Source organism: Oryza sativa, chromosome 11, assembly GCF_034140825.1.
Source record: "Oryza sativa Japonica Group chromosome 11, ASM3414082v1".
NCBI classification, from domain to species: Eukaryota; Viridiplantae; Streptophyta; class Magnoliopsida; order Poales; family Poaceae; genus Oryza; species Oryza sativa.
The window spans coordinates 2,218,977-2,445,360 of record NC_089045.1 but is presented as its reverse complement, the minus strand read 5'-3'; the positions used below and the strand labels follow the sequence as shown (position 1 = coordinate 2,445,360).

Below are 226,384 nucleotides of genomic sequence, written 5' to 3'. Positions count from 1 at the left end.
CTACCAATTGAACTATTGAAGGACGGCGAGCCATCTGATTCACTCTAGAGACATACCTATCTACCAGCTCACAGAGATCTCGACAACTCCTCAAATATATGCTTTCTCATCTAATTCAGGCCATCTATTAATTGGCCACTTGAGAGAGACGACATAGCTAGCTAGTATCTCACATGATCTCAAGTCTCAACAACAACTGGAATATGCTTTGTGAGCTACTCCCTCTGTTCTATATTATAGGTGTATTTGGAGAGCTTTAGATTCGAAGAAACAATTGATGGGAATCCTGTTAGTAAGAATTTGAAGAAGAAAAAAAATCAGTTTCAGGTTTCTAATTTATTTTCATAATCCTACAACTATAACATTTTAGAATCTGAAAAAAAAACCTATATTGTTTGGATGAGCTTTTAATTTTAGAGGAAGTTACAGCTATCAAAAGCTTCCCCAAACAGGTGATATAAGATTTTTAAGTTTATCATAAGTATTTTTTTTTGAAGTTTGATCAAAATTTATAGAAAAATATAGCAACATATGTAGCTCCAAATATAATTCATTAATCTATCGTTGCATAATTTTTTAAGTATATTTGTTTTGTGTTGAAGATATGTTACAACATTCTTCTATATATAAACTGATCAAACTTCAATAAATTTAACTTAGAACAGCCATTGTCACTTGTTTTCTCTCGTCGAGTGACGTCTAGCTAAGGTCCGAGAAACAAGAAACGAGTGAGTGTACCATGTATGTGCCCATGCCATGAGTTGTTGGAAAGAGTCTCACAAAAAAGACAAGGAACTTTACCTAGTCATATGCCAAATAATCACAAAAGATGTCTCTAGTGTCCAGTTGAACATAAATAGCTAGCCCTACTGGATAAAGGGGATATGATCCTGCACATTGGATTGCAACAATCCATGTGGCGGTTTTGTTCTTCCGGTGATCTCTGCAAAAAAACAATAATGCCAACGGTGTCGAACGACAGTGAAACCATTGTGCTTATGAGATCTCTCCCGTTTCCAAGCCCATGGTTTGGAGTAGCCTCCAACCAACAGGAATGTGACTTGTTGGTGTACGTATGCAATATATGTGTGCAACAATCCATGAAAAATTTTGTATGTATATATGCTGATGCAATGATAGATTGATATGGTACAAGTGTCCACATGCATCCATGAAAATTTTTGTATGTATATATGCTGATGCAAGGACCGAATCCAGGCTAATGATGGTGATGATGGAGGTAATCACGCAACTAGGCTATCAACTAGCTATTTAATCTCTGTCTCATCTGGGATTGATTAGAAAAAGGGAAGGATGATATATTTGTTATTGTTTATAGAATTTAGGGCGTGATCTAGCTTAATGATTGATATGGACAGAAAAAAATGATCGTATGAATAGATTAAATATTGTAGAACTAATTGATAGCTTGAAAAACGTTATGTAAGTAATGTTGATGTAGGAAGTTTTTAGAGATAACTTTATTCATTTATTTTTTTAAATGAACAGCACAAAAGGTAACTTTAGAAACTTGGCACGAATAGCCCATACCTTCATTTTAACTATTTAGAACTCGCCTAGCAGTAAGACTAGGAGCAGGTATGGTGTTTTTGTTGTAGTCTTGTCATTTTGATGAACTAATTTGATGACGCCAATAGGCCGGATAGATAACAATATACAAAGAAGTAGAGAAAAATTTCTACTCCCTTCGTTCCTAAAATAGACATTTCTAGATTGTTTAGTAAATATTGAACATAAGGAAGCAAGATTTCCTTTCAGTCAATAAATGTGCACAACATGTGGCTATGTTAGGCAAATCCAAGAAATGCTTTGTTCAAATAGATGCATAATAGAGCTACGAATTTTTACGTGGAAAATCTTTACGAGAAAAAACTACAGGCACAAACTGGCAATTATCAGTATTGAGGAATTAATTATAATGCAAGCTAGGGAATAAATCATCATCTCACCCTTCCCGTATTTCTAGTAGGAAAAACTTTGAGTCCTATTGAAACTATAATTAATCCGAATATATAGTAAGCTGAAATATTCATATCACATTATTTAACATAAATGCTTATATAATATATATAATTTAAATTATTGAAATAATTATATTTGAAAATGGATGGCGATTATTGCACCATACAGGCATGAGGATGGATCAACAGTAGTAGTCAAATTTAAACACAATGTGGTGGCCGTAACTATCACAAGACGGAAAGACAGTACAGTACCGAAACTGAGCATTCCTTTCAGTCCTTACTAACCATAGACCATTCCCACATGTGCTGTTGTAATGTTTTATTTCCTCAATAATAATTGAAGAAAGTGATATATATACATATATATGTGGTGTTTTTGGTCTAAATGTTTACACGTAGTAGTCCCCGTTGGCGTTGAGTGTAATATTATTAATGTTTGTTGGCATGCATGAAAATATTGTTGCTATCTAGAGAAGAAATTTCACATGCATGTGCGTGATGAATCAATAATGGTGAGAAGTGCACATGCTTATATATGTCGATCGATCGAGTCGACAAGATGAAATAACAGCATATGCAACATGCATGTAACCACACGAGTCCGTTTCTCACGCTCACTATCAAAGGGACACATCTGCAGTACCCGGCTTGTGACAGATGTACTTAGGGCCCATTCGAGAAGTCAGTTTGTGGAGGCTTTTTCGCGCAATGGAAAATGAGAAAAACATTTGTACATGATTAATTAAATATTAGCTATTATAAATTTAAAAAATATTTTTATTATTTTAAAAACATTTATATAGATTTTTTTTACGGAATGTACCATTCGAGAAGCGTGCTAACATAAAAAAGTTTGTGCTTTTGAGTTGAAAAAAGAACTCAGTTTTATTGGTAGATTGGGAGCAGGGGTAGTACATGCCAGTTGCAACTTGCAACCAAGAAATTTGAGCCAAATTCAGTGGCAAACGTTCACATCTGACATCTCTTTATCAATCAATTTCGTTTTCCATTCGTCGGTTTTAATTCCGTACCATCTAGTACGTAGCTGCTAATTAATGGTTTTTCTCTATAAATTCTTTATAAAAATATATACAAACATACATCTTCAGAAAAATATTTTTTACGGACGGCTAAAATAGATTTGGAGAGAATTAAGGCAGGAACAACTGTCTCTAATGAAAGCAGGAGCGGCACCTACATTAGATCTCTATGGAGAGAAGGGAAGAGAGAAGAGGTAATAAGGGCATCACCAATGTATATGACAAAGTGATCCATATAGATGGGACCCACATAAATAGTTTATCCCTATGGCAATGTCCATAATGTATAGATACAAGGTATCATTAGGAGAAGAGAGATGAGTAGAGATAGATAATATAATTTATTCCATATGGGTAGTCCATATGCATATGGATATCTTTTGTTATTTTTTCTATATAGACTAGTTGCACAATGTTAATAGGTGGCTGAATGGAATATTCTATTGCTTATGGACTACTTTTACACCACATTGTGGATGTCCTAAGAGTAGGAGGCTGGAGAAGGAAGAAAAATATGAGCCTCCCTAAACGAAAAGGCTTTAAAAAATGTTTTCCCATAGTAAACTAGATGTTGTCTGGATTTTCTCATGTATTCATATCATGTCGTTGCATTTAAGTCTAAACTATCTATTATCTTAAAACAAAAGGACTTGTCGTCAGGCATACGTGTGCGCGAGTTGCCTGTGACCGGGGATTTTTTTTTTTTTGGAGGGGGTAGCAAGTAGCTAGGCGATGCATACTGTCGATCGTGGCGCGGCCGGACGGACCACCGGCAAAGATGGAGCCATGGATGGATGGCCGGCCGGATAAAGAAAAACCGTGTGTTATGGATGCGTGGTTGGCTATCGTACAAATACAACAACATCCTGCTGTCATTTTGCCTGGTACGTACGGCGGCCAAGAAAACAGCGAAACGGAACGGAATTTTCTGCCGCCCTGGACCAGGAGGACCACGCGTACGTACGGCGTCGTCGTCGTCGTCGATGATCGACGAGAAAAGGTAGCCGATCGATGGCTAATCGGGGACTAAATTTGAGTTCTTATCATATCGGATCGGATGTTTGACATTAAATAAAAGTATTAAACGTAGATTAATGATAAAAACTTATTTTATAATCCTTGACTAGTATGTGATGCTACAGTAAACATATGCTAATTATGGATTAATTAGGCTTAAAAATTTATCTCGCAAATTAGCTCTTATTTATACAATTAATTAGTTTTATTATTAGTCTACGTTTAATACTTCTAATTAGTGCCAAATTAATATTTGATATGACAAGCACTAAAATTTAGTCTCTGGATCCAAACACCACCTGAGTAAGGGATTGATGCATATATGTCCGAGCATTCACACGAACAACATATATAAAAAAATATTTTCTAAAGACACTAAATATAGAAAAGAAATATCATTAATTTTTTTTAGAAAAGAGAGCATACATTAAGTTATGATCGATTACAATCTTACAAAAGACGAAGCTGCTTAATTAAATAATACACGTTGGATGGTGCATCCTCTCGCCACACGGGCGGAGTGAGATGTACCAAATGTTTAGCAAAGTTAGCAAGTTCATCAGCTACCTTATGGCACGCCTGCATATCAGGAAGAAGACCCATGTGAGGCCCTTTGTCTCTGGGATGAGGGAGCTCAGCTTGATATGTTGCCCATCCTCGATAGTAACAAGTCGGCAACCGAGGAGCAATCGAGCTGACTACTGGGATGCTGGTGTTCTACATATGCTCCCCTTTTTCAACTTCTACTCCCTTTTTCTTCGAGAACTCTTTTCTCACACTGGTAAACAGTGTTACTTTTTTTAAAAAAAATCTATAGAAAAGTTGCATTAAAAATTATGTTAATCTATTTTTTGATTTTTTTAACTAATACTTAATTGATTATGTGCTAATTCATTATTCCGTTTTGTGTATTAGGACGGATGGATTCCGAACCCATAGGTTCAAATGGACCCTAATATACTCCGCCGCCAGCTTCAACCCTTCTTTGCAAGCCATAGCCTCCACATCCTTCGCAGCAGCACTAATATCTATTGGGAACAAAACTGAAATCCACACTAAAGGCATGCTCATGCCTGCTATATGAATTAGCTAGATAACCAGATTTTTTTTTTACTTTATGTAGATCTTCAAAAAAACATTGAAAGTTATATATTTCAAAGTAAATAATGTGTATAAAAGTGTGTTCTGAATTGTAATGGAAGCAAAGAAAAATTATTTTAAAGTCACATACGTGTTGCTCCTATGTAACAGGAACATGGGTATGTTAGAAGGCACACTCATGGTGAGTATGGTGATGTGTGCGCGCGCCATTCTTGTACTAAAGAATATAATGTTGTAAAGTATTTTGAAATATAAAAATGAAGGTAGAAGAGAATGTGTATTAATATAGTTTATCCACTATTAATTTGAGGGAAGTAAAGTTAAAGATGTCAGGGTTATGGATAAGGTATACCTCCTATCCTACAATCTATAGAATATACGGATATGACATACTTTCACGTATACGAATTATCCCCATAAACGCTATTGGAATCTGTTACAAATTATGAAAGATATCTCCTCGAGTCAAGCGATTTCCAAAGTCCTACTTGGAAGGGATAGAGTTTCTGTTGTACCATGCAAGATCCAATGTCTCTAGGTCTTACTTGGGGTCAAGATAGTCCACGGTATAAAAGGGATCCCTAGGGAGGGGTGTAAAGCATCGAATCTCATCGCCAACACACCCACCATAGTTTACGAAGCCAGAGTACGCGGAGCCAAGTCGTCGGAAAATCTTGCGAGTACATCGACTACGATCTTGTCGGTATCATCGAGTTCGTCTACTTCCTTTGTAATCTGTGGTTTTCCATCATCAATCCCATATAAACTGGAGTAGGGCTATTACTTGATAAGGGGCTTGAACCAGTATAATCCTTGTCTTCTGTTTGCTTGATGTCGTATTACGTAGATCCTCGTTCCAACGTACCATAATATCCTAATCATCCGGTCTACGAGTATCACTCGTCGACAAAAGAGGCTGAATTTATACTATTTACATTATTAAATATTATAATCACTATTGTTTTGTGCTAATAAAGGGAAGGAAAGTTAAAAGAGGACGTTTTGTATCCATTTATATTAAATATTGTAGCCATTATTGATTTGTGCTAATAAAAGGAAGGAAGGTTAAGGAGGGTGAATTTGTATTAATATAGTTTAATCACAATATTATTTTGGGCAAATAGAGGAATTAAAGTTAAAAAGGACACATTTGTACCCATTTATAATAAATATTGTAGCCACTATAAATTTGTACCAATTTTGCAATTTGGCTATTTGCATTAATGTAGTTTATCCCCTATTAGTTTGTGCTAATCGAGGGAAGAAAGTTAATGATGGTGAATTTGTACCATTTATATAGAACTTCTGTTCCAAAATAAGTTTATATTTGGCTTCTTCAGTTCGTCCCAAAATAAATTTATTTTTAAGCAATTATTGCATTGGGATTTGTAAAAATAGAATATATATATATATATATATATATATATATATATATATATATATATATATATATATATATATATATATATATATATATATATATATATATATATATATATATATATATATATATATATATATATATATATATATATATATATATATATATATATATATATATATATATACATCGGAGTAGTTAAAGAGAGAAACAATTGCATTGCGATTTGATAAAGTGAGAGTATTTTTAGCTCTTTTTTTTATATTTTATATTGGTATGTATATGATGGATGAAAAAGAACTTATTTTGGATGGAGGGAGTAGTATATTGTAGTCACTATCAACGTGTACTGATATAGGGAAGACAAGTAATTTGGAAGGTGCATTCATATCAATTCATATATTAATATAGTGTTGCGCTTATAATTTGCGTTAATAATTGTCTGATGGTTGTTGACAATCAAATCGATGGCATTGGCTTTAGAGTCGACTGGGTTGCCAACTTTTTCGGAGGTATTGCTTCATCCCAAAATATAAAAAACTAGTACCAGATTAGATATTTTATAGTACTACGAATCTGATTATATTGTCTGTCAAGATTCGTAATACTATAAAATGTTTAATATGATCTTAGATTTTTATATTTTAAAATAAAGGGATCGAGTAATGAAGGAACAAAGATGCATGGTAGTTGGCAATATTTGTCCATTCCACATGCCGGAGATAGCCAAACATTATGGTTAGGCTCATTTGCTCGCATCTCTAGGCTCTAGCTATGTTTTAAGATGTGGAAAAAAAAATTTTCCTCTTCTATTCCTTAATATAATTTACCCAGTTTCGAGAAAAAGAAAAGCACCAACAAAGTAAAGGAAAGTTAACGAGGTTGAAGTATCATCTGTTAACCATTGATCTCACAACAATAGCATGTTTCATCCCAAAAACCAGCTCGGAAGCAATATTTAGCAGCTATAAGTTGTACTCTGATTTTTTAGCACACACTTTGGACCCAGCTCAGCATGCAAAAATCGCTGGGACATAGCTGTGTACGCGCAAAAAATAGAAAAAACAAAACACACAATAAAAGAAATATAGAGAGGCAAAGCTAGGCTGCCGGGAAAACGTTGTTAAATGTTTAGCGCACGTGTCCCATGTGCGCCTTCCTCGTCCACACGCATTATATATAGCCATCGCCTCCTCCTTGACTCCTCCCCACCCAAGCTCACACATCTCCCTCTCTCCCTCTTCTTCTTCTCCTCCTCTCGCCATGGATGCCACCACCACCGTGTCCATGGAGATGGAATTGCCGTGGGGCGCGCGGTGCGCGGGGCTCGCCTTCTTCGCGTTCTCGGTGTGCCTGGCGGCGCTCGGCGTCGTGCTCCTGGTGGCGAGGCGGTGGCCGTGGTGCAGCTGCCATGTGTGCCGCGCCTACCTGACGGGGTCGTGGGCGAGGGAGTTCACCAACCTCGGCGACTGGTACGCGCACCTGCTCCGCCGCTCGCCGACGGGAACCGTCCACGTCCACGTCCTCGGCTGCACCGTCACGGCGAACCCGGCGAACGTCGAGCACATGCTCAGGACGCGGTTCGACAACTTCCCCAAGGGGAGGCCCTTCGCCGCGCTCCTCGGCGACCTCCTCGGCGACGGCATCTTCAACGTCGACGGCCACGCGTGGCGCCACCAGCGGAAGATGGCCAGCCTCGAGCTCGGCAGCGTCGCCGTGCGCTCCTACGCCTACAAGATCATCGCCCAGGAGGTGGAGGCCCGCCTCATGCCGGTGCTCGCCGACGCCGCCGACCGGGGCGCCGTGCTCGATCTGCAGGACGTGTTCCGCCGCTTCGCCTTCGACAACATCTGCAAGATCTCCTTCGGCCTCGACCCCGGCTGCCTCGACCGGGAAATGCCCGTGTCCGAGCTCGCCGACGCGTTCGACGCCGCGTCGCGCCTCTCCGCCATGCGTGGCGCAGCGGCGTCGCCGTTGCTGTGGAGGGCGAAGCGGTTCCTCAACGTCGGGTCGGAGAGGGAGCTCAGGAAGGCCATCAAGGTCGTCGACGAGCTCGCGGCGGCGATGATCCGGGAGCGCCAGAAGCTGGGCGTCGGCAGCAGCCACGACCTCCTGTCGCGGTTCATGGCCTCCACCGGCGTCGACGACGCCGCCGCGGACGACAAGTTCCTCCGCGACATCGTCGTCAGCTTCCTCCTCGCCGGGCGGGACACGGTGTCCACCGCGCTCACCACGCTGTTCATGCTCCTGTCCAAGAACCCCGAAGTCGCCGCCGCCATGCGCGCGGAGGCGGAGGCCGGCGACGGCGGCGAGACGGGCGCCGCCATCACCTACGAGCACCTCAAGGGCCTCCACTACACCCACGCCGTGCTGCACGAGAACATGCGGCTGTTCCCGCCGGTGCAGTTCGACTCCAAGTTCTGCGCCGCCGCCGACGTGCTCCCCGACGGCACCTACGTCGGCGGCGACGCGCGCGTCATGTACCACCCCTACGCCATGGGGCGGATGCCGCACATCTGGGGCGCCGACTACGCCGCGTTCCGGCCGGCGCGGTGGCTCACCGGCCCCGGCGCGTCGTTCGTCCCGGCGAACCCGTACAAATACCCGGTGTTCCAGGCCGGCCAACGCGTGTGCCTCGGCAAGGAGCTCGCCGTCACCGAGATGAAGGCGGCCAGCGTCGCCGTCGTGAGGGCGTTCGACGTCGAGGTCGTCGGCGAGAATGGCCGGAGCGGCGGCGCCGCCGCCGCGCCACGGTTCGTGCCGGGGCTCACCGCGTCGATCAGTGGCGGGCTCCAAGTGAGAGTCAGGCGCCGCGTTCACACTTAGACAGCTAGGAGACTTCACTTCTACTGCAACAACAAACTGAAACAAGTTATTACAGGCTTGTACATAGAAAAATAGGAGAAATTAATTAGTAGGGAAATTTGGGTTTCTAATGAGACAAAACAGAAAATTCAGATATTGATTCGTGTTCGTCATGGTTTCCTCGTATGGTGATCATTCTGCAATTGGACATTGTTAGTTGAAATCACAAATCGGGTAATCGAAAACAAAAGAAAAAACATACAAAATTGGGTAACTGGAGTAGATGGTATGTTGTTGTCACTAATATGAAAACACCATAATATCTGAAAGATATTCCGTCGGACAGGCTTTGTTGCATCTGATTTGGCACATTGTTGTTCCAGTACAATGACACATCACTGATACTGTTATTGACTAGCACTACCTCCGTTTCAGGTTATAAGACTTTCTAGGGTTGCCCACATTCATATAGATGTTAAAAAATCTAGGCACACATATGTCAAGATTCATTAACACATATATGAATGTGGGCAATGCTAGAAAGTCTTATAATATGAAACGGAGGAAGTAATACAAATTTTGTTTCTTTTCATCTAAAAACAAAGTATTTTTTACAACTAATACTGTCAGTTTGCAGGTTCCCTTCCCTGTTTTTACTTCTGGTTAGACCAGCTTAGGTTAATTTTCCTGCAAAATCACATTTCCTTGTAAGCATTACTATTACAGAAGATATTCGTCGGAACTAAATATAGAATGAAGGTATCCAATGTACCACATTTAATTTGCAGCAGTAATATGAAGGTTTGCCTTCAATGCATATCAAAATGTGGAAAATTTCTGAAAATGTGCAGACCAGTGCAATTACTGCAGTTAATAAGCCTCAATTTCAGGTATACTCAACCAATATCACTTTTATTGGCATAATCTGTTGACCTGGGCATTCCCAAATTATCAGTGTCATTGACTCAAGTCTCATGCTTTCGCACGGAGAGTCATTGCAGAATACAGGCATAAACTCACAACAATTCCCAGAATCCCAGTATTGCCAACTACTGCCATGCTCCTGCGTTGGAATGGGATTGAAATTATTGGGTTTAGTTTTTTTCTAACCATTTTTTCGGGTTGATTTTTCGCGCCGAAACACTGGTTTTTAGGTGGAATTGTTTTTTTAAGGTGGGTGGGGGGAGGAGGAGAACTGTGTTGGTTAACTGTACTACACCAGAAGCAACTGGGAACCTATCTTCTTACTGGAGTACCATGATTTTGCTCATGTCTCATGGTATTGATAGAAGAGATGAAGATAGTGAAAAAGACAGATTCCTACATTTCCTGTATTTGTCTCCATCTCTGAGTCTGAAGAAATGCAATGTTTGACAGTGCTCATCAGACGATTGTTTTTTTTTAAACGAACCGCACAAGACAGTGCGAGTTTCATGTATTGATAAAGCAGGAGAAAAATACAAGTTATAGCCCTGGAAGACTATAGCCCAGAAAGGAAAAAACAACCACACCACGCACCTACAACCACAAACGCTGCAAGAGCGAAACAGGAAATCTTCAAGACGACGTCTCCAAGAAGGAAACGACACCAAGGATGCCGCCGTCTGTGATTTTTGCGCTGTTGTGAACTTCAGAACTTGCACTTTTGTAACTTTATCTTATCTTTTCTCCTTTCCCGGTTGAAGAACAGTCGCAACACGAAAGAAGAATTCAGTTAGTGATTCTGGTGGAGAAGCAAAGGAAAGACCTTGAACGTGATGAAATAGACAGTGTCCAATTCCAAAGGATCAAAGATGATATATGCCGTTTCTGATGTATCCTATGCTATCCTCATCGAAAGCTGCATTTCCATCGCCCCTCTTTTCCAGCGTCATTTTCAGCTATCCATGATCCCCAAACAATATATATAGCCAGGTTCACCGATTACTAGTTCATCTATAAATTCTAGGGAGAACTTTTGCTGGCATTGATCATCTACCTTGAAAATACATTTGGGGACAGTCTGTTCATATTTTGACAATTGTTCTTTAATCTTTATCAACTGTGTTGCTCACGCAAAGACCGGGAATACTCATTTGAGTTTAGTAAAATGCTTCATTTATCCTAAAAAAAATACGTCACTCTTTGACGTTATCTTCCGTTTTGGACGTCGGTCACCGACGGCGATGGGAGCGAAATTCGATCAACAAAGACCGATCGCTGATTTCAGACATTCTGCTTTTCTTTGGTTTGAAGAAGACAGGGATTACATACAACCAGAGATGGAAATGTCTATGTTTATGTTTATTGTGGTGTACTAAGTAGGAATCTTGTTTTTAATCAAACTGTAATTTTATAATACACAGCTGTTTGTCCTGCATTCGCTGCAATAATTGGTTATAGCATCTTTGAAGCAAAAGGACAGAACGAATTCCATTATCTTTAAAAAGACCGCGTCACTCACAATTTGTCACCTGCATAAAAACCTAATATCTCCATTACTAGAAGTACATTACTGTACTTAATTCCGACATAATGAATCATGGATGTAATAATTGAAACATGATGCAGACAGCACGTCAGTATTATCTTGACCCTGATTCTGATCCTAGTCGATGCATAATGCCATAATGCACAACTCATTAATCGCAACGTGCGATGCGTGATCAGCGTCTTGTCATCGCTAGTACGACAAGGATCCACAAGAAATTTGGTTGGGCCACAAATGCTGCCAAGAATCCACACAAATATGGATAAGGAATTCACTAGTGGTTTCAGAACAAGTCCAAATATGATAGTACTTATTTGGTATCTGTTCCTGATAAAAAGAACTGGATAGTTGCTCATGCTTCTCTCTCCTTTTGTGTCCAATCACATACTCACATGAAGAAAAAGATACTACTGAACAGACTGAACCTGAGCAAGAAATTGTTTGTTTCCCCTATAGCTGAACGGCTTATCAGTGAGAAAAAGGTTATGGATAAAAGTTTTATATATCTTAACGGTTTAAAAATAAATGCTAAAAAATAAATTACAATGAAAAAAACTAACTTTAAAATTAATTTTTAAAATTTAAATTTTGCCAGCAGCTTATATAAGATGAAAAGGGCTCCTCTGCTAGAGATGACTGAACAGCTCGTTCACAATTCCTTTCAGACAAAGGCAGCCGTGGTTTTGAAGGGCTCCTCAAGATTTGTTTTGCGATTCCCAAACATTGTCGATTAATTACTGCAAATTTCACTCAAACAATGCGTCTTTCTCATCAAACCGAGATAGGGCTGCTGTTGTTTTCATAATGCAGAGACGTCCTGGCCTGCAAAACGATGAGTGGATATTTCTGTTGTTATATATACTATATATCTACCTCTTGCATGTGCCAAGATGCCAATGGAGGAAGATGCAAACGATTTACAAGAATAACTAACTACTGGCAACTCGAATTGGGCGTAAATTGCAATAGAAATAGGCGTGTAGATGGTTGACTAAAACACTAGCAGGGGTAGATCCCTATAGAATGACTAAATCATGAGTGATGTGGTCGGTCAATTGCAGCGTCTTATCCAGGATCACCCAATTACATTTCTGTATTTTTATTAGCAAAGTTAATTTACATAGCCCAAGAACAGATCAGCCAATGATCGGTAGACACATGCTCCGATGATTTTATCTCTAGTCGTGTGCTTGTTAAGCGCATCGGCCATTACATTCTTTGTCAAGCTGACAGCCTGACACTGAACACTACACAAGGACTTGGATTCTTGTAGCTCTTGTGTTCCACTCTGTCAGTATCCTGATTCATATCCTAGTATCTTAGTATACTACGATCCTATCAAGCCGAAACGATACCGATCCCATCTAGTATCTTAATTTTCATAGTATCTTGATTCTACTATTTATTACTATACGATCCTACAAAATCTTAGGTGATATCTCGATCCTACGATCCCTACGATCCTACAAAATATTATTTTAAATAACATGGTTTGGAAATAATGTAAATAAATATGCTCAATTTTATATAAAAATCAGTTAAATATATCAAAACCAGCGTGGTTTCTCTTGATAAATGTTTCTATTTGCATGACATATATCATTACTACATTTATTTTATATAGAATGGCTATATATAATTAATATAGATATTAATTAAACTTAAAAAAATATCATAGTATCCCGATACTACGATACGATCCTACGATACGATATTACTTTGAGCAAAACGATACTACTTAGTATCCTGATCCTGACAACCTTAGTTCCACTCCTGGGCTACTCTATTCAGCTATTGTTGGTTATGCATTAATTTGGCTTTGTGCTCAGCATGCATGATATGTTTGTAGGTCTGGCGGTGTTCGATCTTGCATAGTGATGGTAGGTGTGGTGATAGTTTTTGTGTGTGTAAGGCTTGAATCTTTGGACACATGCATGAAGCATTAAATATAGATAAAAATAAAAACTAATTGTACAGTTTGTATGAAAATCACAAGATGAATCCTTTGAGCCTAATTAGTCCATGATTAGTCATAAATGCTACAGTAACCCACATGTGCTAATGATAGCTTAATTGGGCTCAAAAAATTCGTCTCACGGTTTCTATGCGAGTTATGAAATTAGTTTTTTCATTCGTGTCCAAAAAACTCTTCCAACATTCAGTCAAACATCTAATGTGACACCTAAAAATTTTCTTTTCGTAAACTAAAAGCATTGTTGGTGTGTGATGGTGGTTTTGTCTTTTTCTAATTCTAGTCTCATAGGACGGTAGTCTTGTCATTTTTTTCCTACTATATCATTTTTTTGGCACTATCCGATGTTATTTGTTTTTTAAAAAGCATGCATGATACGTAGTTCTCCTTCTAGACAATAGCTACCATGTTTTTAGTATTTAATTGGGATATATTTGAAATTATAGATCAGATTTCTCTCAAAAGTACTACCATTAGAAAAAAAATAACATATAATTTGTTGGGGTGAATAAATATGTAATAATAGAAACTGGTGGTTATAGTTGTATTTTATAAGTGGGGTCAAATGGTCAATATCCAAAACATGAACAGCATGTATTTATGCCCGGAGAGACTAGTAGCTACTACTATGTTCTTAAAAAAAAGATAACACCTTAGCTACGAATATAGACATAGCTATGAACCCTAGCTAGGATTGAGTTTTTTTTTTTTTTGAAACGGAGGTGGTAGATGATATATAAAAAGTAAGTTTTTTTTAAGATAGAATAAATCTTGGCCTTACGAAGAAAGTAAGTGGCTAGATGATAGGAACAAAGTGTCATACTGCTCATTTGGACGGCACCGAGAAGAGAAATGGAGGCCGTGTTAGTGTCTCCTTTTGCTTCGCATTCAGGCCACCACTTCAATCTTGAGGTGGACATGCTCAGTTAAAGGAAATTTTCTAGCCACAATTTGAAACGGATGGCTGCATGCATATGCAATGAGGCTCAATTGAGGAGTTGTGAACGTATCCAACTCCATGACCGTAATAGTTCAGAAAAAAGGAGATGAAAAACATGGGCTAAATCCTTTCTTGTCATACTTCTGTGCACGAAATGGATAAGAACTTTGGGGCAGCTAACCAGAGTTATGGCAAAGCTAGCACACATATGCCAATGCAGCCAAAGTGCCAGGTGATCAAAGAGGCTTTCATTTTCTTTGACATTCTGTGGAACAATCAAAACCAGTCGATTTGATAGTTTAGCGGTATTAGTTTTTTTAGCACGTTTCAGGCATATATACATCAGTTTACCATCCAGCTGAATCACTTCAGGAAAGAGATAGTGAAGCTACTAAATCACTTCAGAACAGTTCCAAAATTCAGCATCACTTTAAATGTCAAGCATTAGAGCTGACGAATTGGAGATGAAGACAAATACATGAGTTCTGCAGAGTCAGTGAGGTAGGTGTTCATGAAAATTGAGTAGCCAAGAATCTGCGCATAGACTGTGGAAACAGATAGCCGTGATGAAGCACTGTAACCTATACTACAGCAACTAAAAATGCCCATGTATGGAGCAGTTTCAGTCTGAAATGGCGGCTTTAATAGTAATGTAATTTGCCTTCGAATTTTCTAAGATAAGGATTCGTGTGAAGTACTCCCTCCTTTTCAGGTTATAAGACGTTTTGACTTTTGTCAAAGTCAAATTGCTTTAAGTTTAACCAAATTTATAAAAAAAAGTAGTAACATTTTTAACCCAAAACAAATTTATTATGAAAATATATCTAATTATTGATTTGATGACACTAATTTAGTATTATAAATATTACTATATTTATGTATAAACTTAGTCAAAATTAAAACAGTTTGACTTTGACCAAATTCAAAACTTCTTATACAAGAACAAAAGTATATCTCATCCTCCCCGGCTCATATGCAACATGGTGTCCGTATTCCAAAAGTAAAATTTAAAAGTTAATTATGCTATCGACCTTTCAGTTTTACGCTACCGTTTAATTATCAGTCTTATTAAAATATTAATATAGATATAAAAAAACATGAGAACTTACCTCAGCAGATCCGCACCTGTTGGTAGCGATCGGTCGATGCCGCGAAGCGGGCTATTTTTTCCCCCCACGTACTTCGTGTGCGCCACACGCACGCACGCTCGATCGATCACTATCTCTCTTTCTCTTTCTTCGTGTCGTCGACTTCGCATGCAGCCGTCGCGTACGGCTACAGCTCGACGGCGACCCACCGGAGCTGGCTGCCCATCCGGCATCCACTCCATCGCCGCCGATGCTCAGCTCGCTACTCGTCGCGGGATGAGCAAGATAACGACGAGCGAAATCCAGCTGGACTGGACGGCGAGTCAATACTATGCTTGAGAAGAGACAGTTGTATTGTGTTGTGTGGGTTGACGATGTTGAGATGTAAGGATAGAATATGGCGATGCATGTCCAAATTTCTGGTTACAGTTGGCACAGAGGTGATCTCATAACATGCATTGTATGCAAATCATGGTTTGCAAAAATAATTTGGTCACTGATGAAAACCGTTCCTAATTAAGTGGATTTTAGTTTTATATATTATTTAACTTGGCCCCTTTGCCTAGCGGTTTCTCAATTTGTACCAGCTTGACACAAGTTCGATGACCAGAATTTCCGACCGGTCATATTCATTTGTCAACCTGATTGTACCGTGGTTGACTATTTATTATTGAAGCCTTGCAACATGGACATTTTGGATTAGAATTAGTACCTTGAGCTCCTTTCGAAAGCAACAATTTCTGTAGAATTTTAACAGGATTTAGTTGAGTTCCTTCCAAAAAAAAAAAGAAAACTCATTTCAAACTTCTCTGCTGCCAACGAACGAACAGAATGGGCTGGATTCCAACAGAGGGGCCTTTCCCTGCTAGATCAGCACGTCCGGCCCATCCAAGACTAGCCCACTTAACATATCTTATCTATGGCCCAAAGCTCACAAAACCAGAAAAGACCTCGGCCCAATTACCCCATTCCGTCCAACTCCAACTCATCCTGGCCGTCCATTCCCGATCAGAATCCGCTATATACCCTCTCTTCCACCCGCGCCACCCACTCATCCCCTTCCTCCGAAAACCCTAGCTCCACCACCTCCTCCTCCGCCGCCGCCGCCATGAAGCGCAATCCGCGCGTGACGAGCTCCCGGCGCAAGTGCCGGAAGGCGCACTTCACGGCGCCGTCGTCCGTCCGCCGCGTCCTCATGTCCGCCGCGCTCTCCACCGAGCTCCGCCACAAGTACAACGTCCGCTCCATCCCCGTCCGCAAGGACGACGAGGTGCAGGTGGTGAGGGGGAGCTACAAGGGCCGCGAGGGCAAGGTGGTGCAGGTCTACCGCCGCCGGTGGGTGATCCATGTCGAGCGCATCACCAGGGAGAAGGTGAACGGGTCCACCGTCAACGTCGGGATCCACCCATCCAAGGTCGTCGTCACCAAACTCAAGCTCGACAAGGACCGCAAGGCCATCCTCGACCGCAAGGCCAGCGGTCGCGCCGCCGACAAGGCCAAGGGCAAGTTCACCGCCGAGGACGTTGCCGCCGCCGGCGCCGCCGGGGCCTCGCTCCAGGAGATCGATTAGGCTCGGGGAGATATATCCCTTTCCTCTCTGTTCGTACCGTCTCTCCTATTATTATCATCATCTAGTTAATTTTAATGCTACTTGAAATCTGCTACTTTATCCCTGATGAAACTGTTTGTCAACGTGAGTTTTGGAACCTTATGTGGATCTAGTCTGATGCCTTGGATTTTGATAGATCAAGAACTGAACTCATTACATGTTTTATTGCTCATGCTTTAGTGAACGTTCAAATCTGATGCTGAATGGTCTCATTTTTTGTTGTTATCATGCCTCCTGTTGTTGCAATGCGTCACCATTTAGGCAGCTAGAATCGACCAGCTCCAGTTCTTCTATCAGTGAGGACTCATGCTGTTATGGCCAGTAGTTGTAATGCTTCAAGCATCTATGCAGAAATGACCAATTGACCATTCTATTTCTGTTAGTCTTAGAAAAATATTGGGCTTGTGGTTGTGTATGAGGAATATTCTGCTGCTCAGTGCTCATACAAGATTCATGAAAAAGATCACAGAATAATTTTAAGTTTAGTCTTGTTTGATCAGTTGGCTGCATTACATAAGTAATGCTGCTGATGTTTCTTTGGTGTATAAGTTGAAGCATTGAAGTTGTCTTTTCTTCTCTGAATGCATTTGAACCCGATGCACCATTTTCATGTATAATACCTGATTTGTAACTGAAGATGCCAGCTAGAATGGATGGTTCTTCTACTATCTGTAAGGACTCAGGCGACTGATGCTGTTACCGCCGTTAGCTGTAATGTGTCAAGCATATCTATGTAGGATTAGCCACTACATTTCTGTTATAACTAGACAGTAAAATATTAGGCTGTTTTGCTACCGTGGACTGCTAATACAGGGCACATGAATGGTTATGCCGTTGTGTTGTACTAGGGCCCTGTTCAGAGTCACGTAGATTGTAGCTGATGAGGCATTTGGCAGCTGATTCCTCCATGTTCTGGTTTTATTTTCCGAGAGCATCGGTGATGTTACATCCATCTTAACTCATCCTTGCACTATGAGTCAACCGGTGAAGAAACTATTGGGGGAATATTTTGTCTGAGATGCTCTGTTCCCTCCTCAGTTAGATTATTGCGTTGTTTGTGGATTTAAATGTCCCTGGGTTGATTGTGCCACTGAAGATTAACCCGATGACCCAATGTTCTGTTTTCATTTTCTTGAGTCCGAGAGCACCAGTGATGTTACATCCGTACTCATCCTTGCACTATGAGGTTACCAGTGAAGAAAAGCATTGGGGAATATGTAGTCTGAGGTGCTCTCGTTTTCCTTTCTTATGTTTTCCTTCATTTGGGGATTTCTGGCTTTTGCGTTTGGGAAAGCATTGGGGCAGGCCTAGGCATCAAAGTGAATGTGACCCGCACCCTTTGCAAGCTGATGCATGAGTAATGCTTGCTGCTGAATTTTGGTTGTTCAGAATAAAGTTTTTTTTTTGCTAAGTTTCTTTTTTTTTTGAATTTACATGAATCCTGACGCATTGGTTTCAGGTGATTACACCTTTTTGCCATAACCCAAAGGTTAGCAAAACAGAATTATTATGTCTTGCCTGTTATGTTCGTTCTGCAAGTCTCTTTTCGTATATTACAAAAAGGGAAATGCTATAAAAGCAGAGCCTTATTCTGTAACTGCAAGTAACATCGATTCTAGTATTATTTTAGTACGTTTATACCAAAGGCCATTTTCTGTTGCATTGAGTGGTTGCTACTACTAATTATTGTCTTCTTAGTAATCACCAAGTGTGCTGTTGCTTTTATGTGGAAAAAAGATTACATTTTTCTATAAAGACACGATGATAGTGTCTTCAGATCACTTGAAAATGGAAGTGCCATTAAACTCTAGACATGTCTGCAAATCCTTGTACCGTAGATACAAGACTGAATTAGACTATAGTTTCTACTCAATGATTTGTACGAAAAATAACTTTGTAAAGTTGAAAAACCGTATTTTGTTTGCTTTGAGCCAGTATCGATCACTCTTTCGAAGCAATGACAAAGTGTTACGGTGTATTCTTAACATCATTCTGAATTGGTTTACCATGCATCCATTTCTGAACATACCCAAATATTTACGAAAAATCATGAAATTTATTTCTTTGCAGAGTTCAATACTACAGTGCAGCTGATGCGAATATCAACACATCAACTAATCAACACGAACACAAGATTATTACTTCGCACTTTGACGATCATGCAGTGCAGGCGTGCAGCCATGGCCAATGAACAGAACAATTAACACTCATACCCATCATAGCATCAGACTCAAGAGGGCATGATGATTTAAGTCGGTATACGCAGTGCAGCGAGCTACGCGGCCATGGCGACGGCGGCGGCGCGGCCGCCATGTCCGAAGCGCGACACGGCGCAGTCGGCGGCGAACAGGCCGGAGGTGGCGAAGCTGTGGTCGCCCCCCAGCGTGGGCATGGACGCCCTGACGTCGAACTTGTTGACGTAGTCGGAGCGGTACGTCTGACCGACGACGCCGTGCACGTCGCCGGTGAGCGCGTCGAACTTGAACGCCAGGTCGAGGTGGGCGAGGCAGTCGTCGCCGGTGACGCCGTACCGGTGCACCCTCGAGTCCTCGGCGGTGATGGGCACGGCGTTGGCCCTCAACTTGAACCGCCCGTCGAGCGCCACGAGCACGCCGTTCGCCGCCTTGGTGCGCGTCACGGTCAGCGCCGGCACGGCGGCGGAGGTCCAGGTGGCGCCGGCGTCCTCCGGGAGGAGCACCGGCTCGCCGTCGACGATGACCTCGAGGCGGTCGACGTCGTCGTCCCAGGCGGCGGTCTTCCTGGCGCCGACGTAGAGGCGGTGGGCGCCGCCGTCGTCGAAGAGGACGGCAATGGCCTGGATCCAGGTGAAGTCGCGCGACATGCCGTCGGCGCCGCGCTTGCCGATGAAGTGCGCGTTGATGTGGAGGTCGCGGTCGGAGACGACGCAGAAGTCGGCGTCCCTCCGGCCATGGAAGTAGAAGGCGTTGCCGTCGCCGCCGATGAACCTCGGGTCGCCGCACGCCCCCGGCACGTTGCACACTGCACAACAACAGAGAGTATACGTCAGAGACAAGATGGAGGTGCAACCACTGGCGGAGAAATGCTTCGTACTTCCAGTTGGTAACCTCCTGTGTAATCCCGGTTTTTCAACCAGAAATACGAATCTAAGAATCTAAGATATCTTTATCTCTAATTTAAATACTTAGAACTAAAGATTAATCCCGATTGGTAACAATGGTAGCGGCGGCTGCTCACCGCAGACGGGCTTGCAGGCGTCGCAGTCGACGAAGCAGGAGGTGGGACACGTGTCGGGGCACTCCATCATCTTGGCGGAGCAGTAGGGGTAGAGCTTACGGCTCTCCTGGCACTTCACCTTTATCTTCTTCTTCTCCGGCTTCTCTTTCTCCTCCGGCTTACCTTTCCCCGGCGGCGTCTCCCTCTCCTCCGGCTTACCTTTCCCTGGCGTCTCTCCCTTCTCCGGCTTGCCGCCTTTTCCGGCCGGCTTAGGCTTAGGCTGGGCGGCGGCGGCGACGACGACGGCGAGCAGCAGGAACGCCGCCAATGCAACGGCGCTCAGCCTAGGCGCCATCACGACACTGTTAATTACACTCAGATTGTAGCTGCTGCTAATTAAGTAGCTAGTGATGTGTTTAGTTGCTGGTGTGATTGCATGCATGGTTGCGATGGAATTTATAGGCGATCGATGGAGTTGCTTGCTTCCAAGGTTGTACATGTCCACATGCAATATACCATGCTTTCCCAGCACGTGATTAGCTTAATACTCCCTCCATCTATTTTGATAGTCATATTTCTAAATCTGAAAATTCTATTTTTGATAGGCATATTTCAATCCAATAATCTATCTTCTTAATGACTTTCTCGAATTTAATGCATGACTTTCCATTCTTCCACACAAGATTAGCTACATGGGCATCGAGAAATGTAAATATTAATGAATCGCTTGTTTACGAGGAATTACTAGTAGCATGTTTAAATGGGTGATAAGTAGAATTAATTATCCTTGGTCTATGTGTCAAGATAAAATATGACTATGTAATAGCTTTGCATGTATGCTTGCAGCGGCAAAATTATTTTTGCTTATACATGCATGCAACCCTTTCCACTTATTCGAAGTGTCATCGCAGGATTTCCGGGTCAGCTCGATCGATCGATCGATAATTAGGTCAGCTGGTACAACAGCGTTTTTACAGGTCAGGATCGCAGGACATTGTATTGGCTAATTTTGTCGTTGCATGCCTAATTACTAGTTAATTCCACGTTTAGTGTGTAACCAATCCGTCAAGGAAAGATACATGTGCTTTAGCAGCCTAACTATGGAATGAAGCGACCCAACGTGTCAGTCACCGGCTGTGATTAAGTACATTTCCACAAAGTATAAGATCCCGTGGCTAGCTAGCTACTCTTGTATAATATTATCCTACTAATATCGGGCGTAGAAATAAACCAACACTTCTATTGGCAAATTCATGCCCTATCATCACATATTTTTGTTTTAATTATCATTTTTCTACGTTCAGTTATAATAACTGTTCGCAATTTACAGACCATTTCAACCAATGGTCAGAATTTCTTCAAATATATCCAATGAGTTTATTCTAGTCTGTAACAAAACTCGGATTGAAAAAGAATAATTCGCTCAAATTAAGGTCAAACGGATGCATGATCCTCAGATGTTAGCTGTTTGCTTGCGAAGATCGAAAAGGATGCAGGGGATGGAGTAGCGTTGACAATTGCTGTAACTGATCTGTGATGAGCTTGCAGTTGAACTGTATATTTTAGGACTTACTACTAAACATACTACTACTACTACACAAGGATCTTGACCAGTAAAGTAATTTTTAAAGTAATTTTTATTCTCTATGACGTACTGAACATATGTGCGTGAGCCGCATGTCGGCCAGCCCAGAGCAAACTAAAGCCTTAGCTACGCAATGAACATATTAATTTGAGCATTTTTTAAATACTTTCACAAGGTGACGTTCTGAAAGAAGTTTGAGAGGTTACTCAATTAGAGGCCATAGGATTGCAGATCGATGATATAGATAATCCCACACAACTCCCACGTCAAATTCATCCTGTAACTAGGGCTGTGTTTAGATTCAGGGGTAAAAATTATTGCCGTGTCACATTGGATATTTGGACACATATTTAAAGTATTAAATGTAGTCTAATAACAAAACAAATTATAGAATCCGCTTGTAAGCTGTGAGATGAATTTATTAAACCTAATTAATCCATCATTAGCAAATATTTACTGTAGTACCACATTGTCAAAATCATGGAGCAATTAGACTTAAAAGATTCGTCTTGTGATTTACACGCAATCTATGTAATTAGTTTTTATTTTATCTATATTTAATGATTCATGCATGTGTCTAAACATTCGATGTGACAGGGTGAAAAAACTTGCTAGGGAAACTAAACAGGCCCTAGGCTCCAGCAAAAATTTGCCGACCCGAGCCTAACAAAAAGAAACATTCAGGTCCAAAGACAGGCCAACCCTAGGCATATTTCGAGTCGGCCAGTTTTTTTTTCAGGTTTTGAGACAAAATGGAGGACCAGGCCGCCTGTGATGGATTGGTTGGACTGGGCTGGCTTCGAACAAACTCTCTCCGAGATTGCTATTTAGCGCAGCTATGTTTGAGTGCACAATTTCTTTTCTTTAAAAACATACATTTTAAAACTTCAATCTAAAAAACTTGGCAAATTTTGCTACAGTATATCGTCATTTCGTTGTTTTAGCTGTAGGACACCGCACAAACTCAGTTTTGGGGAAAGACACTCTATAACTGTGGCAATTTGCCAGCGGACACCGCGCCTTTTAAAATAATAAATCCGTGCTGACGAGGCGCTAGGGGGCCTAATATTTTACGCGGAGTGACCGAAATGCCCTTGCACTAGGGCCCATCTGTCACCCGGGCCCGGCTGTCAGCTCCTCATCCCCCTCCACGTCATCTTCTTCCTCCGTCGCTCGTCTCACTCTCTCCCCTCTCTCCAATCCTCTCTCTCTCTCTCTCTGCCCGACGACGGCAGCCTGGCCATCTCCTTCCCGACCGTTGAGCTCTCCCTCCCGCGCTCGGCCACCGTCCCGCTCGTCCGCGCCGCCGCACGCTCGTGCTGCTTCTTTCATGTCACCAACCACGACGTCCCGCGAGCACGGCACCGTCGCCTCCGCCGTCGCCGCCGTGCGGGCGTTCCACGAGCAGCCCGTTCCACGCGACCAGATGCCGTTGTTCGTCGGGCTCGGGAAGGGCGACTGCCGCGCGGAGGACATCGTGGAGAAGTATGGCGATCTGTAGAGGAGGTTCGGCGGCCACCTGTGGAAGGTGTACGACGGCGGCAAGTGGGACTGGAGGGAGGCCGTGGGCGCGCTGTCCCGTGCGGAATCGGCCGTGGAGGTGGACGCTGCGAGCCAGAGGCACCGCTTGATCGATCTCCTCAAGATCGTTGAGTCGAGGCTTGGGCGGCACGCGGTGGCGGACGCCGTCCGATCATGGCACGCGGCGGTGGCGGTGCGCCCGGAGCTTCCCTTCACCCGCAACGAGGGCTTCGTCGGGAGGGAGAGCGAGCTGCTCGATCTTGAGGCCGACCTGTTCGGGAAGAGACCGATGCATCTGGTCGAGGTAGAGGTGTTCGGCGGCGAGCCGGCGTTCATGGACGGAAAAGAATGCCATGGGTCCACGAAAATCATGCTTTAGTTGTGTTATTACGTTCCTAATAAGAATAGGATGGCAAAAAAAAAAGGTTGAAATGGCAAAACGTATACGGTCGATGTGCGTGCGTGCTTACAGATCCTCTTGAGCTTCTCCTCGAGCTGAGGGAGATGCTCGCTCTTGGTGACGCGGAAGTAGAAGCCGGGCGCCGGGAATACGGAGCTGGTGCTGGAGTACGCGCACCGGCAGGTGGTCGTGGCGCCACCGCGACGCGGGTGGAGTCGGGCTCGACATCCATCGCAGCGTCGGTCTCGTCCTCCGCCGCCGCGCATCAGACGAAGGAGGGGGGAGAGAGAAAAGATAGAAGAGCTGACTGGACCTAAGGGTATTTTTGACATTTCACGCGATTTCTCTCTCCTCCTCAACCGGAAAATATTATTCTAATCGGCGCGGTGTCCATCGGTAAATTATCACGTTTATGAAGTGTCTTCCCTAAAAGTGAGTTCGGGCAGTGTCTTATGGCTAAAACCACAAAATCGTAGTATCCTGTAGCAAAATTTGTTAAAAAACTTCTATTTGCAAAACCTTCAACTAAAATGAAAGGAAAAAGGAAAGGGCGGAACATGCGTCTTATGAGCTAGAAGTGTAAGATCGTGACACAGACGCGCTAATCAGCAATCCTACCCCACTACACCACCATCCTCACCTAGCAAATGCCAGTGAAGCCCATCATCTTTTAACACCAAATGTATCCTCAAGTATAACCCACCCCATCTCCATCGCTCAATCTCCTTTGTCACCACAGACCATTCTCCTCCTTCAGCTCAAGTCTCCCTCGCGTATCTTCCGCTCATTCGTTGCACATTACTCTTATCGTATGAACATGTGATTGCCATCCCACTTTCAATCTACCAATGCCCCCCAGATCATTCCTGCAACCCATTCATGAACAACACGTCGCTGCTAAAAATTGAATTTTAAAACTAAATTTTAGATTTGATTTTAAGGTATTTCGAACGTAGTTTCTTTTTTTTTATGTTTTTTTAAGTGAACACATAAAAAAATTACCCATAAATTGATTTTTCTAATAACCCATTTGGCATATAATCATCACTTGGGTAACCGATGGTGCTCCTACACACATCCAAAATATAATGCCCATCTTATTTTTGTGGAAAATCTAATTCAGTGAACTTGTCTCAGCAGAAGAAGGTGAATTTTGGAGTCCAGTGATTGTTAGCTGATCCCTTTTGTTTTAGAGGACTCTTGAATCTGAGCTCTTTTCACAATTTCCTTTCTCCCTGTTGCCTGTGCAAAATCTCTGTATTTCGAAGTGTAGATTATAGTCGTAGTAGGAATAAGCCCATATTTATGTACTTTGTGCTCTTATTTGTTCTTTTCAGATTATTTATTAGATTGTCAAAACTAATTATTATCACTATTCCAATTTAATCATCACCTAAAATTATTTAGATTTTCCAAAATGATCATAATCTAATTAGCAAAGGTTTCCCTGTTGCCACTCAGCTTACAGGCCCAAGCCGGCCTGCTTGGCCCATTGGCACCGTCGATCCGACTCAGAGACCCAATCCAACGCAGAAGAGCTCCCTGTCTCTGATGAACTTACATCTCTTGCTTGGATTTGGTGCTTGATATTATTTTAACTAGCATGGTGACTCTGCACGGCTAACATCATTATATTTTCTCTCATATAATAACATATATATTTTTTCAATGTATTATTCAAATATATTAAAATAACAACATAATTTTAAATTTTGTACTAACTTTACAAAACTACTAATGTGTAATATTCATATTGTATTTTATATACGTTTTAGTTATTAGTTATTTTTAATATTAAATTTTAGTTTTTTAAAAATTATATTCCTATATGGACTCTAGACTCGTCTTTCAATATTTCTTTTTTTTAATTCCGAATTTCCATTATCTGTAAATTGTATTTCTATATAGACTCTAGGCTCTTCTTCCAATATTATTTATTTTTAATTCTTAATTTTTATTATTTCTAATTGTATTTCTATGTGAACTCTAAACTCATCTTTCAATATTCATTAATTTTTAATTTCGATTTCACCTATTTCTAAATTGTATTTTTATATTAACTTTAGACTCTTCTACCCATGTTTCTTTTTAATTTCGAATTTTAGTTATTTGTAAATTGTATTTTTATACGAATTCTAAACTCTACTTTTACTTTTAATTTTATTATGTTTATTCCGAATTTTAGTTAGTTTTAAATTTCTATATGGACTCTATACTCTACTTCTAATATTCCTTATTTTTAATTCCGAATCTCTATTATTTCCTAATTGTATTTCTATATGGACTTTATACTCTACTTCTAATATTCCCTATTTTTAATTCCGAATTTCTATTATTTCCTAATTGTATTTCTATATGGACTCTATACTCTACTTCTAATATTCCTTATTTTTAATTCCGAATTTCAGTTATTTCCTAATTGTATTTCTATATGGACTATATACTCTACTTCTAATATTCTTTATTTTTAATTCCGAATTTCAACTATTTCCTAATTGTATTTCTATATGGACTCTAGTCTTCTCTTCTAATATTCCTTATTTTTTAATTCCGAATTTCAGCTGTTTCTAAATTGTACTCCCTCCGTCCTATAATATAAGGGATTTTGAATTTTTGCTTGTAACATTTGACGACTCGTCTTATTCAAAATTTTTTGAAATTATTATTTATTTTATTTGTGACTTACTTTATTATCTACAGTACTTTAAGCATAACTTTTCATTTTTTATATTTGCAAAAAAAAATTTGAATAAGACAGTGGTCAAACGTTACAAGTAAAAACCCAAAATCTCTTATATTGTGGGACGGAGGGAGTATTTCTATATGGACTCTGTTTTTTCTTTTTCTCCGATTAATGTGAGAATTTCTAGGCCATGAGAGCGAAAGTAGAGGCTCATTTTTCTATTCCTTTAACAATATAATAGATTTTTTGAAAAAAGATTTAAACACTGTGCTGACTGCAGGACCTAAAAATATAATAGAGCTTTTACAGTGTACTGGTCTACTGGAGTATTGTATTGTATATAACTATGGTAGTGGTAGCACTTTGGAGTAGTTGAGATGTTAAAAGGCAGAATTGAAGACGATTTACGAATCACAGCTATAGTTGTTAAAAAAAAAGGGGACTATATATAGTAGGCAACTGAGGATAAATATGAACCAAATTAACTTCTTTATTTTTTTTTAAAAAAAAGGGCTCATCGTGTATTTATGTGCAAGTGAAAACGGATTTTCCTCACTCTGCTCTATCAATACTACGAGCCAAAATTTTTACCCTCTTTTACAGAAATATATATACACACACATACAAGTTTCCCTTACCGCACGGTTAAGTGTCGACGGGTTTACCATTGGGGTGAAGTAACGATAAGAGATTAGTAACATAACCAAGTTTTTAAAATTTTAAATTTTTGGTAAATTTTGTTCGATTGTTTCACTGTTTGTGCAGTAACCATGTGGGATTGTGGGCCTGAACAGTAAGAGCATGCAGCCAGTCGTTGAGTCATCACTGTAATACCGTTACACACATTCCAGGCTTCCAGCACGATACTTTTCGACTTCGTGTAGGCTAGGCTACTTGGAATTTTTTTTGGCGCGAACAGAATATATATATAACAGAATAAAACATCTTTTAATTATTCTCCTCAAATTTTAGTTATTCTTCTTCTCCATTTCACGTGTCACATACAGCGACACAAACTCTCTGCTTAAATTCCTCGCGTTCCCTCTCCTCTCGACAAGGCTAGCTAGCACCGCCATTGCCTCTGTTTCTCTCTCGATCGTCGTCTCCATTTGGTGAAGGGAGTGGTAGATTTTGCTGCACTATTGCGTCTTCCTCTTAGACCACGAGAATGGCGGTGGCGACGGCGGCGGCCGGGCTGGATCACGCGGGCTCTTCCAGGCTCGACGCGGAGGTTTCCTCTCCGGTGGCCGGAAGCGGCGGCGGTGGCGGCGGCGAGGATGGGGCGGCGACCAAGCTGCAGAAGATGTACCGGAGCTACCGGACCCGGCGCAAGCTCGCCGACACAGCCGTCGTCGTCGAGGAGCTCTGGTGATGATTAATTAACCGGATTCTTCACCAACCTTCATGTGGAATATCTTTGCTCATCGGTTTAAGTTATTAAGTCGAACTTTGTGCACTTAGTTGTTCTTTTCAGATTATTTATTGGATTATCACCTAAGATTTTTTAGGTTTTTCCAAAATAATCATCATCTAATTAACAAAGTGTTTCTTTTGTTTATTTATGCAAAGAGTAAATGTACATCCTGAAATACTATGTGCGCAACATTTAAAGTGAATTAATTTTTTTTGTTGGACACGAAACAATGGAGTACCTAATTTTAGAATGGTAGATGTTTTGGTGTTCTTGGTTTTCGTGGTCTTCGTTTATGGGATGATCAAATTAAGATGAAGTGAATATTTACTCTACGCTTTGAATAATGCATTTTATATTATTTATATTACTTACCTATATTACTTGGACCACTTGTTTTTAGAGTAAAGTGTATAGGCGGTCCTTAAACTTATAGGGATGTGTCATCTAGGTCACTAAACTCTCAAAATGCATATCGAATTTCCGGAACTTGTCATAGTGTGTCATCTAGGTCCCAAATCGCCACAGCTCCTATAGGATCCTACGTGGCACTGATGTGGCATGCCACACGAACAAATTTTACCTTTTCTTTTTTCTTATTTTCTTATCTTTTTCTCCATCTTCTCTTTTGTTTCCTTCTCCTTTCTCTGTGACCCGAATAGAAGAGAGGGGAAAAAATAAGAATGAGAAGAAAACAAAAAAGAAAAAGAAGAAAAAGTTAGGAAAAAAGAAGAAAAGGACACGTCACGTCCATATGGCATGCCACATCAGCGCCACATAGGATCATATAGGGATTGTGTCGATTTGGGACCTAAATGATACACTTTGACAAGTTCTGAGACCTAAATCTGTATTTTGTGAGTTTAGGAACCTAGATGTCACAACCCTACAAATTTAAGGACCGTTTTATGCGTTTTACTCATTGTTTTTAAGTTATCTATTAAGTTTATATATCAAAAATATCTAATTTATCTTAATAATCAAGTAGATAATCGGTGACAACTATTTGCTCAATAATCTGTTTGGAACTTAGCCTCCGGACTTTGAGATTATGGCATGAGCATCCTGCATCCATTCAAAGTTTCAAACTGTTTAATTTGTGTAGAGAAAATAGAAATCTAAAAGTAATCAAATTTTTTAACCGAGAAATTAAGTTTGTGGGTTGGATTGTTTGAAGGTGGCAAGCGCTGGACTACGCGCGGCTGAGCTACAGCACCATCTCCTTCCACGACCCTAACCCGGAGACCGTCGCCTCCCGCTGGAGCCGTGTCAGCATCATTGCTTCCAAGGTCTCCTACTTCCTTCCGTTTCTCAGTTGCTGCTACCTGCAGCCTACCACAAAATTCCACAAGAAAAAAAGAAGGCATTCTTTTGGTTAAGAAAAAAAGGAGGCATTCTTTTGGTTTGTCTGGTCTGCATCTCCTTGATTAATCTTCTGTTTGTGTCGAAATTGCTGTAAAAAATCTGAGCTTTGATGCAGGTGGGTCAGGGTTTATCAAGAGACGCCAAGGCTCGGAAGCTGGCATTCCAGCACTGGATCGAGGCTGTAAGTACAACAGTACAAATCTACTAGTGTTTTTTTTTTACCAGTGTTCTTTACTTGATCAGGTATTAGTGTATTACTAGTACCTTTATGGTTCAGAAATTAATGGTATTTGTTTTATTGTTTTATTATATATATACACGTGAAAAGAGGCTGCTATCAGTTGACTTAATTGGACTTGTAGTTCGTCAGGTGTGAGCATGAATACATCATCGCTCATGAGAAAGCTTCACAGCTTATCATGATGGCGTGATGGAAGCTTCTGCTTCTGCTTTTTTTCGTTCATTATGTGAAACTTTTGATGCACATATGCAATTATGACAGCAATTATCATTCGTTGTATAGATTGACCCACGGCATAGATATGGTCACAATCTGCAGTGCTACTATGATGTCTGGTGCCAAAGCCAGGCCGGCCAGCCTTTTTTCTACTGGTGAGAAGTTGACTGTGATTTGTGTGCTTGCATTTGCAAACTACTCCATGTCATTGGAATAATTAAACTGGTTGGATGTGTCTGACAAAAAGAGATTAATTTGCAAATAGAATGCATTAAGTTCAGTGTTGCACTGAATCACATAAATTTCAGTAAGTGGTTTGATTGTGCAGTGATTTCAGTAATGTTCTTTTTGCAAATGTAGGCTTGATATTGGGGAGGGAAAAGATGTTGACCTTCCTGAGTGTCCAAGAGCTCAGCTGAAGAAGCAATGCATAAAATATCTTGGTCCGGTAAGATCATTTCTATAGTTGCTGCATATATAATCCTTGACAACTGAAACAAACCATTAAATTCAGCAACCTACAAAATTGTAACATGAAAATATTGTTAGTGAGATCTATATTTTTGCTTCCTACCTACAGATGGTTCTAACAATTATATATATCTGATGCATGTTTTGCAGCAAGAGCGTGAGCAATATGAATACATCATTACAAAAGGAAAGATTATCCATAAGTACTCTGAAGAACCCCTTGATACAAGCCAAGGGTCAAAGTGGATTTTTGTTATGAGCACAACGAAGAGACTTTATGCTGGCAAGGTGGTTTAATTTTCTCCGTGCCATAAGGATTTTGTGTTCGTTAGTGCTGATTTACTCATATAAGCTGGTAGCTTAATTAGCATCTCTATAAATATTTACTCATATATATAAGCTGATTTATTCATGCAGAAAGAGAAAGGTGTGTTCCAGCACTCGAGCTTTTTAGCAGGAGGTGCTACCATAGCTGCTGGGAGGTTTACAGCAGAAAATGGAGTTATCAAGGTTCATTATTGTTTGTGCACTGCATTTTACTTTCCTGATATGACAGTTTAGCATGCATATCCTTTTGTGACAAATATTAGACAATGCCTGGATGGATTTTATAAATATTTTCGCGTAAGTGGTTGAAATTTGTATAGTGGATCAAACTGGTCATTTAAATTTACCTATCTTTTATCGTTGCTAAATCAAAATATCTACTTACATTATCGCATTTTCCCAATATAACTCCCACAAGATTCTTCAGATTTTTTTTTCTTTGATCAATTTACTTAGTTACGACTTACAAGGACATCAGAATGGATTATCTAATCTTCTGGTCGCAAGCACATTATAAGAGAACATTTTGATAATTTTCATATGACTTGTTCATGATTCTGTTCCTTGGGTGCATTAATCAGCACTTTTTTCTATCTCTGATGATCTATTCTGATTTCAGTCCATCTGGGCCTATAGTGGTCACTACAAACCAAGTGCAGAGAACCTCAGCAACTTCATGAACTTCCTAGAGGAGAATGGAGTTGATCTCAACAACGTGGTACACCATATTTCAGGCTAAGTATTTATGAAATATATCAAATGCATGGTTTCAATCAATGAGTTCTTATTTGTGTATATATTCAGGTGCGCCCATCCGACGATGATGCTTAGTATGAAGAACCAGTTCCTAATAAAGTTCAGAGCCCTATCACTGCCATCATTGAATCCAATCCTCCACAATTGATTCTCCCACAAAACATGGTACTAGAAAACAAGGCATCTGGGTCATCTTCACAAGTTGAAGGTGCCGAAGGCGACAATGCTGCCACAGAGCAAGCAAAGCCAACCTACCAAAGAACCTTATCAGGTGGGCTACAAAGCCCTAGAGCCACCATCGACGTCCCGCGGAAAGCGATTCTTGAGAGGGTGAAATCCAAGAGGGAATCAAGATCCTATCAGCTTGGCCACAAGTTGTCCCTGAAATGGAGCACTGGGGCTGGTCCAAGGATTGGATGTGTGAAGGACTATCCAATGCAGCTCAGGATGCAGGCACTGGAGATGGTGAACCTCTCACCGAGGGCTTCAGCTCCTTCAATCTCAAGGAGGCTACAGGCAAGCCTATCACTCTCACCCAACTTACCAACACCTCCTGAGTTTACAACAACCCAGATGGCTGCCCCAACTAAGTTAGAACCGGCAACGAGTATCTAATTAACCAGCGTGCACGAGTATCACTATACTTGGTACATCTATACTGGTATCTGAGTGGAAGACACTTAATTGATTCATGTAATTTACTGGTTCATTTCTGGTACTATGTTATGTGGATCCATTTATGATCGAATGTTTTTAATAACTCTTCGCTTGTGCTTTTGTGTGCTGACTGACACTGATGCACGCAGAAACAGCTTCAGCACCAATATTCCCTCTCCACCAATTAGCTAGGCCATTTTGTCTCTAAAAAAAATCAGGCCATTACCTTTTTGCATTTGATGTGATAAGATATTTGATTACGACAATCTGGAGAGCAGAATAATTAGGCGAAAGAGCCAAATGAATGAACTAAATTATATAAACTGTTGCAAAAGTTGTTCCACTCTTATCCTATCCATCAGGGTTTATAATTGGAGCATTTGAGCATTTTTACTGTCCTTGAGGAGGTGCCATGAGGTACGAGGTACCAATCTAATCTAGCCGTTAATTTAGCAGGGGTAAGATCGTAAGATCGGGTTTGAGCCCTGCCGCTAATCACCGCCCTGCTAACCAATCACTTGGTCTCTTCCTTCTGCTTCTGTTTCTTCTCTTCGTTCGCATCTGCCGCTGTCGCAAGTAGATCGAGACCGTAGTGGCTGCCGTCGCTGTCTTCCCTCACCCGCCATCGCAGAGAGCCGCCGCGGCCGCCGGCGCATCGAGGGTTCCGGCCATCGCATCGAGCCCCCGCGGCCGCCGTCGCATCGAGGGTTCCGGCCGTCGCATCGAGCCGCCGCGGCCGCCGTCGCATCGAGGGTTCCGGCCGTCGCCGCCGCCACCCGGCGTCGCATACAACTCGCCGCCTCTAGCACGGCACATCGGCCGTCGCCTCCACCCAGCCCCATTGGCTGTCGCATCCAACCGGAAGACGCCAGCATCGCTGGGACAACTGTGGAACATTGACGCCGCCGCCCTAGCTGTCAGTACGCCCTCAACCGCAGGTAATTAGCAAGCACTAAAAATGATATGTGCAACATTTGTATTGTTGTTTGTAGTTCATTTTCTAGTTGAAGCAATGCATGAAGTAGTCACGAAAGTGGTCATACTTATTGGCAGGTTTACTGTGTTGTGTGCAATGGAAGGCGGTGGTAGCAGTATTGAGGAGCAGGAAGAGTATGCTACGATAATAGGCATGAAATTTCCTAGTGAGTTGCATGGTTTTCAGTTCTACAATAAGTATGCTAGAGAGAGAGGTTTTAGTGTAAGGAAGGATTACTGCAGGCGTGATCGTTTTAGTGGGATAATAATTCATCGTAGATTCACATGCTCAAGGGAAGGATTTAGAAAGGAGTTATATATGGATGTTTCCAACAGAAGTAGGGAGCCACAGGCACTAACTCGTTGTGGTTGCAAAGCTCAGTTTGAGATTAAACTATATCAGAAAGAAGGTAACTGGTATGTCGTTAGGTTTGTGTCGAAGCATAACCATCCGTTGTGTAAAGGTGATCAAGTGCCATTTCTCCGCTCACATCGTAGAATAACTCCTGCAGAACAGGCTAAGATGGTAGAATTGAGAGATGTAGGTTTGCATCAGCATCAAGTGATGGATATAATGGAGAGAGACCATGGTGGTTATGAGGGTACTGGTTTTACTTCTAGGGATATGTACAATTTTTTTGTGAAGCTGAAAAAGAAACGGATTAAAGGTGGAGATGCTGACCATGTTCTTAAGTACATGCAAGCACGGCAGAAGGATGATATGGAGTTCTATTATGATTACGAGATAGACCAAGCAGGATGCTTGAAGAGGCTATTTTGGTCGGACCCGCAATCAAGGATAGATTATGATGCATTTGGTGATGTTGTTGTGTTTGATAGCACATATCGTGTAAACAAATACAATCTCCCCTTCATTCCTTTTGTTGGGGTCAATCACCATGGGTCAACTGTGATATTTGCATGTGCTGTAGTTTCAGATGAAAGGGTTGAGACATATGAATGGGTCCTACGCCAGTTTTTAACTTGTATGTGTCAGAAACATCCCAAGTCTGTGATCACTGATGGAGACAATGCAATGCGTCGGGCAATCCTACATGTGTTTCCCAATTCTGACCATAGGTTGTGCACCTGGCATATTGAGCAAAATATGGCACGGAACCTTAGTCCAGCCATGCTTTCAGATTTTAGAACACTTGTGCATAGTGAGTTTGATGAAGATGAGTTTGAAAGAAAGTGGGTAGAGTTTAAGATTAAGCATAAGGTATCGGACGACAATAAGTGGTTGAAGAGGATGTATAATTTAAGGAAAAAGTGGGCAGCAACATACACTAAAGGGAGGGTTTTTCTCAGCATGAAGAGCAATCAACGCAGTGAAAGCTTGAACTCAAAACTTCATAGGTTGTTGGATCGTAAGATGAGCCTAGTTATTTTGGTGGAGCATTATGAACATTGTTTGTCGCGTATCCATCACCAAGAGGCAGAGTTGGATGCAAAGGCTTCACAATCAGGTACCATTTACTGCTAATGAAGCTACACTAATTGAGAAGGATGCAGCACGTGTGTTCACGCCTAAAATTTTCAAAAAGGTGAAGGTTGAGATATACATGGGCATCAATTGAGAGGTAATAGATACCATCGAAGAGGACCAATGTGTAAGGTATGTATTGCATTTGATTGGAAAAGATAAAATTGTCATTGTGACCTGCATGTTTGAGGAAGCATTACTGTGTAGCATGGCCTGTCCTTGCCGGAAAATGGAGTGTCAGTACATACCATGTCATCACATATTTGCAGTTTTGAGTTATTTACAGTTAGAGGCCATACCAAGCTTCTGCATAGCACGACGGTGGACAATGCAAGCAAAATCTGCATTTCCTTCAGATAGGTATGGTGAAGTTTACACATGGTCAGACCAGATGGAACGCTATCGTCAACTACGAACAGTGGCTAGTGAAGCTTTTTTCCGATGTTCCATGACAGAAGAAAGTACACTGAAGGTGATGAAAATGCTAGATAATTTGATGCTTGAAGATGACTGTAGTGCAAATTGTGACAACTTTGAGATTCAGTTTGGTCATGTGGTTCGTCAAAGTATGCGCACTGACATTGAAAGTAGTGAGAAAGTGCTTGATCCAGAACTAGTTGTCCCTAAAGGAGCTCCTACAAAGAGAATGAGAGGTTTCTTGGAGAAACGCAAGAGGAAATGTGGGTTTTGTCGTTTGACGGGACATACAATAAGAACTTGCCCTGTTTACCTAAGGCAAGTTGTCCTATTTGTTATTAACCTCTTCATAAAGCTAATATTGTTTTATTCACTGAAATTGTAATGTTACTTTGAACATAGTACTTTCAGTCCACGAAGACATAAGACGTCTTGAGTCTGAACATGGCAAACTACATGAAGCGTCTACATCTCAAGTTACCAATAGGATTTAGGGACTTATATTGCAACACTGTGTCTACATCTCAATTTTTCTTTCCAACCATGTCTTTGAATCTATCGGTTCTGATTGTCCCAACTGTATGAACTATTTTGACAATTTCAATCTATCACCACCGATTTATTGGGGGAAATATATAATACCCATACAATGAATAAAAAACCACAAAAAGCAACCAATTAACACACACCTTATGGATCAGTTTTCTCCCTCACTCTGCATGTTGTGCCACGCATCGAGGCCGCTGCCCGCAGTGGCCGACGATTCACCGTCGCCGCCGACGATGCAGCCCCGGCCGCCCGCCGTCACCGACGAATCATAGCTTCAACCATTGCCGGGCTCCCGCCGACGAATCGCCGCCGCCAACGATGCAGCGCCGCCTACGCATCGAGGCCGCTGCCCGCAGTCGGCGACGATTCGCCGCCGCCACCGCCGATGCAGCGCCGCCGTTGCATCCAGAAAAGTCGCGTCCGCTGTCGCCGACGAATCACCACCGCCACCGATCCAGCGCCGCCGACGCCGGCCGTAGCCGTCGAATCGCCAAGGCTTCCCGATTTGGGCCGCCATCGCTCGCCCTTGGCATTTAGGGTTTGTTTGTCTCCTGCTCCTGCCCGACGAATACGAGGCTCTATTCTCTCGCGATACAGAGAAGGAAACAGATAACGCGAAAGTACAAAACTACCCTCCCACACACGGTACTGTTGTGATACGTACGTGCGGTACGACGAGGTACCATCGATTTTGGACCGTCCGATGAGGCCAGATCAATGGTCAGGATTTGGTAAGGATGGGAAAGATGCTCTTATAATTGAGGGTCGAAAACTAAATTAAACCAATCCCCAAAAAAAAAGGTGCCATCTAATCCTCAGCAACCACAATTCTAGCTGGAGATCGGTTAAGTTCAGTTGCAATTTTTGGACGCCGAAGCCAATTCAACCAGAGTTAACTGCTAAATGGCATTCCCAATTGTGAGAAAAATATTATACTGCTAGTTTCCATCACACGATGAATGGGAGATTCTCCAGAGTATCACTCGCATCCGCCACTAATAATTCTCTACCAAATTACAGACAACGGGAGATACATTTCAGAAAGGGCGATAGAATTTACTTACGCGTGGGCGCGCGCGGCGGTATCCTGCTCAGGGAAGTGGTCCTCGATGGCAGCCGTAGCCGGTGAGCTCGAGCTCGGACGGCGGCGCCGGCGATGGGAGTCCTTGACGTTTGTGCCCAAGTTGCCAACCCACGTAGAAGATCACTTCCCCTTAGATCAATACAGGGGTAGCTCCGGCGGAGACTGCAGGCGGCGGAGGCGGCGGTGATGGAACGGGCCGGACTGGGTCAACTGATACCAGTAGTTTAATCGAAGCCCAACATGGCCACGTGCGTGATTACAGGCTACTGGCCCAGAACATATTGGGCTTCAAGCCCAGTACACGTTGGTGTCTTTCTAGGATAAAAGAAGTAAAGAAGGAATAAGTTTATTTGTCATCCCTCAACTTTACGTCGAGTTTGATTGACATCCCTCAGCGGTGATTTTGCTTCACATGTTCTTCCGAAGCACCGCAAATGTCCCCAAATACTGCAATACATTGCTACCCTGCATAGGACATCGCAAAGCAGGGCATTGCAAAGTAAACTTACATCTACAAATATTCCTCAGTAAAACGGCATTGTATTTGTAGATGTAAGACTAGGCTAAAAACAATGGCAAGACTAGGTTAAAAGAAAAAAAAAACTCCTGTCTTTTGATCGGGAAACAATAGGGTGGTAAGCACTGAAAACCTGATCACTGATCATGATGCCCTCTGTGACCCTGTTCGTTCGTCCATCTTGCTCCCGACAGCTTTGTATTAAAACTGTAACCCTGTGTCGTTCGTCCTTTGTTCTTCTTTTCCATGGCGCGTCGCATGATCACCGTAGCTGCATTTGGCTTTAGCTTACCCAGCTAGCATCTGTTACAACTTTCTCTGAATATATACCATATCCTCTTTGCCTCTTTGCAGCATATGCTCTGCTTCATCATCTTTTTCCGCTGTAATTAACCTGAAGAAACGTGGCTGGAGATGATGCAGACACGCTGGTTTCATCTAGAAGTACGCACCCAGCCAGAAACGAAATCTGAACAAACAGCAGCTGCCAGTCTGCCACTGCACGGTAGCAGTGTGTGACAGTGTGATGGATACTGTCGTGCATACTGATGCGGTGCAAAGCGAAATGCAGGATTCCATTTAGCAATGATCGCCACTGCATTGCTCCTCTCGCCATATTCTGTCGCCCGGTTGCCGGACACCCACAACTGTACTCACTCCGTTAAAAAAAAACGAATATAATATTAGATATGACATATTATCATAGTAAAATAAATCTAAACATGTTATATCTGGTTCTAGATTGATTTTATAGAACGAAGGGGTACGTATCAGTAGCATTTTTTTATTAAGATATAGAGTACATATTTTATCTTAGTTTCTATTAACATGCTTTTAACATGTTAAACGATGTTTTTTTATAAAAAACTTTTTATATAGAAATTACTTAAAAAATATCAAATCTATTTTTTAAATTTATAATAATTAAACCTCAATTAATTACTCTCTTCGTCTCAATATATAAATATTTTTAGCATAGTGTCAAGTTAAACATTTTTAACTTTGACTATTAATAGAAAAAAAATAAAAAGATCAATCATTTAAAATTGATGTTACATGATTTATCATTAAACAAACTATGATAATATGCAACTCTTTTAATTTAAAACATCTTATTTTTACAGGTATTGTTGGTCAAAGTACTATCTCGAAGACTATATTGAAGTCTAAAAATACTTCTATTTTAGGATGGAGGAAGTATATGTCAATGAATTTCTCGTTTTGAATGTGCTGTCTTTATCTTCATTTTAACATATCTCAAAGATAGCATCTCTGAACTAGCATCATCTCATTACTCTTCCTATAAATTGGTTGCCAAAACTCAAATTTAGAGTTGATGTTTGGGAGTTCTTATTTTCCATGTGGCTTACTTTTCGGTGTTAACTCAATTTTAAACTACGAATAACACAGGTTAAAACTTTTTATTTGTTTGTTCATATGTCATTTTACAGTTTATCTGTTGTAGACTGAAGAATATTTTTAAGTTTTATCCACAAATTATTATTATTTTATTGCTTATATGCAGTTTTACGGCCTGTCAGCGGTAGACCGGAAGAACAAATCTTACTAGTAAAAAGAATTCATAAATACAACTCACCACTGAGCAACATGTTTCAAAGTTCATAGGAATTTTGCGGGGTTACATGCTCGAAAAGTCCAAATGGGCCTAAAATATTTGTATATACTAGTATAGCACTATGGAGATACTCGTTAATAAGTTCTTTTTTGGTGAGACAGTCACCAACCAGGCAAGTGACCACGTTCAGACAAAGTCAGATACGCGCAGCAATAATTTACTCCCGTCCGGGGGGACACGCACCCGGCAACTATTTGGCGCGACAGCGCGGCGCCCGCGTGCGCGCCATGCCAGTTCGGTTCGCCGCCGTCCCGCGTCCCCCACCACGTGCGCCGGCAATGGCGGCTTCCTCCCTAGCTTTGCACGTTCATCCATGGCAGCTTCCTCCATTGGGATAGCCTGTCTTGTCTTGTCTAGTAGTACTCCACGGGTGTGCCGGGGCAGCTGTCGTCGTCGTATGACATGTCAGCGTTCGCGGCGGCGGCGTTCGCGGCGGTGGCGGTGGCGACGCTGAACGGCGGGGGAACGTACGGAGGCGTGGCGCAGCGGAGGAGCGCCCAGTTGACGCCGCTGAAGAAGGGGTGCCGCTTGATCACCGCGGCGCCGACGGTGGCGCCGAGGCGGCGCGCCGGGTCCTTGGCGAGGAGCGACGTGACGAGGTCCTTGGCGGCGGCGGAGACGGGCGGCTCCCTGGGGAACTCGAGCGCGCGCGCCACGATGTTCGCCAGGGTCATCTCGTTGTCGTGGCCCTTGAACGGCGTCACGCCGTAGAGCAGCTCGAAGACGAACACCCCCAGCGTCCACCAGTCGACGGAGCTGCCGTGCCCCTCGCCGGAGACGATCTCCGGCGCGAGGTACTCGTGCGTCCCGACGAACGACATCGACCGGAGCTCCACCGGCTCCGCCACGAACTCCAGCTCCAGCCCACCGGAGGGGAAGCTGCTGCCGCCATTGCCGCCGCCGCCGCTCGACGGCTTCTTGCGGCCGCGCCAGCGGCGGCGGCGGTGGCGCCCGCGTCCTGGGAAGAGCTGGAAGCACGACACGGCGGGGACGATGCAGGACGGGATGATGCACGACGAGGAGGAGGAGGAGGAAGACTGGCCGCCGGCGAGGGCGATGGGGTCCGAGATGACGTGCGCCGGCGTCGGCGCCGTCGGGTCGCACTTGAGCGAGAGGTCGAAGTCGGTGAGCATGATGTGGCCGTCGGCGCGGACGAGCACGTTCTCCGGCTTCAGGTCACGGTACACGATGTCCACCATGTGGACGTACTCCAGCGCCGCCACCACCTCCGCCGCATAAAACCTACGCAAAACAACACATTATCACCATCATTAACAAGCTCCCAAAACTAACATTAACTTTTGAATCGTTTAGCAACTTCTAGCATATGCAAAAAAAAAAAAACAAGTTGGCCATGGAAGATAAATTCCATTGAAAATCTTAACCTTCACACCAAATTTAAGTTTGTGTTATTAAATTAAGCATTCACCAAACATTTTTGCTTTTAGAGAATTCACCAACCAATTCTTAGGCTGTGTTTAGTTCTCTTTAAACTTCCAAAAATTCCATCACATCAAATGTTTCGACACATGCATAGAGCATTAAATGTGGACGAAAAAAACAATTGCACAGTTTGCATGTAAATTGTGAGACAAAACTTTTAAGCCTAATTACGCTATGATTTGACAATGTTGTGCTACAGTAAACATTTGCTAATGACGAAATAATTAGGCTTAATAGATTCGTCTCGCAGTTTACAGGCGGAATCTATAATTTGTTTTGTTATTAGTCTACGTTTAATACTTCAAATGTATGTCCGTATATACTTTAAAAAAAATTGAAATGGAACTAAACACGGACTTAACAACTTTGCAACTGTATACAAAGCAAGGCTATTGCATACTGCAACTGTATCTGAAGCATGGAAGTGAATCCCTTGACTTTATTCACATGTCACCTCAACCAACCCACATATTTGTGTATCAACTAACGACAAATCCAACTGTATCAACTATCAGCACTATTTGCATTGATACACAGACATGCATGGATGCCACAGTGTGATCCAGTACAACAAAGGAAAAGGTCACAAGGGAGCAGAGGAGTGAAAAGGTTTCAGACAGTACTCGAACTAGTGCATCATTGATGTTGGAGGTTTGCACGTTCCAAAGCTGATTAGGATAACTTAATGGCATAAAGGGGATGCAGCTCATGTGTGTGCACTCAATTGTTAATTCCTTGGGTTAATTAGATTAATCCTTACAGCAAGTACCATACTGGCTACTAGGCTACTACCCCATGTTGATCTCGACTGAATCCATTTATTCATAGGCTCGTATGGTTGGCTGTGATTAACACTCATCACATGGGTGTTAGTTAAAGTTTCTCTGACCAATGGCATCTATAATTCTCTACTTATGAGGCTATCAGAGAGTGATTTATCATGTTCTCCGAACGGTTCTTGCGCCGTAGTGCAAGGGCTTTGGCTCGTGTCACACAGGCATTAGCACAATTAATCTACCTGACCGTGCGGTTGATTGCAATGTTGTTGGTCCTAGGTAGGAGTGTGCTGTGCTTGTACCATCAGAATTCACAATTCACAAACGCCGTTGTAAACTGCTACTGCTCATCTACTGGTACAAGTGTACAATTATCCCCCCGTAAATAGCGGGATTGGCCATTGATTCATCTTGGTAGGAAATCCGTGTCATGCAATTCTGTATTTGAGGCCGTACGTACTACAACTCGTCTAATAAATCAATTCTTGAATTCATGGATCGCTTTGTACTGCCAAAGTGTCAATAACTTCAAAAAATATATATATGTTGGTCTATGATGTTGTGGTGTTTTTGTTAGTTGGTCTTAGATTCTAGCAACACTGTTAATATATTGTGAAATGAAGAAAAAAAAATAAAACATTGGTAATTGGGGATGATCTGGCAAAGCATGTAGGTTGAGTTGACTACAGCTCTGCAGGTGAATGCTATGGCCGGACTACTTACTAGTCTGTCTAAATGAATATAGCCACATGATGCTGTAATGGAGCAAACGTAACCGAATAATTCTACCAGTATTTTCTATCAGTACACAGCTTAGTAAAGTTGACGTGTTTTTGTCTCGTAATCTCTGGCATGGCCTACATCAAAGATATTGCACAGGGAAAGTACGGCGGAGATTAATTCTGTGTCTTAAGTTTATTCTGGAAGGAAATTACTACGACATCAGTATCTGTGTATAGTGGGAAGATAATAATATTGGCAGGCAGTGATCATCATCGATCTAAGAGGCAAGTAAAAAATTCAGATTTGTGATGCAAATTAAGCAGCCTAATTTCCTGCAAGGGACAAAGACTGCAAACTGTTCATGCGACAACAACAGCTTGACTTCCATATGAACAGTCTTAGCTTCAGAAATTCAGAAGGCCACTGCAGCCACAGGTGTGGATGCACAAGCAAACACACCAATACCAATAGTGATTAGTGAGTGATTGCAAGGTGATATGGGCGTGCGATTGTGTGTTTGACCGCGGTGCGGCTCACGATATGGCACGAAAACAAGAAACTGTACAGTGACAGTGACCCAGTGATCGAGCTCCCATCCATGATGCTCAATCCTTCACAATGTCTACAAAGATGCTTTTTTTTTTCCTTTTTCTGAAGAAGAAAATATTCTCCTCCTCATAAGTCAGATTCATGCATTAATTTGAGGCACTCTTAAGTGTAATTTTTTTGGGGTTATAAAAGAATGAATCCAAAGGGCAGCTATCATCAAACAGCATTATCCATGTTGTTATGATGGAACACAATTCTGGCAAAAAAAAAAAAACCTATTCGATAAAAACGGCCGATGCATGGCTGACAGAAGACACACGGGCCAAACAATGCACAGAAGAAGTACAGAACAAGTGTTGCTTCATCCACTACTAGATCATTAATAAAACAAAATATAATTTATACGAAAAGGAAACAGGAAAAGAAATGCAGATAAAGTGAAACCAAAGTCAAGAGAAATCGCAGGAAATCAGCCACATTCTTCTCCCAAAAGCCTAAGAATAAGATCAATCACTACCTTACTACTCCAGCTACAACTTCAGTCACAGTCCACGCCTTAAAAACGGCATAAAAAAAGTGATTTGATCGAACATTTTTACTAGCATTTAAAAAAATTATAAATTAACGATGTGGTGATCGATCGATGCCACAGAAATCGAGCAGTTCACAAAATTGTTTCAAAAAAGAAATCATTTCATCTGGGTGAGTGAATGCGTGCACAAGACAAGCGGTGGTGGTGTACCTGACGGCGGACTCGGAGAAGCGGCGGTGAGGCTGGCGCTGGCGGAGGACGTGGAGGTCGCCGCCGGGGCAGAACTCGGTGAGGAGGCAGGACCAGCGATCCCCCTCGGCGACGCCGAAGAGGCGGGGGAGGAAGGGGTGGTCGACGGCCTCGAGGATCTCCCGCTCCGTGCGGGCGCGGCCCTCCTTGTTCCTCCCCTCCAGCTCCTTCCTGTCCATCACCTTGGCGGCGACCAGCGCCGTCGCCGCGCCCCTGACCTCGGCGAGGTAGACGCTGCCGATGTCCCCCGCGCCGAGCCGCTTGAGGAAGCGGATGTCGGAGAGCGCGACGGCGCCGAGGCGGGGCGGCGTGGTGGTGGTGGTGGTGGTGGAGGTGGTGGTGGCGGTGGAGACGGTGGAGGCGGAGCGGGAGCGGGAGCGGTCGGAGGAGGCGAAGCTGAGGCTCTGCAGCTCGTCGGCCGCCGGATCGGGCTCGCCGCCGGGAGGCATTGCAATGTGCTGTGGTGTGGTGGGTGGTGTTGGAAATGGCGGAGGCAGAGGAGGAGATGGATGGGTTGGTGCGTTGCGTTTTTAATTTGAAGCGGAGAGGTGAGGAGGCGGAGGTTGACGACGATGGGCTGGGCCGGATCATCCGCGTCCGTTCCGCGCTTGATTTTTTTTTTATTTTGTTTTTCTGGATTTCCGGGCCCCTGTTCTCCGGGATGTGATCAAGGAACACCAACATTGCTAATTTGCAGCTTGATCCGATTATTAAATAGATATTTAACTATCTTTACTCTTATACGCGTGGTATTTAACAATTTACCATCAGACCCACATGTCATAAATACATAAGGATCCACTTGTCATTGACATATGAGCAGTGACAAATGCAGCTTTAAAATATAGATGGGACGGAGAATAGAGATGTTCACTCCATAAGAGCAGGTATAATAGCTCTATTAAGTTGGCTTCAAAACCTGATAATCAGCCTAATCTGAGATTAGGGAAAGAAATTCACCAAGAATGAAACAAGGCGCTTGTTTTAGCGCCGGCGCTTGCATAGCGCCCCACACCATATAGCTCGCATGCAGCCAGGAGAGACAATAAAAAATATGTTATGTGGGTCCCAACAGCTGATGTATCCATACAAGTATTTAATGTATGTATGCTTTAACCAAGGCAGCTCATAACTAACTTGTAGTTAGCTTGTTGTATAAGTTAGCTCTACTTGACATGACAAAATTTTAGAGCTTGCTGCTAGCTGCACTATTAATCTTGCTCTAAGAGCAATCGAACAAAACACATATCGTATTTATAGTCAATCGCATAATTATCTCGATCATTGTTTGTGGCGTGTGTATGTTTTGAAGAAACAAACTAATTTGTTGGACGTTCACACCTTGTTATACCTAATTTTGATAGCCCATGACTGCTATAAAGGGGTAGGGGGTCTTGGGGTGTAGAGCGATACGGGTTGTAGCTGGGTCGGTCGATCTACTCTGCCTAATGGGTAGATCCGCCCCTGCATATGAGTAGCAAATTGTTAAACGTCAAATTAAAAAGTGATAAATAGTTAAATGCTCAATTATTAAATCCTTGCTCAACGATGAGGAGTTTTTCTTCCAAATACACTCATCTCATCAAAATAAAATTCTATACATACACCATATTCCTATTAACGTTTTTTATTGGTTTGGATATGTCTGTTTTAAATGTCTCCCTATCGATGTGTATGTTACATTTCATAAAAAAGAAAAATTAGCTGTAAACGCGCTGAGTCGAAAACTCGAACTCGGATAGGAATGTTTTACCATAAGAAAGATATCCAATTGAGCTCGCTCAGCGCGTGAACGCTGCGGAAGTTTTTGATACGTAATTGCAAATCCAATAACGATTCATGGCTCAAGAGAATGGAAGGTTTAAGGTTGACGTCGATGAGTTCAATCAAATCAACCGGAAGAACATTGTGCAAAAATCAAATAAACAAGCAGAAGCAGCAGCCGCGGCGAATGCACGGAATCTGGCAAATAAAGGCGAAATTATTTGAGGTTGGCAGTTTGCGTTTGAAATCAGACGTAGCAGGGTACGCAGCCAGGGAGGCTACTGGCTATAGCAATGGCTGCAGTTTGTGAATGGATTGGCCTGCATTGCGTGGTTGGTGTGGAATGGATTCGAAGGCGTGAGTCCAAGTGTAGCCGGGACAACCGACTGGACCAAAGGAAGGGTTTGCTTGAGAAGCATGTGATATCTGCAGCTTCACTCAAAATTTAAAATTCATTTAAACAGTGTAATAATATGCAGACTAAAAAAATGGCAGTTTATAAATCTAGAAAATAAACTAAAAATCAGAAATTGCGTTTTTCCATTTTTCAGTTTCTCCAGATTCTTATAAGTCTTTTTTTTTGAACTAAAGGCAAAGCTTGCCTATTCATTGAATATAGATGGCAAATTTACAGGTAAGGAAAAAGTAATATTAGATTCTTATAAGTTACTTCCTCCGTCCCATAATATAAGGGATTTTGAGTTTTTATTTACACTGTTTGACCACTCGTCTTATTCAAAAAAATTATACAAATATAAAAAACGAAAAGTTGTGCTTAAAGTACTTTAGAGTAAGTAAAAAAAAAAATAAATAATAATTCCAAAATTTTTTGAATAAGACGGGTGGTCAAACAGTACAAGTAAAATCTCAAAATCTCTTATATTATGAGACAGAGGGAGTAGCTACCAACTAGCTATTTATCATAATTTTAAACTATTTCAAACATGATCGAAGAAAAGTCCTTTATGATCGATTGAGCTACGATTGATAAACCATAGAAACATAAGCAAAGCAACCAAAAAAAATAGTTTATAAGTAAAAATTTTTACATTTATATTCTTAATGGTTTAAAAACCAAGGCTGAAAAATTGAATATGATGGAAAAACTAATGTTAGATTCAATTTTAAATTTTGGTTACGAAGATAAGCCAGCAAGAAAACGATAAAAGCCGATGAGCTCCTCCCCATTGCAGACCTTTTTTCTCTTACTTTTCTTTTAAACAGAGTGTTCTAAAAATCTCAAGGTCCCATGTTAGGATTGGCGTATCATATATTTTTAAAACAATGATGATTGGATGGATGTGTCGGGGGTTCAGTTCAGGAGTTGGTGTGATAGTCTGATACTCTGAAATGGGGTCGGTTTCTTCAAGACAAGGCCATATGTTTTACAATTCAGAGGTTCATCGATCATCGACCGATATGCAAGCCTCAGAGGACCCCTCGCACAAAGTCTGAGAGGATCAATTAAATCGAAGTCAATCTATTATTGTCTGATTGTCTCGGTGAGAGTAGTCTTGAGACATCGAAGACAAAAATGTTGGGCAACTTGCATTGGGCTAAGCCACGCAGGAGACAGGCAGAATCAACTGGTAACAAGTTTGAGGCTGCAAATTATACCTGCAATGTTGGATGATGCTTCTACAGTGTTTGTGGGGGAGGTTGTTACACTCCATGGCCGATCAGGATCCGGTGTAGTTGCAGTCTGTAACTGAACTAGCACCACATGATAGCAAATCAAGGGTTCAGGTTGATGCATAACTGTAGCACCTATTCATTGTAGTAAAATTTATTAGGCCATTTTGGATACTACCAAAATAATGTGCCCTACCAATTTATTGGTAGCTTGAATAGTAATGTTGGATGTTTGGATTGTAGCCAATAATTTGGGGTCTGTTCACTTTGTTGCCAAAAAAAAAAACCTTACCAAATTTTGACATTGCTAAAATTTTGGCAACTTACCAAAATTTTGACAGGATATCTTATATAGTTACCAAAATTTGGCAGCAAACTAAATGTAGCCACTTTTTTGACAACTTTACCAAAATTTAGTAAGGTTGAAAATGACATCAAAGTGAACAGGTCCTTGGTAATGCCTCAATTGAACTTGACAGTTGGCACTAATCTAGAACTTTCTCCTCTGTAACATCAAATTTTGGCTTCATGTTGGTAGTAATCCAAACATATGCATTGCAACCTTATCATACCAAAATTTACCAAAGATTTGATACGGTAGCAAACCAAACCTATCCATTATTTTACGTTTCTTGTTGCAACGAATCTGGACTGTTGGATCAAAACACAAATGGCCGAGCGGTATGTAGTTCAGACATTTTGTACTTGAGGTTAGGGGCTGTAATAGGCCCAATACAAAGCAACTCTGAACTCGCAGAACCCAACCCAGTAGTAAAATAGGCTGAAAATGAACACTACAAGAACAGGCACCACAAGAAGCCCAAAAGAAAGATCCTGCAAATTTGTGGCCCCAAAACACCAAGGAAAAAGTACACCGAAGGTCCCTCAACTTGTCATCGGGATAAAAAACGTCCTCGAACCGCAAAACCATACATGCGAGATCCCTTAACTATACAAAACCGGTCACCCGAGGTCCCTCGGTGGTTTTGACCCCGGTTTTGGTCTACGTGGCGGCTGAGTCAGCGTGGGACCCACGTGGGCCCCACATGTCAGTTGGCCACGTCATCACTCTCTCCCCTCCTCTCCCTTTCTCCTCTCTCTCTCACTCTTCTCCTGTCTGGGTAGGCAGCTGGGGAGGACGTCGGTGGGTTGCTGCCTTCGGTGGGGCGAGGAGGGAGAGGGCGAGGGCGTCGGCGGCCGGCGACGGGCGACACGACGACGGCGGCTGGCGACTGGCGACGCGCCGCCGCCATTGCTCTCGTCCGCCATTGCAGAAGCCACAGGCACGGAGGCGGACCGCCATCGAGGGATGAGGTAGGCAAGCAAGGGGGGCGGGGAGGCCGGCGTCGACCTCCTCACCGGCCGTGACGTCGCCATCAAGTCCTTCCCCAACCGGCGACGTGGCGGCCAGCGAGGGGAGCAAGGCATCGGCGGGGGAGCAAGGCGTCGGCGGCGGTGAGGCGGTTCTTGGCCGCGGCCAGCTTGACCCGGAGTTTGAGGTTAGAAATCAACACGAAGAATCAATCAAGAAGCATTCAGATTAGCACATTCCAATTGGCAACCTATAAACGAAAGAGTGCTCCTAATAATCAAGCAAAAAATGTGAGAGGTTCAACCTCTGAGGTTAGAAATCAACATGAAGAAAGAAGCATTCGGATTAGCACATTCCAATTTGCAACCTAAATGAAATTGTACTAATAATCAAGCAAAAAAAAAAGGAAGTGAGAAACCAAATGGGATGGATGGATGGAGTACTGACTCGGTCTGGCGGATCTTGTCGAAGAAATGGGCGTCGTAGACACCGGCGGCGTCGGCGAAGTGGACGACGCCGGAGAAGTAGTGCTTGTCGACGTGGGCGAGCGCGGCGTTGCGCCGCCGCCGCTCCCGGCCGCCCGACCGCATCGTCGTCACCACTATCAGCATCCACCTCGACACGCTGCCCTCCTACTCCTCGTCGCTCACGTCCACCACCGCGCCGTTCCCGACCCCGGCCGCCTTCGCCGCCGCCGCATCCGGCACAAGGCTCACCTGCTGGTTCACGGCGACGTGGGACGCGGCAAGCTGGTGGTGCGGCTGGAATAGGAGAAGAACAAGTAGCGCGAAGAAGGAGAACAGCGGGCAGCGTGACGCGGCGACGAGGACGACGGCGCCCAAGCCCGCTCGCCCTGCGGGCGCCGCGAAGAACTTCATGGTGCCAACGATCTCCGCGGCGGCGGCAAGCCAGGCGCATCGTCGGGAGGCACGAATCCTACGGGGACGACGGCTTCCCAATCTTCACCGAGACCAAGTGCACATCGGCGCCGCGTCGTCGCCGCCGCCGCCGCCTTGCTCCCCTGCTCTCGTGTCGTCGCCGTCGCCGTCGCCGCCGCCGCCGGCCGCCGGACCTCCTCTCCCGTCTCGCCCCGTCGGTCTCCTCCCCACCCGTCGGCCGGCGGCGCCGGCCTACCCACAGCACCAGAGAGAAGAGTGAGAGAGAGAAGAGGAAGGGAGAGGAGGGGAAAGAGAGAGGAACTGACGTGGACAGGCTGACATGTGGGGCCCACGTGGGTCCCACGCTGACTCAGCGTCACGTCGGGCTACCGGTTTTATATAGTTAAGGGACTCCGCATATCTGGTTTTGCGGTTTGAGTACTTTTTTTTTTTATCCCGATGACAAGTTGAGGGACCTTCGGTGTAATTTTTCCAAACACCAATGGATATTATGGACTTTTGGCCTTTCAACAGTTAATTATTGCTTTTATAAACTTTGTTTTGAATCTCACAAACACTTCGGGGGTGTAGCTCAGATGGTAGAGCGCTCGCTTAGCATGCGAGAGGTACGGGGATCGATACCCCGCATCTCCAACGTTTTTAAACAAATTTATATTTTTTTCCTGAAATTTCTTAAATCCATTTTCCCCCCGAATCATATTATCTGCTAAGCTGGAATTAAATTTCATGACTCCATTTTTTTCCTCCTGAATTGGGGAGTTGAATTGCATTAATTTTCTTTATTTTTTTTCTCTTACTAGAAAAAATACTTGTGCGTTGCAACGGACGAATGCTATTTTAATCTTATTATTGTTATATAATTTAGATATGGTAAAATTCACTGTGGAAATTCGCTTGGATTTTTCTTTTTTTGAAAATCATGAGCTGCAATTAGGAGTCTGGCATTCATCTCAAGTTAGCATGCAAGTTTTTTAAAAAAGATTTCTTATACGACTTCTTTTGTATTTACAAAAACAAACAAACTTAAAATCCGACTCAAACACGGATGACATTCCAAAATACTAGAAAAACATCTTCAATTTTTATAATGGTAAATAATTGCATTACGTGCTAAGCTAGAATTAACTACTTATTACTAGTTCCTTTTCTCCTGGAATTGTTTTTAAAAATTTCTTAACTCCTTTTTCTGAACTGTGAAGTTGAATTGCATTATCAGTTAAGCTGGTATGCCTTTAACAGTTAAAAGTAAATTTCACAAAACATAGATTTTAGAACACTCGTAACACAAAACCCATGTATTATGATTTGTTTTGAAAACCCCAAGGTTTTAGGGAAAATTTTTAAGAAAACCTTATGTTTAAGTTTATATCATTTTTTTGTTAACCCATATATTTGTGCATAATAATTGGAAAAAATAATATGAGATATTTCTAAGTATATATACATGTTAGTCTTATTTTAACGAGCGTCATTTATTGGTAATATGATTAATGTTTATATGTATAAGTTACCAGTTAATATGTTATTGTTAGTGGGGTTATGTTGTGTTTTTTCAATCTTCCAATGTAAGAGGAAAATGTTAAAGTACATGGGAGGGATATGTATTTTGTGCCTACTAATGCAGACATATACTACTAAAAATATCATATACAATGATGAAATTATGAGTATTTGAGATAAACATAAGTTTTTTAAAAACATTTTTAAACCAGGGTTCCTTGAAACAAACCATAATATCTGGAATTATGCACTACATGTGTCTCAAATTATTTTGTGAAATTACTCTTTAATTACCTTATTACTAGTTTTCAAAAAATTATATAATCTGTCTTTAATTCAATTAATTAGACTGCTTATAATTTATAGGGACTAGTTTTTTTTCACACGCACCAAACTCTATCTAACCCATTCCACTTTGATATATATAAAAAAATAAATTCTACAAAACTATTCGATCAAAACTATCGCTTTACTATACTTTAACTAGGCGCTTCACAATACTAGAAACAACAACAAAAAATATAAAACAAAACAACAATTTTATTCCCTACATGTCTATGATATGTGAACCTAATTTGGATAGCACAAGTATCTCATATGCGTATGACAGATGGACCCAATGACGTTGGAGATATAAAATTGTAGTTTTATGATAAAATCATATACTATTGTTGTATTGTTGCAGTAGCCCAGCTAAAGTTAAACATACCGGCAGTTTTAGCTTTATACAATTTACTATATAAAAACCATACTCGAAAAATAAAATCCACCATCTCCATTCTCTCCTTACTCCCAAGTGACACGAATTACGGCTATTTTTTCAGTGATAGGTGTATCCACTGACATATGAGACATTCATAATGACTTTATTAATATAAAGATATATCGATCTAATCTTTTGGAGATACTCATACTGTCATACATATATGGTATACTTTCTTCATCACATAAAAAGCCCAATCACTATGTCCAGAATCATCTTTAAAATTGGATTCTTTTTTGATGAAGAGAACATATCCTATCTTACTTTAAAGCTATAACCCACTAATTCCAAAGCTCAACGTACAAACATACCACCTCACAATCCACTAGCAACAATTACATACAAAACTTATATAAGCATGCAACATCATCTATAATTCATTAAAATCAACATCCAATCATCATCCTTCACATTATTTTCACAATATTTTTAACATATATATATCCATTATTTTTTATAATATTTAATATATATTCATCTATACAATCAAAGTGTGGGATATCATATTTTATTTACAATCTCATACAAAGTCTACTAATTTTATTTAACAAACGAGTTTTATTTGTTGTTAATAGCTAATATATTTTTTTACTTTTAGCTTAATTATTAAAAGATACTAAAAATTACTTAGTAATTCCCGTAACAAAGCGTGGGGAATCACCTATTATATACACATTTATATATGGTATTGTGACTAGTGACTTGTGAGTGTCTGTATTTCGAAAAAAAAGAAAAAAAAACAGAAATGGAATCCACGCGCCCCAAAATGCAAGTGCGCAACACACAAGAGCCCAAATCGAGAGAGAGGAGAGGAGAGAGGAGTCCAGCGAGAGTCCATCCATCCACCCCTCGTGACGTGAGGGGGCCGCACCGCCGCTCGCCGCTCGCCGCTACCCCATCCGCCGCCGCCGGCCGCCGACGAGGTTCGGGGGGGCGCGATGGCGTCGGGGGTGTCGACGAGCATGGTGCTGACGCTGCTCGGCTTCTGCGGCAGCGTCCTCTTCATCGTCTTCGTCTGCACCCGCCTCGCCTGCTCCCTCCTCCGCCGCCACCGCCGCCGCCGCCGCGCCCGCCTCCCCGCCGCCTCCTCCCACTTCCTCTCCTCCGTCTACGTCGTCGACCACCACCGCCACCTCCCCCCCTCCGGCCTCGACCCCGCCACCGTCGCCGCCTTCCCCACCCGCGCCTTCCTCGGTGCTGCCCCACGCGGACACGCCTCGGCCTCCTCCTCCTCCTCCTCCTCCGACGCCGCCGCCCAGTAAGTGCTCCTCCCTCTTCCCCCGCAACGATCGCGATTCCCCGCGTCCCGTGCAATGCCTTCGCACTGCAGCATTGCGTTGCGTGAAATCTAAGCTTCGAATCTACAGTGTTGTTGTTGTTGTTGTTGCGGTGATGATGCTTGGCTTAGAGCGCGTGCTTTTCTCGTCGGTTTGGTTATCCGCATTGTGGGGGGTTCGAATTCGTTCTTCTCCGGGTGAATCGATCCCAACGATTGCAGTTCGAATGTGAACTTGGATGATATTCTATTGAGCACGTTTCAGTTGGTAGGATCGAGTCGGTGACCGGGGGATTGAATGCCCGCTGAATTAGGGCATTGTAGTTGCGGGGGCGCCCTCATACGAGTGAGGAAAAGGGGATCTATCAACTATTATGGATTTTATATTATATGTTTGAGATTTTCTGTTTGAGCACATGTCACTGTCAGTGTTTAGTTGAGATTCTCCTGGATGTCCACTTACTGGATGACTACTGTTTTTATGAGTTTAGGTGTTTTTAGATCTGTGAAGCTCTTCTTCGTAGTCGATGGATGATACTAGCATAGAAGCATGCATCTATGTTCGTTAGGTGTTCTTCTATGAGCGCCGAATCTTCACATATTATTTGAAATTTGAATTCTTCTCAACATACTAGTACTGAGTATGTCATTCTCCGGGCGGATATGCCAACATGACATGATTCAGTTTCTATTGTTGAATGCAATAGTTTCTTAAACGGTATGAGCGAATTTGGGTTCTACAAATTTACATCATTTGCAAGTATATATTGTTAATGATTATAATAGATGACCTGAACTGAGAAACAACAATTGAGACTTACTCCCTTTTATTTTCATAAAAGGTAATATTGCCTCCTGCCCAACATTTTCCAATTTAATGTTTCGCAAGCACGTGGTTGCCTCCAACCCCTAATATCTTCTTGGTAAGGCAGTCATAGATAACTGCTACTTAAAATCCTGAAGAAAAAACACCGCCTTGCAATGAAGTTTGAAGTACCAAGACGTTGTCCTTGAGTATTTTGATTGATTGTTTAGTATCAAATAAGTTATCATGTGGATGTTAGTGCCTAATAGAAACAGTATGACTTTTTTAGTACCATAGTGTTGATTGTTGTGTTTAATTGGAGATTGACTATTGAATCGTGAGATCCCTGAAAACTCGAATTATTACCAAACAGCTAAGATCATTAGGTCAATCACATAACAGAATGCAGACATTAAGTTCTGTTGAATAAGTCGAGGAGGAAGGATGAGGCACTGTCATCAAGTAGGTTAAACCCTCACCTGTGCTTGATGGGATGGAAGCTTGGATTAGGTTGGTTGTGCGATGTGTATCTAAAGAAGCTACAGAGATGCTTCTGTTAATCATATATTCATATTGGCGCTATTCGCTATAGTGGTTTTGCTGTATCAAATAAGAGGTTTCCATGTTTGGCATCATCCATTGTGGGATTGTATTTTATAGTTAAAGTGTTGATAAACTGTTGTCAACTCTGATAAATACTACTAGTATCTGAATTGTGATTTGTGTTTCTATAGGTGATTGTTAGCATTTTCCCAATTACACCAATATTATATTCTGAATCATTTCCTTCCATTGTTGGCAGGTGTGTTGTCTGTCTTGCAGACTATGAAGAGAAAGACGTACTTCGTATTCTTCCTTACTGTGGCCACAATTTTCATGCGTTGTGCATAGATATTTGGTTGATGCAGCACTCAACATGCCCGGTTTGTAGAATTTCATTGTGTGACTACCCTGATAGCAAGCAGACAATGTCTCCTCTACCAAGTGAAGTGATAATACCTCCATGTTCCCCTGAACCATCAAGGTCAGATCAATGCAATTGCCTGTTTGTCGGCACGGGGCATTCACCAAGGACATCTCAGGTTCTTATAAATGAACCTGACCAGTCGAATCGGACATTATATAGTCCATCAGTGGAAGGGGATAACAACTTGCCATCATCTGAAGTTAATCCTCCTGGTGAAATTAACAACCAAACAATGAAAAAGCATGTGGAGAATCATCGTATTCAAGACAGATCATGATCTACCTAGCTAAGATCCTGCAAGTGACTGTTGTGCAGTCTGCTGTCTTCAGGGTAAACTACATGTAAAATTATAAGCAGCAATACAGGTGGATTCATGGATGGCTGTTATAGGACATAGGTTACTTTGAAGGATGTAAATATGAGAAAATTGTTCAGGTTTCTTGTTAGAAAACACATTTATTTGTTAATCATATTCAAGGGCTCATTGCATTAAATAGCTTGTCTCACTTATTGCATCCCGACTGATGAATTGTTGTTGTCAACAGCAGTACATCTGCAAAATCACAAAGAGAAGTAGCTGTCAATACAATCAGAAAACAGGAGGAGGGCATCTTGATTAGTTCATGGATCAGGGTATGAGAGGAACACAATGTAGCTGTCTCACTCATGTAGTCATGCAAAAATTCTCCCTGAACAGCATCAAGATCAGCGACCGATTTGCCATCTTGTCTGTGACTGTATCTACTTGGAAGCAAGTTAGTCAGACATCAGCACAGTGCCATTCATACGGTAACTGCAGCAGCATGTGGCTCCAATGTCCTATTTTTGTTAAGAGTCTGATGCTGCCATGGTAAAGTGCCTGAGATTAGTTGGTCAAGCACTCAAAGCATGATAATGGTGGGAGCCAGCACAATGCTACATAACTCTGAATCTCTGATCCAAGATCTGAAGATTAAAGTCCAGATTATGATCTCTCCTCTGAAAACCAAATCTTGCAGGGCCAGGAGAACAGCCTATGGTTGTCCACGCAACGATGTCGGCTGGCCCAATCATGGCCTCCTGCTAGATCTAAACTGTGTGGCTGATCAAACCAGCAGGCAGCAGCAATGGTTCATCACTTCATCTTCCCTGCTGCCTTTGCAACAGTGTGGGGGCTGGACTGTGCAGACATGATTCAATCAAGTGTACTGCCATGAAAGGCCTTAATAAGTTTTACAGTGATTCCTGTCGGTGGTGGTGGCCCTCACCGGAGCAGATGCAGAGCTCTTCACTCACTCACTCACTCACTCACTCACTCTGCCCTTAAAATGGTGGCCAGCAGCATGGTGTGATGATCACACTCTCCTGCAAAGGCACTTCACCTGGAGGTGTAGTGTGAGGAGAGCTTTTTCTTTGCACCTTTTGGTTTTTTGGAGCTTCAGCAATGGGGGAGGTCAAGCATCTTTGCCTGGTGAAGTTCAAGGAAGAGGTCTTGGTGGATGACATCCTGCAAGGCATGACCAAGCTTGTCTCGGAGATGGACATGGTGAAATCCTTCGAGTGGTATTGCATCAACCAGTGCTGTTATATTTAGACTATAGTTTTGTTTTCTAAATCTGCAGGTTCTGAGGCAGAATACCTCTTAACTAGATAACATGCCTAAGATCACTTGTTTTTAGCAGCTAAATGAACTTGTAAGTTTGTTTATCCTTGAGAGTTCAGACAACTAATTAGATTTTTGACTTGTTTTCTGCTCTAAATCTAGGTTCAGCAGAAAGTGTGACATATGCCTAAGATCACTAGTTCTTTTAGCAACTAAATGAGCTTGTATTTTCATTTGAGGCTTTAAACTGTTAAGAGACATTGTGCAAACACATTGGATCTGTAATCTCTTTTTTTTCAGGGGGAAGGATGTGTTGAACCAGGAGATGCTGACACAGGGCTTCACTCATGTCTTCTCGCTGACCTTCGCGAGCTCTGAAGATCTGACGACCTACATGAGCCACGAGAGACACCAGGAGTTCGCCGGCACGTTCATGGCGGCGATCGACAAGGTCGTCGTCGTCGACTTCCCCGTCGTCGCCTCCAAGCCTGCACCACCGGCGGCACCGGCGGCGGCGGCGTGATGATGACGACATCAACTGTCCATCAAGCATCCATCCGCCATGGCATCAACCATTGCATCATTGTTCCAAGTACTTTCAGGTATCCATCCATCCATCTACACACGCAGATAGCTGTGATAGATGTACCTTAGGTTCCATTATTGCATGTTTCTGCTGCTTCAGTGTTGAGCTGGTGTAGCTTAGCTAAAGCTGTAATGCAGCTCTATCCCGTGCATTCCGTTCAAAGCTTGTTCGGTTATTCTTGGAATAAATTTCGGTGATCTTTTGGTTGCTGTGACTTAATTACTTTTGCCTTTTTTCCTTTTCGGTGTTAATGATGGAGTGACAGATTCCTAAATAGTTTTTATGATTCACTTGTGCTTAAACTTTTGATTGAGAGCAGGTTTGCAATGACCCAGGTTTGGTGGTTAATTACTCGTAGTACAAAGGTAAACAGTGAGATGTTATCAGTGCTTTCATGTGAGGCCATTTACATCGGCATTTAAATTCCATCTAAAGAGGAGCGATATTACTACTCTCTTTCTTTCTTTCCCCTTTTTCCCTTTTCATTTGAGAGATGTTTGGTGCTATGTCGATCAAAATCGACAAAGTTGACCTTTTGAAATCAAAATATGCCCTATAAAAAAAAAATCAATGGAGCAAGTATCCTTGTAGCCTTCAAAGGAAGCTATGGGCAAATTGTCATAGCATTTACGAATGAAAAGGGAAAAATAGAGGGCAAAAGGGGGACCAAGTTGAAGCACTTCACCGAATGGAGATTTAACATGAGAGAAAAAAAATGGTGTTATATCATATGGACATATATACATATGGTATTTTTCATGTTTATTGGTGTGCCTAATACCAAACTGATGTTTGGCAGTAATATATAATGGCCATCCTGCGTATGGCACTATCACAATCGTGATGTAAAATTGATGGACCATTTGCATATTTCGATGGCTCAGGATGATGAGAGCAGTGATAATATATGCCACTAGCTGAAAGATGCGTACTATATAATAAATTGATATCATGGGCGGTGATTTTGATAGTTTTACAACTCTCTAATTTCTTCCATGGAATCGATACAAATGTGTAACCAGTACATTAGTGACATGTACACTTGGAATTGACCCAAGAGAGAAAGCAAAACAGAATTCAGAATTTCAGATAGTGAAAGAGTGAGCCCGTTGCTTTTGTTTCAAAAAACTTGCATGCCTTAACCTTACGAGACATTAGCTACCCAAACACTCAACAGACAGGAGTAAATCATCGAGTTCTCGAGACGTGCATTAACCTTACGAGACATTAGCTACCCAAACACTCAACAGACAGGAGTAAATCATCGAGTTCTCGAGACGTGCAGCAACGAAGATTGAATGATGGGTCTGAGATTATCTTAAAGGTAAATGCAGAGGTTAAATCACTGGAACAGTATGATCACTGCCAGAAAAATCCAGCATATATACATTACAGTGTCGCCATATCATCAGCCTATACGTTGCATACCTTGAAAGCAATGCATAATAAATCGTGAAAGCAACAACTGAATTTGGCCAACCTCCAACCAAGCCATAGTAATAAACAACCAAAGATAAGGTCAGATGGCTTGCCGGCGTTGATCTAATCCAGTTGATAAAGATAGGGATTCTCTCCTGCTTCATTCCCTGCGCTTAGATTCCTAATCAGTTCCGGTAAAAGTTAATAATTATTCAGGGTTATTTTGGTGATCAGATGGTTACAACAGAAAGCCAGGGAGATAAATTATGGTTGAGCATATGTAAGAAATACTAATAAAGACATTGTCGTATGCTATTGTAGCAAGCGTACAAGAAGGGAGAATACAGAATAAGGGACAAGTTTGTCGCCATGTACCAACACGGTTGCTTGGCAAATATAGTTTAGTGTAGAGCTGATGATTGAGACAATACTATCACATGTGGGGGTGATATCACCATCAACCCTTTCCTCCCCCCAAAATTCTGTTGGCAATTTGGCATCAAATGGAAGAACAGATTAAGAAAATCCAGGGGAAAAAACAGAACCACCAGGGGAAGGAAGGATCCAGGCCAACTCATTCTCTCGTGAGGAGAAGCAGCAGCAGCAGAAAAGCAAAAGGTCTCATCTCACGAGTTGTACCGTGAAGCAAACACCAAACAGTTGTACACCCGATGCTAGTGTGCAGCTGGGACCAAAGGTGAAATCTGGGAATGCCATTACGCCTACACAGTGTAGAGTGTAGAAGACCATGTGCTTCACCAGCTATACTATGCATACAGCCTTGGACTCTATGGTAGAGCAATACAATATAAAGTAGCCAAGATTAGTTGGACCAGAGCAACAACTGATGGAAGCAGATGAGTGTTAACTGGTGAACAACATATGCAAGATGTAGCAGGACATGGCAATCATAAGATAAAACTGATGTAATCAATATGCAATGTCAGGAATCAGTACCAGAGATCTCAATTGCAACAGTTAAGCCGCACAGTATGTATGAGATGTATCGACCGTGCAAGAGATTTCGATGGCACAGTGCAAGAACTTAAGCTGTGGCTTCCCTTTGTTGAATTGCAGATTTGCAGTACACGGTATGCGGTGGTATACACACACACGGCTCGGTAGCAGTACAAAAATAATGCAAGTCACCCTATCAGAAATTCAGAATCACTGCAGTGCTGCATTGCATAAGGGCAATAAAAGAGTAAATGCAATGCGTGATTTTAAATTTTACATCAAGCATAAACCAGCGCTTCACAATCCATTTTCTGGCTGCACCACCTCATGCAGCACAGCTTAATTAACAGAATTAAAACACACTCTAAATTGCTTTCTGTTGTTGTTTGTTAACTGTACGGACACAATACCAAACTAACAATTATTCAGAAAAGATGAAGAAATAAAAGAAGAGGATCCTACACTACACACACACCAATCTCATCAATGTATATGCCCTGTTCATGATCTTGTGTTTTTTTTCTCCCCAACATGAAAAATCTAACACCTAAGTTGCAATAAACAACAACCACACATCATTTTGCTTTTGCTTTGATGGTTTGGTAAAGAATTGAGACCACCAAATTCTCCCAATGGAGACAGACAGTAACCAGAGCAGTGAACAGATTTGACCTCTTGGAGAAGAAGAAGATGGCGTTCGTCAGGGTGGCGACTTGAACGCCTGCACGATGAGGGAGAATCCCGGCGCGGCGGCCTCCTCCTCCAGCCATAGGCGGCTCTCGAGCGCGCTCCTCGCCCGGAGCATCACCACCGCGCAGCCCGGCGGCTCCCGGAACCACCACCCGTGGAGGTCCCACATCACGTCGACGGGGGCGCCGTCGACGAACACCGTCTGGTTCCCCCGGAAGTTCCAGCGCAGCCGGCACGCCTGCACCGCGCGCTTGCCGTCGACGCACACCCACAGCTCGTCCCCTCCGCCGCCGGAGCCGGGGGCGGCGGGCGCGCAGCTGACGCTGACCTCGTGCTCGGGCCCGCCCTCCGCGAACCGGACGCGCGCGGCGTGCATCGCCGCCGGGTCGGACACCACGACGCGCTCCACGCGCGAGACGGGCGCGACGCGGGCGCGCGGGATCTGGCCCTCGAACTTAGCCTTGACGAACTCCGCCGCCAGGTCGCCCACCGCGAGCACCACCTCCGCGCTGGCCACCGCCACCACGTAGTACCCGGACACCGGCTCCGGCGACGACGCCGCGGGGTCGTACCGCGCGGCGGTGAGATCCCAGAACAGCGCGAGCGGCGGGGGCGGGGGCGGCGTGGTAGTACCGGACTCATCACCACCACCCCCGTTCTCGTCGCCGGAGCTGGAGCCCGAGGGGAGGGAGCGGGAGCCCCTCCTCCGTCGGAGCTGGATGGCGCGGGCGGTGGGCGACGGCGCGAACGACAGCGTGGGGCCGAGCGGGGAGTGTCCCCACGTGAGGCGGAGCTGCAGCGGCGGCGCGGGGGCCGCGAGCAGGGTGGCGCGGTAGGAGACGGTGACGGAGAGCGTCGGGGAGGAGGAGGAGGCGGTGGTGGAGGAGGAGGAGGAGCAGGTGGAGACGCGGGTGGAGGACGGCGCGGTGCACGCCGCGACGTCGGCGACGCGGACGGCTCCGTCGCCGATGCAGGAGGCGAAGTCCCGCACGGACGACGGGAGCAGCAGGCTTGACGCGCTCACCATTCCCGCTACCGCGGCGAGATCTGCGGCGGCGGAGGCGGAGGCGGCGGCGGCGAAGAGGAGGAGGAGGAGGTGGGGCTAGTAGAGTAGAGGTTACGGTGGTGGAGGAGTGGAACTCATAATAGCGGAGGCGGAGACGGCGGCGAGGCTGCTCAACTGGTAACTGCCGGAGCAGAGGTTGGGGAGGAGGAAGCCTTTAAGTCTGCCTGAGACGATGACGACCGTTGGATCATCAACTCGCGCGACGTGGACCGTCCGATCGACCGTACAGGAGTGCGAGTGGAGATGTTTTTTTCCGGAATCACGTGGGAAAAAATACCCCTTGGATATAATAATAAATTAAATTCGCGTGAAATTCCTGTGTTGTAATATACTAATGACAAAAAAAATGAGAAAACAATCTTTTCACCCATTTATGCACGACAAGTAAACCCGATCTCGACCGCATTCTCTTCTCTCTTTTTTTTAGCGTCATTCTACCTTTTTCACCTCTTTTTAATTAGCTATATGTGATTTGATTTTACTCTTACGATTACACATACACACGTACTAACGTGCAAACCTTTCTGTATTCCATCTCTTATCACATGTTTAAAGAAATGAAAACTAGAGAAAAATCTTTAGCTTCCCTGAAATCCTATCAAAAGAAAAACGATGATTCTACTACGTCCTTACCGACAATAAGCAAGCCTAATCAGACGAGAAAGTACCGTCACCCATTTATCCACAAGTAATCTAGATCTCGACCGCACAATCTTCTTTTTAGCTTCGAGTAAATCAATTTTTTTTTAAAATTATTATGAGGGCTTTTGGTGGGTCCGTTCATCCTTTGGGCATGCAGGGGAGGAGGGGCCATACCATGATGATGGTGCCATGATGCATTTGGCGCACGAAGATAGATGGATTAGACGGCGTCGCCATCCAGCTGCAGTCACGAGTGGTTGGGAGGATGGGGCAGGAGGGGTGACGAGGAGGAGGATGCGATGAGATGATGAGCTGCATAACATGGGAGAACAACTGTTGAGGCAAAATGCATGTGTCTCCATGCAACCACGGAGGAGAATGGGACGCTCTCGGACAGAGTGTTGGACGAGTCGGAGTGAGAGGGCAAAAATTGGTTGCAATGAACTGAGTAGCATGTCAATACTGACTATAAATCTAGACACATGCAGCATGTCATGTGTGTCCAGATTCGTAGTTAGGGTTTACCTTTTTTTTTGGGGACGGACTAGTAGTTAGGCTAAGTTCCTACTCTCTCCGTCCCACTTTAAGTGCAAACATGATTTTACGTGCCCAACTTTGATCGTCTGTTTTATTTAAAAAAATTTTAATAAAATTTAGAAACATAAGTCGTGCATAAAATACTATTCATATTTTAACATCTCATAACAATAAAAATACTAATTATAAAAAAATTTCAAATAAAACAAACGATAAAAGTTGGATACGGAAACTCATGGTTCCACTTAAAATAGGACGGATGGAGTAATTTAAAAAGGCTACATCCAACCGGAAAATACGTACTCCCTACGTCCAAAAAAAAAGGCAAACCGTGGGTTCCCGTGCCAACGTTTGACTGTCTGTCTTATATGAAATTTTTTTATAATTAGTATTTTCATTGTTGTTGTTAGATGATAAAACATGATTAATACTTTATGCGTGACTTATTTTTTTTAATTTTTTTCATAACTTTTCAAATAAGACGAACAGTCAAACGTTGAACACAGAAACCAGGGTTTGTCTTTTTTTTTTTGACGGAGGGAGTAGACTTTTTAAGTTCCTAATTAAAAAAAAGAAAAGATCATCACCTGCTTGTGCGGCTTCTCTTCACCTTCACGAGTCACTGGAGTCAGGTCATCTGGGTACAGACAGAATACCGCCACTGATCCTGACATGGCTGCCTCTCCAATCCTGTGGGTTCAGGAAATTTTCCAAGGTCAGAACTTGAGCTATAAAATTATACTAAAATATTTAATATAATAATAGGAAATGTAGCGATTTCAGCTCTTACACTTTGTGCGCAGATGCCGCTCGTTCTGACATTAAAAAAAGAATATGGTAGAATAAAACCGGAACGGGACAAACCCTCACCTCCCTCATAACTTAAATGAAACAAATACTAGCATATTGAAAACTTTGAGGTCAAATGGTCTGAGGACACATGTATTATGGCATCTTTCATCTTTATTTCCATGTGCTAGTAGTGTTTTCTTCACTGTGAGCTGACTTTTGTGCAGGCAATGGGGGCATAGTTTCAGTAGTAGTAACAAAATTAGCTTAACATGAAGATGAAAGTAGAGGCAATATATGTTGGATGAGACCGATCAACCTGGGGAGATGGAACCGGTGGATCATGCATTTGGTCATGGTCCCTGGTGACATGTATGATGATGCAAAAGGAACGGTACTACGCATCAGTACGGTCATACATCAAAGCATAGGCCATCACCACCAACCCTCTCAAGATTCACAAATCCAATGGAATACTATGCCAGGTTTGTCACCTTGTTACCTACAGGTTTTAATCATAAACCAAAAAGGGTTTCACCTCCCCAATTATTGAGGATTAACTAAGTAACCAAACGAACGTCGTGGAAAGCGTGATGGTGAATTAGAAATGAAGCAAAAAGAACTTGTCCCCCTTGTCTCTTGGGCTCAAGTCTGAATTTCTCTGAAAGTTGCCCGTATTGCTGTTGAGAGATGATTCAACAATGAAGGAACCAGCACAATCACTGTACTATTCGCTCTTAAATAGCAAAACTCCAACGCACACATGGCAGATAAAAAAGGGTTGCACGGAAATGTGACCGTAATCTCATCAATTTGCACCCTTTTCACCTGATCATTGCGTTTAACCCACTAACTGAAAGAATACGCCAGATTATAGAGAACGAATGGGCTAACCTGCTGTGCTTATGCTGACCCTGCAGAGCAGATGGCCCATTGGTCCATGAATAATGAATCAGTCTGATCAGAGATGCGAGAATACAAAATAGTATGGGTTATAAAAATGCTGAACTGAAGTATACTAAATTGAGTCATGGGAGGACAATCTGCTTTGGGGTGTGAGAGTGTGATTCATTCATCGGGCACGGAAAACCAGGCACTTGATCCCAGAGGCATTAGAAAATTGGAGCAAGGTTTGTTGACTTTGTTTTTAGATTCGATGAGAAAAAAAGGGCTGTCCCTTGCATTAAGTTGGTAATGGAGAAATGGGACACTCACCTGAAAATAAGGAAAGCAAAGGATCCCTGAAAATGATAGACAGCAGTTCTCTTTAGCTTTCGACAACCGGGGAAGAACAAAAATCAAATGTTAACACAGCAAGTTAATAGGTTTTTTCATCTGATACATCAGATAGGGTGGCTCTTCACACAACGATCTACATGATTCAATCCAGCTGGCAAGAAGATAAATGTATTGCCAGAAAGTGGAAGAGGCAAATAGTCTACTTGTATGTTTTAATAACTGAAGATGACCAATGTACACTGAACACGGTTTCTTTTCTTACTTTCTTTTTTTTTTCTCTTTTTGACTAAACTAGGACAACTTGACAATGCAAATATTATAAGTACAGAAAACACAAAAGAGGCATACGTGGTAAAGCTGAAATGAGACATTCAGCTGACAGCAAGGGAACAAGGAACCCTGAAAATCATCGACCGCAATTTGTTAGTTTTCAACCAGCAAAAACAAAATAATATACTTAAGTTTATAATGTCTATTTTGTGATACTCCGATAATGTGGGTCTTCACACGGAATGATCTACAGCTCCAGTGGATTTAGTCCAGTTGGCAAGAGCATAAACGACTGCATTGCCAACTGCCAACAAAACGAAGAGGCAAACAGTAATATATCATGCTGCATGATATTTTTAGCAGCATAACCATCAAACCGTGTGTAGCGGGGACAGTTTCTTTTGTCTTTTTGTTAAACTAGGAAAAGATAACGCTGCAGTTTTTAAAGATACAGCAAGCACAAGTTGACGTAGGAGGCATTTATGTTTCTAATCTACTGAACAAGCTGCTAGATAATATTATGCAGTTCGAGTGAATATATATAACTCTAACTGACTGCAACAAGGCAGTTGACGAGAGAGTACAAAGCCTTCTCTGATCATACCTACTAAAAATAAGAGAGAAATATTGGATAAAAATTCAGATTTCCAAATAAAGGCATACCAGTTGAAAACAAACTTGTCTTCTTCTGTGCAGTTGAAGTTGGAACATCCCCATGCTAGCTGCAAGTTGAAATTGCTCAAAATAATAATCTGCTGATCAGATCAGTGTGAGAAGTTTCCATTCCATGATGGGCCCATTGTTTAGCTTGACATTAAAGAATCCTTCAACAGTAATATGATTCCATTCTATACTACCTTGCCAAAACTGAAATCAAGTTGACGCACCCACAATTACCGAGTAGGGGAGTAACATAAACTGGCATTGTCTTGGAACTCTACAGATAAGTTGTACTGCCCATACGGATAGGTAAATTGTTAGTGCTCATCATTATACCCTTTTGGGGAAGCCATTGATGTATATGGCTTCATATTAGTAGCCTAAAGCATGAGATAACCCCATCTTGAACAGTTTACAGTACCTGCAGTAGGATTAGGACCTTTCTGGCAACAAGAAATAGGTATCCTTATGTGCATTGAATAAACAACATTTCCCTTCATGAGTCAGTTATCCAAGATCAGTAGGAAAATATGATGGTACACTCATCAAGAGAGGCAAAGTCAAACAAAAAGAGACATCTAGCTTACATGCTAAACCTTAAGTTAAATATGAGACTAAACTGATGCCTATTTTTTGGACCGCTTTAATATGGTTCATTCCACAGAACAGGCAAAACTCCATCTCGTAAATCAAGAAAATCAAGTGATTTTGGAACCTAGCCATGCATCGGTAAGCCATTATGCTGCAGAAATAAATATATAACTACCATGAAATTGAGTACTGCATGTGCAGATAAACACTCCCTATTTGAGCTTGACTCTGATGAACTGAAGTGTTGTTGGCACAAAAATGATGAGTTTGGTAACTACAGTACAGTTAGCTATAAAAATGAAACCATGGTTGCCAACGAAAAGGACACAGTAGGTACATGTTTATGAGTTCTGAGACAGTATATATTGGATGGTCCAGAACTATTAATGATGGGAATATGGTTCTTCTCTGCTTGATATAAACATCTACCAACTATGCAAAAGTTCCTGCATAAAATGTAGACACAGGAAAAGATAGCAGAGAAGTCCCAGCGGCCCGGACAGCTCACAATACCTAGGTTGCAAATTAAGCATTGTCTCTGCAGTTGTTTGCATCACTTGTATTGTACTCACAGGTTGCAGATGTACAGAAGCCCGTTGGGACTCGTATGCAACCTTACTGTGATTAATAGTCAATACAAACTTCATAGTAGATCACAAACCGACTCTTCAGGATCGTCAATCACCTCGCCAGTCGCCACCATTGCTCACACTTCAAGTTCGAACCCGATGTGAATCTGAGCTCCAGCATGCATCTTTTTACGTTCAAAGTTGTGCCCACCTCTTTCTTATCCTCTCCATATGCTTCACCATAACACCTCAAGATAATTCCTTGTTTGAGCTCTCACCTAAATCTCTTCTATCCAAATGAGAAATATCTTCGCATATGATAGTCATATAATCTCCTGCCCCTTGCAGGCGCAGATAACACCAAGGGCCGAACCCAACTTACAGAAAGAACAAGGCAGACAATGTAGATAGAGGAAGACACCTACAAACATAGTGATAGTGTCCATTTCATGCTGCGTACCAGGCCCTTTGTCCATGGAAGATTGTCTGCACCGACGCAGCTCTTGACTGCAGAAGCAGTCTAATGAGCCCTGTTTTCTTATGACACAATGACAGCCATGGCCTTCCCTGTAGTACAACAGATTTATGGTTACAGTATGGCTTGCCCATGGTGAGGGTGACACACACATCATTGCGGTTTACAGTACTGAGTCTACTGACTGAACCGGAAAACTTTTGTACCTTAATCATATAGGTCTGTGCAGTTGATGCAATGGTGATTTCATTAACAGAGACCGCTTCTGCTCTAATCTAAGAAATGTAAATTTAAAAATTAAAACTTACGATTCAGTTTGTAAGAAAATATGAATTACTGTTTATGTTAACAAAATTGTGTATCAGGAATGAAGTAGTGAACACGCCCACATACCTGGAACACGCCAACCTCGTGGTTGTGACAGAAATTAGGCAGCAGCAACACCATTCACCATGGACTCAATCACCCAATGCCTGACGCGAGCAGCAGAGAGAACTGCAATCATGCCCGCTGCAGCGAGTAGTCCAAAGGTGGCACACTGGATGAGGGAAACGGCAGCCGCAGGGATCAGCATAGAGGACGCCAATGAGCGTGGTGACAGGATGGACGAGGCGAAGGCAACATGCTCCCGTGGAAGGCAGCCAGCCGGCTGGGCCGGCGAGGAAGATACTCAAACAGCGGTAACACAATGGTGGTGGATATGAAATGATGTTTACATATAAACAGTATGATACTTTTACTGTTTAGCTTCAGAAAAAAAGGTTATTTACATATTCCTTTTGTTTGAAAGAAGGATGCTATTTACATATCAGATCTACAGATATTAATCAAGATGCCAGTATGTACATCAGTATAAGATATTGACATACTTAGCTTTCCTGAAGGATGTTACACCAGAACATTACCTTGCAGGAAGTTAGAACTCTTCATCAGTTTCCATGGTCCTGGTAATAGGTATTGACCATCTTCCTAGATGGGCTGTGTAATTTGTGCATCTGACAACACCTCTTCCTTTTGGTCCATCTGGGAAATCGATCACACTGATGCTGCCATCGTCTAGATGAAAAGATGACATGTAGTCCATCGTTAAATCCAGACACCTGCAAATCAATGCTAGATTTATACCCGGATGTCCTACGACCACCAGAATTCTTTCTGAAGTATCATCTTGCAACTCATTTAGCAAGGCTTGCCATGCAGCTTTCGACTGGTTCCATAGCCCCTCCAGAGTTTTGTATTCCATGCTGCCCAGCCACCCAGACTGAGCTATTTCTCCAAAGCTCTACAGAAGAAAACCAAGTGTTATTTGAACACCCCACGAAATGCAGGGAGCTATTAAAATTTCCAGGTAACCAAGCAACCAGCCAGTATGTACATAAGATGGGATAGCTTTAGCAAGAAGAATATGGTGGCTGGCAAGCACTCATTATAGATCTGATCACTAAATGTTGTGCTTTGCATTATCTTTGCAAATATTGATCTCCAAAAAGTGTTTTCAATCTTTCCCAGGCTAGGGTGCCTTGCGTGGGGGTGATGGTGTGTTTTGGGTTCCTTTGTGGGTGTCAACTTGGTGTGTCTGCCTGGTAGAGGCGCTATTAGTATAGTGTAAAACACTACTCTCTTTAATGAATAGGCAGATAGCCCTGCCATCTATTGCAAGTGTGGATTTTCAAGGCATGTACAGGATCTTCAAATATTCTATGCACTAGTAAAGCTACTGTGACAGAAGCCATGGAACGTGGAAATGGTCTAACCTTTTGCTTTGTTTGGAAGGCATCATCAATTTCTAGTTCTAGCAGTTTCTTCATTTCCACATAACGAGGCACACAGTCAGCACCTAAGCAATCTGCAGCCTCTTGAACCTACAATTCACTCTACTATGGTTAGATCAAGCAGGTAATAACAATAAAACGATAATGCATTGGACTAAACTTTGCAAATTGTTCAGACTTCAGAATGTAGTTACCTCGCATATAGTAGTAGCAGTATCAAATGCTGCAACTTGTGGGCTACAGAGAATACCATTTACCTTTTGATCTAAAAGTAGTTCTGCAGTCTTCTGAGACTGAAAACATTTGGCCAGTAATGAGCTTAGGTTTTAGTTAGAATAATGAAATATACAGTTTGCAATACAAAGAAGAAAATTACCTGTATAATCCCAAGCATGTTAAGCGGTGCATACCCCATTCCACTGACACCAATCTGTAATAGAAACAGTGTAATTACATACATAAGCAGCAAAGCTCAACAGGTAAATATTGTCTACCTGGGGGTACTCTTTACAGAAATATAATAAAAACCTTTCCTTATACAACTTATACTCGAATTTTTAATTTAGTTTTTTAGTACAATACTTGAACAAATGAGATTGATTCACTTAATTTCCCAAATTAAATTTAAAGAACTACAAAGCAGACCTCCAGGAAAATAGTAGGTGGCTCGTATTGATCCATAAAAGGTGCATAAATTTAGCCAGTTTTAGAGCACAGGTTAAGATAGTTAAGGTCATGGGTTCAAATCCCTTCATTACCGTTTTAAGGATTTCTTAAGGTATCCCTTCTATACTTGAAATCAATGTACACAGTTTCTCCAGTGAATTATCTTTGCTTTCACATTTTGATCCATAGAAAAAGCGCTTTTTTTTTCATGCAAGCATGGATGCACAAATGAGAATATATACCTCTGCACTGTTCTGTGTAGCTCCTTGACATGCTAGGATAATCCTCTTGCTTGTCTTTCTCCCTGCAGAACTTCCTGAGGCAACAGGAGAATTTGGCGTCTGCAAACATGGAAACACAATTAAATCCTATATTTACTGGTTTTCCACCTGTAGTTCTGTTTTGACACAAAATTATTTTATTTTACTTATCCAGAAGATGGTACGAAACTTGCATTAGGCAAGGCATACTACTAAAAGGAAAAAAAAAACATCCATCCAACTGAAAGTTACACACATGCACACACACACCTGATTTAAGCGGTTAAGGCATACAGCTGGAGGCCCTCCACCAGCCTGAGGGGTGAAATCCAGCACACTAGCACCACAATTGCTCTGAAGTAGAATCCGAAAGTACTCTGTGCCAAGTCCTAAATGCGAAAACCAGTAAACCAGAGATCAATTGGGCACAACCTTGGAACTATAGAATCAACAGCAAAGCCTAGTGGCACCAACCCAACGAAGAGGCAACAAGAGCCTGGTTCACTGCATTATGTGCAACAACAAGCACCGACTTGCCCTCATGTGCCAGGATCCTCTCCCAGCAGTTCTGTGCGCGGTCCCAGAGCTCCCGCACTGGGTAGTGCCCATCAATGCTGAAGTTGGCCGCGTTCTTCTGCCACTGCCGGTAGATAACTCCATACCTCTCCTTCCCTTCATTCTTCAACAATCCCTGCAAATATTCAGACAGTGATACCAACCAAGCATACATCCGTTCAGGCATTTGCACGAACATCCTGTGAGCAACCTAATACCCGAGAAGTATCCCAACCTGGAAGGAGTAGAGATCGATCTCGCGGAGGTCAGAGTCCGGGATGAGGTCGTCGTCGCGGTCGGCCCAGATGATCTCGGCGGTGCGGCGGGAGCGGGCGAGCGGGCTGGTGAAGCAGGCGTCGAAGGAGTCGGAGAGGAGCATGAGGCGGGAGGTCTCCGCCTGCGACTCGCCCTTGGGCGTTAGCACGGAGATGTCGGAGCTCCCCTGGATCCGCCCCTCCGCGTTCCAGGTGCTCTGCCCGTGCCGCACCAGCACCACCCGCTTCGCCTCCCGCAGCGGCGGCAGCCGCTCCCCCGGACGAGGGTTCGGGGATCTCTCCAGTTCCCGCACGCTCGAGCAGCGGACGCGGAGGGCTGATCCACCGACCTTCCTCCGGCGAGCGGCGGCCGCCGCCGCCGCTGGTGAGGGAGCGAGGAGGAGCATGGGTGAAGCGAGATGGGATTTTTTTTGTTGTTAGACTCGGAAAAGGGTTGTGTGGTTTGGGTTGGGTTTCCCGCGAAGATTTTTGGCATTTTGCCATAGGAAGAGGTGGAAGCGTACTAACCAAATTACGCGTTTGGACTCATTAGGCGTACAGTGGTAACAAATTCAGGCCATGTTTAGTTTCATGCCCAAATTTTTTTTATCGTATACGGACATACATTTGAAATATTAAATGTAGACAAATAATAAAACAGATTATAGATTTCGTCTGTAAACTGCGAGACGAATCTATTAAACCTAATTAATCCGTCATAGCAAATGTTTACTGTAGCACCATATTATCAAATTATGGCGTAATTAGGCTTAAAAGATTCGTCTCGCAATTTACATGCAAATTGTGCAATTTTTTTTCGTCCACATTTAATGCTCCATGCATATATCCAAACATTTGATGTGACGGAATTTTTGGATGTTTGAAGGGAACTAAACACAGCCTCAATTGATGTCTTCTGCACTACAAACTCTGCATTTCTGAAGGATAAGAGATTCAGAGCAGGGTTCGACTTACCGCCGGTAACCGCGCGGTTACCGCGGTTACTGGGCTTACTGCGGGGGTACGGTAATATAAAATACCGCGGTAACCTCCTCAAATTCAAATAAATTTAAAAAATAATTTGAATTTTTGATAAATTTTGCGCGGTTTCATACGGTTTTTCACGGTTACCGCGCGGTAACCTTGCTTACCGCTGGGGCGCGATAACCCCGGCCCCGGCGGTTTGGGAAACCCTGATTCAGAGTACTCATTCAATTCCAATGACCTACATGCTCATGCTCATTGTTTTTTTTAAAAAAATATTGTTTTTCGTTCTGGCTTTACAACCAATTATTATAAAGGTTGTGCTATGAATAACTGCGAAAAATTTACAGCTTCATTAAAAACAATAAAAACTACTTGGTATACCTATATCACTCATAAGGACATCATTCTTTCGGATACACTCAACCTCAAGTTGCTATGCAAGGTATAATAGCTCACATCCGACAATTAAATTTACAGGTAACCTCATTACTAAGTACTTCTTAATGTGATTTTGAAACTATGCCGATGACCAGATAGCACTTAAACAGAGGCTAGGAGATGGACAAGGCTGTCATAAGCATTCAATTTAAGATGGAGGCTGAACTTATATCAAGTTCAAGTCCACCTCGGACTACAGGAACAATCTGCATTAGAATCATCGCCCGGATTTCATTCGGACTCTGCTCTTGACGTTTTACATATGTATGGAAAGCTAATGAGATCATCTTTCCAATGAATATGGTCTCACATAAAAATTCCTTCCAAGTCAACGGTAATCATCAAAACAAAACGACGTCCAGAATCTATCATAGTGACGCGTCATAGTCTTTGGACCCGTTGGGGCTTGTATCGTGTCGAAGTCCAATAGGAATGCATATAGGGATCCAAGGTCAACCCTAGAATCAATATTGTCGACGTTTGATGTCGTGACTACGGTATTTGGACAGTATGGGGATCGTTGGTACTAGGGTATACGCGAGACTGAGGTAAAAGAGATGGGGATAAGGATTTTTATACAGGTTCGGGCCCCTGAATTGTCAGGTAATAACCCTACATCCTGTTGGCCGAAGCCGGTATTGCTCTTATTCACCATAATCACACCAGTATAATATTTGGGGTAGTCTATCTAACTGTTGTCGACATGGCGATCTGAAGGTCTGACTCGTAGTCGACAACAGGGTAGTCTTCCTCCTCGAATCTGTGTCCGGCGAGATCAGAGATAGCGCTTTCGTCTCTCCTGACAGTATCCGGAGACACCGTAGGGGACTAGCCGTGCTTATCCCTGAAATCGATATCCGGCGTCTTGTCTTGGTGTATGTTGGCTTGTATTGGCTTTGTGGTGTCTATGTTGCCCGTGTCTTCTATGGTGGGTGTGTTGATTGTCTCTTCTATGGTGGGTATGTGGATTGTCTCTTCTCCTCCTAGGGGGCCTTGTATTTATACCCATAGGTGTCCCCTTGTCCAAGTAGAACTAGGGAAACCAATATGGATACAATCCGAGTAGTCCTTGTCGTTTCCATGTAGAACTCTGGTTGTCTTCCCTTATCCGGAACTCTTCATATATCCGCAGGTTGTTTCCGTATAGTACATAGTATGTGGTGGGTTCTGCCGAGATTTAGTCAACTACTATTATGTATGTGGTATCCATAACCCTGACAGTAGCCCCCGACTTCAATGCAAATGAGCGAGTTCATATTCTCAACCGCAGACCTTGGAGGAACTGTTATCGAGCTCACATGACCGTTCTCGATGAGTCCAGAGATAACGTTAGACTTCCTTTATCAGCCTCGTGCGGGCACCTAAAGGGTTTGTCTGAGTCAATCTCTGACGTCAACCAAGAAAGTACAGAGCATGCGACTAAGTCTCTTGTCTTGCTGTAATCGAGAATTTGGATTGAATTTAAGAAATTTTATCTCGGCAGGTTCACCATCTTTTCATTCCGTATTCCTTGTCGAGATCCACCAACCGTTCTCGAGTAATCGAGTAGGCGTAGAGTCTGTAACGGGGCCTTGTCAACATTTGTCGTACTCGCCTTAGTCGATCTTGATGTAGAATCATAGAGACATGGAGTCTTCGATAATGTCGAATAGAATTTTCCTGAAATCAATACTCAGGAAAGAATATTAGATAGAAATAGCCCCCCAGCGAATGCTCAAAGGATGACATGTTATAATATGTATGGAAAACCGAAAATGAATTAAACTTACAGACCAATGTTTTGTGTATGAGCGTCTACTCTTTTACCGACTTCGATCAGTCAGTTTGTTGAGTTATACACTCTCCCTAGCCCCCAGCCTTGTCGTCGGAGAATCGTTCTCGGAGGATAAGGCTCTTGGACCTTTGACCTGCATCGGTTGAACAAGCACTGATCCTAGCCCCCACCCGTGAAGTTGGAAAATCCATTTCCGATTACATGGCTTGGTTAATACGCACGGCGAGAACTCTTACACGACCAGATCTTACATGGTCTTTCATCTTTGAAGGATCCGACAAGGCCTTATCTGCTCTGGGCGTCCCCAGCCGAAGTTCCCTTAGGTTCCTCGGAGGCCTTGTCAAGACGGCGTAAAGGGACATTAGGATAGGTTTCAACGCTAGGTGTCTTTGTGGTAAGGGATCTCTGGGTAAAACACTTGGCGATATTGTGTACCTGATATCAACTTTGTTGAAGTAGAGGTAATGGGAGAATCGCTACACCTCTGGTCAAGAACCAGGTAATAGTCGTAACTCAACCATTAGAAGTAAATGTACGAGAGATCGCTACGATTGACTAGTTGAGAACCAATGAGTAGGTGTCTCTCGATCATTTGAAGTTGTGGTACGAGGACCGCTGCGTTATTGCTGTAGTCGTACCTCGACCATCTGAGGTTGCGGTGCGAGAGATTGCTACGTACTGGTTCGAGGACCAGCGAACGTGTAGAATCATCTCTCGAACACCAATGGAGGTTGCGGTGCGAGAGATTGCTACGTACTGGTTCGAGAACCAGCGAGCGAGTAGAATCATCTCTCGAACACCAATGGAAGTTTGCGGTGCGAGAGATTGCTACGTACTGGTTCGAGAACCAGCGAGCGAGTAGAATCATCTCTCGAACACCAATGGAAGTTTGCGGTGCGAGAGATTGCTACGTACTGGTTTGAGAACCAGCGAGCGAGTAGAATCATCTCTCGAACACCAATAGAAGTTTGCGTCTCGAACACCAATAGAAGTTTGCGGTGCGGGAGATTGCTACGTACTGGTTCGAGAACAGCGAGCGAGTAGAATCATCTCTCGAACACCAATGGAAGTTGCGGTGCGAGAGATTGCTACGTACTGGTTCGAGAACCAGCGAGCGAGTAGAATCATCTCTCGAACACCAATGGAAGTGCTAGAGTTGGTTTATTACATGTGCGTCTCATGTGGCCAGCATGACTCACACACCCAACTTGTAGCATATCCGGATGTCCGTTCGCAATCATGTCGGGTGATCAAGCTGACCGCGTTCGCGAGGAATTGTCCGTTAACAACCTTTTCTCGAGTAGTCCAGCCATGGCCGGTGCTATGAGATAGGTCGTCGGTCTTCGTTGGCAGGTTGGGCGCGACGACTCTGCATTCGTCGAGATCGTTCTCGATAATGCGGTGTACTTGACCACAACCTACTCGAGTGCTCAATTGTTCCTGAAAAATATTTTCTAGAAGACAAGATATATAGCAGATAATATCGAGTATTCTCTGCTAGCATTATCAGGATATAAAGAGCAGATGTAAATATTAGGTATTATGTAAACCGTAAACAAGCATGATTTATACAGAAGAAAATAGAGCGAGCCTCCAGCATTAAACCGTTGTCGGCCTAACACCGGAAACACTCGCATAATAGATATTGTATAAAAAACATGCTCTAGGTAAACATAATAAATTATAGATCTAACAATATTGTATGATCTGAAAAATAGGTACGATAAATTGCATATAAAATAATGCGTACCTGTGTAGATATATGCTGGATATATCTACGAAATTAGTAGATTAACTTGAAAATTAACCTACTAAATACCTTTGGTTTGCCCAGATGGCATATACACATATAACTAAAGTCACCATGCATGTATGCCGTATGGATGTGTGTTGTCTGATCTTTGAATCTGAGTTGAGCCACGTGTGCATGTGCAGTTGGTAGGAAATCGGTAATTTTGTTGACCGTGTATCCCTTGACTTACGTGGCCTCGCAAGTCTCTTGTCACGGCAAGGGATAATTAGAGTCCGATTCCCACACAGCATACGAGCACACGTAGTCGTCTAGGATTCAGGGGATGAGTCGTCCGATTTCCTCGGTGATGGCGTTGATCTGGCGGCTAGATGGTCAACCGATCGGCTCTAGTGAATTTTCAGAGCAGACACTGTGACCCGAAGATATAGCTGGCGCCGACGAAGTAGTGAACTATTGTCCTCCACGGTCAGCTCAAGTACTCCGATTGGTGAGGTAGATCAATTTGTTGACGATGATGATCTCGATCTCGTCGGGGGAACGTACTTCGTTCGGGTTAGATCTCCCAGAGCCGAAGTTGTCGAGTAACTTGTTGTCGGAGAATCCATCTCTTAAACCCATCTCGTCGAAAACCTGAAGCACCAAAATCCCACTACCTGGCGCGCCACTGTCGACGTTTAATGTTGCGACTACGGTATTTGGACAGTATGGGGATCGTTGGTACTAGGGTATACGCGAGACTGAGGTAAAAGAGATGGGGATGATGATTTTTATATAGGTTCGGGCCCCTGAATTGTCAGGTAATAACCCTACATCCTGTTGGCCGAAGCCGGTATTGCTCTTATTCACCATAATCACACCAGTACAATATTTGAGGTAGCCTATCTAACTGTTGTCGACATGGCGGTCTGAAGGTCTGACTCGTAGTCGACAACAGGGTAGTCTTCCTCCTCGAATCCATGCCCGGCGAGATCAGAGATAGCGCTTTCGTCTCTCCTGACAGTATCCGGAGACACCGTAGGGGACTAGCCGTGCTTATCCCTGAAATCGATATCCGGCGTCTTGTCTTGGCGTATGTTGGCTTGTATTGGCTTTGTGGCGTCTATGTTGCCCGTGTCTTCTATGGTGGGTGTGTTGATTGTCTCTTCTATGGTGGGTATGTGGATTGTCTCTTCTCCTCCTAGGGGGCCTTGTATTTATACCTATAGGTGTCCCTTGTCCAAGTAGAACTAGGGAAACCAATATGGATACAATCCGAGTAGTCCTTGTCGTTTCCATGTAGAACTCTGGTTGTCTTCCCTTATCCGAAACTCCTCATATATCCGCAGGTTGTTTCCGTATAGTATATGGTATGTGGTGGGTCATGCCGAGATTTAGTCAACTACTATTAGGTATGTGGTATCCATAACCCTGACAAATATATTAAGTAGTGATCATTGAGTGAAGGTTGAGTTTTGTTTAGTATTTCTACCATTGCAGTTTCACCGTTCATCGGTTTATGGAATTCCAATTTCAAGTTTTTGATTAATCATTCATCTGCAATTGAGTTGTTGTCTTTCTTGTTATTGCTTGTGTTATTCGAATCTGCACGCAGGGATTAGCTTTTCTAGCAAGGCTGATCGGGTTTTGGCATAACCAGATGAGACATGATACTATGATTGCATAGTTTGGATCGTGTCGATTGGAAACCGAATCGTGTGCGCCAAGTTTTCGCCAAATCGATAGTTGTCCTCACTTGACAGAAGATCAGGCATCCCGTGGCAATCAACCACCTAAGGTAGATATTTTCATTTATGGTTGGCCGGCGTATATATAATCTCTGTACCAACAACTTATAAGTTATATACAGTTTTTATCTTTCTCAAATCAGAAAATCAAAATCCCTGAAATTAGCGGACGATTCTCGTCGATCGAATTTCATAGATTTTGGTCTCTTTGGTCATGTTAATAGATTGATCATTCTATTGTATTTTCTCTTTGCGAGTATACAGGTGATAACAATACATTTTGGTCTGTACTTTTTGCAGAAGCAGAACTACGTGTTGGCATCCATATAATGGTAAAATTCGAACAGAAAAAACAAAATCTGTACAAGCAATCACAAATCCTAACCCAAAATAAACCCTATCCAAAACTACAGTGCAGCTATTTTCTTCAAGAAACACACACTGGGCAAGAATTCACAAGCCATACAAGCTGTTCGTCTGATCCATGGATGGATCACGACTTGAACGAGCTGTTTGAGCTTCCCATGGACTTGAGGTCCTTGTACGGCCCCGACGACGTCAGCTCCTGCTCCATCCCCCCGGCGCGCCGCCGCCGCCGCCGTCTCTGCCACAGCCGGTGACCCACGTACGCTCCGGCGACGGCCAGGCTCGCCAGGATCAGCGACAGCGCCGCCGTCACGGCCTTCGCGCCGGGCGACATGCCCCGCCGCGTCGAGCTCCGCGGCGGCCTCCTGACCTTGAAGTAGCCCACCTTCCGGTCGTCGGCCTCGTACACCATCGTCTCCACGGGGAAGTCGAGGAGGTAGCAGTAGCCGCTCGCGCCGCTGTGCACCGCGCCCCAGCAGCTGCAGTTGCCGGCGCACGCCTGCTCGCACTGCTCCGCCGTCGCGTTCGCCTCGAACGGCAGCCGCTCCTTGTACGCCACGGACACCCGCTTCAGCCGGACCTCGTCGAACACCTGGCCGCCGTCGCTGTCGCCGTCGCCGCAGAGGTCGGTGGTTTCCTCGGCGCTGCACGGTGGGGAGGTCGCGGTGCTGTTGGTGAGGCACTGGCACTTGGCCTCGCCGCCGCCGGGGACGCACAGGCCGTACGCGCCGCACGAGGTCGGCAGCTCGCACGGCGCCGTGATGGCCTTGTAGTCGGCGGTCCATGCCTTGGCGTCGTCGGTCCAGTAGTACGCGCGGAGGTTGCCGTCGTCCTCCAGCGTCATCCGCCGGAACGCGCCGGTGAGGTTCTGCACGAACGTGTCGAACGACAGCACGTCGACCTTCTCGCCGCTGCCCTGGAGGTACAGCCCGAAGAAGCCCCGGCCGTCGAGGCAGCCGTACACCGGCGGCTGCGTGGCGTTCTCCGGCTGCGCCTCGAGCGCCGTGTGCTGCCAGTACATCGGCGTCGCCCTCCCGCCGTAGAACTCCATGTGCAGCGACATGTACGTCTTGGCGAGCCGCAGCGCGAAGCGGCGGTTCCCGGAGATGAGCGGCGGCGACGACACGGTGAGGTTCTGGTCCAGGACGAGCGTGTCCGACGGGTTGTCGAAGCTCTGCCACGCCGGCCGCGTCTCCGCGAACCGCCGGACGACGAGGTTGGACGAGTTGAGCAGCACGACGGTGTCGCCGATGGCGTTCAGCGTCTGCCACAGCACGCCGGCGGCGTCGTCGGCGCCGGCGAGGACGAGGCCGGTGTCGAAGGTGAGCGTCGCCGGGCGCGACCAGTCCCCGACGCGCGCCGGCGTGGCGCGCCAGACCGGGAATGACGAGGCGAGGTGCACCACGGCGAGGTCCAGCGACGCCGCGCCGACGCGGAGGAACCCGAAGGCGAAGGCGCCGTTGGCCGCGTACAGCACCGGCTCGAACGGCGCCGGCGCGTCCGGCGAATGCCTCGCCGTGAAGCCATTCGACAGCTGCGTGACGCGCCCATCTCCCTTGGCGCCGTCGACGACGGCAACCATCACCGCCGACGCCACGCAGAGCGCCGCCACTACTCCGGCGATCGCCGGATCACCTTTGTCTAACCTCATTTCATCGACACGACAAAAGAAACCTCAAACGACTCGGATTTCGGACAGAGTAGCGCACACTACATACATAGTCATATATAAGCATCACAAGAAGAAGGTCAACGGCCGGTGAGAAATGAGAATGCACCTCCATTTGGAATAAATCCACGGCCAAATTAATTAAAGAATGAGAATTAACATGCCAATGGAAACCTTTGCATCATCTGCAAGCTGTAGTTAAGTTGGGACTAATCTAGTGGCAGCCATGCATGCAGTGTGTGTATGAACTGTCCAAAAGTCAACCCTTCGTTTCTCTGCCTACCATTATCTGATTCTCTCTCCGTTGAATGGCCCATTAGGATCAGTAGTAAACGTGGTAAAAGATTTGATATTGCTTGGTGGATTGCTGCTTGTTCATACTTCACATATGTGCAGCAACTAGCAATTGTTAAACATTCAGGTGTCGACATCATTCAGTTCATCAGACAAAGTGATTAACCGGTGAGATCTCTTGTTTGTGCAGGCGTTTACTTAGTTTAGCTTGCTTGCAGATGCATATCGGTGTGCCGAGTATTTGTTAAATCTGAATGTCCAGTTGACCTCGAACGGCTTGAAAAGAACTCAAATAATGTAAAATATATTCCTCAGATTGTTTATTGAGCAAATCAGTCACCTGTCATATAAGGATATGTAATATTCACCGTATGGCATTTGCAGATTTCTTTTCTCTGTTGGAAATCTCAACCAAGACTTGTATATGAATGAAGATTGAAGAGTCCTGTGTGCCATTTCAATTCCTCGGTTTTCGAATAATTATCGCTATTCAGTATTACTCTCTCTCTCTTTGACGTACCGTAGAGAAATTAGGGATATGGTTTTTCTACACCTAGGTGTACACTAGGTTACAATGAACGTAAATTCTAGTATGATTGTATTCATAACGCTGCACACTTCAATAATATAACATTTTTCTAAGTTTTTTTTTCCCAAGAGAATAAACAGTCAAAGTTTGAGATTGAATAATAACATTGAGTTACTATTCGAGAACGGAGGTGGTAATAAGACAAGCCAAAATTTTCTGCAAAGAAATGATCAAATGAAGTACTAGAAGTACATGGTTTCTAGAGAAGTCCTTACTGGAATTGCTTTAAGTTGACTTTCCAAAGTTGGGAAATTGCACCCTTTTTTTTTCTAAGGAAGAACATATGCTGAGCTTTATTTGGATATTGGAATCTAATGGTTCTCCCCATGTTATAAGATATGGAATCACTTTGGAAAATGAAGAGCTACAGCTTTGGGGTCAACTTCATGTCTTCAATCCCCTCTTGCCGGCCGTATGTACAAGGTGCTTAAACTTCATGTCTATGATCCAAGTTAGATTAGGTGCTTAAACTCTAAGGTTGCAGTGTATTGCAGGATTGAAAGAATGCCAATTCCATTAGATTCTACAACGGGTACAAATTTACAAGCTGTTACTGCAGCATGTAAGTATAATTGTTGCCATATTAATTTGTTCTGTGGTCTGAAGTCTAAACAGTTCTGTAGTATAGTGAAAGAGCACACGAAGCATGTAGTAGAAAAAGAGCACACAAAATTCATCAGAGCTTCAGATGACCAATACATGTAACAATCAGTTCCAATTTTATTTCTTTCATGTCAAATTTCAAACTCTCATATTCAAATAACCCATATAAACCAATAATCAGGCGAAGTAAAAAAGAAGTATCGAATCAGTTCAAGAAAAAATAATTATGGCCTTTTCACATTTCCTTTTTATTTTTGAGAAACACATTTCAATTTTTTAGGAAGGCCAGATGGCTCGACTTGTATTGAAACTCTGAGAGCCAGACTGCCAGATAGGGCTAAAATAAATAATAGTATATCACATGGTAGAAGAGAATTAATTTATAATGGAGAGGGAGGAAAAAAAACTCTCATATATTAAATATTAGTATTCATCGCGCTGTATTTTCACAAAAAAAAACAGTTTCTTCTTTTTTCTACATTGTACTGTCAATAAAAATTGCGTTTGATTAACAACTAAGGTGCTTGTCCGTCGGGCGCGTCGTCTTGGTCGTCGTCGTCGGCGGCGGGCAGCTTATGGCGGCACAGCGGGCAGAAGCGGCTCCGCGCCAGCCAGTCGGCGAGGCACGCATGGTGGAAGCTGTGCCCGTACGAGCACGGCATCACGCTGATGTCATCGCCCACCTCGTAATCCTCGATGCATATCACGCATTGCGCCGCAGCCCCGCCGCCGCCCCCGCAGCCGTGCTTGCGCTTCTCCAGCGCCGCCACCGCCGCTGCCGAGGCCGGCCGTTGTCTTCCGGACCTGGGGGCGCCGCCGCCGTTTGCGCCGCCGGCGGCGTTGGCGCGGTAAGCCCGTAGTAGCTCGCCAAGCCTTTGGATGAGAATGGTTTGTCCGTCGCCATTGGTGGTGCCTTGTCGCCGCCTCATCGCCGCTTCTTGCAAGAAGCTCATCGTCATCGCTTCCAATGGCGCCGGCGGCGCATTGCCGGCGGAACCGGGCGGCGGAAGTTCGGCCGGCGGAAGCGGAACCGGGAGCTCGTCGTCTCCGTGATGGAGGCTTGAGCCGGCGTCGTCCGTGCTGCCTACGATAATGGTGTCCTCGTAGCTGTGACTCTCAACGGCGCCCATGGCGAAGCCGCCGCCGTCGTCGTCGTCGCCATTGCGGACCTCGCCATGCTCGGCTCCTCCTTGCCCTGATCCACCTCCATTGTCGCCGTTCCCGAGTAGGAAACTGGCATACTGGCTCAGCGCGTCGCTGTCTTCTTCCTCGCCGTCTCCTTCCCCGTCGCCGCCGTCGCCATTAGCGGCGGCGGCAGGACGATCAATGCCGCCGTCGCCGTCGTCGTCGTCGCTGTCTCCGAGGCGTTGGTAAGCTTCTAGTAGCGTCACTAAGTTGTCGAACGCGGTGGCGGTCGCCATGGATGATGGTTCATGATCGGTGCCGGCAGAATCGCTTTCGGTGCGTCGTGTTCCGTCGACGTCGTCGTCGTTGTCCATAGTCAAAAATTTAAAATCCGATCAGTTTAATTTTGGACTATATATTTATTTATATCTAACAACTGGATCATGGATCTGTTTGTTTTGATTTGATTTGCTCCCGTATCGCGTGTAATCTGCTACTGCTGATTAAACTTATAGAGAGATATACGACGTGAATACGTGCGTGACTACGAGAGTTCGTGTCGGAGGGGGATGCGTACCGGAATTGGCGTACGGCCGTACGTGCAGCTCATGAACCGTACCACTACCAAATACGGCGTATGTGTAGAAGGATTCTGTTTCGGGGTTTTCGTTTTTAGATTTTTTTTAATATTTACAGAAATAATCTATCGACCAAAAAAATTGCAGAAATAGCCCCTGCCGCTCTAATGGTGGGCGGCAAGCTGAGGTGGCAGACGGTGGGTCGACCGCGCCGTCTGCCGCCGTCGGCCAAAATTGCGATTAGGCCCTTGCCGCCCGTACAGAGGGCGGCAAGGGGCTAATTGCAATTTTGGCCGCCCATAAAGAGCTTGCGGCCGTACTTTTTTCATCTGGGTCCCTTGCCCCAATAGAGGGCGGCAAGGGACCCAGATGAAAAAGTACGGCCAAAAGATTTTTCTATGTTATGTTAATAATAAATAAAGAAGTATTTATTGGTAAAACTTGTTAATATTGTTATAAAAATGTATTGAAGTTGGTTGTTGCGCAATTTCATATGTTAAGTGAGGTATTATTTGTACCTTATTCGACGTATTAGTACTCGGATAATTTATATAGGCCTATCGCAGTCTGGGTCGTAGAAACATTATATGGACTTAAACAAGGAGAATTATGTAACATGAAGAAATAGTAGTACAATTTGAACATGATACAACTATTTGCATTGCGGTTACATAGATGATATTAGATTCGAACTAGGAGGGAGGTAGTGCAATAGTTGAACACAACGACGATGTAGTAATGGGACAAGGAAGCATGACAGTAGAAATTTCAATATGCCAAGTTGTCCGATAATAGCTAACCCCTACGTGAGGATCCCTCTCCTCTCTCAAACCGCGTTTAGTAACCCTGTATTGCTTTGGTAGTTCAAGCTGCACAACACGGCTAGGTGGAGTTAGAACCCTTCTGATGTCTATCCATTCTCTGTATTGACATCTCCTTGGTGGTTCCTGGGAGGAAAGAATAGATGTAAAGCAAGCAAAGTTAGTAAATGTTGTGAGAAAATAAGGATTCATGTAATCAAAATATTCTTACCATGAAATCGTCGTCAAGAATATTTGGACAAACAAAGAACCTTCGACCCAATGTTGTAGGATTTATGGAACGAAGAACCTGACAACGATCACCACACCTGCATCTTGGATGGGCTTCCCATGGAGGGAGTGCCGTAGTTAGCACCCGCCAGTCGCTCTGTTGTTCACGACATTGTCGTTCATAAGCCGCTTTTCTCTGTAAGTATTGCTCAGTACTTTCGGATGCGAAATACCAGCGACCTTCTTGTAAACAAGTGGTTAGGTCGAGAACGGGATTTTCTGTATCGACCCACTCGATGTATGCACAAGCCGTAGTGCGGGTCTGCCGAATAGAGTAGTGTTACGAAGAATAAAGCGATTGCCCATACGGAATGAATAAGCATATGCAGATAATAAAATACCTCACGGTCATAGTTAGGGCACCTAAAAAAGCGCCTTCCTCGAATATCAGGATTCCTCGAAGCCATTAGTTGGCATCGATCACCGCATAGGCAGAGAGGACGCTGGCACCAAGGTGGTAGTAGGTATACACAAGGATCGCTACGCCAGTTTGGATCCTCAACACCTCGGCGTCTAGCCATTGACGAAAGCCGGTCGGATTTGTAATGAAGCAAGTGGGGAAGAGAGTACTGAATGTGACTGAGTTCTGAAAGATTGTGAGGCCTCACTCGTTAAGGCGACTTATATAGGCGCAAAAAATCGAGTGATACCCCTGACATGTGAACGTGGTGGGGTATGGTGGGTACGCCTGATTGGCGCCGAAAGATACATGCATGATCGGCGCCGAAAGTTACATTGGTCGTATGCGCCAAATGGCGGGCAAATACTCGTATCACACGTGAATAAAGGAGGCTGCATCGGTGCGGCAGAAAGTAGTCGTGCATGCGCCGAAAGGTATCGTGCACATATAACAACAACGTAGTCATTACACAAGCATACAGTACTGGAAAGTGAAGCAAGTAAACAAAGAGAAGACTGCTCTACTGGCCCTGCCCCGCGCCACGACCACGCTTGGTCCTCCGGGCCTGTGCTCGCACGTGGTTCTGGGAGTAGGTGAAACGATCCGGTGGCACAGCACGGGTAGCACGAGTGTCCCGCGGAGGAGTGGCCTGCGCCTGGTCCTGCGTCTGCACCGGCAGTGTGCCTCCCAGCTGTGAGGGGTCGATGACGTCCTCTGTCGAGCCTGAAGCGACGTCGAAGTCAGTGATGCCGAAGAGGAAGGTGGAAGGCAACAAGTGGTCCGACGAGGTCCCAGCATGGTCCAGTGGTGGACCCTGACTCGACGTGCCGGCTGCCTGTGACGAAGTCCCGGTGTACTGCCAGAACTGCGCTGAGTGCGAGGTCGACACAGCTGCCTGAGACGCTAACCCTGCAGCCTGGGAGAAGTGGGCGGCCTGCGTCATAGCGAACTGGGCGAAACCTACACATCGACAACGGGACCCTTGTAAGCTAAGACATAAAATGTATGTAAATTGATTGTCGAAGTAATGTTGTTTTTTTAAGTACCTGTGGGGGGCACAACAGAAGGCCTAGCCGAGGAAGGCGGGGTGCTGAACGGTGCACGAAACCCTGAAGCAATCGGCAAGTGAAACGGCTCACTTATATGTGCGAGGCATGTACAGAAATAGTAATAAAAATACTTACCTCCGTGCGGAGGGGGAGTCGGCCTAGGAACGTGCGCAGCTGGACGGGGACCAGTCGGTACGGGGGGCCGATGTACAGCTGCGTCTGCCCGAGCAACGTCGTCTGCACGACAGGTGAGAACTCGGAGAATCGAGCGCATCGACTCCACCATCCGCGTGTACGTCGTCAGGTGCTCCTCTACGGGTACCGGAATCCCCGCGCCTAAACGTTGGATCGTCGTTGAACCGTCAACGACGACCCGGTTGATGTCGTCGACCTGCATGGTTAATTTGTTCGTAAATATTCGTAAAATTTGACGAAGAGAAAGACATGAAAACATAAAGGAATGGTGCGATGCAGGGTACTCACAGCACGAGCGAAGTCCTGGTTGCAGTGTCTGGCATAGAGGTCTCTAGTGCTCGCAACGTGGGGCTGTTGCTCCAAGGGAGCGAAGGTGACCCTAGTACGGGTGCGTGGCTGGTACCAGCGTAGGTAGGCCTTGTACGACTCCTCAGTGTGTGGCTCTCCCTCGTGGTCCACGACCTCCTCGGTTGCGAGCAACCAGTCCTCAACAAAAGTCGCCAACTTGGCGGGCCAGTCGCCAGCTGACTGCTGACCCTTGCGCGAGTACCTGCGAATTAATGTGTAATATTAGTGTGAAACGACAGATGTTACAAATTATTGTGAACAGGCAGATTTTAATGCAACAACGGAAGGCGTAGTGCAAGATCTTACCGGTGAACAGCAGCTGGGACGGTGGTCGGAAACGGTACTGGAAAGGGCAGACGGAAGCCGAACTGCCGCATCACGCGGAAAGGGGCGTGAGGCTCAACGCAGATGTCGAAGACCATCGGAACCGTGGTCATCCAGTACGCCTGGTCCCTGGTGCAGAGTGTGGACAGACCCAACGGCGCACGAGCCTGGGTAGCCGTGGCACTGTAGGGCTCCCACACGACGTCAGTCGGCAGAAGGCGGTCGAACTCCATAACAAACTCAGGATACGACCGCCTAACCTGGACGTGAGCCCATCGGCGCTGCAATACGAGACGATCGATGTGATGTACAATGAACTTAGCAATTAACTTAACAATACGATAAGATCGATGCAACGTACCTGACGTCGGCACCACAGAGTACCCATCGTAGGGTAGTCGACCTCTGGTCGCTCCTCATACAGTGACTCCTCGTACGCGTGCTGGTCCACCTCAGGGCGGCCGATCGCAATCCTATCAGCTGCCCAGATAGAAAGAAAGAGAGGGCACCCACCAAAGGTCGCGCTGGGATCCGTCTTCGTGCAAGACTCACAAAGTGCACGGTACAGAGCCGCCAACAACGCGGAACCCCAGCTCCACTGAGGCACCTCGCCTACCGTGGCGTCGGCGATGCTCCTGGCGTAGTGCACGAGTCCCTTGTCGACCGCGTGCCCGTGACCGCAACAGAACATCACCCAGCCAAAAAGCCAGAGCAAGTACGCCTCCAAACATCGGCTGTAGGAGTACTCGTCGGCCTCCGCCTGTAGCTGCTCAACCTGCAAGCCGTCGATAAAATGTTAGGCACCTTAACTGCGGACTAAATATGTAATACGATTGTCATTTCGGTACAAAAACACTCACGGTGAACTGAAGCAGCCACCTCTTCGTAGGTCCGGTGTTGCGGTGGTGTGCCAACAGCTCGAGCGGGAGGTGCGGTGCGCGCTGTACTAGTGCGAAACGTGCCGTCAGATCGTCCTGCCAGTCCACAGCCGTGGTCACTGGCCCAACGGCGTCTCCCGCGAGCGGTAGCCCCAACAAGTACGATACGTCCTGTAGGGTAGGGGCTACCTCACCGCACGGCAAGTGAAAAGTGTGCGTCTCTGGCCTCGATCGATCGACCAAAGCTGCTAGGAGGGACCTGTCCATAGTCCATCGTCTGGCCGGGTCTGCGTCGCCGGCCGCAGCCTCCACCAGCCGACACATCGGTAGGAGGCCGGCCTCACGTAGCCTGCAATAACAAATTAATATGTCATTATAAAAAATATTACAGTGCAACTAACTTATAGTAAAACACTGTTCGTACCTCTCGACAAAGGAGTCGTGAACCGTGAGTAGCTCACCGCACGTCCGTGCCCAGAACGTCCCAAGCTGAGCCCCCTGCACCACAGTAAGGTGAGACCGGTGTCGGTGATCTATCGCCGGGTCCAACAACTGAGGTGTATCCTGACGTGCCATCTCTGAAAAATATAGTGTTTCGTGTTAGAACAATTCAAAAAATAGTACTGTAAAACAAAAGATAACTTGCAAAATTATGAAATAGTAATAAAATCATGAGATTAATTATGTACAACAAGAGTACAGGCTATTTAAATATAGCAAACGTTACTAATGGTACATAACGATGACGTGCAATTTAACATATATGTAGAGTTCAATAATATAACATAACATTACGTGTCGAAGTCCGACATACATCAGCATACCTAAAGACGTTAGGCGCCTTAGTCCGACGTTACATCACGAGACCTAAAGACATGACATGCCGAAGTCTGACATTACACGACGAAACATAAACACATCGATAAGTTCGAAACGAATTACAAGCAAATCCACATGCCGACATAGAACATAAGAACTACACCACGTAGCCAGACGTGGCACGACGACGCCTAGGACATGGTCGAGTGGAGGTAGTGCCTTCACCCGTAGGGCGAGCTCCATCTGCTGCTGATCCTGATAGTCCTGCCTCCGCCGCACTTGGTTTCTCCTTGTCTTTAGGACAATGCTTGTAGGTGTGCCCATGTTCATCGCATTTGCTGCAACGCTTCACCCTGCCAGCCTCCGACTCGTCCATATCGTTGCGGATGCGACGAGTCCTCCTCCTTCCAGCCTTGCCTCGGAGCTTCGATGGGTCAGGAATATTGAGTACTTCATCGTTAGTCTCTGTGAACTCCCCAGCTATGCCGAACCCATAAATCTCGCCGCTCCATGTATGATATATTGCTTGCTTACTGAAGTACTGTGACACATATACTGCATCTGGTATGCCACACTCCGCTGCGGCAGCAATGACATGGGTGCATGGCCTGTGGAGCAGCTTCGGCTTTGCACAAGAGCAATGACATGTGCCGTCGGCTTTGAGAACACACTCCTGCTTCACTCTCTTGCGGTAGATACCCCTGCCTGCCTTATTTTGACATAGTATCTCAAACCTGTGCTGTTGGGTACCTTGCACTAGAGCTCGATGTTTCATGGCCTTTTTACGCAACTCCTCTAGCTTTTTCTGCATGAAAGCTCCAAACAAAATGCTGTTGTTCGGCATAGAGGGAAGAACTGCCTGGAACCGATCCCTAAAATACCTGCATGTCCCATGTAAAATGAACTCCACTATGCCAACTAGTGGCAGTCCACGGACACCGCGCATCACCCAGTTGTAAACTTCTGCCAAATTTGTTGTCATTACTCCATATCTAGCACCACCTGTGTCATACGCCTTGGCCCATTTCTCTTTTGGTTCATGCAGAATCCACTGAGAAAATTTCCGAATCTCCAATCCAGTTCTTCTAACCAATGTTGGACTATCCGTTGGGAGAGGTCCAAGAGCTTGAGGAGGGTCAGCAACGGCGGTCGATGAGGCCGCTGCACGCTGATCACTGCATTTGGCTGTCAACTCATCTAATCTCTTCCAAAGCTCATTGAATTTTTTCTCCTGGTTCTGATTGCACAGCCTCTTGAACATGTACATGAGCTCCTTGTTCTTGAATTGCTTGAAGAAATTAGCTCCCATATGACGCATGCACCACCTACTCTGTACATCTTCCCAAACACCGGGGTATCCTCGTTCCACACTCCCAAACTACAACTCTCCTATCGCTCGCAGAATGCCAGCGTGCCTATCATGTATCAGGCATACATTTGGCCTCATACCAACAACTTTTGTTTTAACCAATTTCAGGAACCAATACCAGCTGTCGGTATTCTCACTCTCAACAAAAGCAAATGCCAAGGGCAATACCTGATTGTTCCCATCTACCCCTATTGCTGTTAGTATCTGGCCCCGATACTTTCCTGTCAAGAATGTCCCATCAATGCAGAGAACAGGACGACAGTTCACGAATGCCATCTTGCATGCATGTAGAGCTAAAAACGCCCTTTGCAGCACACTCTTGCCAGGATGTTCAATTGAGGGAAATTTCTTCACTTCGTAAGAGCTCCCAGGGTTTCTTTCCTCGATAACACCAAGCAGGCGTGGCAAATTGACATACGAGGCTTCGTAAGTTCCAAATCTCATCTCTATTATTTTCTGTTTGGCCCTCCAGGCCTTGGCATAGCTAATAGTATACTTGTATGTCTCTTCAATGTGTCGGATTATTGACCTTGGTTCATATGTGAGATTATCGATGACATGCGCATACATCTCAGATGCAACAAATGCACATGTAATGTTCCTGTGGTATTTCTGAACACCAGGTAGAAAACATGTATGCTTGGTAACAACTGACACTGTCCAATAATCCTTCCATTTCCCCTTATACGCGTGCACTCTCCAGGGACAACCATCTTTTTCCTTAACACACCGAACTTCATATTGCGACCGGTTCGACTTGGCAACCCAAAACTCTTTATGAAGTGACACTGCAAAATGTTTTACCGCCTCCTTTATATCTTCTGCTCTACTATAAATCGCTCCCTGAATAACCTCATTTTCTTTGTACTCCCATCTCACACTATCCTCTTCAGAGACGATCAGCCCAGAAAAATCCTCACTAGCCCATTCTGCTGGATTAATATCCGTCTCATCATCTGACGAATCACCTTCCTCTACACGCTCGTTGTCAGAATCCTCCCTCTCCATTTCATCCACAATGGCACTGACAGTCTCCCCCTCGTCGGCCACTCCACCTGGTTGAATGCCCACTGGAGCTACTACGCCCCCGTCCTCTCGTGCGTTGACCTCCTCCACAGAAGTCTCGTTTACTTCAGCACTTGGTCCCTCGCCATCATCCATGTTCGTCTGCACACCTAGATCCTTCGGGTGAACAAACGGAACCAAAGCTAGAGGCCACCCGCGTTGCAATGCATTTTCCAAATACCATCTCCACACTCGAGAGTTTTGAACTGGCATTAGTTCCCAATAAAAACCCTCAGTTGCCCGACTTACTATAACATTAATTGTTATGTCACTTGTCTGTGGATCAACTCTCAAGCCCCTCATTAACCATCCTTTTATAGAAGGTACACTCCTCTCAGCCGGTCTATCAATTCCCCTTTCTGATACAATAAAATCTGACAGATCTACCCCAGTTGGCCCGTAACGGACGTTTCCTGGTCCATGGTAAACTTGGAATATTTGTTTGTTCGACATATCTGTCAACGAAATAACTAGATCATATTACTCTTTCATGCAATAAACATCTACAACGTAATATCTTCTTGTGTAAGCCAATGCAACGGTAATGTATTAATTCCAAACTAGCAGATCTACGTAGTTACCGATATCTACAATACGCACTTCTAGATTAGTACAACTAAAACCCTAAAAATATAATGCATTTATTCAAACAAATTTTTAAAGAATACACACTATTTAACTCAATAGTCACATATAGGATCTATGAATATTACCTGAAATCGGCGTCTGAATCCGGTAGGGCTTTGCCCCTTCTTCTCTTCTCCTCCCCTCTCTTCTTTTTTTTCACTGGAATTGAGGAGAGAAGAATGAGGGCTGGGGGCTGGGCAGCAGGCCTTTTATAGGCAGCGAGGCCTGCCGCCCGGCCAGAGGGCGGCAAGGGGCCGCCTGCAAAATAGCCGGCCCCGACTGGCTTTTTTGCATTCGGGCCCCTTGCCGCCCCACCAGAGGGCGGCAAGGGTTTTCCTGCAAAAAACCCTCCCTCCGTCACCGCCCGTTCCTCCCCCGTTTGCCACGTCAGCTTGCTGCCCCAGAGGTGGGCGGCAGGGGCTATTTCTGCAATTTTTTTGGTCGATAGATTATTTCTGTAAATATTAAAAAAATCTAAAACCGAAAAAAATTCTATGGAAACTGGGCCCAAGCCGAAATATGTGGTTTGGTATGTTCAAGGTGGGCTGGCCCTATGTGGTTTGGTATGTTCAAGGTGGGTTGGCCCGAATCTAATCCAACGTGTTTTTGGAATTTTTTTATTTATACATTTTTATTAAAATATTTACAAAAATAATTTTTTGATTCGAAAATTTACAAATCTAATCGCCTGCCGCCCTTTGCCCTTCCAGAGGGCGGCAAGGCACCTAAATGCAAATTTTTCAGCACAACTTGTTAGCTCTATAATTTTATAATTTAAAATTATATTATATAAAGTCAGATGAAATAAAACTTTATATCAAAATTGTAGATCTCAAGGAGATCTACAACTTTGTAGTTAACAACTTTTTTATTTAAGATGTTTTAGATATCCAAATATTCATTACAAAATATAAAACACATTTTAAAAAATCTCAGATCTACATTTCAAACGACATTGAATGGAGATAAACTTTATATAAAAGTTGTAGATCTTGATGAGATCTATAACTTTGTAGTTTATCACTTTTCCATTTAAAATCATTTGGAGTATCGAATAAGCATTATTAGTTTTTAAGCAATTAAAACCGGTGGAAAGGGTTTAAACACAAATAAAAATTTTGCATTTAGGTTTTTAAAAATCGCCCTCCCAAAGGGCGGTAGGCGATTAGATTTGTTAATTTTCGAAAGAAAAAATATATTTTTAAATATTTTAATAAAAAAATTCCGTGTTTTTGGACGTTTATTTAGACTTCTCTCTTTTTGCGGTATGGGACTATGGGAGAGTAGGGCTGTTGCATTTAGAGGATATTCAAAGTTGGAGGGGCCAAATTTTACCAAATACTCCCTCCGTCTCATAAAGAGGCAACTCCGAGTTTCTCAATGCAAAATTAAATAAGAGAATAAAGGACCAAAATATCCATTATAAATAGCAAATTAGTATTGGTGAATAGGTAGGTAAGGGGTATTGAAGGAATAAAATTTTTCGATTTTGCGAACCGAGGGTGGATGAGAAGGTAGAAGTTGATTTGTTTTGGGACAAAGTTTGAATTTCAAAAGTTAATTTATTTTGAGACGGAGGGGGTAGATATGATTGGGTTGGTGACTTTTATGTCAGTAGGATGGTAATTGAGGATTTTCATGTCGAATCTATAAGTCGGTGATCTTAGATAACCTAACAAGTTGCAATGCTCAATTTTCGATCTAAATAAGGATAGCGTGGCGTAGTCGCAGCGCGCGCGGAATTGGATTCACATTTTGAATTCCGGGTTTTGTGGAGGGGCGATTTCTGGGCGATCTCATGGGGGGCGGCTGTCGGGGCTTCGCCGGCGGTGACGCCGGCCTCCTTGGCTTGCCTGTGGCGGCCCTGTTTCTGGCGCTGGCCATCCAGCCACTGGAGTCCTCCTCTTGTTAACGACCAAATTTGGTAATATCAGCATCGGAGATGAAGATGGGGTCGAGGCAGAATCGAAGATGAGGATTGTTATGGAAACAGAGTAAGGATCGGCTGGAGTCAGGATCGGCTACGATTGGGATTGGCTAAGTCCGAGTTAGACCGGGTTAGGTGATACAGCTGATTCCGACAATACGATCTGTGTACGACATCGGGTTCGAGTTGATGTGCGTCAAGATGATTGCCACGCACGGATAGAGTCCTGGGAAGGCAATTGTATCTATTAATTAGGATATTTTATGTAAATTCCTTATAGATAAGTGTGGGCAAAAGTCTGCCGTAAAGACTTGTGATATCTTAGAGTTTGTTAGAGATAACAGTCGTGTCCGGTATGGGCATATCTTGTAATTCTCGGGTATAAATAGGCCCCGAGCTCTATGTAATGATTAACACACACGTTCAATACAATTTCGGCGCATCGCCACCCTTTTTCCTTTAGTTTTATTTCGACGAGTTCTTGCTTTCGGGTTGAGCTGCATCGGTTTCGATCTTCAACAAGAGGTAAAACTTGTTATGGCGGCTTGCGTTCTCAAGATTAGTGCTTCCATCTTTATGATACTCTAGTCTTGTTTATGTAATTCGTCGAGTTATCATATATCTTACATAATCTTTGACAGTATCGTCATCTAACCTGCAATCGGCTAATATCTGTTACCAGAAGGCAGCCGATTAGGTTAAATAACGACGTTGGCTTAGATTATATAAGATATCCACCACTTTATGAAACATCCAGCGGCTTGATTGTCTAGATATTGTTCTTCTTTTCATACTTAATGCTACATCAGTTGAGTTTGATCTATTAAGTCGTGTTTAGAATTTCAATCTCTAGCCTGCCTACTGGTTGCCGATTAGAGTAGTATCGGAGTTTCAGCCGATCTTATCTGATTTAATTACTTTTATCTTATATGCTTAATTGATATGTTAAATCCGTCCTTTAGGTTAAGATCTTGTTACATTTAAGTATATTAGGCTTCTGTCTAGTATATTTTACTTGCCCTAGCATCTTAATATAAAGTCGTATCGGAGTATTAGCCAATACACGCTAAATTTATCTGATCGGCTATGCTATGAACATATATAATCTTGTTGTTAATATATCTTTCGATCTAAATGATTTATACTGTCTCGGCATGGTGACCGATCTATCCCAATCACCTGATTTAAGAATATATCGACATAAAGATTATATATTGTTAATGTCTACAGCCGATCGAGTAGATCTAGTTCTTCTTTACTTATTCATGGTTGCCGATCGATCTACATATGACATCGGCTCAAAGACAAATGATATGTCATCGGCATCTAGCCGATTGGCTATCATTTGTGGATTTAACCACGGTTTCTTTGTCTTTGTTTCTTGTTGATTGCAGGATCAAATCAACTGGCACGCTCATACATCCGAAGGCGAGTTTTGGACCTGCACTAGAGTTAAGCAGATCTCCCAGGCCTCGTGTTTTCTGTCAACACCTCCGGAACCAGGAATCGGGCCAATGTTTCAAGTCCGACATTCTTCAGTCTAGTAAACAGCGTTCTTCAGGCCGACGGCCGGGAGTGGAGCTGTATCCTTCCCTCGCCGGCGCTGTGTCCTTGCTCCAAAAACGGATCAATGGTCCATTGGAGGCTCCCCTGAGGTTCTTCCTCACTGCCGGCGATGAGTGCATCTCCTTCGGTGGCGGCTTCTTCTTCCTCAGGACAAGAGCAAGGTAATTTTCCTACCTAGGATGCAGGTGCTGATCTCTGTGCAGGAAGTCTGAAGGTCTATGGACGGCGCCATGACTCCCACCGACGTCGGCTAACCCTAGCACCAATTCCTTCGCCGGTAAGTGGATCTCGCTTCTCCAGCCTAACTGACGTCATTTAGGAAGGAGAGATCGTTAATTCAGCCGGCTGCAATCAAGACCACGTTTGTGGACAGAATCTGATTGCAACCATGGCTGCCACAACTTCTGCTCCTGATTCTCCCGCTCAAGTTCATCACAACGGCTCAACGGCTCTCGCCGGCATGGAGGTTATAGGACTGAAAACGCATGACTCTCAATCAGGAGAGTCCGATCTCTCCCTAATCCAAGGGTTCTGGGACGAGATTGGTTTTCCCACTCCTGCTTCTCGTTGGTGGGAACAAAAAAGCCCGATAGTGTCAGGGGTGACTCCGACTGCCCCACCTATCACCGAGGACGATCAGTGGACCAGAGTCTCATCAAAACAGAAGACAAAATCCACTGAGTGCCATCGCCGTGGATGGGTAATGCGTCCATGGAAGGTACCATTACCTCGTCCACGGCCAGTGCAAACAGTTTTGCTGGCAGATTTCTTGCCGCGGGCCAAAACTTCACCAAATTCAAAATCAACACCTACCCAAGATCGGCAATCGATGGTGTCCGCATCAAACCGAGTCGATCAAAGTGCGGGAGGACGATTTTTGGCTAATTCCCTTCCCCAGAATTCAGTTATGAGTGTCGGTATTCCTTCCTTCCCACACAGACCGATTGGAAACCAATTTCGTGGAAAGTCCCTAGCCCACTTTCGCCTAAACAGATGCACGCCATCTAGCGAGAGTTCTCCGAAGAAACCCTCCTAGGCAGCGATGGCGGCGCGCCCTCGTGATGATGCAGCGACGGCCGAGCAGCGACGGGATGATGGAGCCACAGGGAATCCACCTTTCAATGCAAGAAATCAGCACGGGCCAAACCACTATCCTCCGCGCCAGTTTTAGCGGCCACCGGTTTTCCCGAGGTTCGGGGGCAACCATGCCGGTGGGTCTGGGACTGGGGGATCGGGAGGGCGTTGGCATGGAGGCGCCGGGCAGTCTCAATGCAATAGCAACAGATGGTTTCCTCAGGGAAACAATGCTGGGGGTCATCACAGGCGAGACCATGATGATCTCCCGTGTCCGGACCAGCAAGATCAGAAGCCCAAACCTCGGGGGAAGGGGATGGCGGCGCAAGGCCAGCAAACGGAGAAACTGGACCAAACAACAGATGGTGGGCAGCCACATCCTACTGTACAAGCAACTAAGGCCAAGAAGCCGAGGCCACCTCACTGTCACCAGTGCAAAACGAGTGGTCACATAGCGCAGGTATGTAAAGCGGACATCGATTGCTATGTATGTAACAAGAAAGAGTCACATCTAGCTGTCAAGTGCCCGCTGCTCAAATTGCCGAAACCTACATGCTCTCTTTTTGGATTTGGGAAAACCGAGTTCGGTTTTATCCAAATCAGTGATTTTGGGATGAATGTACAGGAGGCTTCATTGGTTCCAACAGCTTTGGTCTCTATTCGTGGCGGCTCCTTGACGCCTGAAATAGTTCAGACTGAGTTAGCTCATCGAATCAGACCGGATTGGAAGTGGGAGGCAGTCCTTCATGCTGAGAATTCCTTCCTTGTCGCTTTTCCTTCCATTGAGGAATTGAAGAGGATGGATGATGTGGAATTCCGTCTAAAAAATCATGGTGTGTCAATGACAATAATCGAGTGGAAAACGACTGATGAGCTGATTCCGGCATATGAGTTGGATGAAGTGTGGGTGCATGTGTCGGGTGTGCCTAGCCCATGGCATCATTACTTGGCTTTTTGGGCACTTGGTTGTGTTATTGGAGCTACTCAGGAAGTAGATATGCTCACCTACAGGCGGACGGGAGTGATTCGTGTGAAGGTTTGTATGCATTGTAGCATACAACTCCCTGTCACTACAGATGTGGTTTTTGGGAAATTGGGCTACCCAATCACTTTTGCTTTGGAAGAGGAAGGTTGTTAGCCGGCACAGATTTCGGAGGTGGACTTTATGGACCATGACGGGGATGCACAGGAGGATCATGAAAACTCGTCAAAGGATGGCTCTCATGATCAGGCACACAAGAGGGCTAAGAATTCAGCTTCTCCAACAATATCAAAGGAACAAAAATCAGATGTTACAGCCATGCAACTAGTTCTAACACCGTTTGGAAATTGTCGGCCTCCACCACCACCTCGTCTGGTGATCGCAAATGGGATAGCTTACACCATTGTTCACACCAAATCAGGTGCAACAGTGGTGGGTGAGGTAATAACAGCAGCAGAAAAGGTGGATGAAATTTATTTGTCTCAACCAGTGGACAGTCCTACACCCGATCAACCTTGTTTGCTGCCACCGGAGTTGGAACGTTGGTCCTTGCTGTCCTCTCAGCCGGCTGCAGCTGCCAAGATCACCGGCGAGGCCTCTTTGGCAGCTACCACTGCTGCACTCTCCCTAGCTGTACCTCAGATGGCTACACCTACCTCAACCGATGTCAATCGCAGCAAGGACCAACTGAGCAAGACATCTTCTACACCTCGTTGTCGTAGTGTGAGATCCAATGTTGAGAACATGGATGGCATCGCTGCGGGGGATGATGACTCACTGCTCAAGGCAATGAAGAGGAAAGCATTGCGCAATTTGGATGACAGCTTTGTTGGACGGGAGGTTTCGGCAACGAATTCTTAGCAGCACTCGGCCTCTCATAAAACATCCTCTAGTGAAGATACTGTTATAAATTCATCCCCTTCTTTACCTTCTTTACATTATGATTTTGTTGCTTCCAATCTTAGTTCTTTAGGTGTTTCTTTGGGTAACTCTCATGATGAAATTTCTTTCTCGCTTAACGCTTTGAAACATATTGAGGTTGATAGAACTAAAGCAACAAACAAGACTAGTGAATGTAACCATTCTAAGCACGTTTTTTCAGAAGTGGATCATTTTACAACTAGTGATGACGAGGGCGACGATGATGTTGCCCTACTCGCTCACTTAGTAAAGGATCTCACGGAGATTGATATGGACGATGTGGACCAAAGTGACAAAATTTGTGACTTGTTGGTATCCACTAGAAAAATCCAAATCTTCTTCAAAAAGAAAAGAGCGAAAGGCTCGTTCCCAAAATCCAAAAGCCTCTAAATCTGTTTCCTCATGAAAGGTATTTTTTGGAATAGCAGAGGTCTTGCAGACTTGGCTAAATACCGTTATGTTGCAGAAACAGTTAGAGAGAAAAATACTAGACTATGTTGCGTTAATGGAGACAAGAAAGGGTGAAATGTCAAAGATGAATTTAGATCGCCTCTCTGGGGGTGCTGATTTCATGTGGCATTGTCTCCCACCTAAAGGAAGATCAGGGGGTATACTTCTCGGAATTAATGCAGCTGTTTTGGATATATCTTTAATTGTTGAAGGGGAATTTTTCGTTAAATTTCATCTCAACAATAGGGAGGATAATTTTAAATGGATCTTGATGGCTGTGTATGGTCCGGCCCAAGATGATTTTAAATCTAGTTTCTTGGCGGAGTTCGTTCGTACATGCCAACAAAATCATCTACCTACTCTTACAGGGGGGGACTTCAACATCCTGAGAAGTAGTGTGGAAAAAAACAATGCCCGTTACAACTCTCGTTGGCCTTTTCTCTTCAATGTTGTGATCGATAGCTTTGACTTACGAGAAATCGCTCTTTCGGGTAGGCAATTTACATGGGCAAATTCGCTTCCCATTCCTACTTATGAGAAACTAGACAGGGTCCTCACATCAATTGAATGGGAATCCAAGTACCCCTGGTTTCGGTTCATGCTCTTGACAGAGGGGTATCAGACCACACGCCTTTGCTCCTTGACACAGGGGAAGCGGCCTTCACGGGAAACATTAAACAGTTTAAATTGGAACTGGGTTGGTTTCTACGTGATGACTTCTATGATCGTGTTCTCGAGATATGGAACAAACTAGTCAAGGGTCGTAATGCGGTCCAAAGATGGAATAACAAGATGAGCGCTTTACGTCGCCATCTTAGAGGTTGGGCTGCTCATACCAGTGGCGTCTTTAAGCAGAAAAAGGCAAATTTGCAAAACACAATTGATTCTCTAGACATCGCAGTAGAGGTACGACTCCTTTCGGATCAAGAAAGAATTCTTCTTGATCAATCGAGGGATTCTTTGGCAAGTCTACTCCGTGAGGAGGAGATTAAATGGTACCAACGCTCGAAAGTCTCGGACGTACTCTTAGGAGATAACAACACAAAATAGTTTAACTTGATAGCCAACGGTAAACATAGGAAGAAGAGGATCTTTTTCCTAGACCAGGATGAAGGGAAAATTGAGGGGGTTGAGGCCTTGAAAACTTATATTACGAGTTTTTATAGGAAACTTTTTGGACCACCAGAGGAGAACTCGTTTTCGCTTGATGAGTCCATAATTGGTGATATGGCTCAAGTTTCACAAGCTGAAAATGATTTTCTTACTGCTCCTTTTTCGGAAGAAGAAGTGAAAGAAGCCATCTTTGCGATGGAGCATAATAAAGCTCCTGGACTAGATGGTTTCCCAGCTGAATTTTACCAAAAATTTTGGGATGTTATTAAGCATGACCTGATGAACCTTTTTAATGAATTCCATACTGGTAGCCTCCCAATTTTCGGACTAAATTTTGGGGTACTTACTCTAGTTCCAAAAGTTAAAGAAGCAAATCAAATCCAACAATACAGACCCATATGCTTGTTAAATGTCAGCTATAAAATATTCACTAAGGTGGCTACAAACCGAATTAGCTCGGTTGCTAACCATTTAGTGAACCCGACCCAAACAGTTTTCATGCGTGGACGAAACATTTTAGATGGAGTTGTCATCATACATGAAACAGTTCATGAACTACATAGGAAGAAGTTGAGTGGGGTGATATTCAAAATTGACTTCGAAAAGACGTATGACAAGGTTAAATGGCCTTTTCTGCTACAAACTCTGCGTATGAAAGGTTTTTCGCCCAAGTGGATATCTGGATTGAGTCTTTCATTTCCGGGGGAAGCGTGGCAATCAAAGTCAATGATGACGTCGGGCCTTTTTTTCAGATAAAAAGGGCCTTCGGCAAGGAGACCCTCTCTCCCCAATCCTATTCAACTTTATCGCTGATATGCTAGCCACATTGATAAACAGAGCCAAAACACAAGGGCAAATTGATGGAGTCATACCACATTTGATTGATGGGGGACTCTCCATTCTACAATATGCTGATGACACAGTGCTGTTTGTGAATCATGACCTTGAAAAAGCTCAGAACATGAAGTCAGTGCTTCTAGCTTTCGAGCAGTTGTCGGGTCTTAAGATCAATTTTCATAAAAGTGAACTGTATTGTTTTGGTGAAGCACTTGATTATAGTGATCAATACAACCAGCTCTTTGGCTGCCAGGTCGGCAACTTCCCATTCCGTTATCTGGGCATTCTGATCCATTATAGGAAGTTGAGAAATGCGGAATGGAAAGAAGTGGTCGAGAGATTTGAGAAGAAATTGAGTAGCTGGAAAGGAAAACTTCTTTCGTTGGGAGGACGACTTACTTTGATTAACTCGGTACTTAGTAGTCTCCCAATGTATATGATGTCATTCCTTTGCAATTCCTAGTGGGGTACTTAAAAAACTTGATTACCTTCGATCTAGGTTTTATTGGCAAGGGGATGGACATAAGAAGAAATACCGGCTTGCTAAGTGGGACATTATTTGTCGTCCCAAAGAACAATGGGGGGCTAGGAATTCATGACCTCGAGATAAAGAATAAAGTGTTGATTAGTAAGTGGTTATACAAACTACTTACCACCGATGGAATATGGCAACAACTGCTACGCAATAAATATTTGGGATCACAACCTTTATCTCAAGCCTATTGGAAAGCGGGGGATTCACATTTTTGGGCTAGTCTTATGAAGGTCAAACATGATTTTTTCCGTTTTGGATCCTTCAAAATTAGGGACGGCTCCCAAGTTAGGTTCTTGGAAGACAAATGGTTGGGGAATGCCTCGTTAAGAGAACAGTATCCTTGTCTCTATAACATAGTTAGGCATAAACAGTCGACTATCGTACAGATTTTCCAAACCAATCCTCCGTGCTTTTCATGGCGACGGGATTTAATTGGTGCAAAACTAGCTGCTTGGCATAACCTATTGCCTCGCATAGCTGATTTGGTTCTAGTACAGGAGCAAGATGAGTTTCACTGGAACCTCACCCCGAATGGGGTCTTCTCGGTCAAATCTCATTATCTAGCTCTAACACATACCGGGGTTCCGAATATCAATAGACAGATTTGGAAGGTGAAAGTACCCCTAAAAAGTTAAAATCTTTCTTTGGTATTTACGTCGGGGCGTAATTCTCACCAAGGACAACCTTGCTAAGAGAAATTGGAAAGGCAGCAATACATGTTGTTTCTGTCACAAGGATGAAACTATCCAACATTTATTCTTTCAGTGCCGCTTATCTCGCTTGGTGTGGTCTGTAATTCATTTGGCTTCTAATCTAAAACCTCCTCACAATGTTGGTCATATGTTTGGGAGTTGGCTATCATGTGTCCCCAAAGAAATGAGGAATCTGCTTTTGATGGGTGCAACAGCTCTGTGTTGGTCCATTTGGCTAAGCAGGAATGGAGTAATTTTTGATAAGAAGATGGTGTCTTCTCCTTTTTGCAGGTTATCACCTTAGTTACCCGGTGGCTACGTACCTGGGCTATCCTCCACCAACCGGGATTGCGGGATACTATTATGGTGGTATCTCGACGTTTGGACCAGGTGGCACAGGAGTTTTTTACCCAGGAGCATGGGTGGCGATCTAGTCTACGGATTGATAGCCACTAAGATATACGGTGGTATCTCGACAGTTGGACCAGGTGGCACAGGAGTTTTTTACCCAGGAGCATGGGTGGCGGTCTAGCCTAAGGATTGATAGCCACTAAGATATATGTTTCTGTTAAACTTTTATGCTTGGGAGATGTTCTAGTTATTTTTATCTTCTTTTTTGGCTGTGTGCATTTTATGCAGAGGCCGGGGGTGACTCAGTTTGATTGTATCATCTTGATATAATTATCTGAGTCTAAATAAAACTTTCATTATCTAAAAAAAATTGACCATAGATGATCACTTCTTTTGATGGGAAGCGATGGTGGTGCAACGCAACAACGTCAAGGAAGGCATAAAAAGCTCATCATGCTTGCCACCGACCTCGCAAGTGATTTGGCGGTCTCAGATAGTTATACGATGAATAGATTATATATAGTCACATCATTAATTTGAATTATAAAGGGTTCTCGCGAAAAAAAAAGAATTATAAGGGGGAATTTGATGTTCATCCTAATATCTGTAAACATGTGGTCTATCACTGGATAAGCGGTTAATTGGAATTAAGACGGGCATAACTCGAATTCTGCCGTAAAATCAAGGCTGAGGTGGTGTTTGAATACATGGACTTAATTTTAGTCTCTATATTTAGACACTAATTTAGAGTATTAAATATAGACTACTTACAAAACAAATTATATAAATGAAAGCTAATTTGCGAGACAAATTTTTTAAGCCTAATTAATTCATAATTAGAGAATATTTACTCTAACATCATATAGGCTAATCATGAATTAATTAGGCTCAATAGATTCGTCTCACGAATTAGTCCAAGATTATGGATGGTTTTATTAATAGTCTACGTTTAATATTTATAATTAGTGTCCAAACATCCGATGTGATATTTTATAATTAGTCTACGTTTAAGTTTTAGTCCCATCTAAATAGGGTCTGAAAACATTGTTATGCCACTTGTTTGAATAAGAGAATCTTATCATTACAGCTACTCTAGATTAAAAGAAAAATGGTCCATCAATTGCTAAAACACATACTACCTCCGTCCAAAAATAAATGCAGCCATGAGAATCCGTGTCCAACGTTTGACCGTCCGTCTTATTTGAAAAATTTATGAGAAAATTAAAATAAATTAGTCACATATAAAGTACTATTCAAGTTTTATCATCTAATAACAATAAAAATATTAATCATAAAAAAATTACAAATAAGATGAACGGTTAAACGTGACACATAAACAGTGTAAAACTATACTTATTTTGAGACGGAGGAAGTATTACACTGCCTTTGCTTAGCTCAATGCTCTTTACAGAAGAATGGAAATCTCAACTATACATCAGCATGCATGCAGGCATGCACACGCGAAACAAAAAGCCCACAAAATTTATTTAAAGAAAATGGATGTTGGGGCGGGTATTGGCGGGAACGACGGCGGGAAGGAGATGGCGGCAAAGCGGGCAGGAGCGGCTTCGCTTCAACCACTCGGCGAGGCACTTGTCGTGGAACCGATGCCTGTGCGCGCACGGGATCGTGCTCAGCTCGTCGCCCACCTCGAACTCCGCGATGCAGATCACGCACCCCGTCGAATCCGCGCCGCCCATCGCCGTCTCGCCGCCGCCGCGCGGTTCCTCGTACTTGCTCTTCCCGAGGCAGCTGGTATCCGCCGGCGCCACCCTGGCGGCGGCCACGGCGACATGGCGCCGGGCGCCGCCTGTCAAGAAGACGACGCCGAAGTCGCCATCGTCGATCGGCGGCGGCATCGGCGGCGGCGCGCGGGTGGACGCGAGGCGCTGCAGCCGGGAAGAGAAGATGTTGAGGTGGTGGGTGGGCGGGCGCGGGAGGCGCGGGCCGGGCGGGGTGAAGCGGTCGGCGTCGGCGCCGCCGGTGAGCTCGAACTCATCGTCCCAGAGCGACGACGACATGGCGGCGTCCTCGTCCGCCGCCTCGAGGAGGCGGCCGGAGATCTCGTTCGCCGGCGGCGCGAGCATCCGGAGCTCGCGGTAACGCCGGTAAGGATCGTCGTCGCGCACGTAGTGGCTGTTGTAACCATCGAGTGGGATATACTCCATCTCCATCTCCATCTCCGGCGTCGTGGCGAGCTGCTCCTCCGCCGCGGCCATCATCATATCGTGAGATCAGCGGCGACGGGGAATTGAAGGAAACTTCAGATGATCGAGTTCGTTGCGTGGGTTTGGTGTTTCAATATATCGAGGCGATCAAGTAGTTTTACTCCGTATCGGACTCGGACTCAACTCTGAAATTCCGACACGGAAACGGACAGGAAAACGCGCGGGGACGATCGACTAGCCGCTCGGAGGAGTCCGATGGTTTACAGTCATCGCACTTCTCTCTGATCCCGCAACGCGATGCGATCCGTCGCTGGACCCTGTGTTGGGCTTGCCATGACGAATAATTTAAGGCCCAATTAGTACCGCAGTTGTTTTGGCCCATATAATATATAACCCAGATAGAATAGGAGAAACTATTGGCCTTGTTTAGTTCCAAACTTTTCCTTCGAACTTTCAATTTTTTTCATCACATCAAAACTTTTCTACGCACATAAACTTCCAACTTTTCCGTCACATCGTTCCAATTTCAACCAAACTTTCAATTTTGACGTGAACTAAACACACCCATTATAAACTCTCGAGAGAAAGTCACTTTGTTGTTTGCGTCACTGGAAAAACATTTAAAAAAATCAACAAGATAGTTTAATATGTGCTAGATCACTCCATAAACATGGAAGATAAAATTAACTTCTATATGTTGCGTCATGTCTTGTAAAAGTTGAATTTTAACTTGTATATTTGTGAAGTGATATATTACATGTTAATATATCTTCTTAATTTTTTCCATAATTATTTAAGTGACATGCAAATAACTAGGGGACATCCTTTGTAGAGTTTAAAATCAACCCTCACATAATAGGCCATACACATACACGCATGCTCGGTGATGTCCCCTGACCATCCATCGTTAAAGTAAATCAGGTACACTAAACCCCCCTTTTCTCCTCAACTTTAGGAGTTGGAGAGAATAGTATCACGTGCACATGTAGGGGTTACTAAAGAGATAAACCTTATAAATTTAATTGTGAACCGAGAGTAAATAAAAGAGTAAAACTTATTTTTGGACATAAGGAGTAGGCATTCTGTTTTTAGAGTACTAATACTCCACCCATTTCAAAATATAAGATTTTAAGGATTCAAAATTTATACCACAATATAAGCACTTTTTCATACAGTATCTCATTTCAACCAATTTCTCTATTTAACTCTTTACCTCAACCAATTACAATTATTTTTCACCATAAACTTGGTTTCTTTTAAAACTTTCATTAATGATTATATTTTGGAACATGTGAAGTGTTTTTTTTTCTCAAATGCGCAAAATGATTGCACGTGAATATATTAGAAGAAAATAGTTATAGTTACACAACGCAATCAACCAGACCGAAGCAAAAATAAAAACTTGAAGCTTAGGAAACAAACTACGACGGCTAAAACACAAACTCCAAGCAGCAGGAAGGGCCCGAGCCACGCTACACTCCCAACAAGTCTCTAAAAGCGACAATGCCAGCTAAAGACCACAGATGATCCTCCGAGTGGATGGACTCCAGAACCCTGAGACTGAAGAAAGCGTGGAGTCGAAAACCCTAGAGTTTCATTTCTTCCACAACTGCCAAAAGATCAGGAGCACCAGGGAGTCGAAACTGGCGCGGAGATGCTCAGGTAATATCAGGCCCTGGAGGACGGCCACCAGAGATTGTGTTACTCTAGACCTTCTACTCCCTCCATCCCATAATACTCCCTTCGTTTCAAAATGTTATGACACCGTTGACTTTTTAGTATGTGTTTGACCATTCGTCTTATTCAAAAAATTTAAGTAATTATTTATTCTTTTCATATCATTTGATTTATTGTTAAATATACTTTCATATACACATATAGTTTTATATATTTCATAATTTTTTTTAATAAGACGAACGGTCAAACATGTGATAAAAAGTCAATGGTGTCAAATATTTTGAAATGGAGGGAGTATAAGGGATTTTGGAGGGATGTGACATATTCTAGTATGATGAATCCCTCTAAAATCCCTTATATTATGGGACGGAGGGAGTATATTAATATAACTCTCTTCAGTTACATGCGTCTCCACTATGGATTGTGCTATCGATGTCTGGAAAATATAGTTGGCTATTGAAAAACGCTATTATTGGGCCAAGCTCGATGGCGCTGCTGGCTCTCCACCACTAGGCCGTTTAGCAGATATTAAAGTTGAGGAGAAAATACTTCAGTATCCTCATTAAATAAGTAATGGTAATGGTTGAGGGTAAGATGCAAAGAAAATTAAAAGGAATATGATTGATGGGATAAGTAACATTTCAAATCCTTTACAGTTATGAACAAATAAAATAACATCTTATATTTATATTTATGGACAAATATATTTGTGCACTCAGGGAGTATAACTGTTGCCTCTCTTGTCTGAAACGCATAGTACTAACCTGCCACTTGATGGATTTGATTGTTTCAGGTGAAGTATTTACCACTGTGATTAACACGGTTTAATTCGTATGGTCGTCGTCGAAGTCAATGAAATCAAAGAGGAGGAGGTAGGCCTGCATTATCTGAACTGAAATCGACCTAGCTAGCGTAACACCCTGCATTATCTGAACTGACAGTGGACCGGCCAGCAGAGTGAAGACAAGCATACCAGCCAAAATGTGCAGAAGCCATCGACCAGCTTGGATCGCACCAATTAACACACATTAGTCCCTCCATTCATAAATAATTATTGGTTTCGACCTGTAACAGAATAGCTTTAACTTAATACATATTCTGAATCTCTGATGAATTGATAGACAGATTATGTTTGCATGCAGCTACTAGCTTAGCAAGTGCAGGCGAAAAGTGTGCGGCCCCTCACTCCAATTGCGAAGTGGCCGACCTCCCTCTGTTGCTGACTTGCTGTTGCACGCCCACACACACCCATCTGCCGGAAAAGAAGCAACTAAAGCGTACATCGCCTACATGCGTGCGTGCTACACTGCTACTACTAGCCTCCTCTTCGATGATGAAGGCTACTTCGAACAAATGATTCTTGGAGGATTTTCCTATGTGATGATCACTTGGATCAAAGAAATAACTATCCAAAAATCCTACTCCCTCCGAAAAAAAATCCAATCCTAACTACATGTCCAATCCTACCCCTTCCGACAAAAAAAAAAGTTCAATTCTTACTATAAACTTGGACACGTGTGTGTCTATATTCGTAGTTAGAGTTTGTCTTTTTTTAGTTAGAGTACTATGAGATTCCTTTGAATTATATCCCAAAATATAGATATTTTAGAGGAATTCTGACATGTGCTTTAACCTATTGGAAATAAATTCTTTGTATCTTCCTCCAACTTCTGTTTTCGCCGGTTGGCGGAAGCCAGCCGAAGTTTATTAAGATTTGGGAAAATCTTTCTCCAACTTCTGATTCCATCGTTTTTTTTCCTATGCCCTATTTAAATGGTCATTCATATTATTGTTATTCATTTTTTTCAATCCATAAAATTTGAGATGTTATAGTATTTTAGTTATATATGTATTTCCTTTTGTTCATGTGTTTTAAAAATCATGCATTTCGAAAAAGCCATGAATCATGTAATCAACTAGTGAGGGAACCTGACACCTAGCTACCAGCAACCAACATGCTTTTAACCAATTAAAACCCCACTCGCGCGCACTACACCACACTACGGCTACTATATATACTCATATCTTCAGACAACAGCACAACAGCAGCAACATATGCATGCCCAACTAAGATTCTATCATATGTATGTCGTCACTGACTACTCACACTAGTGATTTATCACTAGTTCACTAGTCATCAGATTCAGATATATATAATGGAGCTGATCACTATTGGCCACTCAGCTTAACCCAAACATACACTAGTGCACGGGCGTGCAGTTCACTTTCTACTATATCAAATTAAGCTCAGTCCCTGTTTAGCGAGCTAAAGATCCTAAAAAATAGATGGTGAGTAGCCCACCGGTGAGAACCAAGAAGAACTGTGTTTTGTAGCATCTAACTTTTAGTTTATTTTCTAGATTCTAGAGCTATATGATACTAAAAGAAGTTCCGATGTTTTTCCAAACAAGACATCGTGCATGGTCAGCAATCAAAGTTCAGTATTGAGTTGTATGCAACAATTAGTTCAACAAAAACTTAAAGTGATAAGAAAAGATAGTCAATTTTATATTTCGACGATTAGATCAGATTATGATCAGACAGTACGTGTGTATGTGTAACCTACGACCTTAGCTCACACATACCTAGATACTCAGATACTAATGAGCTTTGTGATCACCTCGGTCTGAATTTTTGACTGCTGGTTCGAGGCTCCAACTCGACGACATCTTTCGCATCTACCACAGCATCTTTGTGAAAAAGCTAACCACAAATTGCTCGATCGATACATAGTACAATAATTTGCAATGTCATGGGGATAGATAGATAGAGATAGGTAGCTATGTTAGCAGTGTGACTGAATCATTGCATGCCAACGCATGTGGGGAGAATCTTCGTGTGTTCCCCTTTTGCTGGTCAGATGAGATTTATCAAAGCCTCTGTATAGCAGCTAGCTGCATCCACGGTGTTGACTTCTGATGACCATGATGTGGAATCTGGAACAAAGACTTGATACAAAATTGCCCATGACTTGGGCACTGTAGACAGACTGACAGAGAGTGACTGATCAATCGATCTTAGTAGGATCCTGGACTGGTAGTTTTTTTTAAAAAAAAAAAGGATTAAGTTTCTCTTGGGAGAACTATTAGTGTCGAGAAAATGTTGAGGTTTCGTTATATTTTATTCGCATTTTAGTATTTACAAGTGTCATGCCCGTACGTTGCAATGGCACTGGAATTATAGGGTTTTGTTCTTTTTCTATCCATTCCTTTTAAATTTTTGTGTGAAAATATTGATCTTTGGGTGGGGTGTTTTTTTGGGAAACTGTTTTTTTTACGTGCGGGATTACGATGTTGAGGAGGACGATGAATCCGCTTTTAAGGTGGTAGAGATAAACCCTGATTGATAACATCTTTTGTTTGCTTTATATTGTACGTTGAAATTGATGTTAATTTATTTGTCAGAATTTTTTTGCTCCGGTAAAGTTCCAGCCATTTGTAAAAACATTGTTGAAAGAAGAACTGTCCAAGTTTGTATAGCTCGGCTTAACGTTGGTCGGTCATTAAAAAACGAAGAAATTAAGTACTACACTTTTTTACAGACAGGAAGACAGACATGCGCCATTAAACAAAACACAAGTGTTCCTTGATAAGTATATTATTCATGCTATGTACTATTTACCACTACTACATACTAAGGACATGAGACAAAGGTAATATATATATGCATTATATTGCTACCACAGCTTAATTTCATCATGCCATGACAAACCAAAATACCATTAGTACGCGTACTGATCACACTCCCTCGTCAGAAATAACCCACAAGCACTCACCGGACTAAGTAAAAGCCAACGAACACTTGAAGGAAAACGATGCCATGTACTGCTACTAGCTAGTAGTATCACAGATTGTACAGAAACGGACAGTGATTGGCACTGCAGAACAGTAGCGATCGATGCAGTGAAAACAGCATGCAGAGGTAGATGGATAGATAGATATGCATATAGAGTTGGTTAATTTATCTCGATCTCGATCTTCCTTGTATTAGCTTTGGATTTCAGCGTGTAGTTGGATGGATGGATCGATCGATCAAGGCTTGTTCTTGTGCTGCGTGTAGATGTAGTCGAGGTGGGCGTCGCTGAGCAGCCTCCTCTGCACGCACTCGTCGTTGTTCTTCCCCTCCTCGCATGCTGCTGCTTCCTCCTCAGCTGCTCCCATCAACTGACCAAGAACAAGATAGAAATAAATTAACAATCAAGATTAGTTACCACTAATTGCTTCTTCATCAATTCTTGTCTAATCAGCTAGGTACTCGAAGATTTATAGCTCTGTATATTTCCATCGATTCTCACCTCGGAGACCTCGTCGCCATTGCCGGTGTCACCTTCCAGCTGGAGCACAAGCTGATCAGCTGCAACTGCTGCTACTGCCTTGACACCGCCATTCTCTGAAAAGAAAAGCTCCAAAACGTCAGCTAATTTGCATACACTATCAATTGAACAATCAATAATCCAAGTGCTGTAGCTAGCTACCTTGGTGTTCATCACGAGGAACGGCGCGAGCAGCTGCGGCGAAGTGGAAGGAGAAGAAGCAGAGGGCGAAGAGGAGAAGCAGCGCAAGAGCAGCAGCAGCAGAAGAGGAGGAGACGCCGCGAGTAGTGCTCATATCTATCGTCTTCTTCTTCTAGCTTGGGTTAAACTATGGTGCGTTGTCGAAGGGCGAGAGGAGGATGATGATGAGGAGGAGGAGGAGGAGGAGAAGAGATTTTGCTTCTTGCAATTGCTGCTTTGGGTTTGGGTGGCGGCGAGTAGTAGAAGTAGTGGAGGCTATTTATAATCGGGCGAAGTGGCTTGCTTTCGTTGCAACTTGCCGTTGTTTGATACACACAGTGAACTGAAAAACACATGTTACATGTACAGTACACAGGAAGTGGCCAGACAGGGCAGGATTATTGTTAATTTTATAAGGATCGGCCGCATGCATACAAAACACGGGTAGATTTAAGATTAGTTAATGTATATATATATATATATATATATATATATATATATATATATATGTAAAAATTATCAATCCTTTAGGGCCCCTTTTAATCGCAGAATTGAGAAAACGTAGAAATAGGAAAAACGTAGGATTTTGATAGGAATGTAAGTGTAAAACAGCGGATTGCAAAACACAGGAATGACCGTTTGATTGAACCACATGAAAAACACAGGACTTGGATGAGAGAGATAGACTCAAAGGAAAGTTAGCAAGAGGTTGAAGCTCTTGCTAAATTTCCTCCAAAATTTTTATAGGATTGTCCATTCCATAGGAATTTCAAAGGATTGAATATGATTCAATCCTTTATTTCAAATGGCTTCATAGGAAATTTTTCTATAGGATTAAAATTCTCTAAAATTCCTATGTTTTTCCTCCAAATCAAAGGGGCCCTTAATTTCTCCAATCACCAAAATATGGGGGCAAAGAAACCTAGGGATAAGAAATTCACAAGCTAGAAATTCCATTAGAATTCCAGTCCTTTCTCGCGGCAACAAACAACGCTGTCGTTTGCCTTTTGGCTTATCAGCTGCATGCGGTCAAAATTTAAATTTTGAAACTTATTTTTAGAGTTGATTTTGAGGGTATTTAATCATACTCTATTTTCCAATATATATTAACTTTTAAATCGATTAGAATATTAACTTTTCTTCTTTTTTTTAATCCTCAAAAAAAAGAAAAGTTTTACCTATAAATTATTTTTAAGCTGCTAATAAAACTTTTTTTTCCAAAACAAACAGAGGCTCAAAGGTGCCAAACAAACTACACCTAGTTCATGCTACGGTAACTGCCACTACCGTGTTGGTCAAAACGCAAAGTTTTTGCGGTTGGCCTGAGTTAGGTCTAGTCTAAAAACCAACTAAACATGGCTATTTAATTAGTGATAATTTTCTACTAGCAGAATTTCAACTCTTGAAACAATCGTAAATTTGGTTTGTGGGTCATCTGAACTACTGTGTGTGTGAAAAGAAAAGCATATTGGACATTGGTGATAAAGGGATGCTGTATGAAATGGATATATATGTCGGAGACAAGGCAAAGGGAACGCAATAGTTGATTGTTGCATAATATTACTACTTGTGTTTTCGTCTAATCCAGAAAAATAGAACTCTTGTGAGAGATAATGCGCTGACACTAGCCCCATTTTCACGGGTACAACATTTGCGCCAAGTCGCCAACACAACGAGCTGAATATATTGATTGGTATTTTGCAACAAGAAATAGCATGAGGAAATAGAAAAAAATGGATCCTTTGTCAGCCTATTAACCGAACTTAGAGCTTATTCACTTTGTCAACATTTTTAAATTTTGGTATTATCAATATTTTGTAAGGTAGCAAATTAAACATACCATTACCAACACAATCCTTTCAAATTTTGGTAATTCCGGAACTTTCCACTCACAAAATTTCAACTAAAATTTACCTTACTTTATCAAAATTCGGTAATGCCAAATTTTGGTATTACCAAATATTGGTAATGTTTTTCTTACAATAAAGTAATTAAGCCCTTAATTGCTTACGTTATTAATCATTTTCTGGCTGCTCATTGCACACTGGAAAATCTGCTGGCAATATGAACCCAGCCAATCCATGTAAATTGTAGTATCAATTTTACTTTTATTTTAGGGCCCCTTTGAAATGAAGAATAGTACACAACAATAGGAAAAACATAAGAATTGAAGTGACATATTTCCATAATCCTACAGGAATAGAAAACCGAGTAAATATGAAGAGGATCCCTTTAATATCACCATAGGAAACAATGAATCAAAAGAAAATTTCTAAGATGTTAGACCTCTTGTTTATTTTTCTATGAAATTGCGCAATAGAAATACAATCCTATTCTTTCTTATAAATTAAAGAGTTCCATAGAAAAAATTCCTTAGGAAACTGAATGCTTCAAAAATCCTATAGCAATCATCCGATTCAAAGGGGCCCTTAATGTGCTTGTATATGTTGACGCTTTGGATTTGAGCAAATGAAGTTGGTGGAATTCAGAGACGAGAGCAGAGAATACTATAACTTGTTTGTTTTGTTCTTCAGCGGAGATTGGATTGATCATTAGACCCTCCTCCTAGGGGTGCGAGCGGGCTTATCCGCGAATCAACGGATTTGACTTGCAGGTTACCTATTAATTTGATCTATAAATAAGTTTATAAATTGACCCATTTGTATATCTAGATCTGATAAGTTAGGCCACGACGCGAAAATTCATGGGTTATCATCTATTTAACCTTTAAGTGAACTCGCAGGTCGTTCTCCTTGCATCTAATATTGGATTTGTTTGTTTTGTTCTTCGGCGGAGGAGAGATTGAATTGATCATCAGACCCTCCCCCGACGCAACTTCCAACATTTCCTTGTCCCAAAAACTGTTTGTGTTTCGTTTTTCAACACAGTTGCACAGAACTGATGATGAGCAGCAGGTAGCAGATTCATGAGATCATCAGAGCTGCTGCATCTGCATCTGTGGAGTGGACGTGGCAGCCAGCTCGGCAGCTTGAGCTTGCAGAGCTAGGGCAGGAACGGGGCCCACACAGTAACAGCTGGCGAAGTGGGACCCACGCCCAAGCTAGCAGCAGCACGTTTGATGGAAGGAAGGAAGCCGCCAAGTCTACACACCCACCCATCTCTCTGATCTGCAATAATCTGCCAATCCGTATTGGCCAGCCAATGGCCATTGCCAAATGTCAAGTACTCGCTCCATCTCAAATTATAAAAGATTTTCAATGGATATGACACTTAATTACTATAAGTACAATGAATTTGTACAGAAATTGTCTCATCTATTTAAAATCCTTCATACTATAAGGGAGGGAGTAGTATTTGTTTTATAACTGAGGGAATAGTAGACACACACAGACAGTAGCAGCGGCTACGCATGCTCTGTTCATTTGCAGCTGCTGCTTCTGCATGCATACGCATTCAGAGCTCTGCTTGGCTGCATCATTGGCGCCATGGCCACTATCTACAGTGGAGTGGTGGAGGTAGTGGCATGTGTGCAGCGTGCGTGAAGACTGAAGACTTCGGGCTGGTTTGGTTTGAGGCTTAAATTAGGCTTACCAATATTTGACAATTTCAATAGTGTTTAGTGTCTATTTGGTTTGAAGCCAAATTTTAGTATGTCTAAGAAAATAGGCCATTTTAATAGTGAACTTAGGCTGTTTTGGCTTCAATCCAAACACAACTTTGCCATACCAAAATTAGTCATGCCAAAACTTATCAAAATTTGGGCATTGACAAAATTTGGTAAGGTCTATTTAGGCCACAAACCAAACCAACCCTTCATCCGGCCGGCACGCGCGCCGTGACGAGGGAGATGGCGACGGGAGAAGAGGATAAATCCACGAGGAAAATCAAACCGGAGCATGTGAGTAAGATACTCCCTGTTCACAATTCCGACGAAAACCGGTCGAATTCCGTAAAATTTCGATGTTTCGACATGGCTCGGAATTAAGTTTCGATTGAGATTTCGAAGGTTAAACAGTATATTCAGTTGAAATTTATTGAAAACCGTGATACTGATGAGGCTCAAAATTTAGTGGTCAACCGATAATGTAAACCTGCTCCTTTCGTTCAACTTTTACAAGTTGTAAAAATAAAACAAATGAAACTATAGCTAGTTAACGTATATTTATAGTTAAATTTATCTTTTATATAACACGTAAAAGTGAAATTTAACTTTGCATGTTTGTGAAAATGATATATCTAATGTTAATACATTTTCTCAATTATTTTTAACTTTTTTATAACCATTTGAGCAATCATCTCATCCATCGGCAGCGTGGGCTCGTGAAGTCGATCCTGATCCATCATGGCGCCACCCTTTCCTCTTCTTCCTTCTCACAGTTCCATATATATGAACTTGTCCTGTTCATATATACTCCCTCCGTTTCTAAATATTTGACATCGTTGACTTTTTAGCACATATTTGACCGTTCGTCTTATTCAAAAGATTTTATAAAATATGTAAAATTATTTGTATACATATAAGTATATTTAACAATAAATTAAATAATAGAAAAAGAATTAATAATTACTTAAACGTTTTGAATAAGACGAACGGTTAAATATGTGTTTAAAAAGTCAACGGTGTCAAATATTTAGTAACGGAGGGAGCACGAATACGAGTCAACGGCGGCTGCTGTAGCTGTTGCATGCTGCCCCTGCACTGTCGAATGTAGTAGCCTTGCTAGCGACTGTTCCCATCACATAGCTAGCTAGTAGTAGCTCAATAGCTCATGGCCTGCATCATATCACTGCATGCATGGGCATGGTTCCTACTACACTGTTCTTCCATCTACAGTGTAGTAGGAGCACAGCACACTGACGACGACGACGGCGGCGCATCCGCGCATGCATGGGTTTGCATCAGTCTAGTCGATGATCGTTCGTTCGTGCGGTGACAGAGACGTAGGGGCACAGGCGCCGATCGAGAGATGAGAGGTGCGCGTATCATCAATGGATTAAGTTAGGTCTGATTAGATATACTTCCTCTGCCTTTAAAAAAAAAAAGACAACCCCAATGAATCTAGACAATCCTATGTCTGTAAAAATAAAAAAAGACAACCCCAATAAATCTAGACAACTCTTGGTACAGATTCATTGTTCCCCTCCTAGGTTGCTTCTCTTGGGGACAGTCTTAAAATATTTTAAGTACAACCGTAAGTTTCTGTGCCTAACTTTAATCGTTCGTCTTATTTGAAATTTTTTTATAATTAGTATTTTTATTGCTATTAGATAATAAAACATGAATAGTAATTTATGCATGACTTATGTTTTTAAATTTTTTTAAAAAATCTTTTAGATAAGACATCAAATTTGGACACGAAAAATCATGGTTACACTTAAAATGGGATGGAGGGAGAAAAAAATTTATCTCGCTTTTTGTTTGCATGTTTTTTAAACTGCTATTAGGTGTATTTCCTGCAAAAAAAATTATTTATATATATTAAAGTTGCTAGTATTAGACAAATCAAGTTTTCAACTTTTAAATAATTGAAAATTATTTTTGCAGGGAAAATTTAATTAATTATGTGTGCCAATTATTCTTTTTTCTCATTTTATAACTGGATTCGAACGGGCCTCAGTACGTCATGGATGGCGTATATATATCATATCTCGACGAAAATTCTGCAAGTGTGCATGCAGTTGGATATTATACGCGCGCGTGTGTGTATAGCGATCTCTGGGATTAATTGGGCACACGTTAGCGACGTCACGTACGTTGGCATGCATGCATCTGTGCTTACGCGGCAGTCAAGCATGGATACCCACGCCGTTTTTCCGTATCCAACAGGGCGCGCATGCATGCATGCTGGTTAGGAGTAATTGAAATGCTGATGTAATTAATTGAAATGAAATGGATGGAGTTGAATTGAGTACGTACATGCAAGCATGGGACTAAGATCCTCTAACTTACCTTCCTCTAACTTGTGTCACTGACATGTAGACCCTCTATCCAGCGAACTCTACTCCCTCCGTCCTATAATATAAGAGAAACTTGTGTCACTAACGTGTGGACCCTCTATCCAGTGAACCATACTCCCTCCGTCCCATAATATAAGGGATTTTGAGTTTTTGCTTGGAACGTTTGACCACTCGTCTTATTCAAAAGTTTTTGAAATTATTAATTATTTTACTTGTGACTTACTTTATTATCTACAGTACTTTAAGCACAACTTTTCATTTTTTATATTCGCAAAAAAAATTTAAATAAGATGAGTGGTCAAACGTTGCAAGCAAAAACTTAAAATCCCTTATATTGTAGGACGGAGGGAGTACATATCAGTGACTTAAAGTCAGAGGGAAGTAAGTTAGAGAATCCTCTTCCGCAAGCATAGTGCCGTGACCAGCTTGATCGACTGAGGCCGTGTTTAATTCACCCCCAACTACCCCAAACTTTCAACTTTCCATCACATCATATCACATCTAAAACTTTTCTACACACATAAACTTTTAACTTTTTTTCCAAACTTTCAACTTTTCCCAAACTTCCAACTTTTTTCAGGAACTAAACACACACCTTGAATTAACAACAGAAATTTGCATCACTTGGTGTCATTCACGCTTACGTCATGCACCCCAGCTCGATCCATGAAATTTATATAGGTGAAATTAATCAACAAACTTAACTACGTACTGATTTATAATATACTCCCTCCATACTCATAAAAAAAAGTAGTTTAGGACAATGTTTAAGTCAAACTTTGAGAATATAAATCATGAATAACTCTTAAGTTATTGAGTTTGAAAATATAAAAATTATATGAATAGATTTGTCTTGAAAAATACTTCATAAAAGTATACATATATCACTTTTTAATAAATATTTTTATAGAAAAAAGAAGTCAAATTATGTTTTGGATACCGTGTCGCTGTCCTAAATGACTTCCTTTACGAGTACGGAGTATATGGATCGTGAGATGTCACTTGAATGTAAACCGGCCTGCGAGGAATATTTAGGCTATGTTCGTTCTGGCGAGATAGGGGAGATTGAGTCTCGTTTTTCGCGCGCACGTTTTTCAAACTACTAAACGATGTATTTTTTGCAAAAAAATTCTATAGGAAAGTTGCTTTAAAAAATCATATTAATCCATTTTTGAAATTTAAAATAGTTAATACTCAATTAATCATGAGCTATCTTCCCAATCACTCTAATCTCCTACTCCTCAAACACACCCTTAGTTAATGGATGAGGATGTAATGTATACATACCATCTTGTGCTCATTGTAAGTGCTGAGCTTGCCCTATCATTTTCAGCTGGCTAGTCTGGAATGCACTATGTATATATATTTCTCATCACATTCCAATTACGCACAACTTCGATCGACCAGAAAGTTCACAGTTCAACTTCAAAGATACGGTGTCATATTTTGTTTTCTTGATTTTTGTCACTAATACTCCTATGACACTGCTACCTCTCCCTTATTTTTTAAGTAGGTAATAAATTTTTTTTTTATCATAATTCTCTTATGTAGTATGTATTATAAAAAAACTACACCTACTACCTTCGTCCCAAAATATAGCCACTTTTAACTATGAATCAGACACACACTAAAAATGCTTATATTTTAGGACGGAGGGAGTATTAACTTTTCAAATTTACAGTATAAGATTTATAATTAGTACTGCAAAACATTAGTTGTATTTATTAATACAAATATGATGTTATATATATAGTCCGAAAAGTAAATATCAATCGATCATATGGTTGGTTACGATCTCGGTGAGCATGACGTACGAATGAGATCTAAAAGGGTTTATGATATTTTTTTTAGACCTACCTCACACGATCACGCGCAACCTTTTTGACATATGCAGTAGCAGAGCAGTACACACATCACCACTTAATAAACCATCCTTACAGAGTTACTCCCTCTGTCCCATTCTATGTCCAACCTTAGCTTCCTAAGATAGATACAAGGAAATAGCAAATGACCAAAATGCCCCTAATTAATGAGTGGGTAGGTGTGGAGTATTGAAGAGATAAAACTTGTTGATTTACGGAATGATGGTAGGTAACAAGGTAGAAGTTAATTTATTTTGGAATAAATTTTAAATCCTAAAAGTTGGTTTATTTTGTGACGAAGAGAGTTCAGTTTAATTCCATTTTGCAGGTTGGTGGAATTGTTGATGCATGCATAGATCACTCGACCGATTTGTTTTTAAATTACATTAGCTTTGGTCACCAAGTAATGCTGTATTTGTCAGACCAATACTTTCAGAGTCTAGATTCTTCCTTTAATTAGAAGTCTCCTAGGTACAGCGTACACATACTATCCTATCTTCATACTCCTATATACGTATTTGATTTGGCTTAATCTGCTCAAGAACAATATTGATCGATGAGTCGATCGGCATCCACACGCATTCCACGTGTTAATTACTTTATTTTTTTAGGTAATGGTTTATATTAAACCAACCCCTACATTCAAAGTGGATGTACACAGCAAGTGCTAATTATTACTAAGCCATGAAAACTAGTACTGTGATGCAACTTAATTACCATGTGCATGCATCTTCTCTTTACAGATGCTATATATTGCTGACAGCTTAATTAGCTAGTGCATGCCAACAGTATTTGCAAATTAAGGACAGATTAATCACAGTATCACATTGCAATCTAGCTACCGCTAATCAACGGGGTGAGTTTGATGCGTTCACAAACTAAAAGTAGCAAGAACTCGTGCGTGCGTGCATTGCCTGGGACCCCTCCAATCTAATTTTCTAGTACAATTATGGTGACCAAGCTGATCACCTTTTCTGTAGAACAATCATATATGGTGATCAAGCTGATGGTGATCGATCGAGTTAGTGACAATAAAACTGCAGATATTATTAACCACATATATGTAGTATATAGTACTCCCTCCGTACTCGTAAAAGAAGTCGTTTAGGACAATGTTTAAGTCAAACTTTAGAAATATAAATCATGAATAACTCTTAAGTTGTTGAGTTTGAAAATGTAAAAATTATATGAATAGATTTGTCTTAAAAAATATTTTCATAAAAATATACATATATCACTTTTTAATAAATATAGAAATAAGAAGTTAAAGTTGTGTTTTGGAGACTGAGTCGCTGTCCTAAACGACTTCTTTTATTAGTACGGAGGGAGTATATACATGTATATAAAAGGTTATGGGCAAAAGCTAAATTTAGCATGCCGAGAGAGGGACGTTAACGTTTATCCTCGTGCATGGCCATATGTACGCCCATAAACCATACTGCAATTGGATGAGATAAAAGATTTAGCTAGTTAATTATTAGCTTCTCCCTTTCTTTGAGGATATCAGAGCTTTCATAGATCTTGTGTTGAAACCATAGCACACTATAGCTAGCTAGCTAGCAGAATGCTTAATTAATACGCAAATGTATCAGAAATCTGTACTCTTTGATAAAGAAATTTTACGGTAATTGAGAAATTACGTTGAGGTATCTAAATTTTTTCACTAAAATTTTTGATATCTCGAGGTACTTAGTATCTGGAGGTACCAAATTTTACACTATTACTTAAGTACCTCAAGGTACCAATAAATTTAGTGTAAAATTTAGATACCTCGAGGTATTTTTTCAAGGACCATAAAATTTCTTCTACAAAATATGATACGTCCTAATAATTTCTTAAGATGATAAAATTACCATTTGATAAGGCCGGACTTGCGGGTGATCATACACTCTCCCTCCATCTTAGTTGGTTAGCTTGGAACGAATGGAGTATCATTTATTTGTAAATATATATAGGCCTCTGTTAATTATTTTGTAATAAATGTATACATTATTTGTGTACATAGGTTATTGATTGATATCATATTCTCATGTAGTCGTGTACACAATTTTTAGGATTGATTATATTATAGTTTTACAATTTCAACTTAAGATTAGACTATTAAGTTCATTTACCTGGCATTCGACGTAACCACAGGCACAATTCCATAATTAATCTGACAAACTGATAGGCTACTCTTTTCATAAGCCGTATTTTATAAGCAGGTATTCCTCTGCCCTATGTCCTTGCATACAGTATTTTTTAACACGACATTCTCCACGCCTCATAATAAAAAGGCGAACTTGGCCGATCTCCAAATCGAAGGAAAAGGAGCGGGCACAAAGTTTTTCATGAAAAAATAGGACTCTCGCACACCAATCAATCAACACAAACAACAAAACAAATGGAGCATGAAAGCATGATTACACTGCATGCTTAATTAGTATAATCAGTGACGCTGACAGGCTTGGATGGCCATGGAGGCAAGCTTGCAAGAGATGCGATGCATCATCGCCCCTCTTTAAGTGTCAACTTGCAAATTTAATACTTGTGCTAACCCAATTAATCAATGTATCTGTTTTTGGCCTGAACTACCTTTGCACAGGGATTACGATAAGCTCGATCGAGCTTGCTGCCAAAAGGAGGGTACTTGACTAGTTTAATGCATGCTTAATCATGTGCTCTTAACTATTTTAGTTACCTGTGGAGAAGATCTGAGTTGTGCAGAGAGACAGATATGGTAGTCATGACAAAGAAGGGCTCTGCTGAATTGCCTCGTCCATCCATCAGAGATGTTTCTCCAAGACAGGCTTCTGCATCAAGTGTCCATGTTTATTCGTCTCCGAAGATGGAGATGAGAAGGAATATCTTTGCTTGGATCATTGTCTGCAAAACGCAATCGAATTTCATGCCACTGAGATTTAACATCAGAGGAATCGTAGGATTGAACGAAATCACAGGTTGCCTGCAAAAGAAGAGACTTAAAGCAGCAATCAGAGGTGATAGTAATACACAACAAGCTTGTGCATGGAAGCTTCATGAAGATAAGTAGGAATTTTAATTTTTTGTTTGGATCATTGTCTGCAAAATGCTGGAATTGCTTGCCACTGAGACTTAACTTCAGAGGAATCATAGGAGAGAACAAAATCACAGGTTGCCTATTACAAAAGAAGAGAGGCTTAAAGCAGCAAGCAGAGGTGATCATAGATTGATATGACACACCAAGCTGTACATGCAAAACTTAGCTTTCGTGATGTATCAACATGCCATTTGCTGATCATGGTCCCAACACACCATGACCTTCCATTTTGTGATTGATTGTTCAGCATCTAGCCATCTAGCTCCAGTCCAAAAGGCTCTTTACAGTGATTACTAGGAGCCTAGGACGAACACTTGATGAAGAAAGATGCTGAAGCAGAGAAGCTTTTCTTTCTTATTGCCATCAGCTCAGCAGCACAAGAATCTATTGATGTGTTTGAAATGCACGGAATGGGAGAAGAGAGCAAGATGAAGAGGATCGTACCAAAAAGGAGTGCATAAAAAGAAGTTACTCCTTAGACATGTTCATGCACTTTAAAGATACAGAGATCTGTCACTGATTCACTGTGTGTTGTGTACCTTTTTTTGCTTCGCTTGAAAAAGAGGAATGGTGCAAAGGGCTGTCCAGGATTTGCTGGATCACAATCATAGAAGTCGGTGACTTTAGCAGTCTGCACCTTGTTACTGTAACTTCTTCGTCTGACAACATTGGATGCATTGAGTATAACTTCTTACAGGCAAAGTACTTAACTGCATTTTCAAAACAAGAAGTTAAGAACTACTCCAACGAAAAGTGTATCATTAATGAAGACACATGAGAATTAGATGAAAAGGAACACAAAACAGTCAAAACTTACAGCAGTGACAAATCTGCTTGGTGACAAGAAGAGCATGAGTGATGTTATAATATGACAGTTAACAAGTAAAAGCCAATCCTGCTACGAGGATTGTAAATTTTAAAGAAATTCAGGCAGCACCTGACCACAGATTTTGAGAACCCCAGTCAAGGATTTGGCAAGAGGAACTTCCGCTAAGAATGTCGTCTGTAATGGAAGATTAAGGTCCATGAAACATTTCAGTCCATCAATGACCTGCCAAATGAGGTTGCCATCTTTACATTACCCTCCACTCTAGATGGATAGGATACCAACGATTTAATTTTTCAAAACTACAACCAAGATATTCTCCCAGAGATTAACCACAGCAGAGTTAATATCTTGCAAACTGAGAAGTGAAAACTATATATATTGGTCGTTAAAATCCATTCTCAGATATTAAATGTAAGTGATACAATCAGCTGCCTCAGTACCAAAGAGTCCAATGATCAAATTTACTCACCACCATCGAAACGCCCGATATGTCGATAGCTTTTAAAGACAAGTTCAAGAAGATATCAGAAACTCTGGCTCGCAACTCTTTACTGTGAAAGAGCAATCAATAGAAAATGAATTACTTAAACTATAAATTTGACATACCTACCCTATCAAGCATATAGCTAACTCACTGACATTGAAAATGGAATTACATCCACAATTGGCGAAAACATAACTAAGTTGGTGTTCAATGGAAGCACCAGGATGCAAACTGATGGCATGGATCTTCAGAGAGGTTTCCAAACTGAACGCACCTGCACGATCATCATCACAAATTGATCACTAAATTACTCTGTTCAATCCTCCAAGTACCAGGAACGGATCCTACACGAATTAAGCAACCGAAAGAGAGAAATGACGGCATTAACTTGCACGGCCTTTTCCTGGGAGGGGACAAGGTACATGTAGAAATGGGCGAGACGACCACCTCACCTCGAGCTTCTCCTTTCAGCCGACGATGTCGCCGGCGGTGGAGACGATCCATTTCCAAGCTGTCTGCTCCCGGGTGGCGCACTACCTCCCCGGCTCCCGCTGGTGGTGTCGAGCACATCCGAAGGCGATGCCACCGAGCAGCAATTCCAGACGCGAGCCGAGACGGCGTTCTCGCTGCAGCGCCGCCGCGATGCGAACGACGGCCGCCGCCGCCGCCGCGAAAACCTAGCCCACGAAACCGACCATGCATGGAGAAGAGCAGAGCTGTGCGGTCGTGGGCCAATTTAAGGCGTAGCCCAATACTAAGCACAGTTCGGTGCGGTGCCAGAGGCCCATTATTCGAACACACTTTTTTCGCACATTAATTGGGCCCGCACGTGCGACAATATACCGTTTCGGCCTCCATTACTAATGTCAAGGCCCACTTAGCATGAAGGCCCAAAAACTACGTCGAGCTTAGCAAAATGTGTGCCCGTATTGAGTGGGCCCAACTGACACGAATACTTCCGTTGTAAATGGAATAAGTCCACCTGACATTCCTCATCTTTCTATCGGAGTTTAAACCGTATTCTTAAATCGCCCCTCAACTTACAAAACTGGCTTAAATTAGACCTCATAGCAATATGAAATTATGAATAGATGACTTTATTGACATGGCATCCTAGTCAGAATGAAGAAAATTTTAAAAATATACATGGGGCCCACTTGTAAGTGGCCACCTCACTTCAACCAATACTTCCAAGTTACCCTCTCCTCTCTTCTCTTCCTCTCATCTCCTCCATGCCGTCGAGCACCGGTGGTAAGCTCCAACCTCAACCTCGTTGGAGAGCTGGGCAAGAAAGACTATCGTGACCCAACGCAGGAGGCTGTGCGCAAGTCCCTCATCTTCCTCAAGAACGGCAAACCCGACGACGTGGCGCTGCTGCCGTTGCCCAAAAAGACTCGCTCCATCCTCATCGCTACCTACCACGCTGACGACCTCGGCAGCTGCTCTGCAGCCAGTGCGGCGACTGGACCATCACCTGACAGGGCCTCACCGGGAACAACCTCACCGCCGGCATCACCACCCTCGATTGTGGTGTCGGCGGTGAGGTTATTCCTAGCGAGGCCTTGCCACTTGCCAGGTGATGGTCTAGCTAGCCGCCGTACTGGCTACCGATGTCGTCGGCGCCGCTGGCAATGAGGATGGAGTGAGACTTCTTTGGATAGCGGCATGTCGCCAAGCTGTTCTTGAGGACGACGGACTTGCGCATGACCTCCGGTGCCTGGTCGTGGTGCTCCTGCTTACCCAGCTCGCCGATGAGGCTAAGATCGAAGCTCACCCCCAGTGTTTGCCGTTGAGACAAAGTGAAAGAGAGGAGAGGAGGAGGGAAGTAGAGTGAGGTGATAACTTACATGTGGGTCTCATTTTTCTTTATTTTCTTCTTCTTAACTAGAACTAGAACGCCACTACGTCTTCTTCTTAACTATTCTTCTTAACTAGAACGCCACTACGTCTTCTTCTTAACTATTCTTCTTAACCCGGTTTTAGAAGATGACGAAGATTTATGGTATTGCAGTTTATGATACAATTTAAACTCGATGCTATGAGATCTAATTTAACCCGATTTGATTTTGGAAGTTGATGAAAATTTCTGCTATTGTAGTTTAGGATAAGATAAAGAGACGTCTCTGGACTCGTCCGTTATAAAATTGAGCCCGCAATATCATACTTTCTCAAAGGCCCAATTACTCGCGTGCCGAATATTGTACACGGCCCATCTGCTTATTCGTTGGGCCCGTGCCCGGCTGCCGGCCGAACGCGAATCTGCTCCGGCGGCCGGCGCCGCCGTCAGGTGACGGAGTTGAAAACTAATCCACAGTTAATCCATGTTTACCGTTATTGATTAAACGAGACACGATTTTTTACATGCATGCAAACCACTGAGGACTGAGGAGACTAGTAATTATAGCAGTTTAGAACCCAAAACACACGCAGTCACACACAACGCACAACGACCATTAGACATCAGCTCCGAAATGGCTAATGGCGGGCGCGGCGCGGCGCGAGACTCGACTACTGCTGCTCTTGCTGGAGCAGCGGCGCCGGCGCGACGACGTCGACGCCGTCCCTGGCCTCGGCGACCTTGGCGACCTCCACCTCGCCGATGACGACCTCCTTGGCAACCTCCTCGTCGACTCCGGCGCCGTCGCCCTCGTCGTAGTTGGGGTCGTTGGGATCGACGGCGGGCGGGGCGGGCTGGAGTTGGGCGTCGACGGGGCCGTCGGGCCCCTCCCAGGTGAACTTGCCGCCGCGGCCGGACTTGGGCGGCGGCGCGCCGATGCCGGCCCGCGCGGGCCCGTTCGCCGGGTGGCGCTCCAGGCGGTGGAACCCTTGCTCCTCCAGCTTCCGCTCGAAGTGCCTCGCGGTGTCGGGACGCCGCGTCTCCGGGATCGGCACCTTCTCCGTCACCTTCTTCCCCTCCTCGTCCCGGTGAGTCACCCGCATGTACGCCATATATCCTCACCTGAATTCTCCGGCGAACTGGTTGGTAGATTAAGCTGGTGCGCGACGGATCGCTCGCTCGATGTGGTTCTCGTTCTTGGTGATGAGGCGGCGGCGAGCGGGTGTGTATATAGGCGGCGGGGGCGGTGGAGGAGGAGTGGAGAGGAGTCTGGAAAGGGGGAGAAGGTGGCAGGAGGTGGAAGGCGACATTCTAGATGAAGCCAGGATAGAGCCCGCCACGTCACGTCACGTGCATGTGCCTGTGTGCCCGTGGTTCGAAATTTCCGAAATTTGGCCCCTACCGGTATGCTCAAATCTCGTCCATTTTTTTTGGTTTTTTTAATTTGATCAAATTTTATTCAAAATCAATCAAAATTTCAAATAATTTTTGCCAGAAATTACCGAAATTTTCAAAATTTTGATAATTTCGGTAACCCTGGCATAAAATTCAATTTCGAAATTTTAAACCCTGCCCGTGGAACGGGCACGGGCGAGGTGTCTTTGGATGCCCAAAGCGTCTCCATGAAATACGTCGTCGGAATTCCATATCTTTAGTTTCAACTCGGAGAATAATATTTGCAGTAGAAATATAAATGGGTTAATTCATGAATAATTTACTATTAAAAGTTTGATATCTGTATTATTTACGACTTTAGAAGTTAATATAAAAAATAAACTGCAATATAAAACCTCAAAATCAACTTTAATTCATAATAAATTGAGGCGAAAAGGACCTCAAAAGCAGCTGATAAAGTCATAATTTCTTTTGAAATAATACAACTTTAATGAAAAATTGTAAAAAGTATATGGTGATTGTTTGAAATCACAAATTTAACACCATATCGAACAAATCGTTGTTCAATAGGGTTTAAACAAATCGAGAACTTGGGATGTGCGTACATGCATGTGAGTGGGTTGTGGGGCCTATCGAACTTTGGGAGTTTGATAGGCCACCCCATATGCTTGCTATTTTTTTTTAATCAAGTCAACTATACTGTCGAACGGCCGTTGTTCGACACGTATATCTGTAAAATTTTACAATGGTTGTTTGATAGGTATCTTATCAAATTACGGTTGTTCAACACGGTGCTAAATTTGGGATTTATATCGATCAATATCTATTTTCACAATTTTCATTAAAGTTGTATTATTTTTTTTGAAAAAACATTCGATAAAGTCAACAGGTAAATAATGAAATGCTTCTAATATCCCGTAGGCTCGTAGCAAAAGAGATGTCGGAGAATTTTACCTCATCGTCTTTCTATCGTGGCGAATTTACAGTGGATTTTGTTGAGTTTACTACCTTATTATGAAAATCTTGATAATGTAAAAACTCCAAATGTTTCTATTACAAATATATTTAACAAAATATACATGCTGTTTAAAACCGGATTCTTCCGCCCTCTCCGGTCTCCACCCCATGTCGCATCTAGGTCGCACGAAGAGCAACCACCAGCTCCCAAAAAGACCAGAAAAAGAGCAGTTCACTAGAAAAAAAAATGTATATATGGACTCGTATAGCCTATCCTCGATCGTATGAGCCCGTTGCAAGGTTTGACGGCAAGTCAACACATTGATCCGGAAATATATTTTTTCTTTTAGGCAAACCAGAAATTTCATTACTCATGATCCGAGATATCCTCAGCGACCTAAAGACTGATACAAACTCGGGGGCTGTTCAGATTATAGCCAAAATAAACTTATCAAATTTTGACATTAGTAAGTTGACAATATTGCAAGTTTTGGCAGAATAGCCACTATTGTATAGTTGCCTAATTCCTTATGTATTTACCAAAGTTGGGTAAAAAACTAAATGTACACACATCTTTGACAACTTTATAAAAAAAAGAGTATGATTTGAAATAGCATTAATCTAGACAACCCCTGACTATGCTATGTAAAGTGCCAATACTTTGGTATGGCTTTCAAACCAAAAACTCCATACAAACCAACTTCACAAATATGACGCAGATGTCAACCACAATAATGCAGAGAATGCAAGCAAACAAAAAAGAAAGCCAATAGACGATCGGGCGCTATACATTTTTGTTTGGAATATCAGAAAAATTGTTTCAGGTATTCAGTAGGAATTTATTTTCTTCCAGATGGGGTTTGACCGATAAATACATTTGTGTTTACTTAAAAGAAGACAAGCACATTTCTGAGACGTTAGAGATCTACGATGGGCCTGTTCACTTTGTTGCCAAAAAAAACCTTACCAAAATTTTGGCAAGATTTCTTATATAGTTATCAAAATTTGGTAGCAAACTAAATGTAGCCACTTTTTTAGCAACATTACTAAAATTTGGTAAGTTTGAAAATGGCATCAAAGTGAACAAGCCCGATAAACAGAGCAACCGATCAAGAATGACGCTAGCACTATATAGGATAGTAGGACTATAGGTGGTAGTAGAACAGGCTTCAAAAGCTCCAAATCTTCCAAGGAACACACATAATGCAAAAGTACAAGAGCCAGCAACAGCGAGAATGAAATCTGAATCACAAACCAGATGTCCCAACACAATGACATATCCTAACAATTAGATGAGGGCAACTGCAACTAATAGACTATCACATTCTGTCAGATTCTGGCTAAATTGTCCTTAGTCTTGCCTAGTTTCTCCCCCCAAAATTAAACCGCAGACCTAATGGATTAGAATAGAGCCCATAATTTGTCATCGCACATGGCAAAGATTAACAGCCATGCCCTACAAAATGTGTCAGGGATGGGGGTGACAAAAGATGATAGCTCAATAGCTGATGCTACTCCTGAGGAGTTAAGCAGACATTGATGTCAGGTGAAGGCCTGTGCCCCATGGACTGTGAGCTGACTGGCCACCCAACCATGGTGAAACCTGTGGAGCTTGAGCTGTTAAGGTTCATGGCGCCACTGGCTGTTGCACTGTGCTCCATTACACCGGTGTGGGCTTGCGGATGCATAGATGAGACCTGCGGCGCATGGCAACCATTAGTTCCAGGAGCTGCCTGAGAGATAGGCATTGCAGCTGTGAGCACAGGAGGTGGAGCCATAGGCGGTGGTAGTGCCGGGGCAGCAGATGGTTGCTGTTGTAGGCCCATCCTCCTCTGATGCTGCTTTAGGCTGTTGGGCAGGAAGCTCCCCACAATCACCTGTCCAAGAGGTTTGTGTTAGTGAACAGGGAAAAATGGTATTTGCGTTTAACAATGGCAATGAGACAAGAGGAGATCAATGTTTTATGTCTTGTTGAGTTAATTGTTGAGTGTATTGGTTGATTTGGTAGAAGATGCCCAGTTCTCTTTTTACCTGAATAGGGCTTGCGGCACGCAGCATCCCAGCTACTACACCACCAACGACACGGCCATCAGGACCGGCAAGCGATACACTGAGCCCACCAGTTCTCCTCCGACCACCTTCTTCCGCCATTGTAAAGGAGCCAGTCAGTTGCAGAATCTCAAACCGACCCTGACAATCAGATATACGAGATGATTTAGTCTTAAGAGTTTGAAAATGAGCACCGTAAATACAAACTCATATGCAGGATATATGACGACTTCTCTTAAATTGTTATCCTACACTCATACGGCCATCCAAATGAAACTTTTTGTCTCTTATGCTTGCAGTTATATATATGGAGTTATGGTCTTATGGATGGGACACCTTAACCCTTAGCACACATCCCATGCTAGTTGCTGACTGTTTCCAGGATGATGTTCCTGAGCCTCATGTACAACTTTCAGTCATGCATAATATGCGATAACACAAACTGCCCAAAATCAATGTGAGCTATCATGGATGGAGCGAAAAATGGTAAAGTCATTTAAGCAGAGTATTACCGACTTTTAGTGACGAAACCTTCAAGAGCATCTTACATGAGGTAGCTAAGACTTAAGACTCAGATAATTGAGATGAAACAGATGAAATGTCAAAATATACCCCCTCATAGAACATTTAGGCAAGAAAACCATTTGTCGTATTTACTCCGTTATTTATTACAGTGGTGATATGGGACCTAAAAGACTTGGTAGAGAAGACCCCAAACTAAATAGACCAAAATGGTTCAGCTTATTCAGGACTTTGTACATACCCATCAAAAGTTAACAAAAGCTAGCAGGTCAAAGATCACAACTTTGCCAAGTATCATAGAACCATCATAAGATGCAACTCCATTCCATACCTCGTAGGTGAAGGTGCTACCGGACGAGCCAGGCTGGCTCAATGCCACATTGGAGATGGTCCCATTGGCAGAGAGGATGCAAATCGAGCGTGGACCCTTCTGAGAGAAGGACATTATGCGCCCCGCCACATCCTACCAAGTACCAACGGATTGCACAAGAACAGTCAGTGTTCATTCTCTCGCTACCAGATCACAATGCCAAGCTAGTCATGACCTGTGAAAAAGGAATAATAACATAGAGGGTTTACCTCCCCTGTGCCTACGATGATGACATGAGGGGTGAAGCTCCCTCCAGCTGATAGCGCATACCATTCCCCTTTACAAGCATTGCAGAATACCAATCAGTCAAGCAAATGCGCATTTTCTGAATAACCAGACTACAAGACCATGTGAAACAAAACCTTAATTGCATTATAATAATCTACAGAAATTAGACAAAATCTTCAAAAGTAAGGTTAGTACCAACTGAGAAGAAAGGGGGGAAAACAAAAATAATCACTTGAACAAAAATAGGGGACGAATGCGACAATACAAGAACAGCAGAACAGGACTGTGCTAACTAACGGTTATTGACTAGCTAGCCTTCCTTCAGCACAAAAGGCAGCTTACACATCACCCTGACTGGACCCCATCCAAGGCAATGAAACAGAAAAATCCACAAACGATGGCGAATATAGCAAGAAAATAACCAGCAAAAATGGAAAAATGAGTATATTCCAAACACACAAAAAAATGTATAATAAACTTGGGATTTTGGAAGGGAGATACTGACCTAGAGTGGCTAGGATCTGGCGTCTCCCGGACCCTTTTGGCCGGCCCCTACGCCGTCCGGAGCTCAAGCTAGCATGCTCACTGTGGCCTGACATCTGCATGCCGTTGTCCCCTGCAGCCTCACTCGGCATCTTCTCGCCGCCCAAACTCCACATGGTCGGCGTTGCAGCGGCCTCCCCTCCATGGCCGGAGGCAGCAACCGGCGGCGGGGAAGGAGTAGGAGACGTCGACGGCGAGGAGGGAGAAGACTGGTACTCCTTGGCTGCTTCTTGCGCCTCTGTCATGGTCACATCGGCCGCTCTGAACAAACCGAAGCCGGCTTCATGGCCACCACCTGCACCTGCTACAGCAATGCCCTCCCCTCCCTCCATGTGCATGTGAGAGAAGCTCACCTCCTCTCACACACACACTCTCTCTCACTCTCTTCTTTATGGTGTTTCTTGGCTAAGCTTGCTTGGAGCTCAAACGAGGAGGAAGACAGACAACAGGAGACACCCACTCTTGTTTTGCTTTCCCTCTGTGTCTGGTTACTACCAGGCACCAGTAGTAGCTGTTGTTACCGAAGTCTCATGGAGGAAGATTTTTAAAGACAGGGGAAAAAAATGGGATGATTAAAAATGAGATTTTTGGGGCAGAAACTGCACAGGAATGGCGGGGTTCCTGCTCTCTTTCGCTCTCTCTCCTTTGACCAACTTGGCTGATTGGTTGGACTGCAAAAAAAGTGTACTGGAGTACGTAGTACAGCATACGAGTACGTACCTCCATTTTATTGAACAGTAGACATAACCAATGCGATGCACGATGTCTTCAGAAAAAATGGTGAGAAAAATAAAGATGCGAAATGTATCTGATGTAGGAACAAATTAAAACTTCAGATTAATACCAATATAATTATTTCTAAATGCAAAAATAATATTTAACCCTAGTCTGCATTTTTTTTGTTAGCATGACTACATGACAGCATAAGGCACATTTTAAGGCCAATATTTTTTGTCATATGCTGTAATCTTATTGAATCTAGTTACTTCCTCCATTCTCGAATAAAATTGACCCTTACACTATTCAAATTTAAACTTGGCAGTTTGTCTTTTCGTAAAAAAAATACTTAAAAATATGTGATATTATCGAAGTATATGCCATCATAAATATAAGCGAATAACTCCGATCCATCATAATGTAATAATTGAAAAGTAATTTCTGTTTAGAATGAGACGGTTGTAGTTAACAGTAACAATTATTCAAGAATGGAGGAAGTATCTGCTATGCAAACCCTATAAAAATGTCCAAGTAAGATTCTTTTATTCTAAATTTGTACCACTGTATATTTGTCTAATTCTTCTTTACCAGTATGTCTTTCCTTCCCCTGTTTTTTCCTTCACACTTTGTTGTTTATATCATAAAGTCAGCAAGAAAAAAGCAATCACATTGGAGGATGTGCCCTGCAGTTCAGTACTTTGGGCAATAGCTATTGTACAGCAAGTTATCCCTCCATCCTTTTTAAATAACTGAAATCATTGTGTTTACAGTAAAACTTTGGCCACTATTTTTAGTAACAGATTTTTATAAAAACTTAAAAGTTTTAATTTGCATGGAAAATCTAGAATTAATACAATACAACATTAATTCACTCGGTGAATCATTTTACAACAACATTAATTCACTCGTTGAACAATTTTAAATCTATAACTGGTCAAATTTTATGTAGTAAAATAAATAACATCGGTTATTCCAAAAAAAAAAGGCCGTTACATAGTTTAAACAAGACTAAAGTGTTTCCCAATCTTTCTATCCATGGCCAAACTTTATATAGTAAAATAAACAACACCGGTTATTCCGGAAAAAAAGGCCGTTACATAGTATTAACAAAAAAAATTAAAGTGTTCCCTAATCTTCCTATCCATGGTCAAATTTTATATAGTAAAATAAACAGCATCGGTTATTCTAAAAAAATGGTCGTTACATAGTTAAAAATAAGAAAGAAATGATTCCCTATCTTTCTCGTGTTTTGAATTTCATGCTCATATAAAAAACATGGAAGAAGATAGAACGGTGTCTCAATCTTTGACAGTTCCAAATAGTGTAAAAAGACAATAGAACTAATTAGGATTTATTTGGAATGCAAGAATATTCATGAGTTAGTTCAGTTCTTGTAAAAAAAACTATAAAAAAATCCCACATAACCCATTTTCCTAGTATTATTGGTCAGTCTCCAAACACTAGCCCAACGTACTCCAGAAACAGCAAATGAGGGAGGTCTGCATACCTTTCCATGAAAAACCAATTCTGTATTTCTTTTAATCAGCCATTCGTTAAAAAAAAAACAGCCTGAACAGCTGTCCAACTGGCGCTGAGGGGATAAGACTGAAAGGAGTAAAGCTCTGCCTTTCGGGAAATCAGTGTAGTAGCTGGAGTTAATTCAAAGTTGAAAAATAAAAAAAGCCCAGTCAAATCCATGATGCGCTGTAACTGTAAAAGCTCCAAATCCTCGTTGTTATAAAACAAATAGATGGGTATGAATAAACAAGGCCTCCGGTGCTATCCCATCCATACCCTTTTTTTTATCCCCAATGACAATGAGAAAGAAACTCCTACTGGTGGTAAAAGAACTTAAGGAGCACCAGACTACAAGAGAAGCAGAAACAAAAACAGTGGAGTATCAAGTGTAAAATACTACTCAACAAATTGCAGAGAAATTAGTTGTGCAGACTACAGAGTAGTAACAACTTGAGCGGGTGAGAGGGAGTTTCAGTATCCCTTTCCTTGGAAACAAAAGCTTACAGTGCTAACGCTGTAACTCTGTGAAGCAGTACAACAGCTAGCTGGAGCAAAATTTGTGCAGTGGCGAGTGCAAAAGATGGGGAGATATGTGAGCTGCGGATCAATGGTTGGATACGCAATGTAGTACACTGTAAGTAAAAGATATTGCATTTATTGCATTTCAGATACTGAAACATGCATTAACAAGGATTCTCCCTCTAATGGCAAACATGTACTGATACTAGTGTAATTAGACATACCTATTGGTTTTTATGTTAGACTGCTAAACTAAACGGTTAACAATCAGGAACCAAAGAACACATTTCTGATTGTTAGGCCATAACAAGAAAGGAAAATATAAGGAAAGTTTTGTTGAGATATTGACAGTTGGGGTATGGATTAATGGATAGCTGTACTTGCTTCAAGAGTACTCACAAGAAGCCAAAACTCGCCTCCCAAGGTTTAATATAATAGAGGCGATTACCAATAAGCTTTGATTAAAGAGACGTGATGGTAGTATTGTGTAATTAGCCAAAGAAAGTGGGGATTCTGATACGAAACGTTTTTGCAAGCTTCATGTAATATAAAAACAACAAAGTGGCGGGAGAAGCTCACACACCTCTGTTCTTTACACCTTTTAATATGCAAAAGAGGTGAAAGCAAAACAGGAACCAAAATTATAAAGCTGCCAGATGATAATTAAAGTGAAAACAAACAGAGAAATCAGACCTAGAGAACCTTTTCCTATAGTAGGCTGCAAAATAATATGGTGTTTAATCTAACCTTGCACATGGCCTTCGAGCACCCTTCCAAGGCAAGTAGCTGCCCAACTTGGCTGAGGTCGGGGAACAATGGAAAAAGGAAAAAAAAAAAGAGTTTCATGTCCTGTCAATTGTCAACAATGTGCTTTCATTAGTTGTTGGATGTTAGTAACTCTTAAGTGAAATATTCTGTGCTTAAATATCAGGAGTCGCATACCTTCACCTTCTTAATGAATCGTGTGAATGAATCAGTGAATCAAGAAGGAAAACCCAGTTGATCGATTTTGAATCGACAGAACTGGGCATTGGCAGTTTTCAGTCCATTACTCCAATACAAGTTACAGAGTTAAAGTGTTAATGAAGAGCTCTGAAATCAAACACCGGTCGCGATAACCTAACTCAAAATTTCTGCAGACGATGATAGATAAGAGCAATCTTCTATGACAAATTCAAGTTAAGTACAGGTAAATCCTGCAACCATTTGTGATGAACTGTGTCAGCTTGACGATTTCAGTTCTTTTTTCACCTTTTCCATCATGACCAAGGTCTTGCACTCTTGCTCTTGCCACACTTATAATAAAGAGCTTGAACTAAACCGTGAACTTTTTTATCATTCAAACAAATAGGATTTACTTGAGCATGGGTATTGATGAATGAACTTATAGAGTATTACATATTCTATATATCTCATCACTAAAACAACAGGACCCATTATCATGCTTGAACTTACGACACTTCAGGGTTTTTTTTTTGCCCCAAGGTAAACCTCGAGGAGGAGGACAGGGGTTCCTGTTTTATATTAAGAAGAAAAGGAATTGACCCAGTTTATGACAGAAACTGGGCCTGGAGTGATTTGCTACTTCAGTTCAAACACAATCCCTAGAAAATAAACTGAAGATGGTATTGTTTTGAGATGTACATAACTACATAAGGCAGAATATATATTTGTTCAGTGCAATGTGCAGAAAATACTTGTGGCTTTTCATATGTTTCGCAGTGAAAGCACAAGTTTTACCTCCTACCATACCACCAAAGTTCATGGTGAAGCACTCAGCCTATAACTAAATATTTCAGTGGCACCAATGCATATACTTCCTACTTTCAGACTGACTTCATGTTAAAATATTAGTCTACAAGTAACATAATGAGGATGAGGACTGTGATGCAGCTTTTATTGATCAGTAATGCCACTGGCAAACAATTTACTAGTAATTAATGCAAAATGGGGTACGAAAATTACCTGTGATGTTCTCATCCAAGGGACGTACCAAACTGTCTTCCCATGAGGCTCAGATAATTTTTCCTCAGAATCCTGGTTGTTAATTATTTGTGTGGTTATTTCTATTTATCACTGTAGAATCCATGCCATTTAACTTTAAGTTTTACTACCCAATAAGTATAAAGGTATGGAGTTCCGCTATATGCGCAAACTACATTGTTAGATCTGTGATCAAAGAAGGTCTCATAGTACTGTAATTTTATTTGTATATATTATTACAAAGTTATAAACGGTAACATCTTGGAAACCTTACAGAAACTAATATTTTGGTAAGGGGGGGATACAACTGAAAACCATACTACATTCTTGTGGTGTAGGACAAATTTTACAACAGCTCTTAGAACTAGAAATTAGCAGGCTGGACATCAAAAGTCATAAAACAGCTAAACTGAAACTAAGCTTCCCTTAGATCTGAAGCAAAATCTTGAAAACTGATACATATAGTTCAGATCTGGGGTTGGGAATATGCAGTAGAAATGATTCTGCTGAACAAAGGGAGGTAATACCGTAATACACAATGCAAGCAACATGTGAGGTAAAATATAAACAAACGGAGCTAGTGAGCTATAGTGGTCCAAGATTAACAACTTTAATTCACATGTATTGAGAACCGAGATTTCACCAATACAGAAGAAATCGTTCCATTACTCTATATATGCTTTACTGTCTCCACACATGCTACCATCAATAAGATTCATGCTTCTCTCAACCAACAGTTTATATCTTATCTAGATGACTAGGTTGGTGGAAGAAAGGGCAAACACATGTTGCCATCATGAATTGAGGTGACTTACAAATTGATCTTTCAATTTCCAATATTATGGTTCTTTTAATAAGCATTGTTTACATGTAGCCAATCGGTCCAGATAAGATGATACTCCTAGACAAAATGCCCAAATGATCTATACAGTATGAGGGTATTCTATACGGAGTAATACATTATCACCGCAAAATTTAGAGACTTAACATTAAACATGCAGGCAACAGCTTAATCCATGAGCAGGCAACCCTCCTGTAATAAATCAGGTTCCCAAAAACAAACGTTTGCAGAAGATCATTTCTCCTACTATTAACTTCGACATGACGCTCGTCGGCGGAAAAAAATTCGACGAGATATTGTCTCGGAAGAAGAATATGTGAAAAGAGGAGTTCCTGGGAAGCGATCAAGGGGGCTCACCGATTAGTGCAGAGCAGATAGAAGCCGAGGCGGTAATGGGGGAGGGCGAGGGAACTAGCTCACAGGGAAGGGGAAGGGGAAGGGCGAGGAATCCGGGAGGGTTCACCGGCGCGGGGAAAGGTCGACGGAGACGGCGAGGAACTGAGGTCGCCTCCCTCGCCGCCGGCTCCGCCCGTGCTCGCCGGCGAGATGTGGGGTGGAGTGATCGCCGCTGCGGTTGACGTGGGCCTGGGCCCGATTAGGCCTGCAAAAGGATGGTGGAACCACTTCGCTACGAGGCTTCCTAATCCAGATCTTCAGAATTTCCAGGCCTTTGGGTTTGGTACGCTTCCAATCCTTGTAGGAATAAGTTCACCTAATGACCCTTAACTTGCCAACGAATCCGATTTTCATCCTCCAACTAGAAAACCAGATTCAACACGTCCCTCAAATGTCAAAACCAGTGCACATTAGGTCCCTTAACGGTTTGGACGGTGGTTTTGGCTGACGTGGCGCCTACGTGGCTATTGACTCGGTCTTCATCTAACGTGTCATTGACGTGGCGGTTACGTGGCAATTCGATCTAAAAATAATAATAAACCCCATGGGACCCACACGTCACTTTCACACAAATTAATTCAAAAAGGTGGGACCCACGTAGGCCCCATATGTCATTCTCACCCCCCCTCTTCTTCTTCCTCCTCTCTCTCCCCATCTCCACTCTCCTCTCCGCCGCCACTCCCGGCCCCGATCTCCTACACCAAGAAGGCGACTCTCCTACACCAAGAAGCGTTGTCGCTGCTCAACACGCTCCAGATGCAGTTTTTCGAGGCCGTCGCCGAGCTGCAGGAGACCCTCGACCTGCAGGACGCGCGCGCCCGCCTTGCCCGTGAGACGCGCGCCAAGGACGCATCGATCCTCGCCTTCGCCAAGAAGCTCCGCGAGGCACACCACGTGCTCGACCGCCTCGTCGACGACTACGCCGACTACCGCCGTGACCCCAAGCGCCCGCGCGGCGCAGCGGCGGCGGACGACCCCGAACCGGTGTCAGACGGCGACTTCGGCGCGTCGCTGCACTCCAAGCTCGATTTGCTGAAACAACAATTGATTTGATGGTCAAAGCTAAACTGTCAGGATCAAATTCCCACTAGCAAGATGAAATATAAGGATAAACAATTGTTGTTTATCATGCAGATAAACAACAATGTTTCCCGCTGCCTCATCCTCTTTTCTGCTGGGCATCGCGGGCGGAGCGGCGGGGCGGCCGAAGCAGCCGACGGAGTGGAGCTGCCGCGCTCGCCGGCTTCCTCCTTCTCTGGCCACCTCCGCCGCCGCCATTCCGCCCCTTCGCTCCACCGCAAGGACAAGGGAGAGCCGAGAGGGATTTGTGGGGCCCACGTGGGCCCCACATATTTTTTTTAAGCTGACATGTGTGTCCACCATTTTTTTATTAATTTATGTGTGAAACTGATATGTGGGTCCCACGAAATTTATTATTTTTGTTGATCGAATTGCCACATAAGCGCCACGTCAATGCCACATCAGATGAAGACCAAGTCAAATTAGCCACGTAGGCGCCACGTCGGCCAAAACCGCTACCAAAACCGCCAAGGGACCTCATCTGCACTGGTTTTGATAGGTGAGGGACCCGTTGTATCTGGTTTTCCAATTGAAGGACGAAAATCGGATTCGTTGACAAGTTAAGGGACCTCAGATGAACTTATTCCATCCTTGTACACCGAAAAGGAATGTCTATTGTGACTCCCTCCTCCTGTTGTTGGTCAAATCGCATCCCTCATCCGTAAAATTGGTTAGAACACCTCCCCTAACTTAATGATATAAATTGACTTCTTGGGTGTTTTGTAAAGTGATTTTTGTTGACGTGACAAGTTGAAGTTGTATTATATTAAGGAAAAAATAACAAAAAATCTTTTCCTTCTAATATATTGACGTGCAATCCTTTTATGCGTTGACGAAAAAAAGGAAAAAATACTTAGCACGAGGAAGCCAAGCGGCGGCATTTGTGAAGGCTCAAGCTCGCGGGAAGGGGATGGTCACCACTGGGCTGCCATTGTCGTCCAAGGAGTCGACCTTCGGCTCCGATGACAGTCGGCAAGCCTAATAGCAACACGAACAATAGATTGGGACATTGTCGTCGCTTGGGGAGGAATAGGGGAAAAAGCTCAAACCATGCTGCACTGCTCCATTACCTCGCGGTCTCCCTAGCCTCCTTCTTCGGCCTCCTCGAGCCCTGACGTTGACTCACCGACCTACTGCCTCTTTTGTCTCAGCTCTTCTTATAGATCTAAGGCCGCCGCAACCTAGGTTTGTATAGCTGACCAACAGGATCTGTCTCTCGATCTCCCCCCGGCCTCTAGCTCCTTCCCCATCATTGTCGACTTCTACATCCCACCATCGCCCACCAGGTCCCCTTTATCGTGATACTCCCAACAGTGGCTCCATCATGAGTGGTGGTGACACAAGCAAGCATGAAGATGGGCAGTCTCCGGGTAGCCTTGACATCAGCATGAGTAATGCAAGAATGCGCTTCTCTTGCTCATCATTGGCAAGCGGTCGATACCCCCATTCCAAATGGCACTGGAAGAAGGAAGGACGAAGAGTGGCATTGATTTTTGGAGATGGTGAAGGGAACAAATAAGTGCAGGGAAGAGGAAGGAGGAAGAACAGGGCTTGCCCATTGTGGCCATCTTGAACTTTGTTCGCGCGCTGCTTCGCCATTGTCGATTCATCCCTTAGAGGGCGGGCGCATCCTCTGGCATGTCCCACCCTCGCAAGTGCTTGCGAGGAGAGAGAGGGAAAGGTGGGGGAGGAGTAAAGGAATGCATTGACACATGGACCCTACCGTATATGTTTTGCCACATTTCACTGACATTTGGGGGGCCACGAGCTGCCTCAGCGAGATAGAGAACCTGATCGCAGATAACCTACCACATATGCATAAACCACTTCCCAAACCATCAGAAGAGTGGATTTGCATCAATTTTCCAAGATGGGGAAGGCTTTATACCTAGTTTTGTGATTGAGGAACGCAATTCGATCAAGGTAAAAGTTGAAGAGGTAAAATAGACGTATTCCTACCTAGAAATACTTTGAGTTCAGCCCATATGAGGTATGTCAATTTTTTTTTGGGGGAACTTGTCTAAGTATTTGATCAACGGTAATCCCAGTTAATTCTCGTTTAAGTAAAACCGATTGGGTTTTTTATTGCGAGTACTGGATATGATGATGCCCTGCACTTACCATGAAATTAGTGGATGAATGCGTGTTAAATATTCTTGTATAGAAAACACATGTTAAATATTGTATAAATGATAGATGAATATACATTGAAATATTATGAAAATGGTGTGGAGTGATTATTTAATATGCTTGCATGTTAAGCTCTAAAATTTAGTAAATTATAGATTATGTGGCATTTTTATATGTGTTTAAAGTTGTAATAGTAATTACAAGTGGATGGTAATATGGTATGTTTAAATGTTGAGCATGCTATAACTGCATAGAAGACATAGATAAAAATACTACAAAGGAATTAACATTCTTAAACTATGGTGTTATAATATTTCTTAAAACATACCATGCCTTCGGCTATGGTGTCAATTAATGATGCTTTAATTCACTGGTTCGTTTACCGTGTTAGAGAAGTTCCCAACTACTATAAACGAACATAACCTAAGAGAATAACGGGTTGTTTTGGTTTTGCTGATGTACGACATATCAAGGGTGACAAAACCTTTTTCAATATTTTGACATAATAACATGTCTTAAATTGGTACAGTAATACTCTCTCCGTATTCGTATTTTAATGTATGACGCCGTTGACTTTTTAATCAACGTTTGACCATTCGTCTTATTCAATTTTTTGTATAAATATAAAAATATTTATATCATGTTTAAAGAATATTTGATAATAAATCAAGTCACGATAAAATAAATGATAATAACATAAATTTTTTTGATAAGATGAATAGTCAAACGTTGATTAAAAAATCAACGATAGGAAGGGAGTACTACCTTGTAGTATAGCAAATCGGACCTTATTAAAGGACTATACTTCGTAGTACTCCAGTATTTAAAATGTCAAGAGTATTTCGTAGGTTAAATTTTTAGGAGTAAACAAAATTCAGTGGACCGGAGTACGGAGTACCCGACGCCTCCACCCTCCTCCCCCCTAATCTTCCCCACCACCGCCCCCGCCCCCACCCCCACCCACGCCCGCCGCCGATGGCCCCCAACCGCTGCGCTCCGCCGCCACCGACAGCTGCCTCATCCGAGGATACCTCCTCCGTCCCTGGATCCGACGATTGGGTGGAGTAGAAGCGCGAGCAACCCAAGAACTCCAGCAGTGAGAGCGTAGCAGGTTTGAGAGAGAGAGAGAGAGAGAGAGAGAGAGAGAGAGAGAGAGAGAGAGAGAGAGAGAGAGAGAGAGAGAGCAACCAATCGAAGAGGCATATGGATCCAAGAGACTGAGAGGAAAGGAGAAGAGAGGCAGAAATTGCTGCAGTCGAGCGAGGCCAAGAAAGCCACCCGAGTCCCCTTCCTCCCATAGATCCAGCTCCCGCATTCTGATTGATGATGGAGTGAGGAGATTGCCTGAACCGATGGAGACATTGCCAACCCGTGGAAGGAGCAACACGAAGAAGGTGAAGGCGAGTGGGGGCAGCACGGATGAGGCGAGGCAGCTGGAGGCGAAGCGCCTGTCCTTGTACTCACGGAGAAATCACAAGCGTAGAACCACACAAGAGATCACTTTCTTTGGGCTCATATGGAAGAGAAGCAAGAATGACCTACGTAGCAGCAAGCTCAAGGCAGATGATGTTATTCTTAGAAGCAGGGATGGCGTAGGCTCGCCGATGAAACCGACCTGCTTTCTCTGCTTCAAGCCATATCGATCAGACTTGATGTATATCCGCTGCGAGAGTTGCAGAAGTAGGTATACTTGTCAGTTTTGCAGAATGAAAGTCTATTATCTTTATTTGTGTATTGTTGTTGGTTTTGACAATTTGATGTTCTCCTGTGCACAGATTGGTTTCATGGAGATGCCCTGGAACTTGAGGAAGGAAGGATAGCTCAATTGATTTCGTACAGATGCTGCAGATGTCGGAGGAGGCCGTTGCCGAAATGTCCTCATTCAGATTTTTACTATTCCAAAGTGCCTGAACCACAACCCGTCAGTCAAGAAAATGCAGATGACATGCTCTCGAGCGAGGAAGCTGCTGGAGCAGATGGAGATCCACCGCTCGATTCATCTGGAGGAGTTGAACCAACTGTAGAAGAAACTGTTGGTGCTAATTTCTCAGCGAACATGAAAAGCTCTGTCCCAGGAAGTGTTCAAGAGACTATCTATATGGATGGTTCTTCCCATCCTACTCATCCTGTCAGCAAGGGGGTTGCGAAGGTAGAACTTGTGCCAACCGTTAAGTCTGAAATTGGGATTGGCGGTTCACCTAGCACAATTATAGTTTGTTTTTCCACTACTAAGTTTTGTAGATTTTTTCCAGAACCAAAAAGAATAGTTGATAGAAATTTCAACTTGCTGTCCTTGTATGATCCTAGAGGCTAGATAAATCGATCCAATATTTGTACTTCTTTTTGCCTATCAACTGTTCTTTTGCTGCATAATCTATGTCTTTCATATGTGCGCTGTGAAAACATGATTTCAAGATTGAGAACGAAATCATTGAAGTTGTTACTCATTAGAAGATCATGCATTTCTCGTGCACTTAGTTCAAATGGGCATATATGATAATCTTTGTTTACAAGAACTAGGTTGTTTAGCACATGCATGATAAAAAGTGAAACTTCAAAGGCATCTAATCAAGTCAAGGATCTTGTAGTGCGCATTTTTAGTTCTAGTGAGAACAGAAACTCTAATACATCCTATATTCCTATGATAGATGTGGTGTTTTGTAACAAAAAATGCTGGAATTAAGTTCAATGGAGGCATATCTATTGCAAACCATGGTTTGGATTGTACATTCCATTTTTCAGCACCAGATCAGCACAAAATATTCCCAAAACAAGGTTTTTCATGATTGCATCTAAATCTTGTTTGCACTTTGTGATGATTTTGTTCGCATACAAAGTTCAGAGCTTCCTGTATCACCTATATACATTTGCAAAGTCTTAGTCTTTTAAATAATCCAGGAGGTCCGGCCATATGATGCATGCGTTGCATGGTATGTACCTGGTACCTGCCGAAGATCGGCCCCTGGGGATGATAGCCCCCCACAAGCTGCTACAGTGGGGAGCAACTTTGCCAACGACCACTCTGTCATACTTCACCAGGCTGTATGTTCCAGAATTGTGTATAGTTTATGATTTTTTCTGTGTGACGTTTGCTATCTTATTTACACTTTTTGCAGTATGATGGTTTCCGGGCAATAGCTGCGGAGACAGGCTCATTGTATGAGCATCTAAGGCAAAAAGACCATCAGACAAGTGATGATATCATGATTACCTTGGACAAACTTCAGCAGATTGCTTTGCATCATATGAAGGATATTGCCTGCCATCAAGCCAACAATGTAGTTCAACCATCTGATCAGAGTAATTCTAGGGCTCCAGTGCCAGACACAGATGCTGCTCCACCATAGTTAACGGTGCTACCAAGTGAGAAACCTTTTCTTTGTTGCTGATACGGCATTTTTGACTAATAATTACTATATCAGCGAAACCTTTCTTTGTAGGAGCTGTAAACTAAGCAGGGACGGAACCAAAATATGATCACGCCTAGGGCTATGAGTTATTGCCAAATTACATTACCGCTTAAGAGTTTTCACAATGTTTTTATATATTTTATTGGGATGTTGTGCTAAGCCTAGGACTTAAAGCCCTAACTACCCCCTGCCACTGAAACTAAGCATATATCAATTATCATTTATGTTTCTGTGCAGGCAATTGATGGAGCGCGAGGATGTAATCAAGAATCCTGTACAAATGGTTGTGTTTAGCAGGAAATGGTAACTTCAGTCTTCTGGTGGGTATGTTCTTGAGATTTTTTTTTGAGAAAATGGATCAAAACCCGGCCTCTACACCCAAAAGGATGTACACGGCCAGGGTATGCTCTTGAGATAATTTCTGCCTTTCTGGCTAGTTTCCTGCTGTTAAAAGTAAAACCAATCATTATCATGATAACATATCCATAGAAGAAAAAGCTCACCTAGAACAAACAATTTCACCCAGCTCTCCTTGGAGATCTATTGCCACAACCTGAGATATCTGTCCTGTTCTCCATAAAATGTTGGCCTTAGGGGTCTATTTTGGACTTTCAGTTCTCCATAAAATTCAACATTAAATTTACCGTAAGAGAGATAATTTGACTAGATTGTTTAGTTGTGTTCTTCCTGTCATAGTTTCAGCTTATAAAATCATTTTATCATTTACTAATTCGTCATGTGTATCCCTAAAAGGCTGGTTAGTAGGAAAGCACTTAAATGAGAAAGTTTCGTAAGAAAATATGCTGCATACCGATGTTCGTATGATATTTTATTCGTAATATGAACAATCTTCTTGTACGTTATACACTGCATTCATGTAAATGTTAAGTCAGATAATTCTTGTTTCACCATTTAGTCTCAATGGTTTCGTGTGGAAATACTAATGGCGAGTGAGTTTGGGGCATCAGTGCTAGACATCTTCTTTGGATGCTCCTTGGGTTCCTGACCACTCCATAAGTGTCATATTGTATCCAGCACCCTTAAGAGCTTTCCCCTTTTGTTACTTTCTGTCTTCCTCTCGCAGCCAAGTGAGCCAGAATGCCTCTTCCCTATCACCTGTCACAGAGCTCTCCCAGCAGCATCAGTAGAACCTGTGGCCTCATATCACATAAGCACCATGGATGCTGCATGCCTACCAGAAGTCTATGAAAAATACTTATTGGTAATCCATTTGATAATAGGAAAGTTCACTGAGAATCCATAGCAACAAATCAAATATCTAGCTCATGGAGTTTCAGCATCCCTTAATTTGCAGATTGGATCCAAGTTACTTGAATTTCAGACACGCTTTCATCGCATTTGTCCACCTTCCATATTCCGTAAAACCACGTCATTCTTATAATTTGGACTTGTTCGAAATCTCCCTTTTCCTGTAAGATTTGAACTATCCATGTACTTATGTAATAACCTCCTTAAATTACCTACTCCCATTGATGCAGGCTGCTTCGCTGGATGCACCTGATGCGGCATTTGTGAATTGTGATCAGCGCTGCTGCACCTGACGAATAATTTTGTTTTCCTGTTGCATCTGACGAATGATTTTGATTTTCTTTTGCCGCATGACTCGAACTAAACTGATCCATGTCAATATGCTACTACTGATGTCTAATGAACTTGGGACAGATGTGTATAGTTAATGTTGCTGTATCTGATACTACTTCCATCCATTACTCACGGTCATGTCTATAGCACTAAGCATCCTGTAGGCCTTTACGCGTCTTCCTGACAGTTAGCGTGATCTACAGAACCCGTGCCTGCAGGGAAGGCTGCAATTAACGATGCTTCTTGCTGTTTTGCATTATTACAATCTTGATCACCGTTGTTTCGGGGTGCAAACACCAAACCATAAGCCTGGAGGCACAGACAATAAAACAATTAGTACCTGCATGTGAAGATGCATGATCGACAGCTACCTAGAAGTATAGCGCAACAATGTACAGTCCATCGACAAAAGTAAATCGTAACACCTGAGCACATTGAAAAACATACTCCCCGTGTAACAACAACGTGCGTGCAAGGAGAGCCCAAGGCCAAGCCAAGGAGAGGAGACGCGCAAGCTGAGAAACACACACACACCCGTACACCTCCACACAGTGCACAAGTGTGTTGCGAGCAAAAGCCTCGCGGAGTCCCGGGGAAAACGACGCCACACACTGCTCCGGTATTCCCCTCTCCATCCATCCATCCATCCACCTACGCAAACGCAAACGCAAACGCCAACGCCAACGCGAGCGACCACCCTGGCCTGGCTGACTCCCTCCACACTTTTGAATTTGAAAAGTGCATCACCCTCTCCCTCCCTCCCTCCCACATCTCCCTCCATTTTCCTCCTCGCCCTCGCCTCTGCTCTCGCCGCCGTGCGTGCGTGTGCTACTAGTAGTGGACACCCGTACTACGCTACTCCTCCCCGCGCGGTCGAGCCAGGTCAGGTCAGGTCACGCCCCCACACGTCGCCACCCGGGTCGGTTCGTAAGTTCGTTCCCCGCACCCACCACCCGGTCCATCCACCTCCCCCCCACAACTATCCCACCACCGCTCCACGTCTCCCCACGCGGGTCGGGCGCAACCGACCGGACCCGAACTCCGCTTCCACAGCGCGGCACGGACCGACCGACCGACGCGAGCCAGGCTCGGGTGCGAGCCTCTCGCTCGTGCGGTTCACTTCTTTCCTTTTCGCCTCGCTCCCCTTCCCTTCCCTTCTCTTCCCTTCTCCTGTGTCATCTCCTCTTCCCCCATCTCCTCTCCTCCGCCTCCTCGCCTTCCGCCGCCGCCGCCGCCACCGCCGCCGCGTAGGGTTGCGACCACGCGAGGGGCTGCCGGCGGATGAATCCAATCATCGGGTAGGGTTCCGCTCGTCGCGCGGGGATCTCGCCGCGGAATCGGGTGGGGGGTTGCGCGTTTTTCCCCTTAGCTCTCTCTCCAGATTCGTAGCCCGCGAGTGTGCCCGGCTTCGCATCTGCGTCGGGCGGCGCCTCGGGTCCCGGTGGATGAGCCCCGCCGGAATCTCGACTCCGGGCTCGTGATTCGCGATGCGGGGGCTTTCTGTAGCCGCACTCGCTTAGGGTTTTCGGGGGTGTCCGAGAATATGGAGGAGCCCATGGAGGTTTCTGATCGGATGCTCCACGCCTCTCCCGCCGCGGCCGCCGCGGCCCCGGCGACGGCAGATGATGCGCGCGAGACGGAGATCGCAGGGGGCATCGCGTCGGCGTCGGCGGCGGTGGAAGACCCCCCTGCTTCGGCGCCCCCCGCGAGTGAGGCGGCGGGCGAAGGCGTCATCGCGGTCGAGCACGAGCGTGCTGCGGCGCATCCGGTGAGCGAGACGAAGATGGACGTCGACGAGGTCGGGACGGCGGACGCGGAGCAGGCCGTGGCGCCTGCTGCAGGGGAGGTGAAGGCGGAGGTGAACGGGGGCAGTATCCCGGACAAGGAGCAAGATGCGGCGGCGTGCACCCCGATCCAAGTGAAGACCGAGGTGTATGAGAACGGCGTTCAAGAGCAAGTGCATACGGTGGCTGCTGTGGCAAGTGAGGTAAAGATGGAAGGATGTGAGGGCGGGGTGGTGGATCAGAAGCCCACCACGACTCCTGCCGATGGTTGTCAGATGAAGGAGGAGGGGGAGTGCCTTGTGGGCCGTTACATCAGCCGGAGTGTCGCTGGGCATGGTCGAATTCTTCTTGGGAAGGTTGCATCCTATGATGGCAGCACTGGGATCTACAGTGTGGTGTTTGAGGATGGGCAGGGTGAGGATTTAGAGCTTGCTCAGCTCCAGTCACAACTTGTTGGTGAAGAGAATGGTGCATTTGGCATGAAGGTGAGCTGCCGGAAGAGGAAGCTGGACTTGCTAGTTTCATCCGGTGGCGCCACTGAGGTGAAAGGGCCACCAATTACTAGGCAGAGGGTCAATGAATCTGAGGTGTCCACTAGGCCTGATGAGTCGCAAGAGAGTGGGTCTGGCTCGGATGCTTCTGAGGATGTTGAATCTTCAAGCAATTCATCAAACTGCACTAAGGAACTGCCAGTAGAGCATTATCCACCAGTTCAGGTCCTGGAGTTGCCTCCGTCTTCAGGGGACATTGCTGTGCCAGAGGAGGCCATAAGTTATCTTTTTTCTGTATACAACTTCCTGCGATCGTTTAGTGTGCAGCTGTTCCTCAGTCCATTTGGGCTGGATGATTTTGTTTCATCCGTTAATTGCACCACGCAGAATACATTGTTGGATGCTGTTCATGTCTCACTACTGCGGGCACTTAGGCGGCATCTTGAGACCAAATCTTCTGAAGGATTAAAACTGGCTTCAAATTGCTTGAAGTATGTGGTCTTCAACCTTCCACTATTGTTCTCATGAGTGTTTATATCTTGTTATTTCAATTCTGACCTTTTCACTTCTCTTGAATCAATTCCAGGTATTTAGACTGGACATTACTAGATTCATTGACTTGGCCAGCTTTCTTGCTAGAGTACCTCTATGTCATGGGTATTATTAAAGATCTAGGAGGCCGGAGATTTGGTAGAAGTGTCCTAGCCATTGAGTACTATAAGCTTCCTGTTACCCTGAAGCTTAGGATCCTGCAACTACTATGTGATCACGTCATTGATTCAGAAGAACTCAAGACTGAACTGGAAGAACGGGAAGGTTACAGTGAAGAAATGGAATATGAGATGGATTCTAGTACTTTTGCGGAGGTTGGGTCAAGATCAGTATTGACTAGAGGCTCAAAGGCTCCAGCTTGCAAAAAGCTCGACGCTTTACAGAATCTGGAAACTGCCCAAAACGGAAATAATCCAGAATCTGCTTCAACACATGCATCCCAGGATGGCAACAGTGATGATTGCCGGATATGTGGAATGGATGGGACTTTGGTATGCTGTGATGGCTGCCCATGGGCATACCACTCAAGATGTATTGGTCAGAATAAAGCTTTCCTACCTCAGGGGGATTGGTTCTGTCCAGAATGTGTGGTTAACAAGCTTGGACCAACCTCTTCAAGAATAGAGCGTGGCGCAAGAGGAGCTCAATTATTTGGCATTGATATGTGTGGCAGGAGCTTCCTCGGATGCTGCAACTATTTGCTGGTGTAAGCTCTTTCATCCTCATCCTTCAGTACTTGGGGTTTATGAACATTCGTTCTGCACTGCCAGTCTGCAATTGATTAGAGTAGAGTAGCCAACATTTAATTTGCAACATAAGCTTTTTTTTTTCCATCTCTGAATAAGGTTAAACATGGTAGCACCAGAAAGTTGGAATGTACTAAATTAACAAGCGAAAAATCATATTACTTTGACTTGGTAACCTTAGTAGTACTCATTTGAGTGTTTAATAGTAATCCGACTGTTACCCCATGACAAACTTGCCTTTGTTCTATGCTTTCTAAATGTTAATTCCATCAAATAAAATAATGCAGGATTGGAACATCTTCAGATGTGGAGTTTTGTGCAAGATATTACAATCATTGTGATGTTGTCAAAGTCGTCCAAATACTTGCCTCTTCAGATGCATATACAGATATATGTAGGAGAATGACAGAGTACTGGAGTCATCTACTTGATATATTTCAGAATGAGAGATCAAAAATAAGTAAAGAGGTTGGTAGAAGCCTTATGTCACAGTCCAATATTCTATCGACCGCTACTCCAGTGAAAGCAAATAATGGAAGTGTTCAGGCAACTTTGAAAGATGGTCAGGACAGTAAGATGGCAGTGCTTTCCCAGACAAATGCACATCAGGTTATGGATAATCAATTTACGTTGTGCTCAGCTAACAATAATGAAGCTTTTAGGCAAACTCCATTAGCTAAGACCTATGTAGATAATGCATACAGAAATGGAGCTTTTGGGCCCAGTGGGACATCCTCAATTTCTCACCAGAGCATGTCTATGGTGACAGTTATGCCTAACAGAACACAAGCACAGCCAGCACATGGATTGATTCGTCCAGACTTGTCGTGTGGTTCAGTAATTGGTAATGGTATGTCTAGAGAAAATATCAGGAGCTCTATTTCTGCTAGGGCAGACTTGATCAGCCCACCTTATAAAAGCAAGCCCCCTGTTCAGCTAATTACTGAAAATATGAGTGGTGGCAAGCCAGCTAAATTCTCATCTTTTAGACCACAGGCTTACATGAATCTATACAATCACGGGAATGTTGCAGCATCTGCTGCTGCCAATCTAGCTGTTCTTAAATCTGATGAAGGTAAGGCTCCAACTTCCCATCTGACAACAAACCAAAGGAAGAAACTGGCTGCTGACTGTGCTCTACAAGTGAAAGCATTTTCCTCAGCAGCCTTACAATTTGTTTGGCCAAGTACTGAAAAGAAGGTTATGGAAGTCCCAAGAGATAGATGTGGTTGGTGCCTTGCCTGTCAAAGTTCAGCAGGTGGAACTAAAAAAGCTTGTTTTCTTAACATGGCCACTGCAAATGCTTCTAAAGGATCTGCTCGAATTCTTAGTGGCATGCGTTTAATCAAGAATTCTGATAGCCATTTCCCCAGCATTGTTACTTATTTAAGCCACATGGAGGAAAGTTTGCGTGGCCTTTTAGTTGGTTCACTACAAGATGTGCAGCGGAGACAACAGTGGTATAATCAACTAAAAGATGCTTCCAACTGTGGAAATATAATACCCCTCTTGCTTGAAGTGAGTTATAGGGTTCGAGTCAAGTTTGTTTCAGCATCCATTGATATTTCTCAATATTCTACAATTATTCATGATATATATAGTTTGTAGTTTATAACTCTCAAAGTGTGCCATCATGTTTAACATATTCTAAAATTTCTCTGTTACTAGGCAAATCCTTAGTTATATACATGCCAGTCAAATGTGTTGTATCATGAATTCTTTAAACCTGAAACTTGATTGTATCCCACAGTAGTAGCAGTTAACATTTATAATCATACAACTACTGGGATATGTATTTCCAGTGTTTTATTATGAATTATTTGAACCCTAGGTATGGGCTAGTTTCTTGTTAACTTCTTTCAAACCTGAGCTTATCTTATTTTGCCTGGATGATGCCATGACTGATGGGAAAATAAAAGGAAATATTCCCTCTGTCCCAAATTATAAGGGATTTTGGGTGGATGGGATATATACTAGTACTATGAATCTGGTAGCACATTTTTCAGTCTTGCTATGCATCTTGGGCTAGATATATATTTTACATGTAGGGTTTGCCACTCTTCATAAGTGTAAAGTGCCATTTGAGGATCAGCCACTCTCTTTCTCACTGACATGAGGCATTCGAGTGACAAATTCTCATCCACCAATGGTGGAGAGTGACAGACCCCAAAATCAACTCTTGGATGATAAAATGAACTCGATGCTGAAATTCTTAGTGGGTAGAGCATGGAATTTTGAAATACAGTGTCATATTTTGCTTAATTATATCTTGTGCTAAGTGCTTCTGGAGAATCAAGTTCGACATGCAATAAATAATTGTAAAATAAACTTGAAATGTTGTTTCAACAAGTGTTGGTGTAAAATAAATACAAATGACAGGTTGAGATCTTATTATCTATTTGTTCTTTGCATCTTTTGTGCAGTTGGAAAGTAATATTCGTGGTGTAGCATTTTCTACTAGCTGGCTGAAGCTAATAGATGACTGGCCTGTGGAATCTCCTAGTGCATCTGCTGGTGCATCCCGTCCTGCAGCATACCAAAAACGTGGAACTGGTGGAAGGCGGGGCAGAAAACGTTCAATGGCATCTGAATCTGCTCCTGTTACTGATGATGACAACAGCTGGAAAGAAGTGAATTGGTGGAGTGGAGGAAATGTTTCAAAGCGTATCTTACAGAGGGGGGCTCTACCAATTTTGACCATTAGAAAAGCTGCTCGTCAAGGTATTGCACATGTCTGTCTGTTATTATTATCCCTTTCTCTGTCTCAAGGTGAGAACAAGTTGACATGATCTGTCGCTCACTAGGTGGAAAAAAAAGGATGTTCAGTGTGTCTTATCATGAAGGCTCCAATTTTCCAAGGCGGACTCGGCAACTTGCTTGGAGGGCATGTGTTGGATTAAGCCAGAGTTCATCTCAACTTGCTCTCCAGGTTAGCACCTTCTATCATGATGTTTTGAAGTATTTAGATCAAGCTATATGTATTCCTAATATACATATCTATCTCACAGGTTAGATATCTTGATTCCCACATAAGATGGAAGGAGTTCATCCCTCCAGATCAAATTCCTTCAGAAGGGAAAAGTGTAGATTCTGACTATTCTGTTCTCAGAAACGCAGTTGTTTGTGATAAAAAAATAGTTGACAATAAGATAAGATATGCACTTAAGTTTCCCAACCAGAAGCATCTTCCTGTCCGTGTAACAAAGAATATTTTGGAAGCAGAAGATAATCAGGATGGGGATGGGAAATTTTGGTTTTCTGAAAACCATATCCCACTATACTTGCTACGAGAATTTGAGCAGAAAGCTGGGGTTAGCTCCTTGCCTACTCCAGGAATGTTAGATTCTAACTGTTTTGCCAATTTCTACCAAAGGCGAGTAAAATCATCAATTGGAGATGTTTTCTTCTATCTGCTTCACAAGGGTGATGTATATCCTTGCACCTCATGCAAGAAGGATGTTTCCTTCAGGTTTTTGTTCTACACCTTATTGCTTTGTTCATTCTGTTATTGTTTTCTTTATAAGATGCTGCTTTATCTTTATTTCTCATATATCTTTGTTGTTAATCTTATGTAGGGATATCATAAAATGCAGCTCTTGTCAAGGTACGGGTTTCTAGCATACCCCCTTTTTTTTTGCTATTTCCTTAAAGTAGAGAATAACTGATAAATTACTGACGTTTTTCCAATATGAACTCACAATAGTAACTAAAACAATGTTTCAGGTAATTGTCATAAAGAGTGCACATTAAGGTCTGTTGGTAGCAAAGAGGGCAATGCTGCTTCCAGTTTAACATGCAAGTTGTGCCTTCAGAAGCGTAGTCTTATGCTTACAAATTACAATACAAACGCAAGTTTCATCCTACCTCAACAGAAGAGTAATGTCCATCACGCAGTGGCAGCTCCCAAAATAATCTTTAAGGTTGGTTCTTCCCATTCCGCTGAACCAGCCACAAAGGTTGAAGCTCCGCCAATCGTGAAGGTAGAAGCCCAGCCAGTGGTCAAGAAGGAAACCTGGCCAGTTGTGAAGATGGAAACCCAGCCAACTGCAAATGTAGAAGCACAGCCAACTGCAAAAGTGGAAGCCTTTCCAATTTCGAATTTGGCAACTCAGAATAATGCAGGGGCGCAAGTCCAGCCTAAGACAAAATCTAAAAAACCCAAGCCAGAAAAACCGAGAAAATCCAAGAAGACTGAAGAGATCAAATACTTTGGTCTCGTGTGGAAGAAAAGCACTAATGACAAAAATAATAATGAAAATTCTGGAGAAGTGTTCAGGGCGAATGATGTTATCCTAAAAGGCAAGGATGGTGTAGGTTCATCAATAAAACCTACTTGCTGTCTTTGTAATAAGCCTTATTGCCCAGATTTCCTGTATGTCCGCTGCGAGAGGTGCAAAAGTAAGCCCGTCTATCATTATTGTAGGCTTGTAGCTTCAAGTTATGTATATATATATATGTGTGTGTTATCTATCAGATTTTAACTTCTTGATATTCTTCTTTGTTCAGAGTGGTTTCATGGCGATGCCTTGCAACTTGAGGAAGAAAAGATATTTGAATTGGTTTCATACCGATGTTGCAGATGCCGAAGGCGAGCCATACCAAAATGTCCTCATTCAGATGATTATAAGAAGCCTGAACCAGAATACAGTGAGCAAACAGTCGCTACGTCATCACAGTCAACTATGCTTTCTAGTGAGGAGAATTTTGCTGTAGCAGATCAAGATCCACTGCTTGCTTCATATGGCAGAGTTGAACCGTTTGGAGCACAAACAATGGATGCTGATTTATCGATGAACATGATGAGCTTTAACCCAGGAAATCAGAAACTATCAGTAAGAAGGGGACAAAACAAAAATTGTGAATATGTTGACCAATCCAGTATACATGTGGATGACTATTATATCCAGAATCAACCTCAAGGGAATGCAAACATCAATTTCAGTCACTCGAATGAATTCTCTTTGTCAGAGGCTGATGGTGTGGATGCTTCAGAGCTGTTGGGATGGGATTTTTCTCAAGGAAATACCAGTGCTGCCCCTTCTGATTTCGCAGCTAATTGCCCGTGGAATGACATCAGCTGTGGCAGCGTTGCTGGTGATGAATATGAACCACAGACTTATTTCTCATTCACCGAACTACTTGAAGCTGATGATACACAGTTCGATAATACATTTGGGATGTCTAATAGTGTGCAAGATGATGGTGACCAACAAGGAATTGGTTTTGATGAAATGGCTTTCATGATGGAAGATGGGGCCTCAAACATGCCTTTCCCAGCTATTGACTCCGCCTCTGACGAGGTAGCATGTGACAGGTGCAAGAATCCTCAGCCGCCACCTGATCTCAAATGCGCAGTATGTGGACTGCAGATGCACCGTCATTGCTCGCCTTGGGAGGATGGTGAACAGCCATCAGATAGTGCCGATTGGAGTTGTGGTGCCTGCCGGGAGTGGCGATGATGAGCTTCAAACTTTCATTGCACTTGTTACCTGAGAGCTGCATAGAGCAGCTGTCTAATTACAGTCGAAGGTAAGCACAGCATTTTATCTTTGAATACTACCTGAATTTTTCAGTTTAACAAGAATTTGGTTTATGGTTCTGAGCATAATTTGTGTTTAGGTGGATCTGTAGAAGAAATCTCATGAAGCACACCAAGGAGGAGCGAGGGAAAATTTCCCTTCTAGCTATTTGGCATTGTCAGTGCCACTGACCGTTTGGGAGTTGTGGCGTTGATTACTGGACACACCTTAGCAATATGGTTTGACAACCAAGGTTTTCGGCGAACTGTACATATATTAATGAATGGTTGATCGAAAAAGCCGTTTTCCATTCATCTAGGCGGTTTTCTTTTTAAGGGGAGGATTATAGGATTAGATTGCTCTTAGTTACGTGTTATATAGGAGCTCTGGACTTTGGAAGCCATGTTCCTGACAATGTGTTGTCTTGGATTCTTTTGCCCCTTTTTTTCCCTCAGAAAAAGAATAGAAGTGCCTCTTTCTCCGAGTGGATGCGATATCCTTGATATATATAGCCTCGGCTTTTTCCTCTGATTAAAGATGCTTGTTGCTCTGCCTTTTTCTGGTGTGGACGTGCGGTGGCTGTACGAGTACGACTATAGGAAAGATCATTTTTCACGTCTTTACTCTTTACCCTTATATTTTTCATAATGTCATGGCTTTTATGTTTCTTTCTGCTTTTACTTTTGAATCGTACAGTCAAAATGCTTCACCGAGCCACACGAGCCACTTCAATGCACAAGAAGATTGTGATGCCCCATTATATTGTATAAGCAGGAAACTTTGCATGGATTTTGTGAAAGAGGCAAGTTCAATTCCTGCTGCTCTTTGGTCTCTCATCACTCAAAACATCATATAGGCCTCCAGCGTAGTTGCATTTCTACATGGGCCGAGCAGGACGTCACATCATACAGGCCCAGATTGTAGAAATGGGCCTAGCAGGACGACACACATGCAGGCCCATATGCATAAATGGGCCGAGAAGTAGACCATACCAAACGATCCCGTGAATGGGAGTGAAGCCGCAGGAGGGTTTTCCCTTTTCCACCTTGTCGCCGGCAAAGCCACAGCCACGGCGATCTGCTCCCCCTCACGGCGGCGATGGCGCTCTCGACCTCCCGGCCTCACCACCTCCTGCGCCCTCTCCTCCGCGGCTTCCACGCCACTTCTCAGGCCATGGCGAGGCCTGAGCCCCACGAGTTCTCCAAGCCGAGCGACTACCTCGGGAGCTGGGAGCCCGCGGGCGACCCACGGGAGGCGTGGGCGCGGCTGGAGCGGCTTCGCAAGGGCTACGCGCGCGACGTGCGGCAGCTGCGGAGGCAGTACTCGTACGAGATGCAGCTGCTGGAGGCCGAGCGGCAGCGCAAGGCGGAGGCCCGCGCCGAGGCCGCCCGCCTCGCCAACGAGGAGCGCAAGGCCACCAAGGCCGCCGCCGCGCAGACGCGCGCCGCCGAGCGCCGCGCCTTCGAGAAGGACTTCCGCCAAGCCCTTGTGAGTATCCTCCCCTCTCCCTCTCTTCCCCCCTATTTCGCATTCTCCACCCTTGCACACGACTTGTTTGTTGAATTGCCTAGTTTGCTGAACGAGTCTCTTATTAGAGGATTAAGTAGTATACTACATGTTTTTAGAAATTTTCTGCAAATTTAATTTGTTTCAATTATCTTGTGTAAAATAAAAAGACCCAGCGAAGTATATATGTGTATAACTGAGATGAGATCATGTACAGATGAAAGAAAGAGCTGAGAAGCTGGAGAGCTGGAGGGAGAAGGAGAAGCTTAAAGTACAGAAGAAGGCGGATCACAGGGAGCTCTTGCGCAAGAAAAGCTCTATGTGGGTTGCTGAGGATAAACTGGAAACAACAATTCTTGACGCTATCAAAAATACCACAGCTCTCTGAGGTTTATTGAGTTTTTGCTGCTCCGTTAGCTTTTTTAAATTCATTATAAAATTTGAGACCAAAGACATTTCTTATGCTATATCTCTTAATATGGTGTTAGCAACAGAAAATGCTATAGAGTTAAGATTGATTATCCTATGCTATATTTGATTTAATGGAATTCACTTATCTTTTGAGCATATAAATACTAGCCCTTTCTTTATGTGTGCAAGCTTTATGCAGTCATTTTGCCCTTGTTTATGGAAGAAGCAAAACTTACTAGAGGCACCAATATTATTCTACTTCCCTCTCTGTAGTCAACAGCAAAATACAATATGATCTATAGTATGATATTACAATAGGAAATCTCAAGAGTATAGCAAATGTTTTCTTTAAAACAATCTTGATCACATTTGATTTCATTTTAATTTTAATGGCACTGGTTCATGTACTTAGACAGCCCCAAAACTAGTGAGCCAAACCAAAGTATAAACTGTATTTTGGTGAAGGGTACACTAACGTGGGACAGCCCAACTGGATATTACATAGGTACACAATGTTGTTGTGTTCGTGTATAGTGTCTATGTACTTCCATCCCTCTTTTCATGCTCCTTCCATTGCTGTGGTTGTCACCATATTTTTGTACTTTGAGTTCAGTAAGCTTCATGTTCGCGGGCATACTTGTACTATTAAGGTTTCCAATACAACTTGAACTGAGGAATGACCCTATTATCATTTTTTAATACAATCGTGACTTGAGTTAGATGAATGTCCAAAGAGCAACTTTATATGCCTTCTGCAGCCAATAGGTACATGGTTTAGTACAACTAGTGAATGCTCATAACGATTTCCTTTTCTTTTATGATCTTGACTGCCCATGATACTTTGCCTGCCATTTCTTTGAACTGAACTATGACTTAAGTTATTTCAGATACAGATGGGCATCATTGTTTTCCTTGGTGCAGGATACAAGATGGTGTATTCTGAAAGCATGACGGAGGATGGACTGAAGGAAGCTTATTTGTGATTCCCTTCTGGAACTAATCACAACTGCCTAAGCAATAACAACCATATTTGAAAATTCTGCTGCAACACTGTATGTTATATTGTTAGACTTGAACGCCAAGCTGAAATTGTATTTTGGCATTGCCTTTTTTCTGAGAGAGACCTCTCTCCTCAAATTTCTGTTAAAAATTTGTTGCACGATTAAAATTATCATGGCCAAATTTTGATTTTCCTGCATGATCTAGTTGCAAACTGTGTTTTACGTTTGGGTACATTTGTCTACATTTTTTGAATGGAATATTGGAGTTCATCGTTGAATTTGCTACTGTCATAATATATCATAATATAGTGCATAGTTCTTTTCTTCTCATATACAAGTTGGTTTGTGTATAATGCAAGCATGTCCAACTGCTCAAGAAGCAATTGAGGTTTGCAAGTATTTGTGGTTGACGAATAGCATTTTGCGTTCCTCCGTGAATTGTTAACTCCAGTCTGAGAGGAAACCGGAGCCTTGCAAATGGGTCATGGAGTATTGACGATGGGATCAGAAAGTGTTAATCAAATACCATCGGCACTTCTTGGCGTGCCAGACACATCTGTTCTAGAAGCAGAATCGGAATCCGTTCATTCCGGTCAAATAGAAACAGAGCAGTATCTTGGTGAAAACTGCTGCATCAATCGATAATACAATGTTCTATTTTTTCTGTAACTGTCATAAACAATGTTCTGGAAGAAAGCAAATGCGAAGAAAAAGGGAACATGAAATCAAAGTTTGGATTTCTTTTAAGCTGAAAAGAAATTCAAAGCGTGGAAACGAATTTGACCGCGTGACGCGTGGGATGAAGAGGAGAGGAGACAAGGGAAAAAAGAACCTTCTGGAGGCCGGTTTAGGCACGGCTTTTCTTTTTTGTCTTGCTTCATTCTAAAATAATAACTTCATTTTGTCTTGTCTTCTGATTTATCTAATTTTAATATATTTGTCCCTTGGTTTTTATAATCTCGATTAGAATTCTCGTTACTATAATTGTCCTATAAATTTAGTGAGATCAAAGAATGTATTGTTGATTTTCGTCTTTTAAGCATGAATTAGGGGGCTTCTTTATAGAATGTAAGTATGGTGTTATCCGGGTAGTGATGTGTGTGCGTATGCGTTTACCATGTAATAAAAAATGTCTCTAATATTATAAACTCAAATGTAATAATTACTTACAAATAACTGAGAAAAAAAAAGTAAATTTTAGAAAAACTGTAATTATAGTGAGAAAACTATTAGTTTGCTGCAACATTAGCATCATATTTCAGTTTGTTGTAATTATACCGTAGGAAATCATCATAAAACTGTAACTTTGCGTAGTATGTGTAGGTGATAACAGTAAGCTTGGGCCACGTAAAAGTATAGTTTTGTAATAATTTTGTATAATATCATTGCAACAAACCGAAAATAGGTTATTAATATTGCTGCAAACTGATAGTTTTGCACTATAGTTATAGTTTTTTTGAAATTTAAAAAAAAAAAGATCTACTATACACCCTCCGTTTAAAAATAAGTTCATTCGTAGGAATTTATATACAACGTTTGACCTTTTTCTTATTTAAAAATTATTTATGATAAGTATTTTGTTGCCATTAGACAATAAAATACGAATAATTACTTTATGTATAAATTATGTTTTTTAAATATTTTTTATAAAATATTTAAATAAGTCTAGTGGTTAAACGTTAGATATAAAAACCAAAGTGAAGATGTTTTTGAACCGAGCGAGTAGATCCAAACGCCATCATTCCCTGGTGCGGCCGAAACCGGTGGTGGTGGTGGAGGGGACCGGTCCAAACCCGCGGATGTCAGCATCCACCGTTTCGCATCGCGGATTAACTGTGTTGCTGGAGGCAGGCAAGGCATATGCTGCGATTCCACGTTTTTTTCTTCTCCCAAATAAAAAGGCGTCTTCGTTATTGTATTGGATTCCAGAGGTGAAAGCTAGGAACACACAACCCACACGCCTCGCTGCCTCGATTGATTGATTGATTCCTTGGAGAAGAAGAAGGAGGAGGAGGAGATCGAGCAGCCGCTGACGCTCGTCGTCTACCTCCCGATCTGATCCGAGGAGCGAAGCGAACAGGGGCAAGATGCATTCGACGAATCTGCTGCTGGAGGAGCCCATCAGGATGGCATCCATCCTGGAGCCATCCAAGCCGGTAAGACCTCCTCCTCCTCCTCGCCTTCGATGATTTCGCCTCAGATTTTTGCTGGTTTTGGTTCTGGTTGGAATTGGATTGAATGGAACCCTAACTCGCTTAATTAATTTCGCCTCCAAGAGCTTTTTCCCGGCGATGACCAAGATCGTGGGGACGCTGGGTCCCAAGTCGCGCGCCGTCGACACCATCTCCTCCTGCCTCAAGGCCGGCATGTCGGGTAACGGATCAGCCAGCTTCGATCTCCTCTTACCTCCACCCATTGCGCACTGTTCTAATCTAATCCTTTCTTCGTGTGTGGCGGAAATTGCAGTTGCCAGGTTCGATTTCTCGTGGGGAGACGCTGAGTACCACCAGGAAACCCTCGAAAACCTCAAGCTCGCCATCAAGTCCACCAAGAAGCTCTGTGCTGTGAGTTCTCCTGACAATTCATTCATGATCTACTAGTTAGTCTTGCTGTCTACTAACATTTGGGAGTCCTCTCGTTGTTGCGCAGGTCATGCTCGACACTGTCGGCCCGGAGTTGCAGGTGGTGAACAAGAGTGAGGCTGCAATCTCCCTTGAAGCGAATGGCACTGTTGTTCTCACCCCTGACCAGGGGCAGGAGGCCTCCTCCGAATTGCTGCCCATCAACTTCTCCGGGCTTGCTAAGGTATACCTTCAGTAGTTCAGTGTTATTTATATGAAATATTATGATTGTTTTTACTTTTGTTGCAATCAGATCGGTCCTTGACTGTTTCCTAGAGAAATTTTGTATGTTACCATTACGTCACCGCAATTTGTAGCATCTGCTATGTGAAAAAAATTGACTCTTTTTGTCCTTTGCAGGCTCTGAAACCAGGTGCTACAATTTTTGTGGGGCAATACTTGTTCACTGGCAGTGAGACTACTTCAGTTTGGTTAGAGGTAAAAATCTTCAGCATGCTAAAACTGGTGTTCTGTGTTTGTGATGTGTAATGTGTTACGTCCTTGTTAGTAGGATGTGCTTGCTGTCTACATTTTCTGATACCTAATCTCCATTCTGCTTGATATAGGTTTCTGAAGTTAAAGGAGATGATGTGGTTTGTGTGATAAAAAATTCGGCTACTCTGGCTGGTTCACTGTTCACCCTGCATTGTTCTCAGATTCATATCGACTTACCTACACTGTCTGATGAGGACAAGGAGGTAAGGATCGATCTTATCTCTTAGCTAACTGTAGCAATATGAATATTTCTAGTAAAACTATTATTATTTCTGAAGTTTGATTCCCTCACTCAAACCATCTGTAGTAGTGGTATTAAAGCTTAAGAGTATGCACTGATTCCAGGTTATCAGAAGATGGGGAGCTCCAAACAAGATTGACTTCCTCTCTCTGTCTTATACAAGACACGCGGAAGATGTGCGACAGGTTAGTGACTAATTACAGTATGGATAGAGATGCATTTTCCTCATATTTCCTGTTTGCCCGTTGTGCTTGAAAGTTTTGCAAGTCTACTGTACAGTGAAAATATTGCATGTCTATATTCCAATATATACTCTCCTCTACCTCTTCATTTGGTATTTGGGAAGAAATTCTAAACAGTGCTGGAATTTCTCCTTACATTACAGGCACGTGAGTTCCTCTCAAAGTTAGGCGACCTTAGCCAAACTCAGATTTTTGCCAAAATTGAGAATGTTGAGGTATTTGCAACATACTCTTTATATATTTCTTAGCCAACTTTGATTTGTTCTACCACCTATCAACTCTTTAATTATTTGCAGGGTTTGAATCATTTTGATGAAATCCTGCAAGAGGCGGATGGTATCATTCTGTCAAGAGGAAACCTTGGAATTGATCTTCCACCTGAAAAGGTTAGTATCTTATTTTTGACTTATTTTAGCAGTTCAGAGGGCATTGATTAATTAATAGTCCTACATACTCTGCTTCTTTTTATTTGGCTATGAAGCTTTTAGTGGCAGAGTCCTCAAGTTCTTTAGCAAGAATTGCTCTGTTTTCAATTTGATATGTAATTTGCTTACTGATCTTTAACTTCTGGTACTGTAGGTGTTTTTGTTTCAAAAGTCTGCTCTGCACAAGTGCAACATGGCTGGAAAGCCTGCTGTTGTTACTCGTGTTGTGGACAGTATGACTGACAACCTCAGGCCTACTCGTGCGGAGGCTACTGATGTGGCAAATGCTGTACTTGACGGTGAGTTGTTTGAGTTGTTGATGATGTTAATTGCCTTCTGAAAAATCTGAACCATATATTTTTTGTTCAGGGAGTGATGCCATTCTCCTTGGTGCTGAGACTCTCCGTGGTCTGTACCCAGTTGAGACTATCTCAATTGTGGGCAAAATTTGCGCTGAGGTGAATTTTCTTTCTACTTTTATGTTTTTTCTTTACAATTTTCAACAAGTACAATGAAAATTCACTTCTTGTTTTTCTGTCTATATCAGTCTGTTAGTAACATGATTTAGTCATATTTGTTTGTCCATTGTTTCACAGGCAGAGAAGGTATTCAACCAAGATTTATACTTCAAGCGGACTGTGAAATATGTTGGGGAGCCCATGACCCACTTGGAGTCTATCGCTTCTTCTGCGGTGTGTTTCTTCTCTTGTTCCCAAAATTTCTTAACGTTTATTGTGCACATATAAAATATTTTTGACTATTCCATTGTTTTTTGCTTCACAAAGTCTTTATATGAAACAAGGGTTTCTTAGTCTGAAATTGTTTCTTGCCTATTTTGCAGGTGCGAGCTGCTATCAAAGTGAAGGCTTCTGTCATTATTTGCTTCACATCATCTGGACGCGCTGCAAGGTAGAAAGATGTGAATATAAACAGGATAATGGTGTAGTTTAATCAAAACTAATTTCATATTTCATCTGGTATCTGTAATGTCTGCAGACTAATTGCCAAGTACAGGCCCACCATGCCTGTTCTATCTGTTGTCATTCCTCGTCTGAAAACAAACCAACTGAGGTGGAGTTTCACTGGCGCATTTGAAGTATGTAATCAGTCCTTCCCTTCTATGTTTATGATCTTTTTTCTGATTTTTTTCATGTAACATGCTTTCTGTTATCTGGTTTATGCCTGACTATTGTATCTCATATTTCTCGTATGCTTTTCTTTCAGGCAAGACAATCACTCATAGTTAGAGGTCTCTTTCCGATGCTTGCTGATCCTCGCCATCCAGTAAGTACTATTGCAAAATATTTGTGCAAAACACACTTGGTGGATTCTTTTTCAATTAAACAACACACGGCCTTTTATCATGGGGGAGGAATGAACTCTTGCAGATTTCTAATACATATCAATGCCTATTAGATATATAGCATTAAACATAACATGCTAGTCTTATTGCTTGCATCATGTCCCACTGTTATTGAAATGTTATCTACCACAAATGTTTGAAAGCAATAGCGGTATATGCAGTTAAGTTCCAAACGATTTGCTAGGACCCTTGTTGATCTTTCACCTTGTCCTGCAGGCTGAATCGACCAGCGCTACCAATGAGTCAGTTTTGAAGGTTGCTCTTGACCATGGCAAAGCTTCCGGTGTGATCAAGTCGCATGATCGCGTTGTTGTCTGCCAGAAAGTGGGTGATTCCTCGGTTGTGAAGATCATTGAGCTGGACGATTAGACGACCAGCTTGTGCTTGTTGATGATACTACGGCAAGTCATGGTTTGCCAGATTTTGACTAGGCCAAAAACGATGCTTCTTGGCTATATGTATAATTCCTATATAGGCTTTCCAATGAGCAGTTTTTCCTATGGTGTAATCATAGGATTTGCCTTACTATTTGAAACAACTACGTTTTAGTTATGTAAGTTATCAGATTTCAATGCATCATATCACTTCGATGGGCAAATGGAATAATGAAATCGGTACTGTACCCTTTGGTCTTTTGATGTTCGTTCCACCTTTGTCAATGTGCTGATGTGATTTGCGTGTTCCCTAGAAAAATGTGATCATGTGATATAGCAAGGGTTAAGGGACATGACATGGTTGAAGATCTCAATGCTCCAATCAAATTCGCAGATCTAATTTTGGTTGAAATGTAATCTCCCTTGCTATTCAGGCATGTTTTCCACACAAGAACTTGAGAGAAAATAACTGCTAATTTTGGTTGCAATGTAATCTTCCTTGCTATTCAGGCATGTTTTCCACACAAGAACTTAAACAGAAAATAACTATGTTAAAACAGCAAAAACAGATAACCTGTTGTGGTCGGCGACTTCCAGGTTTACTAACTTATTACAAAGCAACTGGGGTCAGCTAGAATCATACACATTCCACATCATTTGCAGATCTCATTTGCTGAAATGGGCTATGATGTCTGAACAAACCTGACGTTGCTGAAAAGGTCACAACAAACAGCTGATTTATATAGCTTGTAATCAGCTCAATACAGCCTCATCTCTCCCTCCTCTATACCGATTATTTAAGCTTACAATCTATACACGTCTATTACTGCATTGCATGCACCCATTGGATTTCGCAGTTTGTACACTTCAATGTGCTGTACTTCAGTCCAGTCTAAACAGAATGTGTAGCTAAAGGAACATTTTGGCTTCCCATACTAGTGCTGTTGCCAAGCACTACGTAAAAAATGGTGCAAAATGCTACTTGCACAAAAGAATGATCATTGACCAATACTGTTAACCTTCCAGAAGCAGTTGTGCAGGAGAATCTTTAGCTTCCGATGGTCCTATCATAAGTAGTCAAGTTTTCTCTTAAAAGGGGCAATCCCGTTCCCACGTCATTGACAGGTTGCTTGATGGACAATTGTTGATTTCCTTGCTAATTTAAGCAACACGAGAGACTGAAAACTGGGGAGGGTCAGAAGATATCTGATTAGCCCACAGATTTGCAACTTTAACAAAGTAGTGATCGGCATCCCAAATGATGACCTCCATTCCTACATCAGGTGAAGAAAATAATTATTAGTTGGTTGATAGAAGCATCCCATAGTTGAAAAGTCCTTTGCGGGGAAGAGGTAACTGCAGGATAAGTATTTACCAGGTACAAGACTAGTGGGCAAGAGGGTAAGTTTACATGCCATCTTGTCACTGGGAAGGAAGCTTTGAAGATTGGGCACCTCAATGTCATTAATATTGATGATAGACTCGAGAAGAACTTTAGCAACAGGTGCATGTAAGTTCTTGCTGTCGACAACCATTGTAAGAGCCATTCCTAAACCACTAGTCCATGAATTAACGCAGCTGTTCCAACAAACCAACATTTTACTCAACATTCCAGGATCTGCAAGAACCCAAGGCTTGAAAGATAGCATGGATATATGTAAGATCTGTGCAACTCTGTAGATCTCCCCAAGAGCAATAAAGTAATGAGCACCTGTGCAACCAACAGAAGGCATGTTAGTTGATCATCTTTCTGCAAGCAAATGATTACCGAAAAAACAAATTATACAGCTCTGCTCATTATTCAGAGTCCCACCTTGAGAAATTACTGTTTCGCCAACATTTGCATGACAAGATTCCTGCCAAATCATCGCACCATGCTGCAATTCTTGGGCACAGGACAGAAGCATACTGTACCATGCACTGACATAATCACATTGCTCCTCTTTGGATGCTATTTCCAAGGTACGAAGGATTGACACGCTGTGCTTATAGAGTTTAACAGCTGAACTCATGTCTTCCAGTGCCTACGTTGAGTATCATATCAAGAAATTTCAATAACCCAATCAAGATCATGTCATGACTCATGGAAACAAGGGCAGAAGGTAATGGCAAACAGAAACATTAAGTGCACATACGTATACTGAAATCAAGCAAAATGACATGTCATCTATGAATCACTTTGCCTGGTACAATCTATATATCACTTTGGAGGCAAGTTCAATGCAGCTTATAGAAAAGCACAATATCATTTTCACATTTAATTATGTTTATCATCTACAAAAGAAAATGTGCATGTGACTACTGAAGACTATCCGCCAAAGAATTTAAGAAAACAAGTGTACTGATCTAAAGTAACTTGATATAAATTACAAGATTTGACAGTGTAATAAAAAAAACATTTTTTCTTTTTTGTCAAAAAGCAGGATATATAAATGCCTAAAGACAATAAGGTGTATAGAGTCTATAGACAATGAGACAAAAATTATATTTCCTAGATAAGGATGCTTACCATTGCTATTATTTCTGTTAAATGGTATTCTTTATCAAAATCCTTCAAATGATCCTCTTTGGCACTGTTAAGCAGCTCAGAAATGCAAACATCCTTTGAAGGATGTTCATCTTTGCAAAAACCTTTCGCAAGTGAAGAATCTTGTAATTCCTTGCAAATTTCCTGGAGATTATGGAAAATGATTAAACAAAATATTATGTTTAATTCATGTTTTGCACTGAACAATAATATCAAGTACTTGAGTTGATCCTAGAAACAAACTCAATGTCTCACAACATTAAATAAATTTGTCGGGATCAAAAGTGCATTGCATGCACATCAATATAACAATACACAAGCAAGTTGTGAAAAAGTCATGCTTTGATAAACATACAAGAATAAAATAATTTATAGCAAAACATTAAGCGGAGCACACCTGAATCTCCCTTTCAGTTTCTGTCATCACTTCATTCTTTTCATCAGAAAGCATAGAATTCTTCTGGCTTTCCTGAATCCGTATCAATTACAAAATTATGAACGGAAGATAACCAAATGATTTATCAGAATATAATCAGTAGTGACTGACCTTAAGATCCTTCTTGTACTGGGATATTACCGTCAATGATTCTTCTCTCAGCTTATGGTAGAAATCAATCAAAATCCTATCACTTGCTGATTTAATTGAATGGTTTTCATCTGTTCCAAATGAAGAGTTCTGATCACTGATCATTAGTCTGTATCACATGGGGAAAAAGGGGGTGAATGTGGAGCCGAAATACCATGAATACTCACCATTTCAGTATTAGAGAACATATCAGAAGAGCTTTGCACACTTTCTGAAGAACATTGCATAATGTGGACAGCATCAATCGGTTCACTTTCTTTGTACAGGTCGAGTATGGCTGCATTATTGGGTGGAAAATAACTAAAGGCCTTCACACTTTGTCCAGCGGACTCACGAGTTCCAACATGATCTGTAGTTTGAACATTGTTCAAATTTTCGCTAACACTAGTAAATAATGACCAGCCCTCCTGGTCGCTGCTCATTGACTTTGGTACATCCTGACAAAATAAAAAGATTCAGACCAATCAGTGGAGAAGGCCATAGACATATCAAGACCTAATACAGAAAAAAAAACTAGAAAGAGGTCATAACAGGATTTCTAATGCTAGAATTTCAGAAATTTTTTTTTAATCAAAAGATATATAAGGATAAAATTCATCCTTTGTTTAGCAGGGACTAGGGAATTCTTATAACAATGTCTGTGTGCTGTTAAATTTACTACTCCGTAAGTCAGAATTTTATACTATGTATACAGATTGTAATAGGCAATAAAAATCCTTCTAGGCAGCTTGACTGTTCAACTTGAAGAATACAATCACATGATTTATTGATTTAATTTCGTGAGGCAGGTCGTAACGACAATTTCATCGAAGGTTAGCTCCAAAATTTTCTGAAGTGGGATTATTTGCAATTGATGAATTGTCTCATTTTAACAGTTTCCACCTATTTTGCCTTCCACCGACAATTGCCATTGGATGGATCCCCATGAGCTGAAAACGAGTTGCATTCATCAGGTTTGTTGTGAGTGCAACATCACAATAAACCAACCGATATGTTATTTTCAGACCGTGATGATTCATGATTGTCACTACATGGTTGGTCGGCCATACATCCCATCAAATTTCTGAAAGGTAGTTAAGGTCACAAGGTTAGCATCATCAACAGTAAGAAAGGCTCACCTGAGTAAGATCCCCATGGGCTTGTCTGCCGCCATCCTGTACAGCATCCGACGAAGAAGAAGGCGCCGCGGCCTTGAATTCCCAGCCATCATCTTCGAATCCGTCACCATCCTCCTCCTCCTCCTCCGCCGCCGCTACCGCTGACCCCTCCTGTGTACCCACCTCCGCGGCGTCGGTGGAGGAGGGTTGCGGGTGAGATCCATAGAGGCCGGCGATGAGGTCCTTGAGATCAGCCGGCTTCGATCCATTGGAGGACGCGTGCGACGCTCCCCGCTGATCCGCAGCCGTCGGCGGCAGCTCGGCCGGTCCCTCCTCCTCCTCCTCGTCCTCGTCGGCGCCGAACAGGGAGAGGGGGAGCGGGCCCCGCGGCTTCTCCCAGGAGGGCGGCTTCTCCGCCGGGGCCGCCGCCGACGAGCCACCATCCGGATTGGATCCGAGGCGGCTGTCGACGAAGTCACCCCAGTCGTCGTCGTAGGCGCCGAAGGCGTCGAAGGCGGCGGCGGCGGCGGGCTGGGGATCGGCGAAGGCGAAGTCGCCGAAATCGAGGTCGTCGTCGAGGAACGGGGCGGGCGGCGGCGGGAACGCGACGGCGTCCATCGGGGAGGTGGGGTTGGGGGGAGGTGCAATCAGCAATGGCGGGTGCGTGCGTGCGTGCGAGAGATGAGATGGTGGGCGGTTGGAGGAGAAGAGGACGGAAAGCAAGAGGGAGGCTCGATGGTGGAGCCGTTGATCAAGTTGCCATTGCCAAGCTGTATTCCATCGTCAGCGCCAGCAAAGAGAATGTGTTTTTTTTTCTTATTTTCCTTTTTTAGGAAAATAATTTCTTTGATTTCTTTCATTGGCTTTGCTAGGTTGGCCTATTGCTGGCACCTGAAATGTTGAAATGCCAACTTTGAGAGACAGATGTGCTATTTCAAACATTGGCAATAAACACACCAAAATTGAAAGTTTAATGGAAATTGGAACGATGTGACGGAAAAGTTAGAAGTTTGTGTGTGTAGGAAAGTTTTGATGTGATGGAAAAGTTAAAAGTTTGAAGAAAAAGTTGGGAACTAAACCAGGTCGAAATAAGAATATGCATGTTTCTCAAATTTATATGGTTCTATCGTTTGTTCTTTCAGCTTATTAGCCGTAGCTAAACTTTGAATTAAAACTTGGTTTTAGAGGTGATTTTTATTTTTTTTTATTGTAGTTTGTTTTACATAATTAGATTTTAAGCCAAAATATTACTTGTAAGTTTTTTTTTTCTAATAAGCGTTGACTTATAATCAATTTTTTGCGATTTACGTAAAATACTTTTTGTATATATGAGTTTCCTTAGAAAAGTGGTTTTCAATTTATTTTTAACTTTATAATATTTAATTAATTCATTTATACCATCAAAATAATCGTAACAAATCATTCAACTATTCAGCACCGCATAACATACCAAATCATTGACACCATAAAGGCAATGTATTGTTCATAGGAAAAATGTCTGAACTTTTAGCTCCCAAAGCTCAAGTCACAATGCAGTGAAGGACTGAAGGCACAAAAATGCCGAGAGATTGTAGAATTTGACACCGATTGCGTGCAGTTCAACACTCCCAACTACTTGTAGTAGAATTCCCAGCCTACAGTACAATGAGTCCATGTTTTGGTCGTCAAATCGTCAGTTCTGCACTATCCGTTCCTATTCATTCATTCTTGGGTTTGAACAGTTTTATGAGATAACCAATCAAGGACACGAGCCACTGCCAGAAGCGAACGATGGAATTTGACGCCTTCGGTTTGGGTTCGGGCCTTGGACCAAAGAGGCCTTTGTACAGCTCCTTCTGTTTTTGGTACAGAGCTTTATCCTGTTCCGCGAGAGACCGAAGCTCACGCTGGATCTCCTTGTCTTCTGGGGAATGTTTCTTGGCTTTCAGGAAGTCCTCCCTCGCTGATTCTGTCTGACCAAGTTCAGCTCTTGCTTTTCCTCGTCTGAACAATGCTTTCACATTGTTTTCATCCTCTGCCAACACCTGAAGAATAGGATTATGAGTTCATCATCCAGTCAATAATTATTCGGTTTCGGAAAAAGGGGGAAAAATTCTTCACTTGATGAATTGCCAGGTCAGTTACGTCATGAAATTAGTGAGGGTTGTCTTACAAAAATAAGTTGAGGAAAATATAGGCAACTGCACTATATTCTTCACTTTTTGGTCCAAGCGTCTAGTTACCATAATAATATCATGTTGTATGTCTTTATTGTCTGAAAGTCAAATCAAAATCCTAATTCATCTGAAGCTATACACAAACCGACTGGTGTGAGTGTGACAGCATGAGTTTTAATAGATTGAACTTTATGCAAACAAAAAAAACTTACAATACTACACTGTGCGATAGCTTCATCGAATCTCTTCAGTTTGATTAGGCATGCGGCCATGTTGAGATGACATGGATTTTTCACAGCCAAGGCCATATCTCTGTATTTCCCGAACAATTGAAACATGAAGTCATCTCCCATGTATGCAATCGCCTGTAAAGAGGAGGAGCTAGAGGATTACGATTAGAGAATCATCTCACAACAGTTGAAGAAGGACAACTAACCATTTCATATTGCTGCATGGCCTCCTCAAACTTCTTTTCTTTGAAATACTCATTGCCCTCAATCTTCCTCCTGTCCGCTGCTTCAATCCTTTCCTCTACTGTCATGTCACTTCGGGCTTTCCCCTGCAGTTGTACACAATTTGTAAGGTTCCTTAGAACATCCAAATCACCTTGAAAACCATAAATAAAATGAAACCAACCAACAATAGTCTCAGATTACTATCAGAAATAATAAGGATAAGCATTATGTTGGGTGGAGATGGTAAGAAGGATGTTTCCCTACCTCTTTGACATCATCAAACCCAATAAGTTCAACTTCATATAAAAGATCTGCCATTGGAGGGACATTTGGGAATGAAAAGCTCCCTTCTTTCCCATAGCCTAGCTCCCAGCCAACATGCAACAGTGCACGCTCCCCACTTCTCATGTTACCAACACCAATGCCTAAACCAGACATTTGTTTTTTCTCTGTCGGTAAAAAGAGAAAAAGGCTTTTATTCCATATGTGATAATCACTGATAAATCCCAGGTATACTCTACATGCTCAAGAGTGTCCAAAAGATATTTGTAGGAAAGTTATATAGTTACCCTGTACCTGTATTGTATATTTAGTGAACCATCAGAAAACAGGGGGGGAAATATATTAGTAATAAAAATATAACTATTTAGTCTTTATGTCCTTGCAAGTTGTCAATCGCCCTCACACACACACACACACACCCAAAAAAAAAACTAGAATATCAATAGCAAGTTGAAAGTTGCTGATCGATCAACTGATTTTCAAAACCCTTATTAGAATCATAGATTATTTGTGGCACTATAAGATCAGAATGGCATAAGAGTAAGCTATTTGATGTGTATCATCTATAGAAGGCATGCATGCAGTGTAGAAGAACTAGGGATAAAATGAAGTATCATTATTTTCACCTTTTCCAATTACTAGTTCAATGGGATGCTGTTCTTGCCAAGTATCCTCGAATTTATGCAGAGAGCCTTGAACCCAAGCTCTATAGTGCACTGTAACAGAAAAAACAGAAACAAACATTATGCAGATGCTCTCCTTCTGAATAAGTATATACATGGTCTGAGAATGGAAGATTGATCTGTAATAGACAGACGTTGACATGCTTATACAAATGATGGACGTGCCACTTGGTAAGAAGTGCTCAAAGCTGATGATTCATAGCAAAGCACAAGTGCATGACTAGTTTTAAATATCATTTGCTCTAAGTTGTTATGAGTTTGGTGCTGCTATGTGCCACACTAGTTATTAGTAAGCCTGTGGTGTTAGAGAAGGCTGTGCGTACATCGAATTGTTCATCCTAAAATACTGTTAAGTATTTCATGATTTCTGGTATCTGAATAAGAAGCTCTTTCCACAGAAAGTTCCAGTACTGGCAATTTAGTTAAAAAGAAGTGTACAAAAAAGAAACAGAGAGCTAGGAGATAGTACAACAGAGCATAAATACTGAGCCCCTAGTACATGTAACTTTACAAATGTATGTTCTGAGCCCCTGATACACAGAGAATAAGTTCTCTTATTATGGAACTTCCATAGAAACAACAACGAGATGAAATGTGATGATAAGACAAATGCTAATGAAGGTGGAATATATTAGCCTCATTCTATAAATCACCAGGATAAATATAGGGAATGATCAAACCATTTATGACATACAAAAGCACGTCGCGAACTTTGATGGTTTCTTGCCATGGCCTTCTTTGATGACTTGTTTTTTAACTTTGTCATGAAGGACCTCCATATTAGAGGAAACCACAGGTGGGACAGAGCCATCTTGCGGAGGTTCAGTATGCACAAAAGAAGCTTCCTCTACAGTTATCTCATTATCACTTGAACCTGAAAAACCAGGATACGGGTTAAGAACAAAGGGAAATTGAAGCATGTTTAATAAAGTACTCCCTATTTTAATACAAATTCTGGTTCTATACTGGTCATGTTGTAATGTAGGGTCGAAGTACTATATCCAATGTTCAGTTTCCAATAGTGCGTGTTTGTTGATTAGAAGGAAAGGGACAACGTGAGCTACATTTTTCGCTGTCTAGTATCCACTATCATGTAGCACGCCGAACCATTTAAGCTCCTCTTAGGACTCCAGCCTCCAGGCATGCAGGGGTTTTCTTTTCCAGATTTCTGTTGGAAGTGAATTGTTTTAAAGCAGGCCAGAGAAAAAAAGGACAATAGACATAATCCATATGGTTACTGATTGTTCCTGTAGACCTATACAGAAATCAACTGTATCGTTCTATACAGTTGAAGCAAATTCAGAAATCGATTTATACTTGAACTTGTTTCTCCGGATTCATCAAAACAAAGGGAGAAAGGGATGCCATGTCATAATTAATTTCACTATTAGGTCTACCAGTACAATTTAGCATTTGATTTGAGCATCATTTGGGGTACTTGTATCAAGGTGGAAACTGCAAAACGATTTGAATTCTGCCTGCGTGCTCGGGAGCTCAAACTAATCCAAGCACATAATCTATACGCCTTCCTTTTGGATCCCAACAAAAAGAAAAAGAACATTCTACACCGAAATTCAGAAACAAAGCACATCCACAGAGCAATAGCCACGCGGGGCTGGTACGGGGTAGAGTGGGGCAGGCGAGAGAAAAGGGAGGCTCACCAGAGGAGGCGGGATCGGCGGCGGCGGCGGGTGCCGGCGGCGAGCCCTCTTCTTCCTCCACCACAGCCATCGCGCGCGTGCACGGTGGTTTGGTTGGGTTTGGGGGCTTCCGAGCTCCGAGGCGGACGGTTCGAGGAGATGAGACTGAGAAGTCAAACAGTTGAGAATACCACGAGAGACTCCAGCAGCAGCAGCCGCCAGCGAGACGTCGCCGTCCGGCCGCCGCTTGATGCGGGCTTCCCTTTTCGACGCGGCCGTATCAAGGAATCCCCATGACGCCAAGCTCTACGCTATTGGTCCAACTTCATGAAGAAATTCTTATTGCACTTAAGAATTTATCACTCGTAATCCCTCCGTACTCGTAAAGTCGTTTATAACAGCGACACGGTCTCCAAAACACAACTTTGACTTCTTTTTTCTATAAAAATATTTATTGAAAAGTGATATATGTATACTTTTATGAAAGTATTTTTCAAGACAAATCTATTCATATAATTTTTATATTTTCAAACTCAACAACTTAAGTGTTATTCATGATTTATATTCCCAAGGTTTGACTTAAACATTGTCCTAAACGACTTCCTTTATAAGTATGGAGAGAGTAACTTATAACTCGTGGAATTCTTATATATTCATGATATGTGGATTCAGTGATAAATACTTAATTGTCATTTTAAGAGTGACAAATAGCAAAATTTCTCTTTCTTACGAGCCTCATTCAATTTCTGTTGTTCTTTTCACGGTTCAATTAAATAATTATTTATGTACTTTATAATCATAATATGTTTTGTAATTAAATTTCTATCATAATCTTATATTTATCCCCTTTTTCTGTTTTCTTAATATTGTGCTTCGAAGGAACCTTAAGTTCCCAACAACTGATGTAATATACTACCTTGATCTAAAAGTCTTCTTCGTATTTCTTTAATTACTAAGACCAAGAAGAAACTACCTCATCCGATTAATACTCCATATTTAGCAAAATTCTCAGCATACATGCAATGGTGTTGGACTGTTGGAGGATGGCTGGTCGGTTCCGAAATAAACTTAATTCATTGTTGCTAAACAAAGATATACTCTCTTCATTCAAGTCTTGGATACATAGAAATTACAAATAGGAAAATAAAATAGTAAGAAAAATTTAGGTGGAGGGAATATATATTTCACTACAACTAGACATCTCTTGTTAGCTGAAGTAACAAGTATAAAAACAGACCAGAACCAGTAGTACTTGTTTTTTAGATAATAGATTTATATTAAACCCAGCCTATACACAAGTAGTACTTGTTAGCTGAAGTAACCAGTAGTGCCCATCTTACAGTGCAGACCAAAATCCATAACTCTACAACTAAACTTGGTAGTCGGCTGCAGTGAATTACAGAATTGCGTCAACCGGGACAGGATGCCGGCAAGATGGGGCAGCACTACGGCAGCGTGCCGTGACAGACAAACGTGCTGGCTCCATTCATCATCAGACAAACGTGTAAGATCGGGCAGAAACGATCCCAACTGGCCAACTATGCGTTCTATCCAGAGGCAGCAGCTGAAATAATGCACATGCTCTGAAACAGTCACAGCTACTCACAATGCTCCCCTTGAATCGAAACAGTCACGTTTCTCGCGGATTGTAGTAGAATTATATATTTACATCATTCATTGCTGGAGCTCCTAGCTAGCTATGCTCACCTCATAACCTCTCTGTATGAAATACCAAGATAGCATATCACCTTGGCAATACAGGCTAAGCTACTACAGATCAGAGCAGAGCGGTGCAGCTTCCTGCCAACCAACTCTAAAATGTTCCAAAAATGTGTCCACTCACTAGGATAACTACTATTACCTACTCGTTGGGAAGTGAATGGATCAGCTGAGGAGCAGCATCACCCAAGACACTGGATGAAGCTTTGTTCTGTCCTGATGAGCTGCTGGATTTACTTCCCTCTTCAAATTGTCAAGTTGTACTTATTTAGCTTTCGCCAGCCAGCTTTCAGTGTTTTGGTGCCAACAAGAGGTACATTTTGACCTATCATAGATTGTCTTTTCAACAAGAGGTTGTAGACAAGCTCATTCCAGGTATCAGGGACTCCAGGCAAGCACCAGTGGCTGCAATCTTGCCTGTAGAGAGGGACAGGGCCTGAAGGACTCAGGTGTACTGAGACGTGCCCATCTTTCCGTTGAGCCGTCATCTGAGTCACGTTCAGTATATCCAACCCGAGAAGCTTGGGCCTGAAGCTGTTCCCTAGTACATCATTTACGGGGTTAAGAAAATCAGCCCATTGCTCCAATGATTTAACTGGTGTCACATCCGGATGAGTTTCCAAATGACAATTTCCTCCAGTCTTCCAGTCACCACCTCTGCACAAAATATGGATTACTAAAGTTGAGTTTGACAGATCATTTGAAGCACATGTTGTTTGTGCATCCAAAAAAAACATTATCAACATGAAGCTAAAGCACTAATTTCCAGCCAAAAGTGAATGGCCAAGAGATTGCAGAATAGTTCTGCTTTTAAAGCATCTTTGTCAACATGACGATGGTTTATTGTTGATTGTCTTACTATATATGGTACTCAGTCAAGCATTTCAATGGAAACTATGCACATATGTTGCTATTATTGTGAAAGCAGACACTAAGGTACCTGACTACAAAATTTAAGCAAGTATCCAAATCATATTCTTAGAACAATATCCCAAGACTGTCAAATAATGCTTGAGCAAGGAAATAGTTGAACAATCACATCACTGTCGAGTTTGTGTTTTACGGACCTGAAATGCACAGGAGCATATGTACGGAAGATGACATGGGTCTTGCTTGAGTTAACCTCATTGTGAAGCCAACCAAACAATGTCTGTATGGATCTTTTGTAAGCATCTCCGACAGTCATGTCCATTTTAACTGCATCCCCTTCTTGAAAATAGGTGCCACTGATACAAGACATAACAGTAAGAGTGTAAGGCTTATGCCATGTATATTACAGATATGCAATTATGTTAACTTAAAATTTTGCTCAAAAGCAGAACAAATTGCTCAGAACCATCTATCAGTCATCATATATGAATTAGAGAACATAACTACAGAACTATAGTTTAGATATTAATGCTTACCTTCTGATTGTTTTCTCGTAGTTCCACCAGTGCCCAGTGTTAAGGATCAATACATCAGCATCCCTCCACTGGCCCCGGTCAGACAACCAATCCATGGCATCTACCCTAATTGTATATTTAACAACCCCAGGAGCTCCAGGTGGGGCACGCCCTTGAAGGACTATAAAAGGAGATCTGTAATATTCCACGGTGCAATTGTAGTCTCTAAACTTGAAAATTAAGAAACCCATGTGTTTTGTGATGGGATTCCCATTAACTTCGAAGATGGAGCTCTTATCAGGAACAGCAACAGAGAGCATACAAAGAAGAGATTCCCACTGGTTCCGCCCAATTGAATCACCAACAAATACTACTCTTTTGTTTCTCAACTTCTCCAGCATATTTCTGGCATCAAATCTAAGAAATCAAAGAAAATAATGGTGAAATCAGAATATGATATCAGTAATGCTTAATTGGATATGTGAATTATTCATAACAATACTTCTTGATCTACAAGCATCAGTGAGGCATCATTTACATGCTCAAAAGAAAATGAAATTACAAGGTCACAATCATCTTCTTTTTTTTCCTTTATGGACTGTTTTATTGAGAAATCAAAGGTGCCCCAAAAGTTTTTATTTTAAAAAAAAGGGTTAAAATCAGATGTTCCACTGTTTTCTCATAAAAAATATTTATATGTTTACCATAGTATGTAATACAGTCTAATGTGTTACAGTAAGCAATTATGAAGGATAACAAATTTTCCAACATGTAAAAGCTACCGATAGTGATGATAACAAGAATCAGTATTTTTTCTTTCTTCTGCAAAAGGCAGAAACCCAATCTGAGAATAGCTATACTTTTCTGAAACAGAAGAGACAACTTTTCCTTTCTGTAAGAAAGACAGCTTAACCGAACATATAGAACACTGGACTCTGACAACAAACAAGACGAGGTCACATTTCCATCAAGGCAAAACAAAGGTGAAAGATGGCAACACCATGAAAGCTACAGACAGACTACTAATTAAACAACACTAGTTTAACTAATTTATCTCTCGGAGGCCTAACCATGCGCATAACATTGTTTTCTAACCCAGTGGGGAGCATAAGGCATCGAGTTTCCAATCGCGGTGCACAGTTCCTAAGTGCGGTGGTCGTCAACCTCATTTCCTGTGCAAATAATCTAATGCTCACAAGGGTTCAGATTATAATATGCACACTCACCGATCCAATCTCACCAGGTATCCTGCTAAAAGGGCCCAAAGTCAGAACTACATCTGCAAATTAACAATCATTCTACCAACAATGCTACATGTATGAGTGCTAGACTGAACCAAGTTTATCCATCTTGAGTTCTTTACTTCTCCAAGCCCAACAAATTAGGTGTCACCCAAACTAGCCAACGATTCATATCTCCATTACTCGAAAACAATGCGCATCCGAAATTCATACTCGATCCACCAACAATGCTTATGCACCATTCTGAATGTTTGGATTGCAGCAAGAGATTTCGCTTGAGATGTCTAGATTTCTCCTTCACGAGATTGCTAAAGTAGACAATCGAGTAGATTCATCTAAACCCCCAAACCCCCACCAAATCCAACCGAGCGGAAGCGTACAAGCAAGAACTTAATCGAACAAACCGACCAACCTGGGGAGATCGCAGCGCGACGGCCTCCACCGCCACTTGGAGTAGGACGCGTCGGGGCGGCCGTTCTCGGAGCACCGGAACCCGACGTCCAGGAAGGGGCAGTCCGTGGAGTGGTAGAGCGGGTAGCTGTCGTTCCACACCCACTCCCCGTCGAACAGGTCGCACTCCTCCTCCTCCTCCCCCTCGGCGCGCGCCTCCACCGCCGCCGCCTCGGCCGCGATGGAGACCCCGCCGCTCCAGAGCTTCCCGGGGGCCGCCGACAGCGCGAGGCCGACGGCCGCCGAGCAGCGGAGCGAGGCGGCGCAGAGGAGCAGCACCAGCGCGGCGGCGGCGGCCACCGCCACGGCGAGCCCCGCCATCCTGGCCTTCTCCAGCACCGGCCTCTTCGTGACCCGCCCCGCCAGCCGCTTCGCCGCCGCCGCCGCCACCACCACCGCCATCTCGATCTGCTCCTCCACCCAGCGCGCCTCGCTTCCTGGCAGCAGCGAGGTAGCGTACGGGACTACGGGCGCGACGTCACTGAGACGGGAGGTTGTGCGTGGCCGCCATTAAAGGCGAAGTGGAGGTCTCCAAGAGGAAGAGGAGGATTTGAGAGGGAGATGAGTATTTGCTTTCTGTTTTAGTTCGGCGATTTTTGATTGGAAAGCGATGCGTCTACTAGGAGTAGGAGTAGTCATTTGCCATAACGGCTGTGGTTAGTGGTGCGGTTTGGCCGCGTAGGAGTAGTAGAGTAGCAATAAATTCGGGCGTGGTGGGGAGAGGAGGAGTGAGTACATGTCAAGTACTCGTACTATTAAATCGAGTTGGATCTAATTTGTGTTGCAACTGCTGATGACCCCTTGATTCGAACGAAAATCATATGAATCTTGGAGTATTTATATTTTTATAGGATTTTTTCTATATAGCCCTTAAAGTTAAAGGAATGAATCATATAGTCCTATGTAATTCCTATGTAATATTTCATTCCATGCAAGTTTTATAGAAAATTTAACATAATGTAGAACCTGAGAAAGTTTTCTTTAAGTCTTTATCCCTCTTCAAATTCATATGTATTTCTTTCGGTCCAACCAAACGGTTATTCATTTGTTTTTTCTATGTTTTCTAATCATCTATTTTATGAATCATGTCTTTTTCATATTCTTCTATTTTTCCTCTATTTTTCTATTCATGCTATTCAAATAGGCCTTTGTTTTTGTTTTGATAAGCACTATGGTTGTGATTGTTAATTTTATTTTATTTTTTTATCGGGATGACCGAAGGAAGTTATCTGAATCTTATTATGGATGCTTGTCAAATTATGGGCACATGATTTTTATGCAGCAAAATGCAAGTATTGGCATGTGCAGTTGAATAATTTATGCTTAGGAATATCAATCTTCATTTATCCCGTGAGCACCCCTACTTTATCCGTCCTAAAATAAATCAAATTAAAATAGGATATGACATAAACTAGTAGTAATGAATCTAGAATTATTATACTTAGGATTATTTTCTATATATATATATATATATATATATATATATATATATATATATATATATATATATATATATATATATATATATATATATATATATATATATATATATATATATATATATATATATATATATATATATATATATATATATATATATATATATATATATACATATATATACATACATTATATACATACATATATATATATATATACATATATATACATACATTATATATATACATATATATATATATATATATATATATGTTTCAACCATAGAAATTCGACATTGTTGCATATTTTATATTGTTATGTTGCAATGTTTTTTTTTAAAAAAAAATGCAAATGATGTTGTTTGGATGTCTCAATAAGTTTTTTTTTAATGTTTCACTAGTATATGTGTAAATGTTGCACGTGGTATTATTTGATTGTTTCAATAAGTATTGTGTGATGTTACACCAGTTCATTCACAAATGTTGCACTTGATGTTATTTGGATGTTTCAGTAAATATTTCGTGATGTCTCAATAGTTATAACTTGATGTGCCATGTATTATACAAGAATATCTAGTTAGAAATATAATTATATATTTTTATTAGAAATATAAGTATGGGAGATCTTGTTTTAAAGATTTAATTGTAACAAATATAGAGGTACAATCAAATATCAAAAAAGATAATTAATTTATGAAGAAAAATAGTTTAAAGTTCATTAAAAGGTTGGTTAGAGAAGAGTGAGAATATGTTTACCATGCACCTAGGTGTGTATGTGCAGCAGCTTGCGACAGTGCATGCAGGAGGGGAGTAGTGCATGACCCACAACAACATGTATGGGGTAGTTGTGACTTGTGAGTGATGTGAATAAGTAGGGATGCGAGAGTCTGATGTGTTGCTTTAGTTAAGGATTGTTTTCCCTTTTCAAGAACACAGTTAGGATAGTCAAGTCTGGAAGGAAAAGTCCACTTTGACGAGTGAGCCTAATAAGCAGCTAACGCCCTGCGCCTGGCTATGGGTGATCGAGCCTATGCGAGCACGAGAATCGCGAGTGGAAAGCAACGAGAAAGCATGGCTAGATCGCGCGAATTTGACCCACCAAGAATTGTAGCCCATGTTCGTGGATCTAGGGGTCTGTTTAGATTGTAGCCAAAATAAACCATATTAAATTTCGGCAATGCCAAAATTTTAGGAAGATGATAATATTGTCAAAATTTTGGCAGGATTTCTTATGTATTTACCATATTTGACAACAAACTAAACGTAGACTTTTTTTTGATAACTTTTAAAAAAAATGGTTTGGTTGAAAATAGCATCAAAGTAACATGCCATAAGACAAGCAACCTAGGTGCATGTGCATCCCATAGACTTGTATTAGGCTTGTTTGAGTTTAAGTCCACTCGATTTAATTGAGCTTTTAAAAAAATAACAAAGAAAAAAAGTAAAAACAATTTATAACATGAAACGCAAGTACTATTATACATGGAATTCAGCCTATCAAGGGCCATAACAAGAAGCAAAAGGAATAAGTTTACTTTAGGTCCCTCTATTTGTCGGTCAGTGAGATTTTCGTTCCTTAACCGCAAAACCGGGTACGACCCGTCCCCCAACTTATGAAACCGAGCAAACGAGCTCCCTCGGCGGTATAGAGGGCGGTTTTGGCCGATGTGGCATCTACGTGGCACCTACATGGCTCCTTTGACTAGGTCTTCGTCCCATGTGGCAATGACGTGGTGCTTACGTGGCAATTTCATCCCGGAAAAATAATAAAAATTGTGGGACCCATATGTTAGCTACAAAAAAATAATAAAAAAGGTGGGCCCATGTGGTCCCACATATCAGCCTCCCTCTTCTCTCTATCCCCCCCTCTCTCCCCTCCCACACTACGGAGAGAAGGCGAGTGGCGGCGCTGAGGGGCGACGGACGGAGCAGCGACGGAGCGAAGCAGCACGGCAGCCGGTGGTAGATGGAGCGGCGGGCGGCGGTGGACGGTGAGCGGCTGGCGGCGGGCGGTGGGAGGAAGCGGAGCCGAGCGGCGGCGGGGCGAAATTGAGCGGCAGCGGGCGGTGGGCGGAGAGGCCCGTGAGCCGCCGCTCCTCTTCCACCCTCCCGCCGCCGCTCCTCTCCCTCCCACCCGTCGACTGGTGTGCGCCGCCAACCCTCTCCCGCCAGCAGTCGCGCACTGCTCGCTCCCCCCACGGTCCCCGCGCGCCGCCGCTTTTATCTCGCCCTCCCACCGGCCACCGACCCAAGCGCACTGCCGCTCCTCTCGTGTCGGAGGTGCGCGCGACGTCCTTGGCGAGGTCGCCGCTGCTCCGCTCGCCCCTCCGCTCTGCCCGTGGCCTGCCGCTGCTGCCGTTCCGCGCAAGGACAAGGGAGAGCCGAGAGGAAGAAGAGGAAGAGCCAAGAGTAGAGAGGGAGAGGGGAGGGGAGCCGGCGTTGTCAGCGTCGCTCCGCCCACCGCCCGCCACCCCTCCGCCCACCGCCGCTCCCGCCGCCCACCGCCTGCCGCCGCTCCCACCGCCCACCACCCGCCACCCGCCATCGCTCCACCCACCGCCCGCAATCGCTCCGTCCACCGCCCGCCGCCGCTGCGCCCTTGTCGCTCCGCCCACCACCCGCTGCCGCTTCATTTCACGCTGCTGCTGCTCCGCTTCCTCCCGCCGCCCGCCGTCGCTCCGTCCACCGCCCACTGCCGCGCCGCTTCGCTCCGTCGCCGCTCGCCCTTCTCTCCTGGCAATGTATGGGATAGAGAGAAGAGGGAGGCTGACATGTGGGACCACACGGGCCACACCTTTTTTATTAATTTTTTGTGTAGCTGACATATGGGTCCCATTATTTTTATTATTTTTTCGAGATAAAATTGCCACGTAATCGCTACGTCAATGCCACGTGGGACGGAGACCTAGTCAAAGGCTCCACGTAGACGCCATGTCAACCAAAACTGCCCTCCATACTGCCGAGGGATCTTGTTTGCCCAATTTTCGTAAGTTGGGGGATGGGTCGTACCCGGTTTTGCGGTTAAGGGACGAAAATCAGACTGACCGACAAATAGAGGGATCTAAAGTGAACTTATTCCAGACGCAAAATTGTCGGTGCTGGCCCATGGAACTAAAACCAGCTCTTGGGCCAAACCAGGCCAGGCCGATTGTCCCTCACGCCAAACCATCACGTGTGCGCTTCGACCTTCCTCCCTCGCGATGGGACCCACCAAGTTCGGCACCGCCCCATTCCCTCTCCGCGTCGGCGTCCCGTCTGTTCGCTACGCACGCACTCACTCACTCCCCAAATTCCCCACCACATTCCCCCGCGATTCCCTCCACTCCCCACTCGGCAGCTCGCCATTCCACCACCACCGCGCCGCCGCGGCGCATCGGGCCATGGCGCCCGCCGCCGCCGCCGCGTGCGCCGCCTCCGTCCGCGCCGACCCGCCGGGCATCCTCGACTACGGCGCCATCCACGCCTGCCTCCTGGGCGGGGACCGCCGCGCCTCCCTCCCGGCGCTCGCGCTCCTCCTCCTCCTCCACTTCCGCGTCCTCGCCGCCGCCGCGGGGACCCACTTCTCCCCCGCGGTCTCCCGCCTCGCGGCCCGCCTCCGCCTCTCCCCGTCCATGGCCGCCGTCACGCTCCTCGCGCTCGGCAACGGCGCCCCCGATGCGTTCGCCTCCGCCGCCGCGCTCGGCGGGGCCGGCGGGATGCGGCGTGCGGGGCTCGCCGCGATCCTCTCCGCCGGAGCCTTCGTCTCCGCGTTCGTCGTCGGGGCCGTCGCGCTCATCGCCGCGCCGTTCGCTGTCCCGCCCGCGTCGTTCGCCCGCGACGTCTTCTTCTACCTCCTCGCCGCCTCCGGCCTCTTCTACATCTACCTTAGCGCCGAGATATACCTCTGGCAGGCCATCGGGCTCGTGCTCTTCTACGTCTTCTTCGTGGGCTTAGTGGTATACATGGATTTGGATGCTGAGGGGAAGGCGGTGAGCACCACCGAGCTGGAGGTGGTGAATGGCATTGGTCGCGTGGTGATGGACTTGCCGGTAACAGTGGAGGATCGCAAGCAACAACACCCTACTTTGTGCACGATGTTCAGTAAGGTAATGCTCCAATGAGTGGCTCCCGTTAGTTTGTTTTGTCTCCACTGTGGTTAATATAGTATTGAGTAGTCAGGGACAAGTATTCTAATATAAATAGTTTCTTTGGTATTCATTTGAAGATGGTCGTAAACCGTCAATTTGTTTATGTGCAACTGACAACTGTGCAAGATTGTTGACTTACCCTTCTAGTTTGAACTCACTGACTGTATTGTACTCATTTAGGGTAAGCTTTAGTTTAATGGTCCAACTTGTTTGTTATGCTTTTCTATGGTTCAATTTGTACAAACGATTCTAGTATAGATAGTTACTTTCGAAGTGCACTTGACTTGAAAATACAGTACTAATGTGAACAGTGCTATAAGCTGCTGATTGGTTTATGTTCAAGAGTGTTAACTTCACCCTGGTAGTTTGCAATTACTGGCTGCAATCAACAGCGAGAAACAGATTACTTTATGGCTAGTAGAAACTTTAGTAGTGAGCCAATGTTCCCCTGAAAAAATAGTTGTTTTATACAATACCCATACAATTGTAGATATTAAGTAGAAACAAACATTAAATACTTTGATAACTCAGTAGTACACTTTGACAGAAAGGTAACTGGTAACAATGCTGCAATTCATGGTGTGTTTGTGTACTTTGATAATTTTAAGTAGATTTTTTCATGATGCAACCTATTCTGATTTACTATATGCACAGGATAATGTACTTTTAACATAGATACAATTACTCAGCACACTGAGTGCTAATGTACATTTGATATAAATAGGATTACTCAGTGTACTGAATAATGTATCATGCTAAACAAGCTAAGTCCTTTTAGCTGCACCAACATCATGCCTTGCTGGGATCAATTCGCTATGAGTTTATTTATCTGTATGTGATTAGGCAGCTTATGATAAATATTCCCATTTATAGTAATGGTTGAAGTTAGTAATGTCAGCTTTGCTACTATGACAAGAATGCATCGACTACTGTATTGAATATATACAATTGCTTAATGATCAAAAGATTTTTAAACTTAACAGACTTGCTGATTGTTTAACTTTGTTTTTATGAGGAAATCGATGGCATGTTCTGGCAAATCCTAAGTTCTCATTTCCAATTTTTTGTGACATTTAGCTCCTTGTTTCTTATTAGACTTTGCTAAAACATGAATATTTTCCTCTCGGCATCTGCATTTTCATGACACTGATTGTCATCTACCCCTGGCAGGTGACAAAAGTTTGGGAGTGGCCTGTAGCATTTCTTCTTAAGCTCACAATACCATCAACGCTTCCTACTGAATGGAACAAATTTTATGTTTGTGCAAACATCTGTCTATGTCCTCTCCTACTCCTGTATTCTTTCAGTTCATTCATTCCATTTGATAGCCGAATAGTATTTCTTCTCCCTCAAAGTCGTTTCCCCATCTGGTCCGTGGTGCTTTTCGTGAGCATTTCTTTAGCCCTGTCCCACTTCATTTTTGAGAAAGAAGCCCCAATAACTGAAAACATTGCAAGCACCACAATTTCCTTTGTAATGAGTGTCTTCTGGATCTCAACCATGGCTGGAGAGCTCCTGAACTGCCTTGCAGCAATCGGAGTCATTATGGATTTCCCTCCAGCTATACTTGGCATGACGGTCTTGGCTTGGGGGAATTCGGTGGGTGACCTCGTTGCTGATGTAGCTTTGGCAAAGTCTGGCCAGCCGACAATAGCCATTGCTGGCTGCTTTGCTGGTCCAATGTTCAATATGCTGGTTGGACTGGGAACTGCACTTGTAATACAAACAGCCAGGGTGTACCCCAAAGCTTATGTACTCGAATTCCATGTTGGAATTGTTGTTGCATTTGTATTTCTTCTTTTGAGCCTGATGGGCACCCTGTTGATGGTCACCTGGACTAGGTTTCGGGTTCCCAGGTTTTGGGGTTACTGCCTTATGGGGCTTTACATCTTGTTTACAGTAGTGAGTATAGCTATAGCGAGCTCTTCTGGATGATACATATTTTTATACATAAATAGCAGCTAGTCGTTTGCAGTATATATAAGTGTTTGCAATTTTTCCAGTTGCTGCAGAGCAATGGTTCATTTCGATGGGGATGGTTCACGAGGTGCAAGATGCCTCCAGGCTGCAATACAACTTCTTATCTTGGCAGCTGATGCATACAGCCCTTCACACTGAATTGGCTTGTACTGGTCTGGCATGTTCCTGTGGATTCTTCTGTACCTTCATTTTACGAGTTCATGAGTTCAGGCCAGAGGGGAGATCTTGCTGGCGATGTGCATCAGTGCATGCACTGTCTACTCGGTTCTTTTGGTTGAATCACTGCATGTGCGGATGTGCCGCAGCGTACACAAGATATCACTGGATCTCTTTCCTGTGGCCATGTTTTATTTTTCTCGAGCGGTTAGCCTGCCGTCGACGTTTTATATAAAGAAAAAGAAAAAGGACCTCATTTTTAAAAGGAAAATGGGATTATGGCAGAGAAGTAACTCAAAGAAGAGGACCCTGCAACCCCCGAAGGAGACCTCCAGCGATAGAGTCGTAGAGGCATATGCATTCGCTCCGCTCTCTTGCACGCGTCACTTCTCTTCTCCATATCTATCCATCGACCATCGCAGGCTACTTCCCGGTACAGTTCCCCTCTCCTGATCTCCTCTAGCTCATGCCATAGTCGCCACTCGCCACTGCTGCAATGGCTACTGAAAAACTACCAATGCCACAGGCCAAAAACCAAAAAGTATAGCACAGGTACACTCGAAGGATCGACGCGAGGTGAGGAAGTTACCGATGCAACGGACCAAAAGCCAAAATCTAACCCCGCTCGCACCAGCTATGCACCCTTCGTTTCTATACGCTCGACGGACTCGACGCCCGGGACCCGGCCGAGAACGGGCGAACAACGATCGGATTCAGGATGTCTCGGGGGGTCGGAGAGAATTAGTGCTGGTTTGGTTTGTGGCCTAAATTAGTCTTACCAATTTTTGTCAATGTCAAATTTTGATAACTTTTGGCATAGCTAATTTTGGCAAAGGTAAAATTGTGTTTGGATTAAAGCCAAAATAGTCTAAATTAACCGTTGAAATGGCCTATTTTCTTAGTCATGCCAAAATTTGGCTCCAAACCAAATAGACAATAAATAATATTGAAATTGCCAAATATTGGTAAGGCCAATATAGGCCTCAAACCAAACCAACCCTTAAACTCCGCCTCTCCATCTGACCCACATAAGGGCAGGCCTACTTTACGTGGAGCAACCTGCATACGCGTGGGCCGGCCTTACTAGTTACTAGTCTAAGGCTTAATTCGGAGAGCGCTACGTGTCGGACGTATGGCGCGAGACGAAAAATCGGACGTCTCGCGCGACCGTCCGATCGATGCACAAGTGTGCTAGCCATCCATCATGCATGTATCAAGCCATCCATCATGCATGTATCAAACGAATTTTATACTATTTTTTCTCTTAAAATATTTATCCAAATCATAATCCAATTGCACCATTAAATCCGTTGCAATTAAATCTTTAAAACAAGACAACACATGAATATAATCCGATGAAAATAATTAGCTTATTATTGAATTATTTTTAAATGTTGCACGCTGTTGCGCTGAGTATATTGTAATTGTTTCACTAAGTAGATCGAAAATGTTTTATCGAACGTTGTTTTACCTTATATAAAAATAATGTTTCAGCGAATAGCGAAAGGATGTTTCAATTCACTACAACATTTGATCTATACGTAGTGAAACATCATGAGTACATTAGGTGAAACATTTTTAAATTAAAAAAAAATCGGACGGTCAAATGTTGCAGTTGACCAACAAGTGAAACATTATATTATATATATGGTGAAAAAAAAATTAGCAACTGGAACATTTAAATATTTTATGAAACATGATGAAAATGCACGTTGAAACATGTCGCTGTCACACATGAAACAACAAGTATTAACGGATTGAAACACATGTTTTTCTTTTATCAAAATATAATCAAGCGATATCTTATTATAAAAATTTAATTACAACGAATACAATGGTGTGATCGGATCATAGATTGAATAGGTAATTTAAGAGAAAAATCATTTTGAAGCTTGCTAAAATACATGCATGTATGCATGCATGAGGTGGAGAGAGAGTAGTAGTAGATAGTTTCAGGAATTTTGTGAAACACACTTAAGACACATATTGAAACATATCACTATTACGTATGAAACATTTTGTTTTAACGGTTTGAAACGTATGTTTTTGTTTTGACATAATATAATCATGTGATATCTTGTTGTAAAGATTTAATTGCAACGAATACAACAGTGTGATCAGTTCGTAAATTGGATAAGTAATTTAGGAGAAAAAATATTTGAAGAGAGGAGGAAAGAATGAAAAGAAACAACTAGGTATGTGCATGTCTGTTACATTACGACAAGGGTTCGTCTAATCCAACAGGGTGCTGATTTGCAGCATTTTTCTGACGTCAACAGAGAGAAAGGAGATATTAACGAGTAAGGATTGAGCTGGCCGTAGACGTCCGACGTTTTTCATCTGATCGGACGTTCGAAGAGAAGCATTTTCGGCTTAATTCACGATGGTTCATGGGGGTTCGGAGAATTAAACTCCGACCCCGCTGCAGCCTGCAGAAAACGTCCCAAAAGCCTCTCACTGAAGAGGCAAAAGCATCCATGGTACACTTCCATTGCCACTACCAGACTATATCTCACCTTTTTTTTATAAAAGGATTTTCATTAAAACCCAGCCTATACATCACATTAGATGTACACAACCAAAATTCAGAACAAAGCATTGAGGCTCACTCCCATTACATGAGACCAAACACACACGTACTAAAACAGCTTAGAGAGTCAATAAACCCCTGATACAAGAGCTAAGCTCCCCAACACATACAATCATTACTCAAAAGAGGAGTCTAATCACAACACCACTAGGCTTCGATCCTCATTCTGTAGTTCCATCCATACATGGAGAAGAACTCAAGGACTGTTAGTCCCAACCTCTTGCAATATTCGTTTACCATGTTGCTATCATCTTCCTTAAGAAGCACAAATCAAAGCCTTGCCCAATATGAGCATCTGAAAATCACCTCTCAGCCTCACGCCGCCGCAAAGACGTATGCATCTACCGTCTACTTTCTCTATCTTAGAAAAAAAAATCAACTTCTAAATACGTTGGATACGATCGGACGTTGTTGATTTTTTTTATGTTACCAATGCATTCTAGTAAAAAAAAAATGGAATGGCCAAAACCAACATCTACCCACCAGCGATGCAGCCATCGATCTCTGGCTGCCATCGAGGAGTATACTGTATACTCGATACTCGAGAGACTCTGCCAGCTGCCATGATGTGCGTGTGCTGTGCCCGGACGTGGCTGCACATAAACAGCTTCCAGTCCAGATCGTCCTGGGAGGTCGGAGAATTGAACTCCGAACCCCCGCTCGGCCCATCCATGGGCCTTCCTAACATAATACGCCTGGGCCTACAAGCCAAAGGCACAACTCGCATCCCACGCCCCCATGGCCCACAAACCACCACAAAGAAAAGATCGGCCGCATCGGGCCATCGCCGCATCGATCGCCTTCCGCGCCGCCACGCCGCAGCGGCGGACTGACGACGCCGTCCGCCGCGCTCCGGCGTCCCGCTCGCCGCCGGCCTTCTACCATGACGATCCGCAGGTACACGGCGCCCGCTGACCCTAGCCCGCACTAGCAGCCACAAGCGGAGACAGCTCTGCCGCACTCACACGGTCCTGAAATCCTGATGAGACCTTGTATGATGAACTTTTTTTTTTAGCCCTAGATATGCAGCGTGCCTGGAGGTGTAGATCACACGCAACGCAAGTCCCAACGGCTAGGCTCGATGATGAGATGCTTCTGTTTCTTTCCCGATTCACAGGTTAAACTCTCTTCATTCCTCTTATTGTTTTTTTTTAAAAAAATTAATTCAAATCATCAGGGCACCCTGTAACTACGCGTTGATCAAACATTGATTTGACTCCAGCCATGAAGATGAAATCCCCCTTCATCAGATTCAGAATCTATCAACTTTACCTCGCGATTAGCCGATTACTACTGCAATCCTGGTACGTGGAGTTTCACCTTTATGCCTACTTTAATTGTTCAATCAAGCAGGATAGTTGAGGTAGACACACTCACACTGACATCATCCTGCACCTGCATGCATGGGTTCCTGATATTTCTGCCTAGAATTCTAGCAGCATAACTTTCTCTACTCCCAGTTGAAGCTGGTCTTGTCCCACCATATGTGTGTGTGCGTTTCTGCGAAGCAAAAACGAATCTAAACAACTGGTTTGGTATGGTGGTATCCAATTAGAAATGCTCTGAAGAAATGAACCAGCTGAAACCTTGTCTGGTTTGGGAGACTTTGGTTTCGAAACTGTGGGCACAAACCATTCCTGAACTGTTCCTTCGAGATGCTTCCAATTCGTATTAAGAACGAAACCAAAGATTCACATTAACATGAATTGGTATAATTATATGCCCAAAGCAATACTGCAACTTGGATTATTTGATGAATTGACACGCTGAAAAGTGTACTAGATTCATTGGCACCGTGTGGGTTGGCAAATTACAAAGCCAAGATTCTTTGCTTGCTTGCTTGCTTTTCTAGTAGTAATTCTTTGTGCTTCCCCTGATCCAGGCAATCGCTTTCGAGGCGATGGCCATTGAAATAATGTAGTGCAGTAACTTTAGGTATGCCTCTTGCCAACTTGCAGCTGCTATGTTTGCATAATTTTAGCTTAGATAAACTGATGTTGTATTAATTAGTTGTAGGATAATTTCAGTGGCTGTCATTCTCATGAAAGGGAAAGGGTGAAAACAATAATGTTTGATTCCTTTTCACAAATTACTACTAGTAGTACTAGCATAACATATTTAGAAGAAAAAATATACAGAAAAGGATGTGATAAACACAAGGTCTGATAAAAAATATCCTAGAGGAGAAGAACAGCAGACTTGTGCTGACCATGTTGGAGATGCAAAGGCCAGCCACTTTTAATCAGAATTTTAACTAAAGTTGACAAGTCCCCATTTGATCCCTTTACAATGTATCCATACCACAAATTAAACTCTTGGAACACAATTTGGAAGAACTAAAGAAGAATCCCATTAGCACTGAATCACATGGCTAGATTCTCTCTGCAGTCCACAGGTCGTGCAGAAAAATCAGCAAATCCGTGGGTCTTAAGTCTTATCTAATCCTGTGGGCGCCCATTGGTTTTGCAACAATTAAACAAGGATATTTTGGTCAGTACTTCACTACTCGGAACGGATTCAACTAAGCCACACACAACTATATATAAAAAAAAGATCAAAACAAAAGGTAAGGGTTTGCAACAAGACCGAAGAGATAAATAGAATGCAAAAGAATGACTTATTTTTTCATATTTTACAGATGAACCTTATCCGGGACCATGATAATTAAGCCGTTCCATTCAATTCAAAGATGAGGTTGAAGTTGCAGCCACCCAGCTTGCTACTGCAGAAGCTGACTGCACAACTAATGTGCATTTACATAGACTAATACTGACTCACTGAGACCCTGTTTAGATGGGACTAAAACTTTTAAGTCCTTATCACATCGGATATTTGTCACTAATTATAAATATTAAACGTAGACTATTAATAAAACCCATAAATAATCTTGGACTAATTCACGAGACGAATCTATTGAGCCTAATTAATCCATGATTAGCCTTTATAATGCTACAGTAAACATTCTCTAATTATATATTAATTAGGCTTAAAAATTTTGTCTCGCAAATTAGCTTTCATTTATGTAATTAGTTTTGTAAGTAGTCTATATTTAATACTCTAAATTAGTGTCTAAATACAGAGACTAAAGTTAAATCCCTGGATCCAAACACCACCTCAGTCTTATTTCCATAATATCGATTTGACAATAAATTGCGTACAACTTTTTATCTTTCTTCCTCCTTTTCTTTTTTGTTTTTGTTTTCCTTTAAGACGACATTGTTAATTGGCATAATTGCACAACAAGGTTTTGCCCTGCTGAGCAATCAATGTCAGAGTTTTAGCTGTGCCACAGCCCCACAAGGCTCATTTTTGTATATGAGGGTTTTTTATGTCTCTAAAAAGTTTTTTTTAAAAAATCAGCCTATATGAAAGGACTGATTTAGTATAAATGTGAGTTTCATTTTATTTTCTTGTATTTGTGTAAAACAAACTGAAACGTCAAATGGTTTTAGCAAAACAATTTGTCAAATGCTTCATCGTTCTCCTCCTATTGTGTCACCATGTCAAGCTCTTCGCAAAAATGTTAGCCACTTGTGTTCGTTTTGTTTTCCTTTCCATTTTGTATTGCAAGGAGAGTGACTTGCCAATGATTCCTTACTCCTTGGACTCTAGGATATTCTTCTTTTTTAGCAATGAGCATATGGTGTATTGTGTACTACGTAGGGTGTCACACGATATAGCAAACTGGGTTTTCTTTTATTCTTTTACTTGTTTATACATGGGACTATCAACATATGTCATGGCTTGCGTAAGTTCGATATTTTAATGCACATAATTCGAATTAGACTATTAACTTGAGTCCAAAATAATGGAGTGTTGCTTTTGTGCATACAGACAAATAAACTGAATAAAATACAAACGTAGCATGTCCGGTGGAAAGTTCTAAAACTTCTATTATCTTTATGTTCTTTTTATATTTGGATTGGATATTCAAAATGGTTTAATGAAAGGTGTAACATAGTATGTAGGTTAATCAATAATGTACCTAAAATGAAAATTAGTTCAACTTAGCTACTCTTTCCATTCCCAAATATAAACATTTTTGATATTTAAATTTTGTACACGCTCGAGGAATGGTAATTTTTGGTAACGAAGAACAAGCACTATACAATGCAGATCAGTTTGGCAACAAGAAGACTGCATACATTATTTTCCGGAAGAATTATGTATGGTTAAAAGACATGAATATTAAGGAATGACCTAATATCAAATAATTAGATGAAGTTATGCTTCGAACCCAGATTATCTAGCTCACTATCTTGTGTAGCTAGCCAGAAAACCCCTAGGCGTTTCTCGAATTATGTTTGGTTAAGAAATTCATTGGGCTAAGACTGAAAAAAAAGCTTACATTAATTAATAAGACCTCTAAATCTATCTACACCTATATTAATTAGACACTCTGAAAGAGCTTATGTGTTAACCAGAAAGAATTAATTGTTGATTAGGTGGATCGTGCTATCACAACCTAGATAATCTGTGTAATGCATGGGCTGGTGACTTTATGAAATTAAGTCCTAAATTCAACAAAATTGGCTCGGCTCAGAGCAGATACTCGACTTTTCTCGTCCGCTCAGAGGAAAATATTATTCTCTGAAGACGTAATTAACGATGAGTCGATGACTCATCCCTTTGTCATCCAATTAATCATCTAACTGAGTTAATTGATTATCCACTTGTTTTCTTCTCTAACGTACCAAAGCGACATGTATGGTGCTGGATTCTTGATTCCCTGAGTGACCAAAAAAATATCATTTCGTTTCTTGCAAATTCTTTTTGTGCATAATTGAGCGTACCCGACGGGAATGGGGAATTAGATGTTTTAGTGCAAGTCAATTTTAAGACAGATCATTACGAACTAAAGGGATGTTTAATGGTGTGGACGAATTTGGGGTGCTACGTCAGTCGTTTTCTCTACAACACTACAACAGTGTCGTAGTTCATGCTGTCCACTTATCAGCTTGTGGAGGTGGATTCTCCTCCGCTTATTTTGCGATTGCTCAATCAGCAGATCTGGTCATGAGATGCTGCATAGATTATTGGGGAATTTGCAAATTTTTTGATCTTTTTTTTTATTTTACAAGAATGCCATTCGAATGACAATTCCGGTCATAATTTCCTAATGACGATTCAAATCGTGGTAAATTTGCTGTTGCCCCTAGATTATTTGAATCATTTTTGCGGTTTGAGTGAGGAATAATTTTCGGTTTGTGGAAGGTAGAGGTATACTTTGGCATTAATAGGGAGGAATTTAACTATTTACCATTTTTAGGTTTGTTATTTATCCAAATGCCCCTCTTAGGTTTGCGCTTAATTATTTGCTCCCGGAGAGAGATGATTTCTTAACTATTTGCCATTTTTGCCTACGTGATATGCCCGCGTGGAAAGCATCGTAGACCCCACCCGTCATCCCCTCCCCTATCATTCTTCTCCACCTCCGGTCGTCGAGGTCTCCGTGCTGGCGAGCCCCACCCATGGCCACCACCTGGAGCACCCGGATTGGGGAGGCGCACTAGGAGAGACCGTCGAGGTCGAGGAAGAAGGAGAGGGCGCGGGGGTCGATGGTAGTCGTCGGCAGGATCAGATGCGGCGGATGGAGGGCGAGCGGTGGCGATGGTGACGACGGCTCATCCTGATCCTCCCATCGCGAGGACGGGGATCGGATGCAGTGGGTGGAGGGCGAGCGGCGGCGGCGACAACGGCTCGTCCCGCTCCCCCCATTGCGGGGATGGGGATCGGATGCGGCGGGTGGAGGGCGAGCGGCAGCGGCGGCCACGAGCGGCGAGCGACGGTGGAGAAGAAGGATAGGGGAGGGCTGACGAGTGGGGTCCACGATACTTTCCACGCGGGCACGCCACGTAGGCAACAGTGGCAAATAGTTAAGAAATCATCTCTTCAGTGGTAAATTATTAAGCGCAAGCCTAAGAGGAGCATTTAGATAAGTGGCAAACCTAAAAGTGGCAAATAGTTAAATTCCCCTTAACAGGAGGAATTATACTCTTTGAACTAAAAGATATACCTATATAAATATTATGTAGTGACACATATTTGATGACTGATATTGCATTAACAGATAGTTGGGGAGGGAAATGTTCTATCAGAAGATTTGGAAGTAAAGATAATATTCTTTATCATAATACACACAATTTTTACTAATAGGCAGGTACGTGCAAAATTTCCTGGTCTTGAAATAAGTACTGCATCATCAAGCGTGCCACGCAATATCTGCTCCGGTAGGCCAAAATGCCGGTGGCCGTTTCTGTGGCCGCATTAGATTCCCACATGGAAACAAAGCACACATCACAACAAGTGTCACTCACAAGAAATCGTGCAAGATGCATCCAATATATTCCATCACCATCCTCACCTCATCTCCTTCGTCCTTGTTTGCTTCCCTCGCTTCACCTATCAACTTCTTCACCATGCTTCACCTAATCAAATTAGCAGCTACTGGCTTCAGAGTTCTTTTTTTCTTTGAACGAATTAGTCAATGTGATATGATTCTCTAGAAATATCTCGGTTCCGTTTCTTCCATTCTCGCATCCATTTTTTCCTGACGGCCCAATTGTTGATTGTCCAGATTAGTAACAGAGTTTAAAACTTTGTTTCAGAAAAAAAAATCATTTATATATTTTTCTTGCTAGGAAGAAAAGGTATCAAAGTTGTAACATCTCGTGTCCAACATTTGCACTCAATGACTCTTCATGGACTCTTTATGGCTGTGTTAACCTTTGGAGCAGAGGGTTAGGGAGTATTTTACCCAGAAACGTTGATGATTTAGTCTGGGTTCGGCAGCTGTGGATTAGAAGAAAAACTCTTTCGTTGTGTGCGTGCATGCTTCCCAAGCAGTTAAATGGTACGTTTTTCATAAAATATTTATATAGAAAAGTTATTTTAAATAATCATATTAATTTATTTTTTTTAAATTTAAAATAGTTAATACTCAATAATCATGTAGTAATATTTACATTGTTTTGCGTATTCTTCTCGATCTTCTCCTCTCATCTTAAACACAACATATAGTCTATTGTTAACATTCTTTGTACCTTCTTTGATTATAAAATTTATTTGTAAGTATGCCGTATGTTTTGACGTTATGCATCTAACTATGGAGACGTCCAAAGTGTTCTCAGCGTAGTTCTACGATTTTGATATAATTGACTAATTAAAACTTACACTCCATTAAAAGTACAGACATAAGCTGGTGTTTTTGACACGCCCATGTGCACGAGACGTTTTGTTTTAGTCAGGAGAAAAACAATTAAAGAAGATTAATCGGAGGTTAACACACAAGAAAACGTCAGTGCGGCCCCCACGTAAACAGAGCTCCATTGCTTGGGTTTGTGGCTATATAAAGCAGCTTCTCCTCCTCCATTTCTCCATCCATCCAGTGTGAGCTCCGTTTCTTGCTCCATCCATCTATCCATCCAAGGAGTGTGGAACGCCACACGTATTTTTTTTTTATCTATGCTAATCTGATCATTAGCAGAGGAGAGTTTTAGCAGTAGGATTGGATTAAATTGGAGTAGTTTCATAGTTTGTGTGTAGTGATCTTAATTAGCTTTGATTAGACAGACAGTACAGTAGAGTAGAGGATGTTGGCTGTGTTCAGCGGCGCGGTGGTGGAGGTGCCGGCGGAGCTGGTGGCCGCCGGCAGCCGGACGCCGTCGCCCAAGACGCGGGCGTCGGAGCTGGTCGGCCGCTTCCTCGCCGCCGCCGAGCCGGCCGTGTCCCTGCAGCTCGGCGACCTTGGCCACCTCGCCTACTCCCACGCCAACCAATCCCTCCTCCGCCCAAGGTATACTAGCTGCTGCTTCTACTCTGCTTCAGCTGAAATTGCTGAAAAAACATCTGCCGTTTTCTTTACCCTGAACTCCCCAAGTCCTGGATTTCACGAGATCTAGCTAAGAACAGAGCCAAGAATTGATTGCTCTCTGTGGCTAGATCAGTTAACTGTTCATCCTGAGAGGCTGAGACAGAGTCATTTACTCTGAATTTGTTCTTCAGTTAGTGTCTCGGTGAAGTCTCATGGTGATGAGATTTAATAGTTAGTCTCTGCAAGAAGACAATCTAAGTTGGTGGTTGAGATAAGCTTTTGCAAGTTGCAACAGGCTCACTGTTCTTGGCAACACTAGTCACTGCGTGGTGGGCGACAGCTTTTCATCCAAGGGGAAAAAAAAATCTGAGGACATGTTGCTGAAATGATTTTTTGTGCCCACCTGAAATGGTTTGAGTGATGAGGTGGGCTCTCCTAGTACCATAGGTCATGTGGACATGTCTCACAACTCACAAGATCTGACAAAAAAAAATTCTCAGGTTTGGTAAAAACATATGCTTAAAATGAATTATCGATCTGAAAAACAAGTTTATGTACAGTAACTTAAACTGTTATTTTACATAATAAACTGGTTTCTTCAATAACTTAAGCCTGGTTTTTTGGTTGTGGCTTGAGTCAATAATTGGAGAGGTACAAAGGCTTTTTGCTTTCGGAAGACAGAGTAATAGATACAACTCTCTAATCCATTTCTGTAGGTGAGGAGGCAAGGCTACCAAACCTCCTCCTTCATCTATAGTTTTTTGTTTTATCTATAGACCACACGACTGAGATCATCGGGATTTTACTGATAATTAGGTGATTAACTATGGCATACGTTTATTTATTTCAGAAGGTAGAAAGCTAATCGAACAAGAAAATGGACGAAAAGGAACTGTCAAAGAGGTGTAGTTTGCCATGCTGCTATGGTACCTAGATCTCTTTACGGTCAAATGATTGGTGCTTCCATAGGAAAAACAAGAGGAGAACAAGACAGGAAAGAAAGTTAAATCAATGTTTACATGAACATTGCCACATATATTTCGATGAAAGAAGGCCACCGCATCACCTTTTGTTATTTTGCATGTCCACATCAAGCCACCTTCCACAGATACAAAGGTTTCAATTGACTTCACAACAAACGGGCCTCATATTCTTCATCAGGCGGCTAATGATTGGACTAATTATAGTTTTAAGAAAATGGACAAACCTGTTTTGTCAAGCCTATTTCTTAATTATAAAAACTTAAAAAGGATAAACATGACAGTATTTGGCAAGCTACTAGGTTGCTTTTAAAAACCTCTTTGTTTATGCCTTTCCTTTAGTTGTTGTGCCATTCACATGGCTTAGTTCATAGTAGGAGTGTAGGACACTTAGCACTTGGTGGCTACTGCTTACCAGAAGACTCTATCCGGTTTTGATACCCACAGATCTGAAAGAAAGGAAAGCTGAACAAGGGGGCCATGCTGTCAATTCAGCACTATGATTTGTGGGGCCTGATTACCCTTTTTTCATATCTTATCTAGTACTACTAGGCAGATTCACTGAAGAAGTATCATCCAAGGAATTCCACTCCTTTACTCCATTCATTATACCAGTACAAAATATATGCTTCCTTTTCAGCAAGTTTAGGTATCTAATTCTTGATGTTAGGTGCATCTTGCATTAAGTCATAGATGTTCCACCTAATTTTGCATTCTGCACTGAAGTACCATGTCCTTCAGGCATTCAAGAATGGCTGAACTGATAACACCAAACATACTAATTTTCTTAAATTTTGTTGTGGATGCCAGTTTTTTTTTATCATAGGGTTGGAAAGCATCTATAATTTTACAGCTGCTCACTGAGAACATACAACTGCATTTGTGCAGATCCTTTGCATCAAAAGATGACATTTTCTGCCTGTTTGAGGGAGTCCTGGACAATCTGGGCAGGCTGAGCCAGCAGTATGGCCTGTCCAAGGGCGCCAATGAGGTGCTCCTGGTTATCGAGGCGTACAAGACGCTGAGAGACAGAGCACCTTACCCTGCTAGCTTCATGCTCTCGCAGCTCACCGGCAGCTACGCCTTTGTGCTCTTCGACAAGTCCACCTCTTCTCTCCTTGTGGCCTCTGTGAGTTCTTCATCTCGAGGCAACCGACAGTTACATGCTGTTGCTCAAACACTTGCATTGACAGTGCTTGGTGATTTGGTTGGTTTAGCTTACTGATTATGACGTGATCTTGTGCTGGCAATTGTTGTCTCAGGATCCAGAGGGCAAGGTGCCTCTGTTCTGGGGGATAACTGCTGATGGATCTGTTGCCTTCTCTAACGACATTGACCTGCTTAAAGGATCATGTGGCAAGTCACTTGCACCTTTCCCACAAGGTAATGTTTGAATCATAGTCCTTTTATGTTGCCAATCATTGCAAATGACATTTAAAATGGGGCATTTAGTATAAAATTGTGGGTCAGTTGAATCTTCACTGCTCAAATATGTGCAAAGAGCCATTTTTGGTTATGCTCACTAATTACATGCATTCTGACTGCAGGTTGCTTCTATTCCAATGCTCTTGGAGGCTTGAAGTGCTATGAGAACCCAAAGAACAAGGTGACTGCTGTTCCTGCAAATGAAGAAGAGATCTGTGGTGCAACCTTCAAGGTAAAAAGGAAATTGATTTCTTGCCAAGAATATAATGTTGAGGGAAACTATTTTGATCCCTCGAGGGGATCCTAATTAACTTGACTCAATAAAACAGAACTCCTTTTTTCATCATTTGCATTTGATCTGAACTCATTCGACCTTTCTGGATGCATTGCTAGGTTGAGAGCGCCACTGCAATCCTCACAGCTCTGCACTAGGATGATGTTTCGGTGTCCGGTCGTTGTACATGGTGGTGGTGTAACATAGTTGCAACTGATCTGTATCATCTTTTCATAAAAGAGAAGTACTGCCTGCATGGCAAGTGCTTCAGTGTTCTGGGTGTGTAGTATGATCTCTGTACCTTTGTTGTTCAAGCAGGAATGAACTCCAGGCCGGCTGTGATCAGTTGAATGTAGTTCTGTTGCAAATAACCTGTCCTTGTCAGTTGTTACTATGGATGTCTGTTTGATGTAGTGATGTTGTAGATCACTGCATTTCATGAACTTTGGTCAACTAGTAGCAAGAACAGAGTGCAGAAATAAGCAATGTTCAGAGTAGAGGTGGCCAAACGGGCCGGGCCAAACGGGCGGCCCGGGGCACGGCCGAACCTGTAGCAGGCACGGCCCGGCACGGCCTGCTACAGTAACGGGCCGTGCCGGCACGGCACGAGTAGCCGTGCCGTGCTTGGGCCGCTGGCCGAGCCCGCGGGCCGGCACGGCACGGCACGGCTACTGTAGCGGCACGGCACGGCCCGCGGCACGGCACGGCCCGTTTCGCCGGCGGCCCGTCAGGCCGAAAGCGGGCCAGCGGCGCACGCGCCAGGCCGAAAGCAGGGACAGGGCGGGCGGCGGTCGAATGGGAAGGCGCCACGTGGCACTAACGGCTATTTGACCGTTCAAATTTGAAAATAACCGTTGGGAGGCTAAAAAATTCATAAAAATTTCGAAAAAATTCCAAAAAAATCTCAAATTTCGCCCTATAAATAGGGCATGAACCCCAGCCATTTCTCCTCATCCCACACTCCTCATCTTGTGCTCTCAAGTGTTTTAAGTGCTCTCTTTGTTCTCAAGTGTGCATTTTTTTTTATTTTGACAAAATTTGCTCAAATTTTGTCAAAAATCAAAATTAGTTTCGTAGTTCAACAGTTTGATCGCAGAGGTTTGAAGAGCTCGCGGTTGGAAAGATGTAAGTAATATTCAAATTTGTGTATTATTTGTATTGTGTTTGTGAATTCAATAAATATTCGAAAATTTGTTTATGTCGGTTTAAATTTTCATAATGGATCCGAACTTTCCATACCAGTCGCCGTCGTTCACCTTGGGTGATTTCGACCCCAACTACATGTCGAGGTTTGACGATACCTCCGGATCGGCTCCAACTCCACCATCTGTGGAGGAGGTACCGGTTCATACGGCTGTCGTTGAGGAGGTACCGGTTCAGGCGGCGACAGCTTCGGAAGGATTTTCCGGAACCGCGAGCGGAAGTGTTTCGACACACACCGGCTCGAAGAGATCGAGAACCTCCGGTGTGTGGCAAAACTTCGACGAGATAAAGGAAACATGCCCCGACGGAAGGGAGGTATCGAAAGCCCGTTGTAGAATATGTAGGCAAATTTTATCTGCTCGTTCTTCTGGTGGTACAGGTCACCTCAAGCGCCATGCGGAGTCGTGTGCCAAGAAGCAAGGAATACAACTCCGGCAGCAGCAACTTATGGTAAACCCAGACGGTACGGTACGCAGTTGGGAGTACGATCCCATGGTTGCTCGGGAATCTCTTGTCCGGTTAATCGCCAGGCAAGATTTACCCCTGAACTTTGGGGAGTCCCCTGCTTTTGAACATTACATTCAGCAATCTCATAACCCTAGGTTTAAAGCTGTGAGTAGGCAAACATCAACTAGAGATTTAGAGAATGTTTATCACAAGGAAGCAACTGCACTTAAGGAACTGTTTAGTACATGTACTTTCTCTGTTAGTGTTACTTCAGATATATGGAGTAGTAGAGCTAGAGAGGATTATCTTAGCGTAGTTGTTCATTTTGTTGATGATGATTGGCAATTACAAAAGAGAGTTTTAGGGCTTAGGTTAATAGATGTCTCACATATAGAAGAAAACATAGCTGAAAGAATTAGGGAAGTAATTAATGAATTTAATCTTGCTGATAAAATATTTGCTGTCACCCTAGATAATGCATCTGCTAATTCTAGGGCTATTGAAATATTGCAACCTTTATTTTGTGTGTATGCTCAATCTTTTCTACTCCATCAGCGTTGTGCATGTCATATAATTAATTTGATTGTTAAGACTGGCATGAAGAGGGTAGGTGACCACATCGATGCTGTTCGTCAAGCAATCGCGTGGTTAACTGCTTCTAACCCGCGGATTGCTGCATGGAAGAGGTTTTGCAATGCGGCCGGTGTGAAAGCTCGTAAGTTTGCCACCGATGCAGAGCATCGGTGGAATGCAACGTATTTAATGTTAAAAGTTGTTTTACCTTATAGTAGTTTACTTTCTGATTTTGTTCAGTCACGTGGTGGCCCAAGAAACAGTGACGGGTCTTCAGTACTGAACGAGCATGTTTGGGCAATTGTCCAAAAATTTCACCAATTTCTAGAAACTTTTTATGATTGTACTCTAACTTTGTCACAAGTTTATTATCCAACTGCTAATATAATTTTGCACAACCTTCTTGAAATTGCTACTTTATTTAAAGAATACGAAAATGATGACGTTCTAACTGAACCTGTCTTTCACATGAAACAAAAATATTTGAAATATTGGAAAAATATACCTATGTTGTATGCTTTTGCTTTTGTTTTAGATCCTAGGTGTAAATTAAGGGGATTATCTGCTATTTTATCACTTGTTGGAGATACTATAGGTGTAGATTATAGTTCTTTTTATACTGAGGTTAGACGTAAATTATATGAGGTTTTTGGAAGATATGAAGTAAAGTTTCAGGAAGTTCGCCAGCAGAGACCCCCTCCTATCCCCACTACAGGTAAGAAGAAGATACAGTGGGGTAGGATTTGGGGTGGATCGTCTTCAATCCAAGGTGGTGGCAGTTCGTCGGCTACAAGTGGAGACGCCTCTTCGCATGTTGTGGCCGAAGAGTTGTCCGGTTATTTGGACAGCGACGCCATCCACCACGAAGCACAAGATTTCAACGTCCTCGGGTGGTGGAATGACCACAAGATAACATATCCTGTGCTTTCAAAACTAGCACGGGATGTGTTGACGGTGCCCGTGTCGACGGTGTCCTCCGAATCGGCCTTCAGTCTATGCGGCCGAATCATCGAAGACCGGAGGACGACTCTGCGCAGCGACCACGTCGAAATGCTACTAAGCGTTAAAGACTGGGAGCTTGCTCGACAACATGCCCAATACACTGCGGACAACCAAGAATTGGCCGCCCAGTTCGAGCAACTCTACCTGGATCCAGACCAACCCCAGTAGAATTTTGTTAGAAGTAGTTCTGACCTTTGAGCTGTACTCTTTTCTTTGTCATGGTTTTCTCATTTTCCCCTATGAGTTTTTACATGACAAAGTTTTTAACGAGGCAGCATGTATCATTGTATCCTGTAATGATATAAACATCAATAAAGGTCATTACTATTTTTAACAAATTCTTTTGCAATATTTTCGCAAGTGTGGATTTATCTTTAAATTATTTCAAAATAATAAATCACAATCTATATTTTTAAATTTTTCAACACAACAAAAAAATACCATTTTTTCTTTTTTTTAACATTAGCAAATCATTACTTTTTTAAAAAACTTTTATTTCCATTTTTTAAATACCATTTTTTAACATTAGTAAATCATTACTTTTTTTTAAACATTTTATTTCCATTTTTAATTTTTTTTCCTTATACATTTCCTTTGCTTTTTTTTTAAAAAAAAACACTGTGCACTGGCGGCCTGGCGGCTGGCGGCCTGGCGGCCTGGCGGCCAGTGCAGCTCAGCTGCCGGCCTGCCTTCACGGGCCGCCGTGCCCCGAACGGCCCGTGGGCCGCAGGCGTGCCGTGCCGGCACGGGCACGGCCCGGCCATCCACGGGCCGTGCTTGGGCCGGCGGCTCGGCACGTGGGCCGGCACGGCACGGCCCGTTTCATCAGCCGTGCCTAACGGGCCGTGCCGAAACGGGCCGTGCCGGACCCGTGCCCGTGCCGGGCCGGGCCGTGCCGCCCGTTTGGACACCTATAGTTCAGAGTAGAGTTCTAAATTCTGATTGTGAAGTCTGAACCTTCTGTTCCTTCCTTGCTCCTCTATTTGCTTCCTTTTGTATATAACCTCTCCTTATCAGTTGTTACTTTGATTGTGTGTTTGATGTCTTGATGTTGTAGATCACCGCATTTCATCAACTTTGCTCAGCTAGTAGCAAGAACAAAAGTGCAGAAACAAGCAATGTTCAGAGAGAGTTATTCTGATTGTGGAATCTGAACCACCTGTTCTTTCCTTCTGCTTATATTTGGTTCAGTAAATCGGTAAACAAGGTCTGATTCAGTTTGAGACACTGGATGACTGGAATCGGGAGCTAGCAAGCTGGAGCTGGATGCACGTCTTGGGACATGATATCCGTATGAAGAAATTGCCTTGGATGTGATCGATCGATAGACCACCTGCTCTTTCTCAAAAATCAAAATTTCTGCTTCATATATTCGTCGCTGGCATCCGCAGCTTGCACCATATACTGTGCTCGCCTCTGTCCGCTTGATTGTTCAACCGCACGTTCTCGATCGGACGGTTCCCGTGTTGGGGGGGGGGGGATCCAACGTAAGTGCAAGGGGGACTCGAGTCCCCCCTACACCCACAAAACCCATGGATACCCTCCGGAGCACCCCCTTCAATTTTTTCATCATAAATAATAAACTAAAGGTCTCTAGATGACTGGAGGTTGAAAAAACTGTGTAATTGAGTCCCCCCAATTTTTTTGTTCCTAGATCCGCCCCGGGGGGGGGGGGCTAATGCGCGACACGCGACTACCTGCTACTATGTACTGTACTAGTCTATTACTAGTAGTACTACTACTACACTCCTATTACTAATACTACTACTATAATACTACTACTACATTATGGTTATGATACTACTAATATTACTACTATAATATATTTTTGATGTATAAAAAATATACACATATACAAACTTTATATACGTACGTATACAAAGTTCGTATATGTGACGTATATAAAGTTTGCATGCACGTACACAAGGTTTGTATGCACGTCTATAAAGTTTGCATGCACGTATACAAACTTTTTATAGATATACGTAAATGCTAAAAAATCGAAAAGAAAAAAAACGGAAAGAAAAAAACTGGAAAGAAAACCGTAAAAAACTGAAAAGAAAAAAGTAAAAACAGAAAAAAAAAACAACGGGAAAAACCGTGCGCCCCACCCCTACGCATGCCCGCGCGCGCCACATGCCTCGCCGCGGGGGAGGGGGGGTGGTGGCGGCGGCTGATCGCTCATTAGCGATTTTGGTTCCCGTGAGCCCAAGAGAATAATTCCCCGAACCCCATGAACAGCAATTTTTTTAAGCCTTGCTTTTGTTACAGACGACATTTGGCCTTTGTTCGAACACTGAGTCATTCATAGTTCAGATAAAAATTGTACTAGGAGATTAGCCATAGTGGTTGATACCAGTTTTGGGGTGTTTGCTGAATTCGTGCCACTTGGGGGTCCGTTAGAATCAGCTGAAAGAACTGAGCTGATTATGGCTCGTGAAATGAAACAAACCAGTATGAGTAATTAAATATTACTAACTATTACCAATATAAAAATCGAGTTATTTGATTTTTTTAAAGAATTTTTTACATATAAAATATTTGCATGGAATGCGCCGTTTAATATTTTAAGAAACATGCTAACAGAAAACGGGGTAGCCCCACCATATCAGCACTTCCGAACTATCACACTCAAGAAATCAAAATTTCTGTTTCATATTTGTCGCTGGCATCCGCAGCTTGCACGATATACTGTGCTCGAGTGCTCGACTCTGTCCGCTTTGTTCTCAAAAAGAAAAAAAAAAGATGCTCCAATCTGTTCAGATTGATGGTGGATGCGATGAAGTGATCTGGCCTTACACTAAACATAAGTCCTTTACTGCCAAGTCAATGTACAATCTGCTAACCTTTGGGGGATTAAGGATTCAGACATGTAGGCTGTTTGGAAGAGTAGAATTCCTCTCAAAATCAAGCATTTTCTATATTTATCTGGGAGAGGAAAACTTCCTTGTGCTAATCAATTAGTTAAAAGGAAATGGAAGGGTGGGAATGAGCTTTGTAAACTCTAGGAAAACTGAAACTTCTGACCATATTCTGTTTCACTGCCCTTTAGCTTTGTTTGCTTGGTGTGTGATTGAAGAGGCCTTGCATTTGAGAAGGAGACATATTTCATTCTGGGATTGCACTGGGTTTGTTTGGGATAGGGGGGAGAAGATGGTTTGGATGGTCTTATTGGCCAGTGTATGCTGGGCTTCGTGGCTAATAAATGATTGGGCTTTTAAGGACTTTCCGGTTTCTTCTCCTTTACAGGGTTATTTACAGGTCACTCTCGCTTGCACAGAAGTGGAAGGTGTTCCTAAGGGGAGAAGAGCAAAAGGTGCTGGATGGCTGGCATGAAGCCATTCTGGACAAATTGTATCAAGTGAAGCCGTCTGTTCTTCCCGCAGCCATTTAGCTCTTTCTTTTTTGGGCTGTTGTTTTTGTGTAGCGAGGTGTTTTGTGGGTTAAAATGGTGGTCGTTTCCAGGGTGTAGGAGCAAAGCTCTTTCCGAAGCTAGCTGTTGCATCATACCTATGCGGTCTAGATGAGTTAAAAATAAAACCGCTCCCATGCTATATCACCATTCGTGCGACTATAACCTATCTCTTCTCTTTGTGGTTGATAATACTTAATGAAATTTATGCCATTTGTGCGACTATAACCTCTCTCTTCTCTTTGTTGTTGATAATACTTAATGAAATTTGTGATAACAATATAAATGGCAAATTACTGTTAATGAAAGTCAAAAGGTCAATGGTAAAGTGAAATAGTAAGTCTAGTGAGAATACAAATAGATTTTTTTCCCGAATACAAATAGATCTTTCTTTTTCCCGATTAGTCAGATATTTGTACTTTTTTAAGAACTCACACATAATTACGCATGCACACTATACTTACACACCTCACACGCGGTATTTGTGCCGTGTTACAATATTTGTTGTACCATTTTGTAATTTAGTGTTAATATTTTTTTTTCGGAATGATGTAAATTTAGGGTTAGGCCTAGTTAGCCTATCAATCTACTTAACATGCGGGATGACACCCCTCCAGCAGAATGAAATGGTGACCGGAGGGAGTTAGGGATAGGATTTTCTGTTCTAATCGGTATACCATGGTCCTCTCTCATCTGCCCATGTAAAAGTGCCGTAGCTGAAAGATAAAACTAATAATATGCTAAGCTAAATTTGCATGATGTGTGTCTAATACTTAAAATAATAAATTGTATTAGTCATTTGATGAATTATGGGGTTTGTGAAATTCTGTTTTAAGTAATTTTAGTGTAGTCCCGTACGACTTTAGGTAAATTAAAAGGTAGGTATATAAATTTTGGTAGGTTTTAGTTTTCAGACTTCCACCACATATGTGGTTTTTGCCCTACATATTTTCGCAGAAATCGAAGACCCTTATGGTCCAGGCCAGTTTACAACTTCATCTTTCTACAAGGACCCAGCCAAGAATTGAGCCCAAACTTCGGTCTAAAATTATAAGCTTCTGGACAGGCCGAATACGGGGAGGCCTAGGCCCATGCTTTCTCTGTCCATTATGTGGGCCGTAAGATTGCCAACATAGGATTGGGCTTTAAATTAGTTACTGTCCATCGTGCTCATGCACAGAATCTCCGACAGTGCTAAAATGCTTCCACTCCGGTTGCTGTTCAGGAGATCTCTCTTTCATCCCGGAACTGTAGACGTGTACTAGTTCTCTTGATAACTGAACAAAAAACATCGAACATTGATCGAATTGATTACTGAAAATACTGGAAAAATCTGGGATAAAACTTTCGCCGAATGAAAGGGAGTCTGTTTTTTATCGCCTCCATTCTATGCACTTGCACTGGGGGTGCCAACTGCCAATTCCATTTTCTGCTGACACAGTGAAGAGGAAAAGGAAAAATCTGCCGGCTCCACGGCATCCAAAATATCCGCACCCTGCACCCCCTTTTTGCATTCTGATATCTGAATTTGAAACATCACCTCATCAGCTTTAGCTCTTTCTGACCTCTATTATACTAAACCATTGTCATAAAATGTTCTTCTGTTTTTTATTTTATTTGGAAAGATCCTGATCAGAAAATTATCTTTTCAGTTAATTAATCCTATGCCTGCCGAACCAAAGAATATGTTTCGGGACTCGGACATGGGAGCATTCAGCATCGCCTTCCTCGTAATCCCGACACTTTCTTTCGTTCCGGCTGCGAGAAGGATTTTGTTTTGTTTCATGTGTTGACGAGTTGCAGCAACATTGGAGCAAGTTTAACGGTATAGCCAACTGCCGGCTCTAAATCATCTATAGTCAATTTAATAGCTAATTTATACCATAGTTAGCTATAAACATATACTCCCTCCGTTTCGAAATGTTAGACACCATTGACTTTTTAGTACATGTTTGACCGTTTATCTTATTCAAAAACTTTTGTGAGATATGTAAAATTATATGCCTACATAAAAATATATTTAACAATGAATCAAGTGATAGGAAAAGAATTAATAATTACTTAAATTTTTTGAATAAGACGAACGGTCAAACATGTGATAAAAAGTTAACAGCGACAAACATTTCGAAACGGAGGGAGTACTCAAAATATTTGACACCGTTGACTTTTTAAGTACGTATTTGACCATTCGTCTTATTTAAAAAATTTAAGTAATTATTTATTCTTTTCATATCATTTGATTCATTATTAAATATACTTTCATGTACACATATAGTTTTACATATTTCACAAAATTTTTTTAATAACGAACGGTCAAACATATGCTAAAAAGTCAACGGTGTCCAGCATTTTAAAACGGAGGGAGTAATTAATATCTGGTCTTGTATTTTAGAGTCCGTGCTATAGCTGATTATAAAACTATAGCGCCCGCTGCACCTCTCTCCTCTTTTATCTCGTCAAAATGGGTTACCTAGTAGCAGCACCGTAAAATTTGACTTGTAAACGGGGGAAGAGAGAGAAGGAGAGAGAGCACAGCATGGGGCAGCAGCAAAATGGCATGTGCGGGGGCCACCCGAGGCAGCAGACGCCATGTGACCCCTGTCTCTACTCTTCTCAGGCCCAAACTCCTAGCTACTCGCTCTCAAAAAAAAAAAAAAAAAAAAAAAAAAAAAAAAAAAAAACTCCTAGCTACTCTATGGGCTATGGCGTACTAGCCACTTCAGCAGCCAAAAATTCCATGCTTTCCCACGAGCATACTGCAAGCCATTGCACCACCGCCGCCTCTCGAATGGTAACAAACGGGTTTCTACCGCAACTTTACAATCTCACCGCGTGTGTTTGTTGCCATTCAGCCCCAATCAGAAAGGTTTTCTTGTCGTAGTCTATGGGTGTGTTTGTAAATTAGGGACTAAACTTTAGTCCCTCTCACAAAAATATAAGTCTCTATCTTAGAAACTTATATTTTTGAGCCCCTCTCTCCCAAACACCCTCATATATATATCTTGCTTCTAAACTGTTAATACTCCACCATCCGTTATAAAATATAAACAATTTTTAGTATAGTGTCAAGTCAAATATTTATATATTTAACTATTAATTGCAAAAGAATAAAAAAATCAATCATATCAAATTGATGTTACTAGATTTATCATTAAACAAACTATCACAATATGCGACTCTTTTTATTTAAAACATCTTACTTTTATAAATGTCATTGGTTAAAGTAGTATCTCGAATACCGTGTCGAAGATCAAAAGTGTTTATATTTTAGGACGGAGGAAGTAATAAAGATGTAAGAATTTTATCTATAAATAAATTATTTGTAATAGCTCAACCAACTAGACATGCACTATTTTGGGCCTTCTGGATCAATATTTTCCCAACCACTCCTTTTGCACATCGATATTTGCATGTTCAAGCTTGAAAGACATATGATGGTAGGGATGAAAACGGAGCGGATAGTTTCTGTCCGCTCCGGATAAAAACGGATACGGATACCTTTCGGATCGGATAATTCTCGGATATTTTGGATACGGATACGAATACGGATATTTTCTCCCGGATACGAATACGAATATGGTATCAGGGTTTTCGTCGGATACGGATAATAATTCGGATATCCGGTGAACAGTGCTATTCGGATATCCGCAGGACCCATGAGACATACCCCATTTCTTTCTAACTCTATAACCTTCAATATACCTTTATAGATTTTAATAGTAGTTTATCTCTTAACACTAATCCATACTATTAATATTATTTAAATTTTAAAAAATATTTATAAATTATACCTCGTTTTATATAAAATGAGCTAATTATATATGTTGATATTTATTTCTATTAGAAGTTGAGTTGGTTTTCGTGTTCCGAGAAAAATTTGTTTCCGTATTCGTGTATGATCATATTCGATTCTTATTCGTATTCGAGATAATCCGTATTTGTTTCCATATTCGAGCTATCCGTATTCGTTTTCGTATCCGGTAAAAAATATGAAAACGAATATGGTATAAGCATTATCCGTCCGTATCCGCTCCGTTTTCATCCCTATATGATGGTACGTTAAACTACTTCTTTTGTTCTAAATTCTGTTCTAAAATATATGAATTTCTGATATTCAAATTCGTTGAAGGCAAGCTATGAGAACCTTCGACCTATTCTGCTAAAGCAGCAGCGACAACAACAAATAAGCCTGATGAAAGGCACAAGGTAAAAGCCAGGCTACACGAAGCCAGAGGCTAAACCGCTGAGGCTGTGTTTATTTTACACCAAAATTAAAAGTTTGGTTGAAATTGTAACGATGTGACGGAAAAGTTAGAAGTTTGTTTGTGTAGGAAAGTTTTGATGTGATGAAAAAGTTAAAGTTTGAAGAATTATTTTGAAACTAAACACGGCGTGAGTAAAGCACCAGGTGGCAATACCTTGACAGCAAAGCGAAGCAAGCCAGGGCAGCTCACTGAAGAAGAGAAGCGAGGAGGCAGCGAAGCATGTTCGGCTTGACATGCCAAAACAAGGGGAGGCCTAGTAAACGGCCCCATGCGACTCTAATAAGACCCATAGACCGATCAGATGGACCAAAGAGAACAGTTACCCTTTGTAGATGTCACTATCAGAGAAACAATCATGTAAATTTACTAGTGCACTAAATTATAAGATTATAAATCCGGATTATAAATATATAAACCGACTCCAATTGGTGTGTCTAATAGAGGGTCGGATTTTTAAATTACTATACAATTATTGCTTTCCATTCCATTCCACAAAGTTTAAAAATACAACTGAAATGATTAAAAGGGGATCTTTTGATCTAACCTTATTAGTTGTTAAATAACTTAGAAGTTTTTATATTTTAAAACAGAGCGAGTAATTATTAACTGACTGAGGACAAAACAAAAGGGAAAACGATGGCATGCAGGAAGATTCGGATTGTTTGTTCTAGCAGTAGCTAATTAATGGCCGCTTTTGTTCTCTCTTTCCACAACATGAGATATACATGAGGCTATTCTCGACCCAATAGCTAGAATGGTGTCCATAGCATTAAATAAGATGCCACTTAAAATAAAAAATGATGTGGCAAGTGAATAAATAAGGAAAGAGAAAAAATGTCTTGCATGAGACATAGTTTCTACACAACATCTAAGATATCATGTGAGATAATGAGCATTAAATTTAATTATGAAATAATAGTGTTTGCATTGGAAAAATGGTGTCTAGTACTAGTTTTTTTTATGATGTGAAGTTTATGGAAAATATATCTAGTGTTTTGGGTTGGGAAGGCCTGATCGACTTTCACAGTGCACTTGAAAAGAACGCATGCATGTTTAATCTAAGGAGCATTTGCTAATTGATCAGTAATAGTACTAGTATTAGCATGTGACTAGGTGACACACACTACAGGTTGCCATGATTTGTGGTTAAGCTGATTAAGAGTAGTACAAGCACTACTACTGCTGATTAATAGTACCGTACTACTTTGTTCAGGTTGCTCGTACAAGTACACTGGTGAGCACTTTCCTCGGTGAACAGTTGCTACATATATCTCCTACGGGACATGCATGGTAGAAGTAACAGTCATTTTCTTCCAATGAGTTGCAAAAGATGGGTACAACAAGTGTCCTGTATGAAATAGCCCTAGCCTCGGTCTAATCAATTTTGGGAAGCTGTTTAGAGCAAGTTTAATAATAGTATAGTCAACTGCTAGCTCCAATTCATATATAGCCAATCTAATAGCTCATTTATACAATAGTTACATACTACACTATTAATACCTGGTCCCACCTGTCATGCACACACTGTGTCTTAGAGTCCGTGCTATAGCTGGCTACAAATCTATAGCCTGCTGCTCTTCTTTCTCCTCATTTATCTCCTTAAAATATGTTTACAGCTGGCTTTATAAGCCTGCTATTGTACCTGCTCTTATACCTGCTTAGTATGGGGAACCCCTCCATGTGCTACTACGTGCTCAGAATGTCGTAACCGACACTTCACACTGCACTGACACTACAGTCTACAGGCACACACACACACACATATATATATATATATATATATATATATATATATATATATATATATATATATATATATATATATATATATATATATATATATATATATATATATATATATATATATATATATATATATATATATATATATATATATATATATACACACACAAATGCACCATACATACTCCATGTTTAGGTAAGGCCTTATTTAGATTTCAACTTTTTAAAAAAAATTAATTTTTTTGTCACTTCGAAATTTTCTATACACAAACTTTTAATTTTTCCGTCACATCGTTTCAATTTCTTTAAACTTCTAATTTTAGTGTGGAACTAAACACAGCCTAAGATTTTTATTTTCTTTTCTAGGCTGTGTCGATGCATAAGCCGATGTAATTTCATTTCTAATTAATGAAATTCTTCCCATTAATTGTCTGAAAAGAATACATGTCACCGATGAGAACCGAACTGTTAGGTTTTTGTATCAACAGTCAACAGATATATGATATTCACAGTTAAGTTAAGTTGGTCGGAGGGAAAAGAATATAATTAAAGTAAATGATCTTCACAGTTTTGTTGTAACTAACCAAGGGCAAGCATACCCCATCATCTTGATTCTTGACCATGGTCTTGTTTGGATCCTCTGGGCTATTAAATAGCCCTCCGAAATTTTGCTATTTAGGTTATTAAATGTAGATTACTGACAAAACCGATTTCATAACCCCTAGGCCAGCTATTTTGCGAGACGAATCTAATGATGTATATTAATTTATAATTAGTGGCTGATTACTGTAGCATCACTGTAGAAAATCATAGATTAATATACCTCGTTAGATTCGTCTCGTAAAATAACCTAGGGGTTATGGAATGAGTTTTGTCAGTAATCTACGTTTAATATTTCTAAATAACAAAATTTCGGAGGGCTATTTAATAGTCCTCCGGATCCAAACAGACCCATATGCATGTTACTTTGAGTACTTCCCGTTCAGGGAGATTCTTGTGGTCTACGGAGCAGCTTGCATGGACGTGACGTGTCCGGTCACAACGCTATTGATATTAATCATTAGATTTTTTTTCCCTTTGGTTCATACTGAAGTTTAAAAGTTTGGTTAAAATTGGAATGATGTGATTGAAAAGTCGTGTGTATGAAAAGTTTGATGTGATGTAAAATTGAAAGTTTGGAAAAAAAAACTTTGGAACTAAACAGGGCTATACTTGAGTAGAATAATTCATATTCAGTAATACGAATATACTCCTATTCGAGCAACCTTTTTGTTGCTCGTGGCGAGGCAACAGGCATGGGTTATAAATACCTTTCTTGTTTCAACTCTGCAAACCACCAACCAAAGCTGTTGTCAATAGCTACACGAGTTTCAGGACATGTGCAGCAATAACCTTTTATTGACAAACTGACAAGGCAAGATGCATAGAGGATCACAGTTCAGACCTCAGTTGGAGATGAAGTGACTAGTGAGGCATGAGGAAGAAGATGGAGAAAAAAAGACAGTCGAAGGAGTATTTTTTTCCTTTTCTTTATATAAAACTGAGGACTGAATGAATAAACAAACTACTCCACCTGCAAATGCACAAAGAGAAGGTTGTGAGATTGTCCTCAGTTTAATTTACACCTTCTTTATTCCTAGTTTATAGATAAGCGCTACTCCCTCCGTCCTAAAAACAGACAGACACTGAATTTCCGTGTCAACGTTTGTCTATCCGTCTTATATGAAGAAAATCTAAGTTAATAATCAACCGGTTTGGGCACTGTGGGATCTGGAACACAGTGAGGAAAAATTGGCATGCGTGATGACGGCATGCCAAACTTTTTGCTCAAGATTCTCTCTCGATTGGGAAGTGAGGAAGAAGACTGCTGGATGGAAGCATGCCATGCATGGACCATGGTGATGTGAGCACGCACTTTATAAAAATTTGGTTGTCTAGCATAGCATACAGTAGGTCCTGGATGATGAGAGATGTAGGAGGAGTGGCCAACCAAGTGCACGGAATTCGAGGAGGAGGATGAGCACGTACCCCAGAGGTCAAAAAAAGGGGTCAAAGAGCATCGCCAATCCAACGAACAAAAGGCCACCAAAGACCATATTCTTCGGCCTCTGCCCTATTTTGTCTCCCCTCTCCTCGCCTTTTCTCCCCTTCTTTTTCCAAGTGCAACAACAAACATGTCATATGCTACTCCTGAGAGGAGTACTCCGTAAAAAAAAAACTCAATTTAATATATTTTTATAAAAAAATATTGTATTAGATTATTTGGTAGGAGAAAGTACTTTCTCCTTCCAAAAATAATCAATTTAAAAGAAGATGTGACCTCTTATAGAACAATACGCTATATTATATATATTTTAGAAGAGGTCACATATCTTCCTACATTGATTTTTCTAAGATACTCGACTACTCATCTACTCCTTTCGTTTCTAAATATTTGACGCTGTTAACTTTTTTAAATATGTTTAACTGCTCGTCTTATTCAAAAATTATTAATTCTTTTTCTAAAATTTGATTAATTGTTAAATATATTTATATGTATACATATAGTTTTACATATTTTATAAAAGTTTTTAAATAAGACGAACGATTAAATATGTGCTTAAAAGTTTAGGGGTTCAATAAACGGAGCGAGCAGATGAGATGAGATGCCTTTGCCAAGGTCTCGAGTAGGGAGAGGACGACGACATTCATGCGTTGCTGGTACTACAATGTCATGCATGCTTTCCTTTCACGTGATGGGTCAAACCCGTAGAGAGAATCTTGAATAGTGTTACTGTAGTGTTCGTCAAACTACTACCTTGTCAGGCTATCAAGATATACAAACAATGCTACTAGTACTGGATAAATAGATAATACTATAATATTGCACGGAATAACTGTGTGTATATATACTAGTATCTGCTGGCATTTGGGATCGATCGGCTACAGGCATACTACTAGTAAAAAAGACTGGCCGCGGCAACAAATTATGGCCATATAGTGTTACCTGCACCGAGAAAGTTGACCATATACTAGTACTGCTTCTATTTGGAGAGATGGGTTGTTCAGTTGTGTACAAAAGACACATTAAAAATTGACCTTACGTAGTCATTTTCAACGTACTCCTGTTTGGAGTACTGGGACACATTTTTTACAGCCTCAATACCATACGTGTAAGGGGGTGTTTAGATTCAATGGTGTAAAGTTTTGGCGTATCATATCGGGTGTTATATAGAGTGTCGTATGGGGTGTTCGGACAGTAACAAAAAAATAGTTGCAGAATCCGTCAATAAACTGCGAGACGAATTTATTAATCCATCATTAGCAAATGTTTACTGTAACACTACATTGTCAAATCATGGAGCAATTAGGCTTAAAATATTCGTTTCGCAAATTAGTCGCAATCTGTTAAATTAGTTACTCCTTCCGTCCCACAAAAAATCCATTCCTAATATCCTAAGGTGGAATTAATGGAGATGGAGAATGACTAAAATACCCTAGATTATTAAAAAAATAGTAATGGTGATAGTAGATAAAGGGTATGGAAGAGATAAAATTTCTCGTTTTACGTGCTGAGGGTAGATAGGATAGTAGAAGTTGGTTTTTTTGGACAAAATTCAAACTCTAGAAGTTAATTTTTTTATGGAGAAAGTATTTTTTTTTATATTTAATACTTTATGTAGGTATTAAATGTTCGATGTGATGGAGTAAAATGTTTTTAGGATGGGTCTAAATACTACGAGTATTCTCGTAGTAGTAGTAGTAGTAGGAGAAGGAGTATGTGTGTGTGGTCTTTGCAGCAACGACGCACAATGCATGCAGGAAAGGATCTGCACATTCTGCCGCTGGATGGCCGATTCTGCCGCTGCGCTGCCTGCCTGCTCGCATGTGTCGCGTCAAATAACCGCGAGAAAAGCAAAGCAGCCAGTACTCCTCCGGTGTGGTGTCCTGCAACTCGGCCGGAAGAATCTTGCGTCACAGATCGCCCGGAACAGCCACGCCGATCCTCCCTCCCACACAGTGGCGGAGCCAGAGATATGTCGTCAAGTCCGGACGACTACTAGCGTTTTCCGGTAATCAGCAATCAACTATTTTTTTCTAACATCGAAAACTATTTACAGTGAAGATGTTAGCAGCGGAGTCCGAACGATCGCCCGACGCTGGTGGAGAATCCATTTATACTTCCGGTTGGTAACTCCCTTTAATCCTAATTTTTCAACCGGGACTATAAATCCGGGACTAAAGATATTTATCTTTAGTCCCGGTTGAAATAACCGGGACTAAAGATAGATATTTAGTCCGGGACTAAATATACGAGAGGGTACCGGCAGTCCCATTAGGTCTCTTTTTTTTCATTGTTTCTAGCTAGAGTTTAATCCCTATATTTTCTCCCAAATCAAGTGGGATACATATCCCCAAATCAAGTGGGATACATATCCCTAAATCAAACCTCAAATAAAAGTAACACCCCAAAACATTCACATCACAAATCTTAAGTTACTTATACGCACAAATCGAATATATCACAAATCTTAAAAAAATTACACACAAACCAAATACATCACGGATTATACATCTCAGATCATGCAACAAATCACAAAATTATACATCTTAGTGAATCACAAATTGTAAAAAAAAAGATGCCGGCAGCGGCTGCCGCCTGCCGCCGCTAGCCACTAGGCCCGTGCGCGGCCCAGCCGGCCGCCTGCTGCGTGGGAAGGGAGGAGGGGGAGGAGAGGGCCGGGGATGGGAGGGGAAGGAGAGGAGGCGGAGGGGGAGGAGGAGGGAGATCGATCTGAGAGGGAGGAAGGGAGGAGGAGAGGGAGATCGATTTGAGCGGATGGGAAGGGAGGATGGGGAGGAGAGGGCCGGGGATGGGAGGAGGCGGAGGGGGAGGAGGAGAGGGAGATCGATCTGAGAGGATAAGTGCGAGGCGGTTGTGGAGGAGAGGATAGGGAAGAAGGATTATATATTAAGCGTTGAATTTTAGTGCCGGTTGGTAATACCAACCGGGACTAAAAATCTTCTAGATCCCGGTTGATAACACCAACCGGGAGTAAAGTTAGGATCTTTAGTGAGTAAAGATCGGGGGGCCTGACAGGTTTAGAACCGAGACTAAATATCATCTTCACCAACCGGGACTAAAGATTAAATATGCCCACTGTAGCCACCAACCGGGACTAAAGATCATTTTTAGTCCCGGTTTTTAGTGGAACCGGACTATTGTGGATTTCGGCCGACCGACCAAAGATGGTTTCTCCACTAGTGCGATATGCACGGGAGCTAGCTCGGGTGCTACGGCCCACTATCTCGGCATATATCCGTCAATCTCACGGACCAACGGGCCACCCCGCTCACCGTCGCGTTGCCAAGGAGGGGAGGAGATGCAACGCAATGGCGGATGTGCCGATGCGGAGGTGGTATGCGTGGGGTGGGGTTGGGTTGGGCTGGATTTTTCACCTTTCAGTTCTATTGAAAAACTTACTCTACAAATAAACCCCTAAAATAGCTTATTCTAGAAATTTCCATTTTCGCAGCGTCAATGACGCTGACGTCGTCCCCTCCGCCCACTGGTGAAATTTAAGTCACAAATGTGAAGGGGGGCGGCGCCAAAGACATTGACGCCAAGGACCAATTTATAGAAAATAATTTGAAAAAAGACCTATTTATAATAAAAGGACGCATTTCTAAATAGGTTTTCAACGCTAGCATCATTAGCGCCGAGGACCTATTTATAAATATTTTTTTTTTAAAAAAATACAAATTGGTCCTTGGTACCAATGACGCTGGCGTGTCCTCCTTCACATTTGTGATTTAGCTTCCACCGAAAAACTAGAGGAATGTGCGAACGTTATTGGCACTGTTATGTGGATCACAGCGCTAATGATGTTGGCGTCACAAGAAGAACCATTTCTAGAATAAGTTTTCTAGAAAAATTAAAATGTGAATAATTCAGTTGGGTTGGTTTAGTTGGGAGGCTGGTTCTCGAGTCACATGCATGGCCCGGCTGCTGCTGTGCTGGGGAGGAGTTGAATGAATATGAATGGGATGGATTCTGTGATTCCTGTCGATGCATGCATGCATATGGAGATGGAGAGAGTGCAGCAGGGTTGTTGTCCTGGATGAGGGCCAGCATTCCGATGCGCGGCCTCGACCAAAACTGACCGCCTCATGTACGGCCCTCTAGTGCTCAACCGCGCAACGCCAAGCATATCGTACCAGAGTACTACTCCGGTACTCCCCCTACCTATAGGTGCAGCATTTTTCCAATCAAATCAAGCGAAAAAGCGAAAAGGGCTGACTTGCAATTACTAGTTACTCACGGTAATTTTTACCCGGCATATATATTTACATGCACATATGCATATTTTTAAATTGAGAACTTAGCCCTAGAACAATCTAGTCCAAATTTACTCCTATGAATATTTGAACTTAGGATCTTAGAGTGTTACTGAGGTCACTGTAATCACTATAATACATGCCCTTTCGTATGTTCCTTAAGCATTACTCTTTCCGTCCAAAAAAAACCCAATCTTGGGTTCTCTCCGTCCAAAAAAAACCCAATCTTGGGTTTAAGGCTGGACACATGTCCAGGTTCAAATCTAGGATTGATTTTTTTTTTATGGATAGAGTACATCTCTGGTCTCGTAATCTCTTGTCATGGATATGATGTTTAGAGCTGGGGTCAATTGTATAGCTGGTTTTTAAACTTTACTAGTATTTGTGCCATTTAAGTCTTTGTACTCTTGAAATGTAGAATTAAGAGTAAAGTGAACATACGGTCTCTAATCATATACTCCCTCCGTTCTAAAAAAAGACAAACCCAGGTTTCCGTGTCCAACGTTTGACCATCCTTCTTATTTGAAAAAAATATAAAAAAATTAAAAAGATAAGCCACGCATAAAATATTAATCATATTTTATCATCTAATAACAATGAAAATATGAATTATAAAAAAATTTCATATAAGACGGACAGTCAAAGTTGAACACGGAAATCCAGGGTTTACCTTTTTTGGGACAGAGGGAGTACATGTGTACTACCTAGATCACTGAACTCTTAAAATGTATTTTCGGGTCTCTCAACTTTTCTCGGGTCTCATGTAGATTCGAACAGGCTCCAACCCACTCCGTGTGCTGACGTGGCATGCCATGGTGGTCCCTACGTGTCAGTAGAACCCATACGCTAGTCACATATAGAAAAAGTTTAAGAACATTTTTTTTCTCCTCTCTTCTTTCATTTATTTCTTCAAAATTAAAAACATCCTTTTCTCCTCTCTCTCTCTCTCCTCTTTTTCTTTTAAAAAATATTTTTTTCTCTATGTGACTAACATGTGAAACTCATTGACATGTAAGTTATATGGTGCCATACCATTTCACAGAGCGGGTTGAAACCCGTTTGAACCTATATATCACTCTTAACAAGTTTGAAGACCTAAACATATATTTTGAGAGTTTAGGGATCTAAATGACATATTCGTACAAGTTTAAGGGCCACCCATGCACTTCACTCTAGAATTAATATTGTAAACTTTGTCTTACTCATCACTTTAACCAAACAGTCGCCTACTCACTTTTGTGCCCCAACGTAGAGCCACAATGGGTCCAACAGAGCTTCCCATGCATGCCCTCTCAAAGGGAGTAGTATATAGCATGGTTGAAATGAGCCATGCATAAAAATCAAATCAATACCCAAAATCCCTAGTTCTCGTGGTGTCCCTAATTCATCGCCTACAACTCACCGTTAGCAAATCCCTAACTCTCTTTGAGCCCCAATTTACTATCCCTAATTCAAAATGCCGTAAGAGCAAGTTTAATAGTATAGCTAACTACTAGCTTCAAATCAACTATAGTCAACTTAATAGCCAATTCATACAATAGTTACTTACAAACATATAGTACACTATTAATATATGGTCCCATATATCATATACACATTGTGTCTTGAAGTCCGTACTACATCTAGCTATAAATATGTAACTCACTGCTCTTCTCTCCTCTTTTATATCCTCAATATAGGTTTATAGCTGACTTATAGTCTACTGTTGTACCTGCTCTAATTGCTTTGATTCGACACCTCGGCCATTGGATCCTTCAATTCTATTGTTGTCACCAATGTTTGCTCAAGTTTGGTGGTGTTTGAATCTTCTGAAGATAAAGATTAAGTGTTTCACACAAAAAGAGGTGGTAATAACGTGTGATTAATTGAGTATTAATTATTATAAACTTGAAAAATAGATTAATATGATATTTTAGAACAACTTTCATATAGAAATTTTTCGTATGAAACATACCGTTTAACAGTTTGAAAAGCGTGCCACGAAAATCCAAAATTTCATCCACTGCTTGTAGCGGAAACGAACAGGACCAAAGGTTGTCACACAGTGTTGGCTTGTGAAGCAGAAGCGCTTCAGCGATGGTTTGGATTAGTGATGAACACAAGGCGGGATGTAGATCGTTTTGCAGTAGTACTAATGAAGTAGCAGTGGCCGACATGTGGATCCAGATCCATACATCAATTTATGCTACTGCATCAGCAATCCCCACCGCACCAGTGAGGACCTATTTGTTTCGAGATTTAAAACCGCTCCTCACCGGTTCACCAAAATCAGTATCCTGTTCAAGTCAAAAAGGACATCCATGACAGTGAATCATAGCCCGTGAAAATGGATTATTTCAGATCATTCCATCGCGTGCATTTCCAGCCTTTCTCTGCGCCTTTGCGCTGGCCACCCTTTGCCTAGCTAGTCGCACGTTACCTTTATACTTCCTCCATTCTAAAATGTTCGACGCCGTTGATTTTTTAAAAATATTTGGACATTCGTGTTTTTTTAGATAATGGATATTTTATACCCGGCTTCATCTATCAAAAGATAGACTCATGCCAATTATAACAAACGTTCTTACAGAGTAACACTTGGAAACAAAACCGAGATAAAAGTTCAGACGACTAAAGACCGATGTGTCTAGCTGATAACCATCCATTGGAACTAAAAAATTGCAAAGCTGATGACTCAAGATGTTGCGATGCCGCGATCAACTGTGAACGCAGATCCTCATGCCGTTGCAGCTTCGCCCATTGGCGTAACCAATGCGTACCCCTGAATAGTACCTGCAAAAAAGATTTCGGTCCGTAATTGTCAAACACTAACTCGTTTGTTGTTAACCAAACTGTCCAGAAAAGCGCTGCTGCTGCAGTTAACAGTAAAGTATTTTGTTTTTTATTACCCCCCTTAGACCACTGTTGGAATAACTCAACTAAGTTTGATGGGGTACTTATACCAAACAAAATATGAACCGCTCGCCACAAGAACTTGGCAATATAGCAATCAAAAAACAGGTGTTGAATTGACTCAGGCTGATGACAGAAAGCGCATTTTAAATCACCATGCCAATTCCTCCTAGCTAAATTATCTTTAGTAAGAATGACACCTTTCTTTAAGTACCACAAAAAAATTTTTATTTTTGAAGGGACCTTAATTTGCCAAATATCCTGTGAAACTCTAATACCATTACTGATTAGTGCAGCATACATCGATTTGACAGTAAAATTTCCTGAGGCCTGCAAAGACCACACAAACGAGTCACCCCCATCCTGTAATAATACTTCCTGTATGGAAGCAAGCACTCTATTCCATCTACTAAGATTCGCTCCCACCAAATTCCGCCTAAACGAAATATTCAGAGGGGACGAACTAAGTACTTTGGCCACAGAGTCATTTTTCCTTCTAACAATATTAAACAATGATGGAAATCTGTCCTTTAAAGGTTTATTACCCAGCCACGTATCGCACCAAAATCTCGTTTGCGATCCATCTTTGATTTTGAACGATCCCAAGCCCAGGAAAGTGTCTTTTATGCTCATTAAACCTTTCCAGAAGTGTGAATCCGTAGCCCTTTTCTGGCAACAACCTAGGGGCTTTTCCTTCAAGTATTTGTTCCTAATCAGTTCCTGCCAAAGTCCGTCCTCATTTAACAGTTTGAAAAGCCATTTGCTCAGTAAGCATTTATTTTGAATCTCTAAATTGGGGATACCTAGCCCCCCTTGTATCTTTGGTTGGCACATGACTGTCCATTTAGCTAGTCTGTATTTTTTCTTGTGCTGATCATTCTGCCAATAGAACCTTGATCTATAGCAGTCAATTTTTTCTAGCACACCTTTTGGAATTTCGAAGAAAGACAGCATAAACATCGGTAAGCTGGAAAGCACAGAGTTAATTAGTACGAGTCTCCCTCCGGCCGTTAGTAATTTTCCTTTCCAACCCCCCAACTTCTTTTCGATCCTATTTTTGATTTCTTGCCAATCTTTATTGTTAAGTTTTCTGGTATGCATGGGAAGACCAAGGTATCTAAACGGAAATGACCCAATCTTACACCCAAATAGCTGCGAATAAAAGGCTTCGTTCTCTTTTGCTCTACCAAAACAAAAGATTTCGCTCTTATGGAAATTTATCTTGAGGCCTGATAGTTGTTCAAAGGTTGTAAGAATTAACTTCATATTAATCGCTTTGGCGACATCATGGCTCATGAAAATTACCGTATCATCCGCATATTGGAGTATCGACAGGCCATCCTGAATCAGGTGTGGGATAACACCCTCTACGCGGTCAGCGTTTTTGGCTCTAGCAATGAGAATCGCTAACATGTCGACAACTATATTAAATAGTACTGGCGACATCGGATCCCCCTGCCTCAAGCCCTTTTTGGATTGGAAATAATTACCAACTTGATCATTCACCTTTATACTGACATTACCCCCTTGAGTAAACTTCTCCACCCAACTGCACCATTTATGTGAAAACCCTTTCATTCTGAGAGTTTGTTGGAGAAAAGACCATCTAACTTTGTCATATGCTTTTTCAAAATCTATCTTAAAAATGACCCCATCTTGCTTCTTTGTGTGGAGTTCATGTAAAGTTTCATGAAGAATAATGGCCCCCTCCATTATATTTCTACCCGGTAAAAAAGCCGTTTGAGTAGGTTTAATCACTTTCTGAGCTACTGATGTAAGCCTGTTAGTAGCCACTTTGGTAAAGATTTTAAAGGAGACGTTCAGGAGACAGATTGGTCTGTATTGCTGAATAGTCCTAACATCCTTCTGCTTGGGCAGTAGAATAATCGTACCAAAGTTTAGGCTATTAAGAGGCAACGATCCCTGCTGGAAATCCGAAAACAGAGCTAACAGGTCGTCCTTTATAATTGTCCAGAAGGCCTGATAAAACTCTGGTGGGAAACCATCCGGACCAGGTGCAGTATTATGTTTCATTTGGAATATAGCACATTTTATCTCTTCTTCTGTAAAATCTGCCGTTAAAGACTCATTTTCTTCTGCAGAGACTTGTCGTATGTCGTCGACCTGAGACTCATCTAAAAAAATAGATGAAGTCTGTGATGGGCCGAACAGGGTCTTAAAGTACTTGGTGATGTGCTCCTTAAGTTGAGCATCACCAGTAATGACCTCGTTCCCGTCCTGCAATTGGAAAATACGAGTTTTCCTGTGACGGCCATTTGCCAGAAGATGATAGTATTTTGTGTTAGCATCTCCTTCCAATAGGTGCTTGACCTTAGCACGTTGGTACCATTTAATTTCTTCCTCCCTCAATAACTCAGCCAGTCTATCATTTAGAACATGCTTAACATTTAATTCAAACTCATTGAGTATAGTATGTTCAGCTTTCTTATCAAGTGTATCTAATTTATCCAATAACTCTTTCTTTTCTTTTTTGTAAGCACCAGTAATATTTTTCGCCCAACCTCGAAGAAATTGGCGTAATCGTCTAATTTTCCTCTGCCATCTCTCTAAAGGTGTACCCTCAATGGACACCCCTTGCCACACCTCCTTTACAATATCACTGAAACCGTCCCTCCGCAACCAGCCCAATTCAAATTTAAATTGAGGTTGGTAAGCTGCGGACGCACCGCCTGAATTGTATAGCAAAGGTGTATGATCTGAAATTTCCCTAGCGAGGATGCTAACAGTAGAGAGTGGGAATTTTGTCTCAAACTCCGTAGAAACTAGAATTCTGTCAAGCTTCTCAAAAGTTTGATTTTGTAAGTGATTTGCCCAAGTAAAAGATCTCCCTGATGACTCCAATTCTCTAAGATTCAAAGTGTCAATTACTGCATTGAACAGAAATGGCCATCTATCGTTAAAGTTATCATTATTTTTCTCCTGTGGGTTACGAAGTATATTAAAGTCACCACCTACAACTGTAGGTATGGTTTCTTTAGAGCAAACTCGTACTAATTCAGAGAGAAAATGACCTTTTAAATCAGACTGTGCTGGACCATATACAGAAATCAAATTAAATTTAAAATCATCTGCTCTCTGTCTTAATTTAAAGCGAATGAAAAAATCTCCTTCCTCAATTTCTCCAATGTCAAGAAACAGCAAATTAACACCTAGAATCATACCACCAGAGCGCCCCCTAGGGGCCATGCAGTGCCAGATGAAATCTCTGCCAGCACAAATATTATTTAATGTTGACTGAGGAAAAGAGGCTCTGCCCGTCTCTGATAAAGCAATAAAGTCTAGATTTTGCTCCTTAGTTAGATCAGACAAAAATTTATATTTTTGTTATTCAAAAAATTTAAGTAATTATTAATTCTTGTCCTATCATTTGATTTATGGTTAAATATACTTTTATGTATACGTATAGTTTTTACATATTTTACAAAAGTTTTTAAATAAGACGAACGATTAAACATGTTTAAAAAAGTCAACGGCGTTAAACATTGCCGTTAAACATTTAGAGAAAGTGGGAGTAATCGGTAGAACCTGGATAATTGGACAGTGGAGTGGTGTCTGTCGGTGCGGCTTCTCGATCGGGTGCGCACGGTGAGTGAACGTGATCGATCGATCGATCGATCGCCCGGGGCATCGTGGGAGGATCCCGGGATCCACACGACCAGATCGTAAAGAGGAGAATGTGTGTGTGATGTGCGCGCGTGCCGGCATTCGGCCGAATGCTGTGGTGAACGGCCGGCGGCGGCGGCACATGGACGGAGTTAGTAGTACATTGATTGCTTCGATCCATGATCCAAACCAACCAACGACCTGTGATGAATGCTGAGCCTCGCCGATTGGCCGTCGCTGTCTGTTCCATCGGTGAGAAAGTCCAAATCACGTCGTTATCCGCCGCACCTCTATGCTAGCGCTTAGCTCAGGACAAGGCAAGAATGATCTACTCCCTCCGCCCCAAAGTATAAGAACATAAAATCAGATCAAACATTTAAACATTTTTTAGTCCTGTGAATCTGAACAAACAACCAGTCTAGATTCGTAGTACTAGAAAATATCTCATCTGGTACTAGATTCTTAGGCCATAGCCAACGCTCCATGCTAGACCGTGGTCTCACCTCTCCCGAGATGAATATTTGCGCCACGTTAGAGGGAGTCGCACCCCAGGAGAGGTTGCGAACCTTAGCAGAGGTGCGGGTAGTTTCGTCAGACCACGGCTCTGACATGCAAGGAAAAGGTGAGGAAGCGCGTTGGGGAGAGGCCTCGCCCTGTGCCGTCACCCTGCGCCGTTGCAATTAACTCACTCCCGCGCATTGCTGCCATGAACGAGGTCGAGAAGGGCCTTCCCGGCGGCGCATCGGAGGATGACAGTAAGGTGCTTCATCGCGAGAAGACGCCGCCGGTGACTGACGCCTCTATCTGCACCGTTGTTGGCTATTTCGTCGCCCCAACCATTGTTCCAGGCAGCTCCGTCGCCGAAGTCATCGGACCGTTGCCCGGATCCCTATTGCGTCGGCTCGATCTCCACCTCCACCGCCCCCCGCCGTGGCGATCGAGTCAGGCAACACTGAGGGGAGAGAGGGGAGAGGCAGAGAGACGGCGTCGCCGGAGACGAGAGGGGCGAGGCATGCGTGAGGAAGAGGAGCGACCGGCGAGGCGTGCGGGCGCGTGGAGGAAGAAGAGCGATATGTGCGGCGCTGCGCGTGGGGTAAGGAAGGGATTGGATGGGCTGAGAGAATATGACAATGGGCCATGTACTAATACGCAATTTTTTCTCTACACAAAGGGCTGACATAGAAAAATGTTTATGGGACCCACTTCAAAGTACGGAGAATGGTTGCTTAAGCCGGGTCTTGGACCGCTTTTGCTCTCGTGGATAGTGGGGATGTTGCCTGCGTTGGTCTTAGCCTTATATTTTGGGACGAAAAGAGTACTAGGACTGGGCAAAGGTTGCTTTGCTGGGCTTCGCAGATCTCTGCGAGTAAATTTCAACATGAGAAAACATACGCTGATTGGTACTCTGTTTAACTGTTTTTGAAAGGCGCACTGTTACTCCTACTCCACTCGCTTCAATTTCGGCTCGTCAGCGCAAGATCAGACGATCTTGATTTACTCCGGAATTTCCTCTGAAATCTGTCAACATATTGTTGTTCCTTTTTTTTCCCATTTGTTTGATTGTTTGACATGGCTTCTGAAACTTCCTCCCCTTGTTAAACCCACTTCACAGCTAGAATCGCACAGAATACGGAAATGTTAAACACCGGTATCCCGTTTGGGCTCGATCGGGACAGGACAATTTTTTTAGCAATCACCAGAAATCATCACGAGCTTATCCGAGTCCCACTCCCAAGAGAGACACAATGTTTCTTGTGCTTATCCGAGTCCCACTCACAATTCTCTCACCGTGGGCATGGCGCGTGAGATCTCGCTGGCGCCAACGGCGGCGGTGGAGGAGCCGGCGGCGGCACCTGCTCGCGTCCGCCGGCGGCGGCAGCTCCACCTCTTCAGTGTCGCCGCTGAAGTGCACGAGGTCAGTGTGGGAGAGCGGCGTGAGCGTGGTGGTGGCGCCGACGCCGGCGCCCACCGTGTTTTCTTCGGTTGACAGTCTCCATCAACAGGAGGTTCTTCATTTTCTTGCTTTAAGCAGTGTCAAGAAAATCGGTGACATGAATTGGTACGAGCATATAGATGATACATCGATCGAATCTGATATGAACTTATTCATGTCCACTCCCTGTACATATATTTGATCTGGAAGTTGACGGAAGCAAAAATCGTTTCCCCATATATAAACAAATGAAGTGTATTACATGGGGTAAACCTTTTTGTGGAGTAAATACCAGCCATGATACTGAGGAGGATCATGACACCTCCCAAGTATCACATGATCGTACTTAGGTATAATCTATGAAACTCACATGAACCATGATACCAGTCATGATACTGAGAAGAATCATGATACCTCCCTCATATCACATGATCCTTCTAAGGTATCATCTATGAAATATGATGATACCAGACATGATACCTGAGCAGAATCATGAAACCTCCTACATATCACATGATCCTTCTAAGGTATCATCTATGAAACCTGATGATACCAGACATGATACCTGAGCAGAATTATGATACCTCCAACGTATCACATGATCTTCCTAAGATATCATCAGTGAAACATGATAATACCATCCATGATACTGAGGAGGATCATGATACCTCCCAGGTATCACATGATCATCCTTAAGTATCATATGTGAAACCCACAGAAACCATGATAGCATACATGATATGTAAGTAGGATCATGTGATACTTCACAGGTATCACACATAATGATACTTTGCAGTATCATGTATGAAACTTTCAGGTATCACACAAGATGATATATACCTAGCGAGGGATCATGTGTGAAACCTTCAGGTTTCATGATACCGAGAAGGATCGTGATACCTCCTAGGTATCACATGACTCTACTAATGTATCATCCATGAAACCCGTAGGCACCATGATAGAAGCCAAGATACTCACTGTCTTGATGGTGTTACTCTCATTCACAGATTTTTCCTGCATATCACCTCGATTCTTAGACTGGGCCTTCTCAACATGTTGTCCTCCCATTGGTGTCAAGTTCATTGATGCAAGCTTTGGTGTCAAGTTCATTGATGCAAGCTTTCTCAGCTAAACCTTGTATTGTTTTGATTGCAAGATCATATCCTTGTAAAACACGATTCCGAGGATGTTTCATGGGGAAGCAGAAGAGCCAGCGGACGGCGAGGCTTCCGCTGGAAAGAAGCGAGGAATCGCGCGCCGCAATTCCGAGGAGGTTTCACTGGGATGTAGAGGAGCTGGCGGATGATGCTCGCGCCGGTGGAAGGAAGCGAGGAATCACGCGCTTTCTAGGAGGATTTGCCATGATGCGGAGAAGCCGGCGGACGGTGCGCGTGCCAGCGGGAGGAAGCAAGGAATCGCGCGCGAAGGCGCGCGCTTCCGAGGAGGTTTCGCTGAGATGTAGGGAAGCCGGCGTTTGGCGAGCGCTTGTCGTCGTTCACGTTTTGCTGCAATGCACGCAGGTGGCGGACGACAGTTGCTGAGAGCGATGTGATATTGGTACCAGAATCGTCCCCTTTTTTAACGGGATTCTGGTATATAGCATCCCCCCACAGAATAATAACATCTCCATGTTTTGTCACCACTCACCAATGGACCATGAGGGCAGCAGACAATCTAGAAAAGATTAAACAAGCGACTCTAATGAGGTAATAGCACAAACAAACCTATACTTTCTTGAAACCACAGACAAACATCTTCTTGCTGCCTATACAATCAACGGATCCATCCCCAACCTATCAATTGCCCTCACAATCCCTCACATTTATCCGTTCCTATCACTGTTCATAAGTCTATTTGAAAAAGAGGAAGAAAAAGAAAGAACTGTCCGTAAGACTATTCTGCTACTCTCATGTCCTTCTCTGTCGACAAAACCGGCAACAGATTGTTCAGGTTAAGGCACGGTAAGATTATTACTACTCCTACCGTGCATGAGAGAGAGATAGAGAGAGAGAGAGAGAGAGAGCAGGGCCTACGCTTAAAGCCGCCATTATTGCGGCACCCCTCCCCTGCCACAATAAAGCTACCACTTCAAACCAGCTATATGGACAGCTATCCTAACACTCTACTACTACACAGGGAGAGATGATCACTTTGAAGCAAACAAGAATAGCAACCTCAGCCTCTGCAATGATTCAGTGCAGTTGCACCCCCCAAAACATGGCCCGGAACTCGCAGCTTATTTTTTTGACCTATACGGCTAATAACTTTTCTCATGTGTGTTCCATGCGTAACAAATAAGCATCGAATCTAAATCAGACACTTTAAATACTCATATAGCTAACTCTTTAATTGATTTGGATAGTTAAACTAGGTCCTTGCTCTAACGCTCTTTATTTTACCATCTCCAAAATAACAAAGGACCCACATGTCAGTCTCTACTAGCATTCGTTCTTCCTTTTCTTTCTCCCCCTCTTCCTCTTCACCCGCTGGGGCAATGGACGAGCCGACAACGCGAGGCCACGGCAGGGTCGCTGGGCAGCATAGCAGTGGGTCGCGGCGATAGGGGCGGTGACGGAGGGCGGCGGCAGAGGCGAGGCATACAACGGCGGCAGTAAATTGGCACGGGTGAGACAAATGGCTGCGACAAGGGCGAGGTGATGGGTGGCAGTGACATGGGGCGAGGCAGCGGACGGTAGCGAGACAGGCGAGCCGGGTACAGGAAGCGACGGACGACAACGGGATAGACGAGTTGCAGAGGGAAAGCAACAATATTATATCGGCGTGGGTTAGGCGAGCCAGACGATGGCAGACATAGGGCAATGACGGTAGGGGCAAGGCAGATGGCGGCGGAGGCAGCAACGGCGAGGCAGCGAGCGACAGCAGGGGTGAGGTTGCCGGAGAGAAGAAGGGGCTTGTGGGAGAGAAATTTGGTGTGGGGTCCACCATTTGGCAAGTGGGTATGGATGGCCAGATTTGGCTAGTTAGGAGAGGGATTTGGCCATCCAAATAGCTTGGTAAATCGAATAGAGAGTCTGTTGGAGTATGTTGTTTTGCTAGATTTGCCAAAATTCGGCTTGGAGAGCAATTTGGAAAGGCTATTGGAGACTTGGAGTTGCTCTAACGAATGGAACAATGGATTAACATACATGCTTCCTAAGCTCTCAAACTATGTGATTTTTAAAGCCTTTTATGTACTTCTGTAATAAATTTATTTTTAGTTTCTTCTATTTATCCCAAGTTCATTTTTAGAGAAATTATTACATCGGAGTTTGTGAAAGTAGTGAATAATTATATTTAAAGTAGATATAGTCAGAAATAGTTGCATTAGGATTTGATAAAGTAGGGGTATTCTATTTTTTGGTTTTGTATTGGTATATGTGGGATATGTGAAAAATGATCTTATTTTGGTACAGAGGTACTCCGTCCGC

The 226,384-nt window shown here is 42.6% G+C and overlaps 26 protein-coding genes, 3 long non-coding RNA genes, 3 other non-coding genes and 1 pseudogene across 41 annotated transcripts; 16 read left to right on the top strand and 17 right to left on the bottom strand.

Annotated features, from left to right (window-relative positions):
* The first annotated feature begins 7,734 nt into the window (after window positions 1-7,734).
* On the top strand, window positions 7,735-9,485 carry LOC4349792 (cytochrome P450 94C1). Its single transcript, XM_015760152.3, has one exon. The coding sequence runs from the start codon at window positions 7,788-7,790 to the stop codon at window positions 9,348-9,350; it is 1,563 nt and encodes a 520-aa protein (XP_015615638.1). The 5' UTR covers window positions 7,735-7,787; the 3' UTR covers window positions 9,351-9,485.
* Window positions 9,486-16,865: 7,380 nt separating this feature from the next.
* On the top strand, window positions 16,866-17,605 carry LOC4349791 (large ribosomal subunit protein uL24z). Its single transcript, XM_015762343.3, has one exon. It carries the CDS (start codon window positions 16,908-16,910, stop codon window positions 17,367-17,369), a length of 462 nt encoding a protein of 153 aa, XP_015617829.1. The 5' UTR covers window positions 16,866-16,907; the 3' UTR covers window positions 17,370-17,605.
* Window positions 17,606-18,336: 731 nt separating this feature from the next.
* On the top strand, window positions 18,337-18,432 carry LOC112937252 (small nucleolar RNA snoR26). Its single transcript, XR_003239767.1, has one exon. It is a non-coding gene; the product is annotated as a small nucleolar RNA snoR26 (small nucleolar RNA).
* A 117-nt stretch (window positions 18,433-18,549) lies between these two features.
* Window positions 18,550-18,641, top strand: LOC112937253 (small nucleolar RNA snoR26). Its single transcript, XR_003239768.1, has one exon. It is a non-coding gene; the product is annotated as a small nucleolar RNA snoR26 (small nucleolar RNA).
* An 803-nt stretch (window positions 18,642-19,444) lies between these two features.
* On the bottom strand, window positions 19,445-21,029 carry LOC4349789 (uncharacterized). The gene is made up of 2 exons (XM_015762342.3): window positions 20,625-21,029; window positions 19,445-20,408 (listed from the first exon to the last, which is right to left on the bottom strand). The coding sequence occupies exons 1-2, from the start codon at window positions 20,956-20,958 to the stop codon at window positions 19,684-19,686; spliced, it is 1,059 nt and encodes a 352-aa protein (XP_015617828.2). The 5' UTR covers window positions 20,959-21,029; the 3' UTR covers window positions 19,445-19,683.
* Window positions 21,030-27,723: 6,694 nt separating this feature from the next.
* Window positions 27,724-32,339, top strand: LOC107275745 (IQ domain-containing protein IQM3-like). The gene is made up of 9 exons (XM_066305700.1): window positions 27,724-28,160; window positions 29,381-29,492; window positions 29,684-29,749; window positions 30,092-30,180; window positions 30,386-30,473; window positions 30,647-30,784; window positions 30,914-31,006; window positions 31,443-31,541; window positions 31,628-32,339. The coding sequence occupies exons 1-9, from the start codon at window positions 27,961-27,963 to the stop codon at window positions 31,652-31,654; spliced, it is 912 nt and encodes a 303-aa protein (XP_066161797.1). The 5' UTR covers window positions 27,724-27,960; the 3' UTR covers window positions 31,655-32,339.
* Window positions 32,340-33,038: 699 nt separating this feature from the next.
* On the top strand, window positions 33,039-35,202 carry LOC107279278 (protein FAR1-RELATED SEQUENCE 5-like; annotated as a pseudogene).
* Window positions 35,203-38,827: 3,625 nt separating this feature from the next.
* On the bottom strand, window positions 38,828-49,036 carry LOC4349787 (serine/threonine-protein kinase D6PKL1). 3 transcript variants are annotated; one of them, XM_026021531.2, is made up of 4 exons: window positions 48,328-49,036; window positions 46,554-46,703; window positions 43,134-44,636; window positions 38,828-40,142 (listed from the first exon to the last, which is right to left on the bottom strand). In XM_026021531.2, exons 3-4 carry the CDS (start codon window positions 43,619-43,621, stop codon window positions 39,254-39,256), a joined length of 1,377 nt encoding a protein of 458 aa, XP_025877316.1. In that variant the 5' UTR covers window positions 43,622-44,636; window positions 46,554-46,703; window positions 48,328-49,036; the 3' UTR covers window positions 38,828-39,253. The 3 variants fall into 3 exon arrangements, with proteins under 3 accessions (XP_025877316.1, XP_025877317.1, XP_015615818.1); XM_026021532.2 differs by having other exon boundaries at window positions 46,554-46,644; XM_015760332.3 differs by lacking the exon at window positions 46,554-46,703.
* Window positions 47,228-49,036, bottom strand: LOC136353846 (uncharacterized). The gene is made up of 2 exons (XM_066305133.1): window positions 48,328-49,036; window positions 47,228-48,049 (listed from the first exon to the last, which is right to left on the bottom strand). Exons 1-2 carry the CDS (start codon window positions 48,489-48,491, stop codon window positions 47,671-47,673), a joined length of 543 nt encoding a protein of 180 aa, XP_066161230.1. The 5' UTR covers window positions 48,492-49,036; the 3' UTR covers window positions 47,228-47,670.
* Window positions 49,037-49,339: 303 nt separating this feature from the next.
* On the top strand, window positions 49,340-49,412 carry TRNAA-AGC (transfer RNA alanine (anticodon AGC)). Its single transcript has one exon. It is a non-coding gene; the product is annotated as a tRNA-Ala (tRNA).
* A 2,423-nt stretch (window positions 49,413-51,835) lies between these two features.
* On the top strand, window positions 51,836-54,584 carry LOC9271312 (putative RING-H2 finger protein ATL71). The gene is made up of 2 exons (XM_015760116.3): window positions 51,836-52,300; window positions 53,926-54,584. The coding sequence occupies exons 1-2, from the start codon at window positions 51,981-51,983 to the stop codon at window positions 54,365-54,367; spliced, it is 762 nt and encodes a 253-aa protein (XP_015615602.1). The 5' UTR covers window positions 51,836-51,980; the 3' UTR covers window positions 54,368-54,584.
* Window positions 54,245-56,477, top strand: LOC4349785 (stress-response A/B barrel domain-containing protein At5g22580). Its single transcript, XM_015760117.3, has 2 exons — window positions 54,245-55,632; window positions 55,973-56,477. The coding sequence occupies exons 1-2, from the start codon at window positions 55,514-55,516 to the stop codon at window positions 56,193-56,195; spliced, it is 342 nt and encodes a 113-aa protein (XP_015615603.1). The 5' UTR covers window positions 54,245-55,513; the 3' UTR covers window positions 56,196-56,477.
* A 1,456-nt stretch (window positions 56,478-57,933) lies between these two features.
* LOC136353906 (uncharacterized) lies at window positions 57,934-58,857 on the bottom strand. Its single transcript, XR_010737419.1, has 2 exons — window positions 58,635-58,857; window positions 57,934-58,465 (listed from the first exon to the last, which is right to left on the bottom strand). It is a non-coding gene; the product is annotated as an uncharacterized lncRNA (long non-coding RNA).
* An 8-nt stretch (window positions 58,858-58,865) lies between these two features.
* On the bottom strand, window positions 58,866-60,516 carry LOC4349783 (uncharacterized). Its single transcript, XM_026021438.2, has one exon. It carries the CDS (start codon window positions 60,349-60,351, stop codon window positions 59,335-59,337), a length of 1,017 nt encoding a protein of 338 aa, XP_025877223.1. The 5' UTR covers window positions 60,352-60,516; the 3' UTR covers window positions 58,866-59,334.
* Window positions 60,517-63,222: 2,706 nt separating this feature from the next.
* LOC136351253 (uncharacterized) lies at window positions 63,223-65,011 on the bottom strand. The gene is made up of 4 exons (XR_010737420.1): window positions 64,531-65,011; window positions 63,946-63,996; window positions 63,574-63,599; window positions 63,223-63,315 (listed from the first exon to the last, which is right to left on the bottom strand). It is a non-coding gene; the product is annotated as an uncharacterized lncRNA (long non-coding RNA).
* A 259-nt stretch (window positions 65,012-65,270) lies between these two features.
* LOC4349782 (2-carboxy-D-arabinitol-1-phosphatase) lies at window positions 65,271-70,139 on the bottom strand. 3 transcript variants are annotated; one of them, XR_010737417.1, is made up of 11 exons: window positions 69,651-70,139; window positions 69,335-69,551; window positions 69,131-69,249; window positions 68,843-68,941; window positions 68,311-68,364; window positions 68,129-68,227; window positions 67,917-68,024; window positions 67,068-67,444; window positions 66,556-66,700; window positions 66,369-66,437; window positions 65,271-66,254 (listed from the first exon to the last, which is right to left on the bottom strand). XR_010737417.1 is itself a non-coding variant. In XM_015761526.2 (8 exons), the coding sequence occupies exons 1-8, from the start codon at window positions 70,074-70,076 to the stop codon at window positions 67,079-67,081; spliced, it is 1,488 nt and encodes a 495-aa protein (XP_015617012.1). In that variant the 5' UTR covers window positions 70,077-70,139; the 3' UTR covers window positions 66,858-67,078. The 3 variants fall into 3 exon arrangements, 1 of the variants encoding a protein (XP_015617012.1); XR_010737418.1 differs by lacking the exon at window positions 66,369-66,437 and having other exon boundaries at window positions 65,341-66,254; XM_015761526.2 differs by lacking the exons at window positions 65,271-66,254; window positions 66,369-66,437; window positions 66,556-66,700 and having other exon boundaries at window positions 66,858-67,444.
* Window positions 70,140-76,557: 6,418 nt separating this feature from the next.
* On the bottom strand, window positions 76,558-78,541 carry LOC9269026 (PAN domain-containing protein At5g03700). Its single transcript, XM_015761524.3, has one exon. The coding sequence runs from the start codon at window positions 78,360-78,362 to the stop codon at window positions 76,839-76,841; it is 1,524 nt and encodes a 507-aa protein (XP_015617010.1). The 5' UTR covers window positions 78,363-78,541; the 3' UTR covers window positions 76,558-76,838.
* Window positions 78,542-80,381: 1,840 nt separating this feature from the next.
* Window positions 80,382-81,287, bottom strand: LOC107276931 (uncharacterized). The gene has a single exon (XM_015760622.2). It carries the CDS (start codon window positions 81,285-81,287, stop codon window positions 80,382-80,384), a length of 906 nt encoding a protein of 301 aa, XP_015616108.2.
* A 20,382-nt stretch (window positions 81,288-101,669) lies between these two features.
* LOC136353930 (probable E3 ubiquitin-protein ligase ATL44) lies at window positions 101,670-102,401 on the bottom strand. Its single transcript, XM_066305301.1, has one exon. The coding sequence runs from the start codon at window positions 102,399-102,401 to the stop codon at window positions 101,670-101,672; it is 732 nt and encodes a 243-aa protein (XP_066161398.1).
* A 5,100-nt stretch (window positions 102,402-107,501) lies between these two features.
* On the bottom strand, window positions 107,502-108,768 carry LOC4349781 (phytosulfokines 2-like). Its single transcript, NM_001423157.1, has 3 exons — window positions 108,502-108,768; window positions 108,322-108,416; window positions 107,502-108,190 (listed from the first exon to the last, which is right to left on the bottom strand). Exons 1-3 carry the CDS (start codon window positions 108,632-108,634, stop codon window positions 108,059-108,061), a joined length of 360 nt encoding a protein of 119 aa, NP_001410086.1. The 5' UTR covers window positions 108,635-108,768; the 3' UTR covers window positions 107,502-108,058.
* A 9,916-nt stretch (window positions 108,769-118,684) lies between these two features.
* On the bottom strand, window positions 118,685-121,266 carry LOC9270769 (uncharacterized). Of its 3 annotated transcripts, XM_015761530.2 has the most exons (7): window positions 121,124-121,266; window positions 120,827-121,015; window positions 120,657-120,738; window positions 120,296-120,409; window positions 120,176-120,188; window positions 119,898-120,068; window positions 118,685-119,244 (listed from the first exon to the last, which is right to left on the bottom strand). In XM_015761530.2, exons 2-7 carry the CDS (start codon window positions 120,910-120,912, stop codon window positions 119,234-119,236), a joined length of 477 nt encoding a protein of 158 aa, XP_015617016.1. In that variant the 5' UTR covers window positions 120,913-121,015; window positions 121,124-121,266; the 3' UTR covers window positions 118,685-119,233. The 3 variants fall into 3 exon arrangements, 1 of the variants encoding a protein (XP_015617016.1); XR_010737292.1 differs by lacking the exon at window positions 120,176-120,188 and having other exon boundaries at window positions 118,685-119,165; window positions 120,946-121,015; XR_010737293.1 differs by lacking the exon at window positions 120,176-120,188 and having other exon boundaries at window positions 118,685-119,165; window positions 120,827-120,945; window positions 121,124-121,148.
* Window positions 121,267-122,967: 1,701 nt separating this feature from the next.
* LOC4349779 (uncharacterized) lies at window positions 122,968-123,710 on the bottom strand. Its single transcript, XM_015760396.3, has one exon. It carries the CDS (start codon window positions 123,618-123,620, stop codon window positions 123,180-123,182), a length of 441 nt encoding a protein of 146 aa, XP_015615882.1. The 5' UTR covers window positions 123,621-123,710; the 3' UTR covers window positions 122,968-123,179.
* Window positions 123,711-126,015: 2,305 nt separating this feature from the next.
* On the bottom strand, window positions 126,016-129,091 carry LOC4349778 (AT-hook motif nuclear-localized protein 7). Its single transcript, XM_015759660.3, has 5 exons — window positions 128,535-129,091; window positions 128,011-128,078; window positions 127,763-127,894; window positions 126,892-127,050; window positions 126,016-126,737 (listed from the first exon to the last, which is right to left on the bottom strand). The coding sequence occupies exons 1-5, from the start codon at window positions 128,908-128,910 to the stop codon at window positions 126,372-126,374; spliced, it is 1,101 nt and encodes a 366-aa protein (XP_015615146.1). The 5' UTR covers window positions 128,911-129,091; the 3' UTR covers window positions 126,016-126,371.
* Window positions 129,092-138,623: 9,532 nt separating this feature from the next.
* On the top strand, window positions 138,624-142,893 carry LOC4349777 (uncharacterized). Of its 2 annotated transcripts, none has more exons than XM_026021542.2 (6): window positions 138,624-139,436; window positions 139,532-139,905; window positions 140,655-140,798; window positions 140,873-141,119; window positions 141,404-141,486; window positions 142,666-142,893. In XM_026021542.2, exons 1-4 carry the CDS (start codon window positions 139,109-139,111, stop codon window positions 141,101-141,103), a joined length of 1,077 nt encoding a protein of 358 aa, XP_025877327.1. In that variant the 5' UTR covers window positions 138,624-139,108; the 3' UTR covers window positions 141,104-141,119; window positions 141,404-141,486; window positions 142,666-142,893. The 2 variants fall into 2 exon arrangements, with proteins under 2 accessions (XP_025877327.1, XP_025877328.1); XM_026021543.2 differs by having other exon boundaries at window positions 141,404-141,490.
* Window positions 142,894-143,883: 990 nt separating this feature from the next.
* On the top strand, window positions 143,884-152,365 carry LOC4349776 (DDT domain-containing protein PTM). Its single transcript, XM_015761750.3, has 10 exons — window positions 143,884-145,534; window positions 145,630-146,301; window positions 146,629-147,859; window positions 148,765-149,062; window positions 149,146-149,270; window positions 149,350-149,810; window positions 149,917-149,945; window positions 150,065-150,739; window positions 150,848-151,870; window positions 151,961-152,365. Exons 1-9 carry the CDS (start codon window positions 144,312-144,314, stop codon window positions 151,798-151,800), a joined length of 5,667 nt encoding a protein of 1,888 aa, XP_015617236.1. The 5' UTR covers window positions 143,884-144,311; the 3' UTR covers window positions 151,801-151,870; window positions 151,961-152,365.
* Window positions 152,366-152,882: 517 nt separating this feature from the next.
* LOC4349775 (uncharacterized) lies at window positions 152,883-155,054 on the top strand. The gene is made up of 3 exons (NM_001404444.1): window positions 152,883-153,348; window positions 153,584-153,755; window positions 154,699-155,054. Exons 1-2 carry the CDS (start codon window positions 152,959-152,961, stop codon window positions 153,752-153,754), a joined length of 561 nt encoding a protein of 186 aa, NP_001391373.1. The 5' UTR covers window positions 152,883-152,958; the 3' UTR covers window position 153,755; window positions 154,699-155,054.
* Window positions 155,055-156,636: 1,582 nt separating this feature from the next.
* On the top strand, window positions 156,637-160,889 carry LOC4349774 (pyruvate kinase 1, cytosolic-like). Its single transcript, NM_001404445.1, has 16 exons — window positions 156,637-156,934; window positions 157,055-157,151; window positions 157,245-157,342; window positions 157,428-157,583; window positions 157,760-157,837; window positions 157,966-158,097; window positions 158,240-158,320; window positions 158,521-158,592; window positions 158,674-158,763; window positions 158,957-159,101; window positions 159,172-159,260; window positions 159,399-159,494; window positions 159,644-159,711; window positions 159,799-159,898; window positions 160,027-160,086; window positions 160,382-160,889. Exons 1-16 carry the CDS (start codon window positions 156,866-156,868, stop codon window positions 160,532-160,534), a joined length of 1,584 nt encoding a protein of 527 aa, NP_001391374.1. The 5' UTR covers window positions 156,637-156,865; the 3' UTR covers window positions 160,535-160,889.
* Window positions 160,890-161,070: 181 nt separating this feature from the next.
* LOC4349773 (uncharacterized) lies at window positions 161,071-165,470 on the bottom strand. The gene is made up of 8 exons (XM_015761344.3): window positions 164,771-165,470; window positions 163,820-164,089; window positions 163,614-163,742; window positions 163,464-163,535; window positions 163,049-163,210; window positions 162,353-162,563; window positions 161,915-162,250; window positions 161,071-161,813 (listed from the first exon to the last, which is right to left on the bottom strand). Exons 1-8 carry the CDS (start codon window positions 165,365-165,367, stop codon window positions 161,701-161,703), a joined length of 1,890 nt encoding a protein of 629 aa, XP_015616830.1. The 5' UTR covers window positions 165,368-165,470; the 3' UTR covers window positions 161,071-161,700.
* A 736-nt stretch (window positions 165,471-166,206) lies between these two features.
* LOC4349772 (peptidyl-prolyl cis-trans isomerase FKBP42) lies at window positions 166,207-170,294 on the bottom strand. The gene is made up of 7 exons (XM_015761347.3): window positions 169,987-170,294; window positions 169,020-169,199; window positions 168,269-168,358; window positions 167,625-167,809; window positions 167,342-167,464; window positions 167,118-167,270; window positions 166,207-166,773 (listed from the first exon to the last, which is right to left on the bottom strand). The coding sequence occupies exons 1-7, from the start codon at window positions 170,054-170,056 to the stop codon at window positions 166,447-166,449; spliced, it is 1,128 nt and encodes a 375-aa protein (XP_015616833.1). The 5' UTR covers window positions 170,057-170,294; the 3' UTR covers window positions 166,207-166,446.
* Window positions 170,295-171,564: 1,270 nt separating this feature from the next.
* On the bottom strand, window positions 171,565-175,351 carry LOC4349771 (protein trichome birefringence-like 10). Its single transcript, XM_015761346.3, has 4 exons — window positions 174,723-175,351; window positions 173,091-173,486; window positions 172,752-172,910; window positions 171,565-172,341 (listed from the first exon to the last, which is right to left on the bottom strand). The coding sequence occupies exons 1-4, from the start codon at window positions 175,160-175,162 to the stop codon at window positions 171,930-171,932; spliced, it is 1,407 nt and encodes a 468-aa protein (XP_015616832.1). The 5' UTR covers window positions 175,163-175,351; the 3' UTR covers window positions 171,565-171,929.
* Window positions 175,352-179,495: 4,144 nt separating this feature from the next.
* Window positions 179,496-182,649, top strand: LOC4349770 (cation/calcium exchanger 5). 2 transcript variants are annotated; one of them, XM_015759885.3, is made up of 2 exons: window positions 179,496-180,284; window positions 182,330-182,649. In XM_015759885.3, the coding sequence occupies exons 1-2, from the start codon at window positions 179,580-179,582 to the stop codon at window positions 182,420-182,422; spliced, it is 798 nt and encodes a 265-aa protein (XP_015615371.1). In that variant the 5' UTR covers window positions 179,496-179,579; the 3' UTR covers window positions 182,423-182,649. The 2 variants fall into 2 exon arrangements, with proteins under 2 accessions (XP_015615371.1, XP_015615369.1); XM_015759883.3 differs by lacking the exon at window positions 182,330-182,649 and adding an exon at window positions 181,497-182,328.
* A 3,135-nt stretch (window positions 182,650-185,784) lies between these two features.
* Window positions 185,785-188,217, top strand: LOC107279449 (uncharacterized). The gene is made up of 4 exons (XR_001541312.3): window positions 185,785-185,949; window positions 186,068-186,169; window positions 186,275-186,356; window positions 187,691-188,217. It is a non-coding gene; the product is annotated as an uncharacterized lncRNA (long non-coding RNA).
* A 4,213-nt stretch (window positions 188,218-192,430) lies between these two features.
* On the top strand, window positions 192,431-195,899 carry LOC4349769 (stem-specific protein TSJT1). 2 transcript variants are annotated; one of them, XM_066305362.1, is made up of 6 exons: window positions 192,700-192,847; window positions 193,716-193,768; window positions 194,734-194,974; window positions 195,108-195,228; window positions 195,393-195,502; window positions 195,664-195,899. In XM_066305362.1, the coding sequence occupies exons 2-6, from the start codon at window positions 193,743-193,745 to the stop codon at window positions 195,700-195,702; spliced, it is 537 nt and encodes a 178-aa protein (XP_066161459.1). In that variant the 5' UTR covers window positions 192,700-192,847; window positions 193,716-193,742; the 3' UTR covers window positions 195,703-195,899. The 2 variants fall into 2 exon arrangements, with proteins under 2 accessions (XP_015617262.1, XP_066161459.1); XM_015761776.3 differs by lacking the exon at window positions 193,716-193,768 and having other exon boundaries at window positions 192,431-192,847.
* Window positions 195,900-226,384: the final 30,485 nt, after the last annotated feature.

Excerpts from the sequence above, each read along its gene's own strand:
- LOC4349792 (XM_015760152.3), top strand. The coding sequence starts at position 7,788 with ATGGATGCCACCACCACCGTGTCCATGGAGATGGAATTGCCGTGGGGC.
- LOC4349791 (XM_015762343.3), top strand. The coding sequence starts at position 16,908 with ATGAAGCGCAATCCGCGCGTGACGAGCTCCCGGCGCAAGTGCCGGAAG.
- LOC4349789 (XM_015762342.3), bottom strand. The coding sequence starts at position 20,958 with ATGGCGCCTAGGCTGAGCGCCGTTGCATTGGCGGCGTTCCTGCTGCTC. Across the intron at positions 20,409-20,624 it reads CGCCTGCAAGCCCGTCTGCG|TGTGCAACGTGCCGGGGGCG; the intron begins GTGAGCAGCCGC and ends GTTGTTGTGCAG.
- LOC107275745 (XM_066305700.1), top strand. The coding sequence starts at position 27,961 with ATGGCGGTGGCGACGGCGGCGGCCGGGCTGGATCACGCGGGCTCTTCC. Across the intron at positions 29,750-30,091 it reads TCCAGCACTGGATCGAGGCT|ATTGACCCACGGCATAGATA; the intron begins GTAAGTACAACA and ends TTCGTTGTATAG. Across the intron at positions 31,007-31,442 it reads CAGAAAATGGAGTTATCAAG|TCCATCTGGGCCTATAGTGG; the intron begins GTTCATTATTGT and ends TTCTGATTTCAG.
- LOC4349787 (XM_026021531.2), bottom strand. The coding sequence starts at position 43,621 with ATGCCTCCCGGCGGCGAGCCCGATCCGGCGGCCGACGAGCTGCAGAGC. Across the intron at positions 40,143-43,133 it reads TTCTCCGAGTCCGCCGTCAG|GTTTTATGCGGCGGAGGTGG; the intron begins GTACACCACCAC and ends TGTTTTGCGTAG.
- LOC136353846 (XM_066305133.1), bottom strand. The coding sequence starts at position 48,491 with ATGCTGATAGTGGTGACGACGATGCGGTCGGGCGGCCGGGAGCGGCGG. Across the intron at positions 48,050-48,327 it reads GACAAGATCCGCCAGACCGA|CTGGCCGCGGCCAAGAACCG; the intron begins GTCAGTACTCCA and ends CTCCGGGTCAAG.
- LOC9271312 (XM_015760116.3), top strand. The coding sequence starts at position 51,981 with ATGGCGTCGGGGGTGTCGACGAGCATGGTGCTGACGCTGCTCGGCTTC. Across the intron at positions 52,301-53,925 it reads TCCTCCGACGCCGCCGCCCA|GTGTGTTGTCTGTCTTGCAG; the intron begins GTAAGTGCTCCT and ends CATTGTTGGCAG.
- LOC4349785 (XM_015760117.3), top strand. The coding sequence starts at position 55,514 with ATGGGGGAGGTCAAGCATCTTTGCCTGGTGAAGTTCAAGGAAGAGGTC. Across the intron at positions 55,633-55,972 it reads ATGGTGAAATCCTTCGAGTG|GGGGAAGGATGTGTTGAACC; the intron begins GTATTGCATCAA and ends CTTTTTTTTCAG.
- LOC4349783 (XM_026021438.2), bottom strand. The coding sequence starts at position 60,351 with ATGGTGAGCGCGTCAAGCCTGCTGCTCCCGTCGTCCGTGCGGGACTTC.
- LOC4349782 (XM_015761526.2), bottom strand. The coding sequence starts at position 70,076 with ATGCTCCTCCTCGCTCCCTCACCAGCGGCGGCGGCGGCCGCCGCTCGC. Across the intron at positions 68,025-68,128 it reads CTGCTACTACTATATGCGAG|GTTCAAGAGGCTGCAGATTG; the intron begins GTAACTACATTC and ends AGTGAATTGTAG. Across the intron at positions 67,445-67,916 it reads CCTTCCAAACAAAGCAAAAG|AGCTTTGGAGAAATAGCTCA; the intron begins GTTAGACCATTT and ends TTTCTTCTGTAG.
- LOC9269026 (XM_015761524.3), bottom strand. The coding sequence starts at position 78,362 with ATGAGGTTAGACAAAGGTGATCCGGCGATCGCCGGAGTAGTGGCGGCG.
- LOC107276931 (XM_015760622.2), bottom strand. The coding sequence starts at position 81,287 with ATGGCGACCGCCACCGCGTTCGACAACTTAGTGACGCTACTAGAAGCT.
- LOC136353930 (XM_066305301.1), bottom strand. The coding sequence starts at position 102,401 with ATGGCCGCGGCGGAGGAGCAGCTCGCCACGACGCCGGAGATGGAGATG.
- LOC4349781 (NM_001423157.1), bottom strand. The coding sequence starts at position 108,634 with ATGAGCACTACTCGCGGCGTCTCCTCCTCTTCTGCTGCTGCTGCTCTT. Across the intron at positions 108,417-108,501 it reads TCCTCGTGATGAACACCAAG|AGAATGGCGGTGTCAAGGCA; the intron begins GTAGCTAGCTAC and ends TTTTCTTTTCAG. Across the intron at positions 108,191-108,321 it reads ATGGCGACGAGGTCTCCGAG|TTGATGGGAGCAGCTGAGGA; the intron begins GTGAGAATCGAT and ends GTTCTTGGTCAG.
- LOC9270769 (XM_015761530.2), bottom strand. The coding sequence starts at position 120,912 with ATGCCATCAGTTTGCATCCTGGTGCTTCCATTGAACACCAACTTAGTT. Across the intron at positions 120,739-120,826 it reads GATGTAATTCCATTTTCAAT|TAAAGAGTTGCGAGCCAGAG; the intron begins GTCAGTGAGTTA and ends GCTCTTTCACAG. Across the intron at positions 120,410-120,656 it reads TATCGGGCGTTTCGATGGTG|GTCATTGATGGACTGAAATG; the intron begins GTGAGTAAATTT and ends CTCATTTGGCAG.
- LOC4349779 (XM_015760396.3), bottom strand. The coding sequence starts at position 123,620 with ATGGCGTACATGCGGGTGACTCACCGGGACGAGGAGGGGAAGAAGGTG.
- LOC4349778 (XM_015759660.3), bottom strand. The coding sequence starts at position 128,910 with ATGCACATGGAGGGAGGGGAGGGCATTGCTGTAGCAGGTGCAGGTGGT. Across the intron at positions 128,079-128,534 it reads CCAGATCCTAGCCACTCTAG|GGGAATGGTATGCGCTATCA; the intron begins GTCAGTATCTCC and ends ATGCTTGTAAAG. Across the intron at positions 127,895-128,010 it reads TCATCGTAGGCACAGGGGAG|GATGTGGCGGGGCGCATAAT; the intron begins GTAAACCCTCTA and ends GGTACTTGGTAG.
- LOC4349777 (XM_026021542.2), top strand. The coding sequence starts at position 139,109 with ATGGAGACATTGCCAACCCGTGGAAGGAGCAACACGAAGAAGGTGAAG. Across the intron at positions 139,437-139,531 it reads CCGCTGCGAGAGTTGCAGAA|ATTGGTTTCATGGAGATGCC; the intron begins GTAGGTATACTT and ends TCCTGTGCACAG. Across the intron at positions 139,906-140,654 it reads TCAGCAAGGGGGTTGCGAAG|GAGGTCCGGCCATATGATGC; the intron begins GTAGAACTTGTG and ends TAAATAATCCAG.
- LOC4349776 (XM_015761750.3), top strand. The coding sequence starts at position 144,312 with ATGGAGGAGCCCATGGAGGTTTCTGATCGGATGCTCCACGCCTCTCCC. Across the intron at positions 147,860-148,764 it reads TAATACCCCTCTTGCTTGAA|TTGGAAAGTAATATTCGTGG; the intron begins GTGAGTTATAGG and ends TCTTTTGTGCAG. Across the intron at positions 149,271-149,349 it reads CATCTCAACTTGCTCTCCAG|GTTAGATATCTTGATTCCCA; the intron begins GTTAGCACCTTC and ends TCTATCTCACAG.
- LOC4349775 (NM_001404444.1), top strand. The coding sequence starts at position 152,959 with ATGGCGCTCTCGACCTCCCGGCCTCACCACCTCCTGCGCCCTCTCCTC. Across the intron at positions 153,349-153,583 it reads AGGACTTCCGCCAAGCCCTT|ATGAAAGAAAGAGCTGAGAA; the intron begins GTGAGTATCCTC and ends GATCATGTACAG.
- LOC4349774 (NM_001404445.1), top strand. The coding sequence starts at position 156,866 with ATGCATTCGACGAATCTGCTGCTGGAGGAGCCCATCAGGATGGCATCC. Across the intron at positions 157,584-157,759 it reads ACTTCTCCGGGCTTGCTAAG|GCTCTGAAACCAGGTGCTAC; the intron begins GTATACCTTCAG and ends TGTCCTTTGCAG. Across the intron at positions 157,838-157,965 it reads CTACTTCAGTTTGGTTAGAG|GTTTCTGAAGTTAAAGGAGA; the intron begins GTAAAAATCTTC and ends TGCTTGATATAG.
- LOC4349773 (XM_015761344.3), bottom strand. The coding sequence starts at position 165,367 with ATGGACGCCGTCGCGTTCCCGCCGCCGCCCGCCCCGTTCCTCGACGAC. Across the intron at positions 163,536-163,613 it reads AGTACAAGAAGGATCTTAAG|GAAAGCCAGAAGAATTCTAT; the intron begins GTCAGTCACTAC and ends ATACGGATTCAG. Across the intron at positions 163,211-163,463 it reads AAACTGAAAGGGAGATTCAG|GAAATTTGCAAGGAATTACA; the intron begins GTGTGCTCCGCT and ends CATAATCTCCAG.
- LOC4349772 (XM_015761347.3), bottom strand. The coding sequence starts at position 170,056 with ATGGCTGTGGTGGAGGAAGAAGAGGGCTCGCCGCCGGCACCCGCCGCC. Across the intron at positions 169,200-169,986 it reads CGCCGATCCCGCCTCCTCTG|GTTCAAGTGATAATGAGATA; the intron begins GTGAGCCTCCCT and ends CTGGTTTTTCAG. Across the intron at positions 167,810-168,268 it reads TGAACTAGTAATTGGAAAAG|AGAAAAAACAAATGTCTGGT; the intron begins GTGAAAATAATG and ends TTTTACCGACAG.
- LOC4349771 (XM_015761346.3), bottom strand. The coding sequence starts at position 175,162 with ATGGCGGTGGTGGTGGCGGCGGCGGCGGCGAAGCGGCTGGCGGGGCGG. Across the intron at positions 173,487-174,722 it reads TCGCGCTGCGATCTCCCCAG|ATTTGATGCCAGAAATATGC; the intron begins GTTGGTCGGTTT and ends TTGATTTCTTAG. Across the intron at positions 172,342-172,751 it reads TATGCTCCTGTGCATTTCAG|AGGTGGTGACTGGAAGACTG; the intron begins GTCCGTAAAACA and ends TATTTTGTGCAG.
- LOC4349770 (XM_015759883.3), top strand. The coding sequence starts at position 179,580 with ATGGCGCCCGCCGCCGCCGCCGCGTGCGCCGCCTCCGTCCGCGCCGAC. Across the intron at positions 180,285-181,496 it reads TGTGCACGATGTTCAGTAAG|GTGACAAAAGTTTGGGAGTG; the intron begins GTAATGCTCCAA and ends TACCCCTGGCAG.
- LOC4349769 (XM_015761776.3), top strand. The coding sequence starts at position 192,645 with ATGTTGGCTGTGTTCAGCGGCGCGGTGGTGGAGGTGCCGGCGGAGCTG. Across the intron at positions 194,975-195,107 it reads CTTCTCTCCTTGTGGCCTCT|GATCCAGAGGGCAAGGTGCC; the intron begins GTGAGTTCTTCA and ends TTGTTGTCTCAG. Across the intron at positions 195,229-195,392 it reads ACTTGCACCTTTCCCACAAG|GTTGCTTCTATTCCAATGCT; the intron begins GTAATGTTTGAA and ends TTCTGACTGCAG.